The sequence below is a fragment of the Doryrhamphus excisus genome, chromosome 15 (genome assembly GCF_030265055.1).
Source record: "Doryrhamphus excisus isolate RoL2022-K1 chromosome 15, RoL_Dexc_1.0, whole genome shotgun sequence".
Taxonomy (NCBI): Eukaryota; Metazoa; Chordata; class Actinopteri; order Syngnathiformes; family Syngnathidae; genus Doryrhamphus; species Doryrhamphus excisus.
This window is the reverse complement of record NC_080480.1, coordinates 11,310,659-11,524,591: the sequence shown is the minus strand read 5'-3', so window position 1 is coordinate 11,524,591 and position 213,933 is coordinate 11,310,659. Positions and strand designations below refer to the sequence as shown.

Sequence of the window (213,933 nt, the reverse complement as noted above, 5' to 3'; positions counted from 1 at the left end):
TAACATTAGATATACCTTTATTTGTCCCCCAGTGGGGAAATTTACAATATTTTTTCAACAAATTTTACAACATGCTAATATTAGCATGGTAGCATTTTTCATGTCTACCCATGAAAATGGACAAAAATGCTACTATATTATATATTATATTATACTATACTATATAATATATATGATATATTATATGATATACTATATTATAATATTAGCATAGTAGCATTTTTCATAAAAGTGTCTACCCATGAAAATGGATAAAAATGCTACTATATAATATAGTATTGTATTATACTATACTATATTATATATATATTATATATTATATACTAGCAGAATCAGAAATTGTTTATTGCCAGGTATGATCAAACACATACTAGGATTTTTTTTTGGTAGGTGCAGACACATCTATTAAAAATGAAAATACAAAATATACAGAATAAACAGTATAAATATATATACACCGTTTGTTTTTTGTTTTATTATAATATTAGCATAGCATTTTTTAGTAAGTAAGTAAGTAAGTGTAAGTGTCTACCCATGAAAATGGCTAAAAATGCTACTATGCTAATATTAGAATGCTAACAATGCTAATATGCTAACACCTAGCATGAAGTGCAATGTACCAGGAATGCTAAATAAATGGTCATTTCGCGCAATGTTAAAGAGTCCTTTTTAAAAAATTCCTGGATCCAGACGATGATCCCGATCACCCCCAAAATCGAATCAGTTCCTTCATAGCCAATTTCTGACAATTCCTAAAAAATTTCATCCAAATCCATTCAGAACTTTTCATGTTATTTTGAACACAAACAAATAAACGCTGGCAAAAATGTGGAGGGACAGAGGACATATTGAGAAGTTCACATTGCATTATGGAATTTACGTCCATATTGGATATAGAGCAAGGTTGAAGCAGTTTAAAAATCATACGAAATGTGCATTTGTCGTCATCTTACGAGCCCACGTGCAGCAATAAAACACCCAGCGTAATGTGTTTTGAAGCTATTACCGCATTAACATGTTTTATATGTAAGGCACCTCCACACAGAAGGTATGTCTTATAATCCCATTAGGATGAACTCATGTGGTGGAAGCTTCCCTGTACTGTAAAATAAGAGTTCAAGTTGAGAGAGAAAGCTGTGTGCAGGACTTAAGAGGACTAATGGTTTGGCACGGGCCATCTGTGGCCGCTCCTAAACTCGGACCACATCATGCTGCTCATTTGGCTCACTCAGGACTTGTTTCCCTCGCCAGGAGTTTGATGGAGTCACGCTCGAACACCAGGTTTCTGCTGCGGGACAAAAGATGGATACACTGTGAAATTTATTTTCCATTCCAACCACGTTGTCTGGTTTAAAAAAGAATGATTGTATTTCTGTTAATGCATTTAGATTTGGGCTTTTTTAGATGTGCCATTGATCTGATGAAACATCTGCTCTGGGTTGAGTTACAGCATTCCCACAGGGCTCTCTGCTTTCAGGATCAATCAAAAGTAACATGAGTGCGTGCACATCACCTTCACTCACCTGGAGGGCGTGTCACAACACACAAAGCACTTGTGTTTGCATTTAAAAAAAAAAAAAACGCTGACGTACTTTCTTATAAAATCATTTGCTGCACGTTTCTGCCGTGTTGCATTCAGGGCTTTTATAAGAGCTTCAAGTTCATGCATAACCTCCATTGTCCTTATGCCACTTGAATGTATTCACAAAGCAAAACCACGGCTTCAAAGCCAAAGCTCGGTTCTGGTTTAGCATTCAGAGCATGCAGGAAGTTGTGAGCAGCCATTGAAGGAGTGACATCACACCAGGTGGTAAGCCAGCCAATAAGGCCGCAGGAAATCATGTGGTAAACAAAGTTTATAGTTCATTATTTAAGTGACGCATTACTCAAGAAAGGCATGATACTACAAGTAGTCCATTCCAAAAAGTGGTTGTTTAGTCGCAGTATAGTCACTTGTTAGCATTCACGCTAACCAAACATGCTGATTTTTTTACCATTCATTTTCTACCGCTTTTCCTCACGAGGGTCGCGGGGGTGCTGGAGCCTATCCCAGCTGTCTTCAGGCGAGAGGTGGGGTACACCCCGGACTGGTCGCCAGCCAATCACAGGGCACATATAGACAAACAACCATTCACACTCACATTCATACCTATGGACAATTTGGAGTTGCTAATTAAACTAGCATGTTTTTGGAATGTGGGAGGAAACCGGAGTACCCGGAAAAAAACCCACGCATGCACGGGGAGAACATGCAAACTCCACACAGAGATGGCCGAGGGTGGAATTGAACCCTGGTCTCCTAGCTGTGAGGTCGTCTCCGATTTTTTACCAATATTACACAATTTTACCGTGCTTATTTGTCTCTAATTTATGTCCTCAATGAGCTCCAGCCATGTGAGCCTACTGTCGCCAAATGTTCAGTAAGAAAAGTAGTTATTGGCCATCCTGAAAGTCATAGGAAGTCGCTAGATCAGGGGTGGGCAAACTATGGCCCGGGGGCCACATACAGCCCACCAAGCGTTTGAATCCGGCAGTTGCTTTCGAAGTATTTCAACTTTTAACATACAAACTAGCAACATAACTTGCAAGTCAGATGTCTTATTTAGTAAAAAAAAACACAAAAAAACAAACAAACTGTAAAATGTAATTATATAGTTTGATGTGGTGTGATGTTTAAAATACTCCTGAAAAAAGGGACATGGGAACAAACAGCTGATAGTATAACACTTTTACAGATAAAATTAGACAAATAATTCAAGGAAAATTCTAAGCATAAAATAGTGTGAGTGTTAAATATATGTTCTGGTCCCCCGGACAATTTTGTTAACTCAATGCGGCCCACCAGTCAAAATATTTGCCCACCCCTGGGCTAGATGATACTGTTGAAAAAAAGCAGAACCTCATTGGAGACACAAAAAGTGAGTAAAAACACTACAAAAAAACTAAATTCTTAAGTTTGTTCATTTAAAATTGGTCTCACGAACTGCAGATCAATATGTGCTTTCACTGTTAAGTCCCCAAATATTAGAAAACTCTCCAATGACGCCAGAAAAAGTAGCTAGATTTGTCGCTCATTGCTTTTGATCAAGTTTAGTGACAAAATCGTCGAGTGGTAACACTGTGGGAGCCTGACTACGGCAGCGTTTGAGGGTCAAACCACATTAATTCTAATCAATTAGCATTTAGCGGCATTAGTCAGTTGTGAAGTTCTCTTGCAGATTGATACATTTGTATACTTAAAGCACAAAGCTGCCCATACTAAACACTTTTTGACGGTTGTTATCTATCTCTTGAAGATCAAAACATGTTGGCGACCTTTATGGGATATGTGCAGGTACTACTGTATAAATGACAATAAAAAAATACCTGTACCAGTACTTTCTTTCTTCTCTATGGCATTTGAGAGTCAACGTACTCCGTGAGAACCCAATTCACAGCGAGAGCAGATTCAAATAACTTTGGTTTTTGTCGAGAGAGAGCCATCTGCCAGGGCTTTGAAGCTAAACTTACCCTTCAAAATACCCTCTTCTTTGTCCGTTTTTGCTCACTATTTGTTCCCGCTTGTGGCTCCACACAAACTGCCACATCAACTGTGTTTCCTGTGGGTCCAAACAATCCTAGCAATACATCATTTAAGATGTGAAGGCACCCTTGCAGAAAACAGGTGAGAAAAGGTGCATGGACTGAATGACACAACAACATCTCAGCTTTCTTGGGGGTTAAAGACGCTAGGATGTCATCTTAGAGTGGAGTCGCCTTGTTGCAGTGTGCGTGTGTGTGTAGCGAGAGAATGACCATATTGTACGTTGCGTGCTGGGCTGAATGTCACAAGACTTTGCTGTGGTGAAGCTGTTTGCCAAAAAAAAAAAAAAAACAACATTGGAGGAAGTGAGTCAGGGACATATAAGACTTGGTCCATAACATACAAGATAAAGTCATTCATTCATTTATTTTCTACCGCTTATCCTCACAAGGGTCATGGAGGGTGCTGGAACCTATCCCAGCTGTCTTTGGTACACCCTGGACTGGTCGCCAGCCAGTCACAACCTGGAAATAAGCAATGATGAACCATTATCATTCTTACTATATACTATATTATATACTACAGTATATTATAATATTAGCATAGTAGCATTTTTCATATACGTGTCTACCCATGAAAATGGCTAAAAATGCTACTATATTATATATTATATTATACTATATTATATATATATTATATATGAATGTGAGTGTGAATGGTTGTCTGTCTATATGTGCCCTGTGCTTGGCTGGCCACCAGTCCAGGGTGTACCCCGCCTCTCGCCCAAAGACAGCTGGGATAGGCTCCAGCACCGGAAACCGGAGAAAACTGATTGAACTCGGGTCTACTAGTTGTGAGGCCTGCGTGCTAACCACTTGTCCACCGTGCAGCACAAGATAAAGTCAATCATCCCTAGATACATAATCTATTAATAATATTAAAACCATGCACAGTGGAGTAAGATCCTTTTCTTACAGGGTAATTATGTGTGTGTATGTGGGGAGGGGGGCAGGGGGGGTGTCTGCTGCAAATCCATGAAATCCAGGTGCCAATCTCTTTACACTTACGCTGAGTGAGTGCACACATTGTGTTGAAAAGGCCCGGCTGGAGGACAAAAGTGTGCTGTGCATGATGGAACACATGTAACTGTTAAAAGTGTCTGGTGAATTCCCCCGAGCCACATCCTAAAAAGCTTATGTACGCTTCCACATGCACGAGGCTTATTTTTAACCGGAAGAATGCCTTCTCGTGTGAGAACTTTGCACCCATTTGGCAACACATTGTCGGTACCCGGTAAAAGGCCACACATGGTATAAAGTCCTGTAAGCGTTCCGTAATGTAAACATTCTTTTCATTTGTTTTGACGATGAAGAATCTTTCTAAGCCAAATGACTTTCTCGTCAATTAGAGTCCGGGAGTCACAACTTGAGGCCCCACTCCCACTAAGTGTTCAGCGTTTCTTCCCCTCAATTCAAGGAGACTGCGGTGCAGGATGGAAAATGTGTCCCACGAGCGTCTTCATTTGTGGCTGTTTGCAAAGGAAACCACTTTTTTTTTTGTATCATCTTTGAAGAGATCAGCCTAAATGGATTCATCCTTTCCTCCAAGTGTTTCTGCTTAGCACCGTCATGCAGCCATTATTCATCACGCGAACCTTTCTGTACATGTCTTCTAATAGCCACAGAGGCCCAATTCCAAACAGTATTCACTCATGCAAACAAATCCACAATGGGGAGGAATGGACGGTATGCCTTAAACTGTGGGGCTTTAAATCCATGGACGCTGCATTCCAGCTCCAAAAACTAAACAATTTATACCAAAAAGGGCAGTTTGAGGCAGTTTTACAAGACTGTACAGTCATTTGTTTATTGCCCTGTTAAAATGCCATCAAGAAAAAAACTAAAGGAAAAATCATTAAAATGTTGAAATAATAACATAACTATGAATAACTATTAGTAATATAAAATATTACTACTACTACTAATAATAACCAAGCAAGTTATAAAATTCATTCATTCATTTTTTACCACTTATCCTCACGAGGGTTGCTGAAGCCTATCCCAGCTGACTTCAGGCAAGAGGTGGGGTACACCTTGGACTGGTTGCTAGCCAATCACAGCGCACATATAGACAAACAACCATTCACACTCACATTCATACCTATGGATAATTTGGAGTCGCCAATTAGCCTAGCATGATTTTGGAATGTGGGAGGAACCCGGAGAAAACCCACGCATACATCTGGAGAACATGCAAACTCCACACAGTGATGGCCGAGGGTGGAATTGAACTCTGGTCTTCTAGCTGTGTAGCCTGCGTGCTAAACACTCGACCATCATGCAGCCCAAGTTATGAAATTTATATATTTAATCATTATTATTCTCTTATTTAATGCTTATTCATTCATTTTCTACCACTTATCATCAGGAGGGTCGCGGGGGTGCTGGAGCCTATCCCAGCTGTCTTTGGGCGAGAGGCGGAGTACACCCTGGAATGGTCGGCAGCCAATCACAGGGCACATATAGACAAACAACCTATTTAATATGTAAATATTTAATCATATATTAAAACAAAATGAAAAATATAGATCTTCCAGAATCTGCACCTATTCAGCTGTATTTCTTTGGATTTCATGCTTCCCAAGAAAACGGTCTGTTTTATTGTATTCCACCCACATCCATGCATACTTAGAAGAACTTCCGGTTTATGACGCTAGCTGCGAAACCGACTTTATAGGAGATGATAAAGAGTTGATGGTCAAGAGCGATTTATTTTTTCAAAATGTTAAAACGTTTTTAACATACAGCCATATGTGTTGGATCCCGAATATGATCCGGAAGTTGAGACTAGACAAGAAAAGAGGTTACTTCAAGATGTCTCTCAATGGTAAGTAGCTTTAGCATTTTAGCTTTAGGTTTTCTACAGCATCGGTAATGTGTAATGTGTTTATAAAACTTGGGTTATTACAAGTACTGTATGTAGTGCATTGCAAATTCTGGACGTATGCATTCGCCAGCTTTTTGGTTTCATGGTTGTGTATAGTTGTACTTATATTTAATAATATTATTATAAAGGCGTCTATGGAGAACCAGCGCAGATGTTGAACATATTCTCTGGTTCGAGTCAATTGAAAATGTCTGAAGCACTCAATGTGAAATCAAATAGAATGTTAGATGACAGCGCCATTAAACATGGTTTCTTTGCATTCCTGCTGTCAATCCAACACGCACCAAACACCATGTTGTTGTTTCTGTTGTTCTACAAACAACGTCATGTCCATTTTTAAAAAACACAGTCTCAATCATTCCTCCAGCTGCTCTCATCGTTGACCGCAATTGCATTTCTCACATCATTAGCAGGCTTTGGTGACAACCACAAATCACATTGAAAGTCATGTGCGTATCATGAAGCGTGATTGATACTAACTTATTCCACAGATGGCATATATTCCGGCTTAATGTACGCTGCAGGCTGGCATACAACACAGTGGAAGGCATTATCAGCCTCGGCTGGCAATAGTCAGCATTGGGCACGGACCGAGCAGGGGCCCGACCGCTTATGAATTTTGGTGAGGCCCACTAAAAAACTGATGCCAGACTCATAAAACAGAGGGCGAATGTGACAGAAACTGCAATTAGAGAGGGCGTGGAGGCGTAGGATGGCGGCCAAAGTGTTTGGGCGTGTGTGCGTGCAAAGTTGTGAGAATACACACATTAGAATGCATCATACACACACACACAGTCATGTGACATTAGTTCATTAAAAACACACCACACAGCATTAGATACAATGTTGGTAAGCATATCATAGAAATCACTAGTTAGCATGGAGCTATGCTATGGAGCTATGCTATGGAGCTATCCTGACATTGAAGGAATTTGCTCAATTTTGCTAGCTAAAACCTTAAACTGTATTATGGAAAACAGGAAGTGAACAAATGTAACAGTTAGTGATTGTAAAAGTACCAGATGGAGGGGTAGGATTTAATAAGCTTTGCTTCTTCCTACTCCTTTTGGACATGTGGAACTGTGAACTGATTATGGGATGCATTCAATTGTAATCTGATGCATGTTCAAATGAAATAAAACCATTACCATTACCATTACCATTACCATTACCATTACCATTACCATTACCATTACCATTACCATTACCATAAAGATAAAAGCTAAAACAAACACAGTCTCACAAATACAGACAAATACTTATACACGCACCCACACAAAAAAGGACTAACGTGACAACTGACAGTTAAGGTGGAAACATTGAGTACGCATATGACATCTTGCTTTGCAACAAAGGAAAAGCAGAATTTTCCAGACGCCTTGATGCCCCTGCGAACAAAGGAAAAAATGCCTTGATGCCCCTGCGAACAAAGGAAAATATGCCTTGATGCCCCTGCGAACAAAGGAAAATATGCCTTGATGCCCCTGCAAACAAAGGAAAAGATGCCTTGATGCCCCTGCGAACAAAGGAAAAGATGCCTTGATGCCTCTGCGAACAAAGGAAAAGATGCCTTGATGCCCCTGCGAACAAAGGAAAAAAATGCCTTGATGCCCCTGCGAACAAAGGAAAAAAATGCCTTGATGCCCCTGCGAACAAAGGAAAAGATGCCTTGATGCCCCTGCGAACAAAGGAAAAAAATGCCTTGATGCCCCTGCGAACAAAGGAAAAAAATGCCTTGATGCCCCTGCGAACAAAGGAAAATATGCCTTGATGCCCCTGCAAACAAAGGAAAAGATGCCTTGATGCCCCTGCAAACAAAGGAAAAGATGCCTTGATGCCCCTGCGAACAAAGGAAAAAGATGCCTTGATGCCCATTCGAACAAAAGCAGAAACACCATGAAAGAAGTGGTTCAATCAAGGACAGTGGCGAAAGCTGATTGGTCCAGGACTCCAGCCTCTTACACAATCTTGAGTGTATAAAAGGCCGGGCAGGGAAAGGAAGACCCGCTTATTTGTAGGCATACAGGGACTGCAGATAAGCCCGGACGTCTGTATTAGGTATTGTTGTCAGGAATAAACAATCTGGTTCTCATTCTATGATTTGGTTCTTTAAGATTCCCTTATCCTCTATTCGAAACCCACTTAGAGTCCTCAGGGGGAGGATTTCTAACACATCTGATTGGTGCTTTAATTCCGCAGCACCTTTTTCTGTTGCTGTTCTGTATAAAGACAAAGAGATGGTGTGACAGTGCTTGTGTGTAATGGCAATTTTACTACTCATGCTGTTGTGTTGAAAGCAACATGAAACATGAAGCTGCTGTGTGTACTTTATTATAGTTGCTACGATTATGATATTTTGACAATACTCAAGAAAGCTACAATGACACATTATAGGACTGGACAAACAGACATTTTTTATTGAACTGAGTCACAAAACAATTCAGGCACATTTTGAAATGTTTTATAACTTTGCATGCATGACCTAAGCATGATGCTTTTCAGCGGTTTACGTTTTTTTCCACCGCTGTAGGAGCTGCTGTAACCAATCATTTATGTTGACGTGTTGTTGTGTAAAAATCATGTAAAACAGATTGCAGTAAATTATTTTTATGTTTACACTAAAAGAACTACAGTTCCCATGATGCTTAGAACGCCAAACCAGGAAGTAGTGAAATAGATGCTGCTGTCACGTGTTTATGCAGCGATCAGTATTTTAATCTGACAAATCTTAAGTAACTTTGATCAAGTTTGTGAGCTGGGATTATATTCCACTTTGATGGGTTCTGTGTGAAATGCATCGATAAATGACTGGATCCTCTGTTACAACTCGGATTCCCCAATCCAAAGCGGACCCTTTTTCTTGTTCCTGCAGTAGTATCTGAGGTGTAACAGAGGCGGGATGGCACCTGTGTGAAGTGGTATACTGCAATTGTAGGACTTGAGTATGAAGTTTAACATCTGAAGCTCACTCACACAAGTATTTATATAATAACAACAGACACAGGCGCTGTGTTTTCCTGTGTTAGGATAATATTCCGCTTTAATGTGTTCTGTTTGAAATGCAAAGATTAATAAATGACTGGATCTTCTGTTAGAACTATGATTCCCCAAGTCAAATGGGTGGTTGCTGTTTTTTTGCAGTAGTATCCGAAGCATAACGGACACCCGTGTAAAAGCTGGCAGTTGTGGCAGTTTTCCGCTTTGTTGGGTTCTGTGTGAAATGCACAGGTAACTACATGACTGTATTCTGTTACAACGCTGATGTCCAAACTCATACATTTCCCAGCTTCTGTGGTTGTAGCTGAGACATGACGGAGGGGGGAAAAAGGGTTTCATTCAATTTTAGGACTGGGGTGTGAAGTTTAACACCCCCAAACCTTTCTGTCTATGATTACATAACTCAAAAACATCAGATTAAAGGCCTCGGATTTGCAAAAGAGGCTTCACCAAGGAAGAACACATGGAACTAAAGAAGAACAAATGGTTTGAATTCACAGAGCAGTTAATGTCATTTTATGGGACTTTTAAGAAATGAACAAAGACACCGTAAAAATAAAACTTGACAAGACGGAAAATGGATTGACACAACTTGTATATGCTTCAAATCATACAACATAGTTCCTTCTGTAATGAAAATAAAACCCAGTCAGGTTAATACTGTTTAGAAACAAATAGTGGTCCGTCATTACAGATTAAGGCATTTCCCATTTTTCTTATCTTATTTGTCTTGTAATGTAATAATAAATACATAGAAATCTTTAAATTGTCTGTTACTTGACAAAAAAACTATAAATATTAGCTTATTTAATTAAAGCAAGTCAAAAAATATACTTTGAGGCAATGTTTTCCCTTTGGTTGAACTCCCTTATGATGCGAACCATAAATGATACTTGTTAGCAGCATTCATGGCGATTTTTACACGACAACAAAGTGTCGCATGTCAGGGGGGACATTCCTGAGAGTCTGGTTCTACTCAAGAGTCCCTGGGTCCTCCACATGTTAGTCCCAGCCAAAGTCCTGTCCACTCATCTGGTAGAAGCGGTGGTTGTAAGGTCTGTAGAAGTCTCTCAGTTTCTGCAGGACCTGGGTTGGAATCTGAGGGTGAGGTCTCCCTTTTGACTTCCCCAAACAACGAGGCCTGCTGCTGCCCTCGGGCTTCTTCAAGCAAGGGAAGCCTTTGGTCTGGTTGAAGTAGAAATGCTTCTCGGAGACGACCCTTTTCAGACCCAGGAAGTCCTGGACTCGACCCATCTCCCCGGCAGGATCGGACACCAAGCGCTCACCGCAGACAAAAAGAAACTGCGACAAAGGGAAATACTGGAGCCAGTTCTCCAGATGTTTGGCATAGAGGCCGATGCGCACGGCGCTCCATGAAGTGTCGATGAGTTCTGTTGTCGAGGCGTTCCTCAGGGCCAGACTCTGAAAGGAGGGGAGACCCGGGTTCTTGGAGAGAGTCTGAGTGTAGTCAGACACAGCTCGAGTCACTGGATCCCTGACCACCACGATGAGCTTGGTTTGGCAGTTCAAAGTGCAGATGCGACCTGGAGCCTCCTTAGTGACAAAGTAGCTGGGGGTCTTCTCCATGGTGATCTGACCATCCAGGGTTCGAGGCATCAAGTTCCTGGAAGAACAACCAGCGTTAGTGATAAATCATCCGACCATCTGTTTTCTATACCAATCACAGGATTGGTGGACTGAACGACACATCAATGGGCCTCAGCTCAAGTCATTTCTGGTTCATTATTAGAACGCTTCACTATTGAAGTAATTGGCTAGCAGAAATGTAGAACAACATCATTTGGGCCCCAGAGATCAATGACAAAATGTGGCTATTGGTTTCTGGGTAGAATTCATAGGGTTAGGGTTGAATTATAACTGCCCCATGGGCCAATAAAAAAAATTACCAGACAGAATTAATGGGTTTCAATCAGGGAAAGCAACTACAATTAAAATGTGGTTTTCAAACTACCAAGTTTTTGCCAAAACTTTACCTTGGTTTTTGTCCACTGTCTCAGTTATGGTACAAAGTTGCATGTAACAAACTAGTCCATGTCCTGTAACAGAGCACTATGCTTTTTTTAATTTTTTTATTGAATATAAATAGGGCGGCACGGCGTTCTAGTGGTTAGCGCACAGACCTCACAGCTAGGAGACCAGGGTTCAATTCCACCCGCGGCCATCTCTGTGTGGAGTTTGCATGTTCTCCCCGTGCATGTGTGGGTTTTCTCCGGGTACTCCGGTTTCCTCCCACATTCCAAAAACATGCTAGGTTAATTGACGACTCCAAATTGTCCATAGGTATGAATGTGAGTGTGAATGGTTGTTTGTCTATATGTGCCCTGTGATTGGCTGGCGACCAGTCCACAGGGTGTACCCCGCCTCTCGCCCGAAGACAGCTGGGATAGGCTCCAGCACCCCCCGCGACCCTCGTGAGGATAAGCGGTAGAAAATGAATGAATGAATGAATATAAATAACCCACCATGGTGCCATTTGATAAAGAAGGTAAGAAACACTATTAAATTCAAGAAAAAAAATCATTGCAAAATAAAAAAGAGGTTGTCCCGTCCCCTCCTCCTGCTCTCATCTGCATGTAAAACTATAATTATTGTCTAAAATGTATTTTTTGTTAATATTTTGGGGGGGGGGGGGGGGGGGGGGGGGGTTGGAACTGATTAATCAGATTTAAGTTATTTCTTATTTCTTATTTCTTATGGAAAAATTTATTTCTTTAGTGTACATTTTGGTGTTTAAAAACCGAGGTACCATTGTAGTTCCATCACAATAGGCCAATGGCCTTTGTACCCCAGACACCAATGACTATATTTGACCACTTGTTACGAGACAGAATTTTTTGGGATCAATCTCAATTCCCGAGATGAATGTATAAAAATACCTACTTGTTACCAGGCAGGATTATAATTACACTTTAAGCCAATCGAAGAAATGCCCACTTGTTGCTAGGTAGAGGTCATGGAGGGCCAGTATTAGTGGTTCTGAGGCCATTGACAAAAATTACCACATGTTGTTGGGCGGAATTCATTCATTCATTCATTTTCTACCGCTTGTCCTCACGAGGATTGTGGGAGGTGCTGGAGCCTATCCCAGCTGTCTTCGGGCAAAAGGCGGGGTACACCCTGGACTGGTCGCCAGCCAATCACAGGGCACATATAGACAAACAACCATTCACACTCACATTCATACCTATGGACAATTTGGAGTCGCCAATTAACCTAGCATGTTTTTGGAATGTGGGAGGAAACCGGAGTACCCGGAGAAAACCCACGCATGCATGGGGAGAACATGCAAACTCCACACAGAGATAGAGGGTGGGATTGAACTCGGGTCACCTAGCTATGAGGCCTGCACGCTAACCACTCGACTTTTGGGCAGAATTGATATGGCTCAATCATAACTGCCCCATAGGCCAATCAAAAAAGCCCACTTGTTGCTAGGTAGAAGACATCTGGAATAGACAGGATGTCTTCTGTGTTTAACTTGAAGGTAAGACACTGCCTTCAAGTTACGAAAGGGGTTTTTTGCCACTAGGGGGCAACAGGAAAAGCTGCAAACTAAATTTAAACAGTCTCGCATTACGAGTTATCGTCCTTCAAATTTTTCATCACAGCCTCAAACCAAAATGACAGACACAGAAGTGGAGCGCCGTCTACTCCCATGGAAACATATATGTTTAGCAAATGTTTCAGACACTGCCTATAGTGGCGCTATAAAAAAAAACGTGTAAGGGGGAAACTTCAAGATAGGTTGTCATGGTTACGATAATAACAGCAACTGAAAACAAGCAGCAACCTCAACAATGTCAAAACCTGTCAGCTGTCAGTCTTGTAGGAAATTTACTTTCAAGTCTTGAGTTAAGTTCATGTCGTTCTGCTGTTTCCTGTTTTGAGGTTGGGCTTTGGTGGGTCTATCTTGTGGCTACCTTTGCCCGGGCGGGAGGAGCACACACGCTTCATTAGAGCACACCACTTCAGAAAAACACAACATCAAGAGATAACCTAAACATGTCGCTGCACATGCAAGAAAAGGCACCATGATTAAAGCTTTGTGTGTGTGTGTGTGATTCTAACTCACAAAGCCTGCCTGCCTGCCTGCCTGCACACCAGGAGCCTCCACTACCCCCCCGTTTGGCCCCCGATGAGTCGAAACCACAAAGACTCATGAACCACTTAACAGCAATTTCCTACAGATTTCCAGCCTCCTGAAAAAAACTGCCCCCCCCCCCCCCCCCCCTTTGCAGGACCAAAAGTGTGCAGGAAGTACCAGCAGCAACTGCTGAGCTCAGCTAGTGTTTTAAACATATGGCAGCAGTGCTGTTGCACGTACAGAGGTGTGAAAAAAGTGTTTAATTTCTTATTTTTTTGGCATGTTTGTCACACTTCAATGTTTCAGATCATCAAATAAATTTGCCAGTGACAACACACCCTTACGAAAAGAAAATATATTTATCAATATATTACTTTAAATATATTGTATTATATTATATTATTTTTCCATTATATTTTCCAATACATTATATATTATAAATACATGGAATAATATATTTTAGTACATATATTATACAATATATTATATATTCATGTTATATATGGCAATATATTGCAGAATATACAAATGATTGCCGCTTTCAATATATTGAAATATATTAAATCCAAATATATAATATATGAGTTCATATATCCCAAATTATATGCAATTTTATATATGTAAAAATATAGTCCTTTTTTGGTCTTGATCGCAAGATATTTTTTATATGTATCAATATATACACATATATGATCTATGCATATATTGCAATATATTGGAAAATATAAACATAAGATCCCATATATGGAAATATATTTCCTAATACATTGCATTATATTTGCCAATATACTGCAATATATTTTTTTCCATAAGGGCAACTGACCACAAAATGCAGTTTTTAGAAGGAAAAGATCCCATAAAGACATGCAGGCCTCACTTGCCTCAGTTAAGGTGGTCATGAATCCACCATATGAAAAACAATGGGCAAAAATGGCCTGCATGACAGAGTTCCAAGATGAAAACCACTGCTGAACAAAAAGAACATTAAGGCTCACCTCTGTTTTGCCGAAAAATATGTTGATGATCCCAATAACTTACTATTAACCCTTTATAGGGCAAGTAACCATATATGGTAACTTAAAAAAACAGGTTTTCCCCATGTCTCAGCAAGGCAACAGAGTCATGTGACTTTCTCATGCCAATCAGCCAAGATCAGAGAATGTCACAGGGAGAGTATCAAACTTCCTTCTTCATTCATTCATTCATTTTCTACCGCTTTTTCCTCACAAGGGTTGCGAGGGGTGCTGGAGCCTATCCCAGCTGTCTTCGGGGGAGAGGCGGGGTACACCCTGGACTGGTCGCCAGCCAATCACCGGGCACATATAGACAAACAACCATTCACACTCACATTCATACCTATGGACAATTTGGAGTCGCCAATTAACCTAGCATGTTTTTGGAATGTGGGAGGAAACCCGGAGAAAACCCACGCATGCACGGGGAGAACATGCAAACTCCACAAGAAATGGCAGAGGGTGGAATTGAACCCTGGTCTCCTAGCTGTGAGGTCTGCGCGCTAACCACTCGACCGCCGTGCCCTTCTTCATTCAGAAGTCGGAAATTGCAATTTTCTGACGCTTGGGGCCCCGACACTCTCGGCCCAAACATAAAAACTAACCATGATAAGTTGATCACATTCACTCTAACTGCAGTACCTCTGTTGATGTCACCTTGTGTAGTTTGACCTGTCCATTTTTCCATACCCTAAATGGGCAAGGAACCGTATATGGTAACTTCTTTGATCTTGATTTGTACTCAAAACCTGAAACTTTTTTAAAAAGTAAAAAGAGAAAAAATGTCTTCTTATAACCCGCAATAACACTCAAGGATTGATTTTTTAAATTTCTAAGTATTTCAGTGAGTGCCCTATAAAGGGTTAATACTAATACTATTTTTGGAAGGTGTGTGTCCGATTACATCTGGAGTAAAAGTAACACCGCATTTCAGAAAAAGAACATTAAACAGTAAAATATGGTGGTGGTAGTGTGATGGTCTGTGACGGTTTTGCTGCTTCAGGACCTGAAAGACTTGCTGTGATAAATAGAACCATGAATTCTGCTGTCTAACAACAAAATCCTAAAGGACCATCTGTTGGTGACCTCAAGAAGAACATTAAAGCTTGTCTCAATTTTGCCAGAAAGCATCTTGATGCTCCCCAAGACCTATGGGAAAATACTGACAAGACAAAAGCTTTGTAAGGTGGATGTCCATTTAAATCTGGCGTAAAAGTAACACCGCATTTCAGAAAAAGAACATCACACTAACAGTAAAATATGGTGGTGGTAGTGTAATGGTCTGTTGCTGTTTTGCTGCTTCAGGACCTGGAAAAACCTGTTGTGTACCAAAAAAATCCCGAAGGAGAACCCAAGCTGAAACCAACTTGGGTTCTGTAGCAGGACAATGATCCAAAACACACCAGCAAGTCTACCACTGAATGAATGAAGAAAAACCAAATGACGACTTTGGAGTGGTCTAGTCCAAGTCCTGACCTGAATCCTATTGAGATGCTGTGGTATGACCTTAAAAAGGCTGGAAAAGCCTCCATTGTGACTGAATGACAACAATTCTGCAAAGATGAGTGGGGCCAAAATTCCTCCACAGTGCTGTAAGAGACTCATTGCAAGTTATCACAAACGCTTGATTGCAGTTGTTGCTACTAAGGGTGGCCCAACCAGTAATTAGGTTTAGGGGGCAATCACTTTTTCACACACTTTTTCTTCCTTAATAATAAAAAGTTTCATTTTAAAAAAAATTGTGTTGTCATTGACTTATATTTCAGTTAGTTTGAGGATCTATAAGATTTAAGTGTGACAAATATGCAAAAAAAAAAAAAAAAAAAGAAATCGTACCATTGTACATTGACTTGCGTACTGAAAAGGTTTTGTGAGGTTATGAACAATAATGTGTGATGCATATTTCATCTCATCAAAGTACATTTTGGACCGTCACAGTGTTGATGTGTCACAAACGCTCTCACACAGACGCGTTTGATTTGGGAAATTGTTGGCTTAGTGTTCATTACGTGTAATGTGGTTTTCACACAGTATCCAGGATTCATGTGTGTTCTGTGCTCGACACTGACAACAGACCGTGTGAGACTGAGCTAGACGCAAATTGTTTTCGAGTGAATGCTCTGCGCTTCGTTTTCCCGACACGTCCTCTCGAGTGCTGTTGGAAGCTGATCTTTCATGTGGCTCGGGTTAAAATAAACGACCGAAAGAAGCTGCTTGTTGGAAGTTGCCAGCAACAAGGGGCCGTTCACTACGCTGGATGATGGATGGAGGTTCAAGGAAAGTATATTTCGATTGTTATTAAAGAACTGGTTTGAAGACTATTCCAAGGCATTATTCACAAACTTGAGAGGTTTGCATACAGCTCTATGTTTATCTATACAATACAGAGCCAACAATCGTGTAAAATGATGGGATGAAAGACAAAAGCTTGAGGGAACCCACATCCGATGGGATCAAAGGAGGATGGTTAGGGATAAAGTGTTTATTTATATGCAGTTTTTTGTCAATCGCATTATTAATTTGGCGCCATTTCTACTCCTATTGATTTTGCTGATGTTGTTTTGGCTCGGAAACTGTTGATCGACCACTTCCTTGTCATCACACTACACTGTCCGGGTAGACACTAACCACTCGACAGCCCAATACGGGTTAAAAAAAACTATTTTTAAGTTTTCATTGGTGCCTGCCGGGGCACTGCGATGATATCAGCCTCTCTCTGGGCATCCATTTTCGAGGTCCTGCAATAAAATGCTTTGCTCAGATGAAATGCATTATGGGGAAACTTTCAGTTTTTTTTCATTGTAAATTGTATTGGTACATGTTTGTATACGTATTTCTCAGGTATACCTTTTGAGTGTTAAGTTGCGGTGTGATGAGTTTAGTGTTTTTTGTTCTGGTCGTTACGGAATTGTCCGCACCACAGTATGCAAATGCTTTGCGCAGATGAAATGCATTATGGGGAAACTTTCACAGTTTTTTTCATTGTAAATTGTATTACTACATGTTTTGTATATTTCTCAGGTATACCTTTTGAGTGTTAAGTTGCGGTGTGATGGGTTTAGTGTTTTTTGTTCTGGTCCTTACAGACTTGTCTGCACCACAGTATGCCATTTTATGACGTGAACATGTGCACCCTATAGCCCGGTGTGGCTTATATATGTACAAATCAATTTTTTTACCTCTAAATTTAGTGGGTGCGTCTTATACTCTGGAATTTATGGTAATTACTTAAAGTCGGGGGCTGCGTCTAATTGGCGACTCCAAATTGTCCATAGGTATGAATGTGAGTGTCTCTATGTGCCCTGTGATTGGCTGGCGACCAGTCCAGGGTGTACCCCACCTCTCGTCTGAAGACAACTGGGATAGGCTCCAGCACCCTTGTGAGGATAAGTGGTAGAAAATGAATGAATGAATTAATTAAAGTCGGACAAAAATCAGATACTCTCCTTGAGTCAAGGATGAATAATAATTAATATAAACAAAGAAACACATTGATTGAAAGTTTACTTTCAGTAATGTGAATCCCAAACTATTCCAATGGTCTCCATGATAACACACCATTAATTGATTATTCAAGTACAAGAGCTGCAAATGTCCCGCCTGTCTGTCTGTACCCGCTTTATCTGAGTCTAATCAATATGTCTGTCTCGATATGACAGATTGTTCCCAGATGAGAAAAGAGACCAGGCGCCTCTCTCGTCTTCTTTCTTTTGAGATTTGTCCTTCACTCCTTCCCTCACACAAGTGTCACGTCAGTGATTGACCATACGTTGCCTTTCCAGTCTCCTCATGACTTATTAATGAACGCTCCCTCGTCTCATTATCAGACAATCAATAAAAGCCATTTTGGCATCATAAATTTGTTCCTGTATGTGGTGTCAGGAGACGAGTGTGATTAAGTGCATCATTCATTTCTCATGCATGCAAATCTATCTTCCCAAATGGACCCATGAGAACAAAGAAAATATGGTCTCACAGCCATAAAAGTGCTAGAAAACGTATGGTTTGCTGACTACTTTGTGGAAAGAAGTTGAGGAGAAAAAGAAAGTTGTGTCTCTAACTATTGCTTTATTGAGAGGAACCAACAAAAAAATCATGCTCATATTCCATTCCCTTCATAACAATTCTCTGTTGGCCAAGCATTTTCACAAATAAATTGCCTCCTCTCAAATTTGTTGCCTTACTTCTAATAAGGTACGCATCAATACATATAATTAATGAGCTACTATCATTTAATAAAATACTCATAATACATACTACTAAGGGGCTGCACGGTGACCTTTTCCTAAAAGGACAACAGTGCCAAGAAGAAAAAACAGGTGATGCTTTGCAGCGTTTTACTTTGGTAGGTTTCTACTTTGTCCCTTTGCTGCTAGCTTTTGTGTAGAAAGGACTTTATACATTTTCTGACCAGTCTTGCACCCCCCATCTGTGTGGTGTTGGACAAAAAGTGCGGAGTCAACATGTAAAATGCTACATTAGCTTCTCATGCTAGTTGGCTTATCACATGTTTGAATGTTTTGAACGTTAGTGGTCGTGACAATCCCACGTTATTTGGTTCCTGACACAACCATAAGTGAATTTCCGCAAAGTATCAGTATGTTTACATTTAACATTAGAGCCCTCCTGACATGAAATAACACCCCTATAGCCACCTTTACATTCATATTACCCAATATAGCATACAGAATAAAATAAAATAAGACTCGTACTTCGGACTGCACGGCGGACGAGTTAGTTGAGTTAGTTGGTTAGCGCGCAGACCTCACAGCTAGGAGACCAGGGTTCAATTCCACCCTCGGCCATCTCTGTGTGGAGTTTGCATGTTCTCCTCGTGCATGCGTGGGTTTTCTCCGGGTACTCCGGTTTCCTCCCACATTCCAAAAACATGCTAGGTTAATTAGCGACTCCAAATTGTCCATAGGTATGAATGTGAGTGTGAATGGTTGTTTGTCTATATGTGCCCTGTGATTGGCTGGTGACCAGTCCAGGGTGTACTCCGCCTCTGGCCCGAAGACAGCTGGGATAGGCTCCAGCACCCCCGCGACCCTCGTGAGGATAAGCGGTAGAAAATGAATGAATGAAATATCATACTACTAATGTATACATTTTGAAAATATAGCAAAAAGTTAATGTTAAAGTGGCATCCGTGTCTATTATGAGCAAATTGGAGGGGAAAATTCCTTGCTGAGACAGTAAATCAGCGCTAAGCAATGGAAAGCATTGCTGACTGGCCGCAACACACTGGAACTCCCTGCTGTGGAGAGGATGTAGTGTTTTTCCTCCCTGAAGTGATACAGGGCTGATTACACGACTGATACTATTAAATACAGACCCCGCGACGTGGATGTGGCTAAGAGACTTCCTGTACCCCCACCAGAAGATAGCTTGAATGTACGTCCCCCTGTTGCGCCAGAACAAAAGACATTCTGTGTAGGAAGTAGAGCTGAAAAATATGCGCAAAATGCAATTATATTTTCATTTTCTTCAAGGAAAAACTATGATTTCATGGGTTATTATTATATAAGGTAATTGACCGTACAGACCTAAAGAATGCTTTTTGCTTTGCCAGAAGCACTGGGAAAGTTTAAGTTTAAGTGCCGTCATACTGAAATTGTGATGGGAAAGTTTTGCTTTTATTCTTAAAATACACAACAAATCTATTCACTTCTGACTTTTTATATCACTCATCATCACTCATGTTTGCCAGGTGCTGAATTTCCGGTGTTTTTCCACACCCTCTTCCATATATGCATATATGCATAGGAGGAAGTGGTGGGTGAAATTTATGTGAAAGCTGCCACCAACAGCTTCTATTCTAAACATACTGTGAACACATTTTCCCCTCCAAAGAATAACAATGTAGTAATAAGGGGTACAGGAGGTTGTCTCAACAGGAGGCTAACTACCATCTACTTCCGAACGGACATAATCATTTTTTATATGTTTTGGATTCTCCTCGGCTACGTGTAAACATTAGAGTACAATTTACAGAAGTTGAACATTAAAGCTAACAGCATAAAACAGTAGGCACGGGTTAAATAACTACAGTAATCCCTCATTCATTCCCCGAAGTGGAAATTGAATATTTTTACATTTCAGCAATATTTTCTGATGTTGTTGAGGAGTTTTCTGGTGTTCGGGGACTTAAAAGTGAAAGCACGTATTGTTGTAGGGTTTCCATTGTCATCGAGTACCAGCACCGTCCTATCCTACCCCAAAACGGTCACAAGCCGGGGCACACTGAGAGTACATGTGAGAGACTTTTACGTGTAAACATTAGAGTACAATTTATGTACATTTTGTGTCAATTTATGTACATTTTCCAGTTACAGTTACAGTAATCCCTCGTTTATCATGATTAATTGGGTCCAGACCTGTCCGTGATTAGTTAATTTCTACAAAGTAGAAGCCCTAATTTACATATTTCCTATTTTCAGCATAGTTAAAGCATAGACAACTTGTTTACAACCATCTAAATAGGCTTATTTGCATTATTAGAGCCCTCTAGACATGAAATAACACCCCTATGGTCACTTTTACATATACTTGTATTAGCCAATAAAGACAAAACAAGACATATAAGACATAAAACATACAATAAAACAATAACAAGTTACTATAAGCAACTTTGGCCTTTTTTTTGGAAAGTCGCATGCAAATTCACAATTTTTCAGAAAGCTCATCACTTGTTTTTCTCGCAAGAACATGGGCTATACACTTACTAATACTTAACCAGTGATTTGTCTTTTTGATTCATTATTGATTAATTTTCATTGCCTGTGATGAGTTAATTTCCACGAAGTAGAAGCCCTAATTTACATATTTCCTATTTTGAGCATAGTTAAAGCATAGACAACTTGTTTACAACCTTCTAAATAGGTTTATTTGCATTATTAGAGCCCTCTAGACATGAAATAACACCCCTACGGTCACTTTTACATACACTCGTATTAGCCAATATAGAAAAAACAAGACATATAAGACATAAAACACATAATAAAATAATAACAAGTTACTATAAGCAACTTGGCTTTGTTTTTTGTAAAGTCGCATACAAATTCACAATATTTCAGAAAGCTCATCACTTGTTTTTCTCGCAAGAACATGGGCTATACACTTACTAATACTTAACCAGTGATTTGTCTTTTTGATTCATTATTGATTAATTTTCATTGCCTGTGATGAGTTAATTTCCACAAAGTAGAAGCCCTAATTTACATATTACATATTACAACAAGTTACTATAAGCAACTTTGGCCTTGTTTTTTGTAAAGTTGCATGTAAATTCATATTTTTTCAGAAAGCTCATCACTTGTGATTGTCTTTTTGATTAATTCTTGATTAATTTTCAATGCAATACTTTAGTTCCTGTATAGTTCTTTATCAGCAATGTGTATGTTGATGTTGTTGCAATACTTTGTATTAATATTATTATCAATGTGAGTGTTCTTGGGCTAACATAATAGAATTAACTGCCAAACCAACCAGCTGCTTAGAAAAAAGGGTAGCTGAATCATCAAAAATACACTAAGCTGATGGAAAATTATTTTTTTCTCGTTTATCTGTAATTGAAAGCACATTTCGAGGCACATCCCAATCCAAAGTCGTGCGGTATTAATTTTACGCCCCTTTGTCTCATGCTTTATTATTCCACCAATCTCCATGAAATGGACTTAATTAATTGCTTCCATCCTGTTTCTTTCCTCGTGAGCTAATTATATGAAAACAAGACTGACACAGCTCTCAACTCCTTGTATGATTTCACTGGCACTGGATAGGAACCACGGCAATGGGTGTATTGTAATATCCTCCATATGGTGTGAGAGGGTTGAACATTTTTTTGAAAAAACCCATTAAGCATCACAAAGATCCAACTCCTGCCAAAAAAACTTGCCCGCCATTAAAACACATTACAAGACAACGCTTCCAGGTCTGGTACACCAATCAGTTTGGCTGGCACCAAATGATGTGTCTGGAATATCACCCATTGTATTTATCTAGTATGTATGTGTTGAGCAATATTGATGTGGATATTTTGTCACATAGGCTCAAAACGACTGAATAAGATATGATAAGAACACAGCATTAACGTTGCTCATTATTCACTCCAGCTAAAATCCATCACTTGCATATGCTGATTTGAATACATCCCGTGGAAGGCATTCATCATATTCAGCAGTGCTGACATTGTGACCACCCTTATAGGGCTTACATTACGTTTTTAATAGCAATCCGATCAAGAGCGACCTTTGGTGTCACAACTGGGGGTCGGAAAATTGACAAGCTTTCAAAAAACATCAATGAGAGAGTCAAATATTGTGTAAATTGCATTGCCGGTATTTATCTTTTTGCATATTTTGCATCTTATTGCTAAATATGAATTGCTCACAGGTTTTCTGTGGAGTTCAGTCAACAAAAAAGTGACATTAGGAAGCGTCAGCATGAGAAAACCGCAGTGCTTTGGGATTTGTTTGTATTTGTATTTATATCCCCGACAAATAACTTTAATCATGCTTCTGATTGGCTGAATGGCTGTTAGTTTATTTTTGGCCCTAGCTTGCCAGTCTGCAAATGTGTTTTCATGGATTTAGTAGTGTCGTTCTACACCACTGAAAACTATAACCCCAAGCAGGACACACAACAAGGCAGCAGAATGTGATTTTTTTCAAGCCAATCAGCAAAACGAGGTGATGAAAATAATTATTTTTAAATCTGAATTGGGGGCGGCACTGTGGTCGAGACCTCACAGCGAGGAGACCAGGGTTCAATTCCACCCTCGGCCATCTCTGTGTGGAGTTTGCATGTTCTCCCCGTGCACACATGCCTGGGTTACAAGACAGCTGGGATAGGCTCCAGCACCCCTGCGACCCTCGTGAGGATAAGCGGTAGAAAATGTATGAATTAATGAATTAAATCTGAATTGAATATAACAAAAGAAAATTCATCATATTGTGACATGCTAAAATAACATATATTTTTTAAAAATAAAATTACTAAATTAAAATCTGGAAAATTACCATATTTTTTTAAAATGAAATGTAAAGTGATACATTTCATTTTAAAAAATATGGTAATTTTCCAGATTTTAATTTACTAATTTTATTTTTTAAAATTTAACTCCACACCCTGTCTTTCGCCCAAAGTCAGCTGAGGACTTTTTGAGAGTTTTTTTTTTAGAAATATGATCAGAAGACACAAAGAACTTGAACAAGATGAAAGGTCAAAGGTCAGAGACACTTTTCAGGGCCTGTCAAGCACACATGCCTGGGATAAATCAGATGTGTGTGTGTGTGTGAGATACTGAGCTAGTCCTTTTGAGAAGACTCGCTTGGATGAGCCGCTGTCTATCTCTCACACACACGTACACACACACACACACACACACACACACACACACACACACAAAGCTACGCTTCATGACTTCCGGCGACTTCTCTTTGGGTCGCTGCAGATGACAGCAAACACACTTTTTTTTATTTTTTTTTTTTTTTTGAGTACTGGTGACATCAAGCGAGTCGTCTTTCGGTGACCTCACTCGGGATCATGTTGCTGCTGTCTCTTTAAGACGTGTTAATCCGCCACACCTATCAACTCTCATCATGTACCTTTTAGCTCACGTCACAACAATAAACATGCCACTGTATAAAAACTTTGACTAGTTTACTTTGTTGATGCTGTGCTGTTCAAGACAATCGGACTATAATAAGTTCAGAAGGCCCAAACAAAAGTTGAACATTAAAGCTAATAGCATAAAACAGTTGGTACAGGTAAAATAACTACAGTAATCCCTCATTCATCACGATTAATAAGTTCCAGTGAATTTCCCTGAAGTGGAAATTGAATATTTTTACATTTCAGCAATATTTTCTGATGTTGTTGGGGAGTTTTTTGTGTTTGGGGACGTAAAAGTGAAAGCACATATTGTTGTAAGGTTTCCAGTAGCAGCACCGTCCTATCCTACCCCAAAGCGGTCACAAGCCGGGGCACACTAAGAGTACATGCGAAAGGCTTTTACAGAGCGGGTTCGAAATGGTAAATTATTCTTAATCTTCATTGAATGACTACACTCAAGCCTCGTTCCGACTTGGTCACATGTGTCACAACATGTGAAGGAAAAATGTAGTCCTAGTTTTCCTCACTACAGGATAAAAGGTGGAGGCTGGAGGCAAGTCTAGTTCTAAACATAATTAACGGGTTTTTCCTCATATTTTTGTCTCCCTTATGGGGTCATGCTTTTTTGTCCTACAGCATCTTTTACATCAAATCTTTTACATGTAAATGATATTCAAATTAACCAATGACATCATCTAGCGACATCTGGGTCAGGCAATAGCCCCTAGTGACCAGTTTTGTTCATTTTTATTTTTGAAAATGCTTAATTTTGCCTGAAAATATTTAAATAAAATTAAATAGTTTGGATAAACAATGATAATTTATTTATGTATTCAAAAAAATTTGATCGAGTGAAGCCACAAGATTCAAATGGAGAGGGATGACTGTACTGCTCGCTGACATAACAATTGCTCACCTTATCTTACAGTTTCATCCTTTCATCCTTGCTATCAAAGATCATCATAGTCTTCCGTAGGTCCAAAGAGTATTCCCACACTTAAATTATAGCTCAGTTTAGGCTCAATTAGGACCTTCTCTCCAACATCTGGAGATGATCACCACCATTTAGTCAGGGGCTTTGCAAAAGAAGCAATAGTGACCTCTACCGTAGCACCAGGTAATTACACCTGGGTGTGGACACAAATATTGAGTCACCTGGCCATTACACTTACAGGAAGTACAAATGGAGGATATATAATTGCTGCTCGAGCTTCCACTAATTTGTTAAGCCGTTAAATATTCTATCTATCTATATTTCTATCTATCTATCTATCTATCTATCTCAATTGTTGATTGTATTTGTTATATGTGATGGGTACAAATGGGTGTTATTGTATTGACAGGGAATCATCACTACTGCTTCATTTAGCATGGGACAAACTATTAGAATCTATAACAATTTTTTAGGGACAGATTTTTCTGATATTTTGTGTTAATTATGAAAATTCATAATGAAATATTTTGGGCTTGTCATGTGAATAAATACAGCTGAATACATACAGTCAACTACATTATCCTGTATATATAATGTACACAGCCAATGAAAATGTTGTAATATTTTTTTCTATATTTTAAAAAATATAGTTTCAGGATGGATATTTTATGCAGAAAAAAATATATTAAAATACATAATGATATTTAAAAAATATTTAAAGAATAATAAAAATATATATAATTTCATTAATTTCATGTAGACATGTAGAAATAAAATAAAAGGTTTCTAGACGTATGTACTGTTTTATAATTGTTAAATATATAATTTCATTGTGTAGAGTTACTATGTAGATGAAATGAAAATGTAGTATTCTTTCTCCCCCACTTTTAGGAGCTTGTATTTTGTTAAATGTAATTTGTAGATGTATATTTCTGTACTATTTTACAGATATGTAAGTTATATAATGTTATGGCTGTATGTCAATGTTGATATGTGCATACTGCCAGAACACGCATGCAGATGTCATGTTTTGCCCAGTATGAGTCTATGGATGAAAAAGTGATGGCATGCCCACCTGTACCACTCCAGTCCTTTATCGTAGAACCTGTCAAAGAAGTGAGGTTCAGCTCCCACGGCTCTGACGTCCGGATGGATTCGGAGGAACTCGAGCAAAGCGCGGGTTCCTCCCTTCTTCACGCCGATGATGATGGCCTGTGGGAACCTCTTGGTCCCAAAAGTGTTGGACACAGGAATGTTGTTGTTGTTGTTGTTGTCCTCCAGCAGGCTGCGGGGCTGCACGACGTCTGTAGAGGCGGTTCGGTTCCCTGGAAGAGGTTCCAGAAGAACGCCCAGACTGTCATCGTCCACATACAAAGTCCTCGGAGCCGAGTGGCAGATCCCGGTGAGGCAGTAGAAGAAGTAAGTGAAGATCAGGACCATGGTGAGGAAGGACAGCACCTTGGCCGAGTTGAACCTGACTCTGCATCCACTACATCCCATGAGTGGACTTCCTGCTCGGTGCTGAAGGGCCAGAACCTTGACAGCATGCTTCGTCTTCCTCCTTTACATCAACTGGTTGTACATTATAACCTGTTGAGCACAGAAAATGAGGCGAGGAGCTTGAGAAAGTGAAGAAAATAAGATTTGTTGGAAATAATCCTCATGTTGTTTTTCTATTGGCAGTCCGGTCCGGTCAATAATATACTTCCAGTCTGCTGTGTGTAGGCACGCTGAGCTTCACTCATCTCTCATTCACCGTTTCCTCTCTCTCTCTCTCTCTCTCTCGCTCTGCCTTAGCTCCCCCCTTTTTTAAGTCTCCACCCTTCCCTCCTCAACAGCACACACTTCTATCAATCTTTTAAGTAACATTTTAACATCCATAATGGTCACACAATTGTAAAAACAAGAAGCTATTATAAATTATATAATAGTACTTTCATATTGATTCATCTAGCTACCGCTATAAAATAAAACCAAAGTAAAATGACTCACCATTTAAATGAAGCGTGACGGCGTCGACATCATGCGTTTCTTCACTATCAAGTCAAAATAAGTTAACAGCTGTATACAACAGCAACAAAAAAAAGAGAAACAATTCGAAATAATCAAGTCAGGAAAGTTGTAATAATACGGCATTATACAATAGAATACAATTATGCTAGTAATTGCTCCTCCTGCCAGTTATTAATAATAGTAGTTACCTTGTATAATAGAAAAAAAACAATTGACTTGAAATAAGCCAGAAAAGGTGAAGTAATGCACTGTAATACAATACAATTTTGTTGGTAATTGCTCCTTCCACCAGTTATTAATGATAACTACCACTTTGCATGGTGGATATAAACAGAATGCCTCAAAATAAGCCACAAACTTAGATCAGGAAAGGAGTAGTATAGTGTAATACAATACAAGCATATTGGCAATTGCTCCTCCCGCCAGTTCAAGATGATAGCCACCACCTTGCATATTAGAAATAGAGCAACTCGAAATGAAGTCAGGAAAGTGGCAGTAACACAATACATTTTTGTGAGCATTTCTCCCACCAGTTATTAAAGATAACCACCACTTTGCAAGGTGGAAATAAACAGAACAACTCAAAGTAGGCCACAATGTCAGAAAATGAGCTGTATATTGTAATACAATGGTGACCGCTCCTCCCACCAGTTATTGATGATAACCACCACCATGCATAATAGGAATGAACTGAACTATTCCAAATAAAGTCAGGAAAGTTGCACTAATAGATTACAACTTTGTTGGCGATTGCTCCTTCCACCAGTTATTAATGATAACCACCGCATTGCATGGTGGACATAAACAGAATGACTATATATTGTAGTACAACACAATACAAAAATATTAGCGATTGCTCCTCCCGCCAGTTATAAATAAAATGGAATGACTCAAAATGAAGTCAGGAAAGTGGCAGGAATACGATACAACTTTTTTGGTGATCACTCCTCCCACCAGTTTTTAATGATCACCACCACCATGCGTAGTAGAAATAAACTGAACAATTCCAAATAAAGTCATGAAATTTCCAGTAATACAATACAATGTTGTTGGTGATTGCTCCTCCCACCAATTATTAATGATAACCACCACCTTCAGCAATAGAAATGAACAGGAATAAGCCACAATTTCAGGTAAGTTGCGGTGGAACAGTGTAATATCATACAACTGTATTGTTGCTTGCTCTTCCCTACCAGTAGAAATAAGTAGGTTGCCTCAAAATAAACCACAAAATCAAAGCCCACAGTACGCTACCTCAAGCACGGGCAGACGCACACTAAGTATATGGCATATTATTATAACAGCCACCACAAGTAATAGAAATAACTATCATGACTCAAAAGAAGCCACAAAGTCATGACAGTTGCAACAATACACTTTTTAATGAAATGTCGGCACACATAAATGGGCCCGATTCTGTACAAAAGCGTGAGTGCACCCTTAGTAACTTTGAGGACTCAAACATTGAACCAAAAAGAGAGGGATCCACAAACTGCCATGAAAAATGATCCTAAAATGAGGCTGGACAATACCACCACTTTAGTCCTATCAAAGTTTTGAGTGTTGATGTTTTATGTGTGTAGAGAATCCATCCTCCATCTCTGCAGAGCTGGGGCAGGTTTCAAGTTTCCTGTGGCACAGAGATGCTCAGACTTTGAACCTGACTAAATGGCCGTGTGAATAGACGAGTAGGCAGAATGAGAGAGTGAAGAGATAGATAATCTGTCTGAGAAACAAGTGTGCTCACACACACACACACAGACACACATCAGCCTGAGGCGCCGTCCTCTTCACACACAGATAAATGAATCTGGCATGATTCTGCAAAGGTTTTCTAATTGGGATTTGCTTTATTTTTCCACTGATTTGGCCCTCTGTCGTGGTTTAAAAAGCCTGAGGGGAAAGCGGTAAAATTTAAAGTTAAGCATCAACAAGGGTGTGATTGCGGTTCTTCTCACTGAGATGCAGAAGCATGAAAAAAATACAACAACAAAAAAAGCGCTTAAACAAAAGGTCTCTGCGGACAGCAACGTGACCCTGGCAAATATAGAATAATGATATGTTTTGAAGTACGCACAGCCATTGTAAATCCATTCTGGCAAGGAGGAATTCACAGCTTTGGAAATGAATGTCTTGCTGGCACCATGAGCCAGAATGAGGTCAGGATGGAGCTCAGATCTTTTATTTGCTTTTTTCCCCCCACATGCTAATTGCTCCATTTTAGGCTTCTACTGACGACTTTGGACCAAGCCAGATTAAAGAAACAAACAAAACGGATGCAAGGACTACGCTGTGTGTGTATAAGTGTGTACGTGTGTGAAGTGGTGCGTTCAAGTGCACACTGTTAACATATCAACTTTCTGGCCCGCAGGTGCACTGCACTGCACTGCCTCAGATCGAGCTTTCCCTTCAGCCCGTGCTGTGTACACGTGTCAGCCATTACGGCAAATTACAAAATCCTGACAGGAAAAAACCCACTAGTCTCATTTTGTCATTTCCAGCATGAGGAATAAACTGTCGGCCATTTGCGATAGCCGCAAGATTACCCCTGACAAAATTCTTAAAGCTGCCATGACCGATCTAGTATGGAAACCACCATGCGTTGTGTTTTTTGCATGGGTTTACTCTCAGTGTATTATCCATACAGTGGATCTCTTCACAATACTACAGAGGATACTTGGATATACTTTAGAGCAGTCAGCGTACAGCTTTGTATCGGAGTTTGAACCCAGATTTAGGAAACACTGGAAATGAGTCAACACAACACAATCTAAATAGGTGGCAACCCAAGTGAGTGGGTTCACAGTGAACATGTCCAAAGTGGTAATATTTTGTGTATATATTTCGACTTAATCCATCACCTTCTCCTTCAGCTTCCTCAACAAGGCACTAGTCAACTTGGGGGTGTGTTTGGGCTGGCCACGTGGGCCATTTTCCCACAACAGTACGTTTTTTACATTCCCTCTGAACCTGAACCGCAGCTCCCCAGTGCTGGTAGCATTCATGTAGCCCCAACCGATGACACATGAAGGTAGCAAATTACTGTATCTTGGTGGATAGTACATCCATACTGCTATACAAGGTGTACACTGACTATAGTCGAGAGTACATCCAAGTTTCATTTCCGCAGGGAGGGCCATAAGTTATGATTCACATCAGATCCCCCCCCCCTTCTTGATTTCTATCTTTGGGGGCACTTGAAGGCCATGGTGTATCAGTTAAAGATACAGGACATAAATCATCTCCAGCAACATATCACCATTACAAGCATAACATTACCTGTGCTAATGCTAGTTCATCAACAGTCAGTAGAAAATAGTGAAATGTTTTTGAAACAATGGGTCATGGGGGTGCTGGAGCCTATCACAGCTGTCTTTGGGCCAGAGGCGGGGTACACCCTGGACTGGTCGCCAGCCAATCACAGGGCACATATAGACAAACAACCATTCACACTATGGACAATTTGGAGTTGCCAATTAACCTAGCATGTTTTTGGAATGTGGGAGGAAACCGGAGAAAACCCATGCATGCACAGGGAGAACATGCAAACTCCACACAGAGATGGCCGAGGGTGGAATTGAACTCGGGTCTTCTAGCTGTGAGGCCTGCATGCTAACCACTTGACCCCCATGCAGCCCAAGTTATAAAATATATATGTTTAATCATTATTATTCTCTTATTTAATATTTATTAATTCATTCATTTTCTACCACTTATCCTCAAGAGGGTCGCGGGGGTGCTGGAGCCTATCCCAGCTGTCTTCGGGCGAGAGGCGGGGTACACCCTGGACTGGTCGCCAGCCAATCACAGGGCACATATAGACAAACAACCATTCACACTCACATTCATACCTATGGACAATTTGGAGTCACCAATTAACCTAGCATGTTTTTGGAATGTGGAAGGAAACCGGAGTACCCGGAGAAAACCCACGCATGCACGGGGAGAACATGCAAACTCCACAAAAGATGGCTGAGTGTGGATCTTATAGAACACATTATATATAAAAAACATGACAGGTTATTTTGACTATGTATGGAAACTTATGGCCCACCCTGCATAGCATTGTCCCTACTGCAATATTATGCATGCAGGGACATAAAGAGTCTCTTCCTGTACACCGATGGCGAAGTAAAGGCATGAAGAGTTTGCTGTTTATGTTCAAGGGATTGACTTTTCTGTAGAATAAAGCAAACAGTTTGTTCAGTTTGAAGTGCAGCTCTTTTTGATGAAATGGAAGCCGTAGGCTCGTAAGATACTCCCTATACATAGTTAAGCCCTCAGGTAGAACGCAACACAAAAGGTGGAAATCACCTCAAACGTTTCATGTGTGGGAGCAAAGCAAAAACAAAGACGGATGAAAGCATGTTTTGCTCTCTCCCACAAATGCGGCCATCTTTGTCACCTGTGGAACGTTGTGACTCCCTGCGTTATTATGGAGACATCACTGAGATCAGCCAGTGGAGATGTTTGTCGCTAAAAAGGAAGAGGAAAAAAAAAAACATTCACAGCCTTGAAAGTATTAAAAAAAAAAAAAAAAGTGGTAAAACCCACATGAAGCGAACCTCTTATTTAGCATGGAAGCAATTTAAAAATCTAAAGAGCGAGGTTGACACACATGTACGGAGATAGAAGCAAACAGATATTCAACTCATAAACAAAAAATGTGTGCCAGCCTTCGTCGACCGCTATAGAAACCAGCTGCGCCAAGCAATTTTCATGCATGTTTGATGTCGGTAATAAAAAAAAAAAAAAAAAGCCTTAACAGAGCGAGAGAGAGCAAGTCTGGGCAAGAATACCAGTTATTTACCCCCTCTGTCTCTGCCTTGTCAGAATCTTTTACAGAAAAGAAGTTTGAAGGGGAATTAAGCGGATTGACAATCATGTCATCACACAGGCCGCAGAATGTTTTGGGAAATGCCTTCTTTTCTAATCCGCAGCTTTTTGGGGATCTGGAGTTTGGCTCCTATACACACACCAATTGGGTGTGTCTCTTGTGTGCGTGCGTGTCACAAATGAGTGAGGAGTGTGATTAGTTTGGCATACAGGTTTTGTGCCTTCTAGCTCTCTTCGGGGGATTCACACAAACATGTGCCTGCGAATCTGACAGAGCGGTAATTGTCGGGGCTGTATCGCTCGCTATGCGTGCGAGTGTAGTCTTATTATTATTACCTGTGGAGTCTTCTTCTGCAATAGCAAAAAGATGAGTGCGTGTGAAGGCGTATTGTTCCTCTGTGAGCGTTCGGCGGCCAACCAATCCCACGCTCTCACTTAAATGAGATAATTGAGGGCCGTCTGAAACACTGATTGCCATGACGTCAGCTTTAAACCGCACAGCCCTGCCTTTTAGTGTGTCACTGTCACCAGTCATTTTTTTTTTCCCCTCCTGTAGGAAAACAACATTTTGGAGCTTGTTACGAAATGTTAACCTTTCACACTAGCATATATAGGTTGTACCCTGGTCATCATGGTTACAATTATAACAGGATGTTCAAAATGAATCGTCTAATAACAAAACCGGGACATGAGTCAAGCTGTAAATGTGGCGGCAATCATGTGAGTCACATGGGTACCTCCTGTCCTGTGATGTCACAGATGTTTTTAATGTAGGCCTTTGCATTCATCAACCAATCATTTCCCTTCAAATGAAGACCTTTCTCACGCAAATTTTGTTGCAAAATTTTGCACACATGACTGCCGTCTGCCGCTCAAACATGAATACTTTGCATTTCTGACAACCTGTAATGCAGTATGTACTGTATCTACAACTTATTATTCGGAACAAAATGTCCTCATTCCCGCCACATCGCCGCAAAGTGCATTCACGGACAGTCCAAACTCTGAATGCATCTTTATTGTGTGTATTTGTGGTCTAAATAAGCAGAAAGACAAAAGGAAACTGATACGTGGAAATACACTTAAAACATGTGAATTCAACTTAAAGTATGTGGTGTCTTCGAACGCAACCCCTCATTGCTCTTAGTGGCTCTTTATTTTAGCTCAATTTAAATTTTCAGTTAATTTGGAGTTGTATATTTTTTTAAATATTTTTTTAATACAGTAAAAATTGGCATACGTATTTCAGACATAGTCGTGGTGATTAGTCATGATTAATTAATTTGAAAACTGTGTTCAATCTGATAAAAAAAATTGTAATTGTTTGACAACCCTACATTACACACGAGTACACTTTACAAAGCATGAATAGCAGAATAAAAACACATCAAATGAAGAAAGCATATAAGGTCAAGTCAAATGATTAAATTAAGTGCAACAAAATGCAAAGAACACATGATTACATAAAAAAATTAAAAAAAACTTTCCTATTCAGGTGGGTACCCAGCTTTACCCAGACTTTCCTATCTCCCCTAAAAACAATATTTCTCAATACAGTGTTTTTATGTCCACTGGTTCCACAAAAATGCTAATGCTGCATTTAATTTTGCTTTATTTAAATATTACATAACATGCAATTGTGTGGAATCAATCAACATAAATTATCACACTTTTTGACCATTTCACATAATTCTAAAAATAAATTAAATATGTTATGTATATTCAGAAAATTAAGTTCTATATACAATATTTAAGAATACAGTGGAAACAGTGGTGAAACATCAATTAATATCGCTCTAGAGTGGCATCACCAGCATCAGCAAACAGAGGATTAACTTAAGACTTCACTTGTTTTGCAGCTGTTCTACATTTTAGCGCTCATAAACTTCTTTTTACACTTATTTTCCAAACTTGAAAATGTTTCTTTTGAGCTACACGTTCTCCAATAAGTCTTTTATGGTCTTCACCTTTTAAATATATACAGTGGTTAACTTCTTTTTATACTTGTACGACAGTTACGGATGTGAAAACTGCATCTATCAAATGATTCTAACTTTGAATAAAATTAATCGCAGCATTCAAATTAATTCATCATGATTAATCATTCATTAATCACCATTAAATCAGCACCCAGGTCTGAACATGTATGCTGGTTTCTTTAATAATAGCAGAACATTTGAATCATGCTGTTATTATGAGCAATGAAGGGTTGCATTCAAACACACCACGTAACGTAAGTTTCCGAGCACACTCAAATGCAGTAATTTGTACTTCAGAGAGTAAGTTATACTAATGAGAGAAAATAATATTCACTTTTCATTTGTCTTTCTTTTTATTTAGACCAAACATACACTCTTAATGGAGACGTTGTTGTGATTTTCTGAGCGTTAGTGAATGCACCTCGCTGCTGTCTTGTGACAATTAGAAAATGCCGTTACCAGGACTCGAGACATGTTTGAGTTGAGGAATTGCACTGCTGTTGTTATGTTCATGTGCTAAAAATTGTACCGCAATTAACGAATGAAATGAAGTTACCACCGTTAACATGCTATTTTTCACAGCCCTAGTTTAAACAACACTATTTCCACTCACTTCCAAATCTGGCCACTTCTTCGGAAGTCGTGTGCCAGACTTGACATTTAAAGCGTAGTCCACAAACCAGCCGGTGACGTCATATATCTCCAACCACTTCTTTTATACGGCCTATTGTGTGATGCCTCTAATTACTGGCCCTATAAGACCACACTACTTTGTCTCACCACTCTCTGGAGTTTCCCAAGTTTTTGTCATTCCAATCTGTCACATCGACCGTAGAGAAGGGAGCTCTGTCACATTATTAAAAAAAAAACTTCCCTTGAGGAGTTGGGACTGAGTAGTATCAACTGTCCTGTAATATCTGGCAGACGATAGGCTGGGTGTTTGTGTGTGTATGTGTCAAAGTGTTTCATGCTGCAGAAACAGGAGATGGGATTCTACCCCGTGGGAATCGTCTGCATTTCAAAAGGAATGCAAAATTATGTTGAACTCAAAATGAGCAAACTATCAGCTCGGGTGCTGACAGCGGGTTTTGGCCAAAGGCAACATGAGTGTACTAAATATGTGAGGTGGCGGGGGGGAAAACAGGCTGCTGGGAAATAAAGTAGCTTTAGTATGACAGATGTATCAGTTACATGAGCATGTTCAATAATGTACATCAAAAAGGTTCATGTTTTTCCCCATGTAAAGTGCAAAAAATGGCAGGAAAATAGAAATAATCAGTTCCAGGGTCAAGTGGCCACATCCTAAAGTCTTTATTAACTATGCAGGCAATGTTTTCATTTTAAAGTATGTTCTTCTTGTCACTAAAAAATGGCTACTTAAGCCGACATGGACATACTGTACATGGTCGAGCGTTTTTAATAACATAAAATTTGAGACCACCAAGCTTCTACCACAGTAACTAACAAAGCGTGCCATCTTTTTTTGTTTAGATTGTTATGTCACCTTGTCACTTGCACAAATTTTGCCCCCCACCCCCGGTCATTTTTATGGTATGCCTGAAGAGCGTGGGGGCGAGTTTGTGCAATGTTTGCATTATATAATTGCTGTATCGTGATACGATTGCTATGCTAAGTTACTTTGCACTGCATTTATTTTACTACAGCATTGTAGGAAGCTGGGGCGGCACGGCGGTCTAGTGGTTAGCACGCAGACCTCACAGCTAGGAGACCAGGGTTCAATTCCACCCTCGGCCATCTCTGTGTGGAGTTTGCATGTTCTCCCCGTGCATGCGTGGGTTTTCTCCGGGTACTCCGGTTTCCTCCCACATTCCAAAAACATGCTAGGTTAATTGGTGACTCCAAATTGACCATAGGTATGAATGTGAGTGTGAATGGTTGTTTGTCTATATGTGCCCTGTGATTGGCTGGCAACCAGTCCAGGGTGTACCCCGCCTCTCGCCCGAAGACAGCTGGGATAGGCTCCAGCACCCCCGCGACCCTCGTGAGGAAAAAGCGGTAGAAAATGAATGAATGAATGAATGTAGGAAGCTGCACAGTAAAACACTTTACATATGTACATTACTAGTAGCGTGAATGACGGTCTCGGTCTAGAAATATGAACAAGATGGTGCCAATATCTGGTCCAAATACACCAGTGATTCCATCTATTATTTTATAACGACTGGTGAAGCCAATGGGCCGTTTCCGTCTTCGATTGTGAGGAACGACCACGTCCGTGTTCTACAATTAAAACGGCAATGGTCCTATTTTGCAATGGATGGCTCGGCTCAGTAGTCTGTGATAGGAAGACGATGATGAGGTGGTTGGCATTTTGCATGGGAGCCTCCACCCATTATGTGTGAGGGGGCCGGTGCCGCAACACTGAGGGAGTTTATGACCACTGGCGATTATGAAGTGCTGCTGCAAGACTTTATTGCCATTCTTGCAGTTAATGACCCCCAGAGCACGACTGTGAGGGAGGCTCAGTGAGCAACAGGCGGGTGTAGTATTATTATTATATGTTATATGTCATAAAGAACTGCTGCTGCTGCCAGGGAAATAGGTGTATGGCCAACAATGCAGTCTAGTGAGGTTTGGTGTTGGTTCCATTTTGACTCCATTCAGTGTTTGTCGAAATTTTGGCACACAATATTCTGAAAGTCTGTCATACTAAAAAAAAATCAATCAATCAATCAACCCATACAACTTGGGGTCAATTATTGTATTATATGACATTGTTGTGTGAAATTACAACTTGTGTCATATGTGATTTAATTCATTCATTCATTTTCTACTGCTTTTTCGTCACAAAGATCGCGGGGGGTGCTGGAGCCCATCCCAGCTGTCTTTGGGCGAGAGGCGGGGTACACCCTGGACTGGTCGCCAGCCAATCACAGGGCACATATAGACAAACAACCATTCACACTCACATTCATACCTATGGACAATTTAGAGTCACCAATTAACCTAGAATGTTTTTGGAATGTGGGAGGAAACCGGAGTACCCGGAGAAAACCCACGCATGCATGGGGTGAACATGCAAACTCCACACAGAGATGGCAGAGGGTGGAATTGAACCCTGGTCTCCTCGCTATATGTGATTTCAATTTTAATGATATTGGGCTCTGATTTCGTAGTTTGGCAACGCCTCACCAACAGGTTGTGGCCAGCGCACTTTGCAATTTTCGTGAGCGGTGCAGTCCAGCGCAGCTCGGCGCACCCGCACCTCCTTCCCTCCCACCGGCGCAAGTGGCAAACAGGGAGGAGAGAAGGCATAACAGGGTTTAACACAGTCGAGTGTAGTCTTAACCAATCAAAGTGTAGAGCCGCCCCGGTTGGTATCATACTTTCAGCTGTCGTCAGGTTGAGTTCCCATTATCAGGAGTGTAATTCCAACACTATATGTATCTCCAACTCACCATCTCATCTCTAGTCCTCCTCAGAATGAGTTCAGGGAAACTCCGAACCTCACAACAACGTCTTTACTATGAATCTATATGTAGTCTAAATAAACAGATTGATAAAGAAAAACAGAAAGTGATTTCAAGTATGCTCGGAAATCCCAGAAAATACATCTACGCTTCAAACATGTGACTTCATCTTAAGTTACAGTACATGGGGTCTTTGAATGCAACCCCTCATGCCGCATAATAACATTAAACTGTGATTCTAATCTTTTGCTACTATAAAAGAAACTCGTGTTAGACAACTACATTTTCATACCTTTTAGCTATATTTCATTTTTCAGTTCATTTAGAGCTGTTAAAAAAATACAAATATATATATTATTGTGCCCTGTCATTTATCTTTCTTTTCATAAAATACAGCAAAAATAGCCATATTTCCACATTGTAGCAAATGATGATTAATCACTTTGAAAACCTGATTAATTACAATTATTATTCATTTGATAACCCTACAAAATATACAGCTTATTTTCTGGTAATGTCATGACTAGATTCTAAAAAAGTACTGTGTATTTTGTACAATGTATCATAATATTATATATATAATATTATTTATCATAATATTATTATATTCAATTTTATTATATTTTTCCGTCTGGCCTTCACCATCCTTGGTAGAAAATAAATTGTTCATAAATGACAAAATCATGGCTTACTTAGTTTTTTGTTCATAACTAAGCTGCTTTTTGTTTCATGGAGAATGATGTTAAAAATGATAGGACACGACCGTTCACTTTCTAGGGAAGGAGGGACGCATTCCACAAATAACTTTTTTATCCCGATTTGCACTAAAAATGTATGTATGAGAGCATCCTCAGCACCAGACATTTCTGGCGGTCTTGAACCATTCAAATTATGACTAAAACATCACCTCTCATGTGTGCACCTGGCAGTGTTAATAATGCAGACTAAAGGTGATCACTCACACCGCCTGTGTGACTGATAGAAACAACTCTTCCTGCTGACAGCCAGATCAGTGGCACAAAAAGATTACACTATGCAACGTAGAAGTCATGTTTATCTACGTCAAATGATTTTGTGACATGCAAAGGCAGGTGATGATGGATCATGGTAAGGATACTTTTGGCGACGCAACTGAGGAAGTGGGTTACAGTCGGGATACTGTATGTGTGTGCATGTGTTGCACAGGAGGTGCCGAGGGGCATAAAGCTGTCAGGTGAGTGGAAATCCCCACACCTCCACCTCCCTACTCGAGATGTGATCACACAATCACACTACAGTATTTGTATGCACAAGTTACTCACTTTGAAGTCCAAACCGGCTAAAAAGATCGTTCTTTTGTGCTTGTAGATCTGCAGCCTGTCCTTCACACCTATCAAGACACACATAAGACAAGACTTGAGTGCGGCTAACAGTGAAGACTCGCCCGTGTGGGCGTGGCAGTCGGCGGTCTAAAGGCGGATAGCCTAAAAAGTGGTTGAATTCGTCGGTGGTGGAGGACAGCGGACTGCTTGGGGGTCCTACTGGAGAGCCATGGTAGCATCTCATCCTCCAGTCAAATATTTTTTGTCTAAATGAATGTGATTTTATGGTTCCACTTTTATATCATACAGCCAATAGTATATCGGAGTATATACCAAATATTGTGGCAATTTGGCTAAATACCGCAAAGTTACAGTGGGTGTTTTGTAAAGGGCATTGTGTGAGAAATTTCAAGTCAGTTATGGGGCACCATGTGGTGTATTTGTCAAAAAAAATAATCAGGCAACATAGTAGGGGTGTGTGTTTTGACAAATTAGGTGGTATAGTTCTAAAATCGGCTGCACGGCGGGCAGACCTCACAGCTAGGAGACTAGGGTTCAATTCCACCCTTGGCCATCTCTGTGTAGAGTTTGCATGTTCTCTCTGTGCATGCGTGGGATTTCTCCGAGTACTCCGGTTTCCTCCCACATTCCAAAAACATGCTAGGTTAATTGGCGACTCCAAATTGTCCATAGGTATGAATGTGAGTGTGAATGGTTGTTTGTCTATATGTGCCCTGTGATTGGCTGGCGGCCAGTCCAGGGTGTACCCCGCCTCTCGCCCGAAGACAGCTGGGATAGGCTCCAGCACCCCCCTGCGACCCTCGTGAGGAAAAGCGGTAGAAAATGAAAGAATGAATGAGTTCTAAAATTCTTTCCCAACATTCACACGCTTGAAAATATCTGAAAAAAGTAAGCAACCCAACATGGATGGCAAAAACCAAACCATTTAAGTGCACATCTGTTGCAAGCAAACACGAGATATTTACAGCTAATTCGCAAAAACACACCCTTTGGACTTTTTTTCCTCCAAAAAACCCACACGGTAGGTATGTGCTGCATCTCATGTGGCATTCAAGCTGGGGGATAAGTGCCCAAGATGAGAGAGGATGAGCAAATTGCAGGGTTGGCTAGGTGGGTGGCTGTAGTTTGGCCGGGGTTTGCGGGAGGACAGTATGTGTCACAACACTCCCATTTGTTTAGCCAATGTTAAGTGTGGAGCATGAATGTTGATGAACTGTGAAGAATATCATCATTTTAAGGGAAGCAGTAGCTCAGTATGGAAAGGAAGGAAAGGTGTTACATGCAGACACTATGTAGCACTTACATGTAACATGTTGTGTTGCTGCGCCGGATGATGTATGACGCACAACAAGTATGAAGAGTGAGCGTTTATGCCACGCTTGAAACGGGTGTTGTGCACACTGTTATCACACAATCTCACAGTTATCAACATTTTCCAGGCACAGAAGAGGGAGTCGGCTGCATCTGTGTTTCAGAAGGCAGCGGATGCGGCTGGAGGGATCCAGCAAGGGGGATAAACCTGCTTTTCATTCAGGTTTTCAGTTAATAATGTGAGAAGACTAGATATGTTGGACACTTTCATTTTGAAAAAGTAGCTCTCACAAGAAAAAAAACCTTAGTGACCCCTAAGTACATTTAAACATTTACACTGTATGTACAGTATGTGATCGGAATCAATTTCACTCTTGGATTACTCTTGGATCGGCAGCATAAAATCTTGATCGGAACATCCCGACGTCATGCCTCCACATTTGTGCAGTTAATGATGTGCTGAAGTGCTGAAGATGGAAATTAAATGATGCATTTCCACCCGATATGTGAAGGAAAGCTCTGACCAGAAGTATGTCCTGTAGCTTCAGATAGTGTGCATTATCTCGCATAAATTTGTATTATTTTGTGCCATGACCCTTTGGGGGCTCCGTAATTATATTGGGATCAAATGTTATTTTTTGTCAGCCCATTGAACATAATCAAATTTGTTAAATATAATTGATAGATTTGTATAGTTTCACACATTGTATTTATAATATTAACTTGACTTTTTTTCACAATGTTAACAATTTTGGTGAACTGGAGGACACAAAATAAATTTATCTACTCAGGTTTTAAACTAAAATGTTGTTATAAAATAACTACATTTATTTAACAAAACAAAATTTTGCATAACCAACTGACATACAGTAGATCTATGAATTAAAAATCATTTTTTTGTAGTGTAATGTAATGTAATGTATACTGACTGCCACCTAAGGCAGAAAATTGTTTTATTGTGATGCAAATAGACAAATTAAGAAAAAATGTGTATCCGGATTCAAATGTGTCCACCACCGTAGAAAGTTAATAAAAGTACTTTTTGCCTTCCTGCTCCTTAGCAGAGGCAAAAACTTCTAACAGAGAGGACAACCCAACTTCCCCTCCAGGGGATTGTTCTTCTTCTTACTACTGTCAGACTTTAAACAAAAAGCACATAGAAGAACTTTTCTTTCTGGATTATCTATCTCCCCCCCCTTGTGAGGCTCGCCCCCAAAAGAGCCCTTGTGTAGTCTGTGATCAGTGTAGGATAAAAGGTAGCATGTGGGGCCCACAATCAGCCACTTTTGTCCTGCCCTGAAAACAAGAGCCCATCTCCCTGATCCACCTGAACAATAGCAGTACACCACACCTCACTTTGAAGCTCGCATACAGGTGGAGATGTGCTGTCGGTCTGTTCGGGGAAAGGGGGGTGCTGATGGTGATGTTCCCTGAAAACAGATGAGCGAGGAGATAGTATGAGACGCTTGATAGCACGTCGTCCATTTTCAGAAGGGCTTTACCTTTTGTTGTTGAAGCTGCCGGAGTTCAGAAAGAGGAATGTGATCATGTGATAAAAAGTGACAATAAAGTTGGATGTTTGTCACCAGCTGCTTATAATTATCTGCCTTATAGGGACAGATTTCTGCCAATAAATACAAATTTTATAACAAAACTCTGGCTTTCTGGTAGAACTGTTTGCATGTAGACACACTTTACGTTCTGATAAACTACAACTACATTCCCTATTTTGACTAGATACTGTATCTTGGAGACCATAGCCAATCTGCACTTCTGACTTTATCAGTGACCTAAACCAAGAAAAATGTCACTATTTTTGTTCCGGAAGCATTTTACTTGTAGACCAGTGCCAAAACAACCCATCAAGACATACACTTAGTATGCTAACATCCCCATAAATCATGTTTATTTGCTGACCTTCACTTGGATTTTTCTTCAACTACTGTTGAATCTTAAAAAGGTCCTCCCACAGGAAACTGATTTGATCTGTTCCAGGGTCAAGCTGTCACCATCATAAAACCTTTAACTGCAATGTCAAAATCATCCAGTTAAAGTCATTCAAATAAGTTACCACTGAAACAAATTGTCATATTGTAAGACATGCATGGGAAACATACATTAACAATAAATCTTAATGTAATCTTAAGTATTATTTTAGCAAATCAGTTTACTTTTCATAACAATTGAGCATATTGTTGCTAACTACCTAATGGCTAGCATGGCCTTGAAATACAGTAGAACTTCTAAAGAGGAAGACAATGCATGCTGAGTTGTTGTTTAAAGTCCATTATTTGGTCCCATCACAAAACTTTAGTGTACATGAATGAAATTAATGAAATTAAAATAAACTATACTGTTTGAAGACACATAATTCCCGTGACAGAGACGGACTACTGTCACATAGTGCCATTTTATATGTATCCAGGGCTCTATGGTTATAGTCATATTTTCTCATAATTTCTTTTGGTCCATAAGAAAAAGGCAAAGAAAAAGTGGAATTCATTCTTTAGATCAAGTGCCTTCTTTTCCGAGCATGTGTTCTCCCGACCGAAATGCAAGAACTTGGAGCGCCTTCAGTCTCTTTCTCTTTTGATCCAAAGCAGAAATCCTGTCTTATAAAAGCCTCATTTATCTTTTTCTTCATTATGCCGAGACGGGACACATATGGAGGGCATTTTCACCACATAGTCTTCATATGGGAGGCTTCCTGGTGCTTTAATCCTCCACATCAGCTTCTGTCAGGCAGAGCCCACAAGATGTTTTGGGATCATATGAATTGGATGGCGTGGCGTGGCATGGCATGCGGACACGTTTTTTGTTTCTGTGCGGCTCAAAACAGAAGCAGGTGCAGTAGTGTCTCATAAACAAGCCTGCTTTGACGCAGCCACCTCATAAATGTTACAATCAAAACAAGCTGTCCTGTGTATTGTTCAGTGGCAAGCTCCAGGCTCGGCCTTCGGGCCTCTGGAATGCTCCGCTGGTTTGACATAATTACGGATTCACATTCAGGATGAGCCTCAGAGATCAGTGAAGAAGAAGAAGAAAAAAAAAAAAGTGTGGTCACAGTCCAAGTCTGCCTCCCGATTTCTATCAGAGGATTACCACTTCCTGCTTCCTGTTTGCTTCCTCTTGGCGATGCAGCTGCTGTGCCCATGCCAGCCAGAAAAGAGTGTTCGGCTGCAGATAGCGCACGTTAATTACTCCCCTCCCTTTTCTCTTTTCCTCCCCCATATGTCATTCTCACATCTGGTTCAATTCTGGATTTCTGTCTGCTGGCTTTGTTGCTCCAAGTCCCCTACCTCATCCAGACTGCTCACCCCTGAGGACAGTGGGGGTCTGCGTGCCAGCTGTGTGGGGCAACTTTAAAAGAGGAACCACAACAGAGACATCTAATCAGTGGCAAGGAAGGTATTAGTGGATGAATGAGCTGGGGCTCCCAGGCAAATGGTACTCCGGGACCATCAACTGACGACTCTTAATTGACTGCAGACTTGGGCGCAAAAAAAGTGAAAAGATGACATTTGGCAGTTAAAGAAGATTTCACTCTCCTGGGATTGCGTCATTCCTTTATGGACCATTTGTACATTGCAGTATGTCTTTGTAAGCCAACCACTGATTGTTTAGCTTATTAAAAGGTCAGTTTCGTTTGAAAATTGGGTTGTAACATTTCCAATAAATGTACATCTTTATGTCATCTGGGGAATAAGATAATTATCAGTCAAATACTATAATTTACCAAATGTATTATTTGTATTTTATCATTACTATTGCTACTTTTCATCGTTAATTTAACTATGCGGCAATAAAACGGAGAGGTGTAATACTCTACAGGTGTCCCCACACCTGCTCACAGTTTTTGAACTTGCGCCCACATTGCCTCACTTTGTTTGGAATTCCACCACGAGCCAATGTTCTAAAAAGGCAGGCCCGCTGCATCACCTGGCAAACTTTGGCGGGATAAAAGAACACTAGAGACCTCTTAAAATCACAGATGGATATGCTGTGGTGCATAATGGGATTTATTCAGGGGGAAAAAAGTGTCAGTAATATTGCTCCATGTGCTCACATTTATCCCAGTTAATGCAGACTGCTCGTTCAAAAAGACTCATTTAAGAATGTTGGTGAATTTTCCAAATTAAAAATCTTGAGTGTTTCAAGGCATGAAGCAAACAGGTCGGGGAGCACCACCTGCTGGTGAAATGGTGCAACTGCATGTTGCTGCACAATGACAAAAGGACAGGAACCCTTATCAATGATGTACAAAGACAACACAGACAAGTTTCTGGGTTAAAGTGTGTGAGTGTTGACAGGGATGACAAATGTTGTCCAACCTCAAATGTTCAATTCCTGTAGGTGTCTTAATGGTGTCCATATACTTTTGTCCATTGTGTAGTCTTATATGGTCTATCACAAACTCACTTTTCTGCATATCAAGTACTGTGAATTTCACGTATTTGAATGTGTTCATACATGCCTCAGTGCAGCCAAGTCCCATCAAAGCCCAGGAGTCCGTCAAGGCTTTGTCCTAGAGCTCCTCATTTTTTCAGCAGCAGTGGGCCTCTTACAGCTCACCTTTATGTCCATGTCAACTATTCTGTGGTGACAGCCAACCCATGAGGATTATGAGTAGAACTGAAGATGAAGTTACACGGACTAACCATTAGGGATGAACTTGAGTGAGCTGCTGAATATTCAAAAGCGTGACAGGCCTTCTTTTGGTCCATCATACAGGAACTCGTGGCCTAGTCCACTGTGACATTTCCCACAGGACACCTGGCACACACATTTAAATCCACAACATTTGGATTCACCGACCGGTTTTCTGAAAATAACTCTCTTGGTCTGTCGTGTACCTTTATGGGTCCCCATGCTTCAGGGTGTTTGGTAACGCTGTTCTCGTGGATTGTTGCAGAGAAGGCTGGCCAAGGAGAAGAGTGCTCAAACTTTGACATGCTGGAAAACAGCTCATGTCCACATTCTGCACACACATATATACCTGAGAGGGGAAATATAAACCACATGAGACAAGAACAAGACGTTACATGGTTCACAGTAATGACTCACCCGGCTTAAAGTGATTTTTGTATTCTTCTCCACCAGAGAATGAGCAAAAGGACATTTCCGTTTCTTCCATGTCGTAAATACGTTTTTCAACCCGCCTTCTTATTTGATTTTCCAGTTAGAACTGAAGGAAAACAGATCAAGTGACTGCAGCTATTTACGGAAAAACCAAACCTCGCTGCCACCTCATGATGGCGCTGTGGCTCAACTTCTATCATACGCCGTAAAGCATAATGATGTCGTAAAAGGTAAATAAGGTTTAGTGGGCGTTTTTACCGCATTAAACAAAGAGGTAGGGTATAGTCAGAAAAAAAATGTCAGAACATTTTAAAATGTCTTTAATATTTTTTGCATGTATGTATTGTGATAACTAGAATATGTTGCTATCTTATATTCTCATCAAGTAAGGTCCAATAAATGTTTAAAAATATTACTATACATGCTGCTTCTTACTATTTTTTCCACATATCCTGTATTCTAGAACTACAAGCAGCATTGTACGAACACTTTAATTCCTGAGAAGGATGAATAATTGTTTAAATTATGGCATTGAAGACAATAAATTACTGAGAAACCAATGTAAAAGCTGTGAACTAATGATACTGTAAAATGTTGATGAGTGATCCAGAGTCTCCATTATGCATCCTATCTTATCTTGTATTTGTATTATTTTCCTGTTGCTGCCGTGTAGTGTGAGCATTGTCCATCAGAACTCTGGTGCTCCCATGACGGGCTTTTCCTCCAGAGCACTTCATTCATTGTCCACCACTTAGCAGCATACAGAAACATCGGCAGGGGTAACAGCACTTCCTCTTGAAGGCTCACTTTACTGTCCATCAACCTTATCTGTGGAGAGAGACCACTTTTGCTATGCAACACATGTTTATATTCAGTTTTAGACTTGGCAACAGCATTTCTCAGCACAAGTTTGGCGTTCTGTTGTACCTTTCGGGACGAACTTCAGTGAGCTGCTGAATATTCAGAAGCGAGACACCCCTTTAGCGGGCCCGTCGTTGACAAACTCATGGCCGAGGCCATTTCCACACTTCCCACACGACACCTGCATTGCACAAGATTCCATTCATGTTTTGTACCAGTGCTTATTGGCTTGACTATGACAGTGGATAGGTATCCTAGTAGTTAGACCTTGAAAGCTCCAGATCTCTCCTGATGTTTGGACACGCTGTCTTGGTGGATGGTCTCCGTGAAGGCTGGCCAGGGAGATGAGTGCTCAAACTTGGAGTGGCTGGAGAATAGCTGGTGGCCACATTTGGCACATGCGTAAATCCCTGAAGGAATTAATATATAATGAGAATGAGGTGATGTTAACAAGTCCTTATAGTTTCCATTCAACTGACAGATAATGGTTATGGTGGCACAGTGGCCTTGTGGTTAGCATGTTGGCCACACAATGGGTTTGAATCGCCACTGGACACATCTGTGTGGAGTCTGCATGTTCTCCCTGGGTGTTATTGTTATATTGTTGATAATTACATATTCATATTATTTTTTACAAACTAAGGGAATAAATAAAGTCACTGTACAGAGGGCTTTGGGGAGTTATTTTGCTCAAACACCTGTATACAATAAAATTAGATTAGCGTTTTATTTTGTGACATTGTTACATTATCTTTGTGTTGTATTTACAGTATACAACCAAATTCTTATTTTTTATATTTGTGTTTTTAGCTTACCTAAAATGTTTTGTCCTGTTTTTTTCAATTGTGATAATAATCACGAAATACAAGTTCGTGAGTGAAATTTACATTTTCAATAAATAGTTTTGTCATCGGTATCCAGTATATTATTGTATTTACAGTATTTGTACACACCCTAGTGTTGACGGTATCGCCCACTCCTACTGTAGTTTTGTGTTTTGAGCATCTGTCGTGTGTTTTGCAACGGTTGTATAATGAATGAACACATTGGTTACATAAGTTCAACATTTTAAACAGTAAAACACCAACAAAACAAACTTTCTGTCCCGTCTGTATGTCCGACAATATGATATGTCAGACATGCAACCTTTATTTCCTGTTCGTATTTCCTGTTAAGCAAACTGTTGGCTAACAGTGGCTTAGCTAGCTAGCTCCCTTTAACTAGCAAGTTATCTCCGCTATAAGAGTTCTAAATGTCAACAAATTAAGGAAGAACACCAAGTAAGTTTAAGTTAATAGTGAGGGCACCTGGTTTGAAATGGTCCGCAAAAGCCTCTCGTCCGAAGAAGGAACAGAAAGACATTTCCACTTGTGTCTTATTCAAGTTGGACAAGAAGTAAACGATTACCAAACATTCCAATCCAATAGTTAGTAACTTCCTGTCTGAAAGCGCATCCTTCAAAATAAAACAACAAATGACCGGAACCAAGTCAAACTCGTATTTACAAAAATCAGTAATATGTGGTGTCGGTCGATTCCTACTGCAAGCATTCAATGTTGTGACCGATTGAGTTGTATTTATTTTAATTCATCTACAAGGCGTACCGTTTAATGTAAGTGCATGTGTGCACTAAACTGTTATGACGTTAAGTCGCACAGTCGACTCTTGGCCTCTGAACCCTGCAAGAATAATCTGGATTAAAGAGTTGCGTCCTGTCTGATGGGAGCAGTCCACCATAATCACATTATTCTGTTAAGGGTTGACGACTAAAGGAAAAAGGAGATGAGTGCTGACGACCAGGAGAGACGCAACTGACGTGCGCCTCGCTTACATCTTAACTTTGGTGCGAGGAAAAAAGGAAGAATCAAAGAAATGAGACGCATGTTAGTTGCTTGCGGTAAAGTGGACGGGTCATCATGCGCTCAGCATTTGTCGACTGCTTATTGCTGACTGGAGAACTGTACAGCCAAGGTAAGTGCAGCCATCTCTGCAACGGTCATAGATCGTGATGAAAAATGTAATAAATAAATAAATAAATAACACACTTATTATTCAGTACATCTGTCAGTTTCAGTTTGTCCGTTTTTTGCAAGATAACTTCATGCTTTGCTGAATGAATGACAGAATTGAGGATTACTCTTTTCCAAAATCTTATAAAAAGTATCAAGGGTAGAAATGCAAATAATTTGAGATGTGTTTTCCATAAAGCGACAATCGTGTATTTCATAGATGGAACGTGGATGCATAATTTCCCCCACTTTTTATTACAATATGTGACATGCTCTGCAATTACTACATTCTAAAACAAACGAAGTGATTGGATGATGCAACTTGGTTCTTTGTGCTGCCATCAGTGATATGAATGCTTTAATCTGACGATATAATTTTTTTCAAATTTACATTAATCATTTTCTTTAAATATTATATCATTGTCAAGTGTCCGTGGTGTTGCAGACTGGCAGAGCAATGTAATATTCGTCCGTGTGGCAACACGTAGCTGATTGTCTCGTTCCTCCAATACACTTAGTGATGCACGTGGTGTGCAGCAAAATTTTTCCCAATGTAAACAATATCTGGCTCAACAAAAGGTTGAAAAGTACTAGTTTAGACTATAGAATGATCACATTGTATTTAATATATGGTATAAATCTGCTATGTTCAAAAAGGGTCCACTATGTTGTATTTCTAAAAGTATGACTACTTAGTTAAAGAAATGTGTTCTATATTTTGCAGTTCTTTTTTTAGGAAATAATGACCCTCATAAAGGAAAAGAGGATAGTACCTAAATAGGGAAATACAGTACAACTTAAAATGTGGAACCCAACCCTTGGAACACTAGACAATTATTCATTCATTCATTCATTTTCTACCGCTTATCCGCATGAGGGTCGTAGGGGTGCTGGAGCCTATCCCAGCTGTCTTCGGGCGAGAGGCGGGGTACACCCTGGACTGGTCGCCAGCCAATCACAGGGCACATATAGACAAACAACCATTCACACTCACATTCATACCTATGGACAATTTGGAGTCGCCAATTAACCTAGCATGTTTTTGGAATGTGGGAGGAAACCGGAGTACCCGGAGAAAACCCACACATGCACGGGGAGAACATACAAACTCCACACAGAAATGGCCGAGGGTGGAATTGAACTTGGGTCTCCTAGCTGTGAGGCCTGCGCGCTAACCAACTCGACCACCGTGCAGCATTGGATTCAAGATTAGGTTCAAGGTGCAGCCCTATAGACAATTATTATTTTTAAAATATATATTTTTTTAAATCACAGAAATGTAATTGAATCCGTTTCAGGGTGGAATGGGTCCCCCATCATAAACCCTCCAGAAATGGACTGCTTAAGGCAGGGTTATCCAAAGTGTAGCCCTGGGGGCCATTTGTGGCTTGTGGCTGTTTGTTTTTGTTTTTCTAATAATACTATAAATAACAAAACACCAGAAAAACAGCAGTTATAAGCAGTAAGAGCAAAATTGAAATATTTGGAGAACTAAAGCATATTATTACTAAATAGTTATCCCAAGGAGCTTCAAAATAAGAATGACAGAAATATGAATGTAAGTGTGAATGGTTGTTTGTCTATATGTGCCCTGTGATTGGCTGGCGACCAGTCCAGCATGCACCCTGCCTCTCGCCCAAAGTCAGCTGGTATAGGTCCCAGCATAACCCGCGACCCTAATGAGGATAAGTGGTATAGCTTCACCTGGAATGTTAGTTCTTTAAAAGTGGGATTGAGAATACTTAATTATGTATCATGACATTTTACTGTTTGCTTCATTTTATTCAGCGTAACAGTCTTACCAGCATTCCATTTTCCACTTCATGGCCAATATGGAAGAGAGTAAACTCATCTTAAACATGGACAACGAGGAGGGTCTTTCTGCGGTCTTCTCCAAAGACAAACCTCAGGAGGACCTTAGCCCAAGCCAGCAACCACAGCCTGTCGTACTCCTGCCTTCCTCTCCAGCCTCTCCTGGCTCTTCAGCTGACCAATCAGCATCCTCTACAGGCACCTTTCTTCCCAACAACCTGGTCAAATCCTCCTCCCCTGACGCCACACCAAAGCAGGGAGCCTTACAAAAAGGCAAAACGATGCACTGTAGGTCTCCAAGCTCAGAGGTGCACCTTCAACATAGCGGGGAAACGTCACTTTCTGCAAACTATCGGAGCCCCATGATGGAGGACCAATGGAAGGAGTACTTGAGGGCCTCGCAGGAGTTTCGTAGCATGATGAATCAGACCGTGGGGGAAGAAAGCTCCGGTAGTCCGTCTATGTCTGCTGTGGGAGACTCACCGTCTTCCCAAGGAATAGAAGGAAGAGAAAATACAGACCTTAAGTGCCTGAGAAGACATGATGGAGGTGTGTGTGATACTTCTCTGAGAAGACGTCAACGGAGCTCCTTTTCAGAACAGCGGCGGTACAGCAGAGACACCCACTTAGAGATCCACACCTACGGTGACACAATTAAAGTGGTGGTGCACCCGAACAGTTGTAAAGTCGTACAACACAGAATTCACCCCCAATCTGGAGGCACGGCCCCGGGCGTATCCTTACCGATTCAATGGCTCTTCATAGTGGGCCTTGCGGCTTATAGCTTTTTTATGATGCCCATTCCCTCCTATGTGACAGGTGTGTTGGTAGGGGTCACATGTGGGGTCATTTTGGGCTTGGTGATAGTGTTTATGCTAGCTGCACAATGGTCAATTGGCAGAGGGAAGTCTCACTACAGCAGGCCCAGAAGCAGGTCTCCACTGAATGAGAAGATCACAGATCCAGAAACCCTTGAGGTAAAAACATTTTTTGCATGAATTTACTTAATAAAGCAATATAGGGTGACTACCAATAATTAATCTTTCAATAACAGTTTCTACAATGCATTGTGGCAAGCAGCATTTTCTGCAATTGGCTGTGTGTGCTCTGACAAGAAAGATGCAGTACATGACAATAACTTTATGTGCTGCAGTAGTAGATTACTTCCTGGTTTCCTTTCCTGGTTTTTCCTGGAATGACACAATACTGGGAATAAAAACGTGCCATGCCATTTGCAACAGGATTTCCCAACTGGCTGTGGCTAGAAAATTTTTTTCAGAAGTTAAAACCTAAATTTAAGGTTCATTTATACTTTATGTACCATAATATGTGGTATGGTGATATCTAGCATACAATTTAAATTGGAGTGGTAAACAGTTGAGTTGTGTAATATAATTGATACAAATGCTAACACAAACGCTAGCACTGTTACGCTACTCCAAATATCGCATTGACCCAAATACAGTATAAGACGGTATTTTTAAGCGACATGGAGAGATGCAGTTAAGAAAAGTGGCTCATGGGTTGTTAAAGTTAGTACTTGAACAGCTTTGCACAACAGTGGGTCTTGGGACGTCTTATATTTGAGTCAATACACTGTCCATGAAACGGCCTCATTTCTCCCCCAAAGGGCTGGATGACTCAAACGTGTGTGTACAACCTGGAGACGTTCCAGCAGTCTGCCGCACATCCTGTCTACGTAAGCCTGGACAGTAGCAAGCTGTGCCTGTCATACCCACAAACGCTCGATGGGACGCCGCAGGAGAGTTTATTTCCGCGTTCATGCGTTTACCAGCTGGCCAACTGTACGGTATGTGTTTCTCTACACTTAACACTGATCCTACTTTTGTCATGCCGCTCATGTTGACTTCTATCATAGGTCGCACTTGCACCAACTGGTTTGGCTCGAAAGAGGGTGTGGAATAAAAAGTACCCCATCTGCATCACTCTAGCGGAGGGGGAGGAGAGTGTGTTTGAAGGACAGGAGGCGGAAGAAAGAGCAAAGAGAACCGCGATCGTCCCTGCGCACAATGCGCTTCCTGTCGCTCTCTACCTGTTTGCAAACACGGGGCGGGAGAAACAGGAGTGGTTCCAGTGCTTTGAATCAGCTTCCAGGATGACAGCGGAAATATGTGCAAATGTAGAAGACAGCAAGAGTAAGTGAAGGCTAATTTTATTAGGTACACTAAAACTTTTTCGCTTTTCCCTTCAGGGGTCGCCACAGCAAATTAAGCGCCTCCATTCTGCATCTGTCTCTCACACACCAACTACCCTCATGTCCTCCTTCACTACATGCATAAACCTCCTCTTTGGTCTTCCTCTACGCCTCCTACCTGGCAGATCTAAACGCAGCATCCTTCTACCAATATATTCACTATCTCTCCTCTGGACATGTCCCAACCATCTCAGTCTGGCCTCTCTGACTTTATCTCCAAGGCCTCTAACATGTAATGTCCCTCTGATGTACTCCTTCCTGATCCTATCCATCCTAGTCGCTCCCAATGAGAACCTCAGCATCCTTGTTGCTTGAAATATATCTGTTCAAAATTTTTTTTTGTTGGAAACTGATATTTTCCTGAAACTTACCTATGTTCTAATGCTATTCCACTACAGAATGGAAAAAGGTAGAAACTAATTTTTTTTCCTGATGAAAGATGAGTCTAATCCAGGGGTGTCAAACATACGGCCCGCGGGCCGGAACCGGCCCCCAAGGAGGTTCGATCAGGCCCGCAGGATAATTTGAAAGTGGAAAAAATGCATAAAAGACATGGAATTCATATTTTTAATTAGCTGCAATTCATGGATTATCCGCTAAGGGGCGCACTCTTTCCATCAGAGTAGAAGACAAGCCGCATCACTGAGACAGACTGAAAACAGCAGACGGTATCAATGCGCCATCTGCTGCTTGTTACGACGTTGTTAATACCTTGGTCTCTACCTCTCCGCTACACCCTCATTAGCCAAAATGTCGTTATCCAAACGGAGAAAAGTAGATAAGTGTAGAATTTTCAAAGAAAAATGGACCACGTCCTATTTATTTACAGGGTTGCACGGAAAACCTTTGTGCTTGGTGTGTTTGCAACAAGTTTCGGTATTGAAGGAATATAATATTCGACGCCACTACGAGACTCATCACAGCGAAAAATATGACGGCTTACTGTTTGCATTGAAAGAATACAGCTCTGTGAAGATGAATCCTTACTGTGGTGATTTAAAAAATGTGCACTTTAATGTTAAAACTTCAAAACAAAAAAAAAAACAAAAAAAGTTGTGTGATGGAATTCTACTGTTCATACAACTCCATAAATTTTCAGTATATATTGTATGTGTATGTATGTTTCATGTATGAAGTTTACAGATTTACAGGACAGGCGAACACTTTCTTCATTACACATTTAAAATCACTCTCCTTAGTTTGTAAGGTGTACGCAGGGATTAGATTTAGATTTTATATGCGTATGTGTAAGTGGTTTAAAAATCCCTTTCTTTAAAAGTCTCATTTAATCTTAAAGTGCATTACTATATTTTTCAGTACCAATTAAAGTTTTGTGCCTTTGTACAATCAGTGGGATCAGTTGCAATGCATATTTGTGAATGATAAAAGTAAATTGCACATTTGTCTAAGGAAATATGAGGTGTTTCATAAAATGTTTTGTAAAAGGATAGTTCATTAAATTTCAATATTTTCCTAATGTTCCTAATGTGCTTCTTTACACCAAAACAAAGGAAAGACATGATATTTTGGTTATTTATAGCAGAGTATGGTATAATTTTAATGGTCCGGCCCACTTGACATCTCCCTAGGCCGTATGTGGCCCACGATGCGAAATGAGTTTGACACCCCTGGTCTAATCTCTTTGTCTAGGTTCCATGTCTATACAGCCACAGAACACAACCTTGAAAAATCTGTCAAAATTGTGTAAAATTGCTGGCACTGAAGGGGTTGAATTATGAAAAATGTCTGGTATTGAGTGAGTCTGGCCTCTCTGACTTTATCTCCAAGGCCTCTAACATGTAATGTCCCTCTGATGTACTCCTTCCTGATCCTATCCATCCTGGTCACTCCCAATGAGAACCTCCGCATCCTCATCTCTGCTACCTCCAGTTCTGCTTCCTGTCTTTTCCTCAGTGGCACTGAAGACCACATTTACCAAAACAATATGGCTGGTCTTACCACAGTTTTGGATACCTTTCCTTTCATTCCTGACACTTTTCTCCACCAGTTCCATCATGTCTGCACACACTTCTTCACCTCCTTTTCACAATCTTCCATTTACTTAACTACTTCTGTAGCTCTTGTACCTGTAACCTCACTCTTCCACTTGAGTCCCTCTCATTCACACACATATCCGTCATATACATATACTCCGGCTAATCTTCATTCCTCTCCTTTCCAGGGCAAACCTACACTCTTCTAGCATCTCCTCCACCTGTTAGGCACACTAAAACACTGTATTAAATTCAAATGAAAGCCCCATGCCCCCCCCCCCCGTTGGACCATTCCTCTTTGTTCCAGACACACCACAAGGAGGAGATGCTGCTAACGACTGCAAAAAGGAGCTTCAGGACCTTCCAGAACCGGAGAAAGCTGCCACTAAAAAGCCGCTGGACTACAACGCATACATGACACACCTTGTTGAGGGTTCTAATCCTGCAACCGACCCAGACCTTAATGACAAAGGAAACTCCACAGCCGACCAAAGGGTCAGTGTACATGATGCATTGTTGATTGTTGTCACGACAGTTTATATCAGATGACAGCAGCTACACACGATAACCCTCACAGAAAGCTTTCTAGATCTTCCAGAATCTGCACCTATTCCAGCTGTAATTCTTTGGATTTCAAACGGTCTGTTTTAAATTATTCCACCATGGCCCTCCTTCGGGATAGGGACTGATTGGTCACACTCCCAAGCGCTTTCGAGGACTTCTGGAGTACTGCCGAACCCCACTTTCTAATTTTGTCGGTATAGGAGTTGATAATAAATGAATAAACCATTTGGATAGCTACTTTAAAAGTGGTTAGGAGCTACGTAGCTCATGAGCTACTGACTGGACAGGTAACGTTAGTCCGCATTTATTCTTCTCAAAGGAAATAGAAATGATCCTTTCTGGGCCATTATATCCTGTGTACTCCTTGCTTTCTGAAGCATCACAAAGGACAACAAGCAAATGCATCTTAAGCTAACTTAATACATAGTGGTTTGCGCCAACTAAATATTTTTCTGAAAATATTGCTTGAAATCTGAATTGAACAAACTCAGAAACTTGTTTTCACACACTACCTCTCTGGTATTGTTTGCTGCAGGTCGACAATGAAGTGAATGCAGCAGAGTCAAGTGCGGACTCTGGGCCAAGATCATATCCAGCACCTGAGGACCAATCTGTCTGGTTGAACTCCTTTATCGGCAGGATCTTCTTCAACTGTCTCCAGGATCAGTATTGGACCGATCTGGTGGCCCAGAAGATTCAGAAGAAACTCAGCAAGATCAAGGTTGGGAAGGAGTGTTAAATACAGACAAGATAGGCTAAATATCAGGTGTCATACACAGTCCCATGTTGAACCCTTAATTAAGACCAGCCTTCTTGAGGAAGAAAGGTCAATCCAAATTGTTCCAAAAAAGAATTTCAAGCAAAAAAAATGTTTCAGCTGGTATATAAATGTGATTTACATGATTGGATCTTGTTTTGTGTCACTAAAGTTACCGTATTTCATGAGTGAGCTGATGCTAGTTGACCTGGACATGGGCACCTGCCTTCCTCGGATCCTCAGCATCTCAAAACCTACACTGGACCGCAGAGGTACATAAATAGGATATACTTACATCAATACAATAATCACCGGAGTGGTAACGTGAAAATACTTTTTGAAAACAATACAATAATTAAAAAAAATAATGTGTTTTTATTTATTCATAGTTTATATTGTTTTTGCAGCTGGACTACCCAGCATACTTAGCGGGCATTTCGAAATAACCTACATTATGTTTAGTGCTATAGTTGATTTTTGTGAGGCTGCACTGTGGCCGACTGGTTAGCATGCCAGGAGTTTGAGGTTCAAATCTTCATTTGTTAGTATTATAGCTGTGGGATTTCATTAAGAGTACGGTTACCTAATGAAATGTCAATTGAGTGTATATTATTCACAGGTCTGTGGCTGGAGGTGGAGCTGGTGTACACCGGCTGCTTTCAAATGACCCTGCAAACTAAGATGAACCTGTGTAAGCTGGGTAAAGGGGACCCAGAAGAGTCCCAAACCTTTCCACAGGCCCAACAAGAAGGGTAACTACTTAAGTGGATATTTATAGTGGTGATCAAGTGATGTGGAGGTGACTACTTGAATGTGATCCAACAGGGGCTCAAGCTCAAAGCGCAGACTGTCTACACTGGCTGATAGCGATGAAGAGTCGTCCAGTGTGGGCTCGTCCGATGAAGAGGACTCCCCTCCCCCTGAGACAAAAGGGTCTGTGGGAGACAAGACCCCGGTGGTTGCACAGGACATGTATGTAAAACAGACTTCCATTTCAATAAACAAAACAATATGTCTGTTTTACCTTGTGTTTTTCTCCCCCAGGAGTACAGGTGCCAGCACGGGCAAGAAGATCCTGAAATTTGTGGACAAGATTGCAAAGTCCAGATATTTCCAGAAGGCCACGGAGAACGAGTACATCCGGAAGAAGATAGCCGAGGTGTCCAACGTGCCTCTGATGCTTAGCGTTGAAGTTGTGGAACTCATTGGAACTCTTGCTATCAACATCCCACCACCCCCTACAGACAGACTATGGTATTAATAACAACTAGACCTCCACCAAGCACCATAGTTCTCCCCATATTGTGACTTACATCAAAGTATATATTAGTCCTACATTTATTGAATCTCAATATATTGAGATTCCTTGACCATTAACATATACTGGAAGGGTTTGAGTGACTTAAAAGAATGCTAACATTAGCATGCTAACACCTGAAATGCTAACTCTGAAAATGGTAAAAATCTTAGTGTTAGCATGCACAATTATTTTAGCATGCTAACTCCTTGCATGATAGCACTGTGTAATTATGTTAGCATGCTAACACCTAGCAAGGTAGCGCCATGTGTCATGAAAATTGCATAAAATGCTAGAATGCTCATGTTAGCCTGCTAGCAGTGCTAACACCTAGCATAATAGGACTAACTCTGAAAATGGTAAAAATGTTAGTGTTAGCATGCACAATTATTTTAGCATGCTAACTCCTCGCACGATAGCGCTGTATAATTATGTTAGCATGCTAACACCTAGCAAGATAGCGCCAAGTGTCATTCATGAAAATTGCATAAAATGCTAGAATGCTCATGTTAGCCTGCTAGCAGTGCTAACACCTAGCATAATAGCGCTAACTCTGAAAATGGTAAAAATCTTAGTGTTAGCATGCACAATTATTTTAGCATGCTAACTCCTCGCATGATAGCACTGTATAATTATGTCAGCATGCTAACACCTAGCAAGATAGCGCCAAGTGTCATTCATGAAAATTGCATAAAATGCTCGTATGATCATGTTAGCCTGCTAGCAGTGCTAACACCTACCATAATCATGTCTAACTATGAAAATGGCAATGCTAACACCTAGTATGATGATAGTGCTAAGTCCGCCTAAGTTTCTACCCATGAAAATGGATAAAAATGCTACTATGCTAGTATCATGCTTTGCACTGCTAACATGCTAACGTTTGCATGTTAAGACCCTAGTATGGTAGTGGTGGTTAAGTATCCTTGAAAATAGCAAAACATGCTAGTATGCTAGCTTGCTAACAATGCTAACATGCATACATATGTACATACCATGATAGCGCAATGTACCAGGAAGGCTAAATATCCCCAAGTGCTCTGACCAATTTTTTTTGTGGATTTACATTCTCGCAATGTTAAAGATCCTTTACAATTTCTGGATCCAGACTGTGATCCAGATCACCCCTAAACTTTCATGAGTTTTTCTATATCCCATTTCCTACAATTACTTCAAATTTCATCCAAACCCATTCAGAACTTTTAGAAGTATTTTGAACACAAACAAATGCAGGCAAAAAAAATCTCAATGCTGCACAGGATAAATACACATTTCATTTAACTTTGTCTTTCAGGTATAGTTTCCAGGTGCCTCCTAAATTAGACCTTCGTGTGTGTCCAATGTTTGGAGAGAGGGAGGTGACCTTCACTCAAGTCACAGAGTGGATCGACAAAAAACTTAAGTGCGAGTTCCAGGTCAGTATGAAGCATCACTCCCTTAATAGCAACATATTTAAAAATTCAACCCAACTTGATCATCATAAAAGTCTTGATTGTCCACAACAGAAAGTGTTGGTCATGCCCAACATGGATGATTTATATGTCCCCCTGATGGCTTCCGGTCCTGACAACCCACCCGCAGCTGAACTGTTTTCCCACCGCTCCCGTCAAGCCTCCATGGAGCCTCAAGACTGATGCTAACTAAGGTGTAAGACATTTGAAAAAGGGCAGGAACTTTCTGGTAAATTTCCATAGGATGTTCAGATGAAAAAAATCTTGAATATTGTCCAATAAAAAGCATGTAATTTGTCCAATTTTTTTTTCTAAGATTTTTTTCAAATAATGAAAAGCTCACAAAATGTACATGTTTCATTGTTAGAATGGAATTAACGGGAAATTTTGGAGGGAATTTACACAAATTGCTTTGTATAAATAAAATGTAACTGCAAGTAGAAATAACTGTAAAGTTGTCTATACAAATAACCAGATTCTACAAGAGTATTACTAGAAATATTATAAATACTATATACACAAATACTGTAATATAAAACTATTGCTTACTACCTACCTAAAATTCACTTGACAACAAAAGTTGCCCATGGAAATTTTCTTAGAATTTTGCCACAGTAATTTAAAATACAATGCAAAAAACATTGAATATGTATTGATGCCTTTTTTTTATCAGCATAAAAATGCAATATCAGTGATTTTTTCCCCCGATCATGAAAACCAATAATTAACTGTGATATCGGTTTCGGAAACTACGAGTTGGACATTATTGGCATATTGGTTTTCGGCAAAAAAGCCAATATCAGACATCCCTACTTTTTTCCAATATTTCAATATTTCCAACATTTCCTGAAAAAGCTCTTTTTAGTGAGAAACACTTTACTCCGTGAACGTTTTGCTTTGTCTCTTAAAAAAAAAAGCCCCATTTAAGTCTCCTCTGCCAGTGGCTGTGGCATCGTCTTCAGGATGTCCTTTTTTTGTGGGCCCTACAGGAAAGACAAGAGGTCGGGGGTTAGTCATCAGAGGCATAGCGGTGCCATTACGTTAACACAATAATTGTGCTGTGCAATAAAACCATAAATGCTCTTTTCTCCAGCGCAGTCTGGAAGCGACCGTGACCAAACTTGGACGTGGTGTCAATGAACTTGAGCTCGATGGCTTCCGTCCACTTGCGGGACGTTTGCACATGCAAAGACTTTAAGAAAACAGTACGTTGAAATATCTCAAGAGTTATTACGAATGTCCTGACGATAAACCTGTACTTACCTTCCTGAGGGTAAGGACACGTTTCTTGGCGCCGACCACGCAGCCTTTCACCATAACATAATCATTATTTACATCACCATAATGCGGGAAGCCTCCCTGCGTAAGTAAACAAGGATTGCTTTCAGAGCAACATGTACAATAAAAGTGATACTCCACATCCACTACACAGAAAGCTAAAAAGCTAGTCAACGCAAGCTGTGGGTTCTCTTAGGAAAACACTGCCCCTGCTGTTGCGGCAAGACAATTGCATGTCACACGGTTACCCTGAAGTACATGTTACTACTATACTAGTAACACTATTAACTATAACTACTACTAGTATAACTACTATAACTACTATACTATTACCATATGTTATGTTATAGTACTGCAATGGAACGCTATCCTGCTAATTGTCGATGAGACTGCATGCATGAGAATTGACATTTACACCAGGCGTGTCCAAAGTGTGACAGAGGAAATAGTCTATACTACTGTATTAGAAATGTACACATCCATAATGTAAATACCATGGGGGTAATGGTCTTCTCACTGGTGTCGTAGCTAGTGGAGGCGTTATTCCCGATCACCTTTCCCTCATGGATGTGAACACCTTTCCCAATCCGATAGATCTGAGGACATGAAGCTTTAAGATAACCCATTCCAACATTATTGAGACAAATTATGGGTACAAAATAGACCTTCTTGTTGATCTCAGTACGATGATGGTAGCCCTTCTGACCAGCTCGAGCTATGGTGAAGCCTACACGAGCAGGATGCCACGCTCCGATGCACGCCACCTTCCGTAGACCTTTATGGGTCTTCCTCGGGAGCTTCTTCGTGTGCCAGCGACTTGTCACACCTATCAACACGTTATACTGCTTTTGTACTCATACAGTATGTACTGAATGTTTCTCGGGAGTATTCCGACCTTTAAAGCCATGACCCTTTGTAACCCCGATGATGTCAATCATGTCATTCTGGTGGAAGACGGATGAGACGGGCACAGCTTGCTCCAGTCTCTCCCTCGCCCAATCGACCTTGTCCGAGATGCTCCCGCCGTTTAACTGCACCTCCATGATGTGAGCCTTCTTCTGCTTTATGGGCAGCAATCGCATCTGAAAGCGGGAGCATAAAAACCGATGTAGTCAATGTAGGACACAGCATGTTTAGTTATACAAGCAGGCGACCACATCATTTCCTAAAAGTGCATATTGATCGTGTTACCAAGCTGAAGCCTTCACACAATGTTATGGAGTGGTCTTTGGCTGACCCTCATCTTGTTTGCTGCCAAAGTAAAGGCAAAGTCTTGGGGGGTAGAGGGCCAGGTTCTGCCCTAAAAATTATTTTTAAACTGTCATTTGAAACAGCTCCATGAGGCCAGAGTTGTAAGCACAAAACAGCTGTGAGATTAAGGAGGTGACATCCTATACTCGTACATGTGGTCAGGTGAATGTTGCCCTTTTATAAAGTTCTAAACGTGATAGAAAACACCATCATACCTGAGAGTGAACAATAACCCGAATGACTGAACAATACTTCTTCATCCGAGCAAAATCCTTGTCCAGTTCTTTCTTTCCGCTCTCATCCTGCCACTTTTTACAGGATTTAGTGAAAGCCTTCTTACTGCTCTTGTGCCTGAAACATAAGCAAAGTAAACAAAGCGTCCCTGGGCTAAATTTCAGGTCACACACACACACACACACACACACACACACACACGTTTCACCAGTTTTTGTAGAATCTGCGCTTGCACTCGTCACTCAGATGCTCAGCGAAGATGGTCTTCAGGGCACGCAAGCCCCATACGGTGTCGATGTAGCCCACCAGTCCCACCACTATGAGCGGGGGGGTCTCAATAATGGTAACTGCCTCCACTTGCTCTCGCTTTGATTGCTCTGTGGAGTTAATGGGGAAATTATGGTATATTCTGTATTCATCTATTTAGACAATAATGGCTGTGTGTTGACGCTGTGTAAGATTCCTAGTATATTCACGTGTGCATATTGATGCATGCATGTGTTAGAATAAAATGTAGATAGAATGAATATAGCGTTAGTTATCACCCTTATTTCCATTTGCTTAGACAATAGAAAGTGTTTGAATGTGCTGAAGAAGGAATGTTCCCGTGACCCTGATCAGAGACCCCCAGCGACCCCCAGGTCCTGGAGGCGCCTGGATCAAATCAAATCAAATCAACTTTATTTTCATAGCACTTTTCCTGCAAAGACATGCAACACAAAGTGCTTTACAGAATTAAAACAATTACCACAATTAAAAGGAAAAAAAACAAAGAAACAAAAGAAAGCCTCTCCTTCCCACCCTCCATACTAGACACACACACACACACACACACAATCACACACAGTAGGGAGACATGGCATGGCACTGAGGATCAAGGAAACGCCACCTTTGGCGCCGCCCACACTGGGAGGAGCCGCAGGCCGTGCCATCGGGGGACCAGCACCCGGGCCCCCCCGACTCCGACAGACGGGCGGACCCCCACATTAAAGGGAGGAACCCCCAGCCGGCCGGGTCGAAGGGACCCAAGGATGGCACCCCCTCAGCAGACCCGACACAGCCCCCAGTGTGGAGGACCCCCCCCCCCCCCCCCCCCCCCCCCAAGAAACACTGGAGTTAAAAGCTGAAGACTAAGAGCATAAAATAGGACTAAAAAGATAAAAACATAAGAAAAGTTTAAAAATATTAGTTAAAAGCCTGATTAAAAAGGTGTGTCTTCAATCTTTTTTTTTTAAATATCAACAGTCTCCGCAGTCCTGAGGCTCTCCGGCAGGCTGTTCCACAGGTGGGGGCCATAGTGGCTAAATGCTGCCTCACCGTGGCCTCATCTGCAGGGTCCCCAACAGCGATTCAAGATAAGAACTCATAAAACAATAAAAGTAATTACTCTCACATACATACACACACACATAGACGAACAAATACAGCTCGTGCAACTGCCTTCTCCCCCCCTTAGAGTTGCACGACCATGTAGTAGGGACCCCCGAAAAAGAATAAAAAGTGTGAACTGCATACTCAGAGTGGAGCTGCATGTCACTTGGTATGTTCTTTCACTCTCCACACTGCGAGTAACTTTGAATATTGTTGTCTGTATCTTCTGTATTTAAGTGTTTTTACAAGTGTCACAGGAGTTTGAACCTGACAGCATGCAACTGTACATACTGAGGCCAACACGGTGCACCTCTCTTAAGGTGTGGGTCATGCCTGCCTTGTAGCCCAGGAAGGCAGTGAGATGCACGGGTTGGCTGGGGTCATCTTTCGGCCACGTTCGCACTCTGCCCCTGTGCTTCTTGCTGCGCTTGCGAAGAAAGCCCAGGTGTCCGTGGCGTGGCGCGTGGAATTTACGATGAGACTAGATGAAGACATACACAGCATAGTAATATCCAATTCCCATGCAAACCAAAACAGGCAAACAATATTGATACAAAAGCAGAAAAGCAACAGCAGGAGCACTGACCATGTCTGTTCACACTGACCGAGCTAGAATGAAGAACCTGATGCAAGAAGGTACAGCGTGTAAAGTGAGGCTCTAATTTGGTGTTTGGACCCCGCTGAGGAACCGTATTCGCTTTCAAACAAAAGCAATCTTTGCCAGAGTGGAGACGGGGAGGAGTGTGCACTGCAAGTTTGAGGTGGTGCAAAGACTAGTGGAGAGGAACAATTTAGCCAAGAAAGGCAATGCTTTGATTGTCATCAGTGTTGCATTTCATTGACTTTGACATTTATTAAATATAGCCAGCAGATCCAAAGTCAGAAAGGGATGAGTCATGTTCACATTAGTGGATTTATTAATGGAACAATTCCAGGTAAGTGCACTAAATACACTTAAAAAGGCATGTGTCTTATGATGGAAGGGTAAAAATACAACAATAACATTTTTAATTATACACATTAAAATCCAAATGCCCTACATACGATAGACCACAAACACCAAAGTCTACTGGTTGTTGCATAAACTCCCCAGGACAATAAGGATAGCAACAGAAATGATGACAGCATCCACTTTAAATAGGTTTTTGTGCCATGTGTTTTGTGCAAGTTTGTTGTTCCGTCATTTTGGATTACAGTAAAACCACAACGGCATTGAAGACAACGTTGCAATTCCCATACAATTACTTGTGTCAGGTTACACACTAACCTGCCACTGATGCACATTAAACCACAATATTACCAGTTTCATTTGATTTGGCTTTTCCGTGTGTTAGACATCAGCATATGACAATATGATTATGTGGATAACTGTAGCCTGGAGACCTCTCTCACTCAAAAGGTTACAATAATGCTGTTGATTTACCTTAAATAGTGTCTCGACCAGGCCAAACAGTTATATACTGTACTTAAACGTTTGTCATTTCTCAACTCTACGCAATATTGCCACCTGTTGGGTGTTTAGGGTACAACATGTAACTACAAAACAAACCCGGATCTTCGTCCTTTCACCTTTCTATTCAGAAAAAAGCACGCATGTGTGTAACAAGCTTCACATGAAAAGTGTCACATTTACGAGGCAATTGAAGGAATAACGGTAAATATTATGAAGTGGCGATCCAACTTTTCACTGACCTCTACATCGCCATTACATCGTGCCCAGTACGCATGCGCCACCTCGAAAGGAGAGCTGTCGAGGTCGAATTGTAGGGTTTCTCTCACATTGACTAAACTAGGGCAGAAATGCCGTCAGATTTTGATAAAGATGCATATCCGGAGCCCCCACGGCAGACTCCGGTCGTGGACAAACAGACAGCTTTGCCAAACCCAGCGGTGATTTTGTCCAAACTCTTCCATTACACCGTGGACCTGCCTGTCACCACATTTAGAGGTAAGCTAACTGAGCTAGCTAGCAGCTACCATAACAGTACAGCTACCGGGTATATTACAAATTAAACATAGTAAATACACATAATACATATATTTAGGCCTATCTACAAAATATTGCATTGAGTACAATTTCAGCAGAAGTGGTATTCTATGACAGTGTTTGACTAGCATTAAACCATTAGCATAAACATGGCGTCCGCTTTCTTGTCACCTGTTTAATGTTACTAAATCATATTTATTCACTTCCCAGACGCTATCGAAAGCATTCGGGCTAAAAACAGGTTGGTGTACTACCACCAGAAGTTCCGCCGTGTTCCCGACCTGACCGACTGCCAAGAAGGAGATTACCTGTGCTACTACGAGGCTGAGATGCAATGGAGGAGAGACTAGTGAGATTTTTACTCAATTTCCCATGATGCTTAGTGGGCTACAGTTACCGGGCACTTTAGTAAGTGCATCTGAATTTGTAGTATTGGAGGATAGCACAGGTGTACCGAATGTTGTGACTGGATTTGTTGCTGTAAGTGAGGGATATAATTCATTTTTTACAGGTTTGGTGCTCATAAACAGACTCAAAGGACACATATTTCCTCTTAGAGCATGATTTAAAAAGTCTATTTTATGCAATTTAACTGTGTTGGTCTCTGTTCTATTACACCTCAGTAAAGTGGACCAGGAGATTGTAAAGGTGGTCCAGGAGCGTCTCCGAGCCTGTCAGCAGAGAGAAGGTCCCAGCTACGAGCAGAACTGTTTTAAGGAGATCCAGCAGTTCAATGAAGTTACCAAGAACTTCCAGTCACGCTGTAAGTTATTTCATATATAGCTATATGTAAGTAAATTACTCGTATAGAGGCTTTTTTTTTTATCAAAAGGCAATAAGTACATGATTAAAACAAAATTATGTAATTGAGATATTAAATAGTATATTGAATTGCACCTGTTAATTACCTTGGGAATCAGCCCAAAATCATAATGCTTTTTTGTGTGGGTGTCTCAGAGGGCAGCTTAACCAAAGAGATTGTTGATCCCGCCCACTCTTGACAGACGACTGACAGAATCAGTAGATTTTTTTTTTCACATTGCTTTTTCAATGCCGTCGAATTATTTCAAGATATTTAACAATTTACTAAATCAGAGATTCCCAAAGTGTGGGGTGCGGCCCGCTGGTGGGCCATGAGAGGTCATTAAAAATATTATTTATTTTTTAAATTGTATTTATTGCACGATTTAAAAAAATATATATTTACAGCCAATAATAACCTATTGAGTGTTATTGACCTATCACAATATTTTAGGAACTTTATACAGTTTATGATTGGAACGTAGCTCTCTGGTCATCATGCCAGTCTTGAATGCAGTTATGAAAAGTATGAGAATTAATTCTGTCTTGTGTATACACCATAGATTAAAAGTTTGGGCTTCCTTCATCCCCGTGCTTTCATTTCAATCCTGAATTATTATATAATAAATGATTATTAATAAAAATAAGTTAAGTGCTCTGAGAACGCAACATTTTGTCTATGTACTGTTGATAGGACAAAGGTGGGCCGCAGACATTTTTTAGATTTTCAAGTGGGCCCTGAGTTGGTAAAGTTTGGGAACCCCTGTGCTAAATGTATATATTTAATTTTCATGATTTACTTTTAAAAAATAGTTGATGAAATGGCTTGCAGTCACTTCTGTCAACTATGTATGGACCTTTTTAATGCAGGTGTGTCAACAGAAGGCCGAGACACTGTAGGTTTTCTTTCCAGCTGGTGATTTTAATGATAAACATGTTCAATTTGAGTGAAGGGCGTCATCAGTGAAATCACCAGATGAAGAAACTGGTTGGGGAGAAACCCGGCAATAGCTGAGCCATCAATGGCACAAGTTTGAGATGTTTTAATATGCATTAAAAAAAATCGTTTCTGTTCCAGATGGGGACCTAGGAGCTTATGCTAGTGGGAGGAAATGTCTCATGAAGCAAAAAGAGAGGATGATGGCAGCTCAGACCCAAAACGCATAATCATCCTTTTGTCTATTCTGTGTAATAGTTGTAAAATAAAGTGTTTAAATCAAGTTTCGAATCTTGCCTATTTGTCACTTAAAAGTGTATTAAGAGGCCTATTTAATGCATTTTGAACCCCACATCAAACAGTTAACCCGGACAGCATTCTTCCATCTTAAGAACATAGCCCGACTCAGTCTATCACTTACATTCTTTGCCGCTGAATCCCTAATCCATGCATTCATCACCTCCAGAACCGACTACTGCAACAGCATTCTCTACGGTACACTATCCAAAACCCTCAAACTACAATATATTCAGAACTCCGCTGCCCGCCTCCTCACCTCCACCCGCTCCCGTGAACACATTACCCCTGTCCTCCAAAACCTCTACTGGCTTCCCGTCCCCCAACGCATTCACTTAAAAATTCTTCTCATCACCTACAAAGCCCTCCACGATCTGACCCCCCCATATCTCAGACCTCCTCCATCCACATAATCCCCCGCATCCCCTTCGCTCCTCAGACTCCAACCTCCTGGCACTCCCCTGTAAGACCAAGCTCCGAACCTGGGGAGACAGAGCCTTCTCCATCGCTGCCCCCACTCTCTGGAACTCTTTGCCCCATTCACTCCGTGCTTGCCCTGACCTTCCCACCTTCAAAAAACAACTCAAAACCCACCTCTTCAAATCTGTTTTTAATGTCTAACCTTTTATATCTGACTGCTGTGCCCCGCCCCGCTTTTTTAACTGTGTATTAACCATTGAATGTTGTATTTTGGTGTGTCTTTTATTCTGTTTACTTGCTCTATTCAACTTCATTCTTTTGTAAAGTGTCTTTGAGTATCTTGAAAAGCGCTATACAAATAAAATGTATTATTTCATGACCAACATTGGCTATAGGGAAAATATTTAGAAATTCACCATCACAGCCCCAAGCCAATCAGGAGTAAATTTAAATTTCATTGCTTGTCTGAAACTGCACCCTTTAAGGATTTACAGGTTTGTCAAAGAGAACCTGCCATTTCAGAATAATGCTAATTTCTTTGGCTTATTAGATCTATATATGGCTGTTATCTAGCTTTTCTACTGATCTCAGTTTGTCATTGCTCATTATCAAATCAAAAACAAGGCGCTAAAGTGATTGTTTTCCCCCAGAATGTTTATTTCAACACTGTAAAAAAAAAAATGTTTAGGAGGATGCTGCCTGGACGGCCTGGCCTCTCTGCACAGACACTCTGGTGTGAGTCTTGGCCAGATGGTCAGTGAACTCCTGAAAAAGCAATTTCATGTGTTAGAACATTTCATAGTCTGCCAACAGTGAGTGTTGTGCAACATACGTACCTGGTAAGGAGACTTGGTGAAGACCGTCTCCTTCCAGAGATCAGGGGTCAGGTAGCTGTAAGTCTTGGAGATGGCATCAAAGGTGGCCTTGGCTGTAAGGAGGAACAATGTTTCAGATGTGGTTCCAAATGTTTAGTGAATCAAGTTATTTGGGAAATGAAGTGTAGAGCATCAAAAAGGGAACAGAAGAGACCATGAGGGGTCTTCCTGTCGTGCATTACAACACTCGTTTCTTTCTCTCCATGAAACGCCAACCACACCATAGCATAGGTGAAGTCAAGCAGAGCTAGGAGAAGAAACAGGATAAAGACCAATAAAGCAAAAAGAATCAAATTACCAAAGTTTCCAAGGGTGGCAGTACAGCCTCTTGCAGAGGTGTAGCAGTCATCAATACCGGCCATCATGAGCAACTTCTTGGGTACGGGAGCAGACACGATACCAGTACCACGGGGCGCAGGGATGAGACGCACCAGCACGGAGCCGCAGCGGCCAGTCACCTTGCAGGGTACGGTGTGGGGCTTGCCAATCTTGTTACCCCAGTAACCTCTCCTGACTGGGACGATGGACAGCTTGGCCAGAATGATGGCGCCGCGGATGGCAGTGGCAACCTCCTTGGAGCATTTCACTCCCAGACCAACATGGCCGTTGTAGTCACCAATGGCAACAAAGGCCTGGAAAGGCAAGCATAGACTTTTAACATCTAAATATCCACAGTATTCGAAATGACAACCACAACAGAGGAACTCACCTTGAACCTGGTACGCTGACCAGCCCTGGTCTGCTTCTGAACAGGCATGATCTTCAGAACTTCATCTTTCAGCGCAGAACCCAGGAAGAAGTCAATGATTTCAGACTCCTAAAACAAAAAAGGTTCAGCCCATTAGTCAGGATACAGGACACACACCCCTTAGAGTTAATACCAGGAGCACCTCCCCTAGGTCTACACCTTTGTGCACATCTCACTATACATTACGGTATGATTTTTGCATTTTATTCTATATGTCACAAAAATCCACATGTGCAGAGGTTTTGAAAAGTGATCTTAACACCATGTGATGACAAAAGCTGCACAATAGCCGCGTATACATGGACCCAAATATTCCAATTCCATTCTTGGTAACTATTTGCTCAAACGGAAAGACTAACCTTTGTATACACCTCATTCCGAAAGAAAAGTGCCAATCCTAATGAATATATAATCGGATTCACAGGGGTGGAATATTCCTTTCCCCAATCAGATTGAGGTATCTTGTACCCGCTCAAACGGAAAGTTGTCAGACTGCGTTCTTCTTTGTGGTGTTTTTCTTCTGTTTATTGGCGGTTGGCAAGCAGTTTTCGTGTGAATTAGCGCCATCTGTGGAACAGAATCTAAACCCTTCTATACGCCATTCCAGTTTTATTTAAAAAATACATATCTATATAAAACATTTGCCGAGCTTAATTATAAAATATTAGCAAGATTGAACTTTATCTTTTCCTGTTCCCAGGTGCGTTCTTTCAGCGAATGCTGAGATATGACGTAACACGCAGCTCGAGACGTTCTTCGGTTTGAAAAATTGGAGGCGAGCAATCTGCACTGGACTGCTGCGGAAAGTTTGTTTTTCATCCAAACTAAATTTCAAGACTGGACGAAGGAAAAACTGGCAATACGGAGTTATTCCAACAAGTGAAAGAAAAACTGGAGGAAGTCGGTATCACGTGATGTTGGTGTTTACGCTTTACTGCGCATGCCCCATTGACTATTCTGGTTGATTATAGCGGCACATGTAGACACGCAATTGGAATATTCCTTTCCATGTATGCCATGGCTTCGGAGAGAGAAAAACTCATGTAAACGTGGCTATTGTCTACGAATGAGGAATGATTCACGTGCCTCTGTCACTTGCTATACAAAAATTATCACTCCAACATATGTACATGCAAGAGATGCTCATTTACCCATCATTTCATATTCAAATATGAAAAAAAACTAACATTTGTGACCATCAAATCATCCCCAAAATCCTTTAATTTTCTATACAGTATGGCCACCTATGTTGTATGCCAAAGCAATAACATTACTGATTGACTGAACTACTAAATTGTACTGCAATAAGTTTACAATGCAAACAAAACAGTGGCCCATCCTGAATTAACTTACCTTAATAGGCAAAGAGTACAGATAGATCTCCTCGAGGGACTTGATCTTCATGTCTTTAACCAAGCGACCCAGCTTGGTAACAGGGACCCACTAAAAAGAGGTAATTATTAAATATATGATCTTTTATATAGGTGGAACTGGATGCATACGAATAATGAGAACTCACTTCCTTGTCCTCGGACTTGCCTCCGCGAGCACCGCGGCCTCTACCACGGCCTCTGCCGCGTCCACGGCCCCGACCACGGCCACCTGGGCCAAAACCTCCGCGAAAACCTCCTCTACCACCGGCGTCGTCCGCCATTTGCTGTCAAATAAAACACCCATCGTTAAACCATCATATTAGTGGTAGAATACAGTCTCCATTTAAAAGTGCTCGGGGTTCCTTAGCACATGAGAGTCGGGGCCATATTGACTAGCTAAGAACATATTGTCAGCTCCAAAATATACAATCTGTATTAATTAATATCATCTATATCCCTACACAATCACTACTAACATCATTCAGTGTTACATCGTAGGGGTAATGGATATAATTGGGGCAGGATTGACTAGATTTATACGGATTTCTGCGCTCCAATGTTCGCGGTGTCTTGTACTTACGTGATGGTTGCAATAGGAAGAAGGCCCGGCAGAAGTCTCGTCTGTTTTTATTCACTCATGAAACATCGCGATATTACATTGACAAAGCGCTCTTATCTATTGCCCCCTAATGGCTACTTTTATTGCAGCATCTTACAGTAACGTTCCAAAACACATTTGACTCGTATGCTAATTATTGATTAATTCATAAAATTTCTAACAGTATTTAATCTAATTAATTTATAAAGCATAAATATGCATATTTTGTATTTTTTACATGAATTACAAATGAAATAATTATAGTAAAGTATTTAATATAATATATTTTTTTAAAGTGTTTAATATATTGCACTTCAAAATAGCGATGGAAAATGTTATCAAAATAATATTCACAAGACAAATGTATGAATTTGTATTTATTAGTATTTACATAATATTAATACTGTAATATATTATACTTAATATTTAAGTTAATTCTGCTTCTACAACGCCTAATTCACTGCCAATTTTTTACTAATTCTGTTTTGAGATAAACCAATCAATTGAGATAAACCAATCAATTTGTAATTTATTATATATATTATATTTACAATATAAATATGTAAAACAGCACAATCCCTCCATATAATGTGATGATGCCTGCATTTTCCAGCACACATCATCAATGAAATGAACACATGTACAAATAGAGAGGCCTGTATTCTTCTCTCAGATGTTGCCATCGCTACCAGACGTCCCAGTGGAGCTGGAGCTGCCCTCACCCAAGTCCTCTTCCACCTCGTTTAGGTCATCCATCACCTCCAGGCTCTCGCATATCAACCCTATCTGCCGCTTCATGTGGGTCATTGTGCTCTGCATTCTCCTCATCTTCTTCTGCAGGGCGGCGGCGATGGCCCCGTGGTTCCTGCGCCGGGCCTCATACTGCTGCTTCAGCTGCATGTAACAGTTGTGCTGAGCCCGAGTGCGGTGGGAGAGCATGGTGCCGCAGCCCATGTGGCAGGGCTGGCGCCAATGCTCGCAGTGACGCGAGTGAGCGTCTAGGTCGCGGCGAAGGAGCTGAGCGCGGCAGCCTTGATAGGGGCAAGGGATGAGCTCGTACAAGCAGCTCATGCTGTGGCAGTACTGCTCTGACAGGGGGAATGTCACTGCACAACCACGGATCTCATTCTTACACTGTAGAAGAGCACACACACACAACTTTACAAGACATTTACAACACATGTAATGAAAGAAAATGCTCAACAATCAAATAAATGTGCAAAGAACGTATAGTTCAAGGAGCGTCCAGCATAATCTATATTCAGCCACTGAGACATCATTTTCAGATAAAGGCTCACAAAAGTATGTACACACCCTTGTAGTCATTGTACAGCTTGGAACGCAATCATTTTTAATAATAATGTCTGTCATTTTCAGTGTATAGTAAATGTGTACTGCCACACAAGCTGTACACTGACTACTCTCACGTATATCCAAGTTTCATTTCTTTCATATTTTCCCAAGAGAAGCTCAAATATGAGGTGTGCACACACATTTGTAAGATTCTGTAGTATCCACTGAGTAAATAAAAATAACTATAATGCACAATGTATGGTGTATTAACATGCATAATATTGACATATCAAATACCTTTATCTTCATGCGCCCGATTGACTTGCTGAGTTTGAACATGACAAAGATCATGCATGCGTTAATTGGCTTTCTGCAGCAAGGGCAAGTCTCCTGTCTGGCAAAGAATAAACAACATTGATTTAATAGTTTGAAACATCTACGTATGTCCATTTTGTATTATTTTTTTGTTTGTGTTTACCTCTTGAGCCATTGTAAAATGCATTTCTTGCAGAAAATGTGGTGGCACGCTGCTCGGACAGGACAACGAAGCACCCCCTGGCATATGGTGCAGATGAGATCATAGTCTGGTGTCTCCACAAATAATTCCACGTCATAGCCTCCACTTTGGGATGACACCTCCGCGTCCGCCTAGATATTGAGAAGATAGAGGTCATCACTCATTTATCGTGTTTACAATTGATTTAGGGCTGATTAAACAATAGTTTCAGTTATCTACAGTGCTTTCAACATAATGGCAATGGAATTGTTTTTGAAAGTCATATGGCTGTTAACCCCCATACTAGTAGTGTCTTGTATATATGTAGTAAAAAGTGAATGTTTGTCTTTAGTTTACAAACAATGCCTCATGAAATAGATGTTGATTATCAGCATATTGACCACATTGTCATGAAAGAAACACTAGTTTAAAAAGGGAAAAATAACACTCAAATATACTCACCATTTTGTTCCCCTGTAGGTTGTTGTGTTTCCATTCCCTCTCGGAGCAACTTTACGCCATATCGGCCCATTAACATCTCACAGAGCACACCCCTCGTGTTATCGATACAAAACACTCATACGTGAACATTCCGGACAAAACGTGACAGAGGAACCCATGTGAGAGCAATGTAAACAAATGCCAACAATAAAAAATGGCCGCCCCCATTGTTAGAGAGAGCCCCTTCCTTGCTGTTCTAGCATCAAGCAAACTTTGTACGTCCATTATCGTAGGCCTACGGCGAGTTGATCAATTATTTAAAAATATTTAATGGCATTTGATCTGGTAAACTACTTCCAATTGGGCGAATGTCAAATGACAGGTGAGGCAATCACAAAATGATGCGTTTAAGTTACACGCGGAAAAAAGAAAACGTCTAGAATCTTCTGCACTGAAAAGCAAATATACAAATACAAAGAACTGCACAAAAAAACGAGAAAACTCATATTTATAAAATATATTTTTTGTTGTTGCTGGATTATATGTTTATTACATGTTTATTACATGTTTGTTGTTTATTCAGTCTTCTTTCGAGTTGACAGCAAGTCAAAGCAGAGAAAATAATTAATGTAGCATATGGTATATAAAATGCACTAAAGTTGTTATTAAATATGTTATTATCTGTACTACTGTGACTACGTAACGGAAGGGAGTATATTTATTTAAAACTAAACAACTTGTTGACTCATGACGTCATGTCACCACGACAGCAAATTAGCATGACCAGTTTGACCAATCAGAATCGCTTCCTGCCATGACGTACAATCCTTGCGACTTTACCCATCAACATGCGGGGAATATGTGTGTGTAGACTGTAGACAACGTGTTACCTGTGGAATTGGACAATTTATTCAGCAGAGTCGCTAAAATAGAATCGGTTTGGATTTGTGTCTCCGGAATAATGGCGAATATCAACTTGAAGTTCAAAACAAAGTAAGTTTGTTTCGCGTTGCAACGTGCAGGGCACTTAACTCATGCTAAGCTAGTTGTAGCAACATGTCACTAATGTGTTTGTTTTGTTATATTCCAGTTACGCTGTTTCCAGTAAGATTGAGCCTTTTTACAAAGGAGGAAAAGTACAGGTGAAGTTGCCTGTTCAAATGTCATTAATTGCCACCATCCGAAGGAATGATGTCCAGAGGATTCATGACTATGTGCCGTGTCCAATCTTTTGTCCAACAGATCAGCAAAGATGAAAAATACATATTTTGCACATGTGGATCTCGGGTCAATGTTCTGGAGATCAGCACTGGGAAGATAATCCACAGTATTGAGCATGTAAGGCTAACATAAGTACATCCTGACAATGACAGGTCTTGGTTTGACATTCGATGTCTTCACTGCAGGATGATCAAGAGGACATCACATCGTTTGCACTTAGCTGCGATGATGAGGTAATAGTTGTGCACTGAATATGTGGCACAAAGATTTTGGTGTTCAATTGTATCCTTCCACAGATTCTCATAACAGCCAGCAGAGCTCTTCTGTTGAAGCAGTGGGACTGGAGGAAAGCGCAATGCACTCGCTCCTGGAAAGCCATCCACACTGTTCCCGTTGCCAGCATGACTTTTGACTCCACCTCCACTCTCTTAGCCACAGGTCAGCCGTAGCATCAACAATAAGAATTGATCATTTGCTGTTCCGAAAAAAAAAACACAGTTTGTCCTGTTTTTAGGTGGGTGTGATGGTACGATCAAACTTTGGGATATTGTGAAGCAGTACTGTACTCACAACCTCAAAGGATCATCTGGTGTCGTACAGTAAGTGAGAATAAGACTTCATTTTTTTTAATCAAGCATAAAAAAACAAACCTCAACCTCATGTGCGCAGCCTGGTCCACTTCCACCCTGACATCGACCGGCTGCAGCTGTTCTCGTCCTCCCTGGACTGCGGCATCTGTCTGTGGGACCTGCGTACAAGCAAACGTGTGTGTGTGCTTCAGAGCCACTTTAGCGCTGTTACGTCGCTCAGCTTCAGCCCTGATGGTGACACCATGATCAGGTATGCACTTTTTAAGCGTGTTCTGCTTGCGTTATAACAAGGCCATCAGTTTTCCACATCAACAAAAAAAAAAACAGGTGCACACAGTATAAACTTTCTGTAAAAACTGGCAAAATGAATTTTTGATGTGCATTATTTACTTGCGGCTGCACTGCGTTCATGTGGTCGAGTGGTTAGTGCGCAGACCTCACAGCTAGGAGACGAGGGTTCAATTCCACCCTCGGCCATCTCTGTGTGGAGTTTTCATGTTCTCCCCGTGCATGCGTGGGTTTTCTCCGGGTACTTTGGTTTCCTCCCACATTCCAAAAACATGCTAGGTTAATGGGCGACTCCAAATTGATTGGCTGGCGACCGGTCCAGGGTGTACCTCACCTCTCGCCCGAAGACAGCTCGACCCTCGTGAGGATAAGCGGTAGAAAATGAATGAATGAATGAATTATTTACATGCCTTCGCTGGCCGCAAATAACAATATGGTGGGCCGAGTCTGGCCCTGGGGGCTCCAGTTTGACACCTGTGTGTTTTCCGGATGTTTTGTTGCAGTTCTGGCAGAGACAAAATCTGCACAGTGTGGGACCTAAAGAGTCGGACAGTGAAGAGAACCGTACCTGTTTATGAGGTATGGTGGAAATTTCAGTGTTTAAAATACCTTTTATACATATCTAAACAATCTACAGTACGATTTGAGTGTTTGTTGTCTTTCTGTGCAGGCTGTGGAGGGTGTTTTGATCCTCCCAACAAAAACAGACCTCTCTAAAATTGGAGTCAAGACCAAAGACCTGCATTTCATGACAGCGGGCAGCAAAGGTACAGCTTTGACTCTATCTCAGATCTCATCAGATTCCAAAACTCTTTCCCCCTTAATCATGCCAGGGGTGTTGAGAGTGTGGGAATCCAGCACGGGATGCTGTGTCTACATCCAGCCACTCCACTCCACCCTCAGCCCTCCCTCTGAAGATGAGGAGGAGAAGGACAACAACCCCTGCAGTCTAACGTACCTGCTCGACATGCCTGCCTCCGCCAGGCTGGCCACAGTAACAGCAGAGCATAACATCGTGCTCTACCAGCTACCTACTCTCAGCACACAGCAGCAGGTCAGGACAGAGGGAGATTGACACAATGTTAGCTGCACTGACACAATCTATTATGACCAATATAATCATCCCGAAATCTCTTTTTTTCCCCTTTTTACAGTTTGTGGGCTACAATGACGAGGTGCTGGAAGTAAAGTTCCTGGGTAAAAATGGCAGTCACGTTGTGGTTGCGACCAACAGCTGCCAGCTGAAAGTCTTTGAGCTACTCACTAACAGTTGCCAGATCCTCTATGGACACACGGGTGAGTGGCCAACAGATAAGATGTGTGTCTGTGAGGTTACTACAGTAATAATGTGATCTACACTACATTTGAGGTGCATACACTAGATTTTCTTATCATGTTTAATAGTCATAAAAAAAAACAACTGTTCATGCAATTTTAAGACATGGGAGTGTATCATGCAGAAGGTTTGTAGGGAGGTTGCAAGGAAATTTTAATGCGCACACATGTGTGCATCAGTCCAAATCATCTACAGCAGGGGTCTCAAACTCAATTTACCTGGGGGCCACTGGAGCTACGGTCTGGCTGGGCCGCATCAGGTACCCCCCCCCCCCCCCCCCCCAAAAAAAAAAAACCGCATTTTTATTTACAACATATTGCGCAACTGCAGGGTCTTGAAACACATGCTAACTCGCAAACTAGAGAGCTAGCGACCTAAACGGTAGCCTCCAAGGTATTTCCTTTAAACTTAAATAGCCAAAAACTTACCACTTCCACACGGATAGGGAGGATAACTATTAACAGTTATTTAACCTTTAACATGAACATTAATCAAATGTAATATTTTTTTCTGGGTACATGATACCATACAGCATCCATATCAAACTTGCGCGGGCCGCACTAACATTAAACTTTCATATCAAGGCGGCTTTCATATCAAACTAGTGTCCTGCCGCGTGTTTGAGACCCCTGATCTATAGCAACACAAAGCGCAGATTTCATTTTATATATGTACTTTTTTTATGCAGATTTTTGTTCAATCTGGGCGGGTTGTTTTTTTCAAAAATATTAGTGTTTTAGCCACTTCGACAATGGAGGAGAGTGAGGAGATTATTATATTTTGATGAGGAGACTGGGGGCAGCAAGAGAACAGGCTGCTGCAGTCAAGTGGATACTGTGGAGTACAATGGTTTGTTTTCCTGCACATCCACACCATCCAGCACCCTGGATATGGGTTTATGTCACCCATATGGTATCGACACAGGCAGAACAGTATGTAAGCTATGTTACTTATTCTGTTTAGTAATGCCAGTAAAGATTAGGATGAAAACATGTGACGTAACCAGGAAATTCCATTCAACAAGGCCTGGCGTGCATCCGATGCTGTCGTCTAGACTATGAAGGCTGGGAGTAGAGCCTGACTAATAGGGGATTTTTGGGGCAGATGCCGACGGCTAATATCTAAGCTATTTACCAATAACCAATAGATCGGCCCATATATGAATTTGATACTATAGTTGAGCATTTTAAAAATAAAAACAAGTGGCTGCATTGGGCTGAAAGTGATAATATGAGTTGTTTTTAAAATAATACAAAGGCTTACCAACATGTTTACTTGCTATTTAAAAAGTTCCATCTGCAGCCACTGAGCATTTGCAAACAGCTCACAAAAGAAATGCTGAAGCAAACACCAATCTTTGTTAATCTCACAGAGATGCAACATACACTTTAATACGCTCTCTAAAACTTGCATGAAAAAAAGTCAAACATTCTCCTTGACGGGCCCTGTCAACGTGTCCCTAAAGTGTAGTGTAATGTGTAAACTGTAGTCATTTCCTCCTGTCGTGGACCTGAAGGGGGCTGCACCGTAATTTAATTTATTTGTTTTTTATGTTGTTTTTTTTTGTGAATTTAAAGCTGGATGTTCAAGCTTTATTTATCCAAATGCTAAGTTTTACAGATGAAAGTTTGTGATACAGCATAACATACTGTTCTAATGGAATAAAAATGTGTTTAGTAAGTGCATATTGCGGGTGTAATTCAGTTTTTCCAGGAAATAATCTTTAACTACAAGAAAAACAAAAAAATATCGCCTTGTTAACAGTATCGTGATATATTGTATCGTGATACGTATGCCAATACACACCCCTAGTTACATGGGTCACTAATATTGATGAATCGGGCGTATGTCATAATCGGTCCGCCAATAAATCAGTCAATCTCTACTCGGGAGGAACCCCTTCACCGAAACCCAGCCGCCGTCATGAGAATGACGACAATGCGCTAATGAAAATGAGCAGTATGAATTGATGTTATCCTTCTTGTCCTTATCCCCTCCCACAGATACTGTCCTCTCAGTGGACGTGTTTAAAAAAGGCTTTGTTTTTGCAAGCTGTGCAAAGGTGAGCACACACCAAAACTCATTCTCTGTCTTCTTTAGAGCAAGTCATGCACATAGTGCCTGTCGTGTGTTTGTCCACAGGACAGATCAGTGCGTGTGTGGCGAATGGATGCTGATAGCGGCCACGTCCACTGTGTGGCACACGGTTCCAGCCACACTAATGCAGTGGGCTCCATTACCTGTTCCAGGTAACACACATCCATCCCCTGCATGGGCACTAAATTGTCTATCTGATATTAAATATGCTACATATGTGTGCAGGTTGAAAACGTCCTTCATAGTTTCTGGCAGTCAGGACTACACTGTAAAGGTGTGGGATCTCCCTGCAGACTTGTCGACAACACATGTCTCTCAGCTGACTGCACGTGTCACAGAGAAAGCACATGATAAGGTACGCATAAAAACATTAGCAGACAGACACAATTAGAGATGATAACACACACACCCATGTTCTAATAGGAGGTGCATGGTTAAATTTAGGCCCAAACATTTTAGTGCACAACCCGAACGTAATATGACATAACATGTGGGCGGTGTTACTCTGTATTTTGTTCGGTCAAAAAAAAAGATACTAAACTGTTTTAGGATCTTTCCACCAGCTGAAAGTAATGGTAATGGTTTAATTTCAGTTGAACATGCATCAGATTACAATTGAGTGCATCCCATAATCAGTTCACAGTTCCACATGTCCAAAAGGAGTAGGAAGAAGCAAAGCTTATTAAATCCTACCCCTCCATCTGGTACTTTTACAATCAGTAACTGTTACATTTGTTCACTTCCTGCTTTACTAATCTAGTTTAAGGTTTTTTTTTTATCACGTACCGAAGTACGAGGTGATATGACCATCCAATGACATAATGGGTACCATAGTAAGTGTCAATATAGTGATATGTATAGCACATCATGACTGGTTCAAGACTCTTCATCCTTGTATTTAGCAAACATCAACTGCTTGTATTGTTTCTTGAATTGGCTCATCGTTGTGCATTGTTTGAGGGTCTTACTCAATCCATTCCATAGTTTGATTCCACCTGCTATGGCTTTTTAACGTAGTCCTAGCATATAAGTGTTTCAGATTTAGTTCTTCCCTGAGATCATATTTCTCCTCTCTTGTAGAGAAGTACTGGATGACATTTGTAGGTAATTGGTTATTTTTAGCCTTATGCATTATTTTAGCTGTTTGAAGATGAACTATATCAGCAAGTTGAAGTATTTGTGATTTTAGAAATAAGGAGTTAGTATGTTCTCTGTAGGCGGCATTATGAATTATCCTTACTACCCTTTTTTGCAGTTCATTTAGCGAGTGAAGATTGCTTTTATAGTTATTAGCCCATATTTCCACACAATAAGTAAGATATGGTAGAACCAGAGAGCAATAAAGAGTGTGGAGTGATTTCTCCATTGAGAACTAATTTTGCTTTGTTCAATACTGAAATATTTCTGGCCACCTTATGTTCTATATTTGTAATATGAGGTTTCCAGCTCATATTTTCATCTATTGTGATCCCCAGAAATTTATTTTCCTTCACCCTTTCAATGTCCACCCCGTCTATTTGTATTTGTGCATGTCCTTTCTGCTGTTACCAAACAGCATGATTTTAGTTTTATTTAGGTTCAAGGACAATCTGTTATCATCAAACCATCTTTTTAGCCTGACAATTTCTTCTCTGACCTTTCTAATGATTTCGTCTGTACCCCCTCCAGAACAAAAAGCAGTGGTATCATCCGCAAATAATACCAGTTTTAAGTCTTTCATAACTTTGGAGATATCATTGATGTACATGTTGAAAGTTTAATAACTAAAAACACTCTGAATTTGCCAGCAAATGAAATGAAGCAGATTGGAGTTGATGTTTGATGAAATATAAAGAATATGTATATTTTTTATTTATTGAGGTTAATATTTCAGGGGATGTAGGATTTTTGACAAATGTATGTGTAAATGATATAGCTGAATGAAACTGATACCAAGGCACATTTGATGCAAGTAGGTGCAGTACACCGCCTTCAACATTAGAGGTCAGTGTAACTTGCTAACATAAGGGCCTACATCAGCCCATTTTTAAAAATTTGAACTTGAAAGGTAAGACTGCAAGCATGAGACAACTGCTGCCTGCTTGCTCATATAGATGCTTTATTTATAGTGTGTGAATATAAAAGCCAACCGCCACTCACTGAAGAGGGAGATACTCCAAATTGTCCATAGGTATGAATGTGAGTGTGAATGGTTGTTTGTCTATATGTGCCCTGTGATTGGCTGGCGACCAGTCCAGGGTGTACCCCGCCTCTCCCCTAAAGTCAGCGGGGATAGGCTCCAGCATAACCCCTGCGACCCTAGTGAGGATAAGCAGCATTGAAGATGGATAGACACTTTCTAATGCATATTCAAAAATAATTATTGCAGTTTAAACACTCAATGTTACACATACCACAGTGGTTACCCGTAGCACAATTATTATACAATAAGGAATGGAAAATAAAGCATAAGAGGATTTAAGGTTATGTTTTTTTACTCCAGGACGTCAACAGCGTCGCCGTTTCACCCAACGACAAGCTTCTGGCTTCCGGCTCACAAGACCGCACAGCCAAGCTGTGGTCCTTGGCGGGTAAGGACAGCATCAGCCTACTCGGGGTGTTTCGTGGCCACCGGCGAGGCGTCTGGGCCGTCTGTTTCTCCCCCGTCGACCAGGTTCTGGCCACCTCCTCCTCAGACGGCACCAGCAAGCTGTGGGGCTTGCAGAACTTTAGCTGCCTCAAGGTGGGCTCAACTTACCGATGACCACCTTGCTGGATTCTAACACATTATTGAACATCAACAACTGTGTTCTGTTGTCTTAGACATTTGAGGGGCACGACGCGTCCGTGTTGAAGGTCATCTTTGTGAGCCGAGGCACTCAGCTGCTTAGCAGGTAACGCCGTCGCCTTTCTTTTGCCAGGAAGGTCAGTGAGTCCAAGCTCTGTTAATCAGGGGCTGGGTTGCATTATGGAGGTCTTTTTTTTCAGCTTTTAGATGTGCATTGCATGGTGTTAGAGGTGGGCTCACTCCCGCGCAATTTTGTCAATGGCATGGCTTTAATTACCAAATAAATGCATGATGCAGGAAACCCTCACATGCTAAATATAGCGACTATGTTGCTAAATTGCCAACACGGATGTCTTCTATGTTTGAGGAAACAAAATGGGTGATCGCTGGTATTTGAAAGTTGGTGCTGAGCCAAATGCAGTCTGAATGGTTTCTGTTCGCACAATACAGCCTTCCTCCAAAAGAGATATCTCGTCATATTTTTATCTATCTATGTATCTTCCCAACTGGTAATAATATGGAAAATAAACAGCTTGTATAGCAGTATACAGTCAACCTCGGATATATCGGATTCAATTGTTCCCACTGGTTTTGTCCGATAAGCGAAATCCGTTATATGCGTATACCGGAAAATGTCCGTTTTACGCATATATCGGATTTATATCCGGTATATGCGTAAATCGGATTTTATCCGTTATAAAAAGGCACTTCCTTGACTATGTTTCCAATGTACCTGGACGCGCAGGCAACGCTGCAAATGCTGCAAATGACGTCGTATAGCAGCCTATCACGATTCGGCGAATCGGAGCGCCACGATGCGGCCATCCGATATATGCGAGGGAAATTTAATGGAAATGCATTGAAACGGGACTGGAGATTTTGTCTGAAATAATCGAAATCTGTTATAAAAAATCCGATATATGCAATGAATTTTTATTGGAAATGCATTACAGAAAAATTGGTTCTTTTTTATCTGTCCGTTGTGAGCGAATTTCCGATATATCCGAGTCCGATATATCCGAGGTTTACTGTATCTATTTATTGCAAACACTTTTAGGATATAATACCAAACTCATCCACGTCAACCACTCCCTCTCCATAGTGGCTCAGATGGTTTGGTGAAACTATGGACCATCAAGACCAACGAGTGCGTGAAGACCCTGGATGCCCACCAGGACAAAGTGTGGGGTCTCCACGGCAGCCACAATGACGACAAGATGGTAACCGGGTCAGCCGACTCCAACATCACTGTGTGGATGGTGAGTAATGGAGTTGGATGTCTTGCTTTTTCATGTGGCGGGGACTTAAAGTAGCTCAGAAGTTTGCTATTAAGAGACAATAACTTCCAATATTCACCAAAATGTAATGGCTTCTTGTCATGTAGTATATGTGCCACCTTTCATGGACATCGAAGATGCTATACATGCCTAATCTGCTAAAGTCACGAATAACACTCAAACTAATATAGGCAAGCATCAACAGGGGAATTGATGGCTAAAAACCTTGTATCCGCCACCAGGATGTGACAGAAGCAGAGCTGGCAGAAGAGCAGGCCAAGCAGGAGGATCAGATAATGAAGTAAGTTTTATCTTTTTTTTTTTTATAACGGAATAGAATCCTCTGGTTGAAATTGTTTGGAAAAGTATTTTTAAAGACCTAATTAATGTAACCTAGTTAATATATATTTTTCAATCAAATAAGCTGTATTTTTAAATATATATTCAAACATATAAAACATATTTTCAACAACTGATAATATTAAAATAAAAATTTATAGTCGTCCCTTATTGCTTCCCGAACCGACTGCTATAAATGAATTTCCACAATATAGAATTCATTCATTCAGTCATTTTCTACCGCATATCCTTACGAGTGTCGAGGGGAGTGCTGGAGCCTATCCCAGCTGTCTTCAAGCGAGAGGCAGGGGACACCCTGGACTGGTCGCCAGCCAATCACAGGGCACATATAGACAAACAACCATTCACACTCACATTCATACCTATGGACAATTTGGAGTCGCCAATTAACCTAGCATGTTTTTGGAATGTGGGAGGAAACCGGAGTACCCGGAGAAAACCCACACATGCACGGGGAGAACATGCAAACTCCACACCAAGATGGCCAAGGGTGGAATTGAACTCGACCGCCGTGCAGCCAATATAAGATTCAAGGTTAAGAAATTGAATATTTTCTTAGTAAGACTGTAGAAAACCTGTTTATGACTTTCAAAATCAGTTTTTTGACTTTATTAGAGCCCTGTAGAAATGAAATAACATTCACTATTATACTCCTATTTTTCATTATTTACAACGCAGTGTACAACTCTTATGCTGGAGGGACAGCTGCTAAATAGAAAGCTAATCCATTAGCCTCACATCTATTGCTTGCAAACTTAAAAAAGGGTTTCAAATGGAGTGGCAAGTCAGAAGCCAAAAACATACCACTTCCACACAGAATGTGAGGAAGACTCATAGCTGGCAACATTGAGTGCACGGTGAGGTAATGACCAGAATACTACATCTCACCAGTATGACAGTATGTTTTTGGTTGCTCAACATGTCTGACTGGTGACTGGTATGTGTGAGTAACAGGAAGAAAAGCTCTGAGAGGTTGTTTGGCCCCACCTTAGTTTTCATGTAAAGTGTCCCTAGACCCCCCAAAAGGCCAAATGTGTATTTTTGCATGTTTAGTTCATTTGATTTCACATGCAGTTAATATGAAAGTTATTATATTCATTACTTCATTGAGCTATGTAGTATAATAACACACTAGTGTTACAAGTGTCGCTACAACACATTAGACATATTGGAATATGTACGATGTGCAGTTACTTGAGTAAAAAAAGAAAATTAAGGAGAGAATTGGTGTCTCCTTAATTATTCTCAATCAAGACTTTTTCAGACTTTTGTTTGGGGAAAATGATTTAACAGGTGGGATGTAGCCTTGAGTGTTTCTGAGAAGCGTGACAATAGCTGCGGTCTAATTAACTCTTGCATGACCTCATGCAGGATCAATTTCTGCATGCACACGGGTGTAATCACTTCCTGGTCTTAGCTTTGGTTAATTTGACTTTCTTGGCAAAGTTGCATTGCAGTTTCAGGAAGATTTTGAGTTGAAATGCTATCTACATCTTTTTTGTGAAGGCAACAGGAGTTGTCTAACCTGCTCCATGAGAAGAAATACCTGAAAGCTCTGGGCCTTGCCATCTCGTTGGACCAGCCGCACACGGTGCTGTCTGTAATTAAAGGTACTTAAACTTAATGAGCACCATTCAGATTCTGTCTGGGGTATTTGCTTTGCACGGGTTTAAAACAAAACTTGCGTAACTCCCCCATGTTTCATCATCCCTGTCCTACATTGCCATTTTCATACATAATACATACATATGTACACTGCACACTGGTTTTGCCGGTTTCTGCACAGCACTGGACTCTTATGTTCTTCTTATTGTATATGTGATCCAACCGCATTGGTACACTGTGTTCACATTCTTCTTCTTATAGAAATCCGCCAAGCCCAAGATAGTCATCAGCTTCTGGAGAAGACTGTGCTGAAACTTAGACAGGATCAGAAAGGTATGAAAAGTGCACGCAATTCATCACAGTTACATTTTATGGGGGGATCAGAGTTAGGGAGCAATCACATTTTCACATTAAACCATGTAGGTTTGGATTTTTGCTCTCCCTTAGTAATAAAAATTTTAATGTAAAAACTGCATTTTGTGTTGTTATTTTATCATTGACTAATATTTAAATTAGTTTGATCTGAAGTGTGACAAACATGCCAAAAAATAAGAAATCAGGAAATCACACTGTACCACTGTCCAATGTCTGAAAGGGGAACTGCACTTTTTAAAATTTTGCCCATCCACAATCCTTATGTGAAACATGAACACATATTTCTTTCCCTTTTTTGTGCATTATAACATGCGAAAACGAGTTAATATAAGATAGCTAATAATGCACGTCATTGGGGTACACCTATTTCAATTATGAAGCCCTTTTCAAAAACATCTAACAACGTTGCATGGTTTGATATTCCTGCTGTGATCATGCATTAACATGTACACTGAAGATAACATGTAATAGTTGCAGTATTTTGATGCTTAAAAACACTACCGAAACGTCTTTCATTGGTGCGTATATACTCATTAACTAACACGACGCCTCGCTAAGCACTCGTCTCAGCGTCATTCACAGTCTGAAGAGTGGATACCTAGCTCTCAATTTTGCTACAAAGACTTGTTTGCCATCAGCATTTTTTACCTGAGGACTGGAGCACACGTCTTGTGCTGGAAGATACAGCCATCCCAATGAGAGCGGACAATGTCATCACTGTCTCTGTATCTATGCTGCTGTTTTTGACAGAACTAGCATAAGTATCAATGTGCCTAGAAAATAATTTTTGGTAGTGTTTTTTAAATTGTCAAAATACTGCAACTATTACATGTTATCATCAGTGTACGTGTTAATGCATGATCACAGCATGTATACCAAACCATGCAATGTTGTTCAAGGTTTTTGCATTTTTAGCTTTCTTTTAGCTTTTAACTTGTTTCTCATGTTATAATGCACAGAAAAGGGAAATAAATATGTTCATGTTTCAGATAAAGATTGTGAATGATGGGCAAAAATTCCAAAATAAAGTGCAGTACCCCTTTTAAGGTCAGAATAAAGTTATTAAAGAGCATCAGATGCCGTGTGACCACATGGGAATACTACTGTGCCTCAGTTTGCTGTCATGACAGAAGTGTGGCTTTACATTAGGCGCATGTGTTAATTACATTAAATATTTTATTCATTCATTCATTTTCTACCGCTTATCCTCACGGGTGTCGCGGAGGGTGCTGGAGCCTATCCCAGCTGTCTTCGGGCGAGAGGCGGGGTACACCCTGGACCGGACATATAGACAAACAACCATTCACTATGGACCTATGGACAATTTTGGAGTCGTTAATTAACCTAGCATGTTTTTGGAATGTGGGAGGAAACCGGAGTACCCGGAGAAAACCCACGCATGCACGGGGAGAACATGCAAACTCCACACAGAGATGGCCGAGGGTGGGATTGAACCCTGGTCTCCTAGCTGTGAGGTCTGCGCACTAACCACTTGTCCGCCGTGCGGTGTTTTTTAGCGCTGTTTTTGACAGACCTAAAAAAATATGAAAGGACAGTACTGTACTCGAATGACTCCAAAGAGTATGTTTGTCTGTTTTGACCTTTCCATCTACATCCAGTACCTTGAGTCAGCTTTCATCAATAGGTCTCATGCATATACCTAGACAACATAATTTTGGGCGGAATTGTGATTCCAGTTGTAATAAAATGAACTTTGACCATACTGTAATGCTGTAATACATCACAACATATCATAACCATTCCTTGCTACCATGTTGTTGTTTAGAGTCGGTCCTGCGTTACTGTTCGGTGTGGAACACCAACGCGAAGAACTGTCTGGATGCCCAGGCCGTCCTCAAGGTGCTGCTTACGCACCTTCCACCTGAGGAGATGCTTCAGTACCAGGGCGCCCGCGCTCACCTGGAGGCCCTTATACCCTACACAGGTCAGACAATTGCACCCGATTTGGTATGCAAATCGGGATACGGGTCACATTTAGCCATGCTCTGAAATAGACAGCAAAAACATACAAAAGTGAAAAGTTGGAGTAAACAGCCGCATGGATCGTTGACATTCCAGCTGAGCCTGTTTCTGACCCACAACTAGAACAGCCACATGAGTTTTAATGGGAGCTTGGCACAGCAAGTCGTCAAACTACAGCACAAGATTGGCACAGAACCCAGTCACATTTACTCTATTTATATCTTCCTCATAGAGAGACACATGCAGAGGATCGGCCGTCTTATGCAGGCGACCATGTTCCTCAACTACATGTGGCAGAAGATGAGAGTAGCCGGAGCGCCGACCAGGTGGGAACATCATCAATCCATTGCAACCAACACACAAGCAGAAAACAGAAGAAACATACAAATAAACATACAACCTCATATGTTCGGCATGTATAGTCATTAAGCTAATGTAGGATCCCAGTAATTTTAATTAATTGATTATCTTATTGTTATTGATTATCTTATTGAGAAAAGGGATTAATAATTTTGCACACATATTTTTTCTTCTATTTAATATATCTTTCAACTGTATATTTATATGTAATATTTCAAACACCGGAAGAAATGGAGCAGGGGTAGGATTTAATAAGATCTGCATGTCATCCTAACATGTTAATTAACATAGGCAGCCATATAGGTGAGGGAAAGAGATGGTGAAGGTCAGACTCACATGCCTAGACATGATGACAGGGAAGTATTCCAGGTTAATCTGGTTTGAGCAGGTAATCATAGCAACTCAGTACGACTTGAATGTATATTTTAGAAGAAATACTTTCATATGTACTGTAAAGTGCATAATTATAACAAATATAATGGACCCAACACATTTTATATGTGCAATAACAAACCACATTTACTTGACATCAATGCAAAATTTGGCCATAGTTTCTGTCTTTTTCGATATGTTTAAAAAAAAACATGAGTGTTTGTGTCATTATCTCCAGCATGGACCAAGATGAAGAAATGGACACAGCTCCACTGGGCCCTGGTCCTGTGTTTATGATCGACAAGGGCCCAGGAAAGAACAGCGTCCAAGACAAAGACGACACAGATGATAGCGGAAACGATGACGATCCAGATTGTCAGTTTGAGGAGGATGGGGAAAAGGATGATGACGACGACGATGAGGTGAGCGCCACCAAGAAAGCCACCAAAAATGGCAGCCACCCTGCTGAGAGCAGTGAGGAGAGTTCTGAGGAGGATGAAGACGAGACGCATGAAATGACGGTGAAAGCTGTCGCAACTTCCTCGCTCCAACAACGCTCCATTCTCTCAAGCTGACTGACACCACCTTCTTCGCTTTCGTCGACTTTTCCAAGGCTATTCACATGTGGAATGTTTTTTTTTCCACAAACACATACATTGTGCAGACAGCCGGAAGGTGAATTGACACCAACATAAAAGCGCTAAGCTGTCACTCCACTGCAGATGACTGTTCTGTTCAGCTGGATCAACCGGCTCCACCGCTGTTGATGTAAGAGTGTGGTTTTCTTTTGCCATATTACGACAAAAGCGTATGTTCTTGGTGATTTCTAATGAAAAACAAACATGTATTTTAATAGAAGCGAGATGTTGTCTTTTTAAGTTGTCTTCATACGCAGCACGAGCCCTTCAAAGGTTCCCGGGCAGAAAAATTATGTCAATTATCCAGTGATAAGTGCCACGGTGAAGAGAATCACTTGTATTGCTTCCACTGTGGGTGATGGCTGAAAGCTGCATTAAACAAAATCAGGGAAACAATCACTTCAATATTTTGATGAAAATTGCGTAGTGAGAGTTCAATTCCACCCTCGGCCATCTCTGTGTGGAGTTTGCATGTTCTCCCCATGCATGCGTGGGTTTTCTCCGGGTACTCCAGTTTCCAAAAACATGCTAGGTTAATTGTTGACTCCAAATTGTCCATAGGTATGAATGTGAGTGTGAATGGTTGTTTGTCTATATGTGCCCTGTGATTGGCTGGCGACCAGTCCAGGGTGTACCCCGCCTCTCGCCTGAAGATAGCTGGGATAGGCTCCAGCACCCCCGTGACCCTTGTGAAAACAAGTGGTAGAAAATGAATGAATTGTGTAATGGTTTACACCTGGCCCTGTGTTTAAAGATCACATTGGAATTGGATGATAAAGTTATTGGTAAATGTCAGGGCAAATGCTAATGATGGATATTGGACAGCTGGTATTGTAGTGGTTCACATCGATGACTTTCTTGTATCTGGCATGGGATCGGGTGACAAGGTTTATAACTAGAGCTGTCAATCGATTAAAATGTGAAATTGAGATTAATCCATAGTTAACTCAATTAATCACACGTAATCGCATATAGAAATAAGCTTTTATCTGTAATAATCAAGGATTTAAAGGGAAACTGCACTTTTTTGTCACAGTTTTTGTGACACATGAACACATTTCTTTTCCTTTTCGGTCCATTACGAAATTAATTAATATGAGCTAGTTAATTAATAATTAATTTTTACAATTGATTAATTAATTAATATGAGTTAAAGCCCTCACAAAAAAAAATCAAATGGCAACAGTGTTCCATTTTCATAACTGACTTGTATATTAAACAAGCTATGGCGGTATTATTATTCTAGCACCTAACCTGAAAAACTATATCTGGTGGACGAACACGACATGTTGCTAAGCACAAATGGAAGAGTGGATTCTTAGCTCTCAATTCACTACAAAGATTCAACAAGATGCTTGTTTGTTTTCAGCATTTTTTTACCTGAGGACTGGAGCACACGTCTTGTGCTGGAAGACACAGTCATCCCAAGGAGAGTGAACATCGCAAGTGTTTTCGCTATCTATGCTGCTGTTGGTGATGGGACTAGCATAAGAAGTTTCAGTAATGTTTTAGTTGAGCAAAATACAGCAAGATACGATGCAATGTTGTTAGAGTGTCCCAATGACGTGTATTGTTAGCTAGCTCATATTAACTTGTTTTCTCGAGTTGCACAGAAAAGGGAAAGTTCATGTTTCACACAAGAATTGTGAATGATGGGCATTTAAAGAAAACGTGCGGTTCCCCTTTAATGGATATCAAGTTTAGTAATATGGTCCATTATTTTAACAAATGCAGCTGTGTTTTGTCCCACTTTAGCAGTCCCTGAACGCACCTTCTGACTGTGTCCGGCTGTACAGATACAGACTACTGTGCTGTTTTATTACTCTTTTTCTTCCACGTCATATTTGGTCCCAAATGCTGATACCATGTGGGAATGTATAAAGGTAAGATTTAATGACCTTATTGTGTACTAATGTGCATATTTGTTTGGGACACAAACTCTCTGAAAACAAGTCTAGACTCCTACTGGTGGATTATGGGTGGGTCTTTAATCATTTTCTTGCTTGAAATTTGATGTTCCTGTCATATGTTACATATGATGTCATATTTAAAAAATACATAAATGAGTTCGCTATAATTGAAGTATGTTTTACTGATGTATTGATGACTAGCTAGTGCACTGGTAATGCTAGCGCTGCTAGCTCTTAGCTAGCCATTGTCACATAAACCACCAAATAGCTGCCTAGCGTTAACTAGTAGCTTATACCCAAATTTCAGCCGCAGTTCAAAGCGGTAGATAGACAGTACAGTAGAAATAATTATGATTTGTGAGAGTATTTGTTCCCGCTTGCTGCCTCAAACTACCTCGAGTGACAGCCATTGGTCTGATTGACATCGTGATATACGCAGTATAAGTGACGTAATATGATATAGCAGGGGTGGGCAAACTATGGCCTGGGGGCTACATTCGCCCCACCAAGCGTTTAAATCAGGCCCGCAGGTTGCTACCGAAGTATTTAATTTTAGTTTTTAACATACAAGATGGAAAAAATGACTTGCAAGTCGTCTGAGTGAATCAGAGACAACCTTTTGATGGTTTAAGTAGCTTTTCACATGCAGCGATCCGGACAACCTCACCCATGGTGCCAAACAAACACAAGTCAACAAATATGTGACTCACAACTTAACCCACCCACTGCACTGTCTGGGAATTTAAAAAGGAGGGATGTTCACATACACTCGAGACCCACCAGGAACTGGCCTCAAAGTACAGGGAGGCTGTGAGTTTCCTTCATACCGTGAAGAATACTGTTGCAGTAGTCGATTCTAAATGTGATAAACGCGTGGGTCAGGAATTCAGCAGCAGAAAATGAAAGTGATGGATGGAGTCGGGCTATGTTCTTAAGATGAAAAAATGTTGGCCACACAGTGAAGAGATCGCAAAGATATTTGTTCGAATCTCAGTTTGGGCATCTTTGCATGTTCTCTTTGGCTATACTCCAGGTCCAGAACTACTTAGGTTAATTGGAGTCTCTAAATAGTCCATAGTGAATGTGAAAGGTTGTTTATCTTTGTGTGCCATGTGATTGGCTGGCAACCAGTCAGCTTGGATAATCATAATAATGATGATAATAATCATGGGACCAATTGATGATGTAATGGTTCACATTTCATGCAGCTGAACGCTCACACATTGTTTTGTTGAACAACTGCGATCTACACCAGCGGTTCTCAACGGCTGGACACACTATGTGTTTATGTTCATTAAACAACCACAAATAGCTTTTTTTTTAGGACAAGACTTAATTAGTACAGTATAATGACAACAAGAGAGCAGAATTCTTCAGTGACAATTCAAACTAATTGAGAACCACTGGTGTATACTAGGCGGCACGGTGGGCTAGTGGTTAGCGCGCAGACCTCACAGCTAGGAGACCAGGGTTCAATTCCACTCTCGGCCATCTCTGTGTGGAGTTTGCATGTTCTCCCCGTGCATGCTGGGTTTTCTCCTCCTCATTCCAAAAACATGCTAGGTGACTCCAAAATGTTAGGTATGGGTATGAAGGTATGAAGGTATGAATGTTAATGTGAATGGTTGTTTGTCTATATGTGCCCTGTGGTTGACTGGCGACCAGTCCAGGGTGTACCCTGCCTCTCACCCGAAGACAGCTGGGATAGGCTCCAGTACCTCCGCGACCCTTGGGAGGAAAAAGTGGAAGAAAATGAATGAATGAATGGTGTATACTATACTGGAAAATGGTATTAAACCAGACTTAGTGGATGTCCATTGAGGTACATTGTAACGGCTTTCAATCATGCATTTTTTTAGTTTCTCCTGGGTTGGATAAGAGCCACTTTGAAGTACCAGTAAGTTTGATCATTGTGGACTGGAATGAGGACATGTGGCTGAACCAGAGTTCAACTCCTTGTGGTATGTGGCTTGTGCAAGTATTGATCACTGCCCGGTTTTCCATCACACTTTTATTTGTATACAAGTATTTCTTTACACACAAACAAAAATATATTATGGTGAACTTATAAAGGAGCTATTTTTCCTGTTGTCTAAATGCATGTAAAGCACAACAAAAGATTTCCAGTATGGAAAATACAGTCAGAAGAGACTGGAACACAGACACATCTTTCCAATAATAATTAGCTACAAGAATCAGTAGATGACTTGTGGTCTTGGTTAATAAGCACAGAGGCTACCAGCTCTGTATGGGAGAGGGTGCTGGGCTTGCGGCCCTCTTTGCGTTCTTGCGTGTGACAGTGGTGCAGCGTGTGAGGATTTCTTTTGTCTTCGGCCTGGGTGGCATCTTGGGTGCCGCATTAGCGCTCTTAAAGATGTTTGAGTCAGAGACACTGGGCGTCAGTCTGCCCTCCAAGCCGCTGTCTGGACTGAGGCTGTGCCTGGACGGCGGCGGAGGGGTGCGGCTGTGTGGCATGCGGTAGTCGTCGGTGCTCATGGTCAGCCTGATGGGCGTGCTGGCCGAGGAGGAGCTGAGGTCATCGCTGCTGAAGTCGCTGTCGCTTGTGAATTCTCCGTCGCTGTCCTCCTCTGCGCTTAGGTGCTGATCGTCGTCGATGTCGCTCTCCACCTTGATGACTGGTTTAGGGATGTATTTTGGAGGGGGAGGTGGGGCGGCGGCTTTCTTGATGATGGGCCGAACTGGTATGGCTGGTTGAGGTCTGTTCAGGAACTCAGCAGATTTGGACAAATTCTTGCTCTCTGGTTGGAGGCCTTTGCGTGTGGTAGGTTTGGGTGAGGTGGGCCTGGCGGGCATTGGAGAAGGTCGTAGAAGATTCTCTTGAGAGCGGCTCAGCTGCTGCGACTGCACTGCCAGCCTGTTGGGGGACACGGGGGACACGGGGGACAGGAGGGTAGGGCTAGTGGGCTCTTGGGAGTGGCCCGTCCTGCGTGCAGTAGAGTTGCCTTGGGGTTTCAGGTACATGCTGGGGATGTAGCCGGCTTTGGCTTTGTATCTGTGGAAGAAAACCAAAGGTCGGGTTAAACCCTGGAAGGATTGATCAGAAATATGTACATCAAAAGTCCAAGAGAGCAGTTTGCACCTTGTCCATGACCTTTGAAATACAAATATGTGTCTTATCACACCCTAAACCTTACCCTAACCTTTCTATCCTGTAATCCTTGTATTTCGAGGGAACGGAAAAACTGGAAAGTGTACAAAAACATTAATGATCCGACCCATTTTACCACAAAGGGTGCATGTCAGTCTCCAAGGTAAGTCTTCCAGGGACAAACTGGATTTAAGTATCTTCCCAAGTATGTTCCCAAGCTGTACAAGTCAAGTATCAAGGGTCCAACAGAAGTAAATATGAGGTCACCACCCCAGTGACCCTCCATTGTTAGCCCTACCCTAAGGCACCGTCATAGGAGTTCACCCCTACCCCTCAAGGTCTCTGAGGTAAGTGTTCCTAAAACAGTGAAATTGCCAAAGAAAGATTGTAATACCTGATGAGCCACCAGCCATTTTCCGACTTCTGCAGGACCTCCACCACAGCACCAAGGCTCACGGTCATTTCGTCGTCATTGTGGGCCTGGTAACTCTTGGTGACGTTGTACAACATTCCTGATGAGGACAGAGCAACACAATGAGAAAGTCCAACCAAGAGAACTCATGAATGAGCAAAAGTGTTCATAGAGGGGGCGAACCTCTTTCAGGAAGTCCATCCACACTGTCGTCTTCCGGTTCATCATCCAGCCTCGCCAGGTACGGCGCTGGAAACCAAGCCATGCTCTTGTCTTCGTTCTCCACAAGCCACCAACCTTAAGCACATAAGACATTAGATTTGGACGCTATACCTGGTAGGTGTGTTCTTACCCCAAAAGCTAATGTTCTCACCCGCTTTATCCTTCATGAGCACATCCACTTTCTCATTCAGCGCCACCTTAAACGGCTTGTTCTTGGTGTCCTTGGTCTCGAAGGGGGCCACGCACCTGTACGTCTCCGTGGCAAAAGGCTGGGTCACACTGCCGCCGCCCGGGCTTTGGACTGTGTTCCACGTGGCGTCTCCTTCGGGGGCCATGATGACGACGCTGAGGCGGAGAGACAAGGACTTGAGGTAAGTTGGCTGCTCCTAAAGGCCTCAGGTAACAATCTGGCATCTTGAATAAGGTGTGGACACACTGCCTGTGGCTCAACAATGACCTACATACAAGTGAGTTGTTTTAGTGTTTAAAATGTGCTGGATTTTTTAACTAAGGTGCTTTAATAGGCTTGAAATGAGACCTTTAAAGAGACCTTTTAAACACTTTTATCTATTATATATCCTGTTTTTGTAGCAGAAACTTAATAAATATATTAAGTTATAAATCATAAAATAAAAACAAATAATAAATAAATACATAAATAATAATAATAATAATAATTATTATTAATAATAATAATAATAATAATGTCAGTTTCTTATTATTTTGCTAAGTTTGTTTGGTAGTAACCATGCACATATTTTAATGAATTATTTTTAATAAATACAAATAATTTTAAAATAATTTTAGTTTTATTTGTAAAAAACTTAAAAATACACAAAAATAATGTGTTTATGTGCAGTAATTTGTTTTTAAATAATAAATGAATATTTATTTCCACATAAATATGTTCTACCTCAATTGTTTCTTGCACAAGCTAGAATATTTATCTTTGAAAATATGCAGTGGTGGAGCGAGTGCACACCTTTTTAATGACATGGCATTGAGCCTCAGCGTTCTCTTTGTCAACTGAAGCAAACATACCTGTTCTCTGAGTAGTTGGGCTGCAATTCTGCATCTTTGGGGTGGAGAAACTGGATCAAGTGCACCGACTGGTTGACCTGCGGGTCGGACCTCAGCAGTTTATCGCAGTATGTCTGCAAGGGCTTCAGGTAATGCAAGGCTTTTTCTGAGCCGTTCTTCTGGCCCGCTTTTGCTTTCTTTTCCACTAATTGAAGAAAAAGGACAAGTTAGCATCTTGAGCAGGGGTCTCAAACTCAATTTAATTGGGGGCCACTGGAGCTCGGGTCTGGGTCTTTCCAACCCCCCCCCCCCCCCCCCCCCCCCCCCAAAAAAACGCATTTATTAAAAACCAAAAAATTTTAAAAACTTCGCTTTGGTTCCAATTTTCTACAATAAAAGCTCTGATAAAACATTCCACTGTTCTCAAATATCTTACTTTTTTTTTCTACACAAAATAAGATGAAAAATAAATAAACAAATCAAGAATAAAGAAAATCAATCAATCAATAATAAATAAATATAATAATAATAATAAAACGGCAAATAATAAAAACTTATAATAAAAACTTAACCACATATAGTTGATGGGTAGACAAATTATTTTTTTCAGATTAAAATGAACTCGCAAACTAGAGAGCTAGCGACCTAAACGGTAGCCTTCAAGTTATTTCCTTTAAACTTAAATAGCCAAAAACTTACCACTTCCACACAGATTGGGAGGATAACTATTAACAGTTATTTAACCTTTAACATGAACATTAATCAAACGTAATAATTTTTTCTGGGTACATGATATCATACAGCATCCATATCAAACTTGCGCGGGCCACACTAACTTTCATATCAAGGCGGGGGCCTCAAACTACTAGTGTCCTGCGGGCCACATTTGGCCCGCGGGCCGCGTGTTTGAGGCCCCTGATCTTGAGAGATAATGCAGAATAAGAAATGAGTGGAATACCTTGAAATTTGGGCACGGTTCTTTCATTTTTTTTGGTGGATGGGAATGCTTTCTTTAGCTGCTTCTATAAAAGAACATGTTTTTTTTATTTATTAATAAAGCACTGTGAGTTGACATGTTAAAAAGGTGCTTTCACACTTACATGCATTTTCTTGAAGTCCTCCACGGTCCTGTAAATTACGATGTCATTGTCGTCGGACCAAAGCACGGATGTCATGAACATCTGCAGGAAGAAATAGTGCACATGTTTAACTCCCAGTTTGAGAATATAATCTGTGGAAAATGCACACAATCCGTACTTTTTTCTTGTCCTTCTGCATCACTCCCTGTACACGGATGCTGACGGGGTATCTCTGCGGCTCCATGCCAAAAAATAAAAGCCCAAAAAATGAGCCCAAGAGCTAAGTAGGATACGTAAGATAAGTAGGAACACAGCCAGTCAGTCAGCTTCCAATTGTGCAGAGATGCTCTGTATGATATTTATACTCCCTCCACCTGCACGGGTGTGGCTGCGTGACGTGTTGGCAAAAGGACTGCATTTGTTACTTCGGGGGAAGTCCGGCATTGCAATGTGAGTTGGCGTTGAACGTCACAAATATGGCAATTATTGTCTGAGAAAAGAAACGGGCTACCGCAGTTTAGCCTCTTTTTAAATGCTCACAAATTTATTGAAAATCAAACAAATAAAATTGAACTTATATTACCAGATTCTTTATAGTAGAATAGAAAAAACAAATCATCACACTACAAAATGATAAATATATTTATCATGCATACCATGCGTGTTTTTCTTTATTTTTGCAAAATGTGTAGTATTTTAGAAAGTAATTGTGTTTATATAAATAACATTAAATAAATAATACTTATATACATATATAATAAATGCTTGAATCTGTACATTGTTTTTCCACTTTGTTTTTATAATGTAAATTTTTTTTGTAGAAAAAAAAACATTTCGATAAAGTAATAAATACTAAATGACACAAAAACAATGCCGAATTGGAATCAATTCATTGTGCATACATCTGTACATAATAGGCTTTTCATTTCTTTAAATAAACATGTATTTAAGATAAAATGTCGAATAATTCATTGAATTTAAATTTTAAAAACACGTTTTAATTACTGACTACATACTAATTAATGACAATCACCATTTATAAACAAAAAGGTTACATTTCTTTGAATGTGAATTAGTACATTTTAAAAAGTCTTTGTAATTCATTGACTTTTTTCAATTAACTAATGTGGACTAAATCATAATAATAGAAATGATAATAAAAAAATACATTATACAGGGTCAGTCAAAATGATCTGACATGTTTGTAGGTTAAATAAAAGGCAAATAAAGTAAAGAAATCAACCAGCTGACCTTGCACCACTAGGTAATTTTTAAAACATAATGAAACAGAATGGCATTATATGTACTTATTGTTATATTATATGTATATATGAAAAAATATTGATTGGGGTTGATTTTTGTAAATTTTTTGCAAAGTGTTGTTTGGTCCTAACCAGCTAAGATTGGAGGGTTTTCGTTGTCTTAAAAAAAAAAAAATCAAAATATTCTGTGTATACTTCTACTAACTAACTTTGACCCAGCCTTCTTTGGATGGTAGGCTAACTTGGCTTACTTCCGGAAAACAACTGACACACGATCCGTTGTGAAAACCGGTGGAACATCTTCCTTGGTGCCAGAAGAGTTACTCTAATGTCACGTGGCAGGTGTGATTGCAGTATTCTGCTATAAATAATCCTCGGTCGTACCAAAACAAACATGTTAAGCTAATTCTGGTCTCTTTGTGAGTCACCCATAAAGTCAGCTGGGATAGGCTGCAGATGAACAGGATATGCAGTAGAAAATAAACGAGTGAAATAAACACACAAATATGTACAACAGAGGATGGTGGAAATTGAATACGCTGAGGTTTCCCAGGGTGATGCTGTTTCGTTTTTAATTGCTCATCGTTTTTCTCTGGTGTCTGAGTTCCCCCTCTTATATCGAGCTATGCCAAGCACGAGCAGGTGATTGTCTTGTCTTAGGTTAGCCATTCTTTCTGTATGTCCCCTCTTAAATTAAGCTAAAATTAGAATTCGTAAGTTGTCGAACCCACGGGTTCTCCATCCAGCCAGCACCCAGTCGGTATTACAGTTGATGTTATTGTCTTTTGTTACTGCATTCCTTTTTCTCCATCGATCTCCGGGTTCTTCAACTGGGTTTTATTGTTGTACGTTGTTGTATTGTTGAGATGCCGTACCCATCCACCTGTCGATCTTTCGTTACATTCTTACCTCGCTCGTGAACGAAACAGATCTCGCTCCGGAGTTCCGACCCAGACCTTTTCCGGGCGAGAACCAATGGACTTGGTGATTCTCATCCCAGACACCCGGCTGCAAACTATTGTAGAAGAAATTCTCTGCAACCTAATTGAGGGCTCCAAGGCCACTTGTTTAAGTAAATTTCATCTCCCCAAACGTATTTGTTAATCTCCACTTATGAGAAGGAATAAAACTCACTCACTAGTAAAAGTTAACATCATGTATTGTAGAATAAAATCAGAATAAAATCACAAAAATCACCCGATTCTTGCATCCCAGCACTTTTTGTAGATCTCCTTAGATGGGGTGGAGTTGGGGGTATGTGTGGGGGTGGACCAGGGTCCCGTTCCCGGACCAGATACTTCCTCCTTTACCCCATTATCTCGATTGCCTCCGGGGTAAATAACCGTAAATACCTAAGACCTTCCTGGCCTTTTGGTTCTCCCCCAATGACCTCTGCAAAGATAGTAAGAAGAAACACAACACAACACAACACAACACAGGATGTTGTGCCCTGACCATCTGTTAACTGGCACTGGTCACAGTTTAACTTGATACTCATGTACCCTACATAAAAGATAATTGTTTAAAAAACTAAATTAAACTACAAAACCAATCCAATGACAGTTGAAAGTCACGGCACGGTGAAGCACATCATCTGTAAAAAGCTGAGACCCAATCCTGCGACCACCAAACCAGAACCCGTCAAATCCCTGGCTGTGCCTAGAAATTCTATCCAAAAAAGTCCTGAACAGAATCGGTTGCATCCAATGATCTCCATTGTTAATGATGGTTGCAAACGTCAGGCGGTTCAGACCAAAAGAGCGTCAATAATATTGTTGGCCTTTTTTGTATGATGTTCATTTTCACTTCTGTGGTGATGGCTTTGCTTTTCTTTGGTGCATTTGGAGACACAATACAACGTGTGACATGCGGATCGCTACTGAAATAGCAATTAGATTAGATTTACTGGTCCCTATTGGGGGCCAAGTGGTCTTCACGGACTGTACATTACAGGGACAATGACAAGTAGCGACAACAGTAACAGGTCAGTGGGGCCTACTATTCAGTCTGATCTTTATTTTAGCATATACCATATCCATATTGCCCAACAACACAATATTTTGTGTGCTTTGAAAAATCTGGTCAAAATAATCAAAAATGGTCAGTAAGGGGAGGGATGGCTTTTAAGGGATTACTAAATTAATTAGTTAAGTAATAAATAGTCATGTATTGTTTATGCCAGGGGTCTCAAACACGCGGCCCGCGGGCCAACTGTGGCCCGCAGGACACTAGTTTGAGGCCCGCCTTGATATGAAAGTTTAATGTTAGTGCGGCCCACACAAGTTTGATATGGATGCTGTATGGTATCATGTACCCAGAAAAAATTATTACGTTTGATTAATGTTCATGTTAAAGGTTAAATAACTGTTAATAGTTATCCTTCCGATCTGTGTGGAAGTGGTAAGTTTTTGGCTATTTAAGTTTAAAGGAAATAACTTGAAGGCTACCGTTTAGGTTGCTAGCTCTCTAGTTTGCGAGTTAGCATGTGTCTCAAGACCCTGCAGTTGCGCAATATGTTGTAAATAAAAAGAGTATAAATGTGACTATAGTCGTGTTTTGTCATGTCTACAGGGCTCTAATAATGCTTTGTTCATTTTAATCTGAAAAAAATTATTTGTCTACCCACCAACTATATGTGGTTTCTTAAGTTTTTATTATTTGCCGTTTAATTATTATTATATTTATTTATTTATTACTGATTGAGTGATTTTCTTTATTCTTGATTTGTTTATTTTTCATCTTATTTTGTGTAGAAAAATAAAAAGTAAGATATTTGAGCGAAGTTTTAAAAATGTTTTTGTTTTTAATAAATGCGTTTTTTGTTTTTTTTGGATAACCTGATGCGACCCAGTCTCACCCAGACCCGAGCTCCAGTGGCCCCCAAGTAAAGCTAGGAGACCCGAGTCCAATTCCACCCTCAGCCATGTCTGTGTGGAGTTTGCATGTTCTCCCCGTGCATGCGTGGGTTTTCTCCGGGTACTCCGGTTTCCTCCCACATTCCAAAAACATGCTAGGTTAATTGGCGACTCCAAATTGTCCATAGGTATGAATGTGAGTGTGAATGGTTGTTTGTCTATATGTGCCCTCTGATTGGCTGGCCACCAGTCCAGGGTGTACCCCGCTTCTCGTCCGAAGACAACTGGGATAGGCTCCAGCACCCCGGCGACCCTCGTGAGGATAAGCAGTAGAAAATGAATGAATGAACATTGGGTGAGTTTGCATAAAGTATCGGTATCGCCAATACCAGCCCGAATTTGACTCAGTATCGAATCGGAGTGGTTATCGCACATCACTACAGTCTCCAAGGCACGAGGCAGATGCCGCATGGTCGTGCTGCGCGCGCCGCACGGATTCTTGAGTCACGCCTGTTACATCATTACACTCTGACGACACATAGGAAAGAAATAGCTCGGTTGTTGTACTTCCACATTGTTTCACTTCCTTTAATGATTCATTGGAGCGACACAAAATCCTTTGCTCCTTCCGCATGTTTCCATAGCAGCGGCACGTACGCTCACGTTCGGGGAAAAAAAAGGTATTCATCGAACTGTTTACTTTTCACGCGCGACACCGGCAAAACCACACAGGAAAGTACTTGAAATTTGGCGGTAATTGCTTAAAAATGAACTATAACTAACTTTTCCATGTTTTTTTTTTTTTAACTGTAATCGTCTATAAACTTGGTGGACAAATACTGCGGTAGGATCTTAGTCATTGAATTGATTAGCTTAATTGTGATTATTGGTAATTGCCTTCAGGGGAAAGAGCTATAATCAGGTCAATGTTAATCATCAGCACAAAAAAAATTGTATTAGTCGAAAAAGAAGACATTCAACAAAAGACTGCGAGTAATACCTCATAAGTAACGTATAGGTACTTTGTAGAGCTGTTAATGTTAGAACCTAACATGTCATTTCAGTGTGTTGCTGACATCTAGTGGTCACTGAGATATACTGTCAGATCAGTAAATTAAAGCGTGAAGGAACATGGAACACAACCGTTTTATTTGTTATTTCTCCTCACACAATAAACAGTTTAATCCAACATTTCTGACAAAATGTTCACTTTCTTGTCTGTTCTGGTACACAGAATACTTGGGTTCTACTTAAGCCATACCAGGAAGTTATTAAAAATTGTCCACCCCAAAGTCAAGTTTTTGAAAAACTGACTTCTTACTCGTGATTAAAATTACCTTACACACACACCTTCACAATGAATTTGTGGTTTTTGTGCACACTCATTACGAATGTGCCAACTCCGTGACACAACTGGAATGTGACGTTACATATTGGGAGTTCTTATCCTAATAGTACTCACAATAACATTAAAAAGCACTTTTCTTTGTTTCAACATGCTTTATCAATCCTTTGGCTTGTTATGGAAAAAAAAAACCAACCTGAAGCAATTTTAAGAGTATTTGCTGTAATTTGGAAACAAATCAAGATTATTAATCATCAAGGATGCATTCAGGCATCAACATACATGATTTTGATTTAAAATTCTACACAAATTAATGTGTATATAAAAAGTAATGATTCTCAATTTAAAAAAGGCAAAATTGTTTGGCGTCTTAACTCTGGGAGAAAAGATGAGCACAGGATGAAAATGAAATCAAGCCATAATAAAGACAAATTAAAAAGAATGCTCAGGCAGACATGTCTTCAACCACTTTGAGACGTTACTTCATCTCGTCCAATCGCCTTCGACCCGTCGAGTCCTCCACATCAGCAGCGGTGGGGATACAGAGTGGGTTCCAGTCTGGACAGATAGTGGCTCTCCGTCGTTTTTTTGTTTTTTTTTTTGAAGACCAGGACAACATGTGCCGTCTCCTCCTTGACAAACACGCTTGAGTGTCGTTTTTCTTCAGCGAAATTCGTAAATGGGCATACTGTGCTCTTGTATGTGGTTTAAGTTGAGTGACTGGTACCTGAAAAGACATACAGTGAGCTTTAATACATATTATATGTGATGACAGGCAGGTAGATGGCCATGCTGATTATTGATCATCAACATGATGTTGACATGTACTCAGTGGTGACATAATGGGTTTCCCACAGGTTTACAGCTTCCAGAATTTCCGCAAAGTAGGATTCAATATTAATAAATTGAATATTTTCAGAATTCATGTCATAGAAAACCTGTTTTACGATAGTCAAAATATGTTTGTTGACATGAAATAACCCCCATATAATCACATTTACATTTGTATTACCCAAAATAGCTTAAGAGTTTAAGACAAATTAAAATCCTACATCAGTTCTTTGGCGGACCTGAGTGCCAGGTGGACAAGAAGTGATGTCAAAGGTCACGGATTTAGGCCAGAACAGTAACCCGTGTTATTATGATTTGGATTTTTCTTTCTCTTTGAGCTTTTCCCTTCCCTTCCCTTCAGGGGTCGCCACAGCAAATCAATTTAGTCCACCCAATCATCTGTCTCTCTCACACCAACTACCCTCATGTCCTCCTTCACTACATCCATAAACCTCCTCTTTGGTCTTCCTCTACGCCTCCTACCTGGCAGCTCGAAACGCAGCATCCTTCTACCAATATATTCACTATCTCTCCTCTGGACATGTCCCAACCATCTCAGTCTGGCCTCTCTGACTTTATCTCCAAGGCCTCTAACATGTAATGTCCCTCTGATGTACTCCTTCCTGATCCTATCCATCCTGGTCACTCCCATTGAGAACCTCAGCATCCTCATCTCTGCTACCTCCAGTTCTGCTTCCTGTCTTTTCCTCAGTGGCACTGTCTCTAGACCAAACAACATGGCTGGTCTCACCACAGTTTTGTATACCTTTTCCTTTCATTTTAGCTGAAACCAACCCCTCATTCATGTACTCCTTCCTGATCCTATCAATCCTGGTCACTTCCAATGAGAACCTCAGCAACAATTATAACATCATGTAAAATCTAATATCTACAATGACTGAAATGTTGAAATAGTGGGTGTAGTTGTATGTGTAGGGTGCAGTGGATTAATTATTGCTTTCCATTTATGGTTACTATTTATTGAGATAAGGGAGGAGATGAAATAGATTGTGAACATAATTTTCATGGATCCCAATGGTAACTTATGTCAGAACATATTCTACTTTTGTGCAACCAGATCATGGATAAACCGAGCTTGGATAACCATGCATGTATCGATCTTCAATGAATCAAGGACATAGTCTGTCTGTGTGTATGTGGCCATGCCTGTGTTATAATGTGGTCACTGACCATTCAGAGCTCCTGTGGTAGTAGTAACCCTCAATAGTGGCTGTGGACTTCTGGAAACAGATGTAGTAGAAGCCTGCAAATGATGCACCGCTGATGTCCTTGATGGTGTGATCGGGAACCAGGAACTGCTCCTTTGGGTGCAAGGAAAAAAACAAGAGCTCACAATGAAAAGGAAAGAGATTTTGACACTACCGAAAAAAAACCACTTAAAACTCACCTTCCATCTCATGAAGACATAATCACTGTGTTCCAGCGCCTCGTAGTCAAAGTCGTCAGAGTTGAAACTTTTGGCAAATTTATAAAAAGGCTGAAATTTGCCCTGGTAAAAGTTCAGTACATACCGGTCAGACAAATTACCTACAAAAGCTTTGAAAGTCAACTATTTGTTTCACATACAAAATGGTCACCTTAGTTAAATATAATACTTGGTGTATTTTTAAATGAATGCTCATGCATAAATATACTGCACTGACACAAATATAAGACAATATTACTTGAAAAATTCCTGTTAAGAGTTTGTTTTTGTTCTATTGGTCAATCCTTGGCTAGAGGGCTGAGCATCTCAGCCAGGACACAGAAAGGGTGACTCTAGGGCTGGGCGACACATTGATATTTTTAAATATCGATTGTTCATATCAATATAGACTGGATTTGAAAATAAGAGAGGAATAAGAGAAAAAAAATAAAAAGGGACATACCCAGTGTTTCCTGTCCACATCTTCATCTGCATCCCACTTCCTTGTTAAAAAAGGTCTCTTTCGACTTATTATTTCACCAGCAAAGAATGTTGTGAGCGTTGGATACTCCTGTCAACATAAAACAGAACTGGTAAAGGTTAGGAGTTAAACTTGCCCTTGTCAACACGCTATGCCCTCCTTGTTAACAGTTCTGACGGCATGTCTTTCTCATCTTCCAGGTCATTCGGCTGCCATCCGCCGACCTTCGCCTCCCCTGAGTGTTACATAAGGAAATGGATATACTCTTGTCTCAAAGCAGGACTTAAAATAGAGGTCGCCCTCCTCATCTGTGCCACGTCTTGACTTGCGTCAAGCAACCGGCTGTGAAGATGAATAAGTCTTGCAGGAATAAAAAGGTCAGCACAGCTACTACTCTGACCCAGTTGCACACACTCACCTCCGTCAGGCCCCTGATCTTCAAATATCCACATAAATAAGAGTCCTCTGGAGTCACATGCTGTCAGAGATAAACAATATTAGTGAAGTCTAACATGCGTGATTAAATGACTACCACTTTTGAGGGCATGTGATGAAAGTTAACATGAAAAATGTCTGCAAAAGGACAATGCATTTGTTGATGGGTAAATTAAATTTTAAAATATGGGTTAGGTGCATAATATGTAAATGCATTGCAATCATTTAATTATTGATAATGACATTTAATGACATACTAATGACATGGTCGGACAGATCATACCGACAACCAAGCCACTGTCGACATGCAGCGAGCTAGCATTGAAGCAAGTGCATTAAAAAGTTTCATTTTAAAATGACAATGACGAAACGTCAAGTTAACATTGATTTTTTTTTACCTGCAAAACGACATCCACGTCGTAAGAATTCCCTTTGCTCTTCTGATAGCCCCGAAACTGCGAGCCGCTATAGAGGAGAGACGTAGTCACCCCGGGCTGCTGGCCGTTAATTGGGGCAGGGGGGGTAAGAGAGGCCGGGGATGTGTAGGCCGCGTCGGAGGTATAGCAGCGCTCCGTTCGGACGGGCATGACGAGCGGCAACGTGTCACCGTCAGTAATCGTCATGAACTTTGGAGCAGGAGAGAGGCCGCTGACAGAAGGGGGGTTTGTCCGCAGCACAAAGTCCCACAGATCCAAAAGTTTGTACAATTTTTTTTTTGACTGGAGACTTCAACGGGAATCTGAATCGAGAGTTCAGTTTCCTCAAATCTGATTTGTCGAACGTTGAGGGCCGAGCTGAGATTTTATTGGATACGGTGCTGAGGCATGGCATTGTGGGATATGTAGTAATACAACTCCAAGTATTGACGCCTTAACTACAGTACAAACAGCCATTCATATTCTTTATTTACTTAATTTATTCACGATTAAGGTCAATTTTGCAATAAATAACTTTATTATAGACAAACATTGATGCTTATATGCAAGGCACTTTATTTTTGAGTAAATTATTTGATTAAAAACAATAATTGAATTCGTTTTTTATGGAATGTGTAGAGAAAACAATAAATAAAAAAGGTTATAATTGAGATCAAGTAAAAATTTTCCATTACAGGAACTTGTCCAGCTGCCCCCTCAAATAATCTGCATATCTGTGGATGTCTGCGATGCGCATACGGTTGCGTTTAAGTTCTGTGTCTTCAATCTGCATAAAAGCAAATATATAAACGTCAAAGAAGAGATCTGCATCCAGAGATGATATTTTTATGTTGTTTATGATTCCTACCCTTTTAATGAGAGCCACTTTCCAGGCTTCGGCGCGGGTAACCATCTGAGTTTCTCTGTCATTGATAGTCTGCAGATGGTTATCATGGCTGGCAGCTAGTGTGTCCATCACTGTGTTTTTGTCCAAGAACAACTACATATAAAGACATATACTGATTAAGGTAACCTGTTTTAGTCAGTCAATATTTACCTTGCATTCCAGGGAGAGATGTTTGAATCAACATTTACACTAAAACCCACCATTCGAACATCGTCCGGCAAATCGTCCTCAGATTCCCCCTTAGCCACCATCTCGAGCGTAGTATTAGCGATCTGTTGTATATTCTTGTGATGGCTGTCCTCCAGATCTCGGCATTGGACAAATGTGTGATGTGTTAAGAACATTTCTAACAATGATAATGTCGCAGTGTCATTCATACAAACTGTGACCAGCTGAGCATGAAACACAACTTTAGACATGACACAGTCATAAATAGGGATGACCGATATTGTTTTTTTTTTTTTACCAAAAATTGACATGCGTGGTGTGAATGGTTGTTTGTCTATATGTGCCCTGTGATTGGCTCCGACCAGTCCAGGGTGTACCCCGCCTCTCGCCCAAAGACAGCTGGGATAGGCTCCAGCATGCCCGCGACCCTCATGAAGATAAGCAGTACAGAAAATGGATGGATGATCAGAAAAAAATCTGATACCAATCAACTGATATCGCATTTTTATGCTGATATCGGACATCCCTAGTTATAAATCTCTCCTTGCACAACACTTTTACTCTCTCTCACATGGAAGAATGTAAAGGATATATCCCTTGAGCTGTTTCACTGAAGCTAGCCGTCATCTCTGAGATGTTGCCGTCAAACTTTCTGATGGTTTCCTGGAAAGATTAGCTATCTTAGTACACTCCACCCCCAGTATATAAACTTTTTCTTGTAAGTACAAAATGATGATTACCTCCATGTGGCTGTATAGTTGAAACTCCACTGTCATCAGGTTGTAACACAAAAGTTTGATTTCACCATGGCAGGCATCTACTTTGCTCTTTCTTTCTTTCTCATCTGATAACTCCTGCAGTTCTTCTATTCTCTAGAAAAACAGAATATTGACGATGCACAACAAGTTAGGGATATTCGGAAACCTGAAAGGTTGAGTTTGCATGTGTGCGTGTGTCTGGAAAGTGAGAACAATACACTACTGTGTATCTCCAAGTAGTTTTCCATCAGTCGTATGTACATGTTGTGCAACTTGGATTGTGCTAGGTGAGTGTGAGTGTGTCCTGAAGACCCCTATGAGGGGTTATTAGTCTGATAATGCACTCAGCTACAAGATTCAATCTAAAAGTGGAATAATGACAATACCAAACATATACATAAACAAAAATCTATATAATTTAATTAAATTGTATATTGTATATTCAATATAATTGAATAAAAAAACATTACTTACTAAAATGTTATAACAATAACTACATGCGTGGGTTTTCTCCGGGTACTCCGGTTTCCTCCCACATTCCAAAAACATGCTAGGTTAATTGGCGACTCCAAATTGTCCATAGGTATGAATGTGAGTGTGAATGGTTGTTTGTCTATATGTGCCCTGTGATTGGCTGGCGACCAGTCCAGGGTGTACCCCGCCTCTCGCCCAAAGACAGCTGGGATAGGCTCCAGCACCCCCCGCGACCCTCGTGAGGATAAGCAGTAAAAAATGAAGTATTGTATTATTATTTTTCTCACCTGCTTCTGTTGCTTCTCAAAATCAGCCAACAGTCTGGATGCTTTCCGTTGGCTCTCCGTCACATCTATCTTATGTCTCCTGAAGAACAAGTCTATCTCGGCCTCTCGTCGCTTATGCTCGGCCAAGCCAATATCAAATAATTGGTTGCAAAAATCCGTGATTTGCTTCTCGAATGTAAACAGGCCAGTCAAAGAAATTCCAACACACTATATCTAATATAATATGAAAAACAATATGTGCATTAATTTATAACTCAAACAATACTATGTTCATTTATGACGATAAAGGATATTCCTCCAGTAATTCATCTACCCCCGGGAGGCAGTGTAGCTTGTCTGCCTCTGTATCATTTAGGAATATGTTGTTATACAGATGAGATCCGTTCATCTGCTCCACAAAGGCATCCTGAAACGATAGCATGGAAACAAACATGGGTGAAGATGGAATTCCATGCAAAAGTCTTTAAGGGTGTCCTAAATTTATTAATTTATTTTGTAATGATGAGTTATATGTCCTTAGATTATGTTTAGGAGAACCAAACATGAGAAAAATCTATCATCTCCCCCACTTGTTGCTCCAGATGGTCATTTTAGAATTATGATGTCATGAAGGAACAACCTCCTTCTTCATCTATGCCCCCTGAACAAGATGGAATGCTTTAAAAAAAAAAAAAACCCAGACCCAACCCTAAAACAGGCTTTGCTACACATCTTCAAATAAATCCTGGAGCTCCAAATCTTAAAATAAATCCTGGAGCTCCAACTATCAGTCAACAAGCTATGAGTTTGATAATTTGCTATTCTTTAGCGAATAGGCTGTTGATGCTGTTAAAATGTTAGCATTCTAGCTAACACAATGCCAGTGTTGCTAATATTTGTGCCCACCTGTACCACTCCTTATTGTTATGTTGTTATATGTGACATACAGCTGTGTTTGCCAACCTTTACTGAGCAAAGGTAGTAAATTCTTGTGGCACACCACCAAACAAACCATTGCTATCTATTACATTGCACAAGTGCATAGCTACAGGGTGCAGGTATAAGCAGTATGGGAACTGTACCTCATGCAGTTGTAGTTCAGCTTCCTGTTTCCGCTGTTCCTCAGCAGCTTGCTGCCCCTGTAGCTCCCTATGGTTCATCTTCTCAATGTCGAGGTTGTACTTAATGGATGCCCTATTTCTCTGCACATCCAAAACAGTAGCTATTAAATGTAAAGTTATGAAATGCGTGCACTTGTTATACTTACTATATCCTCACTGATGGAAATGTTGTTCAGGAACTTCAGTTGTTGAAAGTAAGCAGCAATGAAAAGCTGGTATTTATCCTCCGAGTTCTCCTCAGGGATGGGATTTCCATAGATATTAAGCGTGAACAGTTTCTTGAACTTCCTGAGGTAAACCACCTTCAAAAAATGCTGGGTTAGCAAAAAGTTTCAAAATATGTTCTTTTGTTGTTTTGCTGCATTACATTGTCCAAGTGTTGGAGGAGGTTGTTTGCGAGGCATAAAATAGTGAGCTCCACAAGACTGTCCATGTTTTCAATTAAAGAAATCCTGTTACTGGACAACTTAAGCACTTCCAGCTTCTGAAGACCCTCCAAACCCTCGATTTTCTCAATGTTGTTAAAGGACAGATCTAGAAAACAAAATTGTTGTTACGTGGAGGTTTATTTCATGTTTGAATGCAAATGGGATCTTACTGAGCCATTTTAGATTGACGAGATGGTCTAATCCCTCCATCTTCTTTATGAAGTTGTTGTTCAAATTGAGCTTGGTTAATGACGAGAACTCCCATAAGTGGTCGATTTTCTGGATGTCTTGGAAAGAAATATAACTATAATTGATCTAACTCCATATATTAACCACATTGCATGTTTTGTACTCACTTCTGTATTCCAGAATCAACCTGCGGGCCTCTTTAAACTGGATTCCCTCTTCTTCAATAATACGTTGAGCTGGCTCTTGAAGACCTTGCTCCAGAACTGCCACCTGTAGAAGCTCCTCGTCAATATAAATTGGTTTAGATACTCCATGATAGCAGCTCATCTTAGGGGGTTCTTTGCTGGCGCACATGACTGCACTTGCTGGAATACCTGCTTTTGAAAACAAAGTAGGAATGATCAAACTGAAGACCTAGTTCATGCCACAGTACTCTTAACATTACTTGCTAGCAATCAGGTAAATAAAAATATATCAAGAATTCGATAACATGCTTTATTGCCTTGAGCACAAGATATAGCTAACTGGAATTATGAAATATGATGTACGTAAACGTCACAATAAGTTACAGTTAACTGTTTTTGCTAAAGGTAAACTAAAGCGCCTCACCCTTCCTCTTGTTTACAAGCAGTCACATAGCAACTGCCGGCTGCGTTCAAGTACACTCGTAAATAAAATGCGTCCACGTCAATCTAGGATACATTTCAATCACACTTCAAATGTAAAATGCCTTCAATGGAATTTCTTACATATTTTTTTATTGACACTTTTAATATGACACAAGTGTGTCGTTTTAAAAATAAATTGCAATTCCAATTTATACGGATAGAATTCGCCTCGACGGCTTGGGACACTGAACATGACTGACAATCCTTTTATCCATACATATTGAAGGTGGTGATATGTGTTTTCCAATGGGATTGCTGTAAGGGCGGGGCTTAAGTGCACATCCCGTGGGCCTCCGCCTGTCATCCTCAAGCGGATTGTTTGTTGCAAAGATGGAGTTCTTACTGGGGAATCCGTACAGTACTCCAGTGGGTCAATGCATAGGTACGTCAGCCTTTAAAAACATTTATTTGCTATGCGGTGACGTTCGCGATTAAATATATACGTGGGCGAACATATTGGTGACGACTAACTACAATAGAAATTGCTAGCTTCTTGCCGCAAACGTCATCTCACAATAATGGGCTTCTAGCTAACATTTTTGCCTTTAAAGACTCGACTTTATGCCTATATAAGTACATTAATGAACTAAACATACTGTATGCTCACACTGACATAGCCACGTGTTCATTTTATGGTGATAAATTGAAAGGGAATTATAGTTTTCAAAAGTTAGCTTCAAGCCCATATACAACATATGCCACCATATTATTATGAAGGCTTGCGCCAGCTAATACGATTCAATGCAAAATTTTATTTTAGTTTGCAGTGCGGTAGAGCTGCACTGCATCATCATGGGAGATGTGTCCAGTATAAATATTAGTGTTCATTTTCACACCTAATTTCCCATAGTTGACATATCTTTCTTCTTCAGACCACAAACTAATAGAGAGCGACTCCACAGCGCCTCTGCTGGCTGCAGCCCAGTCGTGCACTCTATTTGCTCTCATTAATGCAATTCATCAGTGGTGAATTTTTCAAATAATGACCAATCTGATGTTTATGCTCATCTATAGTTGATAATGGTTAAAAAAAACACAAACCGACAGAAAAAGTTATTTCAACAGTTTTAGTTTGTGACATTACAATGAGAAGTTCATCATAATGCATTCTAAGGTTTGTTGTTTGCATACAGTTTATTTTGGTTAATTCTTAAGCAAGATTGGAAAAGTTTACCACTCTAACCATTTAATCTTCTTAATCCCATGTTGAGTTTTGGCAGCCAAATGGTGCTTGACATAAGTCCATGTTGGAAGTGTGACAGCAAGCAAAGAAAAGAGTAGTAATGGTGACAAAATGATCAAGTGGAGTCAGCAACAGGAGCCTCGTTGTCACCGCATGGTACCGCCTGCCACTGTTAAGCCTCGTAATCATCTGACTCCACTGGTGGGGTCTCGCTTCTTCCCAGCACCGGTGGTGGGACACAACTCTCACTATGAGTGAACGCATTTTAAGGGTCATCTGATTGTCTGTCTCACATGAAGACGCATTTGCTATATGGCCCAATGCTGTGTCCTCTACCTGACAATCCACTTTATGAGATTACATGGGTTACGACAGCCAGTACAGCCCAACACAAAGCGACAACTCATGTTTGTTTTGTATGTAGCGTAGACGGGCTTGTCTCCTTGTCTCCTCTTTCTTGTCCAAACTCATCTAATCCACCATCTAAGCACACTTTTCTTCTTGTGCTTATCCACATTAAAGGCGACTGCCCCATGCTGATTTGCTTCCCCAACAGTTTACTCTCGCTGTGACCCATGTGATGGTTTAAGTCTATGGCGTTGTTGGCTCCAATTCAGCATCAATTAGACCCAGCATTAAGATTAAGATTAAGATATGCCTTTATTCGTCCCTCAGTGGGGAAATTTGTATTGCACAGCAGCAAGAGTACAGAGTCAGTTAAGCAGTACAAAATACACAATATAGAAAAATAAACAATATAAACAACCCAAGTATTAACAAAATCAACATTGGATTTGTTGCATAGATCGTGTCATGGTCGGGGGCTGCTGGAGTGACAGAGAGCTGCGGAATATGAATGAAATATGAATGAATAAAATATAATTTCACTTACAGTGTGTAAGTATGTGTTTTTTTTTGTCCTTCAGAGAGGGCCACTGACGGAGGCCTACAGAATGAAGACTGGGCCCTCAACATTGAAATCTGTGACATCATAAACGAGACAGACGAGGGGTGAGCACTTTAGTACCTTATCTCTGTTAAACCAGTGTGTGGTTCCAGCTCACAAAAATGTGGTATTCTACTTGAGCCCACGTCAGTTTGTTATGGAGCTCTCTTTGTTTTACTGGCTGACTCAGGCAAATAGTACACAGCCAAGCACAGAAAGCCTTTTGTTTGCAATAGGTGACACCAAATCAAATAGTTATTATGAGATCTCCTGTGTGTATAAGACAATATATTTATTATAAGTCAGGGCAGGGAGCAAGCCAAAGCGCAGCACTTTGCAATGTTGCAGTGATGAATTCCTCATCAAAAATGTTACTTTTTTTTTTTTACAAAGCCGTCTTTTCACATTTCTCATGCCTACATATATACACACATCCAGTCATTGTTTAAGCTAGCAACACAGGGCCCTCTGTCACACATATACAGACACACGTCTGCATATTCAGCAAGTTCGTCAATGAAGTTCAGGTGATTCTGCAACCGAAAATGACTATGTGTGATATAATCAATTTAAATAATCCATGCAGCAGCTGCAAATATGAACAGGGTTTGTAAAAGCATATTAAAAGTCTGTTCAGCAATGCCATCACAGGCATAGAGCCAAGCTGGACTCTTCATGCATGGACAGTGGTGGTGTCGCCTGAGGAGAAAATAGAGACAACCAGATGGTGTGATTTCTTCACTATGTAGCAGTCACACATCTCAACAGCTCATCTGTTATTTTGACATCAATGTCTCTTTCATCCAAGTTGATGTGTGTGTATGTGTTCACTTCAGGCCAAAAGATGCCATGCGGGCATTGAAGAAACGACTCAGTGGCAACAAGAATTACCGTGAAGTCATGCTGGCGCTAACGGTGAGACATGTCGCGAGAATTTCATTCAAAAGTTATAATTTCAATACACGTTTTTCCATGTTCTCTTACTGTGCAGGTTGTGGAGACGTGTGTGAAGAATTGCGGCCACAGGTTTCACGTTCAGGTGGCCCACAGAGATTTTATCGATGGGGTTTTGGTTAAAATCATCTCACCCAAGGCGAATCCTCCTACCATTGTGCAGGACAAAGTGCTGTCTCTCATACAGGTAGACAAGTAGAAAAATACTTACTGTGAGTGTACAGTCGTGCCTCTATCGTGTTTTGAATATCCCTCCCTCACTCTATCGCGGTTTCCCAAAAAATAATTATGACGATGCGTCAAATGTTATGTTAGATTAAATTACCTTGTATGGAGACTAGCTGCTTAGCCAGCAGGGCCGAGCCTACATACCATAGCTGAGATTGAGGGGAAAAAAAAAAAGCTATCCTCTCATTCTGTGTGGAAGTGGTACGTTTTTGTCCTCTCTCCCACTCCGTTTGAAACACTTTCTTAAGTTTAAGTAAATTGGAGAAGCTAACAAGAGCTCGGTAGCTTACTATTCTAGCGGCGACTGATTTATTAATTTTCAGTTGAAACAACAAAAGAATAGCATTTTATTTACATATTCATATCTATGTAAAAGAATACATAAAACTATGGTAGATGTCACTGACCAGGCCGTTTTTGCATGCATTTGTATACAATTTAAAAACTATTAAAGTATATATTTGATGCATTTAATTTCCTAAAAATTATGAAAAAAATGCAAGTGTCAATAAAATATGTAAAAAAATATTTTAAATTTCAAATATATTTTTTGTTTAATAACAGTCGAATATAAGACACATTGTTTATTTGAATTAAAATACTGATATAGTCTACATTCTAAATCTATAGGAACCATTGTAAATTAATAAAACGGGTGGTCTTGTTCTGTTAAGGCGACCTCACACAAGTAACTCAGTGCTGCCTCTTGTGGTAGAAATTGTTTTAAGAAGGCAGCATACTAGCACGGGCAATAAATATTATTCTGTAAATCCTATTGTGTGCCAGGCCTGGGCTGATGCATTCCGAAGTAGTCCTGATCTTACCGGGGTGGTCCACATCTATGAAGAACTGAAAAGAAAGGGCATCGAGTTCCCCATGGCAGATCTGGATGCATTATCCCCCATCCACACACCGCAGCGGGTAAAGATTAATGTGTGCAAATATGCATTCATGTATTGTAGGTATTTATCTTTTTTATGCACTCAGGGAACCCCAGAGGTGGACCCGGCCATGATGAAGTATCTGGCCCCTGCAGCCACCAGCACTGCTGCTTCTGCATCTCCTAAACCTGCCGCAAACTCACCTGCCGTTCATGTCTCGCCACATGGTCCCATCACTGCAACTCCTGAACAGGTGACAAACAGTGAAACCAGTGAAAGTTTTCCTCCTCCATTTTTGTTTTAAAATCATCCTCCCTGCTTGTAGGTCGGCAGGTTACGTAGCGAGTTGGACGTAGTGAGAGGAAACATTAAAGTTTTGTCAGAGATGCTCACAGAGATGGTGCCAGGCCAGGAGGATCACTCTGATCTAGAACTGCTACAGGTATGATAAAGCACAGAGAGCTTGGTTCATTTTGCTATAAAATGTGTCCATGGTTTCATATGTATCACAGCCACTAGGGGGAGTAGTGTACCATTAACACATTTCACTCCCCCAATCAACAATCAGTATGTTGTAGTCAAGTAAAATTGCTGCAGGTGGCATTTAAACCTTTTGAAATATATTATATTTATTAACTTTGGTGACTTTGTTTATAATTTTAACACATTTTGTGCATATTTGCTCACTGGACACTGTATTGGATATGCCTTGCACACATGCATGATCAATAAGGGTGTATAAATGTCTCCCCACATTAAGGAGCTCCATCGGACATGCAGAGCCATGCAGCAGCGAGTCGTCGAACTGATCTCCCGTGTGTCCAACGAGGAAGTGACCGAGGAGCTGCTGCACGTCAACGACGACCTCAACAACATATTCCTCCGCTACGAGAGGTATGGTCAAGTCAAAGCCGACATATAGTCAGCACTGTCAATTGTCTGCAACTTGTTTGTTGTGTTCATAGGTATGAGAGGTTCAGGACGGGAAGAGGTGCTCAGAGCAAAGGGGTGAGTGTTGTCATCAGGTACTCAAACACTCATGTTGTTTATTTGCATATTAAGAGCACTACATTTGCATATTTACTATGTGAAAATACAGCCAAATGAAGTCCATGTAGCATTAAAGAACACCGCTCACAGCAACTCCATTGTGTGATTCAGATAATACTACAAGGCCAAGTTTGCAATCTGCTGTTTTGGAGGGTACATTTGTCATGTGCCAGAGGAGTGGGAGTGCATTCTGTTGATGTGTCTGTGTGCTCTGTCTGTTTGTATTGTGGCTAGCTGATGGAGGCAAGTATAATTTTGCAAGTCGAGAAATACACATTAACAATAAATTAATAAACACCCTAGCTTGTTAGGTTCCTCCCAATCCTCCTGCTTTCTTTTTCCTGTATCTGTGCATCCAGTCCTATACATTCCTGACCACAACAATGTATTCATTCCAGTCACATCACACTGCCTTAATGTAAATTATTATCTAATTTTCTGAAAAACTGACTTATCACCCTCATTTTGTTCAGATGTTGACAGAGGCCACAGATGACAACCTGATAGACCTGGGTCCGGGCTCCCCTGCTGTGGTCACACCCAAAATCACATCCAGCTCGCCCCCGAACGGCACTGCAGGGACCACTGCCTCCCCAGCCCATCACCCTGCTGCAGCCTCACTCTCCTCTGCATTGGCTGGCCTTGGTAAGAACAAGCATGATTTGTGATGACCATAGATATCACACATAATATAATACCATATTTTCCGGACTATAAGTCACACTTTTTTTCATAGGTTGGCTGTTCCTGCAACCTATACTCCAGAGCGACTTATGAATGAAAAAACTGTCTATGTTACATAAACACCAGACACCTTTTCTCTTCATGTTTATTTTTCGTGTAGCTGAATAACCATTGTGTTAGCATATCGTACACCTTTTCAGCCTGTTCTCTATTCTTTTATTGTTAGAACTTGCCTTCCAAGAGGACGTAATGTCTGTTTTGGTCAAGTAGTTTGCAAAATAAATTACCCACAAAAAATGCGACTTATACTCCATTGCGACTTATGTATGTTTTTTTTTACCTAATGATGCATTTTTGGCCTTGTGCGACTTATACTCCGGAGCGACTTATAGTCCAGAAAATACGGTAAATAACACCTTGTCTCATAAGCAGAGATGGGCAAACTTTTTGGGTTAAAAGGGTCATCAAACAGAATGACATCCTTGCTCTTGGTACAATGAAACGAAAACACAACACATCCACAGCATGTTTATAAAGTGTAAAAAATAATTGATATAAAACGTTATTCGGCTGCACGGTGGACCAAGTGGTTAGCAGCAGGCTTCCTCCCACATTACAAAAACATGCTAGGTTAATTGGCGACTCCAAATTGTCCATAGGTATGAATGTGAGTGTGAATGGTTGTTTGTCTATATGTGCCCTGTGATTGGCTGGCGACCAGTCCAGGGTTTACCCCGCCACTCGCCCGAAGACAGCTGGGATAGGCTCCAGCACCCCCACGACCCTAATGAAGATAAGCGGTAGAAAATAAATGAATGAATGAATGAATGAATGAATAAAAAGTTATTGGTATCAGTCTTGAGAAGCAGGAATTTACCGGTATCGGCTTGAAAAGAAACTAGTAATTATATAATTATACTTGCTGCACATACTGCAGTGTTATTTAGTTTAATTTCCTGTTTGTGAGCATACGTCTTTAATTGTTCCACACCTGCTTTTTCCTTCCTCATTCCACTTCCCTGCTGTCTTCCTACCTTGTTGCAGATGTCGGCCCTGCCAGTCTCCCAAGCCACAAACAAGATGACTTTGACATGTTTGCCCAGACAAGGACCAGCTCTCTGGCTGAACAGCGGAAGAAGTATGTCTACATTTACATGGAATACAGCGTCTGTGTCTTAATCTGCACACTTCCATACTTACACATTGAGTGCATAAGTCAGTACTCTAACCACCCTCAATCATTGCCTTCTTGACTCCGTATCGGGGAGGGAGGGACTAACTTCAGTGGTTACAATTAAGAGCGTGAGAAGAAAAACAAAAGAGGAAGTAGAAAAATATTGTTATGGTCATTTACGGTAAATGCATAACAACAGTAATTGATTTGGGACAACACAACACAGTTATAGTATACATACTACTATATCCTGTACATATTGTACTTACAAAAGTAAGTATATTTCATTTTGCAAAGTAGCTTTATCTGTGTTTGTTATTGTGCACAGTGTCAAGTATGAGGACCCCCAGGCTCTGGGCGGTCTGGCCTCGGCTCTGGATGTCAGACAGCAGAACACAGGAGGGGTGAGTGCACTAGACAATGTTGTTTTTTTACTCCCTAAGTACCATGTGTCCCAATAGTTATGTCCATGTGGTGTAGCTGCATGTGCATGTTATGTTTTGGAATATGAGCCTCCAAACACACACGCAGACATACACAGTCTTCTTTATTTTCAAGGTCGGGTGACATATACATCATAAAGTTGATTTTGTTCACCCCCTCTATTTTCCCCTCATTTCCATCTTGACTAAATGAACCATTTCCTCCTGAAAGAGTCACGTCTGTGCTATACCTGCGTCTTTTCTTTGAGTTAAGGTATATTTCTGTTGTTGATTCAGCTGAGGGTAAAAGGGGATGATAACCCAGCAGATCAGGAGCTGCCCATAGACAGCTGGCTTATTACCCAAGGAATGGTGAGGACTCCATCCTTAGTGTGTCCTCCTCCTACTCCCACCCCACTTGCCACCACCACTACCACTACCACTACCGTGTCCACCATTACCACCTGCTTCATTTGGCCACATTGATAATCCACCGCTGTTCATTTTTAGCCCCCAAACTAGCCTTCCCTTTCCCACATTCCTGTCTGTAAACAGATGTTGGCCTCTGGTGATGGGTAATATGATAATACACAACTTTTCCTTTTTTTGTTCACTAGTTAGAGAATGTTGATGTAGATTTTTTGGTCATCATGAAGTATTTATTTCATTGAATGACTACAAAGCATTGGTTATATTGCCCACCACTGTTGTACTGTATGGACATGGGTGTTGTACAGTTACTGACACCTTCCACTTTAAATCCCCCTCTTCCCTAATGGATTAATTGGCCGTTACTGGACCCGTCCCACCTTGATCCATCCATTAATAAAGACACAAAAACAGGGTTATTCAACTAAATTATTCTTGGAGCCTCATTTTCACGGTCAAAGATCCTGTACTTTACGCTCTTACTGGTAAACACTACTCAAAATACCCTCGAGTGGTCATATCTTTTTAAGCACAGACTGCAAAAAACATTCAAAGATCCTTTGTATTGTGACAGGAGCGCTCTGCTGATTTTAAGTACTTACTGCAAACAGAACCAAGAATAAAGATTCTGTATAAGATGGCCTAACTGTATAAAATTGATCTTATGTTTTGAAACCACCTATTACGTAAATGCTAGATTTTACGTTTTTAAGCACCTCTTGCAAAGATCCTCTATAAGACAGAAAACTAGCACCTACTAGAAAAACACTATTAAAAGATCCAACTCACTGAACTCACAGATTCAACTCACTGGCCACTCTGATGTCATTCATGGCTGGATATGGCCCTCGGGCCACCAGTTGAATAGCCCTGCACTAAATCAAGACTACAGATACCACCTCTACATAACATCAATTAACTGTAGAAAAACAATGGACGCTGGAATATGGTTCCACTTACTGTAACTTACGATGTACAGTAAAAAGTTTGGACACACCTTCTCATTCAATGTATTTTTGTTAGTAGATTCTCACTGAAGGCATCAAAACAATGAATTGAAAGTGGAATTATGTAATTTAAAAACAAGTTACTTGATGGAATTTCTTGCCTTATTAATGGGGATGGGACCATGAGTTGTGTTGTTTGTGTCCAAACTTTTGGCCTGTACTGTATATTCTTCATCTCTTCTGATGTTCTTCTTCATTTTGGTTGATTCCACTGATTTTTCTTTCAGGGGGAAAGCATTAGTATCTAACGCACACACACACACACACACACGACATCCGCAGTGTCACTTAACCATCACGATCCTGCATTTGTGTGCTTCAGGTGTCTTGTCACTGCTTGTCTCATCCAATCCATCTCTTAATTAGGTTGAAGTGATGCTAATCCCCTAATGATGTGGAATAATTAACATTAGCGGGCAGCTGTTCTAGGCGGTGTTAGCACGGAGCTAATAACAACTCAAACAACATGGGAACTCCTCTTTTTGGGGTAGCTTGTTGTGTTTGGTGTTTTTGATTTGAGCTATGATTCCTCTTCTTTTTATTTGTATGTGTGTGTGTTGATTTTTTTATTGTGTGATGATGTGATTGTCTATTGTGTTGTGTGTGTGGTTTTGTGGGCTGGGCTCCGTGGTTTGTCCATGGCTTTGCTCCGTAGATCCCTGTATCGCAGTCCTCTGTCATGGATGACATAGAGGAGTGGCTCTGTGCTGACGTGGTGAGACTTGATTTACCTTGATTTAAATCTTTTTTTCTGTGTGTGTGTTTTGTTTTCTTCTGCCCCCTCTCTTTTTTTCTCTCCTCCATCCATTCATGCATCTCACAAAACATTTTCATCTAACTTCACACCAACTTTTTTTTATTCTCACTCATCTCACTGTATTTCCACCAATGACCGACATCACAGATGAACTTAAGGCTTGGCTTACTGGACGCTATATTAAGTACACATGTACAATGTCATGGGGGGTTGTATCAAAAAATATAAATCATTTTATTCTTGACGTTGAAATTAGATGGTATCATACTGGGATTCTGTTGTTTTGTCCCTCTTATATGTAGCTAAATAGTGTAACCAAAATATTCGTACCTTGGATCTCATTAGATGACATTGTAGGTGTACCTAATGAAGTGTCTACTTACTGTTTATTCTCTAATGAGCTTTATGCATGGTGGATTTGTGTCAGTGGGCTTAAGAGAAAGTCCATGTGGATTCGGTTCTTCAACAACCTTTAATGGGTTTGTTACTATTTTTCTGGTGCTAGGATGATGCTACATCATGCATACTGTATTACCTTCCTCAAATAGTAGCTCAGGGTTTATTCAACTGCAGAGAGAGACAGGCATTTTTATTTAAAGAGGGTCTATCATGCTTTTTTTTCACTTTTCTGAGCTATTAAAAGTAGTTAGAATGTTGTATTGTCGTGTTAAACGATGCCAACATGTCAGATAATGACGTTCAGACACTTGGAAGTGAGCCCTGAAAGAAGTTTGGGATAGCTCGGAACACTCAGTTTCGCAGTTTTTTTCTAACACCGGTTCCCTATGGTGTCATAGTGAGTCCGACTTCCTTATATGGGCGTTCCTGAATATAAGTTGTCGACTTGCTCTCCCCCGCTCTACTGTGTTGTGAAGATAGGTGCAGATTCTGGAAGATCGAGACAGTTATTATGTAATATGTTTTTTTCTTACAAAAATAATTGCACTTGAAAATATTATATGCATAATTGTTAATATTTGGTAAACAGTAATCCCTTGTTTATCCAGACCTAAGTATGATCCTTATTTATGAATTGAATATTTTTGTAGTAATCGCATAGAAAACTTGTTTGTGGCTTTCTAAATATGTTTTTTAACATTTTAGAGCCGCCTAGACATAACATAACACCCCAGTATCACCCAATATTGTAGACATAATCAGAGAAAATACGCGAGAAAGACTTGCGCTGTGCGTGTTGTTGTGTTCCGATGCCTGCGGACAGGAAGTGATGTTGGGGATTTAGATTAGATTTTAGTTTGACGTGGGTTCCAGCCACATCAGTAGCCATTGTCAGGGATTATTGTATGTTGTGAGATCATTCATACGTGCAATAAAAGCCTGTTGTTCCGAGTGTCTCACTAACTATTACCGTTGCATTACTGACACCTAGTGACCAGTTTAGAATGCTACATATCAATGCAACATGTTTGAATGAGTCATCTGAATGCCTTATATTCTTGAACATGTTTACGTAGCGAAAATGTACAATAAAGGAGGCGTTCATTTGAGAAAATACTGTATGGTTCATTTCACAAAGCCCTCAATAATCCCTTTTTTGGTTCCTAGAAAGGTGATACGGCAGACGAAGGCGTAACCAGTGAAGGTACCACAAAGTCATTTATCATTTTATTCATTTGCTCCCGTCTAATAATTCATGCAAGATTCCTCACTGTGGCATGTCTACGTGTTTCTTTCAGAGTTTGACAAGTTCCTGGAGGAGCGAGCGAAGGTGGTAGACACATCACCTCCTGGGGCTAGCCCAGCTCACCCCGCCCCTGCCCCTGTTGGATCTCAGAAGAAGGCCGAACGAACAGAAGATGCCCTCTTTGCCTTGTAGACTCGTCTCAGGGTCGTTTGAAGATCCTCATCCTGAATGATTCTTCCTAAAAATGGCTCTCCTGTCTTATTTCATCAACTAAACAGAGGTCCGCAGGTTATAAGGTAATACCATTCGTGGATGTATTGGTCTGTTAATGTGGGATGTAGTGACGCCTTACATCTCATTTGTTATGCTCCACCAAAAGATTGATGGCCTAACTTGCGAGTGCAGCATCACGGACAATATCATGAGCTAATTACTAATGTATGCATTAATTGTTTTCATGGTTAAATAATCTGTACTATGCACAAGTGCTGTGCTTATGGTCATGCATTTCCGTTATTTCCCCCATAAGTATTTCCAGTATTATTTTATTCAATGTATTGTAATGCTTTTAATACTGAACTAGGAGTTTGACGAGAGAGAGAGAAATAATGAAAATATAAGCAGCGTCTGTGTTTGCCAGCCGAACCTATAACCAAAGGGAATATAATACTCGTTTAGAAGAACTGCATTTAACATATAGAACTGTTCCAAACAAACATTTTGTCATTTCCAACAATAATTAGGGCTATCCTTTAAAAATATTGCTTAATAACTTGCAGTGCGTCAATTTCTGTGCACTTTGAAGCAAAAAAAAAGTGTGGTTTGTGTTTACAAGATGCTTACTATTTTTCTAGGGGAAGGGAAATATTCTTTAGAATATCTTATAATTTTGCACATAACTTTAAAAAAAAAGTCTAGACTAGAATAGAGTAGAAATGACAAGAAATGTCAGATGTATTTCAAACAAATAATGATAGATCATAGATACAATACATATACAATATTGGCTCCTCACTATATTATGTCATCTATATACCTCAAACTACAGAAATGTGACATTCTGTACTTGGAGTTTATTGTAATATCATGAAAGAAGGGAGATATGCGTATTATGTGTTCCCTTGTTTTTGAGAGCAAAATATTTGTTACCTGTCATTATTTGGTGTTTGTGATGATGAGTGATGCCAAACAAAACGGATCAGACGATAAAGAATGTCTTGGGTATTCTGAGGGTCCCAAAAATCAATCCCGTCTTATTACCAGCCCTTTTGACTCCTTCTGGTTTGGTCTTATTTTGCGCCGCACTTCAAATATAATTTTTGCAGCTTGAGACCAAAACGCGGAAAAATAATCTGCCTACCTAATCAGTATCAGTAGATATATTTAACTGATGAATTTTCATCGAGCTTTTACTTTGTTTTGTACACGTTGAACTGGAGAAGAACTTTAATAATATTAACAAACATTGCTATACAGGTGAAACAAAAACCACACGGCACTTCATGTTGTCTTTATGTGTTTCTGGACCTTTTAACAGTTACGTGTTGATTGCAGCAGCAAAAAAAAAATAACTCATCAGGTTCTGTCACTGAACATGTTTGACAACAGACAAAGCAGAACATAACAAACTGTCAATGTTGGTTTTACAGTTTGTGGACGTCCCATGTCTGTTGGCTGCCATTGCTGATTGTCAGGTCTCTGTGACTTTTTTGCGCGTACAATATGTAACTGCCCAAATAAAACACTAGCTATGTGAGACCTCTACCTCAAAAGGTTTTTTGTGCTTATTTTACAAACTATCCTATTATACAACAGCATATATATTGCATAGTTTTTGTCTGCAGGTTATTTTTACCCCCAATTGATTTTTGGCAAAATTCCAAAAAACCCTGATGCTCATATTTCTTCATGACAATGGGAGATTTACTACAAAGCTTTGAAAACACTCGTCGGTGTTACTCTAGGTCAGTGACCTATTTCCCCATCATGCCTCAATAGAGCTGCGCTTTTGTGTATATGCGCCACAATATAGGTTATATTTACTCAACGGCCTTATCTTCTGTTGTTTACATTATCCAACCACTGTGATGCATCCGGAAAAATGCATCATATGCTTAATGTTACACTTAACAGTAGTATTTTTTTTAAATAAACGCAATTAAATTTTAATTTCACTTTCTTAATGTGTGACAATGTAGGGTATTTCATTGCAGAGAAACACATGATGTAATCCCAGACTCACATTTGTGACGTTATATCACCCCACTCCGCTTTCTCGCTTCCTATTGGTCGGTTTTACTGGTTCTACAGGAGGAGCCGCCTCTGCGATTCGAACAAGCTTGACTTTTATTTCCATTTCCACACTCGCTTCCTATTGGCTCTTAGGGGACAAGCCCACGACATAACCGCGCGTCCCTCTGTAAACTGTAGTTTTAACAATTTGGCACGAAATCGTTCAGCCGAAACATTTGGGTTATCAATACAGATTATGTAACCCACATTTAAACTATTTGTGACACTATATCACATTCCTGTATAGTATTAAATGTAATATTCTCTCACGCGACAATCATAACAAGGCGAGAGTGGCTGAACGCAAAAGTCATTTCTTTGCGAGCTCTGTGATTGGCTGGGAGACCTGTCCGTCATTATCAAGCGGGCGGGTGCGCTTGGCAAGCATCGTAAGCATGTTAGTACTGAATGGGCTCTTCAGTGTTTAGCTTGACAAGTTTTCCTGAACAGTCATGGGGGTAGCAGACGGGAGTTAGCTGACAGATCGACACTAAAAGTTCTCAGAAGCCTGTTTTGGGAATGCTTTGTCAAATGTAGTCACCTGAGAATCTGAAGATTGGAAGATTTTTTTAAAAAAATAGCTTTCTGCATAGGACAACCAGACACAACAGCTAAGCGATGAACAACCTGTCATTTGACGATTCTTCTTTGGATAATCTGGATCCAACGCTGTCGCTCAATGATCCTAATGATATTGACACGGCCCTTCTAAACGACATTGATGGTAAGAAAATATTTAACAAGCTAAATTTGGGCAGGCTTACTAAGCATGCACACTGCTGTCATACCGGCGATCACTGCTAATTCAGTATAATAGTTTTTTAAATACATTTTGCATATCACAGAGTGAAATTGTAATCCTTTGTAACATGCAGCGTTTACTTTATCTTAATTTGTCACCGGTGCACCGTTGTCTCGTTTAGCTAGGTACGTTGTTTTCCAATTACAAATATAATTTTAAGGCGTTTTATAGTGCTTGTAATAGTTAAAAATGTGTACATGCTTACATGGAACGTGTAAATTGTACGATATAAGCAACCGGAGTGGATTTAAAGAACGGATAAACCATAATACTGTTCAACAAGCGAGGCTAACGTGATCGACCCGCCCACAGCTAGCGAGCTAGCCACCCCGACGGAGGTTACTGTCGTTCATTCCTCCTCTCTGGGTTCACGATGCCTCATTTAACCGGGATAGCTTGAACTTCCAGTATATGCCCACAAAAGCTACTCATTTGTCATATGTCTAATGTTAATGTATAGCTAACTGCGTCAACATGTATGGATGTGTTGTTTTAAAAACGTTCGATTACCGCTATTTAAAAAATCGTGTACACCCTAAATTATTATTTAAACATTCAAAGTCTTTGTTATTGATCGATGCCTCTTGTTACGGTTGCATACAAGTTTAAAGTAATAAAAGTTGCAGTAGCTTGTAGACATGACTGGTGTTTTTGCTGGTCACACATTTGACCGAAAGTAACCCCTTCCGGTGAGGTTGCCCTCCCTTTCCAGTTTTCTGCCAGACGCGCTCTGATTGGTCAGGAGCGATCACCTCATCCAAAACATTGCTTTACAAACCGCAACGATGCACAATTATTCACACAAATAATAATACTAATATCTGTATTTGTAAAAAAAAAATAAAATACATTTGTTATAAAAATGTAAATACCGTTATTCTGTTTTGTTTTGCTTTTCTTTTTACAAATTCTGGTAATGTCACGCTCTATTAATCACATACTTATTTACTTGAATTATCATTTTGTTATTAGTCATTATATTATTATCCGTTTTGTATATTATTATCCTACTATCTTAATCTTACTTTTTCATTCTTTATTTACTTCTTGTTTGTGTATATGTACAGTGAGAGCTATTTTAACCAGTCAATTTCCTTGTTTGTGGGAGTATACTAGGCCAATAAAGCCAATTCTGATTTTAATTAGGGCTATTTTTTGCTGTTCCATAATTAAATTTCAGTATGCAAATCTTGTTTTAGTCTTGCTATCTTAATTGCTTCCATTAGGTAATTGGTTCCTCATTGTTTTTTTTTTCCAGATATGCTCCAGCTTCTTAACAACCAGGAAGTGGAATTTGAACTCTTTGATAACCCTCCATACACCGCACCTGCCACCAGTCTGGACCTTTCCTCTATTCCACAGTCTGTCACGTCGTCCACCACCCTTCCCACCACAACCACACGTCCATCCTCTTCGTCGTCCATCTTAAGCAGCAGCCCCCATCTGGATGCACTCCTTGGTCCTCCTATCACCCGCAGCTCATCCTCCCCGGATAAAGCCTTCCAGCACATTACTTTTCAACAGTCCCCCCTGGCTCAGGTGTCCAGCTCCATCCCACGGCAACAACAGCAACAGCAGGTGGCATCCCCCCCGCAAGCTCAGAGTCTCAGACAGCCTAAAGTGGAACCTTCTCAACCCATTCTGGCTCAGTCTGCAGCTCTCCAAGGAGCTTCATCTCATGGAACACCTCTACCAAACCCTGCGTTTAGCGCTACAAGCGCCAAACCTTTCACCTCCCCGGTACCTCAGCCGCAACCTCAGGCTCAGGCTCAGCCTCCAAACCCACCACAGACGCAACTTCAGACCCAGACTCTGAACAGAGTACACAACAACTACATTGGTATGTACAATCATGTACTATGTGATTATTTTTGTTTTAATCCAGTAACTGTACAGTTGTCATTTGCAGCCCATTCCCTACTCGCGTGTAGTAAAACTATAAAATACATATACAGTACATATATTTTGTTTCATTTTTTTGTACATTCCCAACAACATCAAATGGATTAAAACATTTTAAATGTAAATCAGACATACATTCATCAGACTTGGCTCAATTTCTCTTGCATGGAGATGTAACTGAATCTGTTCTGATAGCAACTTGGGTGGACATTTTATTAAGCAGTAGTGCAATCAGTAAAAAGCTGAAAGAAACAAACAAAAAAAAGCACTGATTTCAACTGATGGACAGAAATAAAAAGTTGAAAGTACTGCCCTGACCTACTGTTGCCCTGCCCTAGTAACACTGATAAGACAAAGGTGACTGAATTTGCTTCCTCATAATTAGATAGCGGTTCACCTAGTGGTCTACAAACCTTTAACCATTAACTTCTTAACATCTGATACCTTCCTCACTTCCTCACCAGCGACCAGCCCGGGCAAAGTGAGCCAACCTGTTGCCGCCTTGTCCTCTTCACCTCCTCATGTTCAGCCGGTGGCCATTCAGACTCAGCTGCAAGGGCTGACTGCCGCCTCTCCTTTGTTGGCAACGTCGGGAAGCCCACCGGCTCAGACCCTCACGCCTCATGTACAGCAAGTACCTGTAAGTGCATAAGAGGATGGAAATACACTTAAATAGATATATACCTGAGGAATAACAGCAATTTTTCTCAGGTGTTACTGCAACCACAGTTTATCAAAGCTGAATCTCTGCTGTTGACCTCCACCTCCCTGGCCACTACTACGCCAGTTCAGAGCACATCACTGCAGGTAAAGCATCTCATGGTCGCGTTAATTAACCCTTTTGTGCATCTTTGAACATCTTTGATATATATATTTTTTTCAGGCTTTTGTCGGCGGGGGCACCTTTTTAACAACCGTGCCGGTCGTGGTGGATCCCGAGAAGCTGCCCATTAACCGCATCATCAACAACGGCAAGAACAACGTCCTCCCAGCGAAGGGAGAGAAGCGCACGGCTCACAATGCCATCGAGAAGCGCTACCGCTCGTCAATCAACGATAAAATCAATGAGCTCAAAGACTTGGTGGCGGGCACTGAGGCCAAGGTGGGTTATCTTGTAGCTTAACATATGTGGTAGGCAAAACATATATTTGACCCCTGGTGTGCATTTGGGTTTGTTATCATGTTGAAAAACTGCCATGTAGCCCAGTTTCCAAGTGATGAGATCATAATCTGCTCCAGAATTTTAAGCTTTCCTCAATGAACTGTACCTCACAATTTCCGGCAGCTCCCTCAATTGGTTCCAGACCTGACCACTAGAAGTGAATTTTTGCAAACTAGGGACACAAGAGACGGCTGCTGCTTTTAATTCAACTAGCTGGTCTCTAATTTATTTCTTCTAAACTTAAAGTGTTTCAAATGGAGTGGGAAAGAAGGACAAAATAAGAAGTAAAAAAATGTACCACTTCCACACCGAATGGGAGGAGAACCTGTTTTCACGCCATAGCTGGGTGTGAAGGTAATGTAATGTCTCATCAATGTAACGTCGATCATAATTGGCCATAGTAAACCATAAAACAACGATCATTTACAAATTCATACATTTTTGAAAAACTGCAGTATAGTGAGGAAAAATGTTCGAACCGCGATGTGACATTGTAGCGTGTTTCGCAGTGCTCTATTCAGCGTTTAAACCTGACATCAGTCACCACCATCAGGCGCTGTCTTTCTATAGTATTATTCAACAATAATGCCTGTAAACAACCTAATACAGAAGATTAATGGCTGCTTTTTTTCGTCTGTGCCCCAGCTCAATAAGTCTGCAGTGCTGAGGAAAGCCATCGACTACATCCGTTACATGCAACAAACCAACCAGAAGCTCAAACGAGAGAACATGGCGCTTAAAATGGCTGTCCAGAACAACAGTACGTGCTCCTCTCCGCCCCATTTCCTTCATTTTGAGCTTCACTGCAATTTACAGAAGATGACCTTTTCATGATGAGTGTCAAGTGAAAGCTCTTCTAATAACATCTCCATCAAGGGACCATTTGAGCATTTGATAACGTGCTGATTGACTCTTGAACTTTGCATTCTCCCTCATCTTTTCTGCAGAGTCTCTCAAGGACCTCGTCGCCATGGAGGTGGATGGACCAGCTGATGTGAAGGCGGAGCTGCCTACCCCACCGGCATCTGACGTGGGCTCTCCCACTTCCTTCTCACATTGTGGAAGTGACTCCGAACCCGACAGTCCAATGGGGGAAGATACTAAGGTAAGGGATCTCACATTTCGGCAAATGTATTATTATTATTATATGATGATTATTATTATTATATATCTGACAGACACACAACTAAATATGTTGCAGTGTTTTCCACTACAATTTGTTTTTAACATGGAATTTTTTTGTTCTTAAATGCTCAACCCAAAATGATCTCTGCCAGCTTTTCTCTCTCACTCGAGACATTTGCATGAATTCATAAGCAGCCTAGGCAATAATGGAGCAGCAGCCATGCACAGCAAAAAACCCACAGAAACTATAACAAATTTTGCCCTGCTCCAGTGTATGTCGTGTGCAAAAATATATACATGTCGTCTGCACACACTACTGTACGACTACTTTTTTGAACCCTGCACCTAATCTATTTCTAAACTCTAATCTTATGACATCTTCTTTACTTCAGAACTACTACAAAAATACTGTGCCCCTCACCAGTCTGTGAGGAAACGGTAGCTCTTTCTTTGGCAGGAGCCAATCACCATCAATCAGCTTGTCAACCCATTGGAAATTGCAGGAGGTCATTATATGTTGCAGTATCACAATATAACAGCGTCATCTTACAAAGAACACTAAACTCATCACACAGCGACTTAACACTGAAAGATATACCTGAAAAATATACAAACATGAACAAGTACGATTTTAGAATGGAGGGAGGGCGGGGGGGGGGGGGGGGTGGGGGTGTTAAGTTTTCCCTTATATTGCATTGCATCTGAGCAACGCATTCATTCATTGCAATGGTTTCAGATGCTTTGGTGGACAGAGGCAGCATAGCTGTACCATTCATCCATTCATTTTCTATGCCGCTTCCTGTCCAATTAAATATTTGCTCAGATGAAATGTGTTATGGAAAAACGTTAAAATGTTTTTGTTGGTACATGTTTGTGTATTTATTAGGTATAGCTTTTAGTATTAAGTTCCTTTGTGATGCGTTTAGCTTTCTATATATAGCGTTATATATTATATACTCGTAGCTTTTATTATTTAAGAGCGTGTGCTAACCTGCGGTCTTGCACAAGTGCTTCTCTTATTATACAGAATTGAAGATTTTAATCTAAATCTCCCCCTCAGGATTTATCGATAAATCACACTGGCAGGGTATACACGAGAGTACTTTTACTGTGTAAAATTTTAATCACTTTCCACCTGACCTTGTGTTCCACCAGCCAAACTTGGGCACGTTGGACCAGTCGTCATCGTCAGGCAGCGGCGCCGGCGGCATGTTGGACCGCTCCCGCATGGCGCTGTGTGCCTTCACTTTCCTCTTCCTTTCCCTCAACCCCTTGGCTACCCTGCTCTGCTCGTCCGGCAGCAGTTCGGCTAGTAGTGCTGCTAGCGCACCCCACCATGCGGGCAGGAATGTCCTGGGCTTGGACGTAGCAGGTACAAATGTGCAGGAGAACTGCATCACACGTTTTGTTATGTCATGACCTGAGAGTAATAAACAGTGACACTGCATGGGAAAGATTATAGTATTATAGAGTAATATTATGCTGTTTTGTACCTGTCAATTACTGCAGAGGCCGCCATCTTAGAAAATACCATCCGTGTCATACTGTTTCATCAAATATACCTTCGTTCACAAAAATGTCCTTTCTTTGTAGCTGACTCGTGGGGCTGGATGGATTGGATGCTACCGACGATACTGGTGTGGCTTCTGAATGGCATCTTGGTGTCGGGAGTTCTGATCCGACTCTTGGTGTACGGAGAGCCTGTAACCAGACCTCATTCTGGATCATCAGTCTTATTCTGGAGGCACCGCAAGCAGGCAGACCTGGACCTGGCAAGAGTATGTTACAAGATTTCACGTTCACGACAAAAAAACTTGTGGGCTCTAGGCCTGGGAGGATAATTAATAAATGAATTACACAATAATGACTGATAATTTTGCCGGCTTCAATACATGGCCATGTGCATGTGTGTCTGTTTTCCTCGTCTCTTGCCTCCAAGCAGGCAGGAAGAGGGTTCACTCTGTGTAAGGGTTTCAGAAAAATCTCCCCTCCAGACATGCTCTTGGTGGCCTTTAATCCGTTTTTTTTTTTCATTTGCTTCACAGGGAGATTTTGCCCAGGCCAGTCAGAACCTCTGGACTTGCCTCAAAGCTCTCGGTCGTCCCTTACCAACCTCCCAAATGGATTTGGCCTGTGCCGTGCTGTGGTCCCTCCTCCGCTTCTGCCTCCAGCGCCTCTGGGTGGGCCGCTGGCTGGCAGCCAGGGCTGGAGGGCTGCGATCTGATCGCCCCCTGCAGGAGGATGCTTGTAAAAGCAGCCGGGACGCCGCTCTCGTCTACCACCGTCTGCACCAGCTACACATGACAGGTCTGTTTCACCATGCAGGGCGCTCTATTGATGTGACACCATCTAAGTAGATTTAAGGGTGTATTGCAATATTGATTCTCCTGTCTTATACCGTCACATGCAGGTAAGCTGAACGGTAGCCATCTGTCAGCCGTGCACATGGCTCTTAGCGCAGTGAACCTGGCAGAGTGCGCTGGATCCTGTCTGCCTGTCGCCTCGCTGGCTGAGGTCTACGTCTCGGCAGCGCTCAGAGTCAAAGCCAGCCTGCCAAGGATCCTACACTTCACCTCTGTACGTGCCCTTTCAGTCAGCATTCATTCGTTGATCTTACGCGAATGTCAGCAAGATTTTGCGTGGATGCTTGTCACATTTTGTGTAGCTGCAGTTTTTAAAGGCACGTCTGCACGAAAGCGGGTATTTTTTCTTTTAAAGGGCAGATTTTTCTCTGCTAGTTTTGCCCTTTTGTCCACACGCGAATCGAACTGAAAACAAAAACTGGTTTTGATTTGAGAGTTTTTTTTTTGTCTCATCCCTATTAAATAACTGTGCTCATTTATAATTTAAACAAACAATATTTGTATATTTACACTTGCAGTACCAGTCAAAAGTGGTGAAAAAAGGAAGTAATTGGACATTTCCTTCGTGACTACATGCCATAAGTGTTCCAATTAACGGCTCTGTTGTGCCTGGTCTACAAAGACAACCATCACAGTCTCTAATTAGCAGTGGGTCAAAAGCTGCTGCGGCTGTAGGAAACCTCCTTCTGTAGTTTTGTTTCTGTATTTTTAATGAGCTCCATAAGATGACATTTTTGGTGTTTTTTTTTTCTTTTGTTTTATATAGCGGGTTTTCCTGAGTAGTGCACGCCAGGAGTGCCTGTCAACCAGTGGCAGCGTACCGCCAGCTATGCAGTGGTTGTGTGACCCTCTCGGCCACCGCTTCTTCGTGGATGGAGATTGGGCCATTCGCAGCATCCCGAAAGAGAGCATCTACAGCCAGGCAGGCAATACAGGTGACAAGAGGATCCATGTAATGTGTGTGTGTTGATAAATGGACTCCTGTTGTTAATGGTTGTTTAATGTATCCCTATAGTGGACCCTCTGGCTCAGGTGACGCAAGCATTCAGAGAACACCTGCTGGAGAAGGCTCTTTATTGTGTGGCCCAGCCCAAAGGGGAGAAAAGCCCAAGCCATGGCGAGGGGTGAATAAAACATCCACACACATCTCTTTTTGTTAGCCATTATCACTATAAATGTGAATTCGCAAAATGGACTATATGGACTGTTGCACAGAGGGCTGCATACTGAAAAATCAAAGAATTCAAGGGGGCCACTTTGATGTTTTCATACATTTTATTTTGTATAAAGGCTGAAATATGTATATATATGCCACTAATCCTCACTAGGGTTGCGTATAGGCTGGAGCCTATCACAGCTGACTTTGGCCGAGTGGCAGGGTACACCATGGAAAAATCACAGGGCACATATAGACAACTATTCACACTTACGTTCACACCTATGGACAATTTGGAGTCACCAGGCCCCCTGGCCGTGCTTTGGACACACCTAGCCTAGATGCTACCAGAGATATATCATCTTAATCCATCTGTCACTGTTTTTCCAAATGGGCCCAATCATTCATTCATTAATTTTCTACCGCTTATCCTCACAAGGGTCTTGGGGGTGCTGGAGCCTATCCCAGCTGTCCTCAGGCAAGAGGCGGGGTACACCCTGTACTGGTTGCCAGCCAATCACAGGGCACATATAGACAAACAACCATTCACACTCACATTCATACCTATGGACAATTTGGAGTCGCCAATTAACCTAGCATGTTTTTGGAATGTGGGAGGAAATCGGAGTACCCGGAGAAAACCCACGCATGCACGGGGATCTTAACATTACCCTAATATTGGATGAAGTCAGCCATAGCATGGTCTGACATGATAGAGTGGAAAAAAAGGTATCCTCCCATTCTGTGTGGAAGTGGTAAGTTGTGGGCTTCTTAAGTTTAGAAGAAATATGAGAGCAACTGGTTAGCTTGCTAGTTAGCAGCTGTCTTGAGTCCCTGCAGCATAATAGTTGTGCAATGTGTTGTCTACACAGCCATAATAATGTTAAAAAACGTATTTAGAATGTCGTTTTCTATGCTCTTTAGTACAAAAATATTCAATTTTTTAACATCGAATCCTGTATTGTAGCCGAGTCTGGAACCATTCATTCGTTCAATTTCTACTGCTTACCCTCACGAGGATCGTGGGGGTGCTGGAGCCTATCCCAGCTGTCTTTGGTCCAGAGGCGGGATACAACCTGGACTGGTCACCAGCCAATCACAGGGCACATACAGACAAACAACCATTCACACTCACATTCATACCTATGGACAAGTTGGAGTCGCCAATTAACCTAGCATGTTTTTGGAATGTGGGAGGAAACCGGAGTACCCGGAGAAAACCCACACATGCACGGGGAGAACATGCAAACTCCACACAGAGATGGCCAAGGGTGGAATTGAACTTGGGGTCTCCTAGCTGTGAGGCCTGCGTGCTAACCACATGCAGCCTTAATGGATAAGCGGCATAGAAAATGGATTGGATGGTTGGGTGGATGTATATTAGATCCTATCTGTTTGCCAGCAAGCCTTCAAAAATGATCGAACAACACCTTCAAATTCAATAAGCTGCGTATACATATTTGAAAAATGAAATATGTATTTTGCCCTCAGGGAGTATGCTGATGCCCTGGAGTATCTGCAGCTGCTGATTAGGGCATCTGATGCAGCTGGTGCCACATCCCAATCCTTTGCTATTGGCTCCAACATGGCGACTGTGACGGGTATGTATCTGATGCACCCACATGTGTAGTCTACGTAATAATGATACATTTATTTAATGCTTTTGTTATCATTATAAGTCGCTTTTATTCTATCATTGCTGAAAACATTGTTGTGGCTTTTCCAGCTCTCAATCTTCACTCCAACTCTTCCGGTTTCCTTCATATTCCTAATAGAAGCAGCAAGCTAAAGTTGATTTTCACATTACGGAGATTGAGTGGCCCGATTTTCTTTGGGCTGACTTCCACCCTCCCACCGATTCGCTTTGTACTTACTGATCGCTCATCTGAGCAAAAAAAAGGCGGGGGCTCGCCAAACGGGAGGCATCCACTGGATTGCTTCATCTATCTTCAGTGCTGTCAAATCAGTGATCACCTTGAGAGAGGAGGGAGGGTGGGATGGCGAAGGCATGGCTGGGATTTTTAATAGCGGGCTTTTCTTGGCACCGGGTCAGTGTTAGAATTCTGTGTGTGTTAGCACTGTGTAAATTAGAAAGGAAGTACCTTTCTCTCATAACATACTCGTCAAAATGGTATCATCATGTCCTCATCATGTTGTAAGTTTACCACAGGGCTCTGACAGATTGATTCAGAGGTCAAACACAGATGGCGCAAGGTGGTAGTATTAATAAATAACCGGTGGGAGGAATCATGGCGTTAATTAGCACATATGTATCTTTTGCACGTATACCTTCCTATACACAAGAAAGCACACAGAAGGCTTTGGCTGTGTGGATTATTTGGGGTTTTTATATTTATTTCTGCTGCACGGCGGATGAGTGGTTAGCACGCAGGCCTCACAGCTAGGAGTTTGATTCCACCCTCGGCCATCTCTGTGTGGAGTTTGCATGTTTTCCCCTTGCATGCATGGGTTTTCTCGGCATACTCTGGTTTCCTCCCACATTCCAAAAACATGCTAGGCTAATTAGCAACTCCAAATTGTCCATAGGTATGAATGTGAGTGTGAATGGTTGTTTGTCTGTATGTGCTCTGTGATTGGCTGGCCACCAGTCCAGGTTGTATCGACAGCTGAGATAGGCTCCAGCGATCCTCGTGAGGATAAGCGGGAGAAAGGATTCGATGTTAATAAATTGAATATTTTTGTACTAAAGAGCATAGAAAACGACATTCTAAATAGTTTTTTAACATTATTATGGCCGTGTAGACAACACATTGCATAACTATTATGCTGCAGGGACTCAAGACAGCTGCTAACTAGCCAGCTAACCAGTTGCTCTCATATTTCTTCTAAACTTAAGAAGCCCACAACTTACCACTTCCACACAGAATGGGAGGAGACCTTTTTTCCACTCTATCATGTCAGACCATGCCATGGCTGACTTCATCCAATATTAGGGTAATGTTATGTAAGATCCCTGTGCATGCGTGGGTTTTCTCGGCATACTCCGGTTTCCTCCCACATTCCAAAAACATGCTAGGCTAATTAGTGACTCCAAATTGTCCATAGGTATGAATGTGAGTGTGAATGGTTGTTTGTCTATATGTGCCCTGTGATTGGCTGGCTGGCGACCAGTCCAGGGTGTACCCCGCCTCTTGCCTGAGGACAGCTGGGATAGGCTCCAGCACCCCCGCAACCCTCGTTGCGGTAGAAAATGAATGAATTAATGAATGAATATTTATTTCTATTATGCAAGGTTGGGTGGTTATCATTAATAACAGGCAGAAGGAACAATCACATGAGTCATTTGTTGCACTGGCGTTTGACTTTGTGAATTAATTCTAGTCTCTTATTTTTTTTTATTGTGTAAGCTCGCTGTTATTAATAACTAGCAAGAATTTGGACGGAGTGTATTTACTCTCGATATTCAAGTATCTTTATCCTGGACCTTTATCTTCTAGGCTGTGACCCCCACTCCAAGTGGTGGTCCTCTGTCACCGTGGTGATCATCAACTGGCTCCAAGGCGACGACACGGCTGCGGAGAGGCTGTACCCAACAGTGGAGCACCTGCCGCGCACGCTGCAGAACGTGGAGTGAGTCTTAAGCTTGGCGTCTCCCTCGGCATGATGACGTACTGCACGTACACATACACGCTGACCTGCATCCTCTACCTCTGTCAGGAGCCTCCTGCCTACGGCTTGTCTCAACACGTTCCGAGCCGTGCGGGCTCTGCTGTCCAAGCCGGAGAACTGCCAGCTAAGTCTGAGCCACAGCGACAGGGCCAGTGCCCTCCTTCGAGATAGCCTCAATCTGGGCCCGCACTCCCACAGCTCCAGTTTAGACAAGGTACACACACACAAGCGTGCACATTTGTTTCCCATAAACGCCGTTGCTGCTTATCACCCCTTTGTGGGCACTCTGGCCTTAAATAAAATAGATAAAACATGCTCAAGCATGCATGCAAAATACACAGTGACAGATGTGCGTACATGAGGTGGCAAACACAGGAAATTGCCTGCACAAATGCAGCATCACTCACACTAATACACACGCTCTGTAATACAAAGTCACACAGGCAAGTCTTGTGTGTGTTTTCACGGCCTGAGCTGTGGTGCATTGTAGTTGCATTGCATGTGTGTCAGGCGAGTGCAATGTTCCTGCAGTGCAACACAGAGCTGAGCCTCCAACAGCCACACACTTTTAAGTTATGCTTGGAACCACATCAGGGCTCTACATTAAAAACAAAAATGACTTGCCCATGGGGAATCCTTAAGGTGAGAATTACTTGCCCGAACTTGCCCCATGTAAAATGAAAAGACTGCCATAATGATATCATATATCAATATATGCTGATAATTCATCAGATAATAGTACTGACACATTGTATTTGGAGGAATGTCTGAAAAATTGCGGAGATGTATGTTAACATAGCATGCCATACTACCTTACACATGGTAGTCGTAGTAAGCAGTGATATTTATAAGTTGTGCACCACAATGAAACATTATTGAATAGACACATTTGTGTACTAGTAAAGTGTTTTTAATCCAGAAAAAAATGCTCATTTGTGAAGCAAAGGTGAGAAAAATACAGAGAAATGGAAGCGCTAGATTTTGTAGCTTGTGCAAAATCAGCACTTGGTATTGGATCTAATCGGTGGTGTTTCATTGTGACCACTTCAAATTGTCACAGCAATGTGATTCACTCACCTGTGCCATCATTTGATTGGCTGCCGCTAATAAAATACTTGTTTAGGAGGCACTGGTTCATCACTTTTTGCTGTTTTCCTTCAGAATTAGACGATGTTGGCAGGGACGCCATGATAGATGTTTTTGTAGTCAAACGATAGCTGATTGGTTGATAGCGAACAAGAACGGGTGTGGGTAAAACGCGGACCGTGGTCTAAATAAACGATTCTGATTGGTCCATTTCAAGATTTGCAAGCATTGGTTTGCAAATTACCACGGGAATTACGCAGTCCGTGTTTTACCAACACCCAACAAGAACCGCTTTAAAAAAAAAGTCTTGGCAGTACGGAATGCCAAAGTGCACTTGCCCGACGGGAATATCACTGATTGGTTTTACTTGCCCCGGGCCATCGGTACATCGTTATTGTCGAGCCCTGCACATCTATACGTTTTGGGTTTTTTTTTTTTTGTTTGTTTCAATGTTTAACCACTACACATTTATCTCCAAGGTTGTCCAATTGCTGCTGTGTGACCTGCTGTTGGTGATGAGGACCAACGTGTGGCGTCTTCAGCAGCAGGGGCTCAATGCCGCTGGATTTGGATCAGCGGGCCCTGGCACAGGTCCCGTGGGAGTCCAACAGGCCTCGGCGCCGGAGCTTCAGGGCTTTCAGCAAGATCTCAGCTCACTACGCAAGCTGGCTCAGAGCTTTAGGCCGGCCATGCGAAGAGTATGTAGAAGCTCTTTATTCTTTTTGCATTTTTTGTTTTGTTAGTGAGCTGCATTAAGGAAACACTACTTCATGAAGAAGGAAGGAACATGCATGATTCCATATTTTCAGTGCATGTGGAGGAGGTGGGTATCTGAAGCTGTGACTGCTGCGCTATTTATAGTAGCGTTTTTCTGCTTCTCAAATCAAAAGTAGCAGTTCGGGGCAATGGCTGACATGTTAACCTTCATGGTGTGTCGACTTTGTCCTCCGTAGCCTCAAGTTTTTCTTTGTAAGTTTAGCAGCCAGGTTACACACCCACACACACACACACATATACACACACATACACGCAGCTTAGCAGAGTGTTTAGCCCTGCTGCTCGGCTGCAAAGCCGAATGTTTTCATATGAGTCATCACTTTCATCCCTCCTCTTTTCTCATCCCTCTCTCTTGCAGTTGTTCCTCCACGAAGCCACAGCCAGGCTGATGGCGGGGGCCAGTCCCACGCGCACACATCAGCTCCTGGACCGCTCATTGCGACGCAGGGCGACACCCGGAGCAAAGACAGGTGTGTGGTGTTGAGTTATTGCTTATTACGCAATACTTTTTTAGCTCTGCAGCTAATTTTTTTCAGTAAATTTTTCGATATTGTTGATGAATATTATTAGCCAAATTGTTAATTTTTACAAATAACGTCCTTCTCTGACCGCAGAGGAAAGCGAAATGCGCCCGGGCCAGCGTGAGCAGGCGGAGGCGGTGATGCTGGCGTGCCGCTACCTTCCCCCGTCCTTCCTCTCGGCCCCCGGCCAGCGGGTGGGCATGCTGGCCGACGCCGCCCGCACTCTGGAGAAACTTGGAGACAAGAGGACCCTCCACGACTGCCAGCAAATGATCATCAAGCTCGGCAGCGGGACCACCGTCACCAACAGCTAAGAGACCGAGGGACAAGTACACTTGGATGGCAGGTTCTCATATCAAACTGACCACACTGACTTGTATTTCTCTCTTGGCAACAGCCCCCCCCCCCCACACAGAGAAGGCACTTATTCAGGTCGTACCATCTAGGAAGTAGTTTTCTCTTTTTAGTATGAATCCATTGCAGTGCTGCAGTTGACCACAGAGAGGCGCCATCACATACCCTCTGTGGATGTACAGCTGAATGACAGAGTATGTGAGAGAGTGATTTTTTATTTTTTGAGGGGGAGGGGGGGTGACCGCATTTGGTCAATCTGCACTAGGCCGATGAGGCTAATTTCAATGAGATATATATATAATACGGCTTTATGAGGTTACTTTCATAGTTTTACTGATCTGTACATATTATTATGTATTTATAATCTGTATGAATTTTGATTCAGCAGTATTTTTACATACGTGAGAAGGACAAATGTTTTTTTTTCGTTATTCAAACGGCTTCCGAGATGTTCGCATGTTTAGAAATGGCGTCAAAGTCGTCAAGGTGACATTTCGCTGACCTTTTGCAAATGTTGCTATTATCAGCTGTCAGCTGTGTCAGTCGTAGCAACTCTGCAGGCTAACATGTCAAATATTACACAACAGAACGCTCAGCTTCTCTTGGTCGTGGCTGTTTGGTGTCTTCACCACCATTTGTCTTAGAAGTGTGTAAAATGTGTGTAAAATATTATTTAGGCATTTTCTGTGTTTTTGTTGCAGGAGCTATTAGTATGTTTTGAAACCGTTGTGTGTGGGTCCTAACATACTTTCATCTACATGTTCCTTCATGTAAATATTAAAAACACTTTTTAAAGAAGATTTTGGGGTTTCATGATTGCGTACTAGGAGAAAATTACTGTTGATTAATTTAATAGAATAAATTAGTCCTTTCAAAATATAGTTTTTATGCCAAAATTATATATATTTATTGTTTTAATGTTGTGGTTAGCGTGTAGGACACACAGCTGGGAGACTCTGGTTCGATTCCCTGCTTGGGTTCTCCCTGTACGTGCATGGGTTTTCTCCTCCCACATTCCAAAAACATGCTAGGTTAATTGGCGACTCCAAATTGCCTATAGGTATGAATGTGAGTGTGAATGGTTGTTTGTCTATATGTGCCCTGTGATTGGCTGGCGACCAGTCCGGGGTGTACCCTGCCTCTCGTCCGAAGACAGCTGGGATAGGCTCCAGCACCCCCACGACCCTCATGAGGATAAGCGGTACAAGAACACGGATGGATGACAAAGATGCATTTGCAAGAAGTGAGTGAGAAACATGAAAAGCAAAACAATTCTGTTTAGAACTACAAATTCACTTTTTTTCTGTTGATTATTTTTGTTGTTTTTGGCAATTTCACAAACAAAACGGCGTGTGCATTTAGATGGCGTAGGGGAGGAGCGATGTGTAACGTCGCAAATAAAAACACAGTATATGTATGGCAAACACTGCATTAAGTAATTGTAATTAAATGATAAATGATATATTTCTAACTAATTTATTTAATGATTTCATGGCTTTTTAAAAATGATTTAAAGACATACAGTATAATATCTGTACAGTATTGTACCTGAGGGGCTGCTGGAGGTCGTCTTTGTGAGGCTGGGTCACAAGAAGCCATGCAGGGGATCCGCCATCATTCCCATCACTGGCAATGCTTCAGGCTTCCCAGCATGCTTTGCGGTACTTTTTTAAAAATAAAAAGTTAACATTGTTGGTTAATTCAATTAAATCCACAACAGAAGTTATCTCAAGACACCCCAATTGTATTATTCCCCATTGAAATTAGTGGTTGCCTTATGTGTTTATTTACCTGTTACATGTTGTGCTGTCGGTCGAGTGGTTAGCGCGCAGACCTCACAGCTAGGAGACCAGGGTTCAATTCCACCCTCGGCCATCTCTGTGTGGAGTTTGCATGTTCTCCCCGTGCATGCGTGGGTTTTCTTCGGGTACTCCGGTTTCCTCCCACATTCCAAAAACATGCTAGGTTAATTGGCGACTCCAAATTGTCCATAGGTATGAATGTGAGTGTGAATGGTTGTTTGTCTATATGTGCCCTGTGATTGGCTGGCAACCAGTCCAGGGTGTACCCCGCCTCTCGCCCGAAGATAGCTGGGATAGGCTCCAGCACCCCCGCGACCCTCGTGAGGATAAGCGGTAGAAAATGAATGAATGAATGTTGTGCTGTCATTTTGTATTGGCCCAGTGATTGTAGTTGCTGCCGTCTTGTGGCACCCCCCCCCCCCCCCCCCCGTTCATTCCTCTGCATGACAAGCTTGCTGTAAGGTCAGTATTGGTTTGTGGGTCGCACCTACTCTCGACTCTGATGTCAAGAATTGCTGCAAAATGTGAAAACATTACATTTGAACCAAAATTATATGGAAAAAAAATCATTTTGGGCGTACTTAATAGTTAGAATCTTTTGTCTTGGTTACAGAAAATGTTATGAAATATGTATTGCACATTGTGCACCATCGAACGGCAGCTTATATTACTGTTTTGCAGCCATAATTATTTAATGGCTTTTTAAATGATGGCATAGTTACATTTAAACTGGCTCCCCAATGTTTTGAACTGTTGTGAAAAAAACAAATAACTAAAAATAAAGAGCAGTCTAAAGCATCATTGGAAGGTGCTGGTATATATATTTTTTTCCAAACATCGTCGGTACAAAAAACATGTCAAACAAAGTGATGCTGTGTCATTTGGAGTCCATGAAAATAAATTAAAGCAAAAAATAAAAATAAAAATAATAGCATGCTCATAACTTAAAACGGGTGATATTTCCCAAAAGAGGATCGATGGATTCTTTTAATATTTTATAAGCAATAACATATTCCATTTTATATAAAATAAACATCTCTAGGAAATACTATACACAATTATTATTAGTACATCACATCTTACATTTAAACAGCATCATCAAATACTTATATACACCATTAAATAATGAGTGGCAGAAAAGAATGAGGCGTTTTTTTTTGTTCTCTTCTTTTTACGCTTGTAAATATGTCACCTGGACCGTTACGTGAGCGGACACCTTGTGCGGGGTGTCGTCACGCAGAGCGGCGCGGTGAGAGGCTACATTGGAGATAAACATGTGGTATGATTCTCTCAACTGGACAGTCATTATACACCATGGCCTTTTTTTTTTTTTTTAACACTGTACAGAAGAGATATGGTGAGATTCTTGTGATGTAAAGATGGTGGTGTCTATTGTACATTGTATTTGTACACTTTTTTTTTGTCATATTTTTTTTGTTCACTATTTATAAGAAGTTTGACATTGATGGCGCGGTGATGTTAATGTACACGTCTTCGTGTTCCAGTTTAGTTTCACATCCAGTGCATGACATCTTGTATTAATGATGCACAGCGTGGCTGTAGAGGGACACTCGTGAATCTCACACACACACACACACACACACACACACACACATCTCTTGGCCTGCAGACAAGGTGGACAGATGGATGCGCCTGTCCAATCGCTGTCAGCCAGGTGTGGGAATATGATAGCAAGCACACACTCCTCACTCTGCATTTCAAACAGCCCAACGATGCTCCGCCGCCTCCCAAATGCACGCAACTGCTCCTTCCTGGGGGGTCCAGTCCAGAACACTTTCCAGAGTCCTTGAGGAGCATCTTGTCTCTTAGTCTTCTCTCCCCGCCCAGAGCTCCACCTCAGGGCGCGTGTCTGTTCATCATCGCCGTTTTTTTTTTATAGGATTAGGTGGCGCTTAGGACGGCGTTTATCTCGCTTGTGAGGTCCCGGTAGTCCACTGGGGTATCTTTACAAATCCTGTACAGAGGAGAAATTGAGTTGAAGTAAAGTAATGTACACTTAGGCAGAGTAATACACATGCTGTAGTAATTATGGTATAGTTCTGCTAGTATTTATAACTCCAACCTTAACGCTAAAATCTAACCTTATGTATTAACGCTGACCTTCAACTAACATCATATCGAACTCTAAATTTAACCCTAGCCTAATCCCTACACCAACTTTAGCCCTAATTAAACCAAAGTCTAATCCATACTTGTGATGTGTCAGTCCCGAACGAATCAGCTCAGAAGCCGACTCACGTTGTTGGGAGCCGATTAGTTTTTTTCCCCCTCGTCTTTAGCAACTCGTCTTGGTGGGTTTGCTGGTATTTGGGGACTTGAAAATGAAAGCACTTTTTTTTTGTTTTGCATATTTTAATTTGTGGGCTATACGGTGACCGAGTGGTTAGCACGCAGGCCTCACAGCTAGGAGACTAAAGTTCAATTCCACCCTCGGCCATCTCTGTGTGGAGTTTGCATGTTCTCCCCGTGCATGTGTGGGTTTTCTCCGGGTACTCCGGTTTCCTCCCACATTCCAAAAACATGCTAGGTTAATTGGTGACTCCAAATTGTCCATAGGTATGAATGTGAGTGTGAATGGTTGTTTGTCTATATGTGCCCTGTGATTGGCTGGTGACCAGTCCAGGGTGTACCACGCCTCTCGCACGAAAACAGCTGGGATAGGCTCCAGCATGCCCTCGACCCTTGTGAGGATAAGCGGTACAGAAAATGGATGGATGTTGTGTTGTTAGATTGTAAATCGTTACAAATTTACATGTTTTTTGTATTTTTCTAACTTTATCTTATAATATTTTTGTAGCTGTTCATTGAGTAAGCATTTGATACCATGTATGTGTCAATCCATCCATCCTTCTATGGCGCTTATCCTTACTAGGGTCACAGGTATGCTGGAGCCTATCCCAGCTGTCATTGCACAAGAGGCGGGGTACACCCTGGACTGGTGGCCAGCCAATCACAGGGCACATATAGACAAACAACCATTCACACTCACATTCATACCTATGGACAATTTGGAGTCGCCAATTAACCTAGCATGTTTTTGGAATGTGGGAGGAAACCGGAGTACCCGGAGAAAAAACATGTATGTTTTATGTTAGTAAAGACCCAAAATTTGGTAATAAATGAAGGTTAAAAAAATGCGAGGAGCCACTTGGGAGATGGAAGAAAGAGGCAACATTTTCATCACTATAATCCAACCCCCCATTCCTGCTTCTTCTTTTTCCTCTTTGGGCTTTTTCCTTCAGGGGTCGCCACAGCAAATCAATCTCCTCCATCCAACCCTGTCTTCTGCATGTGTCTCTCTCACACCAACTACCCTCATGTCCTCCTTCACTACATCCATGAACCTCCTCTTTGGTCTTCCTCTACGCCTCCTACCTGGCAGCTCTAAACGCAGCATCCTTCTACCAATATATTCACTATCTCTCCTCTGGACATGTCCCAACCATCTCAGTCTGGCCTCTCTGACTTCTGTTCACAAAAAGTTATTTTTGTTGGAAACTGATATTTTCCTGAAACTTACCAATGTTCTAATGCTATTCCACTACAGAATGGAAAAAGGTAGAAACAAACTTTTTTTCTAATGAAAGATGCAAGTCTAATCTCTCTTTTGCTAGGTTCCATGTCTATACAGCCACAGACCACAACCTTGAAAAATCAGTCAAAATTGTGTAAATTTGCTGGCACTGAAGAGTTTGAATTTTGAAAAATGTCTGGGATTGTCTGAGTCTGGCCTCTCTGACTTTATCTCCAAGGCCTCTGACATGTAATGTCCCTCTGATGTACTCCTTCCTGATCCTATCCATCCTGGTCACTCCCAATGAGAACCTCAGCATCCTTGTTGCTTGAAATATATCTGTTCACAATTTTTTTTTTGTTGGAAACTGATATTTTCCTGGAACTTACCTATGTTCGAATGCTATTCCACTACAGAATGGAAAAGGGTAGAAACAAACTTTTTTTCTAATGAAAGATGCAAGTCTAATCTCTCTTGCTAGGTTCCATGTCTATACAGCCTTGAAAAATCAGTCAAAATTGTGTAAAATTGCTGGCACTGAAGGGGTTGAATTTTGAAAAATGGCTGGGATTGAGTGAGTCTGGCCTTTCTGACTTTATCTCCAAGGCCTCTAACATGTAATGTCCCTCTGATGTACTCCTTCCTGATCCTATCCATCCTGGTCACTCCCAATGAGAACCTCAGCATCCTCATCTCTGCTACCTCCATTTCTGCTTCCTGTCTTTTCCTCAGTGGCACTGTCTCTAGACCAAACAACATGGCTGGTCTCACCACAGTTTTGTATAACTTTACTTTCATTTTAGCTGAAACCAACCCCTCATTCCTAGCCTCATCCTAACCGTACTCATTGACACGACTCTAAAAGAGATTTGGGTCAAAGGTTTGTTCACTGAGGTGTACCTGATGAAATGTCCAGCAATGCTTCCCAATGCATCCTTATGCAAAGTGTTTCTGCGCCGACATGAAAGTGCGCAAGGAGGGCGGATGCGGGCAAAGACACAGCAGGAACGCCCACTAATTGCGCTGATGTGGCGGCGGAGACGCGCTTGCTTATCCTCCTTCCAAAAAAAACGCTCCCGGCGTCTCCTCTCGTCCCCTCTTTCCTTCTGCTGCCTGCTCTGATGTAACGGTCCCCGTTTGTCTCGTTTGCTGACATTCTATACGTTTGAGCTTACGTATACGCGGACCTGTTAATGAGCTTTGTGTTTACACTGTGAGTCACCTCGCTACCGTGTGTTCAGGAGGGACCCTTGGGTGTGGTGTTTTTTTTTGGGGGGGGCTCTTCCTTTTGATTAGACTCCCCATCTTAAATTGGCACAGCTCCACACACATGCACGCACGCACGCACGCACGCACGCACACAACCTTGCATCCTTCCACTGATGACAGCTCTGCTAACAACAAACTCTCCTTTCTTGCCCTCCCTTTTCGCTCCCTCTCTCCTTGCCTTCAGCTCAGACGTGGGAGTGGAGGTGAGGGGTGGTGGGGGGGAGGAGGATGGCGGCGGAAAAAAGGAGTAGAGAGGAGATAAGGGAGGGATGGATGAAGGCAGCAGCATGACTGAATATGGAAAAAAAAGGGAGCTTGCATATGGAGGGGAGCAAAACCAGCAGGGGGATGTCGGGTTTGTGAGGGAGCAAAAATAAGGGGAGTGAAGAGAAACAACACGATGCAGCGAGGGTGGTGGGTGGGGTGTTTTGATCAGCAGCCAGCGTTTCATCACTGTCAGTCTGCACGGAGGAGAAGAGAAGAGGAGCGGAAGGCGGGAGGCAGGGAGGGATGGTTGGATGGGGGGGGGGAGGCCATTGCTGCCTCAATGCACCGATGCTCCCTGCTGAATGTCAGCATCTCTCCCATCCCCGCCCCTCCCCGCTGCCTTTGACCTTCCTCTTTAATGCTGCAGCGTGGATGCGTCACCAGTAGATGGCGTCTTTTTGTTAGGAAACCTGCCTGCTCCATAATTAGGCCCTCTACTATGAAGTCATTAACATATAGGTGAAAGCACCGTTTAATGCCAGGGATAAAGTAGTACTACGTGGCTTGAAATGCAGTAATGTGGCTTGCTGGAGCATGCTGGGTACACGGTGAGCTGTGGATGGAGCAACGCACAGTGCACACATTATGCAGGGGGTGTGGCCTCAATAGCTATAATAATAGCTCAATATACTATAATATAGTAAATAAGAACGGTGATGCAAAGTGCATAGAATCATAATACCAGTCGTCGATATGACACTAATTGTTAGATCAGGGGTCTCAAACACGCGGCCCGCGGGCCAAATGTGGCCCGCAGTACACTAGTTTGAGGCCCCCGCCTTGATATGAAAGTTTAATGTTAGTGCGGCCCGCGCAAGTTTGATATGGATGCTGTATGGTATCATGTACCCAGAAAAAATTATTACGTTTGATTAATGTTCATGTTAAAGGTTAAATAACTGTTAATAGTTATCCTCCCTATCCGTGTGGAAGTGATAGCAATAGCAATAGCAATGTGAGTGTGAATGGTTGTTTGTCTATATGTGCCCTGTGATTGGCTGGCGACCAGTCTAGGGTGTACCCCGCCTTACGCCCGAAGACAGCTGGGATAGGCTCCAGCACCCCCGCGACCCTCGTGAGGAAAAAGCGGTAGAAAATGAATGAATGAATGAGTTATCCTCCCTATCCGTGTGGAAGTGGTAAGTTTTTGGCTATTTAAAGGAAATAACTTGAAGGCTACCGTTTAGGTCGCTAGCTCTCTAGTTTGCGAGTTAGCATGTGTCTCAAGAACCTGCAGTTGCGCAATATGTTGTAAATAAAAAAAGAGTATAAATGTGACTATAGTGGTGTTTTGTCATGTCTACAGGGCTCTAATAATGCTTTGTTCATTTTAATCTGAAAAAAATAATTTGTCTACCCACCAACTATATGTGGTTTCTTAAGTTTTTATTATTTGCCGTTTTATTTATTATTTATTACTGATTGATTTTCTTTATTCTTGATTTGTTTATTTATTTTTCATCTTATTTTGTGCAGACAAATAAAAATTAAGATATATGAGAACAGTGGAATGTTTTATCAGAGCTTTTATTGTAGAAAATTGGAACCAAAGCACTGAAAAAGTTTGTATATTTTTCTGTTTTTAATAAATGTGCTTTTTTTGGGGGGGAAACCTGATGCGGCCCAGCCTTGCCCAGACCCTAGCTCCAGTGGCCCCCAGGTAAATTGCGTTTGAGACCCCTGTTTTAGATAATCAGTGATGTATGACAATATCAATGGTCATTACATCAGACCTTATAACTGTCTTATATTAAGCATCGTCTTTTATTTGGATCAGTTTCTATGCACAGTCATCTTTATTGCTCCCTTTATTGCGTATTTTCATAAATTATTTGGTAGAATATGATGTATAACTTGTCAAAATATATTGAAATACATGTGATATGTAGTATTTTGGTCACTAGGAGGTGGATATCCATCCATTCGTTTTCTATACCGCTTATCCTCACTAGGGTATGCTGGAGCCTATACCAGCTGTGAGAGGCGGGGTACACCCTGAACTGGTGGCCAGCAAATCACAGGGCACATATAGACAAACAACCATTCACACTCACATTCATACCTATGGACACTTTGGAGTCGCAATTTAACAGTTCGCCGACTGACTGTGTGGCCTCCCTGCTAACCACTTGAACACCGTGCGGCAGTAATATAAACCATTTAAACAGGATCTTACATTACATTACATTATCTTAATATTGGATGAAGTCAGCCATGGCATGGTCTGACATGATAGAGTGGAAAAAAGGTCTCCTCCTATTCTGTGTGGAAGTGGTAAGTTGTGGGCTTCTTAAGTTTAGAAGAAATATGAGAGCAACTGGTTAGCTTGCTAGTTAGAAGCTGTATCGAGTCCCTGCAGCATAAGAGTTGTGCAATGTGTTGTAAACAATGAATAATACGAGTGACTATATGGGTGTCTACACGGCCATAATAATGTTAAAAACCGTATTTAGAAAGTCTTATTCTATGCTCTTTAGTACAAAAATATTCCATTTATTAACATCGAATCCTGTATTACAGCCGAGTCTGGAACCATTCATTCATTCATTCATTTTCTACTGCTTATCCTCACGAGGGTCGTGGGGGGTGCTGGAGCCTATCCCAGCTGTCTGGACTGGTCGCCATCCAATCACAGGGCACATATAGACAAACAACCATTCACACTCACATTCATACCTATGGACAATTTGGAGTCGCCAATTAACCTAGCATGTTTTTGGAGGAAACCGGAGTACCCGGAGAAAACCCACGCATGCACGGGGAGAACATGCAAACTCCACACAGAGATGGCCGAGGGTGGAATCGAACTCCAATACTTATGCTTAATTTTAAATTTTGGACATGGTTTGCATTCTTGTGTTCCTTACCTCATGTTTGGGACATTTTATGGAGAAGTCATCTTCATGGAATGTGCAGCCTATGAAAGTGGGAAAAAAAGACACATTATATGATTTGCTCGACTCGTAGAAGGAAGGAGGAAAAATGGAGCAAGAAGTTGACTGAATGGATGGATCCACTGAAGCTTTGGAGAACTGTGGTCTCCTACCTATCTCTTTGGCGCAGACGTAGTGGTATTTATGAGAGCAGCTTTTCCAACAGCAACTGAGGGATGCTCCCGCAATTTGGCACTTGTCGCAGTTCTGGAGTTCATCGGACAGACAGATCGAGATCCGGGATGAGACGGACCGAGGACATATACAAACAAAGGTTTCAAAAGTTAGCACCAATATCCGAAAAAAAGTGTCATATTTGCTCTCCTACCATTTGTGTGGCGTTATTGGCAGCCTCCTTGAGTCCGTATAACCGCCCGGCGACCATAATCACCCCCTTGGTCCAGATTGCACAGTTTTCATGGGCCCAATGTTCCCCTGCCTCTGCTTCCTGTTGAAGCCTTTGGAACAAGCTGTCTTGGTCGTTGGAATATCCGACCTGGAGCTGCTTCATCCTCTTTAACCTCTCTCTGAGAGTTAGCCTTCGAGGAACACCTTCCCGATGCGTTCGTTCTCTTCTCTGTACACGTCTGTAAGGCCAGTGATGATGCCTTTGGTTTCGATCTTCTTGAGGTGATACCTCTGTGTTGCTTTCTTTCTCGTCGGTCTGTGAGGAAGTGGTTGGTTCCTCTTCGTCACGATTTTCTGGGATTTCCCTGTAGGGTTGTGAGGTCAATATTTTCCGAGGAATTCCATCTTCTGTGTAATACGGTCCACACAAATCGCCCAGATCTCTGTAGTTTGACGGCTTTCCACACAGGCAACATGTAAGATGCCTCTCAGTAAGATGTGGTTTGACCGAGGGTCCTTGCAGCATGGCAGCGGTGTGCGGTACCACCTTTGCAACTGTGAAAGGATTCCTCATTCGAAGGATCCCCTTTTTTCTTCGTCTCTGAAAAACCTGTGCATCCTCGGGTTTGTTGACTATGGCACACCAAGAGGAAAAGTCTCTGGAGTTGTTGATCCGTACATAAGGACAGAAATACATCGGATGTTGCGGGATCGGTTTGCTTCGGATTCTCTTCACGGAATTGGCTCCACTGTTTTTCTCCGCAGGACCCTGTAGACTGTAGTCTTTGTCCTCGGTTTTAAAGTTTCCTACTTCATTTTCATATTGTCCCTTTTCTTTTTCGTCCTGTTCACACCCAGCAGCCCGAACCACCGCCTCAATGACCTCCAACGCATCCTTCATTCCGGGTTTTGGCCCAGGTTTTTTGTAGACTTTCACTGGTTTGTCAGAAGTCTCATCGGGTAAGGATTTTCCCCTTTTCCGTTTAGCTGGATTTGTCGATGGCTTTCTTCCTCTTCTGGATTTCTGCACAACTTGTGGACCGCTACCGTTGGGGAATTCTTTGATATCATCCGAACTATTAGGCAGCGTGGATTCTGAGAACGCTATCACCTCATTGGCTGTCACATCTGCGGTTTCAACTTTGATTTCTTTGGTTGCTTCTGGTTCTTCTGATGCAACCAAACCTTTTCGCTTCCTTTTCTGCTTTAAGTGCATCTCGTGGTTGTTTTTAATAGCCTTCTGCTTGGCAAGTCTCGGTGTTGTGACTATTAGGTTGTCTGCTTCCAAAGCGATGACCGAAGCATCCGTACTTTCCACCATTGCCCATCGCTTCCTTTTGGAGGACTTGGATCCATCTGTAAATAAAAGTGCTTGTGCCTGTTGGGTCCATTCGTCTCGAGAGCCGAGGTCTACTTGTGCCTCCATTGTTGGACTTCGGATATTCCGTTTATGGTGGTCTTGTATTGTATTTTCACTAGCGACACCTTCTTCAACGACCGTGTCTCTCAAGTCATCTGGTAACGACGCATCTGGACTAATTTCCTGCTTCTCAGTCTCTTCTTTGACATCCTTTCTCAGGGCTCCTTCTTCAAGTTTTGCACACTCTTGTCTGTTTTTCATTTCACTTTCCATCATTTCTGTGCCATTAACAGGAATAGAAGACTCCCCGTCTTTGAGTACATGCATAGAGAAGTCCTTCGTTGTTGCCTCGTCATTGAGATTGATTTCTATCTGAGGAGTTTGGAGGTATTTCTTGGAGCTAGGCGATGTAATTTTCTGCACCATTGCTTCATATTTCTGTCCTCTGCCCTTACGTGGAGGGAGAACCTTCGTTTTAGTGGGGCATTGAGGAGGCACTACAGCCACGTCACTAACATCCGTTTCATTGACATTAGAGGGCATCTGTTTGGAGAGGTGGTGGATCTCCGACTCTTTTGTGAGTGGTTCTCTCTTTCTTCTGGAGCCCTGAATATCCCCCTCTTGAGATGTGGAAAAAATGTGTTCCACAAGTGTTGTTTGAGGTTGTAGTGGTTTTGGTTTAGGCTTTGGACCCCTCTTCTTCTTTACAGGTATGGTTGAAGTGTCCATGGGTGATTGACATTTCAGTGGAAGCGTAGTTGTTTCTTCTGTATTTTCACTCAGAACCAATGGCGTATGTTCTGATGGAATTGGTTCTATCTTTCTGATGGTATCTGGAGGTTGTTCCACGATTAAACACTCCCCTCTTTTCAGACAAATATCTACTGTTTCAATTTCTGTGAGATCTGTTAGACTTTGTTTGTGTATGATTTTCTCCTTCTCTTTCAACGCTTTTGTCTGTGAGGGCTTTCTGGACCTCAATATCATATTTTTATTTTCATTTTCTTGTGCTTTCATGCAATTTGGTGTCTTTTCTTCCTGGTTTAGTTGTGATACTGTAGACTTGATGTTCTTCCTGCCCCTGGCTTGTGGTCCTGTGAAATGCTGACTGAGTTCTTCCTGTTGTACTTGCTTCGCTTTAGAAATGGAACCTTTAGGACGACCAACGGGGGCCTTAATGGTTATGTTATCAGCAGGTGGCAAAACATCTGCAGACTTGAGTCCAGGCTTTGGTCCCGGTTTTGAACCAGGTTTTGGGCCAGGTTTTGATCCTATTTTTAAACCAGGCTTTGGCCCTGGTTTTCGTTTCCCCAGAGTCTCGATTTTCTCTGATGGATCTGGTGTACTTGGCACGGCCTTTGGTCCTGGTTTAGGTCCAGGTTTTGGCCCAGGCTTGGAGCCAGGCTTTAGACCAGGTTTAGGGCCTGGTTTTCCTCCAGGTTTTGGCCCTAGTTTAGATGCATTTTTTAAGCCTGGTTTGGGGCCAGGTTTTGGGCCTGGTTTCCTCTTCAAATGAGCCTCCACTTTAGACGGCAGGTCCGTTGCATTGAATGAGCGTGTGCACATTCTCGAACTAAACGCTTCAGTTAGCATTTTGGGTGTCTGGCTCGCTATCGATTCCTGATCGGTGAGGTCAGTCTGATCTGAGAATAACATAGTTTTGCTCGGAGGCCTGCAAGGTTTCTGCAAAGCCAAAGTCTCTTCCTCTTTTTCTTCTTCCCGTTCTGAGCTTATCTGTCTCCTGATTGCTGCACCTGAATGCATCATTCTCCTTCTCCCCCTTGCATGCTTGCGTCCAAATGCCCTCGGTTGAGCAGATGGGGCCATGGGCTCTGGCTTGGCCAATGGGGTGACAGCACTAGAGCAGCTGATGCCCGGCTCCATGTCCTCATCCCCTTTCTTTGGGGAGGGTGGTGTGTCCGCCCAAGAGGGGGCTGAGGGAAGTATTGACTTCCCTGGCAGCTGAGGAGAGTCTGGCTCTAGCACTTTGGCGTCACTGTGATCAATGTGATCCCTGGACTGAGTCGGAGTAGCTGTTGTCTTATCGTTCAGAGCTGAGAAGACCGGCATAGCGGATTGGGGCTGCGGAGCGGTGTCACCGATTCCTGACTCTCTTGAAGAAGCATCCGGGGCTTCTGTTGCCACGTTTGGATGAACGGGCACTCCGGCTAGCTCGTTGTCATTATGGAGCTCAGCCCTTTGATTCTCTGTCCTGTTGCAAAGGTCACCAGAAGGTTTCTCAGACCCTTGTCTATTATTCATGAGCTCAGAAGTCAAGGACTGGTTAATGTTCTCCTCCGGTTCCTGTGTGACTTTATCAGAAAGGGGAGGGGACAGAGGATGTTGCTTTCGTTCCTCTAACTCTTCTTCTTGTTTATCCGCTTCCGCCTCCCGCTGCTCTGCCTCGACCAATTCTCTGCTGTCTGTATTGTTGGATTTTTTCTCTTCCAAGGCCTCAATTTGAGGGGTGTCTGAGCTGTCCTCCTTTTCAGCGTATTGATCCCGTTCAAGGTCACTGGCAGGAATAAAAGGCAACGCTTTCAGAGAGCTCTCAGACGCAACCGAAGACTCTGATTTGTATGCTTCTTCCTTCATCTCTTGGCCAAAATTGTGGCTCGAGTCAGAGCACGCGGCCGGGGACTGCTCAAGTGAATCTGGGTCATATTTCCTCTGGACCCCTTCTTCATATGCAGTGTCCACATAGCAAAAGTCCTTTTCTGCCACGCCTTTGTTTACTAGGCTGTAGTGAAATTTTTCATCATCTGACCATTTCTCTTCTTTCGCTATAGTTTTAGTTAAGTCATCTCTTTCATAATCAATAGTCTTGTCTTTAGTTTCTGTGTATGCCGACTTCTCCGTCCAAGCAGATTCCTCAAAGTTCTCCTTAATGGGCTCATTGATATGCTGTAAATCGGAAGATGAATCGTTGTCATGTTTCATAGGACTGGGTATTGTAACACTTATAGGAGACCTCTCATCGCCAACGCTCTTAGCTGGAGTAGCATCTCCTCCTTGTACTGACTGACATCCAATCGGGTCAGGAGTAAAGGTGTGCAAACCTGAGTCTCCAGACCTGGTGGACACATCATCTGGAGATGTCATGGAACAGGAAGAGGTTGTGTCCACATTAAGGTGGGTGTTGTTAGGCGGCTGAGCTGGACTCCTGCCCTGGCTGCTATGGTAGTAGCCTCTGTCCAGTTGCTCGTCGCTACTGCTGGAGTAGCCTCCCTCGTGCAGTTCCATAGGCATTGTCTGATGCTGCACAGTAGAGTAAAGGTCCTGTATCGGGCCTCCGACACTTTCTGTATACGGACTTTTGTAGTCCTCGCCCTTTTTGGACGATGCTGCGCTTCCAGAACTACTGTTGCTTCCTCCGCTGTTTCGCTTAGAGGCTTTCTTGTTGGCCACCAGGGCCTCTGAAAGCAGCAGCTGTTGGACATTGTTGGATATGTTCTCTACCTGAGAGGTGAGGGCGTTCAGGCTCCACAAACTGGGATTTGACAGCAGCTTCTCCGAGAAGCGCTCCTTCATGCTAGGTCCCTGGAGGGTGCTTGTGAAGCTGTGCGGGGCGGCGTGGGGCACACTGGGTGAAGGGTGTGAGCGAGGAGGCAACAACATAGCAGCGGAACCGCCTTGTTCTTGCATGCCGGCTGAAGAGGACGACGACGATGAGGCCGCCCCCGGGGTCATGGGCGGTTGTCCGTACTGGAATGACTCTGGATTGGTCATTAATGGTGACGGGGTGGAGCTGTATGAAGGGGAACGTCCCACAGAGCGTGCAGGAGAGTGGCTTGAAGAGGGGCTACATGTTTGATAATACTGTTCTGGGGACCTGACGGACAGTTCTGAAAGGCAGTAGTTCTGTTGCGGTTGATTGAAGTGTTGGTATTTGGGGTGGGACTCCTGGGAGTTACCCATTGGTTGCATCGGGGGCGGTTGCTCATACCCTCTTGAGTGTTGGTAGTTATAACTGCTCTGGGATGTCCTGTAGGCTCCTTGCTTGAGGTTAGTGTGACTGCTCATTTGTCGGCCATATTGGGAGCTCGGGGGGATGTTGTAACCTTTATAACAATGAGGCATGGGGCTACACTTTTCTATGTAAGGTGAAGGTGACGGGGAAGGTTGGGGGTAGTGCAGGTGACCTTGCGGGTACATTAATGGGGAGGGGGAAGGGTTAGTCGGGTGGGACTGGTGATGGGGGCTGGAATAAGATGGCGTGGAGGGCTGGTGGCACTGGGACTGGGAATGGCCCAGCATGTTCTGGTCCATGTACTGTGAGGAGGAGTTAGGGGCTGGGGGACCGCCAGCCTCCATGCGACCAACCATCTCCTGCTCATATTGTGTCATCTGAGCTGGATCCTCCCATTTCTGCTGGAGGTGGCCTCCACTCATATACTGAGCCGAGTAGGTCCCGGTGCCCATCTGGTTGCTGTAGCCCCCATGACTCTGTAGACTAGAATTTGGTAGAGGGATTTTGCTTCCTCTGTAAGGTTTCTTTGCCTGCGAGGGTGTTGAACCTCCATTACCAATCCCGCCACCATTCCCTGGGTATCCAGGGTAGGCTTGGTGTTGGCTGTAACAATCCTTAGGTGCGCCTCCCGTTACTGCTCCTGTACTTGCAGACATACTTGCAGTGTTTACGAGCGAACGTGCCTCATAGGCCGACCTCGAATGACCCGGTCCCGGGCCTGGATGTGGACCAGGACCCGGGTGGGGGAGCTGAGGGTGGGCGTGATGCGGGTGTTGTCGGTACGTCTCCAGGCGTGATAATTCATGGGGCTCCTGCTGGTAGCAGGGTTGGTTGCTGTGGTAACCACCGGTGCGCTCACGGAAGGACTGCATAACTTCCTTCGTCTGTAAGCACAACGGGGAGGATAGGTGAGATGGGAACGAGGGGAGGGGGGTAAGGGTGTCTGAAGACAAGGATGAATGGGGAACAGGAAGTAAAAAAAAAAGGTTAGTTAGACACTAGATATTTAAACCATTCTATCAATGCACTAGCTACGCAAAAACATTTAGCTTGATGGCGGCCATGTTTTTCCTCCAACCTTGCTTAAATATCCTCTGTCCCCGCCCCTGAAAGGTGGTAATTTGGCTAAATAACCCAAAGTTACATTGTTTGGTAGACTTTAGGGTTTAATAAATGTAAAAAAAACAAATGGGAAAACAGGACAGGTGGGGGGGGCACACCTTTTGCTGCTAATTTAAAGACTACTGCAAAAATACTGCATTTTTTTCTGGATTTCTACACATCTTTTGGTGGATTTCAATAAACAAAACAACCACTAGCTGTGATAGGCCATATTCATATACATTAACAGGCCTATCACAAAGCACCATTTTGTTGTACACATGCATTTTCAGACATGAATAATGCCACCGGCCTGCACGTTGCACCCTGGGGCTAGTTGAATGCTGGGATATCGGGCGCAGGAGTCGTCTGGCACGCACGTGAAAAACACGCCACGCTGACAGACTGTCTCCAGGTGACTCAGAGCGTTCCTTTTATAGCGCTCCACACCTCTTATTTTGTTCTCTTTTTGTAGGAAAGCGCACACAAATGCTCAATTGCAAACGGAAACAAGTGTGTACTACACTGGAGTAAATACGTTGAATGCAACATGTGGTGTTGCGTTTACCGACTATAAAAAAGGCAGCATAAGGGTAGAATAATAGAAGGAGGTGTAGGAGATTATGGTGAATATGAGCAACACTAACATCCAAACACACACACCTATAGGTGGATGTAATGTAACACAGTACGTTACACACACTATAGTCTCTTATAATGTCATAAAGTCCATAATTAGCTTTACGTCCTGATGGAAAACATGACCAGCCTGATGTGTGTGTAATTGATTGCTGTGGGGCGTACACACGTCTCACCGCTAACAACATTTCTGTGAACCTGAAGCTTTTTTTTCTGGGGCGGGGTCGGGAGCACCAGAGATGACCTTTTCCAGGCTTCACGTTTGAGTCTATAAGCGGCCAGCAAAGTGGAACGCAGGAGAGGAGAAAATCAGATTGTTCAGCTGGATGCTCCATAATGTGTCGAGCTGCCACGGTTCCACTCCTCTCTTCGCCTTCTCTACCTCGCTTTTCTTCAGAGGCGTTTTAAGACGGGATTTATCTTCCTTTGCCACAAACACACACACACACACACACACACACAAAAGGTCACCTTATAGCATGCCTTTGCATTTAATATAATGATTCACGTCACAGGGAGGAAGCGAGGAAAGCGTTTGGTGAGGAATGGCTGCTGTCCTCACTTGCACACTAAAGTCGTAGGAAGGAGGGATGGAACGTCGCTCTGTGTGTTTACCCCCCCCCCCCCCCCTCGTCGTCCTTGTTAATTATGCATGCAGCTCCTTATAGCAAGGAGGCGGAGCAGCATGCCTTGAAGCTAACGCTCTCTCGTCAGCTAAAGTAGCAAAGTCAGACAACCCAGCAAAATAACATCAACTGCTGCATGTGCATGCAGCGCTCCGCAACTACACGCTCAACCCCTCACATTCACAGGAAATGACGTTCACCACCAGACACCACACTACCCTACTTCATGTTTTCGCAAAGTAGTACACTTCAATGCAGGAATAATCAGTGGGTCTGAGTTGGTTGCTTAAATATTTATACAAACCTTACACATTCTTGGTCTAAATTAAGTATTTTCAAGCATGAATATGTTCCAAATGAACTAAAATACAAATACTATCCATGCATTTTCTATGCCGCTTATCCTCACCAGGCTCGCGGGTCTCTAGGCAAGAGGGTCGCCAGCCAATCACAGGGCACATATAGACAAACCATTCACTCACATTCATACCTATGGACAATTTGGAGTCGCCAATTAACCGATCTCCAACTGACTGTGTGGCCTGCCTGCTAACCACTTGGTCACCGTGCGGCAGTAATGATACAAACCATTGAAACATGATCTACATAACATGACTTTAATATTGCCATGGCATGGCCTGACATGATAGCGTGGAAAAAAGGTCTCCTCCCATTCTGTGTGGAAGTGGTAAGTTGTGGGCTTCTTAAGTTTGGAATATGGGAGGAAACCAAAGTACCCGGAGAAAACCCAAGCCCACACGGGAAGAACATGCAAACTCCACACAGAGATGGCAGAGGATAGAATTGAACTCTGGTCTCCTAGCTGTGACACCTGCACGCTAACCATTCGTTCACCGTGCAGCTCTAGATAATTATTTTTAAAATTAAAATATAAAAAATATTAAAATATAAAAAGAGATGCCCGAGCGGAGCATCAAACCCAGATCTTTCCAATCTCTTGACTGCGTGGCCTACATGCTAACTACAGTGCGGCCCAAATAAAAATACAGTTAAGACAATACGAGACATTAATAAACTATAGTCTACACTGGTGTCAATAGTGATATCATAGTCATCATCATCATAATAATAATAATAACAAGACGGGATACTGTTTTGGTCGAACTCTAGCTTAAACTCAACTCTTAAATCCCAGACCTCACTTCCTGTCTACACGTCTTATTTATGTTTTAAATGGCTTATCTTCTGTGATTATATCCATCCATTTTCTATACCGCTTATCCTCAGGGTGGTGGGGGTATGCTGGAGCCTATCCCGGCTGACTTGTACACCCTGGACTGGTTGCCAGCCAATCACAGTGATTATATTTACTTCTCCCAACATAATACTACTACTAATAATAACAACAATAAAACCAGCTAAGACCACAAAGTATATTGTTTGGTTCAGTCTTGTGTGTGTGTGTGTGTTATGTAAGTGTTTAGCGAAAGTTTATTTATGTGGTCTGTATGTGTGCTATTTTTTGGAGCACCGGTAAACATTTTTGTCTGGAGTGTCATCCTCATCAGCGTTAGAGCAGGAAGTCATGTCTGTGAATGCCGATGAGTCATCCTACACCCCTGAGATACACACACACACACACACGCACACGCACACACACACACACATGCACACACACACACACACACATGTTAAGCAGCCTGCCTCATTTTTTTGGTCTTCCAAAAATCGAGCGGTGCAAAGCTGAGTTTCCTCACTATTAGATGCTATTGAGCCATTTCAGCCTCCCAGTGCCGTCAGATACCCTCCAACAAATACGGCATTTACTGGATTTAATCAAGTGGAAGCGAGGGAGGAAAAAAAACAGAGGGACTTTAATATCCACTCAAAAAGGCTTTCGGCCTTATTGGCAATGATACACTGAGTTGGACCCACAAAGGAAATTTGCTGGAGTCAAGATGATGTTTTCTCAAGGTCGACACCATTGAGTCCTTTATCCCTACGATCAAGGATCTTCACCGCTAAATGGACCTTTTTCTTCTGGATCCAAATAATCAAAATTTATTAGGTCTCTACAATCTGATCTGGTAGAAATGGTTAGATATACTATTGTACGTGTAAGCAACAGTGGAAGCATTTTCAACTGAATTTGGAAACAATGTCACAATCTGAATCAAGTTCAAGGATCATGTTAAAACCTGTTGATCGAGCCTTTGACAACACTAATATGGAATCTGGATGAAACCCTATTGAAACCTGGTAAAAAAAAAAGCCCTACAATGAACACTTTATACTCAATCTGGATCAGATCCTGATCAAACAATAATGAATCTAATGTTAGATCTTTTCACAATATGTCAACCACATTGATGTGGAATCAGCTGGATGAGATCCGAATTAAACTATTTGGTGCAAAAGCCTTAGATAATGAAATTTGGATCAAATCATCCAAATCAAACCAGCTTGAAACCTAGTGAAAAAGCTTCGGACCCTACAATCATACTCAATCTGGAACAGATCCGATCAAACAATATTGAATCCAATGAAAGATCCTTTAACAATATGTCAAATATATTGATTTCGAATCTAGATCAGATCTGGATTAAACCATCTGGTCGAAAAAGCCTTTGACCCTACAACCAAACTATTATCATCAATCTGGATCAGATCCTGATCAAACAGTATTGAATCTCATGAAAGATCCTTTCACAATATGTCAACTTCATTGATATAGAATCTAGATCAGATATGGATCAGAGCCAAATCAAACCATATTTAATCTTAGTGAAAAAGCTTCTGACCCTACAATCATACTCAATCTAGATTAGATCCTGATCGAACAATATTGAATCTAATGAGAGATCCTTTGACAATATGTCAACCACATTGATGGAATCAATATTAGATCAGGATTAAACAATCAGGTGGAACCTGGTGAAGAAGCCTTTGACCCTACAACTAACCATTTATAATCAATCTGCATCAGATCCCGATCAAACAATACTGAATGTTATGAAAGATCTGTTGATAACATGTAAACAACATTGATATGGAATCAGCTGAATCAGATCTGAATTAAACTATTTGGTGCAACAGCCTTAGACAATGTAATAAACCCATTAATATGGAATTTGGATCAGATCCAAATCAAACCATATTGAAACCTGGTGAAAAAGCTTTTGGTCATACAATCATATTCAATCTGGATCAGATCCTGGTCAAACAATATTGAATCATATGAAAGATCTGTTCATTCATTCATTCATTTTCTACCGCTTTTTCCTCACGAGGGTCGCGGGGGGTGCTGGAGCCTATCCCAGCTGTCTTCGGGCGTAAGGCGGGGTACACCCTGGACTGGTCGCCAGCCAATCACAGGGCACATATAGACAAACAACCATTCACACTCACATTCATACCTATGGACAATTTGGAGTCGCCAATTAACCTAGCATGTTTTTGGAATGTGGGAGGAAACCGGAGTACCCGGAGAAAACCCACGCATGCACAGGGAGAACATGCAAACTCCACACAGAGATGCCCAAGGGTGGGAAAGATCTGTTGACAATATGATATGTAAGCTGGATCTGATCCAGAGATGAGACCATCAACCATGTTGAAACAGCCTTATACATTGTGATAAACACGTTATTATGGAATGTGGATCAGATCTTAACCATATTGAAACCTGGTAAAAAAGCCGTTCACCCTACAGTCAACCATTTACACTTAATATGGATAAGATCGGGAACAAATCATATTGAACCTGGTGAAAGACCCTTTGACAATAATTTAACCACATTGATATTGAATCTGGATCATTTCCAAAACAAACTGGATTGAAACCTGGTGAATATGGAAGTCATATTGACACCAGGTGAAAATGTAATGAAATAAAATAGAGCAATATAATGAAATAAATGAACCTTTCATACTGAATCTGGATCAGATCCGGATCAAACAATACCGAATTAGGTGAAAGATCTTTTGACAATAATTTTAACACACTGATCTGGAATCTGGCCCAGATTCAGATTGAAATATATTGAATTGGGTGTTAACTCATTTATATACTGAATTTGGATTGCATCTCTTTAAGAATATGTATTTGATATGGAAGCCATATTGACACCAGGAGGTAATGTGAAGGTAATGAGCAAGTTAAAGTCGAATGACCACTGGCGGCATGCATCCACACCCCATGTGAACGCATCACGTCCTGATTGTCAGCCAGCACTTGGCACCTCATTTGCTGGCCGTCCACAAGCCTCGTTGTGCCATCTGTCTTTCCGCAAGCGTCAATAGCCTCGTCTCAGTGCCCTCTGCAAGCCGTCATATATTCTACGTGACTGGCTTCCCGTGACCTCTTGTGACCCCGAGCTGCACGCCATGACAACGGGACACTTACAAATGTCACAGTCGATATTGGCTGGCTCGCCCTTGGGTGGAAACTCACCCGTACAGCGTGGTCAGACACTGTGGATGAGTGAACGTGGGTGGACGTCTGTCTCTGTAGCCAAGCTTCACCTAAGCTGAGAAGCTCGACAAACTGCAGTTTAGTTAATTGGAATGAAAGGGGGTCCACCCTGAACTGGTCACCAGTCTAGATCTTCCAGAATCTGCACCTATTCCAGCTGTATTTCCTTGAACTTCCAAAACGGTCTGTTTGAATTTATTGCACTGACGGCCCGCCTCCGGGCACGACCACTCCACTGTGATTGGTCCCACTCAGCTTCTACAGCTAAGAACATGTACAGCTTGTACCCGGGCACGCCCATATAAGGAAGTTACTGGGCTGGATGGAGCTGGTGACTTCTCATAAGGCTCCTTGTGATGTCACAGTGATGAAAGAGAGCGTTCAGAGTCATCCCAAACTACTCTTAGGGCTCACTTCCAAATGCACAAACCTCATTATCTGAAACTTTGGCATCATTTAACATGAACATAGAACATTATAACTACATTTATGGGTTGGAAAAGTTTAAAAAGCACAATAGGTCCCTTTTGAACAATGCGACAAAATGGTATTGCCTGTCTGAGAAGAGTGTATAAAGTATATGCTGAAGGATTTTGGCGCCTTAAAACATGTAAGAAAATAAAGTTGGCTACTTCACGGATTTCAGTTCATTCATTCATTCATTTTCTACTGCTTATCCTCATGAGGGTCATGGGGGGGGTGCTGGAGCCTATCCCAGCTGTCTTCGGGCGAGAGGCGGGGTACACCCTGGACTGGTCGCCAGCCAATCACAGGGCACATATAGACAAACAACCATTCACACTCACATTCATACCTATGGACAATTTGGAGTCGCCAATTAACCTAGCATGTTTTTGGAATGTGGGAGGAAACCGGAGTACCCGGAGAAAACCCACGCATGCACGGGGAGAACATGCAAACTCCACACAGAGATGGCCGAGGGTGGAATTGAACCCTGGTCTCCAAGCTAAAAAAAAAAATCAACATAATTAGGTTCGGGATGACGTGATATGTGAATACGAGCTTAACACTTAAATGCTTTCTCTTCCTGACAGGCTGGTGATGCCTTGTGACCTTTACCAGAGTAACACACACACACACACAAAGTGACAGGCCACTACGCTACGGACAAACAACAACAATAACAACACAATAGGGAGGGTCTTCTGTCACCATGGCAACAGGGGAGCCACTCAGTATGCTAGTGGCATGGAGATAGGATGCAAGTATGTCACCTGGGGAATACATCTGGCTTTCTAAGTGTGTGTGTGTGTGTGTGAATGTCAGGTTGGTGTATGGAAAACCACACACACGCAAACACACACACAGATCTACTTCTATATAGGATAATAATGCAGAAATATTATATTCATTCAGCAATAAGTATTGTGGTTGTAAAGGTGAACTGCACATGGGTATTCCTAATATTGTGGTTACAGAGGACATAATATTAGGGCCATCTCTCAGCAACATATTGTTCACTTAACGAGGCGTACCTAATTAATTGACCAATCTGAACAAAAAAGCATATTTTTGTCTCCCTCGTCCGTTCCTTCCTCCCTCCCGTCTTTCAAACGCGGTCACCTCCATCGTGCAGCTGCCGAGCGATGCCCTTTGAAGGACTAAACCTGGCTTTGTTGACATGGTAACGGGGTGATGAGACGGGCGGGAGAGCGGATGACACACACACACACATATACATAGCGACATCACATACATAACACATAGGGTGTGTTTTTCTACCCATCTTTGCGTGAGGATGTTGTTGTGGATACTTGTGGGCACGTGACCGGAATAAGGATTGCTCATTATCTGCTATGTGTAGGATGGTGATGACAAGCATGAATTGGTGTAGATGAGGAAATTGATGCCAGATTTCTTGATGCATGTGTGTGTGTGTGTGTGTGTGTTTAGCTGGTGACCTTATGCTGGACAATGGGAGTGTGACACCTAAGGAAGCACAAGAACAACACAACAAAGACAGCGATGCGCTTGATAACCTCTTCCTTGCCCACACATGTCCTCTGCCTAATTTCTTTCTTCCCATGCATCTCTGAGACACACACACACACACACACACACACACACACCAGGGAGTGGAGGTCCTGCAAAGTGGGCTGCAGTGCTACTTGGTATTCCATCAGCGAGGGAGCAGCAGATAGAAACAATGCAGGGGGAAGATTAGATGAGGGCACAAGACAAAGGCATGCAGAATAGAAGAGTGCGCTTGCTAAGTTTTGACTTTGTTTTGACACATAAAGTACCTACAAAGGAGACGTAGAAAAAAGTTGCAAATCTACGAGAACCTAAAAATGTATGATTATGGAATTGTGCAAGAAAAAAGTTGTATTTATGGATCGTACAAAAGCCTTTGATACAATTAATCACAACTTCCGAATTACAAAAGGTTAAAAGTTACCCAGCTAACAAAAAGCAATATGTAAAACAGCAAGAATATACAATTGCAAGTTTATATAGTATTACATGTGGAGTACCCCAGGGGTCAATACTGGCACCAAAACTATTTAACCTGTATATCAATGACATCTGTAAAATGAAAAAAGTCTGTAATATTTACAGATGATACTACTGCCTTTTGTTCTGGGGAAAGCACGCAAGAGCATATTCAATAAACATCAATAAAACTAAAATAATGCTATTTTGGGACATGTATGAGCAAATACAAATAGTGGTTATTGAAAAGGGTGAACAAGATTACATTTCTAGAGATCATAATGGATGAAAAAATGAGTTGGAAATATCACATCAAAAATATACAACATAAGGTGGCGAGAAATACTTCAATATTGACTAAAGCAAAACTTAAAACATAAAAACATTTATGGTAGACTTATTATGTGGAGATGTGGGGTAATAACTATTAAAGCAATCTTCACTCGATAATCCATAATGCCGCGTATAGAGAACATACCTTTTGAACCTACCATACCTATTTTGAAAATCAGAAATATTAAAATTTACAGATTTAGTAATTTTTTCTGTGATAAGATATTATTCTCATAATATCAACACTTTCCTAGTAATATTTAGATTATTTATATCAAAATATTTATTTATTTATAATGACTATTAGTAATATAATAATGCACACAATAATTGATAATATAATACTATACATTTATTATTTATATAATATAGTATATAGTAATTTGATGACTTTATTGTGTATATTTAATGATTATATTGCAATTATTATTTTGTATATAATAACTATTATTTTTCAAAAAATAACAGTAATATTAATAATATTAATAATATTAATAATATTAATAATATTAATAATATTAATAATATTAATAATATTAATAATATTAATAATATTAATAATATTAATAATATTAATAATATTAATAATTTTTTGTCTCTTTTTAAAACTTTTTGGTTTCCTGTGTAGCCCCATTACTTGTTTGAAATGACAACACAGGGAAGAAAGTGAAAGACTGTCATGGTTAGAAGTGACAGCGACCCATTTTCACTTCCGGTCCAGCCGAGGCACGTCTGATCGACGACACACATGCACAGGCACCCCCCACGCTCCCCCCACACACACGCACCTGCCCTTTCCAGGAAATTGCTGGGCGCAGTTTTGGTGTGACATCCCTGCTGGGGCTCTCTCGTATATTCAATCCTGCGACTCCACGCACACACACACACACTCACGCACACGCAGTTTGCACCTGCTCCTGCTTTGTGCCACTTCACTTCATCTAATTGATGATGCCATGTTGTGCATGCATGCACACGCATACACATACACACACACACGCTTTTCTGTGTCCTCTAAGTAATAAGGTGTCCTTGCCATTTTTTCCATGTTGCCACCATGCAGCTGTGTGTGTGTGTGTGTGTCTATGAGTGACCTTGTCTTAGTTTAGATGGACCACACGCACACAGCGTGACGGGGCACCCAATCATCTATGGTTTTGTGGGCAAACAAACATGGATGCACACTTCCTTGCAGCAGAAAGCAGATGGCAGATAAATGAAATGCACAGAAGATGGAAAGTAGAGGGGGCGGATGTCTTTTGATCCGACAGGTTTGGGACGAGAGTGACGGGAGAGGCAAGGAAAAGGGGTCAGAGAGAAGAGAGGAGTGGGATGGATGGATGGGGGTGGGGGGGACAGGAAGTGACTTATTGAATACGGGAAGGGTGAGGGACGGATTTAAAGGGCCGTACAAGAAGCAACCGCAGGGGATGAAGGAGGCAAAGAGGAGAAAGCTGGAGGAGGGAAGGTGTGGAGGAGGATGTGAGATGGAGGTGGGGGGGGGGGGGGGGGCACAAAGATGGAGATCAAGGCAGATGTGAGGAAGGAGGACACGGCGTGCAGCAAGCAGCAGTGCAGCACAGAGAGCGAAACAGCGCATGCAGAGGGAGATCGTTATCGCACGGCCGCGCTGGCTATTGATTTGCAGCCGCTGTTGTCTCCAGCGGCTGAAACAACAAAGTCTTCAGAGGACAAGTGTGTGTGTGTGTTAACATCCCTCTTGGTGGCTATTATTAAAAAACTACAATGGCACTCAGTAGGGCGCATCTATCAATCTATCTTCTAAATAGGGACAATACTATAGAAAGTAAACTTCAGAGTAGTCAGTGTACAGCTTGAATAACAATATAGTTTTACTACCCATTGGAGAACATGTGAACTCCACACATGACGAGATGGCCAAGTGGAGAATCGAACCCAGGTCTTCCCACTGTGTGGCCAACATGCCAGCCACTTGTCCACCGTGCGGCAAGTGCGACAAGTGCCACAAATTCCAACATGTACCATGGCTTTCCAACATGATAATACGTACAAACACATCACAATCACAATGACAAGTGCGTTGCTGAGGAAACCGAAGGTGAAGGTCATGGACGAGCCAAGTATGTCTCCTCCACCCCTGAACCAAATCAGTCACCTGTGGGACATCTTCCAGCCCAATTGATGCCGAGCGCGATTGACTAACATGAGTGCTCTGATACCCAGACCACAGCACAGTGGATAACGTGGTTTTGGATAGGGTATCTAATGCACAAGTGCATGCACATTTGGCAACATTGTGTCATATAAGTAATGCGATGCTCCTCGTGCCAGTTATGAATGATAATCACCACCTTACATAGTAAAAAACAGACACAATCCACAAAGTAAAAGCCTATGGTAGACTTTCTCATGCATGGACACAATGCGTGCACTATGTATGTGTCATATTAATCATGTGATCACTCCTCCTGCCAGTTATTAATGGTAACTGCCACCTTGAATAATAGAAATAAACAGAACGACTAAACGTAATCCATAAAGTAAAAGCCTACAGTAGACTTTCTCATGCGTGGCATATAAATCCTGTGACAATGGGCACTATACCTTTGTTATGCAAGTATACTATTCAAGCAATCACTCCTCTTGCCAGTTATTGGCAAGATGAGTTTTATTAAGTTTTACTAATGGTATCCACCACTTTGCACAATAGAAATGAACAGGATCAAACAAAATAATCCACAAAGTCAAACCCAATGTCACAGTTGCCCATTCACAAGCACATACAGAGGCATACAATTCTTACAATCGCTCCTTCTACCAGTTATGAATGATAATCACTACTTTGCATCATGAAAATAATCGGAAGGAATAAACATAATCCACAAAGTACATGTTCTCATGCATGGGCACAATGCAAGGGCTGGGTATGTGTCATTTAATTCATGAAATGACTCCTGCTGCCAGTTATTAATGGTAATCACCGCTTTGGATGGTAAAAATAAAAAGCATGACACATGATAATCCACACAGTCAATGTCACATATGCTCAAGCACATAAAATTATTGTAGTCGCGCCATCTGTTATGACTGATAATCACCACCTTTCATAATGTAAATAAACAGGAGGATTCAAAAAAAAGGTAACACAAACAAGAAATATGCAATAATATGATTTTGTATGATGAGACTGATGGCGGCAGAGAGACAGAGAGCTTACGAGTGTTCTAAGTTACTGAATATGGTTTCTCACCCAATAAAATAGCACGGTACACATCAACAAAAACGTTGGGTGTTCATACTATTAGTACATCATATCGTGTTACAGTCAAGGCACGGTGACTACTCAAACCATACCGGAAGCGCAACCGTTTCTACACACGGGCCGAACACGTCGACATCCTATTTTTCGCCAGCCTTGTGCCGACGGACACTACGTATGTATAATCGACATCATTGTCCATTTATTTAACCGTTACTGAATATGATGTTTACGTCTGTGGCGCACCTGCGCTTCACGCATTGCAAAAGTGGTAACAAAAAAAGATGATTGAAAGTTGATTTGACACAATTGATTCCATTCCAAACGTAACTACCAAAGCACGTGGCGTCTCAAAAGCGCTCGTGCATGCGCAGAAGCGATGGTATTTCTGGTACGGATTGGGTAGTGAAGTGACAGGCACTGAACAAAATATATCGAGATGATCAGCGTGATCATGTGATGTCGCAGGTGTGTTCTCACAAGTTGACGAAAGGGCGCAAAAGTTGTCTCCTCATCTTTTTTTCCCGCCTCTATATCCCGCAATGTGACGCAGTGGAGGTGATGTGTGTGTGTGTGTGTGTGTGTGTCTCACCAGGGAGCATACAAGTGTGAATATGGCTGTGGAAGTGTGCCAACTGAGCAGCGGAAAGAGGATGAGGAAGGAAGGAGGCAGGAGGAGATGAAGAGGAAAAAAGGGGGAAGACTCCATCCTTTGTTCTTTGTTGATGAAAGCAGGAAGTGGATCGGCGACTCCCACTCTCTGCTTTCTCTCCCTCTGTGATGAGCCTTGATGTGTTAGGGTGAGCGAGCGAGCAGAAGGGACACACATGCACACACACACACGCACACACGTCTGCCTTATTCCACTCAACTGAGACCCAAATGACTCCTCGCTCACTAATTAAACTTTAATCTGCAATAGCGCGCAAATTACCTGCCACGCATCTGAGCGCCAAACTACGGGGATGCGGGGAGTGAGTGAGAGGGGAGGAGGGAGGCAGGGATGGACAGATGCATGAGAGAGAGAGAGGGGGGCGAGCGAGAGAGACAGGAAGGTCACACTCCACCTGCAGGAGGAAAAACTTACTCAATTTTTGTTGTGTTGTTGAAAGAACATACGTGTTTACGCCGAGAAGTGCACAAACACACACACACACACACACGCAACAGTCTATGGACTAAAAAGAGCTCATATTAGCATTTTTGCATGGACGAGGCAAAATGTCCTTGCCCTGTCCCCACAATAAAGGTGGGATGTTAAGTATTGTACCACAAGAAGATAGAAAAACACAAAAAAACACACACATAAAAACTCCTAGCATCCTTCTCTTCCTTCATCTGCCTGGCCTTGTTCCCATCTTCCTTGCCTCTGCTTGGGCGACGCCATTTTGTGCCACACATCAGACAGAGGGCATCACAACACACAACACAATGTGTGTGTGTGTTTCACATGGCTAATCACAGAGAACTAACGCTAATGACCGCCCTTTTCCTATACCTGATGCTGTGTGTATGCATGCACACGTCTCACCCTCGCTATCTCTCTTTATGTGTGTGTGTGTGTGTGTGTGTGTGTGTGGTCTGGCTCAGCAGCCGGCTGCTTCAAATCCAAATGTCAACGGGGCTTTGTTAAACGACGCCATCAACATGATGTATTGCATTGCGATGGGACCAGACTTCGCAATCCTCCATGATTAGATATCGCTCATATTGGGATCTAGAACTTTTTTTTGTCCGTTTAAATGAGATCTACAATACGACACACACAAACACACAGTCAAATTTGTGTGGTTTCCAACTAAATGGGGTATAAATGTGAATAAACAATAGCATTTAAAATCCATCCATCTGTCTACCGGTTATCCAAGGTTGGGTCGCGGGGCAGCAGCCTAAGGAAGAAAGGAAGTCCTGACAGATGCCGAGTCGTTCCCAGGCCAGTTGAAAGACATAGTCTCTCCAAAGTGTCATGGGTCTTCCTACCAGTCGGATGTCCTCTGAATACCTCCCCAGGGAGGCTTCCTGACCAGATGCCAAAGCCACCTATGCGTAGGAACGGTTGATATCCCTTTTCAGCACAACAGACCAAATGCAGAGTCGGCATCACTGCAGATACCATGCCGATTGGCCTGCCGATCTCACATTCCATCCTTCTCTCACCCGTGAGCAAGACCCTAAAGGACTTAAACTCCTCCACTTATGGCAGGATCTCATCCCTGACCCAGAGATGGCACTCCGCCATTTCCAGGCAAAACCATGGACTTAGAGGTGTTGATTCTCATCCTGGTTGCATCAGTGACAAAAAGCATTCCTGGTGAACTCTGACACCGGTCCTACAGCCAAACTGCCTAAATTAGGTCATTGGGTACCTTATGGGTTCCTTAAGCAACATGGTTGAATGCTTTCTCCAAGACCACAAAACACATGTAGACTCCCATGCGCCCTCAAGGACCCTGCCGAGACTGGTCCAATTACCAGAGGTTGAAATTTCACCAAACCAAGAAAAGTTGCATAAAACTTCAAATGTGTGTCTTGCAAGACAGCTACAAAGTCGTGAACTGATCAAAATTTTAAGACAATTTGAAAAATTGCATGAATTTACATTTTGTAGTGTTGGATCTTAAGGAGGCTGCATGGTGGATGAGTGGTTAGTATGTTGACTACACAATTATGGAAAACCTGGGTTCGAATCTCCATTCGGGCCTCTCTGTGAGGAGTTCTCCCCGTGCTTGGGTTTTTTTTCCCAGCTACTCCGGTTTCCTCCCACATTCCAAAAACATGCTAGGATAATTAGCGACTCCAAATTGTCCATCGGTATGAATGTGAGTGTGAATGGTTGTTTGTCTATATGTGCCCTGCGATTGGCTGGAGACCAGTCCAGGATGTACCCTGCCTCTAACCCAGCTGGGATAGGCTCCAGCATACCCACGTGACCTTAATGAGGATAAGCGGTGGGCAGAGGTTAACTTATTTTTACACTTGCGTGCCCACTGAGAACATGTTACCGTTAATAAAGGCTGTGCAACATCAAGGTAATGATTCACAGCCTTTCTAATGCCAAAAGGCCCCAAGGTGTAAAAGTCAACTTTTTACAGCAGACTTGTGCCTGCCTCTATTTTTAACTCCTCTGGGTGAAACTTTAGTTTAATGTGCACACAAATGGTGAGCGGTGAAGGACATCACCCGAATTAGCCATCATCAGGCCCCATTGTGGAGATGAAGTGCTCCGTATTCCGGCATGAAATTATTGACTGAATGCTGCGGCGCTAATGAAGGATCACAGCATTGAGTGAGCGTGCACGCCCGTGTCCACTTTCATCTTTAAGCACCTCACCATATATGGTGTATTTTTAGTTCTAATGGGGGGAGATGCAGTCACCGTCATGACTGCTTGCGCCATAGTGAAAGTGAAAGCAGGCTTCACTGTGAATATTGGCCATAGTTGGCGGTCAGGTACGCTGTGGGGAACATCGGGGACAATCAAGGATATGTCCGTCATGCAAGGCTGGCGATGTGTGTGTTCTGCCGGTGTGACTCTTGCGCTATAGCGACTAAGTGAGGGCAAAGAGAGGCCACAGTGAGCACTCGGGCTGTGGGGAGTTGGGGGGCAGCATTATACTATATATGCCACAAGTGCATGACTTCATCCCTCCGGCAGGGAGCAGGGGTCACGAGGACGGGAAAAGGTGAGTGGAGAAAAGAATTAATGTCTGGGGTCGGCATCTAAGAGGAAAATAAAAAACGGTGAGGGACAAGAAAACAAACAGAAAAACTAGAAATAATCCACAAAGTCATAGCTTATGATATGCTCACACATGCACGAGTACATCATGCGTTGTTTAGTCGTCCTTCGTTATATCGAAGGTTCGAACATCGCTCCTCAAAATAATCCATAAAGTCAAAGTCCACGGGATAGTCGGAGGATATGCACACATGCAACATTTTTGGCATATAATTTCTATAATCCCTTCTTCTGCTTGTTATTAATAATACCTGCCACCTTGCATAACAGAATTAAACACAAAGACTCAAAACAATCCATAAAGTCAAAGTCCACGGGATAGTCGGAGGATATGCACACATGCAACATTTTTGGCATATAATTTCTATAATCCCTTCTTCTGCTTGTTATTAATAATACCTGCCACCTTGCATAACAGAATTAAACACAAAGACTCAAAATAATCCATAAAGTCAAAGTCCACGGGACAGTCGCACGCACATGCATGCATGTAAAAGTTTTGTCACATAATTTCTATAATCCCTTCTTCTGCTTGTTAGTAATAATAACTGCCGCCTTGCATAATAGAAATAAACACAAATACTCAAAATAGTCCACAAAGTCAAAGCCCAAGATACGGTTGGTCACTCATGAGTACATTTTTGTCATATCATTCTAATCATAGCTCCGCCTGCCAGTTATTAATGACAACTACCACCTTGATTAATAATAATAATAAACAGAAAGACTCAAAGTAATCCACCAAGTCAAAGCTCACAGTAGGTTTGCTCATGCACAAGCATATGTTTGCAACATATGAATAATGGGATTGCACCTCCCACCAGTTATTAATGATGACCACCACCTTGCACAATAAAACTGAATAGAAAAACTGAAATAATCCACAAAGTCAACGGTATGCTCGCTCATGCTCCAGCACATGTGCAAGCAACGCAGGTGTTATACGTACAATTGATATGCTCGGTACTCCCTCCAGTTATTAATAATATCCACCACTTGCTAAATACAAAGAGAAAAACTCAAAATAATGCATGACATCATCACAACAACAGTCCAGTAAATTCACAACATTACCATGTAGGCAAAGATGCGTTCACACACAGTAAAAAAAAAAAACATCAAAAGCATCCACTGACAGAGAGTGATGATGGAGGAAATAACCGCTGGTGACCTTCAATACATTTACCTCAATTCTGACTGGCGGAGATTGCAGTGACTCAACAACGACGGTGAAGAATAACATTGATTAATGGCGTCAAATGGGTCATATTGCAGAGCGTTGCCTTGGCGACGAGAGGCCGCGAGTGACCACCTGTCAAGTGACAAAGCAACAGGCGATGAGACAAAATGCTTTTTGCTCGCAGCCCATGTCTGAACATCACAGCGCCGATGCTTGGGCAGTCACGCTGAAGTTGACAGGAAGTTGGACTAAACGACGCATATCACTTTTGACATTAATTTAATATGAACATAAGTATTGTTATCTTTTGCTGTCAAATATCGATAAATAAATGTGAATTGGAGGACTTCTAATGAGAGACTGACCATCAGCTTTTAGCTAGAGTATACAGGCAAAATGACAAAGCGTGTAATTGTTTGTGTCGACACTTCTCCTCTTCAACAGCTCCGCGAAAAAGGTCGAAAATCCCTCAAAACATGCACCCCTACTGTATGGCATGTGCTATTATTTTTCTGACCAATACACCACATTGTGGCACTGTTATTAAAACCCGTAAATCGGATTGACATTAAATATCTCACACAGCTCAACAAAGCACTCAGTGAAACACCCACTGTAACGTTACATTGTTTGGCTGACGCCCCACCAAATTTTGTACACACCTTTAGGGGACTTATAAGCACATGTGTGTTAAATTTGAGCAGGATTGGTAGAAAAACATGGCTGCCATCAAGCAAAACATCATGACGGGAATTATCAACTAATCGTGTATAAGCCAAATGCAACTTTGAGATTATTTGTAAACAATGGGGGGCGGCACGGCGGTCTAGTGGTTAGCGCGCAGACCTCACAGCTAGGAGACCAGGGTTCAATTCCACCCTCGACCATCTCTGTGTGGAGTTTGCATGTTCTCCCCGTGCATGCGTGGGTTTTCTCCGGGTACTCCGGTTTCCTCCCACATTCCAAAAACATGCTAGGTATTAACCTAGCATGTGGCAACTCCAAATTGTCCATAGGTATGAATGTGAGTGTGAATGGTTGTTTATCTATATGTGCCCTGTGATTGGCTGGCCACCAGTCCAGGGTGTACCCCGCCTCTCGCCCGAGTACCATAAGTACCATATATGTACAGTTGTCAATCTCTTTGTGGTTGAATACGGCTTAGTATTAGTCATAAATTGTACATATTTTTTTGCATAAATTCAGCATTTTCAAGCAGAAAAAAACAGCTAAATCAGGCATTCACAACATGCATTAAAAAGCATAAAATGCATTAAAATATGTAATGTTAGTCATGTTTGGTGAGACACACAAATCGCCACAACAACAGGCTTTTATTGCAGCTTTTGAACTATTCCACAACAGGAACAGTAAATCCTAATAAAAACACAGGCTATTGTTGTGGCAATAACCCACGACAAGCTAACTTTAAACCACTTTAAAGTCACTTCCTGTCTGCCCGCCACTCAGCTCCTGTAGGAACACAATTACAGGAACACACACAAGCATGTCTTAAATTGTGTATTTACTCTTATTATATCTACCATATCGGGTAATAAGAGTGTAAAAGTGACTATAGGGGTGTTAGTTCGTATCTATAGGACTCTAATAATGTTAAAAATATATATTTAGGAGGTTGTAAACAGACGTTTTATGCTCTAAATCCAAAAATATTCACAAGTAAGGAATCCTACTTTGCAGAAATTCACTTATGGTCGAGTCTGGAACCAATTAACGGCAATAATACATACTTGGTGTGTATTCATGACACACAACCAGCTCAACAACAACGCCCATCTATCCATCCATCATTAGTTAGCTTATGTGGACCTGCATGCCACCTAGCAACCAACTTGCAGCCAATTAGTGTCATGCCGTCCTTGTTTCCATGGTAACGCACCACCGTGCTCTTTAGGCACATCCATTTAGGCGCTGGCGATACACTCAAAGCAAAACCCATTTAGCACCACCAAGTTTGAGAGCCCGACGCGCTCAGTGCGGCGTCACCTCATCAATAAATTGCCGCCGTTTGGATTCATTAGTGTGCTGATGACAAACAAAGGCCGCTCGTCACTGTGAAGACTGGCAGATTTTTTTAAAAACTGCCGGGTCCAACAAGGGCAGACGTCGCTAAAAAAAATAAAAATAGTGCTACACAATCGAGAACTGTTCGAGAGCAGAACATTTTTTTTCGGAGTTTATTGCAAAGGCAGATGGTGGAAGTAGAGACGCTTTAAAAAAAAAATCACTTCCAAGATGTTTATCCTTTTTCTGCGAAACGCTTGAGCAAACAAACGCATATGGAGGGAGGGGGGCCGAGGATAAATGGTCGCATCTTTGTGAGATGAAGGTGGCAGTTGTGTGGAAAACATGGACAGGGAACAAAAGTGTTGTTGGCATGTGATCCAAGTTCTTCTCTGTTGTTGAATGGAAAAATTTTGCAAAAAAAAACACTATTCTATTATCATGGCTCCCATGAGAACTAGGTTCAAAATGATTATTAAACATTCTAGATGTAATGTATTTATTTCACTGTTAGACAGATCTTTTATTCATTCATTCATTTTCTACCGCTTATCCTCACGAGGGTTGCGGGGGATGCTGGAGTTTATCCCAGCTGTCTTCAGGTGAGAGGCGGGGTACATCCTGGACTGGTCGCTAGCCAATCACAGGGCACATATAGACAAACAACCATTCACACTCACATTCATACCTATGGACAATTTGGAGTGGCCAATTAACCTAGCATGTTTTTGGAATGTGGGAGGAAACCGGAGTACCCGGAGAAAACCCACGCATGCACGGGGAGAACATGCAAACTCCACACAGAGATGGCCTAGCTGTGAGGTCTGCGCGCTAACCACTCGACGGCCGTGCAGCCCCACAGATCTTTTAATGCGACATAAAAATATTAATAAAAATTCTAAATGGGCAGCATGGTGGCCACACAGTCAGGAGATCGAGAAGGACCATTGGAATAGCAATGCAAACTCTCTTTTTATTGGAGTGGACTCCTGTAGAGCAGCTAGACATGATAAACCGCTTAGGAAGTTTTATAGAACTTCCAGAATCTGCACCTATTGAGCTGTATTTCTTTGGATTTTGTGCTTCCTGTGAAAAGGGTCTGTTCTAATGTATTCCACCCACGGCGTGGGAGTGGTTAGAAGGACTTCCAATTTGGGCAGCTTGCTGCGAACTTAACTTTATGGGAGTTGATAAACGGTATAGGAGTTGATAATAAACGGTGATGTATCTTTTTAAAATGTCCGCTTGTAACATACAGCCATATATGATCCGAATCTGATCCAGAAGTAGAGACTGGACAGTCCCAAGTTTCGCAAGAAAAGAGGTTTCTTCAAGAAAAAAAAACAGGGTTGAGCCACTGATTGTTGTGGAAAATATCTATTAGCAACCCCGCTCTCTTTATGCACACTCTATAATGCTACACAGACAACTGCTTTTGTCCATGACTTGACTCCAAGACAATGATAAACTGTTAATCAATGCTTGCTCTTCTGACTCTTACACACCACCAAGTAACGTTGGAAAGGCGTAGGGCTTCAGCAGCAATTTGTCAGCTAGTTCAGCTGGATACTGGCCCATGTTCACAAAACAGTCCAGTGTGAAATACCGTTGACAGATTAAAATATTTTTCCTTTGCTGGTCGGGAATCAGGAACTCCAACCACCAAACGTGTCTTTCCCTTGCACCCAATGACACTTTTTACGAGCCATTGCTAGCAACGTAAACACAGAAGCAGAGGTTGGGGGAGGGTAGAGAGTGTATCTGGCCTACGGCCATGCCATATAAGGAAACCCGCTCATCTGTGAAATCACAAAGGAACAGTTTTGCAACGCCCTCCGAAACAGAGCATTTTGAGTCATACCAAACTTCTTTCAGGGCTCACTTCCAAATGCACAAACCTCATTATCTGAAACTATCTGAAAATACAACATTCTAACTACATTTATAGGTCAGAAATGTGGAAAAATTGTCCCCTTTAATACCACTGATGAGTTCATTGTAAACAAAAGGACGGTTGCTATGTGTAACATGCAGGGGTATCACAACAACACATTTTGAAGCGCATGCAGAGGTAGATTCTGATAATTCTTATGATGCCATCTTGAAAAAAAAAAATCAGCATCAGGAGATCCGGTACTAATTAGAGAGAGTTTTTGCAATTCATAAGGGTACTCGTATTGTAAAACTGCACCAACCATGACTTTCTATACTGGAATGATATCCATTGCATGGACACTTCCCAACTTCTTCCTGTGCTTCCTGTTTACCCCATCCCACCTTCCTTTCTTCTCTCTTCCTCTTTCCCACCAGCATTTCCTCTCCCTCGCCATTGTCGTTACCTGCCTCATTTGCATAGGATGCCTTATTTGCATACATATGAAGTATATGGACGGAGGGGATTCGTGTGTGCAGATGATGAAAAGAAATGAAAGCTTTTGAGAAGGACAGCGTGCTTGCAAGTTGCTTTCGCTCCCCATGTGTTGCTGACCTAAAGGTCATGTCGGGGAAGGAACCTGCGAGGGTGCCATTAACGGCAAATATCACGCAGAGATGTTGAAAGAGCGGCGATAACAATGCAACTTGGCTAAATGAGGGTGAAAAAATGGATTGAACACGCGCAGGCTCTTTGGTGTTGTTGTTGCCACGTTGTTGTTGCCGTGGTGGCGATGGATGATTGCCTCAACAGAGGAAAAGTGATTGGCTGTGACGCAAAGCCCCCACTCCCACTCCGCCCACTATACCACCCTTTTGCGTACACCCACAGGCGTCAGTTCCTTCCCGCTAGGTAGGCCAACAAACACGCACACACACACACACATATACATTAAAATATATACGACAGCACCCTCATGCATGCATCATGAAGTCTCAGGACATGAACATATATCAAACACTGTGATTGACACTTACTCAACATAGCAGCATGTGTGGACCTTTAAATTAGCACACACACATGCACGCACACACACGCACACACATGCACACACAGGCATGCAGGCAGCCTCTGGAATATTAACAGGCTCCACCCCTTCCCCCCTCCTTGTCTCCACATCAGGCCAGGCAAGATGCATGCCTTGCAATCTGTCCCTGATTGCATAGACACACACACACACACACACACACACACACATATGCGTGCGCACACGCACACATACAGTCTAACAGGGTGAAAGGAGCTCATCCTAGCATTTTTCTTGTGTGAAATAGCCATAATGCCCCCCCCCCCATAGACTGTAGATCCTCTATATGACAGGTGCACTCTGGTTTTTAGAACCTACTGCCAACAATGACGGTCAAAGATCCTCTAAAAGATCGGACCACTCTGCTGTAAACTCTAATCAAACCAAAGATCCTTTATACTACACACTTGCGCTGCTGTTTTTACGGATCCTCTGGTGTTTTAAGGACTTGATGCAAGTTAAAGATCCTCTACATCAGAGGATCACGCTGCTGTTTTAAGGATTGTTAGCCAAAGATCCACTATATGTTAGGACCAATTGCACATAACATGACTGCACGGCAGCGAGTGGTTAGTACGCAGGTCTCACAGCTAGAAGACCCAAGTTCAATTCCACCGTCGGCCATCTCTGTGTGGAGTTGCATGCATGGGTTTTCTCCGGGTACTCCGGTTTCCTCCCACATTCCAAAAACATGCTAGGTTAATTGGCGACTCCAAATTGTCCATAGGTATGAATGTGAGTGTGAATGGTTGTTTGTCTATATGTGCCCTGTGATTGGCTGGCTACCAGTCCAAGGTGTACCCCGCCTCTCATCTGAGGACAGCTGGGATAGGCTCCAGCACCCCCACAACTTTTGTGAGGATAAGCAGTACAAAATGAATGAATGAATGCAAATAACACCAGTCAAAGAACCTCAATACCAGGGGTGCTCACACTTTTTCAGCATGCGAGCTACTTTTAAAATGACCGAGTCAAAATGATCTACCCACTACAAAAATGCAAAACATCTATTTATTTTCAAATGTATTGAGGATTATTTGTACGTAAAATGTATGTTGATGTACCTTACATAACCAAATGAGCCAATATTGCAAAACACACATAATTAACTATTAACATTTTTTGTAATTACCTCCACATTACTCCACATTTCCCTTCTTTGGTACTGCGATGGTAGAATGGCATATGAGGCAAACGCACTTCGAAAAAGACATTGTGAAAAAAAAGTCCACCTCCCATTCCGTATGGAAGTGATATGTTTTTGCCTTTTTACTTGGTCCAGCTCCTTCACTCATTTTAGTGACCATAAACTTTAGCGAGGGCTTAAAATCTGACGCAATTCGCCGACTAGCTTAGCACTTTGCATCGTTGTTTACGCATGAGCGGTGACCTAAAGGTCAAAATTCAGTTGTCATCTGACTGGTTGTCCTGTATGTCAATCAAGTAACGGGGATGGATGATAGGCTGACATCGTAAGTTCTGCTGCACTTAGAGACGTTGTTTGATTTGATTGGTCGCCCGAAGGGCAACATTCAGTTGTCATCTGAATGGCTGCCCTGTATATCAATCAAGTGACGGCATTGATGCGAGGATGATATTTTTTTAATGTCACGCCGCGATCGACCAGCGATCGACCAGCGATCGACCAGTACCACCTCCGCGATCGACCGGTAGATCGCGATCGACTTAATGAGCACCCCTGCTCTATACTATAACATGACCACTCTGCTATTTTTAAGGATTGTTTGCCAAAGATCATCTATAGCAGAACCAAGCTGGTGTTTTAAGGACCTTCAGTAGTCAAAGATCCTTAACACGTTTGAAATGTTTGCCAAAGATCCTTTATATATGACAAGACCAATCTGGTGCTTGAAGGACTTACTGCAAATAATGCGGATATACATCATGGTGCTGTTTTAAAGATGGTTAGCCAAAGATCTTCTATATACTGTAGCTGGACCAATCTGTAGAAAATAACAGAAATAAATGAAAAATGAAAAAGTGAGTCGCGGGTTGAGAACCCTTGCTCTAAATGACGTGAGGACTACACTGTTTTTAAGCATGTGCTGTACTACAAAAACACTTGTCAAAGATCCTCTATATCCTCTGCTCTCTAAGGGAATCGGCTCCAAAAATGTCGCCCCCAAGTTTGAACTGAACTCGCTCTGATGTCATTCCCGTTCCGGTTGAAGAGCCCAGGCCTAAAGCCTATAGCGCCACTTCCCACACACATGCACAGACAGAACACACACAAGTTCCCAATTTCCCTTCCTGCACACTAATACGTGCAGAATGTGTGCGATGATGCGGCAACCGTCTCTTGTGTGTCATCAGGATGGAAAGGAGGGGTTGGGGAGGGGCTGATGAGAGGTGGCAGGGGGTAAAAGGAGCGAAGATGAAAGGAAGGAGGAAGAAGGAGGACGTGTGTGTGTGTGTGTGTGTGTGTGTGTGTGTGTGTGATTGTAAAAGGGCAAAGGAGGGATATGAGAGGAAAGAAAGGAGGAAGGACATCTGACTGCTGATTGGCTGGGGACGCCGGAGAGCGAGAGACACCGTCACCTCCAGTCAGAGGCTATTACCAGCAGCGCTGAGACGCCATCCTCCAGTGCGGTACACACACCTTCATGCATCACCGTCCCTCCATGAGTGTGTGTATGCAGACTAATTGCACATGCAAGCTGTGTGGAGCGACTTAGCGGGGGAAGCAATGTCCTTGTGTTTGATCTGTGTGTGTGCGTGTGTGTGTGTGTTTGTGTGTGTGTGTGATGCAGCCACCCAGGGCCTTGTGCCCAGGCCTGAGAGTGACTGATAGAGTCCAAGCCAGCTTGAGCTGCATGCCACAGCCCCCCCATGTCTCACCACTGCCAGCACCACCTTCCTTCATCCTCCTCCTATCCTCTTCATCCTCACCGCATCTATTTTTGCTGTTATTTGTCTTTTTATCCTCTGCCCAGCCCTCTCATCCGCACCTCACGTCCCTTGTTGTCACCCGTGTTCATTTTGCTCTTTAAATCGAATTTCAGCTACAATTTATTTTGTTTAATCGCTGTTGTTCATTAGTCACTACCACGAGTCGCCGCTAGAGGTAGCTGTTTCTCATTTTCCTCTCCATTCATAACCCCATTAAACCTGACAGAGGTCACTGTCGATTGATGAATCTATTAAAAATTGTGTCCCAAAACTTTTGTTCAAACAGCCTGTTTGTTTTAATGAGCTAGCTGTATTTTCTAGGCCAGCCAGCTCATTAAGTGCATAAGCAAATGCAGATACTGTGTATTTAGATGTGTGTCTGTGAAGGTGGGCTATTTAGTGCTGATACAAACTCAGACGGTTTGGCCTTGGTGGAAGGTCCGTTTGTTTCTGAAGGAGAGCGAGAACAAGCGAGGAGGGAGATGGATGGAGCTATGAACTAGGGCGGCCTCACATCGTGCAGCTTGCAAGATGGCTATCTGCACGTCCTATGGGAGAGGAGGAGGGTTTGCTTGTTATTTTAAGGAGGGTGACTCTGGAGCTTACCCTTCATAGCAATAAAACATAAAAACTTTACTCACATTATTTTGGATGTAATATCAGTGCAAGCACCTACTGCATAAATGCTTGTCAAAGATCCTCTATGTGACAGCACTACTGTTTTTAAGGACTGATTGCAAAAATCACAGATCCACTAAGTGACATCACTGCTCTACTGCTTCCAAGGAACTACTTCAAAAATGTCAATCCAAGATCCTCTATGTGGCTGTTTTAAATGACCAAATGTACTAAAATGCTAGTGAAAGATCCTCAATTTGGGAGAACAAACATCAGTCAAACAATTATTGCTGTTTTTCAGGACCTTCTGCAAAAATGCCGGTCAAAGATCCTCTATTTGAGGGCCTACTGCAAAAACACCAGTCAAAGAACCTCAATGTGGCTGCACCACTCTGATGTTTTTAAGGGCCTATTGCAAAACCCTAGTCAATGGTCCTCTATGTGACAGAACTGCTATGCTGTTTTTGAGGGCCTATTTCAAAACATGCAAGTCAAAGACCCTCTATGTGACATCACTGCTCTACTGTATTTAAGGAACTACTTCAAAAATGTCAATCCAAGATCCTCTATGTGGCTGTTTTTAACGACCAATGTTCTAAAATGACAGTCAAAGATCCTCTATTTTGGGAGGACAAACATCAGTCAAACAATAACTGCTGTTTTTCAAGACCTTCTGCAAAAATGCCGATCAAAGATCCCCCATTTGAGGGCCGACTGGAAAAACACCAGTGAAAGACCCTCAATGTGGCTGCACCACTCTGCTGTTTTTAAGGGCCTATTTCAAAACATGCAAGTCAAAGACCCTCTATGTGACATCACTGCTCTACTGTATTCAAGGAACTACTTCAAAAACGTCAATCCAAGATCCTCTATGTGGCTGTTTTTAACAAACAATGGGCTAAAATGACTCCTCTATTTTGGGAGGACAAACATCAGTCAAACAATTACTGTTGTTTTTCAGGACCGTCTGCAAAAATGCCAGTCAAAGATCCTCTATTTGAGGGCCTAGTGCAAAAACACCTGTCAAAGACCCTTGGCCGCACCAACCCTGCTGTTTTTAAGGGCCTATTGCAAAACCCTCGTCAATGTGACATCACTGCTCTACTGTATTCAAGGAACTACTGCAAAAAAACCCAGTCCAAGATCCTTTATGTAGCATGGACCATATAACAAAAATCCCAGTCAAAGATTCTCCATATGAGAGGACCTACTGCAAAAAAAATGTGCCAGTCAAATGTATTTTATATGACAGTATCAGTCTGCTGTTTTTAAGAAGCTATTGCAAAAATGCCTAGTCAGAGATCCTCTACCTACTGATCTACCTACTGTAGACAGTCAAAGATCCTCTATGTAAAAGGACCTACTGCAAAAATGCTAGTCAAAGCTCCACTATGTGACATCACTGCTCTACTGTATTCAAGGAACAACTGCAAAAACCCCAGTCCAAGATCCATTATGTAGCAACAAGGACCTACAAAAATTCTAGTCAAAGATTCTCCAGTCAGAGATCCTCTACCTACTCATCTAGCTACTGCAAAAAGGACAGTCAAAGATCCTCTATGGGACTGAACCGCTCTGCTGTTTTTCAGAACCTCCTATAAAAGTGACGATTGGAGAGCACAACTACAAAAATTGGAATCAAAGATCCTCTATGTTAAAGGACAAACTGCAAAAATGCTAATCAAAGCTACGCTTTGTGACATCACTGCTCTACTGTATTCAAAAACCCCAGTCCAAGATCTATTATGTAGCAGCAATGACCTATTACAAAAATTCTAGTCAAAGATTCTCCATATGAGAGGACCTACTGCAAAAAAATGTGCCAGTCAAATGTATTTTTATGACAGTATCAGTCTGCTGTTTTTAAGAAGCTATTGCAAAAATGCCTAGTCAGAGATCCTCTACCTACTGATCTACCTACTGCAAAAGGGACAGTCACAGATCCTCTATGTTAAAGGACCTACTGCAAAAATGCTAGTCAAAGCTCCGCTATGTGACATCACTGCTCTACTGTATTCAAGGAACAACTGCAAAAACCCCAGTCCAAGATCCATTATGTAGCAGCAAGGACCTACAAAAATTCTAGTCAAAGATTCTCCAGTCAGAGATCCTCTACCTACTCATCTAGCTACTGCAAAAAGGACAGTCAAAGATCCTCTATGTGACTGAACTGCTCTGCTGTTTTTCAGGACCTCCTATAAAAGTGACGATTGGAGAGCACAACTACAAAAATTGGAATCAAAGATCCTCTATGCAAAAATGCTAGTCAAAGCTCCGCGATGTGACATCACTGCTTTACTGTCTTCAAAAACCCCAGTCCAAGATCCTTTATGTAGCAAGGACCTATTATAAAAATTCTAGTCAAAGTTAATCCATATGAGAGGACCTACTGCAAAAAAATGCCAGTCAAAGATCCTCTGCATGAGACCTACATCAAAAAGACCGGTCTTCCATTTTAATGACCTACTGCAAAAAAAACCCTAACTAATATAGGGTTGCTATGTATCCACAGAAACATCCAGAAACATCCCCACGTGAGTAGCCTGAATGAGCGCGTGGGGGCAACACGGATGAGCGCGCTGGTGTGTGCATCCTTATGACATTTGACATACTAGAGCGCCTGCAGTGGCTGCTCCGTAAGAGCGGGGGCAGCAGCTCAGTGCAGGCGACGGCGGCATTGGCGTCCTGCTGGTCGCATCACATCACGTCACGTCAGAAATAATCTTATCACATCACATTTCCTCCCTTCTATATCTCCACATAATTCCTTCGCCGTGCTCTTTTTGTTTGCTTTGTTCCCTTTGTGCCTCCTTCTGCTTTCCTCTCTATTGTTCTTTATCACCCTTCTTCCTCTCCCCGGATCCTCATTTCCTTTCTGTCTGTCTTACGCCACCGCCGCTGTCACGTCTCATTCGTTCTCCCTCAGGTGGCTTCCAGCTCCCACCAAGCCAATGACATCATCAGCGTACTTCTTATTTGGGTTTGTTTGCAAAGAAAGCTCACTTTATGAGCTTTGCTGTGTTGGTGCATGAAGTCATCAACACACACATTTGATCAGCAAGAGGGCCCGACACCGCACACACACACACGCTCCCTCGGCCAACAGATAAACAAGAGCGCTCGCATCTCCCAGGAAGTAACCATAGCAACCATCTCGCCCTCTCTCTGTCATCCTCTCACCCTCTCTCTCTCCCTCGCTGACTGAGCTGCAGCCTGGCAGTCCTGGAGGCAAGACAATAGCAGGTTTCAAGGCCAATGTCACTTCTTCCTCCCACTATCACTACACCCCCGCCTCTTCCTGCTCGTGGTAAACAAGGGAGAAAAGAGAGACAAAGCTGTGATGTCACATCTGGGGCGGCGACGAGGGATTTTGAATAGAATCTGCAAGGAACGAAGGAAGATTTTGCACACACACACACATTTTCCTCCTTTTTTTTGCATAATGTGGCCAATTGCCGTCTTTGCTTTGTAGGGCGCAAGAGGAAAAGGGGATTTCATGCAGGCTAACCGAGCCTCTAATCCCCTGTTTCATGCCGCTCTCTCTCGCTTTCTGTTTGTAGATATTTCTGCATCTCTAACACTCTACATTTATATGCCTTCCTACCTGCAGCAAGTGCGAGTAGGCAGTAAAAGGTAACACATTTCAAATAGACTCATAGTAAAAGTTGCTTTGTTGCTCATTAATGAGGGGATACTGCACAATGTAATGCTCACATAACAAAAGATTTACTATATATCCAAAAAGTGTAGCGTCTATATATTTTTTACACGAAATGGGCTGAATTAAAATTTAGCAATATTTATAATAGTTACAACAATTCAAATTCTTATTAAAAATTTATAAATACACACCAAAATATACGATTGTTGGGAGAAGTTGGAATTTCTGGCTTGAGCTATGTGGCTTATCCTCACTAGAGTCTCAGTGTCACGATACTTGAGTTAGCCTGTGTGACAGTTTCGTTTGTTTCCGCTATTATGCCTTAGTTCCTGTTTTATGCTCTTATTTTGGTAGCGCTTCCTGTTTGTCCTGAGTTATGTCCGACTGCTTTGCTTTTTTCCTTTTTCACTACCACCTGTTGCTATTTGTGTTCCCCTTCTATTTAGTTCAGGTGCGGGCATCTTAGTTTATCGTTGTATTGTTTATTATAGCTAGCCACGCTACCGCAATCGTCTTCACTGGTGTCCTGCTGCTGTATATCAGCCGTAATAATTAAAAGTGAACTTTTTACCCGGGTCTCCTGCTCTCTGCATATTGGGGTCGCGCCACAATGCCGAAGCCGAGACGTCACGTGACACTCGGGGATATCCCAGCTATCTTTGGGCGAGAGGCGGGGTACACCCTGGACTGGTCACCAGCCAATTACAGGGCACATATAGACAAACAACCATTCACACTCACATTCATACTTATGGACAATTTGGAGTCGCCAATTAATAACAATGCCATGCTATGCTATGCTAATCACTTCTAATTGTTTTTATTTCGATTTTTCTTTCACTGCACATAAATTAAAAAATAATAATAATAATAATATTATAATAATAATAATAAAAATAACCCTAAGTAAAACCACAATATTTAGGAATGACTGTGAAAGTAGACTAGAAAGTAGACTAGAGAATCCACTGTATTGTAATGTATTATAACAGGGGTCTCAAACACGTGGCCCGCGGGCCAAATGTGGCCTGCAGGACACTCGTTTGAGGCCCCCGCCTTGATATGAAAGTTTAATGTTAGTGCAGCCCGCGCAAGTTTGATGGATACTGTATGGTATCATGTACCCAGAAAAAATTATTACGTTTGATTAATGTTCATGTTAAAGGTTAAATAACTGTTAATAGTTATCCTCCCTATCCGTGTGGAAGTGGTAAGTTTTTGGCTATTTAAGTTTAAAGGAAATAACTTGAAGGCTACTGTTTAGGTCGCTAGTTCTCTAGTTTGCGAGTTAGCATGTGTCTCAAGACCCTGCAATTGCGCAATATGTTGTAAATAAAAAAAAGTATAAATGTGACTATAGTCGTGTTTTGTCATGTCTACAGGGCTCTAATAATGCTTTGTTCATTTTAATCTGAAAAAAATAATTTGTCTACCCACCAACTATATGTGGTTTCTTAAGGTTTTATTATTTGCCGTTTTATTATTATTATTATATTTATTTATTATTGATTGATTGATTTTCTTTATTCTTGATTTGTTTATTTATTTTTCATCTTATTTTGTGTAGAAAAATAAAAATTAAGATATTTGAGAACAGTGGAATGTTTTATCAGAGCTTTTATTGTAGAAAATCGGAACCAAAGCACTGAAAAAGTTTGTATATTTTTCTGTTTTTAATAAATGCGTTTTGTTTTTTTTTGGAAAACCTGATGCGGCCCAGCCTTGCCCAGACCCTAGCTCCAGTGGCCCCCAGGTAAATTGAGTTTGAGACCCCTGTATTATAACATACACTGTTGCAGTTGCTGCATGGCTGTAAGACCATGCCCATTTGTATTTTATGTGTTGTTTTATTCATGAATTCATTTGTTGCTTCATCAACTCATGGCTGGGTTTTGAATCGAGTCCTGGAACTTTGTATGGAGGTAAACAAAAGCGTAGTCTAAAGGAAGGAGTGTGCCTAAGAGAGGCCACTGTTTGCTATGTGCAGCCTGTGCTCAAGTACAGTTGACTTTGATGAATGCTCTTCAGCCACCGCCACCCTCTCAATGGTGAGAGAGCCCTTTGCTTCGTCAGTGTCTGGCTTTTTTTTTTCTTCTTCTTCTTTTGCACCTGTTCTGAATGACTGCGGAAGCCTCAGCCAATCACTCGGAGAAAGGAGGGAGGGAGGAGGGGGTGTTGGAGATGTCAGCTGCTCGGGCTAACCATCTAATAGGTTTCCATGCTGAAGTGACATTTCAAGTACACGGGTGCATTAGTCCTGAGATGGAAAGGAGAGATGAGAGGGATTGGATATGCAGCGAGAATACCGTGGAGTCGGCAGAGCTTATCAATGCATGTGTCTATCCATCCTGCTCACAGCCACACCCCCCTCCAACCGCCGCTCGCAGGAATCGGAGGGAAGAAGAAATATAGTGGTGGAGGAGGATCTGACTGAGCATTGCTGAATAGGAACACAGTAGGGGAGGTGGGATAGAAGGACATGAGTCAAGGTCAGAGACGGGATCTATCAGTGGGGCACCCCTTCTTCAGTATCATTTGGTATATCCCCGACAGGCCGCAATATTAGATACAACTGTTCTCTGCATCAACGTGCTGGTCAACAGGACCCATCCTGTTGATGTTGCCCTGGCGGAGGCATCACATGGCCACAGACAATATGCAGACATGATCATCACAGAAAACAGACCGGCTCGTTGCCAAAACACATTTCTGCAAGTCCCGCTGTTTGTGTAATGAATGCTCTAATGAATTGTCAGTGATTGTCTTGAATAGGGGCTGCAAGGCGCTCGAGTGGTTAGCGCGCAGGCCTCACAGCTAGGAGATCCGAGTTCAATTCCACCCTCTGGCATCTCTGTGTGTGAGTTTGCATGTTCTCCCCGTGCATGCGTGGGTTTCCTCCGGGTACTCCGGTTTCCTCCCACATTCCAAAAACATGCTAGGTTAATTGGTGACTCCAAATTGTCCATAGGTATGAATGTGAGTGTGAATGGTTGTTTGTCTATATGTGCCCTGTGATTCACTAGTGACCAGTCGCCCGAAGACAGTTGGGATAGACTCCAGCACGCCCGCGACCCTTGTGAGGATCAGCAGTAGAAAATGAATGAATCAATGTATGAATTAGAGTGTGCACACACATACAGACACAGAAAAATACACAGACATATAATACACACAGACATGGATAAAGTAAGTAAAAAAATAATAATAATTTTTAGATTTTATACACAATTTTTATTTTTATTTATTTATTTGTATTTGTTTTATTAAACTATTTTTATTTTATTTTTTATGATAAAAATGTTGCAATATTATAAGAATAAAGTTGTTTAGATTTTCAGTATTTCAATATATTCATAATATTCTGACTTTTTCCTGTGAAATTTGCAACTTTTTTCTTGTAAATTTATTTATTTTTTCTTGTAAATTTACGACTTTATTCTTAAAATTTCATGACTTTATTTGTCGTAAATTTACAAGTTTTTTCTTGTAAATTTACAACATTATTCTTGAAATATTATGACTTTGTTTTTCCTAAATTTATGACTTTCTTCTCCTAAAGCTATGACTCTATTCTTGTAACATTAGGACTATTTGATCTGAAATTTAAAACTTTTTTCTTGTAAATGTACAACATTATTATTGAAATAGTAAGACTTTGTTTCTCCTAAATTTATGACTTTTTTCTCCTAAATTTATGATTCTATCCTAACATTAGGACTATTTTATCTGAAATGTACAACTTTTTTCTTGTAAATGTATTACTTTTTTCTTGTAAATTTGCAAATTTATTCTCGTACCATTACAACCTTCTTTTCCTCATAAATTTCAGATTTTATTCTTGTAATATTGTGATTCTTTTCTCAGAATTTTTTTGGCTTTTTTCTTGTAAAGTTACAATGTTATTCTCAAAATCTCGTAATTGGCTGATTGGCTGCCAACTGTAATGGTTCTGCTGCTTCATAGTAAGACATACTCCAGTGACCAAATATGGTTGCCCTTTAAACGGCGATGCGATTTCGATACATCACTATGGATGGGCGGGGCTTGAACCAAGGAAAAGCCCTGCAGACATTTTCAACATTTTCCTATGTTTGTCAGTGAGTAATGCATGCAATGTACCTACAAGAAAAATGCAGGAAGTCCAATCAGAATTCTAGTTCACTTTGCAATAAAGCACAAGAGAGCGGATGCCAAACTTAGTTGTCTACGTTACGGATGTCTGCACGTTCACACATCCCAGTCTGTGCACGTTTGCTAGAGTGTGTGTGTGTGTGTGTGTGTGTGTGTGTGTGTGGGGAAGGCGATAAGCACCTGAGCCCCGAGGCCACCTTCTGATTTCCCCTCACGTCGTCGCTGAAATCAGCCCAATCACTGCACTGTCATCTGCCTGCCACCAGAGAGAGGCCCGCGCCGCATACTGACGAGCTCATTTAGCTATCGCGCTAACACGTGTGCGTGGCTTTGGACTCGCACATACCCCACCAGGCCTTGCAAAACAAAAAGTGACAGGACGGGGAGTGGTGGGGGAAATCATACCTAAATTGCAAGTGTGAAGCAAACAAGTGTCATTGTTTATAATGGGAGATGGCGCCCCCTGGATGACTAACTCTTTAACCCCCTCGCCCCCTCCCGACATAGCTTGACCTTGCATGAGTGAGCTGCATTCATATTTCATCATTTCTTTGACAGTCTTATCATGTTGAGCAATTTATAAATGACTGCTATAAATTGTCCTTGCCGTCTTTTTTTCATAATTTTCCTAATCCTTCTGAAGGTCACACAGCATGGAAAAAACACACGCCTGCACCTCCTCTCACACAGTATGGTGTGACATCCTCATGACCTAAAAATGTCCCCTAAGTAACATCCGGGGACACACAGTGGGGGCATGAGAGTGGATGGGGTGTGGGGGGGTGAGGATGATGTGGTGTTGATGACCCACAGGACCAAAGAGGCAGGATGTGTGCGAAAGAGGAAAACACGCCAAGCGTATTAATTCTGCATGTGCTTGTGTTCCTGTGTGCGTTTGCGTGCACGCATGGTGGCAGAGCGCTGTTCTCCTGTCAGTGTGATTAGACGGCTGCACAAACATGGTGAAGAGAGAGAGAGAGCGAGAGAGAGAGAGCGAGAGGGATAGAGGTGGGATGGGGGGGTTGAATAGAGACAGGGTGTGTGATGAGGAAGACTTTAAAGGCAGTGGACACGTACTGTATTTTCACACACATGCATTTATGGACCCAAGGGCACGGTGAGGTCATTTCCAGCCTTGCGTCACCGCCAACGTTTCAGTAATGGCGGGAAAGAAGCTAAAAAAAAAAACGTTTCAATGAAAAACATGCAGGTGGGACGACGAGAGAAAAACAACAACAACACACTGAAGGAGGTCTACATCCTATGTGTGTATGTTTGAGTAGATGGTTACCATGGCAACAGTGGAAACCCCACCCCCTGCTCATTTACATATTCAAGAAGGCGACGTCCCAGTTGAATTACAAGCTGACATTGAATGGCTTAATCAATAGAGTGCTCGGACAGGCAACCAAGGGGGAGGGGGGTTGGTTAATGGATGGAAGGAAAAGGGGAGCAGGGGGTGTGAAGGGGGAGGGGGGGGGCGGCCAAGAGGAATGCAGGTGATGTAATGGCCCATCATGTTTTGCAACTGCGTATGGACACCACTGGCCTGTCAGTCACAAGGTAACCACACCCACTTCCAACCTCCCTTTCACCCTATTGGACAACCTATTGTAATGAAGCTGTATATTCTCACCAAGGGATCTTTTAGTGATAATAATAATTGATAAAGTCAAAACGCTAATGATAAACATTATTAGCACTGCATTTGTCACTAAGAAAAATAATGAAAAATATTACTACCAATCTCATTACATTGTACACGTATACCTAATGTTGTGTCCAGTTTCTGTATGTAAATTGACCTCCGACTGGCCATTAGACAGAATGTTAAAAATGATTGAATGGGACCTATTATGCTTTTTCCATTTTTCTGACCAATAAATGTTTTCTTGTGTTAAACCATGCCAAAGTTTCAGATAATGAGGTTTGCACATTTGGACCTACATATCCGGAAGTCCTCGGGAGCGCTTTGGAGTGTGACCAATCACAGCAGAGTGGGCGTGCCTGTGCTGGAATTAATTAAACAGAGCATTTGTGTCAAAAGCAGGACATCCATGGAAACAATGCACAATGAGGTGCAGATTCTGGAAGCTCTAGAAAGCTTTCTGTGCGGGTTCTGGTGTGTAGCTGCTCTATAGGAGTCCACAACTCAATACAAAGGGCCGGAAATGAACATAATAGGTCCCCTTTAAGTATGCCATAATCACTGAAAATATTCATACATAATTGTATTTGGTCAGTTAAAGAGAAAATACATAAGGTTGACTATGGCTTATTATGAGTCAAAAATATTGAAAGAAGTCACATGTAGGATTCTGGTCACTAGGTATCATTAATGTTACATTGACGAGACTTTATCTTACAATACATTATTTTAACAGTGCGGTCAGTCATAGCATGTCCTCCCATTCTGCGTGGAAGTGGTACATTTTTATGAGTTAGCTCGGCAACTTGCTATATGCTACGAGCAGCGGGCATCGCTTATGAAAGTCCTAAACAGGTTGTCCATACTCGAAGTATGAAACTATTTATTAATACAGCCATACTCTTCAAAAATGTGCTTATCCCGGTTCGAGTCTGAATGTACTATAAAAGCTCCAATTAGCTCATCTATTCAGTTAACTACCAAGTCTTGTGTTGCCTACGAAAGCAAATAGTCACCGGGGTCTGTAAGCCAACAAATACTGGCAACTGCTGTGGCTGTAGGCAACCGTCTCATACGGTTTAAACATGAAAATTTTCCCATCATCCACGATGCTTGTGTGAGTCATAGACGCATGTGTTTATTAGGAATGTCCAATATTGGATTTTTTGCTGAAAACCGATATCAACCGATACGGATACCGATATGTGTAACATGACATGTCTCCTGTGGTGAAATGAACACATGTGTTGTATGCAGATTTTCAAAGATAGGTTTCGGGAAAAAAATCGATATTGACCGATATCATATTTTTATAGTAATATCGTATTGATAATTATCGGACATCCCTAGCAGTTATCTTTCCTGTGTGTTCTAATGATATAATGTTGTATAACGTTTTATCTACCGGCGTATCCTTTCATTAAAAACGTTTCATTTTACTTGTTAATCAATGACTATGGCAAACAGGAATGTTTTCATATCCACTTTCTCATGCCCACCAAATCATTATTCAATTTAAACAAAATGAATTTAACCAGCCTCAAACCCCCTTTTTTGTATTCTCTATAATTAGAGTGGTTATGCTACTGGAGATGTTGCCCCCTCTAATCAGTTGTTGCGACCTTTGGAGAGGGGTCACAAGATGACATGGTTTTATTTTATTAGGTTAAAAAAAACAAAAAAACAGCAGCATTGGGAATTCCTATGTTCTATTTTTGCAACACATGTGCACAGGCAGCACATACGACACGATACAACGATACAACTCGCCGTGGCCCACTTTCATGACGCTGTCTTTTCCTCTTCGGAAAAAAATAAGGTCTCGTCTCAGCGTCAACATCGCCAAGGCACCGGGAAGGTGGAAGCTTTTATTGTGACTACGGAATGTGTGCGTCTTTTACGGCGTAGATTGGTTTTGCATAATGAGAGGAAGCTGCAAAAGGCTTACAGTGCAGGAGGAGGATGTCCGTGTAAAGACAGAGGAGGAGAGGCCAGGATGCTGACATTGGGCTTTTCTGCATGTGGCAAAATATACATATGTATATACATATTTATATATATATATATATAGGTGCACTGCTACAAAAGGCTGTGTTCTCAACGAGTGTGTGCGTCAGGCCCTAATGCGTACACAGCTTGTCAGAGTTTGGCGCAGTGGCGTGACAGAACGGCGAACCCGAGACTGTTTTGCTGTGACAATGAAGCCCCAGTGGTCACAAAAGGGAGGGGGGGTCTGACGGAGAAATCGGTGATGGGGAAAATGGATGGAAGAAGGAAAGGAGGGGAGGGGGGGTCACTAATGGCCCGAAGACACAGCTGGCTGCAGACACCAAAGGACAGACAGACAGAAAGTGAAGATGATAAAAATAGAGGGGAAAGAGGGTGCAAGGGAGGCGTCTAGTCATTGCCGGGGTTATTTTCTTGTCATGCTTTTCTTTTTTTCTTTATGCCACACACACACACACACACACAGAAACGGGCTTTGCATGTCAATGAATTATCCATGCAACAACGGCGTCTCCTCGTATTAATGAACATAAAAGTGGGGACAAAGAGGAAACTATCACTTAATTGATACACTCCTACTACATATACCTTGGTCTCCATACGTCATAACTAGTGGGCTCAGTAGTTCTTTGTTTTTTCTTTTTTTTAGTATGGCTGCAAAATAAACCACCACAAGGAAGAGTTGCAGCAGAAAGTTTGATAAGGAAGGTGAGCAACATCTGCAGTCATTCAATCAAGGTAAAAGTCAAGTAAAGGGTTTCTTTTTCAATTTAATTCATCAATGACATGTATTTCGCATTGTTTTCTGCATGTATCATTCTTTTGTATTATGTATTTTGGTTGTCTGGAACAGATTAATTAGCTTCACATGATTTAAGGTGTGACAAATTAGCTTTTCACCAATTACAGGTCAAATGTGTATTTTAATAATAATGGGAGCCAGTATTGACAGGCTAACACCCAGTCTAACAATGCAATGGCCAAGAAGAAGGCACCTGAACTAAATATCAGCAACAGGTGTGAGTGATGAAGAAAAAAAGCAAAGCAGACAGACACAGACCAGGCGAAACAGGAAGAACTACCACAATAAGATGCAAACAACAGGAACTATGGGATAAAAAGGTCACGCAGGCACACATACAAGGTGTGATAGAGTATTTGGAATGCCTTAATGACAATAACCACTGTATAGAATTTTATATACATGCATTTTATATTCTTATTTTTATATACAGTATTTATTTATTGAATTTGAACTAAATTATTTTTATTTTATATTAATTGATAATATTTTACGTGATTATTATTTTTATATACAGTACTTATTTATTGAATTTGAACTAAATAATTTTATTTTATATTAATTGATAATATTTTATGAGATTTGAAATTTTTTTGTAAATTATTTTCAGGTTTTTTTTTTGCAAGTTTTGGTTTATTTTTCTTATTTTTTGGTGTAATTCTATTTACTATTATTATTCATGAAAAGACATGTCTCTCAATTGTTATTATTTATATTTATAGCCTCAGATTAAAAGCATAAACATTGGCCTTAACAGCCGTGGCTGTAAGTAACCTCCTGATGTAGTTTTCGTTAACGCCGCAAAATGGCAGACGGCAAGCTTTAGCTACATTTGAATGCACTTTAAAATGTTGGATATGCAGCTGTTAAATATATTTGAGTATGATATTTTTTCTTATTATTATTCATTCATTCAATTCCTACCGCTTATCCTCACTAGGGTTGCGGGGGTGCTGGAGCCTATCCCAGCTGTCTTCGGGCGAGATCTTATTATTATGATTTTAAAAAAATATCCTTTTCATGTGACGTCATACTAACAACAGTTATTTTGGATATTTTTTTTTGTTGTTGTTGTTATTATAGACTCACAAATACAAATCCTGAGAAACTAGTATATTCCCTACATTACCCATAAGCACCCTCTTCATCATTAGCGCCTCAGCTGTTAACCTTGACGATGACATCATGCATGCTGAATATATTAACAGGGGTGGGAGAAGGTATGTGTGTGTTGTGTGTGTTGTGTGTGTGTGTGTGACTCAATGCATGAGGATGTGAGCGTCTGAATGAGACAGGAATTCGCCATCATGTGTCATCCTCGATGCCAGCCAGAGGGGCGGTGAGAGGGGAAGAGCGATAAAAAAAGAACAGAGCCGCTAATGAAGTGTAAAAAAAAAAGAGGAGGAGGAGGAGGATGGGGGGGGGGGGTGGAAAAGGGGGAGATAAACAGATGCAGCACGAAGAAGGGGATGAGGGGGGGAATGGAGGCAGGATTTTAGTCAGGGAGGAGAGGCGGTACGGGGTGGATGTTGACAGAGCGGTGGATGATGGAGAGTGGGAGAGAAGAGGAAGTGAGTGCTAAAAAGAGGAGGAGGGAAAAAAGGCATGTGGGAAGAGAAGGATGTTTAGAGGAAGAGATGATGGGAGGAAGAAGCAGAATTCTACTTGTCATCTTATTTCCGACTCATATCTTATTTCGTACTATCCCTAAAGAGTAATGTTGCTTTTAGGCCATTTTTTGGGTTAAAAAAAGATGATGTAAAAGATAAAAAAATGGCGCTAAACGGCCACGAGGGTATGATGTCATCATGATGCAGCAGCTCAGGCTCAGTTTAGCTTAAAAAGAACAACAATATAGGCCATGTATTGAAAATAGAAGAACAAGAAGTCATACATTTTGGCGAAAAATCATGAGAATAAAGTCGTAAATTTTCCAGAATATAGTCATAATATAACCTGTCATAGCGCATATCTCCTCAGGAAGGAAGAAAACTTTCCTATAGCTTGAGGTAAGCTTTTATTTATAACGTGGCACCAAACACAGCAGTTGAGCATTTAGCATTTAGATTAGCATGTCTAGCTAGCCCTTCTCACGTCTGCCTTCCTGGCCCCGCCCCCTAAAGGCCCCATTTTTTTTAGACATAGCTGTCTCAGACAATGCCTGTCACATAAAGTTAGACGTTTTTCTCTGAAATGTACAACTTTATTCTCAAAATTTGTTTTTTATGTGGAATGTAATACTCTGTGAAACATTCACTGACCATAATATATATTATAATATAAAATGCAGTGAATGTTTATGTACCATCCAGATGTCATGTTAAACAATACACAATATCAACAGCCTTGCCCTTTAAATATATATCCGATGCACTTACTATGTTTGTGTGCAAGTGTAATGTGTACTTTGTGTGTCTACACTGTAAGTGTGTGTGTGTGTGTTGGAGATGGTGGGTGTCAAGGCACATAAATAAACATGGCCACACAGAGATAGCCCTGGGTTTGTTGACTGCTCTGATGTTTAAATGTGTGCTATGGCTCCACTCAGCAGCAGCTTGTGACTCACACTCTTATACAAGCTAACATGCTAACGCTAGGTCAACATCGCTGTTTAATACGGAGGAAGAAAATGCTTAGGTCGCTGTGAATTGTTGCCAAGCGTGGTAAATTCCACTAGATGCTGCAGAAAAGTAGCTCGAGGTGTGCAGGTCAAAAGTACAGAAAAGAAACATGGCCGACACTGTCACAAGTTTGTCTAAAACCTAAAGCCTTCTCTACATGTCTTTTCTCTATAATCTAGCTATTATCCAGGTGTGCAACATCTCATAGAGATCTCATTACAGATCTCTCGGGCCTTACAAAACCTCGCCTCCCGTATCCCTCCATCCATCTTCACCTCCATCTCGCTTGTCTCGTTCATCTCCCTCATTCTTAGCCCGTCTGTTTAGTATGCATTGCGGTGTCGCCCATGGCTGCAGGTGATGCCGTAGATGCATATGTACGAGGTAGTCGTCATGGATTAGCGAGCGTAGGATGGCGGAGTGTGTGCGCGTGCATCTAAATCCAAGATTGTGTTAAGGAGTCGGCAGATCTGAGCTGCACGTGTGCACACAGGAACAAACACTGCTGCAAATGTAAACAGTAAGCACATGTGCAAACACAGCAAGAAGCATCGTGTTGCATTGAAAATGTCCTTTTGCTGCCTTTCCTCTTGTCTCTTCTTGTCCAACTACTTCATTAAAGACATACTGTACTGTGGTAGGCACATCCAGGTAAATCCAAGCTACTATTGTAAATGCTGTAGTTATATATCAATTAGACCAGGGGTGTCCAAACGGTTTCAATCGAAGGCCACACATTGAAAAATGAAAGAGTCACTTTGGTATTTTGTAATATGCTAAGAAGTTACTGTATATACTATACTGTATATATTTTAAGAAAAAAAATGCACTTTGACTTTGTGGTACAGGTGAACAAGCAAATTATTACCATGAACTAGTATTTCCCCAAACAATTCAACATTCTTCTTAAATAATCTTAATTTGTTACCACTTTAAAAAGGGGAAATATTTCCACTTTTTTGACCTATAAATGTAGTTAAAATGTTCTATTTGTCGTGTTAAACGATGCCAAAGTTTCAGATAAAAACGTTTCGGCATTTGGAAGTGAGCCCAGAAAAAAGTTTTGGATGGGTCAAAACACAAGGTTTCAGAAGGCGTGATAAAACTGTTCCTTTGTGATGTCACAGAAGGGTGGCCTTCCTTATATAGGCGTGTCTGTAAGCCAGATCAGCTCTCTGCTTCTGTGTTTACATTGCTAGTTATGGATCGCAAAATGTGTTTTTTTGGGAAAGACATATTTGTTTACAATTCCTAAAGGCGCCACCATGAGGCAGAAGTGGTTGGAGTTCCTGATCCCCTACTAGCAAAAGAAATGCATTTTAATCTGTCAACGGAATTTCACATAAAACTGTTCCTTTGTGATGTCACAGAGGGGCGGCCTTCCTTATATGGATGTGGCTGTAAGCCAGATCAGCTCACTGCTTCTGTGTTTACATTGCTAGTTATGGATTGCAAAATGTGTTTCTTTGAGAATGATACATTTGTTTACAATTCCTAAGGGCGCCACCATCAGGCAGAAGTGGTTGGAATTCCTGATTCCCTACTAGCAAAAGAAATGCATTTTAATCTGTCAACGGAATTTCACATAAAACTGTTCCTTTGTGATGTCACAGAGGGGCGGCCTTCCTTATATGGGCGTGTCTGTAAGCCAGATCAGCTCTCTGCTTCTGTGTTTACATTGCTAGTTATGGATCGCAAAATGTGTTTTTTTGGGAAAGACATATTTGTTTACAATTCCTAAGGGCGCCACCATCAGGCAGAAGTGGTTGGAGTTGCTGATTCCCTACTAGCAAAAGAAATGCATTTTAATCTGTCAACGGAATTTCACACTGGATTGTTTTGTGAACATGGGCCACTATGCAGCTGGACTAGCCGACAAATTTGCTGATGCCTTTCCAATGTTACTCGGTCATGTGGAAGAGTCAGAAAAGCAAGTAGTAAGTAGCAATTTATCAGTGATGGATAGAGGGCGTTCATTGTACAGTAAAGTGGATGACGTCAGAGCAGGTAAGTGATATGATCTCTGAGTGAAGCTTTTACTTAGTTAAAAAAAACACCAGGGCCCACTCACAATAGGCCATTTCACACACTTTTCTGTTTAGAAATAAAGGCCTCCTCTCAAATAGATGCCTGAAATGAACTCCTTGTATTCCCTGCAGTTGAGTAAACCGGCAACTGTCAGAGGTGCTCATTAATGTTTTGCCCATCAATGCTAACAACAGAGATAACCGATGATATCCAAATTCAATGTGAAGTTCCCTCAGGTGACCATGTGATGCGAGCGTGTGTTCTCATCCTGGCTTGCAAGGGAGCTTGGTCATCAGAATGAGTGAGGTCATTAGCATCCCCCCCACTACCCCCCGCCCCCCAAGACACCCCCTCCTGTTTTCCAGGCATGAGAACAGTAGCAATTAGCCGCGTCTCTGACTATACCGTCTGCATGAGCGCACTCCTTCGGCGCTCCAGATCCCGAGCCAACATGGCGTCTCTGCATGTGACGTCTTTGCCACCGTTTGTTTGGATTTTTCCTTTTCGCACTGTGAAGGCTTTGGTTATTCAGCAGCGCTCGGCAAATGGTGTGGGGGGCTCACGTTGAGCCATGTTTGTTTGTAGTCAAATTTGATTTGCTTTGACATTAAAAACAGCAATTCCCATGCAGAAAATGGCAGTGATCCACCACCTCCACCAGATGGTGCTGTGGTGAAAAAATCCTTTTCCTATAACTATTTTAAATGTAATACTTTGGAGCATTTTGGGCGTTTTTTGTCCGTCTGTCGTATTTCCTTGTTCTTTCTGTGCAGTGCGAGACAGCGTCTGACAAGCAACAAAAAGGTTTTGAATTACATTTGTGGCGCCCTCTATGGGTTGTGGTCAAAATGCTTCCCATGCAACATTCTTGCACACATGTAATACAGATATCCTGAAAGTTTTACACTCACAGGACAAATTGTCAATGACTTAGCAACAAATTGTTGCCCGCCCATGCTCTTGAAGTGACATTTTGATCGACGGTGGCCGTGTATTTCAACCAACCTTGCTCAAATTCCACACACATGTGCTTGTCAGTTGCCTAATGGTGTGTTGGTTGAGTTGTGGGAGAAATTTCAGGTCATTCGCACTTTTGGGGTCAAACTTTAGGATTTAACAACACCACTATGGGGTGTATTTGTCAGGCAACAAATAGCATCGGCACAACAGCGCTACGTGTTTTGACACATTTTCATCCTTTTGAGTGCAGTGGTTCATTAGAGGGGTTAGCTTATGTCAGTGGTTGTCAATGATTCGTCATGGCCCCCAAGGCTACAGAAATGTTTACACACTCCCTTGGTACAAAATATTATTGACAAACTGATACTATTAAGCATACAAGCACATTCAGGAGTCAAATTGTTTAGTACAATAAATGTGTACATGTTGGCAGGTGGCCTGCACGGCGAACCAGCAGGCCACACAGCTAGGAGACCCGAGTTTAGTTCAACCCTCGGCCATCTCTGTGTGGAGTTTGCATGTTCTCCCCGTGGGTTTTCTTCGGTTTCCTCCCACATTCCAAAAACATGCTAGGCTAATTGGCGACTCCAAATTGTCCATAGGTATGAATGTGAGTGTGAATGGTTGTTTGTCTATATGTGCCCTGTGATTGGCTAGCGACCAGTCCAGGGTGTATCCTGCCTCTTGCCCAAAGACAGCTGGGATAGGCTCCAGCACACCCTTGTGAAGATAAGCGGTAGAAAATACTAACACTAACACTGAAAGTATTCCACGGCGGCCCACTATATGACAAGCAAATTGTATGATTTCTGGTATGTAGTCCACTTTTTAAATAAAATAGGTCTATTAAGATGCAAAACTGTGCCTTTTGACCTTGTCTGGCATCCACATACCAGAACTCAAATGTTACCAACCCACCCTCTGCACCAGCACACCGCCCTATTGTTTGGGCCCGTCAGTTAGCCAGCGTGCCCACGGGTACCACACGTTGGCATCTGGCCTGCGCCCACTTTGAGATCACACAAGGGAGAGCGGCATCCATTCACTTCACTGCCTGCCGCCGTTGCTATGGAAGCTAATTCACAGGCGGAGAGCTTACTTTGCGTCCTTTGCACGGAGGCAGTCAAGCAAAACACGTTTATACGCGGGCATACACACACACACACACATATATGTGCACGCAACCTAGCAACAGCAGCGCTGAATATGGGATGCTGCTAATGTGCGCGGCAGGGAGTCAAGAGGAAACACAGCGTTTGCGACGGCCTACAAAATTACCTTCATTACCAACCAAAGTTCAATCTTCAACCTGACCCGCCTGAATGATTCACGCTCATCATGCAAGCAATTAACACCAGTGGACTAATTTTTGGACGCCAAGGTAACTATTTGGACCTTTTCCAGAAGCTAAAATGTAAGCGTCAAGGGCACACAGAAAAGTATGCCGTCATAGGTCGTCAATGCACTTCACCTGTTTTTCCTGTATGGGATGTTACAGCGCATGTACCCTACATTCTTTCCTTTGTGGTTCTCCTGCCTGACATTTTTTTCTGATCTGCTAATGTTCCCTCAGTGTTACATAACTTCAGCAGCTGTCTGAAGACACAGGCGATGGAGGGTAGGATGGCAGAACACTTTTTTTTTTTTTAAGTGCTGATGTTGCTGCATAGAATGACTGAGAATAGAAAAGTGGAGTGAAGATGCTCATTTAAAAAGAAGAAAATAAGCAAAGCAGGCTTTTCTACACGTCTTAAAATAATGTGGTTTAGAAAATTCATTCATTCATTTTCTACCGCTTATACTCACGAGGGTCGCAAGGGGTGCTGGAGCCTATCCCAGTTGTCTTCGGGCGAGAGGCGGGGTACACCCTGGACTGGTCGCCAGCCAATCACAGAGCACATATAGACAAACAACCATTCACACTCACATTCATACCTATGGACAATTTGGAGTCGCTAATTAACCTAGCATGTTTTTGGAATGTGGGAGGAAACCGGAATACCCGAAGAAAACCCACGCATGCACGGGGAGAACATGCAAACTCCACACAGAGATGGCCGAGGTTGGAATTGAACTTGGGTCTCATAGCTGTGAGGTCTGCGCACTAACCATACGACCGCCGTGCAGCCCGTATTTTAGAAAATGAATGCAAAATTTATTTTTAAAATGTAACAGAAATGTAATAGAAATATGTGTCAGAGCGGGGGTGGGGGGGGGGGGACTTACAAAAATAGGGGTAAAGGATTCTGCTTTTATCTTTGGTGCTGGAGCCTATCCCAGCTGTCTTTGGGCGAGAGGCGGGGTACACCCTGGACTGGTCGCCAGCCAATCACAGGGCACATATAGACAAACAACCATTCACACTCACATTCATACCTATGGACAATTTGGAGTCGCTAATTAGCCTAGCATGTTTTTGGAATGTGGGAGGAAACCAGAGTGCACGGAAAAAAACCCTGCGGAGAACATGCAAACTCCACACAGAAATGGCTGAGGGTGGAATTGGTCTCTTGCGCGCTAACCACTTGGCCGACGGGCAGCCCTCTCACGGAATTATTTGCGCCAATTTTGAGAGAAAAGACAATGAAACGGTTTCTCCAGCTACATGACTGTCCATTACAAAAAAAGAAGGCTTCGCTACACATCTTAAAATAAAGCCTGCCACTGTCAGTCGGTTAGCTACAGTCATGGGAGCTGTATCATTTTGTTTGTTGTCAGGCTAACTTAGCATGATGTTGCTGTTAAAATGTGACTGAAATATTTGCTATGGGGCGGCACGGCGGTCTCGTGGTTAGCGCACAGACCTCACAGCTAGGAGACCAGGGTTCAATTCCACCCTCGGCCATCTCTGTGTGGAGTTTGCATGTTCTCCCTGTGCATGCGTGGGTTTTCTCCGGGTACTCCGGTTTCCTCCCACATTCCAAAAACATGCTAGGTTAATTGGCGACTCCAAATTGTCCATAGGTATGAATGTGAGTGTGAATGGTTGTTTGTCTATATGTGCCCTGTGATTGGCTGGCGACCAGTCCAGGGTGTACCCCGCCTCTCAGCTGGGATAGGCTCCAGCACCCCGCGACCCTTGTGAGGAAAAGCGGTAGAAAATGAATGAATGAATGTTTGCTATGCTAGTTTTGCTAACATTTGTTTCCTCCTGTCCCCCAGCTGTTGTATGTGATATATGGCATGTATTATGTGCGACAACTGCAGTGTTAAAGTAGATAAAGTACACACACAGCTTATTAGCATTAAAGCTACAGACACACATAGAACGGTCTAAATTCCAGCGTTCCAAAGTAATCGTCAATCAGCTAACTTAACATTCGCATCAACAACAATTTCCTCCATCTGCAACCAACTTCCCCGACTGTCCTGCGTTAAAAGTACTGCATCATTTACTGCACTATGTTTGGCAGGGCCTCCGGTTATGTTTTAAAAATTAATCGTAAGTCGTTATGGTCTGACAAAGACGCCATAGTTCAAAACACTCTCTCTTTGCTAGACATGAAGTCTGTTCACTGTTTTTCCTCATTAAGGTAGATTTCTCAGCATTGTCTTGTTCATTAATCCCTAATGAGGCACATTTGATCAAAAACTCTTCATTAAGCAGAGAGATGGCCGTAAACACCCCAGGATGCCTGTTGTCTGTCTATTAGCGACGCCATTACACAAGCTTGTACAATTCCCGACATGCTTTGCAAAAGAAGGATGTGGACTTGACTTTGCCCCCCCCCCGTCCCCGTCCCCCTGCCTCCTTCGTCAAATGAGGCCTACCTGGAAAGGCAACGCCATCCCAGCAGAGACCTTAATTTTGCCTTGGCCACTTTGCAGCATCCTCCCATCCAGCACTAAGCACCCACTTCCAATCAAACAAGCAGCACGCTGGAAGCAGCATACAGATGAGCCTCTCCTCCTCCCTTCCTCACTTTCTGTCAACGCTTCCCTCCATCCTACACATCCATCTCCTCCCCTCCTCATTTCCTCCCCCGCCAGGCGTCTCTGATGCGCCTCACTCTGATGAAGGGCTGATACAGCCGCCCCATAGACGAACACATAACAAGCGGCGCGGCCTTGCTAGTCCAATTAAAGACGCACACCTAGAAGTCCTGCATCAAGGGAATGACAAGTCACTGGAAAGTCAGTCAGCGGGCTAATATTTCACCATACAGACAAAATTATTGGGACACACCTCTTAATCAATGAATGGGTTCTCAAGGTTTCCTGCATAAACCTATGCTTCCAACAGTTCCAAAGACCAAGTGATGTCCTTAAAGAGCAGCTCGGATGAGTTTGAGAGCCCCAATCTCAACCCTTTCCGGGATACGGTGTCAAAATTAGCACACCCCATGAGATAATGACGTTTGTGGATATATCGATATCAATATGATCAATGATTTATGAAAACGCGCTTGATGAGTAAGTACAGCTGACGTTTTGCTTCATGGAACCATTCATTCATTTTCTACCGCTTATCCGTTGCGAGGGGTACTGGAGCCTATCCCAGCTGTCTTCAGGCGAGAGGCGGGGTACACGGGGTACAATGTGGGAGGAAACCCACGCATGCACGGGAAGAACATGCAAACTGCACACAGAGATGGATGAGGGCGGGATTGAACTCGGGGCTTCTAGCTGTGGGGCCTGCGCGCTAACCACTCGTCTGCCGTGTAGCCGTTTTTCAACCAGTCTTGCTGAAATTTTATACACATGCACCTGTCAGTCCAACTCCATGTTTAAGGGGTTTAATAACAGTGCCACCATGTGGTGAATTTGTCAGAAAAATAATAGCACTGGCTGTGCTTTTATTTTTATTTTTATTTTTATTTTTATTTTTATTTTTATTTTTATTTTTATTTTTATTTTTATTTTTATTTTTATTTTTATTTTTATTTTTATTTTTATTTTTATTTTTATTTTTATTTTTATTTTTACAGTCGTGATGCATGTTTTGTGATATTTTCACCCTCCTGTGTCCAGTGATTGAGCAATAAATAGTTATCTTACACAAACAAATACATACATGACACATGATGTTGAACCAAGCTATTTTTTGGAAGACTTGTAGCTCCACTCTAAATGCTCAGATGTGTTCCAAACTTGATAAGTTCAAGGCGCTGAAAAGGGTACCCCAAAATCATGGCCATTTTTAGCGAAAACACGCACATTTGGTGAGGTTTCAGGTATGTTAAAGTCTCGAAAATTTAATCCATAAGTATTTTCACATCTTTTGCAATGAACGTGAAGAGAGAATGTGATATCGGGTCACTCTTAGGTCATGTGACCTTTGACCTCACAAATCTTCCACATAAACAGACACATTTTTGCACCATATACAAAATAAAATGATCCCGTCATTCAGTTTGAATGGCATGCACCGTCCACATTCATTAGAGACTATGTTGGGACTACGTGTAATACCGCGGTTCCACTCATTCAGCTTGTGTCCACGATTCTTCCTTTTAATGAGAGACCAACATTCTCCCGGCGTCCTTCTCTGCCTGCTCGCCTAATAACCCCAAACCGTAAATAACCACAATCCTCAGGGGCAATTAGGTGGGCACTTGGGGGCTCATCGCGTGGTCCTTTTAAACGCACGCTGATGCAGTCATGCACAAATGGGGATGGCGGTAGGCACTTAATTGAGAGATTTGGGGCTAATCGCAAAGCGTGGAGACAAAAGATGGATGACGGGGAGGTGATTTGGCATCTTGGTAATTATTTAGCTCATCTCCTTTTCTTGTCAGAAAGGTGAGGGAAGTTAACCTAAGGGAGGCACAGCCAGCAAATACCAATTTCAGGTGCCCTTTACCGATCATTACACGGACATTGAGGGAAAAACCTGCCTAATGAGTATTCCCTTATAGGGGCCTACTTTTTGGTTGTTATGACGTAAGAGGTCCCCGTGACCACGCAGACAATTGCATACCACTGATGAAAAAATGGCCAAAGGCACACAAATACAATAGGAATAGCGCCTGCATTTATATTATGGAAATTCCTTGATAGATGGATTGTGTATGGTCCCCCCACACCACATGAAGTAAATCCCATCGGCAAATCCCTCCCTCCGGGTGGTTTCATTTGTAATAATCTAAGAGGGCTGGGGCAACTCAATATTCTTCACTTTTAGTTTCCTTAAATGCGGTAAAACTAATCCAATGAAGGTGAAGAAATTATGAGCAGTAGCCTACAGTAGTTTTCCTGCGTTTTGGGGTGGCTGATGGCAGGAATGTACCATAAATTGTGTACAAGTAAGCGCTTAAAAAAACCCAAAAACTTTAACCCTGCAGCAGTGTGGCTAATACAGTATGTGGCTAAATTATAATGTCCAGACATTTCCTTTACTTTAGGACAACTACTATTCTGGAGCTTTCCAATGACGATCTGACAGTGCACTCACAATGAGCTTGTCAATGCATTGGAGATTGCAGGAAGCCATTATTTATAAGAGTTATAACAACATAATAGTCTGACTCAGGGTGTCATCTTACAAAGAATATTTTACTAACACTCAATTAAAACAATTCCCGGAATGCTTCGCAAAAGAAGGATGTGAATTTGACACTAATTTCATCACACAGCAACTTAACACCCCAAGGTATAACTTAAAAATATACAAATATGTTTCAGTATAAGTATAGCAACATAATAGTCTGACTCCCGGTGTCATCTTACAAAGAACATCTTACTAACACTAGTAAAACAATTCCCGGCATGCTTTGCAAAAGCAGGATGTGATTTTTTCATCACACAGCAACTTAACACCCCAAAGGTATAACTAAGAAATATACAAGTTCCAGCGTGAGTTTAAATAAAAAAACAACATTTAAAAGTTTTTTTCCCATTAGACATTGCATGTGAGCCACACACATTGGGGCACTGCAATGATGTCAGCCTCCCTCTGGCCTTTTCTGGTGGACAGATTGCAGCAAATCAATCTATCATTCTATCATATCATCTGTACCGCTTGTCTGACAATGAAATGGTTTTCTCAAATGAAATGCATTATGAGAAAACTTTAAAATGCCCCCCCCCCACAATTGAAACTCATATTGGTACATATTTGTATATTTCTGGTGAATAAATAGAAAAACCCGCCTCACTTCATAGATACCATAAGGAATATCTTCTACATTCATATTATGGGGAGCTCCTGATTTATGGCTCCCACACCACAAATGGGTTCCCATCACGTACTAATATGAATACCAATATGTATATGTACACACTGATAGCACCAGAATTGGGACAACATTCGTAATATGGGGATTCCCTATTTTATGGACACAAGACCTCCCCATGGCATGACTGAGCAAAAACCCTTGTCTCCATAGAGTGGTGAATACCAACATACACACACACACACACACACACACACACACACACACACTTACAAAACACTTGCTAATGGGACAATGTTCAAAACTTTACAGCAGTGGAGTCACAAGTGTGGCCTGAGGGCCATTTGTGTCCCTCTGCCAGTTTTTAAATGGCCTGCATCATATTAGAGACATAAAATAAATTTAATTAAAAAACAGTAAAAATGGGAGAAAAAGAGAGAAACATGTGGACCGCAGTGGAAGAATTTTGGACATCCCTGCTTTACAAGATACTGTAAACCATCAGAATAGCTAATATGGGGATTCCCTGATTTATGGCCCTCACACTGCAGGAGGTCCCTATGACGTGTAAACGGACTTTGTCTCCATAGAGTCATGAGAACAAGTCCTCACACACACACACACACATACGCACAAACGCACTTAAACCTACTTTCTTTGGCCTTGCAACTTCCATAATAATCAGCTTCCTTTCATTGTGTTGCATCATGCACTTTGAGTTAGAGGGAGGAAACGCTAAAGTTGGTGTGTGTGTGTGTGTGTGTGTGTGCAACACAGTTGTTGAGTCAGCACATTTAACTATCTAACATCGCAGCTTCTCCAGCAGAAATGTAATTTATATTGTAAAGATAAGTGTCAAAGCAATTTATTATTGCTTAAAAGATGCCCATATATATCCTGTATCTCCCATTCATATATTCTACTCCCCTCAGCGTCTCCATCATGCTCCCATTCTTAGCCTTTTCACATCGTCACTATACCTTTAAAGGCGCACACGCATACTGACACCTTTCTGCAGCCGCTGTCATTACCGCTTAAACACAAACACACTATATGGACGCACATAGGCGTGCACGCTGCTGCTTGGTCCATTTCTATCACACACACACACACACACACTCCTCCCTCTTTGGCTGTCCTCAGGGGTGAGCGAGCATCAGTTTAAGTCAGCGGTGACACTGCAGTCTTCCTTGTATGGCGCCACACAAACATACTCCATGATGCCGATGCCATGCAAAGATACTGCATATAAAAGGGTTGACCACACTGGAAAAGATCAGCAATTCCATGCGATACCAAGTGAGTGTATGTGTGTGTGTGTATGTGTGTGTGTATGTGTGTGTGTGTGCACCCTTATGCAATAGGTAGAGTAAACAGTGTGCTATGACCCATCTCTGCTCTGATAGGGTTCTATTTTAGCACCCATCCTGAGGGTCAGACAAGCCAAAAAGTTGCAAGTCCTGCATGTGACAAGCATCGATATAACATACTGTGTGTGTCTATGTAAGGTGGTCAACGTGTATGAGAAGACCCTTGGAAGTCCTCTCATACTTCCACCTGTGTGGTCCAGTGGAGTGGAGGTAAACAAGACAAGACAAATGGAAGAAGAAGAAGAAGAAGAAGAAGAAGAAGAAGAAGCATGTTTACCTGTGCTAATGGTGAGCCGTGCCCCTGCTTGTGTCCTTCCCTCCCAGTCCTCCTGTGGTAGGTGGTGAGGCTGTGATGAGCTGAGCTGAGCCGAGCGTCAAGCGGCGGAGGCTCTATCGCGTCAACCCTGCGAATGCTGGAAATGGCACCAGTGTTCCCTGACAGCAGCAGCCTGCCTCTCTCTCTCTCTCTCTCTCTCTCTCTCCCTCTCTCTCTCTCTCTCTACACTTCTCTCTCTCCTGCTCTCTAGCTCGCCCCCCACCTCTGCATGTCTCCTGCCATGTTGAGTGCATGCAGGACGAGGGGTGGGGTGGGGGGTGCGTGATGGGGACTCAGGGGGATAAGAAAGCAATTAGAAGACAGCTCCGCTTCCTTCCAGTCGGGAATGTATAATGGAATTAGCTTTGGGGGGCAGAGGGAGGGTGGGGGGTGTTGATGGGTGGGTAGAGTTTGGGGGTAATGGGGTGGGGGGGGGTGTAGGTGTTGTCGAGGAGGAGGTGGCAGATGGTTTTGGGGGGGTGCGTCACTGTGCTTCTTCCTGCAGCTTGTATACAAGCTTGGCAGCATTTCGGACGATCTCCTTGCATTAATGTGTGTGTGTGGGGGGGCAAGAAAAGGGGTGCTGGTGATTGGGGTTGGGTGTACGATTGTACACACACATACAGAGCGAGAGACGATGGGAGGGAGGAACTCCTGCATGACCCCCTGCAAATGGGGATGGCAGTAAGGTGGGGTGCCCACCATGGACACAATCAACATTTTTATTTACCTTTGGTTTGGGTGCCACTGGGTCCCTCTAGCATAGGGGTGTCATTTTCATTGATGGCCACATGGGCAACATATTTTGGGGTGGCATGCTTCATGCTGCAAAGCTTGCCGGACTTTCAGTCAGTCTCCTTGCACTAATGTATGTGGGGGGCTGGGCGTCCCACTTGGGTGAGAGGGGTGTTATTATGAGATTGCACATGGAGAGAGAGTGAGAAATGACACAAGGGAGGAGCTGTGGGGCCACCTCCACACACCTACACCCGTAATCTTCAAAAAAGGGTCCCAGTTCAGGGGTGGTGGTCATTTTGGGCACCAAATTTCTGGGCGGCTCTCAACTTCAAAATAATATATATATTTTTTTAATTAAAACACCCCACCCATGTGCCCTTATTCTGAGGTAAGACTAGGGGTAAGGTGGGGTACCCAACCATGGGGCATTTGCATGTCAATACACAAATATACATACAATATGTCATGTTCATTCATTTATTCATTCATTTTCTACCGCTTGTCCTCACAAGGGGGTGCTGGAGCCTATCCCAGCTGTCTTCAGGTGAGAGGCGGGGTACACCCTGGACTGGTCGTCAGCCAATCACAGGGCACAAATAGACAAACAACCATTCACACTCACATTCATACCTATAGACAATTTGGAGTCGCCAATTAACCTAGCATGTTTTTGGAATGTGGGAGGGAACCGGAGTACCCGAGGAGAACATGCAAACTCCACACAGAGATGGCCGAGGATGGAATTGAACTCAGGTCTCCTAGCTATGAGGCCTGTGTGCTAACCACTCATCCGCTGTGCAGCCTGCTTAGACAAGTTTTCATTCATTCATTCATTCATTCATTTTCTACCGCTTTTCCTCAAGAGGGTCGTGGGGGGTGCTGGAGCCTATCCCAGCTGGGTGAGAGACAGGGTACATTCTGGACTGGTCGCCAGCCAATCACAGGGCACATATAGACAAACAACCATTCACACTCACATTCATACCTATGGACAATTTGGAGTCGCCAATTAACCTAGCATGTTGGGGCCAGATGAGGTGGTCACCACCAGTATCAAATTATGGGGTGGCGGTGAAAAAACAGCTTTATAAAGTCAATGTCTAACTATTGGTCAGAGACATGGACTCCTTTCCTTTTAGGTAAATCTCCCTTGGGTTCTATCCAGTGGAGTACTGTCCTACAGAAGAATCATGGTGTTCTTGATGTAGACGTTTTGCTTGAAGCAGGTTTGGGAGAAGATACTGAGTCCCCTCTAGCTCACCTTTAATAATAGCGGTTTATACCAGTACACCACCTCCACCATCAGGTAGTAGGATGTCATCACTGTAGGATAATAATGTCTTCCTGGTAACTTCACTTTATACTCTTCTGAAGTCTTTGCCAGTTCATTTGTGTCATTTCCTGTGATCACTTGCCAATATCAAGAGTGCTGCATTTCTCTGAAAGACATTTCTCCGTCAGTTAAACGTCTTTTCTGGCTTTCTTGCTGAGGAACAGAAGCTGTGCACACCTTCCCATAGGCTGTTGATCTCCTGAACCACACCCTCTCTCGTTACACACACATCAGCAGATACAATCCAATCCTGCAAGCGTTCAGGTTTATACATAAAAATGATGATATGCTCTAATAATAGTGCATACAGTATGTATCTACTGTATATGGAATATATTTTGATGGAGAGCAGACTCTGCCTGAGGGAGAGACGTCACTGATTGTGCTGTGAATGAAAGTAAAGAAGAAGGATTGATTGTACTTTCATTCAACTTGCTTCTTCCTGACTGATGCACGATGACGTGCTCTTTCCTTGCTCAGGCATCTACAATTACGGGGATGGATTCATTTTTTTCACGTTATATTGAAGTACTGTAGATCACATGTTTACATTTGCCATTTACATTGCCATTACATGTCTCAGCAATTACTGGCAGTTATCATCCATCGATTTTCTATGCCGCTTATCCTGACTAGGGTCGCGGGGGTAGCCTATGCTAGCTGACTTTGGGTATTAGGCGGGGTACACCCTGGACTGGTCGCCAGCCAATCACAGGGCACATATAGACAAACAACCATTCACACTCACATTCATACCTATGGACAATTTGGAGTTGCTAATTAACCTAGCATGTTTTTGAGAACATCCTCCATGGTCGAGGGTGGAATTGAACTCCAGTCTCCTAGCTGTGAGGCCTGCGTGCTAACCACTCATTCGCCATGCAGCCCCTGGAGGTAGCAGAGATGAGGATGCTGAGGTTCTCACTGGGAGTGACCAGGATGGATAAGATCAGGAAGTAGTACATCAGAGGGAAATTACATGTTAGAGGCCTTGGAGATAAAGTCATACCTATGGATAATTAGGAGTCGCCAATTATCCTAGCATGTTTTTGGAATGTGGGAGGAAACCGGAGTACCCGGAGAAAACCCACGCATGCATGGGGAGAACATGCAAACTCCCACACAGAGATGGCCGAGAGTGGAATTGAACCCCAGTCTCCTAGCTGTGAGGCCTGCACACGAACCGCTCATCCGCCGTGCAGCACAGGGCACATATAGTCAAACAACCATTCGCACTCACATTCATACCTATGGGCAATTGGGAGTTGCTAATTAACCTAGCATGTTTTTGGAATGTGGGAGGAACCCACACATGCATGAGGAGAACATTGAATATATCGAACCTATACGTCTTCCTGATCTCCTGACTGTGTGGCCAACCTGCGAACCACTCGACCATTGTGCAGCCCATTACAGTCATTGCCTCTGATCATTTTTTGTGGCGTTAAAGGCACAAATGCCAAAAATGGTAAAGAATCCTATAAAAAAAATACAGCATCAACCCCAAAATGTAAACAGTTCTTCCATATCCCATTTCCGACAATTACTGAAAATTTCATCCAAAGCCATTTTCAAGTTATTTATTTTTACCTACAAACAGATATCAAAAACATAACCTCCTTATTATATCAACATTCTCAGCAGGCTTCCTCTTCCACATACCTTGTAAACATCATGCTTGGACCATATCATATTGTATGAATTCCATGCTCAATCTGTGCCATAATCCTACTCCACACACTGATGAACCAATGATGGCAATAATAATAATTATCAGGCTGCGCATGCGTACCTACGAGGACAGATGCGTGGACGCGGCCTGGCAGCCAAGTGGCCGACACATGCGCACTCAAGGGCGATTGATTTTGGCATTTAATTTCCCCTCCCCGGCGCTCTTGACGAGACACCCCGGTCTGACCTTGAAGACAGACACCAGAGGTCGCACGTCTCAAGCAAGCATCACCTGGAATACAACCCCCCATTCCTCCTCCTCCTTATAATAAACGACCGCTTTCCATCTGCCTTCTAATTATAGACAAAATGCGGTTCCTCCTAATTTTAGCCGCGGCCTGCGAAATAGTGCGCTTTGAATAATTCATGAGCTCAGACACGGAGCCTGTTCCCGCTTGCTCCTGCTTATTGCCACCATGTTGCACAGGCCCGCGAAGGAAGAAAGACGGGAAGCAATAAGAGGAACTAAAGTGCATATGATAATACAATGTCTTGACTGCATGAGAATGATCATCCTGAGATGAGATGATGTGTATGTTGGACAGCTTGGAGATAAGATGCGTGACGTGACCGTGCCGTGCCTGAATTATTTCGCTCAGCAATCCTCACCGGGACGCATTTGTTTTGATCAGCACGGATCTGAGGCAGCCTGCAGCACTGACATCAATGGAGGCGGACATGAGGTTAAAACCGACTGGCTGCGAGGAAGCGTTTGAAAGCTCCTCTTATCTCCGCCTGCCTCTCTCCGGCGAGCCAAAAGGCCTCTACTTACGTTAGCTTGTTTTAACAATTGACTGCAATACACAACAACATTTATTTGGTACTTTTTAATGACTAAAATCATTTTTAACAGGGCCTTGCTCAGGAAATACAAATGGAAACCGAGCATTATTATAGTTTGAAAAACATTAACAACCACAAACTGTACTTAATAAAGTGTCCAGCTGGGATAGGGGTGTCCATGTGTGCCCCCACACATTCTAAAAATATATTTTAATAAGAAATCTAAAATAAAACAAAAAAAAACAAGAATAAATTTAAAAAAATATGAGAAAAAAGTAGTAATCTAACAGGAAAAAGCCATAGTTTTACAATAATAATACTGTAATATTACATCATTTTAGTAGCATAAATTAGAAATATTAAAGAAAAAATACCTTAAGTTTGAAAAGATCATGATATTGTGAAAAACAAACAAAAGATGTAATTTTTGAAAAATTGGGTTGCAGAAGAAGTTATAATGTTATGAGTATAAAATATAAAAAAATATTATGGAAATAAAGTCATGATTATTAAGATTATTAAGAAAGCCGACATGGATGGAAAAAATCCCCAGCAAAAATGTAAAAAAGGCTGTAATTTTAATGGCGACCTATTATGCTTTTTCTATTTTTCTCACCTATAAATGTAGTTAGAATGTTGTATTCTCGTGTTAAACGATGCCAAAGTTTCAGATAATAAGGTTTATGTATTTGAAAGTGAGCCCTGAAAGAAGCTTGGGATGGCTCAAAGCGCTCCGTTTCAAAAGGCGTGGTAAAACTGCCCCTTTGTGATGTCACAGAGGGGCGGACTTCCTTGTATATAAACTCCCTGCCCTCAACCACGCGCTGCTTTGCTGTTTACTTGCTAGCAATGCCTCATAATGCTGAAATGCTAAAGCGACTTACCATTGAGAGACATCTTGAGGTAACCTCTTTTCTTGAGAAACTTCGGACTGTCCAGTCTCTGACTTCCGGGTCAGATTTGGGATCCAACACATATGGCTGGATGTTAAAAGCGGACATTTAAAAAGGATAAATCACTGTTCATTATCAACTCCTATAAAGTTCGCAAGGACAAACCGGAACTCTTTCTATGTCCTGGCAGTGTGACCAACCACAGTGGAGTGGGCGTGTCTGGAGGCGGGAAGCACGAAATCCAAAGAAATACAGCTGAATAGGTGCAGATTCTAGAAGATCTAGAACGTTTTCTGTGCTGGTTATTGTGTATAGCTACTCTATAGGAGTCCACAACTCAATACAAAGGCCGAAGAATTAGCATAATAGGTCCCCTTATATATATTGAGAATAAAGTCAAAATATTAAGAGACAAAACGGGCAGTTTTACGAGAATAAACTTTTTATTTTTGTTGCATAAAATTTAAATATTAAAGAAAAGTTTGAATATCATGAGAAACAACTAAACAAAACAAATAAAGTTTACATTTTTGGAAAAGTAGACTGGGATAAAAGTTATAATATTACAGCAAGAAAGTCATAATACTAAGAAATTTTTTTATTTTTTGTTTATTTTGTGATATTGTGAAGCCTGTGTGCTGAAAATTAAGCGCTACAATCAGTAAGTCGTGTTTTTTTCTCCATATAATCAATTAATTAGAAGGTAGCTTATATGGCTAATTGGCGTCTTTAGTATTCAGCGCACGTATGCTGACTGAAATGTGTTGGCGTCCTTCAAGTTCACCCAAGGGGTAGCGTGGGGGGTGGGTGGGGTGGAAGTGTCAGGGTCAGGGGTGTGGATTCCTCCACACACACATGTTGGATCAATGGGAGGTAAGTGTGGGAGGGGTAGAAGCATGCGTGGAGCTCTGTTGCCATAGAGACGAGGGGGACTGTGATGCTAGGCGCTGTTACCAGGCAGGAGAGGCTCTCTGTGAAATGAGGGGCTCTGACATGAAGGGTAAACAACAAGGCCCACTATAGGAAGAAATCTTGTGGGACATAATCAGTGGAATTACACAACAACACAACAACTCAAGACAATAATTAGTATCACCGAGATGACATGACAGGAAACGGATGTGCAACTGACTTTTTGTAACCTGCTAAGAGTGAACACTGGCACAAACATGGCGCATGAGTCAGTAGTAGAAACACAACAGGGTTGTGACACCCTTCATTTAAAACAGAAACACAACGCCATCTAGTGAGTATTTGTTGTAAAACCACCTTGGTACTCACATTTTTCATATAGCGGTATGATCTACTTCCGCCCTCTGCTGGTAAAACATGATAGCACATGCCTTTTCAGCACCTTGGACAGCAATACTGTAAAAAGTTGGGGGAGTTTTCATCAATTTAAATATTAAAATAAATATAAAAAGGAATGAAATGTAATATTCCTACTTGTTTCCAAGAATTTAAAGCTAAACTATTAATCAATTACAAACAAAAAATAATTAATTATTGTTTTTTAAAATATATTTCAAAACAACATAAAACACACTATGAATACAAAATGTTAAATCATAACAAACCTAAAACAACACATGATTCGTATTGCGGTATATTATGGAATATGTCCCTTTTGGAACTAATAAAGGCATATCTTATATATACAGTGGTGTGAAGTGTTTTTCCCCTTCCTGATGTCTTTTTTATTTTGCATGTTTGTCACATTTAAATGTTTCAGATCATCAAACAAATTAAAATATTAATTAATGACAACACAACAAAACACTTATTAATATTAAGGGAGAAAAATCCAAACCTACTGTACATGGTCCTATGTGAAAAAGAGATTTGGGACTCCAGCAAACCACAGTGAGAGCCAAGACCCCACATCATTCAAAGAACTGCAGACCTCACTTGCCTCAGTCAAGGAAGTGAGTATATATATATATATATATATAGACACACACACTAGGGTCACAAAACTAGAAAAATCATGTTGAATTATTAATTGA

The 213,933-nt window shown here is 41.7% G+C and overlaps 14 protein-coding genes and 1 long non-coding RNA gene across 32 annotated transcripts; 6 read left to right on the top strand and 9 right to left on the bottom strand.

Annotated features, from left to right (window-relative positions):
- Nucleotides 1–8,914: 8,914 nt before the first annotated feature.
- LOC131103099 (heparan sulfate glucosamine 3-O-sulfotransferase 6-like) lies at nt 8,915–42,043 on the bottom strand. Of its 4 annotated transcripts, none has more exons than XM_058049041.1 (5): nt 41,943–42,043; nt 41,377–41,455; nt 38,694–38,761; nt 26,209–26,723; nt 8,915–11,090 (listed from the first exon to the last, which is right to left on the bottom strand). In XM_058049041.1, exons 4-5 carry the CDS (start codon nt 26,631–26,633, stop codon nt 10,469–10,471), a joined length of 1,047 nt encoding a protein of 348 aa, XP_057905024.1. In that variant the 5' UTR covers nt 26,634–26,723; nt 38,694–38,761; nt 41,377–41,455; nt 41,943–42,043; the 3' UTR covers nt 8,915–10,468. The 4 variants fall into 4 exon arrangements, with proteins under 4 accessions (XP_057905024.1, XP_057905023.1, XP_057905022.1 ...); XM_058049040.1 differs by adding an exon at nt 27,126–27,194 and having other exon boundaries at nt 41,377–42,040; XM_058049039.1 differs by having other exon boundaries at nt 41,377–42,040.
- A 27-nt stretch (nt 42,044–42,070) lies between these two features.
- LOC131103109 (methionine-R-sulfoxide reductase B1-A-like) lies at nt 42,071–45,388 on the bottom strand. Of its 2 annotated transcripts, XR_009119548.1 has the most exons (5): nt 45,090–45,285; nt 44,879–45,021; nt 44,684–44,798; nt 44,500–44,619; nt 42,071–43,385 (listed from the first exon to the last, which is right to left on the bottom strand). XR_009119548.1 is itself a non-coding variant. In XM_058049056.1 (4 exons), exons 1-4 carry the CDS (start codon nt 45,157–45,159, stop codon nt 44,615–44,617), a joined length of 333 nt encoding a protein of 110 aa, XP_057905039.1. In that variant the 5' UTR covers nt 45,160–45,388; the 3' UTR covers nt 42,071–44,614. The 2 variants fall into 2 exon arrangements, 1 of the variants encoding a protein (XP_057905039.1); XM_058049056.1 differs by having other exon boundaries at nt 42,071–44,619; nt 45,090–45,388.
- Nucleotides 45,389–45,450: 62 nt separating this feature from the next.
- Nucleotides 45,451–47,433, bottom strand: LOC131103108 (methionine-R-sulfoxide reductase B1-A-like). Of its 2 annotated transcripts, none has more exons than XM_058049054.1 (4): nt 47,273–47,433; nt 46,233–46,375; nt 46,032–46,146; nt 45,451–45,954 (listed from the first exon to the last, which is right to left on the bottom strand). In XM_058049054.1, the coding sequence occupies exons 1-4, from the start codon at nt 47,325–47,327 to the stop codon at nt 45,929–45,931; spliced, it is 339 nt and encodes a 112-aa protein (XP_057905037.1). In that variant the 5' UTR covers nt 47,328–47,433; the 3' UTR covers nt 45,451–45,928. The 2 variants fall into 2 exon arrangements, with proteins under 2 accessions (XP_057905037.1, XP_057905038.1); XM_058049055.1 differs by having other exon boundaries at nt 45,458–45,932.
- Nucleotides 47,434–47,504: 71 nt separating this feature from the next.
- On the top strand, nt 47,505–58,361 carry LOC131103085 (testis-expressed protein 2-like). Its single transcript, XM_058049012.1, has 12 exons — nt 47,505–47,936; nt 49,763–50,763; nt 51,417–51,596; nt 51,666–51,942; nt 54,303–54,490; nt 55,095–55,280; nt 55,489–55,588; nt 55,936–56,068; nt 56,142–56,288; nt 56,361–56,570; nt 57,908–58,028; nt 58,119–58,361. Exons 2-12 carry the CDS (start codon nt 49,798–49,800, stop codon nt 58,245–58,247), a joined length of 2,637 nt encoding a protein of 878 aa, XP_057904995.1. The 5' UTR covers nt 47,505–47,936; nt 49,763–49,797; the 3' UTR covers nt 58,248–58,361.
- A 307-nt stretch (nt 58,362–58,668) lies between these two features.
- LOC131103111 (large ribosomal subunit protein uL3-like) lies at nt 58,669–62,914 on the bottom strand. The gene is made up of 10 exons (XM_058049058.1): nt 62,785–62,914; nt 62,490–62,679; nt 61,036–61,204; nt 60,809–60,944; nt 60,238–60,424; nt 60,008–60,168; nt 59,837–59,938; nt 59,328–59,423; nt 59,137–59,256; nt 58,669–59,047 (listed from the first exon to the last, which is right to left on the bottom strand). The coding sequence occupies exons 1-10, from the start codon at nt 62,785–62,787 to the stop codon at nt 58,988–58,990; spliced, it is 1,224 nt and encodes a 407-aa protein (XP_057905041.1). The 5' UTR covers nt 62,788–62,914; the 3' UTR covers nt 58,669–58,987.
- A 987-nt stretch (nt 62,915–63,901) lies between these two features.
- On the top strand, nt 63,902–66,206 carry ndufb10 (NADH:ubiquinone oxidoreductase subunit B10). Its single transcript, XM_058049053.1, has 4 exons — nt 63,902–64,146; nt 64,396–64,534; nt 64,809–64,948; nt 66,065–66,206. Exons 1-4 carry the CDS (start codon nt 63,999–64,001, stop codon nt 66,151–66,153), a joined length of 516 nt encoding a protein of 171 aa, XP_057905036.1. The 5' UTR covers nt 63,902–63,998; the 3' UTR covers nt 66,154–66,206.
- A 1,067-nt stretch (nt 66,207–67,273) lies between these two features.
- rps2 (ribosomal protein S2) lies at nt 67,274–70,303 on the bottom strand. Its single transcript, XM_058049047.1, has 7 exons — nt 70,217–70,303; nt 69,783–69,920; nt 69,617–69,706; nt 68,225–68,332; nt 67,814–68,147; nt 67,477–67,568; nt 67,274–67,405 (listed from the first exon to the last, which is right to left on the bottom strand). Exons 2-7 carry the CDS (start codon nt 69,915–69,917, stop codon nt 67,325–67,327), a joined length of 840 nt encoding a protein of 279 aa, XP_057905030.1. The 5' UTR covers nt 69,918–69,920; nt 70,217–70,303; the 3' UTR covers nt 67,274–67,324.
- Nucleotides 70,304–70,693: 390 nt separating this feature from the next.
- On the bottom strand, nt 70,694–72,828 carry rnf151 (ring finger protein 151). 2 transcript variants are annotated; one of them, XM_058049049.1, is made up of 4 exons: nt 72,486–72,828; nt 72,006–72,175; nt 71,825–71,921; nt 70,694–71,392 (listed from the first exon to the last, which is right to left on the bottom strand). In XM_058049049.1, exons 1-4 carry the CDS (start codon nt 72,486–72,488, stop codon nt 70,904–70,906), a joined length of 759 nt encoding a protein of 252 aa, XP_057905032.1. In that variant the 5' UTR covers nt 72,489–72,828; the 3' UTR covers nt 70,694–70,903. The 2 variants fall into 2 exon arrangements, with proteins under 2 accessions (XP_057905032.1, XP_057905033.1); XM_058049050.1 differs by having other exon boundaries at nt 70,694–71,368.
- A 450-nt stretch (nt 72,829–73,278) lies between these two features.
- tbl3 (transducin beta like 3) lies at nt 73,279–88,843 on the top strand. Its single transcript, XM_058049009.1, has 23 exons — nt 73,279–73,457; nt 73,555–73,606; nt 73,707–73,802; nt 73,871–73,918; nt 73,982–74,123; nt 74,200–74,284; nt 74,355–74,525; nt 75,067–75,142; nt 75,234–75,330; nt 75,397–75,617; nt 75,718–75,859; nt 77,903–77,961; nt 78,042–78,148; nt 78,222–78,351; nt 80,479–80,718; nt 80,799–80,869; nt 81,866–82,022; nt 82,283–82,341; nt 83,907–84,010; nt 84,267–84,338; nt 86,167–86,325; nt 86,596–86,689; nt 87,334–88,843. The coding sequence occupies exons 1-23, from the start codon at nt 73,426–73,428 to the stop codon at nt 87,668–87,670; spliced, it is 2,751 nt and encodes a 916-aa protein (XP_057904992.1). The 5' UTR covers nt 73,279–73,425; the 3' UTR covers nt 87,671–88,843.
- A 2,796-nt stretch (nt 88,844–91,639) lies between these two features.
- Nucleotides 91,640–104,882, bottom strand: LOC131103094 (NADPH oxidase organizer 1-like). 2 transcript variants are annotated; one of them, XM_058049032.1, is made up of 10 exons: nt 104,519–104,882; nt 104,104–104,163; nt 103,668–103,775; nt 103,187–103,288; nt 102,970–103,100; nt 101,613–101,674; nt 93,538–93,672; nt 93,348–93,461; nt 93,147–93,264; nt 91,640–92,656 (listed from the first exon to the last, which is right to left on the bottom strand). In XM_058049032.1, exons 1-10 carry the CDS (start codon nt 104,741–104,743, stop codon nt 91,879–91,881), a joined length of 1,833 nt encoding a protein of 610 aa, XP_057905015.1. In that variant the 5' UTR covers nt 104,744–104,882; the 3' UTR covers nt 91,640–91,878. The 2 variants fall into 2 exon arrangements, with proteins under 2 accessions (XP_057905015.1, XP_057905014.1); XM_058049031.1 differs by lacking the exons at nt 101,613–101,674; nt 102,970–103,100; nt 103,187–103,288; ... (1 more) ...; nt 104,104–104,163; nt 104,519–104,882 and adding exons at nt 94,428–94,611; nt 95,365–95,428; nt 95,507–95,587; nt 95,664–95,807 and having other exon boundaries at nt 93,538–93,731.
- LOC131103115 (uncharacterized) lies at nt 92,556–104,544 on the top strand. Its single transcript, XR_009119552.1, has 3 exons — nt 92,556–93,500; nt 93,578–93,757; nt 103,886–104,544. It is a non-coding gene; the product is annotated as an uncharacterized LOC131103115 (long non-coding RNA).
- A 235-nt stretch (nt 104,883–105,117) lies between the features above and the next one.
- drc3 (dynein regulatory complex subunit 3) lies at nt 105,118–109,703 on the bottom strand. 3 transcript variants are annotated; one of them, XM_058049033.1, is made up of 13 exons: nt 109,293–109,703; nt 109,015–109,221; nt 108,829–108,945; nt 108,598–108,764; nt 108,377–108,532; nt 108,192–108,311; nt 107,424–107,536; nt 107,131–107,305; nt 106,352–106,483; nt 106,204–106,274; nt 105,644–105,767; nt 105,405–105,536; nt 105,118–105,323 (listed from the first exon to the last, which is right to left on the bottom strand). In XM_058049033.1, exons 2-13 carry the CDS (start codon nt 109,199–109,201, stop codon nt 105,228–105,230), a joined length of 1,590 nt encoding a protein of 529 aa, XP_057905016.1. In that variant the 5' UTR covers nt 109,202–109,221; nt 109,293–109,703; the 3' UTR covers nt 105,118–105,227. The 3 variants fall into 3 exon arrangements, with proteins under 3 accessions (XP_057905016.1, XP_057905018.1, XP_057905017.1); XM_058049035.1 differs by having other exon boundaries at nt 109,015–109,224; nt 109,457–109,474; XM_058049034.1 differs by having other exon boundaries at nt 109,457–109,468.
- LOC131103092 (TOM1-like protein 2) lies at nt 109,601–122,637 on the top strand. 7 transcript variants are annotated; one of them, XM_058049024.1, is made up of 16 exons: nt 109,622–109,897; nt 111,625–111,709; nt 112,481–112,559; nt 112,636–112,785; nt 113,613–113,747; nt 113,814–113,960; nt 114,033–114,149; nt 114,468–114,601; nt 114,673–114,715; nt 115,231–115,402; nt 116,486–116,579; nt 116,944–117,019; nt 117,335–117,409; nt 119,129–119,188; nt 120,797–120,833; nt 120,928–122,637. In XM_058049024.1, exons 1-16 carry the CDS (start codon nt 109,846–109,848, stop codon nt 121,065–121,067), a joined length of 1,596 nt encoding a protein of 531 aa, XP_057905007.1. In that variant the 5' UTR covers nt 109,622–109,845; the 3' UTR covers nt 121,068–122,637. The 7 variants fall into 7 exon arrangements, with proteins under 7 accessions (XP_057905006.1, XP_057905011.1, XP_057905008.1 ...); XM_058049023.1 differs by having other exon boundaries at nt 109,601–109,897; nt 113,613–113,960; XM_058049029.1 differs by lacking the exon at nt 117,335–117,409 and having other exon boundaries at nt 109,633–109,897.
- A 917-nt stretch (nt 122,638–123,554) lies between these two features.
- Nucleotides 123,555–140,648, top strand: srebf1 (sterol regulatory element binding transcription factor 1). The gene is made up of 19 exons (XM_058048994.1): nt 123,555–123,891; nt 125,228–125,809; nt 126,336–126,511; nt 126,583–126,678; nt 126,755–126,973; nt 127,679–127,793; nt 127,981–128,138; nt 129,314–129,530; nt 129,752–129,936; nt 130,204–130,465; nt 130,569–130,735; nt 131,288–131,456; nt 131,537–131,645; nt 133,169–133,278; nt 135,136–135,268; nt 135,356–135,521; nt 136,873–137,091; nt 137,529–137,640; nt 137,785–140,648. Exons 1-19 carry the CDS (start codon nt 123,786–123,788, stop codon nt 138,003–138,005), a joined length of 3,522 nt encoding a protein of 1,173 aa, XP_057904977.1. The 5' UTR covers nt 123,555–123,785; the 3' UTR covers nt 138,006–140,648.
- Nucleotides 140,275–206,539, bottom strand: LOC131103077 (retinoic acid-induced protein 1). 3 transcript variants are annotated; one of them, XM_058048986.1, is made up of 6 exons: nt 206,411–206,531; nt 171,284–171,409; nt 148,180–154,472; nt 147,965–148,058; nt 147,786–147,835; nt 140,275–141,822 (listed from the first exon to the last, which is right to left on the bottom strand). In XM_058048986.1, exons 3-6 carry the CDS (start codon nt 154,399–154,401, stop codon nt 141,814–141,816), a joined length of 6,375 nt encoding a protein of 2,124 aa, XP_057904969.1. In that variant the 5' UTR covers nt 154,402–154,472; nt 171,284–171,409; nt 206,411–206,531; the 3' UTR covers nt 140,275–141,813. The 3 variants fall into 3 exon arrangements, with proteins under 3 accessions (XP_057904969.1, XP_057904968.1, XP_057904967.1); XM_058048985.1 differs by lacking the exon at nt 171,284–171,409 and having other exon boundaries at nt 206,411–206,539; XM_058048984.1 differs by lacking the exons at nt 171,284–171,409; nt 206,411–206,531 and adding an exon at nt 166,951–171,277.
- Between the last annotated feature and the right edge of the window lie 7,394 nt (nt 206,540–213,933).

Bases quoted from the DNA above. Each gene is read 5' to 3' on its own strand.
- srebf1 (XM_058048994.1), top strand. From the start codon at position 123,786: ATGAACAACCTGTCATTTGACGATTCTTCTTTGGATAATCTGGATCCA. The intron at 127,794-127,980 runs GTACGTGCTCCT...TCTTTTCTGCAG, and splicing joins AATGGCTGTCCAGAACAACA to AGTCTCTCAAGGACCTCGTC. The intron at 131,646-133,168 runs GTGAATAAAACA...TTTTGCCCTCAG, and splicing joins AGCCCAAGCCATGGCGAGGG to GGAGTATGCTGATGCCCTGG.
- LOC131103092 (XM_058049023.1), top strand. From the start codon at position 109,846: ATGGAGTTCTTACTGGGGAATCCGTACAGTACTCCAGTGGGTCAATGC. The intron at 114,602-114,672 runs GTATGGTCAAGT...TTGTGTTCATAG, and splicing joins ATATTCCTCCGCTACGAGAG to GTATGAGAGGTTCAGGACGG. The intron at 114,716-115,230 runs GTGAGTGTTGTC...CATTTTGTTCAG, and splicing joins GAGGTGCTCAGAGCAAAGGG to ATGTTGACAGAGGCCACAGA.
- LOC131103077 (XM_058048984.1), bottom strand. The intron at 148,059-148,179 runs GTAGGAGAGCAA...GATGAACTCCAG, and splicing joins CCAATAACGCCACACAAATG to AACTGCGACAAGTGCCAAAT. The intron at 147,836-147,964 runs GTAGGAGACCAC...CCACTTTCATAG, and splicing joins CGTCTGCGCCAAAGAGATAG to GCTGCACATTCCATGAAGAT.
- LOC131103085 (XM_058049012.1), top strand. From the start codon at position 49,798: ATGGCCAATATGGAAGAGAGTAAACTCATCTTAAACATGGACAACGAG. The intron at 51,597-51,665 runs GTATGTGTTTCT...CTTCTATCATAG, and splicing joins ACCAGCTGGCCAACTGTACG to GTCGCACTTGCACCAACTGG. The intron at 55,281-55,488 runs GTTGGGAAGGAG...GTGTCACTAAAG, and splicing joins AGAAACTCAGCAAGATCAAG to TTACCGTATTTCATGAGTGA.
- tbl3 (XM_058049009.1), top strand. From the start codon at position 73,426: ATGGCGAATATCAACTTGAAGTTCAAAACAAA. The intron at 78,149-78,221 runs GTAACACACATC...ATATGTGTGCAG, and splicing joins GGCTCCATTACCTGTTCCAG to GTTGAAAACGTCCTTCATAG. The intron at 86,690-87,333 runs GTGGGAACATCA...CATTATCTCCAG, and splicing joins GTAGCCGGAGCGCCGACCAG to CATGGACCAAGATGAAGAAA.
- LOC131103094 (XM_058049032.1), bottom strand. From the start codon at position 104,743: ATGACGATTACTGACGGTGACACGTTGCCGCTCGTCATGCCCGTCCGA. The intron at 103,101-103,186 runs GTGAGTTTTAAG...TTGCACCCAAAG, and splicing joins ATGTCTTCATGAGATGGAAG to GAGCAGTTCCTGGTTCCCGA. The intron at 101,675-102,969 runs GTCAGTGACCAC...ATGTCTTTTCAG, and splicing joins TACCACAGGAGCTCTGAATG to GTACCAGTCACTCAACTTAA.
- drc3 (XM_058049033.1), bottom strand. From the start codon at position 109,201: ATGTGCGCCAGCAAAGAACCCCCTAAGATGAGCTGCTATCATGGAGTA. The intron at 108,765-108,828 runs GTAAGATCCCAT...TTTGTTTTCTAG, and splicing joins CGTCAATCTAAAATGGCTCA to ATCTGTCCTTTAACAACATT. The intron at 108,533-108,597 runs GTAATGCAGCAA...CATTTTTTGAAG, and splicing joins TCCTCCAACACTTGGACAAT to GTGGTTTACCTCAGGAAGTT.
- rps2 (XM_058049047.1), bottom strand. From the start codon at position 69,917: ATGGCGGACGACGCCGGTGGTAGAGGAGGTTTTCGCGGAGGTTTTGGC. The intron at 67,569-67,813 runs GTAATTTGATTC...TCCTCCTTACAG, and splicing joins TGCCACCCTTGGAAACTTTG to CCAAGGCCACCTTTGATGCC. The intron at 67,406-67,476 runs GTACGTATGTTG...TTGCTTTTTCAG, and splicing joins TCACCAAGTCTCCTTACCAG to GAGTTCACTGACCATCTGGC.
- rnf151 (XM_058049049.1), bottom strand. The intron at 71,922-72,005 runs GTAAACACAAAC...ATTCTTTGCCAG, and splicing joins ATTTTACAATGGCTCAAGAG to ACAGGAGACTTGCCCTTGCT. The intron at 71,393-71,824 runs GTATTTGATATG...TGTCTTGTAAAG, and splicing joins TCGGGCGCATGAAGATAAAG to TTGTGTGTGTGTGCTCTTCT.
- ndufb10 (XM_058049053.1), top strand. From the start codon at position 63,999: ATGCCGTCAGATTTTGATAAAGATGCATATCCGGAGCCCCCACGGCAG. The intron at 64,147-64,395 runs GTAAGCTAACTG...TTCACTTCCCAG, and splicing joins GCCTGTCACCACATTTAGAG to ACGCTATCGAAAGCATTCGG. The intron at 64,949-66,064 runs GTAAGTTATTTC...TTTCTGTTCCAG, and splicing joins CAAGAACTTCCAGTCACGCT to ATGGGGACCTAGGAGCTTAT.
- LOC131103099 (XM_058049041.1), bottom strand. From the start codon at position 26,633: ATGGGATGTAGTGGATGCAGAGTCAGGTTCAACTCGGCCAAGGTGCTG. The intron at 11,091-26,208 runs GTGGGCATGCCA...TTGTTCTTCCAG, and splicing joins AAAGGACTGGAGTGGTACAG to GAACTTGATGCCTCGAACCC.
- LOC131103111 (XM_058049058.1), bottom strand. The intron at 60,425-60,808 runs GTATGATGGTGT...TCCCGCTTTCAG, and splicing joins GGGTTATTGTTCACTCTCAG to ATGCGATTGCTGCCCATAAA. The intron at 60,169-60,237 runs GTCGGAATACTC...ACGTGTTGATAG, and splicing joins AAAGGGTCATGGCTTTAAAG to GTGTGACAAGTCGCTGGCAC.